This window comes from Buteo buteo, chromosome 8, assembly GCF_964188355.1.
Source record: "Buteo buteo chromosome 8, bButBut1.hap1.1, whole genome shotgun sequence".
Taxonomy (NCBI): Eukaryota; Metazoa; Chordata; class Aves; order Accipitriformes; family Accipitridae; genus Buteo; species Buteo buteo.
This window is the reverse complement of record NC_134178.1, coordinates 11,400,721-11,689,078: the sequence shown is the minus strand read 5'-3', so window position 1 is coordinate 11,689,078 and position 288,358 is coordinate 11,400,721. Positions and strand designations below refer to the sequence as shown.

Below are 288,358 nucleotides of genomic sequence, written 5' to 3'. Positions count from 1 at the left end.
GCTGACAGAGCAGTGCTGTCCTCCCACGCCAGTGTCCACTAAAATTCGGGCCCATCCCTTGCGGCGGTGGTGCGCAAGGCTTGGTACGACAAAGCTTTGATCTCGCTTGGAGCCTGTGAGCGTTACCGTATCGCAAGCACACAGCCACCCTCGGACCTTCCAAAATGCTGAGCACCTTCTGCCCTCTCTGGCCCTTCATGCCCTGAAGGTGTTCTAACAGCGGCTAGCAGGTTTGTAGCTGTCAGATATAGATACATCTATAGAGAGGTAGGTAGGTATGCATATAATTTAGCATGGCTTTCCCCGGGCATGACAGCAGCAGCCAGCTCCCTGCAGGGTCCTGATGAGCGGGGCAGCCCTGGCCCACCACCCTGCTCTCCCAGAGATGGGCCAGGTTATTTATGAGGGGCTTTTCAGTGTAAAACCATGGCGGAGTGCCATCTGCTGGGCATGTGCAGGGCTCTTCTGGCACAGGAGAGCAGGAAAGCGAAGAGAAATCCCAGAGGAATAGGGCTGGGACATTAAGCTTCCCTGAGACCCTTCCCCAGCCAGCTGGCAGGGAGCAGCCCACAGTCAGGCTGGTTCACCCTGCAGCTCAGCATGGTTTCTGCAAAATGCCCAATGGAAAGAGACACCAGCTCCCACCAACTCCCAAACCACCCAGGAGAATTTCTGGGGAGAATCCCAGTGGATCCAGGCCAAAAGCATGCCAGGGACCATCCTGATGGCGTGGATGTACCAGCAGTAGCGATTTACCAGCAGCAGCCAGTGCCTAGGGATATCCCCTGGTACTAATCAATTCGTTAGCATAGATATTGTCTTTGTATGATACGCATGTGATGGACCAGACCAGTGCCAGGGAGGAGAAGGATGAGCAGGCTTCATATCTTGCAACCTTAACTATCTTGCACAGCAGCTTTAAATCACATCTGGAGGTACCTGCTTCTGTCAGTCAGCTACTCGGGGAGCTTGCCCCTGTAAACATACAGGCACCCCAGCTGACTGCCTGAAGTAGGCTGTGTGAATCCCTCATGCTTAAAATCTCTAAAGGGAAAATCACCTCCTTTTGAGCCATTCCTCCCTGCTGCATCTTCTCTGATTCATCACAGATGGTGGCAGTTATTGAAACCTGAATCACAGTTGCATTATGTTAACCCACCTCTGATTACAGTGTGAATGAGGAATACAAAAGGAGGAGAGAAAGAGGAAGGGGAGAGCTGGAGGCAAACTGCAAATTAAAGGGAAATCACAAGGTTGGTTTAGGTTATTGTGTAAATGGGGGTGGCTCAGTTTTCCACCATGCTAGGAAACTGCGAGGCATACCATAGTGCCAAGGATATTCAGGATAACAGCTATTAAGTTCCCTGCTTTATGTCCTACTAGAGATCCAACAGCCTCATGCATTTTTGTACAGCTGCAGCGTGTTTCCATCCCACCACTAAGGATCCTGGGAACCAATGGAAAAATATACCAGCAAAAACTTTGTCAAGGGCTCTCAGAAAATGGTTATAAAGGGACAGAATCTAAATCCATAAATGCTTTGCCAGCATGCAGTAACCACTAATTCTAGTTTCTTCCATGAAATACTTCAAAAGTAAGCTTCCTCTCCATCAATCAATCTCCTCTCAAAAGTAGGAAAAAGACTTTGCTGGGAAGGAATGGTTAAACGGAACAAGCAAAAAGTAACATGTCCTTCAAAACAAGCACATACTTTCCTGACTGTACGGTTTTATTCATGTCCTTCCAGCCCACTCCAAACACAAACTTATCACCCTGGGTTTTTTTGTGCCAAATCAATAACAGCTTGTGCGGGGATTGTGGAATGCTACATCTGAAAGCCTCTCACAGACTTTGCTGAAGTAGAGGACTGATAATAATTAATAGCTGCCAAGGACATTCAGCCTTGTTGAGTGGTTATTAGCATGGTTTTCCCCTGGACACAGTTTAGACTGAGCCTTTCCAATTTTCTTGGACAGTATCTGGAGACTAGGAGGTTTCTCTGCATTTTTGTGCACAATCCCCAGCAGAAGGTGAAGAGAACATCCCATGAAGCCCTTGGACTGAAAACCTTGCCAATGGACTGGGTCTGCACCTCTTCTAAAATCTCTTCCCATGCAGCAGGGCTGTTCAGCTGTACTAGGAAGGCACAGCTTTCCCACCCATAAGGACATCCAGGCTTTGGGTAGGTGAAGTAGCTCTGGACAAGCTTTCAGGCGAGTATCAAAACACTGCATGCCGGAGGCTGAAGGATTTATTCCAGATGGTTCTGCCTCTCACTCTCATTATTCAACTGCTCTGATAGGGTTAGAAACCTTAGGAACTATGCCTGGATTGTGAGCTGCCTTTATTTCGCAGTCATTCTGGAGCTGATCCTAAAAGCGATGCTTTTGGGAGCAACAAGTCTAATAACATCACTCAACACAGTAGCTAAAGGAAGCAAGAGAGCTGAAGGGAAACGTTCAGCTCCTGGCTCTGCAGCTGACTTTTGTCAGCTCCTCTCAGACCACGGGAGGGAAGTTTCTGAGATCTCCCCATTTCTTTCTTTTTTTCTTGGGCCAGCTGGAGCGAGGAGAGTTGCAGAGCCAGCAGGCACCAAACGCCTCAAAGGCAGCGGTCTTGCAGAAGAAGGACAACCTGGCAGGCAGCCAGGAAAATAAATGACCCTGGCTCCAAACGCCTCACAGGTAAATCTGGGTGCTTTAACGTTTCTCGGCAGGCAGGTGTTTTTCACTTCATCACTTCAGCTTCAGTTGCTGCTTCAATTTTTCATCAGAAATGCTCATGACAGCATGGGACACACCTCAGCGGGATGCAGTACAGAGCAATGCATCTGCCATTTTCTTTGTGGTTTTCTCTCTAATAAGACACAGGTGCTCTTTTGAAGGTGTCAGTCCTTATGCTTGGGCAGCTGGAGCAAAGACCTTCAGACAGGTGGCTCACCTTGATTTTCCCAGAGCTGTGTGGTCATCCCCAGGCTGTAGGATCAAGACATGGGGTCAGACTAAGTTCTGGTGAAGTGTGATCAACAAGGAAACTGTAATGGGAAATACATGCCCAGCAGCCAGAGCATGCTGGCAGACTGCAACAACTCTAGTGCCTGAATGAGTTACTGGGAGAGATAGCTGCTTATGGCAGGTCCCAATCTAGTTCTTAATTCCCAGCAGTCAGGGAGGCCAAAAATCCAGTCTAAACAGATGCAATTTACTCCATTAGCAGACATAAGAGAAGCTACCTGCCTCGACAAAACCCATCTATGGTTCTAATTAAGCAGGTATGGCTCAGAGTCTCTGTTCTAGCCACTGTGGCTACAATCCCAAACTCCCACAACAAATTACCTACACTTCTCACTGTTAACACAATTACCTATTTATCTAACATTGTCGGCCAAATGCTGGAGCGCATTCTCGCACAGAAGTGTTATTGTAGCCGCCACCTGAGATTTGTTTGAACAGGGCTTGTGGGTTTTGGTCCTTCGACATAAGAGTCCGCTAACAGACCGAAGGGCAGGAGTTCCTTTTCAAGGGTAAACAAAGAGAGGCCAGTGGGGGCTTAGGCTTCCCTCTCCTTGTACCTCTTTGCTGTTCATGGTACCAGCACCTAAAGAGACTTTTTTTTGCTTCTAGTTGACTGGCAGAAATGAAGGAAAGCCATAACCTCTCATGCAGGCCCTCTTGCAAATTGGCTAAAGCAGGTATTTTTATCAAGGGCTGCAGACGAAAGTTGCTTTACCTTAGCTGGATCAGCCTGACTGTTTGTGCTATACCTGAAGCACTAATACATAATACTCAGGCTGGCATTAAACCAGCTAGCATGGATACAAGCTGCAGCAGAGCCACGGCAACAGAGAGCTCATTGCCAAGCCCATTGGAGAGCCAGGTAGCGCTCAGGTGGTCGGTCCTGCTGGTCTTCCTGCTGTCCAGGTCCCACCATGCTGTGCTGTGGTCCTGTCCTTGGTTTTCCTCACAAGCAATGAGGATGGAAAGAACAGCCCATTTCTCTCCCGGCTGTAGCTGCCGGTGATGGTGGGAAAGAGGTGCCTGGCTGGTCTGACCTTCCCTCTCCCGCAGGCAGCGGTGAAGGGCAATTGCTCTGTGAGGGGGAGTGGAGGAGGAGTAAAAGGAGAGTAAATCCTGATCTGCTCAGTCTCAGGTGGATAATACTGTGAAGCGGTAAACTGACATTCCCAGGGTCCCAAAACACAGCTTGGACCTAGGCGGCACCTCACCTGCAAGAGACGTGGGGACAGTACTTTTCCCTTCTGCTTAATTTTAAAAATAAGCATGCTCGCCCACTGCCGCGGTGGCCACCGGTCAGAGCTCGCTTGCTTCCCTGCTGCCCAGTTTCCCCCTTGCTGGCAGGCAGAGGGATAATCCTGCTGTCATCTGTGCCATTGGCACCTCACCTCCTGCCGTTGCCGAGCTCCTTGCCTGTCCCGGTATGCCCTGTGCTCCTGCACCACGGGGACGAGGGTCCTCGGGGATGCTATGCCCTTTCCACCAGTGCCTAGAGAAAAGAGGGGGGGGCAAGTGATTTGCCAGGACCCCTGCCTGATGCAGAAGTCCAGGATCTCTGGGCTCCGTACAAAAAGTGGCCTGTGAGTTGGGAAGCAGCTATCTCCGCCTTTGGCTGCAAGGATGGCTGGATCGGAGCTGCCTCGGCGCAGGGCTGAGCCCTGCACCCCTGCTCCACGGCTCCTCGCAGAGACCAAGGGGGGAGCGACTGGCTGCTGCCCGCTGGGCCAGACGGACACATAGACAGCATGTGCTCACGGTTCAGGAAAAGACTTAGCATGGTTTGAGCTTGGCTGGGGCTTGGCATGGGTGCTTCCAAGGGAAAGCCACGTGCTGCTACAGCAGGTGGTGGAGCTGGCAGCGGAGATGATGTCCATCTTCCTCCGAGTCAGTCATACTGGCAGGTGTCAATCACTGCAGTGACAGGTACACCTGAGGGACTACGGGTGCTGAATTCCCAGCTAGAACATCACGTACCAGCAGACCTGGGTTTCTGCAGCTCTGTGCAACAGCGAGAACATCCCCCTTATTCACAGCATCCTCATCTTGGAAACCTGGAGGCACAAGGGATTTGGAGGGTCTGCAGGAGCTGGAGGGGGGCAGAGGAGGAAAGGACAGAGCAGCAGGGACATGGACCAGCTCTTGGGAAATGAGACAGAGGAAAATGGAAATGGTAAGCAGGGCACAGTGAGGGACTTCAGGCAAGGGCTGGAGCCTTCAGAGGGGGAGGGCTGGGTGCAGGGAAGGACAAAGACTGGGCGGAAGGTGAAAGAAGATGTGCAACAGGGACAAGGTAAAGCACTGTGGAAAATAAGCCTTACCCTTATAAAGAATGTAACTTTTTTTTTCTGTTTTTTTTTTTTATTTTAATTGCAGCTGTTCTCTTTTTCTCCTAGCTTTCTTTGCCCATCCTTTCTCTCCTGGTATTTGACCCTTTATTGGTAATTCCACTTCAGTGTTTGCTAATTTTCTGTCTCTTGCTCCGCTAGTACAACTGTCATCGCATGCATTGTGCTATGTCCTCTATGAAAGGATGTACAGATAGCAAACAGTCTGTACGTACAATACAAAGGCTGCTCTTACCTCTGCTCTGGCAAACAGCTCCCTGCCTGCAATTATCCTTTCAGTTCTTGTCTTCATCCTCTTCTGTTCCCCGGGTCTTGGTTTTTCTGTGTATTTCCTGCAGTCTGGCCCCTTGCCAGCTTTGCTTCCCCACCTCAAGCTGAGTCTATGCCTATTCCTGCCATTGGTAGCACTTGCAGCACTTCCCTCCCTTGCCCAGACCAGCCCTGCTGAGACAGCTGGAAGGGAGCGGTGTAACAAAGAGGATGTGAAGAGCATCTACTGCAGATCTCTGTGGTCATGGCTAAGGTCAAAAAGCCAAACGTTTATGGTTTGTGCGTGGGTGTTATGTAAACAACAGCAATTATTCATTGTCAGATCTTCATAACTCAGCCAAAACTCAACCATTTTTGCTGGACTGTTCACAGAGCCTGCTAGTTCTAAAGACTCGCTTGTAGCCGGACTTCAGCCTTCCTCTCCCAGCTGTAGAACTATGTTACTACTATTGGAGGACTCCCACTGAAATGAATGGAAGCATCTTCCCATTAACACAGCAGGTTTTAGAGCCTCTTGCACCGAGGTGTGTCACCCTCTATGTACCGCTTACACTTTTGTTTATGAAATCCTGTGTGGATGGGAAGTTGCATTTTGACTATAAAGGAGGAAGTAGCCAAACTCTTTAAGCTCTTCCATCAGAGACAATTAGCTTACACAAAGGTGGCCTCATTTCCTTCTTTTTGACTAGAGATTTGGAAATGGCATTGGCTCTCCAAAAGTCAGTGAAACCTAGCAGTAGTTAGGTCAACTGGGTAAGCAGGAAGTACTTCAAAGGGTGACAGAAAGGCATCAGATCTTTAACATACGTGAGATGGCTTCTGATGACCCTTCACTTGCCCTTTCAGAGTCCCCAGGTGTAAGGTAGAGGGTGGAGTTTCTTCATTATACCTAGTTCCCCAAGAAAATCCCTTAGTAATCCCCATCCTTACACCCCTTGCAAGAATGCTCCTCCAACCTCCTTCTGCCATCACATGCAGAGTAATCCTCCTTTTCCTGCGTCACCCGTTCGGTGATCCTTCTTACTCTGCAAGATCACATGCGTTGCGTGCAGCGACCTCCCTCTCACACTCACAGGGTGAGCACTGAGCTGGAGAGAAAAAACCCTCCCCTTCTCCTACATGTTGCAAAGAAAGCCTCCCTTTTTCCCTCTTCCCCCCACAAGACCCAGGCAGTTTAGATCACCTTTCTTTCACCTTGATGCCACGAGACCACTCTTCTCTGAGTGGTACCAACTGCAAAGGTGGTGTCTATTGACTTTTTCAGCTAACTTTTGCCATCGGTTTCTCTTTGCTGCAATAACCTTTCCCACCCACTCTTCTGCTCCTGCAAGGCTGTGAGCAAGGCAACACTGTGCTGACGTTTTCTCTTCTGTCATAACACTGGGACATGCTGAAAGAACACACCAGGACTAGGTTACCCTGCCAGCTCTCCCATGTACTTGTGCCCTTGCAGCACACAGAAAGCATTGTATTGCAAACCAGGGTGCTGCTTACTCACAAGGGAAGCCTGTGCTGGCTTGTAGCCTCAGGTAAAGAGCTGCATTTTTTCAGTGTGAGAAACAGTGGGTGAAATGAAGAAAAAATACCCTGTGAAATGGCCTCCCTCGGTACATGCAATCCCAAAGTGTCAAGGTTCACAGACCCTCTTGCTCCAGTGTCACAAATCCCACTGCAGCCAGCATGACTCCTGAGCGCCCAAGGAAATAACTCTATACATTAAGCATACAGCTGACCAGAGGACAATAAGTGGGCTCAAAAGCTGCTGGTTTCTAGATTATTGTCATCTTTCAACTCCAATGGTGCAGCAAAATTGGAATCAAAAAGTGACGGTGACTTGCCTATCCTACCCCTCCTCTCCCCAACACCCATACAAGAGCTTGGCTGTGCCTCTCCCAAGGCAGCCTCTCTCTTATTCAGTGGAGGTGACTTAATCCAGAAAGGGTGAAGAGCAGGAGAAAGATTTAAATCAAACCCGATTACTGGGGCTTGTTAGGCTTCCCTGGCAAGCTGTTCCGGGACTGACCCAGAAGTTGTCAGCTCACTGCCTGCTCCCTTGACAACACTGTTCGGAGGGCTCAGGACCCTTATGAAATGGAGCTGTCCTCTCAAAGCTCTTCTCAGCTCCAAAAATCAGCCTCTCCTTTCCCCTGGCAAAGGACAGGTGTGCATTGAGGGTCATCAGGGGGCTGAGCAGCATGTGGCTTTTAACTAGCCCTTCAGCTATCGGTGGGCAAACAGATGGAGAAACAGCTCTGTGAGCGCTTTGTCCGAGACTCTTGAAATGACACGCTCTCTCTGTGGCTTTGGGAGTAATCCACCTAAGAAATTACTCGGCGTGGCTGCAAGATAATCCTGCCAAGCCATTGCATGTGCTCAGCCACCATCCCCCAGATGCTGGGGCTCTGTCCGGACCTCTCCCAGGCCACGTAAATGGCTCGTGATGTCCACAGGGACCTCAGGATGGACACTGGGCAGAACCCAACCAGCAGCCGCTCTTCATCCCGGAGAGTGGAGAGGTGCATGCTGGCCTGAGGCTCGGAACAGGGAGAAGGTGCCATCACATCAATGGTGGTGGCCATCACAGGCACCAGCCTCCAAGGCAGGCAGGTCCCTCCTGGCAGGGGTAGGAAACAAATCCCTGATTTTGGAGCTCACAAAGTTTATGGAAAGGGTGGTAGGAGATGGTCGTGACTGTAGCAGAGACCTGAGCTCAGTGGCTGTGGAGATCCTGGCCAATCTCGCGCAGGGAAGGAGGGGAACAGATAAATACAATACGTACAGCACAATACGAGTCATAGAGGGACAAGCACAGGGGAGTTGCATCATGCTGCAGCGGGAAAGCTTGCTGTCCTGGACCGAGCTACAGCAAGGTTGGCTAATGCTGGCCAACACCTGAACCCCCCAGGGGGATGCAGGCCATTGAAAGTGATGAAGAAACATTTCAGAAACAATTCTGAAATGAGTCAAATACATCCTTTTTTTTCCTCAGTTCAGTCATAAATGCAGCTATTAAAACAGATTGGGTTATAAATAAAAAAAAAACTGGGCCAAAGCAGCATGAGTGTTTTATTTTTATTAAAAAATGGAGAGTAATAAAGTAAAGCTGTAATAATAATATAAAAACGTTGACTAATATCTGTGAAAAACTTGGACAGCCATAGAGGGAATGAGCTATTGTGTTTTGTGGCGGGTGGGGTGCTGGTGAAGTGTTTGTGGTTAGGACAAAGACACTGAATTTTGCAAGCAGAGCCGATGAGTTTTAGGGTTTGCTTTCTGGAGACTCCCTGCACCAGTAAGGAAATTGCTCATGCTCAAGGAAGGCAGAATAGGCAGGCTTTTATTGAACTAACCAGAGTCTCTTTTGAGGGTCTTTTTTTCTTCTCTCTTTCTCCCCCTTCCACCACCCAGTGCCATTGATAAAATACATTTCAATATTGCAGAAAGAAAAGCAGTGACAGACAAAAAGCTCCTTGTTTTTGAGCCATATCAAACCTATTACTGCAAATCCAACAACACCTACCATTTTACCTTGCTGAGCTGGCTTTGTGGATGGGAGCTGGTGGGACCTGGCTGAGGAAAGGCTGTGTCTGTGAAAATTCAGTGAAATAAAAGTTCAAAGAAGGAGAAGGGAATGGGAGATAAGAGAGCTTCAAATCTTCATTTAAAAAGGAAAGAAAATCTGATTAAGATGTGCTGGCTAACTCAAAACATATGAGCCCGAACATCAAAAGGTTCGTAATTCGTACACGTGCTGTAGATAATTATCAGTTTAACTCGATACATCCTACAGCGACAGAGCTGACGTCAGACTGCTTCAGCGACCGACTTTCAAACCAGCCTCTGACATTGAGCGAGGGCCCCGCTGCTGACGTGCCATTCTTCCCCCACCCCTTACACCCCTGCGTACACGTGTGTGCCAAATAGTCTGCTCGGATGCTCTCTCGTCTGCCCAAAACGTGAGACCCAGGCAAGACTGAAAGGGGAAGCGAGTGGCTCCCAGGCGGCTCTGGATGTCTCCTGCTGCAGGCGACCTCTTGTAGATCCCCTGTCCTGCAGCGTGCACTGCGAAGGACAATGACAGAAAACCTAATTTAAACAGGGCTCCCGAGACTCCGTCAAAACATGGCCTAGAAAATAAATGTCAGACTCCGCTTCCTCCAGTCCACTGCAATCTGGGGATGGCTGTGAACTGGCTCCTCCACCGCTGCAAAAAATTGCTCCTGTGCTGCAAGAAAATTGCTCCTGCGCTGCAAACCAGCGAGGTATGCGAGGCAGCTGGTGGTCCGTTCCTGCCCCGGCTCTCCTCGCCCTGCTTGGCCAAGGGGCAGAGCTGCTGGCGCGGTCCGGGGGGGGACGGGGTCGGGGGCGCCGGGAACTGTGCACACAACCTGTCTGCCTCTCAGCCAACTGCGGTTTCATCGCACGGTTTGGCCGGGGGAGCTAATCTTGAAACCCTTTGCATATTTCCAAAGCCAGAAGGCTAGGGCAGAAGGCAGGTAATGAATCCCAGACCTTCCAGGAGAGCCGTGTGTAGCATGAACATAAGAATAATGTGACTTCAGGGAATGGCAAAGCAAAGCATTTTCCTTCTGTGTCCAAGCGACTTCTGTTCAGTACTAAGCTCTCCCCGAGAGTTGAAATGACCTTCTGTCTGCCTGTCCACAGGAGAGAGAGACAGACAGAGACAGGATGTAGGCAGAGGAGAGGTCATGTTTTTGTTAGAGGGAAAAAAATAATCGAAAGCCTGCTGGTGAAATACTCCTAATCCCTATGACTCTTTGTATGGCGTAGCTGGGAATTTTCTCTCTCTCTCTACTCATGCATAGCCCCATGACACTTTTCTTTTATGAAGAGCTCCTTGCACTTCATCCACAACCCCAAGACCACCTTCTCTACATTCTTTTTTAATTTAAGGATTTTATTGCTTTGAGGGAGGAGGGGGGAAACGCTAACAATTACAACTAAGTCCCCTGCTGAGCACTCTGTCATTACCCCATCCTTGTGGAATATGCTTTTTTTTTCACGTACTTAATCATTCATTTAATGGATAGCCAACTGCATGTGAAGCTTCAAGGTCTATAAAGAATGAAGCCTAACCTGCAAGACGCTCTGGTAAGTCGAATGTTTACAGTAAGCACACCAATCCATCAAACGTCCTTCTGAAGACTCCTGAAGAACAGCTTGAGGCCAATAAAATAGTCCAGATTTTTTTTGGAGGTGGAGAAATATACCTATAAATAATCCTTCCTGTCTGTGCCAAGTCTGAAATGCAAGCATCTAACACCACGGCGAGTAAGCCAGCTCACTTTATAGCAAAGTGGATTCACACTCTGTTGAATACTAGACACACACCGACTGATCAACCTCCCCTGGAAGTTCAGTTTTGTCCCACCCAGCAATCAATTGCACCACTTCAAACAGTGTAAAGCGTCATGCATTTATTTTAGCGAAAGGAACTCCAGATACAGAACTTAAACCTATTCCTACAAAGGTGCTTTAATTACCTAAAAAGGCTGACAATAAATTTACATTTTAATTAAGAGTAATGAATTATGCATGATTGTGTAGCGCTTTCTGTGTAGCTAGCAGATGAGCACAGAGAAAGATATGGTATGGATTGCAGGAATTTATCCTGACAGTACAGGGAAAAGGCCATTTTGTTTGCAATTGCAGGCAATTTAGGAAAAAGGTCACTCCAGCTAGGTAGCTATGTGTGAAAACAGTCCTGCTGCACTATTGCAGTTCTGCTGCAGGCTCCATGTTGTATTATGATGTATGAGAACTGAGTCCAACTTCTCCCTGTCATGACAACCCAACACTTGAAAATCACATCGCTAGAAGTTTACCCCTTCTGAATGCATTAGGACTGTATACGTAGGACGAGTGATGGCAAAATACCTCCCATCCTCAGCAGGGACATGGAAACACCAACGTGACTGTTGGTGTTGCAGACTCCCATGATTTTGCCATGTTTTGTCAGCTCATCTGTCGCAAGTGTCACTCATCCCCACATAAAACCATAGCATTCATCTGGGGAGGAAGAAAAGGGAGGAAGTTAGCTCTTCAGGATGCATAAAACAATAGGCAAATGTGAGTACATGCAGTCAGGAATCCTGAAAACCAAAACCACCAGAGGACAAACTGGACCTCCAAGTGGATGCTTGAACTGTGACTTTGGGGATTTTTTTCCATCAAGAGTTCTTAGATTAGGAGTGGACAATGGAGCATTGCTATGAAATTATTTGAGATTTCACTACCAGTTCTGCCACTTAGAGGTCTGACCTTCAAAACAGTTTATGTTTCCAAGCAAAAAGATGTGAAAGGCAGGAAAAAAATTAGAACCACTAAGGAAGAAAAAAAAAAAAAAAAGCATTGTGTCTGATTGGCATCATCCTGTACTTATGTCAAACTCTAATTTGCCTGAGTTCCTTGACTTTCATATTTTAGCTGCTTGCTTTGGCATCATAACAGTAATTTCCTTCTTCAACTGCAGCATGATTTGTGCTCCAGCCCTTCTCTGCGTGTTGCTGGAGACACCACCCTTTCATACCCTTGTCCGAGGGGAGGTACTACCTTGGAAAGCAGCGCAGTGGCACTTGGGCCTCATGGTGAGGAGCCACTGTGAACTTGGTATGGGTGAAAATGTGAGTTTTGCAGCAGCCAGAAAGGCTGGTGGGGAGCTAGCAGGGACTCAGGACAGGTCAACGGAGCTGAGCTAAAGCCCACAGTTCTGCAAGGGATGGCATGGTGTAAAGCGAACCAGGGCCAAGCTCTCCTATCTGACCACAAGAACTCCTGTCCAGGGCATCATGGATCCCAACAGCCTTCAGTTAAAGCAAGGGGCAAATTGTTAGTGTTAATGGGAGATTTGCAGGGACTATTTCTGAGCTGAATGACAATGTCTGGGTCCAGGACTTGCTATACAAGGCACCTTGTTCCTGCTGGAGCAGGTGTCAGGAGTGTACCTACAGAGTATAGTAGAGTTTTGTTTTATTTCCAGTGTTGCCAAAAGCAAATAATAGAAACATTTCCAAGAACAAAAAATCGACTAATCCAAGATTTAATAATAATAATAAAGCCATTCTACAAGCCTCTCACTGGTACCCAGGAGGTACCTTTGTTACCAGATATTATCACTTCAGTTAACAATGGATTTTGAGTACCTAGTTGATGAATATATATGATCACAAACAGAACAAAGGACAACAGTTTTAGTCTCTTCTTTCACCCTACTTTACAGAAATGAAAGATTTGATAGGTCTGGTTTAGGTCTGTCTTTGCATTGTTGCTGGTATTAATGGCATGCGTAACTTCTTTTATCCAAAGCCGACTAAAAATACACAAATAAAAAGTTTACTGAGTACAGAATTTTGGGAAGTATTTTAAAATAAGTAAAAAAAGTGGTGAAAGCCAAAACTGAATTCTACTGATACTTTCACCTTCAATACAGTGAACTCAGCAAAAAGCGCCGTAGGACTCATCTCAGTTCTGACAGAGTCCTGCACCAGGAGCTCTGGCTTCTCCCCACTTAGAGCTACAGAACATAAAGCAGCTCCATCTTTCCATGCAAGGTGTTCTGAGTAAGTTGTAGTATGAAAGATGGCCAGCATTTGGATGCTGCTGCTATCTTATGGCACGTTTAAAGTTAGAGTCGCATGTAATGGTAGTCATGCCCTACTGGAAAAAATAAATCTTTTATTTTGATATGCTGCAAACATACAAAAGATCCTTTGCCAACACTTCTGCCCTAAAGCTCTACGATCCAACTCCAACAAACAGGACATAAGTTCAGGAGTGAAGAGGTCTGAATACATCATCATTTAATAAATCAGTACAAAAGACTTCAGTGAACTTTGTTATTCATTTTGTATGCAGCTCATCAACAATTTTAGTAGTTTTACTTGGGGATATTTTTTTACTAAGCATACAGCAGTTACCTAGTTAAATTAAATGGCTACATGAGACTATCCATTAACTTCACGTAGGCCACTGAACAGCCACCAATAAAAACCTTTAGCTGTTGCTAATCTTATCTGGAGTCAAACTTGTGACCTTGAAGCACGGCAATACAGTTCCATTACCAGTCCCTGTGAACTAGCCAGTTCCCTGGGTGAGACTCTGTGTTTGTTTCTCTTTTCCTCCTTGAATTTTCCTTTTTGTGTGTGTGCTCCTGGTGACATTGAAGGGGGATTTTACTTGGTTCAGCCAACAGAAGGTGCACCTAATGTCCCTTTTGAACGGTTGCTCTCACTGAGGCTGCCTATGAAAAAACACATGGAAGGAAACCTACTGAAGCCTTTGATGATGGAAGTAGTGGGAGGTTTCAACATCTGTTTGCTTCTCCACAGACCTCCAGGTGATATGTTACTTTTTGAGCTCAGTCAGAGTTTGCTGGGCTTTTGCCATGAAGAAAGGAAAAAAAAAAAAAAACCAAAAAAAAACCCCCACCCGCTTTCAGCTGCTGATGCATTTGCTTTTGTTTTGCTCTTTAGCTGAGCTCTCCAGCACCAGAGGGGGATGTTTGACTCACACTAGTGTGTCTTTGCCTTTCACACAGCACGGTCCATTTGGTTGCTGTAGCTTTGCTTAAAGCAGGTCATGGGGAAGAATTAAGCTCCTTCCTTCAGAGACATGCAAAAAGCCCTCCAGTTCAGGCAGGCTTAGCCAAAGGGAGAGGAGACTGTCTGTCTCCTTCTGTGCAACTGTAAGTGTGGAGGTAGCCTGAAAAAGTCTTGATAGCAGGAGACTGCTCTAATGACCCATGACCTTCACAAACCTCTTGATCCTGAAATGACTAATAAGATGCCCAGATGAACTGAATTTTCAACCAAAAAAGCATTTCCCCTCCCCTCCACAAACACAGACTCACACACATTTGGTCCTGGCAAATCACATGCTCTCTGGTTCAGTGGAGGGCCCAGCTGCACCAAGTACAGAGAAGTGATAAAGGCAGGCCAAGATGCAGGTTTTGTACAGGACTCACAGCTTGATTGTATCCACTGCCAGGTGGGTACAGAGCCAAATGGCAGGTTTTCCCCCAAGTTGGACAAGGCATGCTAGCTAGGGCACAGCGCTGCCCGCAGAGTCACACTGCTTCCAGGCTGGATGTGCCTTGCAGCTGAATGACTTGGTGTGAGTGAAACGAGTTTGGGTCTGCTCTTACCTGCCCATGAAGCCCTGTCCTAAGAAACCCAAAGACACCACAAGATGATGTGGATGCCCCATCACTGGAAATATTCAAGGACAGGTTGGACAGAGCTTTGAGCAACCTGTTCTAGAGAAGGATGTCCCTGCCTGTGGCAGGGGGGTTGAACTAGATGATCTTTAAAGGTCCCTTCCAACCCAAACTGTTCTATGATTCTATGAATAGGTAACAGTTCCATGACTGGGGAAGGAGTACAAGAAATAGACAAACAGATAAGAAGAGAATCTGGAAGAAGACAGAGTTTGTAATGAAACCAGCCAAAAAAGTAACTAGGACGAGATGAAAGGCATTTCAAATATCTGGGCTCACTAGGAGCGGGTAGTCAGTGGAGAGACTGTGGCCAGAGCAACCCAAGAACTGGAGGACATATTTCCAGCTATAAGGAAACTCTCAACTAAACAAAACTGGAAGTACCCACATGTCTGAGATATACTTAAGGCCAAGAGAGACTGAAAGAAAATATTTGAGAATTGACCCAAACTGCGAGGCTGGTACAAATGCGCTTATTAGCTGGGAAATGCCCCCCCACACCTAAATCCTTCATGGAAGTATAATCACAACCTTATATGATCTATAATTTTTTAAATTAAGCCAAAGGAAGACACAGCTCATACCCATTTTCTGTGTGCTGTGTGCTACAGCAAGGTGGGAAGAAACAAGTGTGAGGCTTTTGAGTTGTCACACACGCCACATATTAGATCAAGTCAAAGAAAGATTATGGTTAAAACAATGGAAGAAAACGAAACATAGGTTTTCTCACATTCTTATGAGAAAGCTGCATTTATTCCATTATTGTTTCAACTTTGCAGCAGCCCCAGCTAAGCAGGTGGCTCTCAGACCTATTTCTGTGGCTGTGGTGTGCCAGGCAGTCGTTCCCAACCAGCCGTACCAACGTAGGCAGCCTGCTGAGCAGTTTGGCTGCGGACATTTCACCACTATCTTTACGCATTTTAACATTTTGGTTGAAAACAGTGTTTGGGTAAGGAAGCTCCGCTGGAAAGGGTGATGGGGTCAGACACCGACCCTCACCCGACATCACAGAAAAGACCCAGGAATGAGTTGTTGCTGCATAAAACCCCATTAGAGGTGCCAAGCTTTCAGGCCCCCCCCAGGACCTTCGACACAGCCACCGTGTCCCCCAACCTCCACTCCCACCCCAGTGCAGGAGCCCCACAGGGAGCTTTAGTCTCCCCGCCAGCCCCCAGAGCTTCGCTTGCCGGGGAAGGAGCGACACAAGGGGCCCTGCGGAGGCGGACGGCCCGGTGCTCGGCCCTGCTGCCGGGCCCACCTCAGCCACAAGGCACAGCCACCGCGGTGCGCCCGCCGGCGGTAGGCAGAGCCTAGACGGAGACTGGGGCCCACCATGGTCACCGTCTCCTCCACCCCAGGCCCCATGAGCCCGGCACAGCTGGTGTCACGCTTTGTATTGACCACGTGCCGTTCCCCCCGCCGCCATTTTATCCCCCGCCGCCATTTTATCCCCCGCCGCCATTTTATCCCCCGCCGCCATTTTATCCCCCGCTGGCTGTCGGCTGGGTGCCGTGCTCCCGAGGCAGGTTTCCTCCTGCTGACGGGTGAGGTGCAGACACCCTAAGCCTGTGGCCGAAAGGGTGCCAGCTGGCTTCTCCCTGCTGCGAGCCCAGCAAGCAGAAGATCGGGGAGAAATGCCAGTGCCACACAAATGCAGGCTGTCCCCCTTGCCCCTGGAGGTGGGCTGTGTTCCCTTCCTGACGCGTTTCTTGAGCTCAGCCGCGTCGGCTCCCCGGCAGGATCATTCCTTACAGATCCTGGCACTGAGACCTGTTCCCGTTCTGGGTCTCTAAGTACTAATAATGGTGCGTACGCGTACGTGCACCACAGTAATGACAAGTAGCTGGAAGGTGGAGCGCGGAGCGTGCTGATGTGAAGTGATAGCAAGCCGGGAAAGACAGTGCAGGAGAGCATAGGCTTAGACCACAGCATGTCGGCTCCCAGGAGACACAGCTCAGTCTGTCAAAATCAGACGTAAAAATAAGTGCTTTAGGAAGATATAACCAAACAGATGAGTGTGCACCGGGGACAGACTGAATAGCGCAGTGCAGCTTCACTGTGATCTCCAGAGTCCGAGGAGAGAAATCGGGCACAAGAGTTGCGCTGCCCTGTGTATCCCATGTGGAGTGAGTTAAGGAGTCATCCTAGTACTCATCAACCTCTCCCTGACAGTGCTCTGAAAGCAGTGGACAAACTGGAAGTGAACCAAAATGGGAGGCAAAAAATCTGCGCAGAAGGAAAAGGGGCACGGGGGTGGTCACAGGGAGAGCTGAGCCTCCAGGCTGCAAATGAAGCACTCGGAAAATGGTTGCTCACAGGGGCAGGTCCTGCTATTCTCTGTCAATAGTCGGTAAAGCTAGTTATAGCAGGGACCGTGGGGATCAGGTGTGCAAGGGAAAGGAAAGGCGCTGTCTTACTTGACAGGGTTACCCTCCAGGGGGAAGGAGTTCCCCGGCTAAACCCTGCTACGAGGCACACACTGAGGCTTCTGCTTCCTTCTCCCAGCCACTGCTTTTGTTCCCTCCTCGTGCAATTTCACCAGCTTTGCCAGCCCTGCGGTGGCTGGGAAAAAAAGCACAGCAGGCCTGGGAATGACAGCAGACATGAGGCAATGTGAAGAGTAAGTGGAGAGACTGAAAGCAGCCACAACATTTCTAAAATCCAGAGTGATTCCCTCAAGGCCTCTTAGGGGTGAGATTTTTTTTCTTTGCTGCAAACTGAAGATGGTGTTTGTCCGTGGAAAGATGGTGCAGGCTGGGGACCACGCTCAGCCAGTACCCTGCCTTCCTGCTGGTGAACCAGGTGGAAACACAGCTCTGACCCTTCAGGTAGTGTTGAAGGCACAGCTGGGTTCAACGTCACCCACCCTGCTCACAGAGGGTGTAAGAGCTCTTGACTAGGCTGATACTATGCTGTGAAACAAGGAACCTTTCTGTTAGCTACCAAGAAGCTGAAGAGATACTGTACCATACCTCTCTGTTCCTTCTCACCCTGAACCCAGTTCCCCTCCATTTCTATACTAGCACTTACAGGGAAGATATTGCGTTGTGTAACCTCGATTTGCACTCTGAAGAACAAGCGGACCATTTCAAGAAAACGCAGGGAGGGAGGAACAGAACAGAGAGAGCTCCCGAGATGCTCAGGAATTGGAAAATCAGAAGTGCATGGTTTCTGGGAGCGCCGTGGTATGAACAGGACTACCTGGAGAGCTCAGCAGCCACCCACCGTCTCCAAGAGCTGCCTGCACCCTGTAGGCCCCTGTAAGGGACGGATAAACATGACTCTTTTCAACACTGTGGCTCTCCTACTTTCCAGACGGTGGCTCAAGTGACTCCTGTGGTAGAGGGCCTCTCCCTGTACCATTAAAGCCCTCCCTGTGCCAAGTGCATTCAGATTGCAGACCTTGTCGCAAGGCTCGAGAAGTTACCATCAACTCCACAGCTTAAGTGCTGCAACAGGGAAGATGGATCCTCCTATGCCAGCCAGCCCAGGACCCCAGACACACAGCTGGGCAGCAGACCTGTCCCCCCACCCAAAAGCTTGTATCATCCTCACCCTTTGCCCTGTTGGTACATGTACTACCCAGACTATCCTGACTGCAGTATAGACATCCTTTTAATCATGTTGGGGAATTTTTTCACCTCCACATCACCATTCTCCGCTGAGGCATTTGAGCTCCCCTGTCTAATCCCCAAGGAAGTGCAGAATGAGAGGGGGTACAAAACAGAGAAGACATGAGGGAAACCTAAACACCCCTCATGTGAAAAGGAAAGGATAGATAAAGCATCCTGATATTGAGAGGGAAGAGAATGAAAGGAGGAGAGGAAGGAGATGAGCGTATGAAGCTGCCAGATGAGCAGAAAGAAAGAGGCACTGGGTGTGGGATGGGAGAAGCAGGGAGCTAAAGTGGCTTTGGTGAGAGCAGCTGGCAGAAGCCCTGAGAGCAGGGAGGAGCAGGCAGGTGGTGTACAAGAAGCTTGTGTGGGGAAGGCATCCCTGGTGTGGGCAGCCAGCTAGGTCTGCAACAAAGCACGATACACACAGACACACACAGGCAAATATTAGCCACTAGAGAGGAGCCTCGGTTTAGGGAAGTCCCTTAGAGTTTTGCAGTTGAGATAAATGGGGACCAGAGCTGGATCTTCCTCATAATTTTGCAGGAATTTTCAGCCTTCCTTTAGGCTAGAGCCCCCGCTGTGGAGTAGTGGGGGGGCTGTTGCTTGATTGCTTTAAACTAGGAGCAGTTCCAACAGTACAGAGCCTTGGTGCGGATAGCAGAAATGCAAGGCCTTACACTGGAGGGAGGCAATTTGTTGGGACAGATGGAGGCACTTAAAGTCCCACAGGAGGTAACGGGTGCACGCTGTTGGGCTGAGACGGGGAGATGAAAAATGCTTTGGTGCTGTGCTGCATCCTGCAGTGAATATACAAGGTGAAGGCGGCTCTAGAAATGGCATCCTCCGGTAAGGTGGCAACTCCTAAGCCAAGCCTTTCTGACAGGGTCACATCGGCCGCAAGCTGTCCTCGCTTTTCTATGCCAATATCGGAAGAAGCATTGCACAACCTTCTCCGCGGGCCTCGCTCCCCACCCCGGCCTCTCTAAGCCTCCAGCGTGGCACACAGCCGGGGAGGCAGCTAGCCCAGCCCGCCAGCCCGGTACCACGCAGCACGGCACTTTCCAGTCAGACAAGCCCTGACCCGATAGTAAGCCGCTTTCGCTTTGCAAATTACTCAAGCATTTCCTGTAAACACCATCAACATCACCTACGGGCTGTGAGCAGGGAAACACAGTGACATTATAAAATGTCTTCTGAAAGGGCAGGCTGCCTCGTTTTTTCCATTATTTCCCAGTTTCCACGTTTGGGAGAGCTAGAAATTGGGGCAGGGAGTGGAGTGTGGGGAAATCCAATGTTGCTTTAGTGGAGGGTAACCTTAGCAGAACCTCAGCATAGGACTTTCCAAAGCTGTCCAAAACCTTGGCATGGAGCAGTTCTTTCCCTAGAAAACTTTGGGTGAGAAAAGATGAGGAGTGCTTACCAGTTTCCCATCCAACTTCTGCGCTCACTGTGCCTGAGGAAAAAAACGCTTGTGGTCTAATGTCAGGATAGAGAGCGAGCCTGCAGAGAACATACAGGCAAACAGAGCTGCAGCTAAATAAAATATAACCAATCTCACATGCTTGAAAGTTCATGATTCAGGCTGCCCCAAACTGTGACATTGGATTAAAGAGCAACTTAAGCATTGTGCTTTGGAAAGGACAAGAAAATAGGCAAACAAAACCTACCTGGAGGTCTATTTGTCTTCTGATATCTTTGTTTTCAGGGTCACCAGGGAGGGGCTTCACCATGTCCCTATGACCGTGAGACCTAGAAACAGCATAAAAATTGATGGCTTAGATTCTCATGTGGCCACAAACATCCAAGCATTTAGCAAGCAACAAATATCACAAGATTCAGGGTTCATCACATGAATGAGGAATCATCGCCAAATTTGCCACTAACACAAAGCAAAGCAGACTGACAGTGTCACCTTACACTGGCATATACTAATGAATTGCTGTAAGAATGGGCTTCAAGGACTTTTTGAAGTCAAGCTTACTTTCCCCTTGTTTGTCTTATGCTGGCATTTGCCTACACCTCAGTTGGGACAAGGGGGTCACCTTGCCAGGAACTTTATAAAAAACCATTTTTTTTCCTCAGAGGCTCACAATCCAGTGTCTGATTATGTCCGGTAAAGGGACATACAGGACTAAAGCAATGGGCCAAGAAGATCCGTAAGGACTGGACCTAAATTATTGCTCTGGAGTAGATAGAGAAAAAAAACAAAATAATAATCTGCGTGATGCACTATCACAAAAACATGAAAGAAAGTTAAATAGATACAGGCAGCTAATGCAACCTGGCAAGTTCCATGGTTTTACTGGCGCTATGCCAGCAGGATTGGTGCCATCTGGTCTGCAGCCATGCCCGAGGCTTCGATTAGATGAGGAGCGGTGATTGATGAATGAGAGCGCACAGATGCAAGGCAGGTGGAAGGGGCGAGAGGAGGGGAGACAGGGCAAGACAGAGCCAGTCAGATGGCAGCACATTTGGAATTATCTTGGAATGAAATCTCCAAGGCTTAATTTTATTGCAGATTTCTGAGCCCATTTCCACCGAGTTCTGTCCTTTTCCAAGAACGGTCAAAACCCTATTTCTGCTGTCCACAAGAGCTTCACATCACAAGGTAGTGCGGTCTCTTATGAGAGTCCCAATACTCTTTTTTAGATCAGAGCCTGTCCCAGGGAAAATTTCTCATACTCTCTCTGCTCCTGCAAATTAACCTGGAAGAGAGACCTGTAGAAATGAAAACTAGTCAGTCTGCATTTCTAAACCTCCAAGAACCTGAATCTTTTTTGACTCAGCAGGATCAAAATAGCTGTAATTGGGCAGGCTGTAACTGGGCAGGTTGGATTTTCAGCCCAAACCTCCCCCTTCCCCTCCAAAACCACTCTGCTCCCACACACAGAGCTCTGTATGGGATGTTTCTCTGCTGCTCTCAGTGTCATCTGAAACCATTACCCCAAGTTACACATTGACCCACGGTGTTATGCCCAGTGAGCAGGAAAACTGGCAAACAGGCAGGCATTGTGCATGGCCTGCCTGATACACCTTCTCAGCATGGCCAGCAGTTCTCTCAAAGTCTCATGGAGAACTTTGCAAAGCCTTTTGCCTCCTAGCAAAAAAGCTTCCAGGGGAGATGTCAAAGCAGGGGGCCAGATCATAGCAAAAGCATAGCATCATCCAGCTAGTGAAGCAGAGAAAGATTCCTCTGTCTTCTTCTCCTGACAAGGGTAAGGATGTCCCAGCTACCCCAACCTGCATGAGAAAGTTTGCTCAGAGAGTACCAGGACAAGAAGATCTCTGCTTGAGGAGTTTCAAAGAGTCCATAATTAAACTCAGAGGAGTTTTGTGTCACCTCCTATTTTGATGGAGGATGTCAGGATGCAGAGAGGGCTGGCTGCTCCCTAGAGGCTGGGCAGCTAGGTACAAGGGTGACCCCAGCATTGGCCATGCCCTTGACGACAGGCACCATCCTGCAGGAGCCAAACATAGTGGACAGACCTGGGGGCTTACGGAGGTCCATTGACAGCCCCTGACAGCGCAAGGGGATGAGCCAGGGCCAGAGTCCATCCCGGGGCTCAAGGAGACGAGGCTGAGAAAAGAGCTGGAGACAAGCTACCTACAGCACAGACCTCAGGACCATCCAAGAGATGGGGCTGGAGACAGCCACACCTAAATCATGAGTCAGGAGGGGACTAGAAGCCCCAGGCTGAGCTGAAATGGGGCTCTTGAACCCATGGCCCGGGTGTTGGAGGAGGCCCCAGGTGAGACTAGTCAGGGCCATTAAGGATTGTTAGGGCCCTCAGGGCTCTGACAGATGAAAACGCAATGGGAAGAGGGGTCTGCCTTATTTAAAAACAAGTCCTTTCCCTCTCCTTAGCTTACATCCTGAAGAACACCTGATGTGAGGCCTTTCTATGGAAGTATCAGCTCCTTAACCAGTGCCTGCAGGCTTGCCTGCATGACGCATGTCTGCAGAGTGGTCCTTCATGCAAAGTCTGCCCTCATACCAGAGAAATCTTGCTCGTACAGCTGATGTATGTTCCTCAGAATCAGTTCCTTACAGCAGAAAATACACCCCTTAAAAACAGTGGTAATGGAGGTGTGGAGTCCAAAGTTAGGAAATGCTATGATTAAGGCCACCTGTGCAGCCTTAACTTATCATCGTTGTGCGTCTGCGTTGGGAAATAATCTCTAATTGCCTGCTCCACAACGACTTACCTCACTCGGTGCACAAGATGGGCAGTGTGCTGCTGTTTAGTCTCTGGCCTATTCTGTATCTGCTGGCGTATTGCAGCAGGCTTTGTGTGCTGCACACTGCTCCGGTCCTGCTCAGAAAATGATTATTTCACAGCTTTTTCTAAACTCCCCATCATTAATGTATCAGGGCATTTGCCATGGGGGTTCATCTAGCTTCACAACGTCCATTGAAAGATGGAAAACTGAGGCAAGGGAGAAAATGAATGGATATAGCATTTTTGGTACTGAAACTGGGAGCGTGAAACTCTCAGAGCCTGAGACTTCCCAGTGCTCAGTATTAACAGTGCTCAGTATCTTTAAGGACAGAAACCACCAAGTTCAGCTGAGTCAAAAAAACCCACAGCATGTCTGCTAGTCAAATCCCAATGCTTCCACTTTGTAGCCAAACTGAAGGAACAGCTGATTACTGCTTGGTTTCAGCCACTTTTTTTACCACCAAAACCAGAGCTTTGCAGAACAGGCTGCAACAGAGTTCAGTCACTAAAACATCATCTTAGACAAAAGATGTTTGAGATTGACTGGTTCCTTCAAGGAAAATAATGCACTTAGATGTACTTTAAGATACACTTGTATGTACTTTATGCATCCCTGGTGCCAATTTATACATAACTAGAAACATGAAATTAGCCAGCACTTTTCAGGAGGCTGTGTTGGCTGCGTTCAGGAGTGGCCTCTTCTCAGTGTGGTACATGCTTTTCTGTATGCTCTCTGCAGGTTTGACATCCTGGAGTTGGGAATAAGAGTGAGAGGTCAGCAAGCATGTTTGTTCCAGTCCCATCTTCTTCTCCCTCTTAGATCCCTGGCTATCCTCTCCTGTGATGAGCTGAAGTCCTCATCATTCCAGCCAGCCTTTCCCCAGCCAGAATCATCAGCCTTGCAGTTGTCTGCAGTCAGTCTCTCTAGCATCTAAGGTCTAACAAGCTCAGACAGCTGAGGACTAGCCTCTCAATTCACCAGCCACAACAAAATCCACACCAGGTGCCCTCAACTGCTTTGCCAGGCACCAGCCTGCTGCCCATGGCCAAGCCCTGCCTCCATCCAGCTGGCGCCTATTTCGTAGTCTTTGGTTATGGTCTCCTTGTGACCCTTCAGCTTCTGTTTAGCCTTGTCTCCCCAGGAGACAAGCCAACCTTTCTGTTACCACTGGGCCCTGCCACCCACGTGCCATTGAAGATCTTACAACACCAGAGTCTAAATTGCTGCTTCCTTGGATAACCTGTCTCTCTGTGCTCTAGAGACTTGGTCCTCACCTCTCCTCAGCCTTGTCTCTCAAAGTCTTGGGGAAAACCTCAGCTCTCTCCCAGTGCTCCCATCTCCACCTCCCTGCCCAGACATCCCCTCCTCCATCCTTCCTCTGAGTCAGACCAGCCTTTCTGCCTTCCCTTCACTAACACTGCTTCCTAAGCCCTGTACCCTTTCCTCCCCTGCCCATGTTCCCCCACCTAATCTCCCCTGCTTTCTCCCAAGTCTCACTCTGCTCTCTTTACAGCTCTCACTTACCATCTTCTTGTCTAGTTTCCCCTCTTCACCCGTCTGGCCTCCTCTTTACTTGCAATTCATGAGAAGGTTCATAATTTGAGTGGGTTTTCCACAGGAAGGGGGGGAAACCACATCCCATAACCCGGATGTACATTCATTTATGATGTTACATACCACCCAGGCAGTGACGTGATGTGCTCACGGTGTCTTTGAAATAATTCTCACACATTTCTGAAAAACTGGACACATGTACAAGATAAGGCAGCAAAACTCACCCAAACTGTTTACCACAAACTGAGTGCTCTTCCCTTTACTCAGATATCCTTTTAGCTCAGGAAGGAAATACCATGTCTGGATGTGCACAGGACACGCTACAAGCAGGTGTTTTGTGGTTTTTGTTGTTCACAGGAGCAGGTAGATTTGCATTAAGGGCAGACACAAAGGTAAACTGAGCAGACAGATTAGGTACAACCACATCAGGCGATGTAGAAATGCCCCTCTTTTTCCCCCAGTTCATTAACACTGACCCATTTGAAAGGACACTTGACTAAAAAAATATAAAAATATCAGCAGTTCTCCTTGCCTTGGTGGTATGAAGACAGAGAGCACAACCAGCTCCCACCCTCTCTAAAATGAGGGTGACCAGAGGTGAATGACTGAATAGCTCAAGAAGTTTCTTCACCGATCATTATCTATCAGGCCAGCATCATTCGGCACAGCTAATTCCACCCACCACAGGTTTGTTTTGAAAGCAAGATGATGCCATTCCTTGTTGTGGATGCACTGTTTAGGCATGTTACAGTATTGCCTAAACTCAGCAGGAAAGAGAATAACATTGCTAAGGGCAGGTGATATCATTTCTGACTGAGAGCAAGGACACATCTTTCCCAGCACCTGTGGGGAGTAGAAACACTGGCAATAAGTAAGCAGTAGGGAAAAAAAGAATCACACAGTGGTCCTGATTCAACAGAGTTCCAAGCACATGCCCAGTCTCAAGTTTGTGAGTAGCCCTCGATTAAGGGTTAGTTCATGAGTAGCCCCCTTTGGTTAGGGCCAGGCATACAAATGCCTCACTGAATCATGGCCATAATAATGGGTAAATGCAAGATGGAAACACTGTCCTAAAGCTCACCAGGCTCCCAGACGAGGATCCACCTGTCTGCTACAGAGGTGGGGTTAGGAAGGAAGGAGCAGAGCAACTGGCAAACAGTGATATCTTCAATTTATTTTCAGGCCTACAGTGCCCTGACCTGTAACAGAATATAAATACATATTCCATGTGTCAAAGAGACAAAATTCTTTAAAGCGAGCAACATTTTCTTCCCAGCTGAAACAAAGCTATTGCATCAAGACTCGATCACGCACTTCTTCAAAGAATGCCATGCAACCAAATGGCAACCAGTCACCTGGATTTTTTTATACCATGCCAGGGAGTGAAGGAAGGCAGAGAGTTAGTCCCGTAAGTATCAGAGGGTGGATTTCATCTGGTGACCCAGAGATTTTCAAAACAACAGTAGATGAGAAGTCATTGAAAAAAAGGGAGAGGGGAGAGAGAGAAGGAAGAAATTCCTATTTCCTTTGAAACCATCTGTGTTTGGGAACAAATAGGAAGCAAACACCTAAAGCGGACATTTACACCTGAGTTAGCTGCTTGTGGAAAATGGGGAACAGTGGACATTTCTGGGACACAGTTTGCCTCATCCTCATGGAGATGTCTAAAAGAGATGAGATGACTCATGCCATGGGAACGAACTCCTGCGTCTCCTCGCTGACAATAAAGGGAGCCCAGAGTGACTGGTGCAAACAGATCTGTCTGCAGGCGCTTGCAGCTGGATGAGATACACCCCATCTGCAGTGTCCCCAAATGCTTGGTGAAGACCTTTTGTAAGAGACTGAGTCACTTGTTTTTTTTATCAAAAAGAGATCATACAGACAGAGAGAATTGTCTTCAGGGTCACCTTTTGCTGCATCCAGGCTTTCCTTGGAAAAAATCTGGTGATGCAGTTGACGGACCTGTGCCTCCTTGCTTTGGGAGGCTGGGCAGAGTCACAGGCTTAGCTGGGAAAGGACAGAGACTCAACAGTGACAGTAACGCAAATCCCCTCCTTCAGAAAGGAACGGAAAAAAACCTTCACGCTTCAGAATTTGCTAACTGAGACTTCTAGCAGTCATTTAAGGGAATCCCTCTATGCTGTTGAATAACCTTTAAGGCGGAAAGCAATGGCTGGCTGAGCTTTCTGACATGCACCGGTACGTCACCGAGAGAAAGCAGTGTGATTCACGAGCGCAGCGAAGCCCTGGCGCTTCGGGGAACTCCTTTCACTGCGTCCTCTCGCGGAGCTGGGGGAGGGCAGGACAAAGGCAGCGTGAAGGGGAGCCAGCTGCAGAAAACAGCCCGTAAGAAAGAGCAGGGGGAACCTTTCGTGTCTTAGTGCTTTTGAACATGACCATCTGGGCTCTCCCTCCCCCTGCCCTCATCCCTAGGGACTTCTTTCCCCGGATCGAAACACGGACCAGCACCGAGAAGGCAGGAAAGCAGGGCACAGCAGCTGAAACCTCGGTGCTGCTCTAAAGGAAATGTGATGGCACGCTTTAGACAGCGACCGTCACGCTGTTTCCCTCGTGTTATAACGTTGGCTCCTTAAGAGGGCAGGCAGTGTGGATGCTCCAACTGATAAGCCCTCTCCCAGGGCCTTGGGAAGCACCTTTTTGGTGCACTTTGGAGGACACAAAGGAGGAAGGTCTTGTTGAACTCATCAGACTTGGCTCCACAGCAGGCTGGGTGTCATTTGGTTCCATGGAGAGCCTTTCAGGTGTCTGGATTCAACAATTCTCAGAAGCTGTATTGCCCAGGACTTTTTCCCCCTACTATAATCTACTGTATCTTGGACTTCATTCGTCTGATAATGTTATCCATACACCATAGCTGAATACCTCTAGTGAACAAAGTTCTCACTGGCCAGGCAAGCATCGTACCATTCAACCGTGGCAATTTCCAGCCTGCCTTGCAGCACCATTTCCTTTCTTTGGGTTTTCTAATGAAACATAACAGGTAGCTGTTATATTAAGGCATGTGGCCACTTGGGAAGCACACTAAGATGTTCATATGTAGACAAACTACAGAAAATACCACTCTGAAAGCCCCAGGGGTGGTGAGATTTACTTCAACTCACTGCAGAGACTGACAAAAACTAAGGGACCAGATGTTCAGAGGGAGATCAAGCCTCAGTTGTATCAGGATTTCCAGAAACTGCCAGCCCAGCCCAGCACTAAAAAATAGGAACTGGGTTTTTTAAAATGTTTTGCCTGCTAGCAGAAGTTACCTCTGGCCACAGGCACAATACCCTGAAAATATGGCCCTTCTCTAGACACCTAAGCAGGATTTGAGCTCTACTGAAAGCCTCTAGCTCCTGAGGTATATTCGTCTGTGCTTAGGAGAATGCTCAACATTTTCCAGCTTAAAATACATTTAGCATGGAGGCACGCCTGTATGGACAAGTGGCTGTTGCTTTGACCTACTGCTCAGAGATACGCTGTCTCCAAGTGAAATCAGTGCAGTGCTCACTTAGAGGCATGCAAAGGCAGCAGGAACATAGTCAGCGGACATTGCTATTCATGGGCACACAACAGTAAGCTTTCCTGCCTTTGGGAAGTGTGCAAACTGCTTTATGAGCCTTGATCTATGGCAAGGATGGCTTTTAAAAGAAAGATAACCTTTCTAGTTTATCTGGGATTTGAGTTTATGTGTTGCTGTTGTTCTTGTTGCCATAACAAAAAAGAGCTCTTGGTCTTTTAATGTGTGCTGTCCTTGATGAGCCTTTTGCCAGAAAAATCCTGTGAAGTGTGAGTCCCACAAACCTTAAACCTTTCTATTTATTTTAATAGCAAGGAGTTTACCACAATTAGTTGCCCATGTTTCTGTCTCCTTTATGATGTTGCTGTGCCTTCTGTTTAACAGGAGCAACTACTGCAAATTCTTGTTTTGAATAAAAGAATCAACATCAAGCATTTTGGAAGCAGCATATTCTATCACCTCTAGGTAGTTTCAAACCCTCCCACCTGTCAGATTTGTTTTCTTACAGGCCTGTGTAACACAGAGTGCAACCTTGAGCCCAGTACCTCTGCTAATGATGCCAGTCTGGATCACAGGCCTAAATTATCAGGCGTTTGGCACCAAGTATTCAAAGGGTATACTTGAAAAATAAATTGTAAGTTTGCAGAACTCAATTAACACAGTCTGTAAGAAAAAAAAGTGGGAAAAGGGTATATAAAGAAAGCTAAAAGTTTTACTTATTCTTTGATCATTTTCAGTATTCCTGCAGGATTATTTATTCAGTATTTAGAGCATAAGACTTTTTATTTACCTTTTAAATTTGTAAATAAGCATTTTTTCCGTAGTCTGATGACTGAGCAACAAAATTAGAGGAAAGGGTTCAGATCACATTGTGTTTTCAATTTTCCTGCAATGCTGTGAGCCAGAGGAATTGCTCAATGCTGAACATCAATATTCCATTTGTCCCAGATAAAACATTTTCCTTTTGGGGCACCGGTAAAACAAGCAAAGGAAGTGAAGGACTCGTTTCCTGGGATGGTTGAGGAGCAGGCGTGCTCCCTTACCTGATAGTTCAGCGGTCAGTTCATTCGTCCGGGATGCAGGAGATCCGATATTTTCCCTTTCTCCATGCAAAGGAGCCTGACCCCCCACCTTGTGTCCTTTAGATGACTGTCTTGAATGTATGAGATGACACTCGGGGGCAAAGGGAGCAAGAAGGGCAGAGCTCAGTTTCTCCTGCTGACGACATTTTACTTTGCATGACAACTTAAAACCTCCACTTAATCAGAGATGAGCGCTCCCATCCCGTCTACCACGCGCGTATCTCCGTCACGAGGCTAGAATTTCATCCCTGCCCCTCTGAACAGGGAAGTATGCCGTGCAGAGAAGGAGCCCCAGTTCAAGTCTGCTCTCCACCCAGCTCAGCCTCCAGACTTTCAGCAGGCAGGAGCTGCAAAGCTATGCAGGTTTTTACTCAAACTGCATGAGCACATCTCAGACCTGAGACATGTAGTTGGGCCTGACTTAGAGGGTGTAAATGCATGGTTTAATACAGAGGTTTTGCCCTAATACCACATCGTGTTGACACGGCTACACCTTTCCCAAAGCTGCAGTTCCTCCAGAGACTTCCCACACAGCACTGCAATATGCTGTGTGCATGCAGCATATCCCTGACTGCTGCAAATTTGGCTCCCTAGAGATGTAAATGGGAGCTCTGCAATGTCCACATTTCTTAACAGCTAAGGCTAAAAGGAAAGGCAATTCTCATGCCTTGTTTCCAACATTAGCCCATCTGCAGGTAAATCAGTTCAGAAGAATGAAGAACAAGACCAAACCTGGCCACTTTTAAGGAGCTTCCATGAGAAGATTGGTCAACTAACTTGAAAAGGGAAAACTATGCAGCACCTTTGTGCTTCCAGGTCCTGGTGGAGAAGGACATAGCTGTTCTTGGCTCTTTCATTTCATCATCCTTCCAGCCTAGCCAGTGAGACTAAGGCATATTTCCCTCTCTTACCAAGTTCTCTAGCCAAAACACCAGAGTGAAATAGTTTAAGTAAATCATAGGTGCGCATCAAAGTTTGGGATGCGTAGCAGAACAAACCGAGAATCTGAACTTTTGAGGCTTCCCATGCACATCCAATGAAACCCAGCACTGTAACCTGTGCTGTTGGATGATGCATCAGTTGTTCTTGGCTTTCAATCCAGTTCCACTGAATGTTTGTATTTTTATGGTAAGTTTGTAAATATCCATGTAGCTGGTAACACCGTATACTTTGAAAAGCAGCAGAATGTTATCTGGGCTTGTTGGGAAAGCTTTCCAAATGTTACTAGTCTTCATGGAGCCAGAAGAGGCAGAAAGTCTGTGTTTCCAAGCCAAATTAGTCTGCTGGTTGCTAACAAGCTATCAAATTATCCAGAGTAGGCTTTGTGCACAACCATACTGTAATTGCTGTCTCGCATGCACTGTGATTTACAACAGATCCTAAGAAACAAGATAAAAGCCACGGGTGAGTCAAAGCCAAGTGTCTCGCTGCACCATCTGCTCTGCGAACTGAAATTTTTACCTGGCTTGAGAAAACCCCGTAAACGGAGAAGAAGATGGAAAAGATTGCCAGCAGTGCAATCTGAATAAATCTGAAGAGTAAAAAAACCAAAGACTGCAAACTCTCAATGAAAATGCAGTGGGAGCTACTATGATCCCTTTGCTCCTTCTGTAGGACTGCGTTAGAGCCAGAGAGCTTTATCTGAGCATCTGAGTTGCAGCTGGAAGAACATGGCCCTCTGTGCTGCTGACTAAGACTCAGGTTCAGTAAAAAGGAATGATGTGACCCTTTCAGTGCTAAAGCTATAGTAAACACAGGGTCAGAAGCTGGTGGAGAAACCAGCAGGAGCACAGTGGACCATTTAAAGTGGTCCACTGATACACACCTTAAGTATATTACATAGCTGAAAATTTTTGCCCACTTAAGAATTTCAAGTGACCACACCCAGGAATGTCTTAATACTGTTGTAATTAGGGGTGGGACAACCGGTTCAGATAAAATAAAGAACAACCTGAAACTACACCCAAAACTTAAATGATCCTCTCTCATCCTGTTCAGAGTTGTTTCACCTTTAATCTTTTTTTCTCCTCCACATACCTCGCCAGTTTTGAACAAAGAGGAAGCAGAAATACTGACTAAAGCATAGCAGGCTCATCTCATTTCGGTAACTGAAACCAACATATATTGCAAATCTCATCAAAAGTCAAGACCCTAAATCTCCAGTATGTTGTACACAAATGATCCATTCTTTATAAAATCCCTCGCAGATACAAATTTCTTAGCCTACCTCCAGGTTTCAACCGAAGAAATCTAATTACCATTCACTGTTTGTATTTGTGATCACCTTATGTTTGCAGTTTAAATGATCACATGTTTCTGATGACTGGCTATAACAGCCTGGAAAACCCCTCTCCTCCCAGGCCCCTTCCCTGCCCCACCTCCTCGGAGGGGGGGATACAGCTCAAGACTGGACAAGGGGCAGGAAGACCTGCAGCTTTTTGTGGTTTGGAAACCCTTTCAGAGTCCTGAAAAGCTGCTGCTTCTCACTCCTGTGCTCAAGGTTAAACCGGTTATTAGATGTAGAATAAGGAAAGGATGTCCCCCTGTCACTCTCCAGTCAGGCTGGAGAGAGGACAAGGCTCTTGTCCTTCCTTTTTTTGTAGCATGGAACATCATCCACCGCCCAGGAGCCCCTGGGGACTGAAGACTTGCTCTCTTTTTCCTACGTTTCTGGAAGCTCAGAGCATTTTTGGCTCCTGGGCTGAGGTGTTTTCATTTTCTAAAGCATGGGTTTGTGGAGGAGAGATGCTAGGAGGGAAAGGCTGTTTAGTGACTATTTAGTGGTCCCCACGGCCAATAACTTCTTATGCATTTGTGTACAAATCACGTCTAAGCTTTCCAGGTAACTCCTTGAGGCCTAGCCACAAAAAGGAAAAGAAATCATGGCAGAAAAATTAAGAATATATTGAGACATGACTAAGGGAGTCATATTTTTATGATTTATAAAGTAGTCCTGAAAGGTGTTGAGTTTTTTTTCTTTATGTTTATTAAACCATTTGTTTGTTTTACCTTAACATTATCAGGAATGGCCCAGCTTCCTCTTTACATCTTGTTAGTGGTCAGCCTGGAAAAAAAACCCTCAAGGGACTTGGCTTGAGACAGCTCCCAAGGGCTTCAACATCAGCAGCAAAGGAGCTGAATCCTAACTACATGGGCTGAGGTTAGTTTGTCTTTTTGCCCCAGCTGTCTCTAGTACTTAAGTTACATTTGGCTATGTTAATTAAAGTATAGTGAACTTTAGTCTGACTAAAGATTACTTCCCTTTCAGTTAGGTAGCATTTCTACAATGGCAAGTGTCCTCAGCTTCCTATGTTTCTTTCATGGTCTGTACTCTTTAAATAAACACATAAAAGTCACAACAGCAAAACCCATGCAGAAAGCAAGTCGTTTACTAAGCTGTTAAAACCCCCAAACACAGTTTTACAAGTTTCAGACACTATGGGTATGGACTCCTGCGTCACAGGGAGTCAAATGAGGGGGCTGTAAATGGGGCAGGGGCAATAGCACGGTCACTGCCCACAGCTCTGCACCCCCCACCCAGGTTAGCTCTGGCAAGCTTCACCCGATACCCCAATTTTGAATGCAAAGAGCAGCCAGGAACAACAAATGGAGCCCAGCCCGTGGCAACACCATGTACCTACACTCCCAGCTCTTCCTCGCACCGCCCTGAAAGCCTTCATCCTGTAAGGTCTGACAACACCTGGCTTTCAGCAGAGGTAGCCAGGGAAGGCAGGCAGCTAGTCGGGAAACGGCTCACACGTGGCAAACCAACCCAGGCCATAACCCTCTGCAGCCTCCACGTGCCCCAGTGACTTGCTGCAGGGGCACAGGGGGCTGGAGGAGCAGCAAGGACGGCTCCCGGGCTCACCAGCCACGGAATCAGCTCCTCCAACAAGTACCGTGCTGCATGCAGTTACTAGGACTTTTTAAGTTCCATCTGTTATTGCACATTCTTTTCCCCTCTTTTTTTTTTTTTTCTTCCTCTCCCTCATTCCTCCCCCACGCACTATGACCTTGGTGCAAAATGAACATGCTTAATCAAAATGGGAAGAAAAACAAGCACAGCCTTGTGCCACCACCTGTAAGCTGTCCTGAATATATTACCTGTATGGTGCCAGACAGTGACGTTCCCAGCCAGTGTGAGTGAAGTACAAACACTACCTCACACCAATGGCATGTGTGTAGGAACAAAAAAACAACAACAGAATTCCTGTACACATTACTTCAGTCTTGCAGACTTTCTTTTTTCAATGTTATTTTGCCTCAACATGGGCATTAGGAGCACATTCTTGATTTATTTCATTATTTCCTCAGATATGCTTGCAGTTTGTTGGCTAGTTAAGCCACTGTTCTTCATACACATGAAAACAGCTGAACAATACTGCAGAATTATAGGTAAGGCTCCTTGCTGGTTTTAAACCTAGGAAATATTAGAAGATGACAAACACCAAACACGGTCATCTCCTTGCCTTCCAGTTTCTGAGCTCTTGAGGTGCATGCTATCGAATTGCTAAGTTTGCCTGTCACGGTCACAAGGGCTGGAAACTCGTTTAGCTTTTGTTTTAATCCTGCAGTTCCCCCCTTCTCACTTCAGCAGCTGGGTAGCAGAGCTGCTGGTGGCTCTTGCTCTATGAAGGAATTGCACGAGAGTTTAAAACACAGGTAGTTTTTAAAGGACCAAAGTAGTAATAGTAATAAAACATTTGGCAGTGACACCAGGTCTCATGAAGATAATTTCCTCAGCTTACGTAATTGAACTTGTATCTCACTTATGAAGGCGGCTACCGCTTTTCCAGAGACAGAGGCATTTAGCAGTAAGATGGCATCAAGAAACAGCTGCTTTCCAGCTCCCCTGTTCTCATTTGCCTGCAGAACAGGGATCCCTCCACAGAAAGTTTCAGCTTTCTGTTATTTAAAAAGCTAAAGCTGCAGCGATGAAGTTTTCTGGACTGCATTTAAGCTGTTGATACTGCAGTAGCTGGTGCCAGTCCCCATTGCGAAACAGGCCACCACTAACAGTCGCAGAAAAACTTTGAGTTGCACTAAAGTTTGGACAGTCAGTCCTTTGTGTAGATGGGTTACGGCCAAGTGGTCCATGCAGCGCATCCGCTCCGTTCTCAGTATCTGCGAGGGTTGCCTGGGAGGTGGCCAACATCTCACTGGCAGCTACTGGGTGGCTCCCATCTATGAAGAGGCCATAATTTATAGCCTGGACCACATCAGCCAGGGATGAAGGATTTGGTATCGCGTTTCCATTCCTGGGGCACGCAGGCACCATGCTTGCTACTGTTTAGTTTTGCCTTTTGAGAACGTCTGGTAGTTTCAGGTTCAGAGCAGTAATAAATTCAAAGGAAAGAAGGCACATTTTAATTATAAAACCACCCATTTTTTTTGCTTCACAATTCTAGCTTTTTGTTTTTCAATGTATCAGTCTTTCAGGGATCGTGTTTTACCATGTCTCTCTGCTATTTCCCAAGCTGAGGTTTGGTCAATGAAACATTAGATTATAATGAAACTGCAGCGGTTATGTGCTCAGAAATGCAAGAAGCGTTTTTTACTGTGGTTTTGCTCTTATCCAATTTCAAAGATTCACTGAAAGACTTGTGAAACTAACCCACTCAAAGTGTGAATCAAAAGCTTGGTCTGAGCTCATAAGCTGTGCTTGAGAAGGAAATCTGTCTTTCCTCTATGCTGAGTCAAACTATTAACCCACCCAAAACATATGTACAGGGAATTTACAAAGCACCCACTTGTTACCACGTCTCGCCTCGCTCCCGCAAGTCTGACACAGATAGTAACTTCCACTCCCTCTCATCTCCACCACCCATTTGTTTTTCTCTAACTCCTCTCTGCTCTCTTGCTCTCATGCGGAGGGGGAAATTCATCTGCAACACACAGGCAGCCCAATGCCCACATACTTCTGAAGTTTAAGCGCTGGCCTTCTGCACCGACCCCTATTTCCCCGGCCTCAGAGGCCTCCCAATCTCTCTACATAACCCCCTAATTCGAGTCACTGCAATCAACCCACTTGTCCCCCACTTGTACCTGGCGAGGGCAAGCCCACCACTCACCTCTGGGACTCTCACTTCACAGCTGTTGTCCAAGGCCACAGGTTCCAAGCAGCGATGGGCTTTGTCGCTTGCGAAGTGTCAATCTGGTTGCTGTTGCCTCGATACAAAAAAAAAAAAAAAAAAAAAAAAGGCAATGATAATTATATTGGTCAGCAAACCTCCACACTTTTTACACTTGGGTGGAAAAGCCCCACTTTTTTTGGCCCAAATTATCACAATTGTGCAAGAAGCGCTTGTTATCATCCAGGCAATAATTTTCTGTGTTTGACTGAAAACCCCCAAAGCATTAAAAATATTTTTTTTAAAAAGTTTTTCATCACAAAAACCTTTTTTTTTCTCCTTTCCTTTGCATCAGATGAGTTCCACATAGCGTCGCATCACAATAACAAGGTCAGGTCTCAGTGTGAAATTATTTGCTGTAGGTAAGGTGAAGCCAGGCCTCCTCTTTTGTCCCGTACCAAGGGACACAGCACTCCATACGTGTTCAGTGCAGCACTGGGAGGAGACCACCACAGCTGTGGTCCCAGCTACTTACGAGGGCTTGAGCAACTAGCAATGGGAGCTGAGCAAAGTGGTTTTTGAACATGATAAATAATAAAAGTGGTGATGGGAGAGATAAGTATTATTTACATATTTGGATACTTACTTACATACTTGAATCTGTTTGACAAAATAGACTTAAAAAAAACAATTGAGGGGAAAAAATTTCAGGAAAGGCATTGATATCTTAAAAATTAGGCAATATGTTAATTTTAAAATAGAGCTTTTGTTTCAAACTGTATACATGTAAAATAGGAACGATGTAGGGAAAAACCTTGCCCTGAAGATGAAACAGAGTCTTTGGTCCGAGCTTGACTTTTGCTGACTCAGAACAGTGCATGTGTGGAGGGATCACACTGGAGGAAAATAGATCCAGCCCCCCAAACATTTCACACCAGGGTTTTGTTCTTGTTTTTTCTTTATTGAAAGAAAGTTCAGCTACCAGATCAAGGATGTATTACTTACATGTTATTTATACATTTATAATTAATGGGTATGAGCATTATTAGTGACCTCTTGCATCATCAGCACCACATGCTTTCATATTTAAAATGTATCTGAGGACCTGAACAAGTAGGCAAAGCGAACGAGTTGTTTGTTGTAGCAACAGCTCTTTCATTTTTGCCGGGAAAACTCCTCATGGCCTCCAGACACTATATAAACTAAAGAAACCACTTTGGAGAAGTGGAAGATGCTGATTCAGTTTCCCTGCACGCCCCCCCACCCCCAAGAATGAAAGGGTGAAAATATCCTGTGGTTATATGGGAAAACACTAAATTAAATACCTTAAATGTCCATTCAATTAGGCTTGAAGGAAGGTAGCTTAGTATTCAAGGATAATGAGAGTTATTTATAAGGAATTGTCAGCTATATAAATATTCCCAAGCTGTTACCCAGACCATTCTCCATTAATCACTCAGTACTTGTTCAGTTAACTGTTACAACTACCCCGCGCTACGGTTGTAGCCATAGACGCACACGTTCAGCTACCAGCCAGTTAAACCCATATGTGCATGCTAGCCTCAGTGTTTCCTTATTGCTTTTTCCTGCTGCTCCCATCGCCTCATCGCTCGACACACCCTCAGACAGATTTGGTGACGACTGTCTGCTCCTGCTGCTGCACGGGAATTTTGCCTGTGCTTGTCCTTATGGGGAGAATCCAGCCTCGACTGAAACACACAAAAGCCTCCGACAAGGATGCTAATTTGTTTATACCCCTTCATTACTTAATGTAAAATATAAAGCAGCTCATCTACCGCTAAGAGCTTCCAGCTCCCCTTCCTTGCCCTGCGCCGTGCCACACACGAGCTTGGAGCACATGGGACTCCTCGGGCAAGAAGGGAGCTGATGCTCGAGATTACTGCAAAAGGCTGCGGGTTTGCACAAAAAAGGAGAAGGAGAGGGTTTGAAAACCTCCCCTACTTGCCCCAATATATATTTTTTTTACAGAAAGAGCAGGCCTGGGAAGGCGAGGGGGCTGACACAACAGCAGTTACCCAATTGTCAGACCAGTGGGAAAACGCAGCAGAACTCCTCATCCAGCAGTGACCCATTTACCTTCAGGCAGAGAGGGAGATCTCATTAGATACCATGGTGCATCCCGAGACCTTTTTTTTTTTCCTTCCCCCTCTGAAAAGTGATCACAGCCTTAGTCAACTCGCCTGGGTGTTCAGAAGCCTTCTGTTGTGAAAGCTGTATTATCACCTGCTCCTCTTGCTGCGCTGGGTTTGCACGTCAGAGTGCTTCCTCCTACCAGAAAAATCATTAGTTCTGAGGAAATCTGTCACACTGAAGTGGGCTGATAAGCCATTCAGAAATCTGAGGGTGCTTGTTAAAGCTTTGAAGAAAATAAATTTTTTTCCAACAAATTAAAAAAAAAAAAAGCCTTGGGCAGTAAGTTCACTGGGCTGGCAAACAAGCAGATTTTTGTGAGACCCTTTATGTCACTATCATTTACCTTCATTTCTGTAAATCTCTAATCCTTCGTTCTTTTGTTACCTTGCCAAAGGATTTCTCCTGCTAAAAGAGCGCTTTACTTTTAGGTGAACAAATACGCTGCAAGAATTTGGGGGGGGGGGGGGGACACACGAACGACACCAAAATGCCAGCAAAGCTCTACTTGGGGAAAAAAGGAGGGAGCACAGGGGGAAAACAAAGTAACATACCCGCATTTGGGAGAGGAATCATGGAAAGGAGGAAGAATTAACCCTTGAGGCTCATTTTAGTAACAAACTAAAGTTTTCCATGGGAAAGCAGCAGATGATTCGGGCAGCGGGCTGCGGGATGAGCGAGGCGGGTAGCTGCAGAGGAGGGCTGGTACGCAGCCTGGCCAACCCGAAGGACTGGGCGGCAGCTCCACCGTCCTGTTTGCGAGCTGCTATCTGCGGCCCCAGCTCCTAAGGCTGCTTTCCAAAACATCCCCTGCTCCCTCGACAGCACACCTGGACTCACTAAGCATGAACCTGAAAGTTAAAAGGAGAAAAGAGCTCATGGCAGTACTGATCTGACCAGTTCACATCTTCATTTGGAAGAATATGTTGTTCTTCTGGTGTTAACATGCTTGTAGTTAGTTTTTAGTTCATATTCCTTTATAACCTTAAAAATAAAGGATCTCTTTCACAGAAGACTATTGCAGCCAACTCATACTAAGGATATCTAGCATCCACCCAACTCCAACAGAGTTCACGAGCTGAGAAATGTTGTTATTCAGCTATATAACAATTCATCTGATACCAATAAAGTGTTGCTATGTAGTTTGGGATTTAGGAACCAGGAATTCTATATGCTAGTGTGTATGCGTAAGGGGAGTCATTTTACACTGTTTCTTTTCAAATTAAGCCCATGAACAGCAGAAGTTAGTTTCTGAGACAGCTGAGGTTGAACAGCTTTGATGCAGATTCAGAGAAGAGGCTGCTGGCCACCAAGAACTTTGAAATGTTGAAAGTTTCAGGGTTTTAAATGGAAATAAAAAAGTTTCGTGACAAAAAAAGAAAAACCCAGCTCACTGTACCTGCAGACTTTATCTACCTACTCCAACTATTCAAGTTATAAACAAACTTCAGATAGGGGCTTACCTTGGCAGAACAGTTGCTAATCTGAATTCTGATAAAGCTCCTCTGTCCCAGTCACTCAAATCTGTAAAGATGCTTGCTGATCTCCCCATGGGAATTAATGCTACCAGGTGGCTGTAATCATAAAAATGAAATTAAGAACAGAGCCTTAGGTATTTCTTTTTGTTTGCCATGCAGAGGGAAAGTATCCCAGAGACAGTAGGCTGAAATTTCTCTTTCAACATGCATCACAGGAGAACTGCCTACAAAAATCCTCCACAGCAGTCCTACCCTAGCTCTTCTCAGAGTCTGTGTTGATGATAATGGCTTCTTCAGGTGTCACCAGGAGCCTAATTCAACTAGCAGCACCTTGGTTCTTAACACTGGCCAGGTGGCCTAAGGAAGAAAGGTTCTCATTTTGGGCTGGGCCAGAAAAGCAGCTACTTAAATACACCTCTATTTTCACTTGTTGCCCAAATGGTCTCTATAGAACCATAATTTTCATATCAAAAGCCCCTTTTCAGAAAAGAACTGCACCATGGAGAACACAGCATGTTTTCAAGTCACTTCCCTAGCTGGAGGACACTCACTTGGGAATATGTTCATAAAGAATTTAGTTGCCTTTTTAAGGTTTTGAATCCAATTCTGAGGTTTTCAGAAACACTTCTCCATAGCTCCTCATCTTTTACATTCCCTCAGTATCCTATTGCTAAAGCGCAGTAGGTGCCATCATCGGGCTGCTATTCAGATGCACAGCTACTCAAATTCCCTTGGATCCAAGCAGTTTGATAGCTCAGACCTGGAAAGATGCACTGAGTGAGCATTCTTCCACCTGCTAGATCTGATCTGGCAGGTGTTCTCCTAACAAGCCAAGCAGATGTGGCTCCACATTGACCACAACAGGGAGCAGCTCGAGATCCGAGGTCAGGTCCACCCTCTGCCTGACCTAGGAACAGTGGCATAGCAAGGAGGGAGGGTATGGATCTCAGGGAAATGATGAAGGTTTCTCCCCAGTACTTTCCATAAACCAGATTATTCTTGGAAACATACGGACGTTTGTTCTTTATGGGCATGCTAGCTCCATCCCAGATCACTGCAAAGCCCTGAGAGGATCCCCTCCCATGTAGGGTCTAAGGGTGACCCAGAGATCACCTTCCAAGAAGTTCCAGATGTCCTCATTGTGGGACAGCTGCTTCTGCAGGGTTGCCTGCCACACTGAAGGCAGGTCAGACACGTTGGAGCAAAGACAACTGCTTCTTTTAAACTGAATTTGGTTTCACAGCCCTTTTCTAGGCTTGTAGTGTCAAAACAATTTTCTCCCCTTTTTTAATTTCATTGCCATGTTTGTGCTGCAGGACCAAGAGGACTGAGAAAAAACAGCTGGATTTTATTCTGGGCTTTTTATTCAAAGTAAGTTTTTCAACACAAAACAGTCGGCTTGAGTCTCGCTCTGTGTATTATGTACGGCTCCCACTCCTTCTCCCTCCGGACAGTAAGCTCTTTGAGGCAAAGGCTGGTATGTTCTCTGTGTTTGGGCAGCACGTGGCATATCTGAAGCTTACCGTTTTTAAAATACAAAGAAATCCCAGGCACCTGAGGCAAGCAGCTGCTGTACATGCCCGCATGAGTGTGGGCAACTGGCAACTCCGTAGTAAAACCAGCCAGGTTGATTGGAAACTGGCCAGATGGCAGCTCCTGCAAGCTAAAAGGATTAATTATTTGGGGATCATGCCTGGAGAGCAGGCGTGATGAATGCAATATATAATTCCTTGTCACGACTATGTGTCAGCACTGGGAAATAAGGAACAGCCAGTACCCTGGGATTCAATCACAGCCACCTTTGCGCTCTCTGGGGAGGTGGCAGGTTTTTTCATACGGCCCAGAAGATGAAAAAGGTCTCCCTTTTAGCCAGGAACTGTACGTGTGAACAGCTATCATCTAGCAGCCTTCGCTTTCCTGCAATTACATCGATGTCATACATTCTTATTTATTTTATTATGTATTTCACAACTGCAGTGTTAATTAACTATTTTATTGGATCTGTGTAATTAACCATGTCATGACTCAAATATCTACAAGGCTGCTTTGGTTTTTTGCTTTTCAACTTATCACATAAGACCCTGTAGCTGCTTTTTCTGACCGGGTATTTCACTAGATACCCCTACTGCTCCTGGCCAAAGAAAACTGCCAGGCAGCCTTGGAGAGTTCCTAAAATTGTCCGGTCTAATTAAGAGCAGTTAGTCTAAGTGGAAAAATCCACTTAGGAGTTTGCTGCCAAATGTCCCCCGCAGGGCTCATCTGGGGTTACCTCTTCTGCTGTGGTTCAAGGCGGTGGGGGTTTGGTGGCCTTCTCCCACCCCGGCCCCGCAGACGGCTCAGGCTGGAGCTGGGGGGGATGCGATCCTCCTGACGCGGGAAGTGGGGAAATTTCTCTGCACGGAGCAAAAACACCTCCCTGGCTTTTGATCTACGTATCCTCGGTGCAGAGACAAAGGCAAACCTCCGACATGGTCCGTTCCTCCCGTTGGGCAGCAAGGTCCTGGCTGTGCTCCCGTTCAAGCAGCACCGGTGACAGCCTGTTTTTGACAGCTATGCATAAGCACAGTTATTTCTAGCACAGTTTCCCTGAGCTGTGCCAGCAGAGACGCTTTTTTTTTTTAATATATTTTCAGACCCTAGCTAGCCAAACCGTGCTATATTCTCCACCTAGACACGAGTATAGTGTTACAGACCCTAGCCAAAGCCGCGGGGAGGAGGAAGGACAACGTAAATTCTCATCTAAGCCAATTCTGCCATAATCTCTGGGGCTTTACCCCCCATACCTGGGCTTAACCGCACGCAGGGAGAGCGCAGACAGGGCTCCAGCCATTTTGGCCCTGCTGCCCGCACCCCTCCTCGTGCGAAGTGCCGCTTTGCTCCTCAGGCGTGGGCATGATGTGAGCAAAAGCCATGTCAGAGGGAGACGTCTGCTGAGCAGGGCGACGGGCAAACACTTGTTGAGCCTGCCCTCCCTCCATCCAACCGCCCGAACTCACAGCAGTGGCCTGGCGGAGCTCGCTGGGGTCGTGCTAAAAGGAAAGAAACGGAGCTCTGTATTTGGCCAGCTGGCCACGCTTGCCTTTGCCGCCTGCCATCTCAGTTCCCAACACCTCGGCTGCCGTGGCCCTGGGCTCTGGGGATGCTGCTCTGCCGCTGGGCTCAGTAAGGATATACCCCCCCCTCACACAAACCCTCTTTGGGGATCCTTGTGCAGGTACATCCCTCGGCGGAATAAAATGTCCTCCCTCAATAAAACAATCTCCTTTTGGTTTATCATCTCATGATTTTTTAGATCCTTCTTTCGGCAACAAAAGGACACATCATCACTGGATGCCTGTCATTGCGTTATTGCAGGAATTCTGCAGAACAACCCAGATCTACTTTCAGCCCCCGGATTGAAGGAGTTTCCGACTGGTCCCATTTTGGTGAGATCTGATCATGTTAGGAAGGAGCCCAGGTTTCCAGGATGCTTTTGCATTGCTGGGAGCCACCCCACAGCACCCTCCCCTCAGCCCTTCTAGCCCCCTCCCCATTTATTTACGTGTGACTTCTTTAGCTCTAGTCTGCCGCTTTGCTGTTGTGAAGCTGGAGACAACACGTAAATAAGGCAAATAAACCAGGGAGAGTCCTTTAATGCCTCTCTGCAGTGAGGCTCCTCAGAGCCAAACTGGATTTTAGGAGCTCATCTGTGCCCATTGCTGTTTCCTCACCTGAAACCATAATCCTCTCTTTGTGCTTTCAGTCACTTCCATAGCAACCAGTTGTGATGGCTCTGAGGATTATCGCTTCAGGAAGGAAATAAGCAGTGATGGAAGAAAAAAAAAAAGACCTGTTTTTTGCTCTGATCCTGCTTTTATGATGATGGAGTGAATGAGTGCAGATAAAATAAAGAGCTTTCTTAGCCCTCAGCTGATCTCCAGACAGTCCCAAGCTGAATGAGTAGCTGGTTGCAAAGTTGGGTTTGTTTCCTCCTTTTCTGTGAGTCATTGTATTGAGTTCTTCTAGCTGAGCCAAAGCAATATGAGAAACACGTTCACCAAGAGCCTGCTCACCTTGCTTGGCTGACCTGTCCAGTTAAATCAGTTCGTATGATCAAATTGACTTTCCTCAGAAAGGACCACTAGTCTGGCACTAATGCACCACAAAATATTTGTGCAAATTCCTCCGTAATAAAAACATCCTGAGAAAAGGAAATGGATAATACATGCTCAGTGATCCCATGGTGAAGCCCAGGAAAATACACAGAAAAGCCTCCCGAGCATTTTTTGGCTGGACCAAATTGATAGAAGAGTCCTTTAAGTAACTGTATTAACCTGGGAGAGAGACCTTTAGAGGAACATCTCATTTCTCTCCAGTGCCTCAGTCAGATCAAGCAACCCAAATATCTGAAGGCATAAGACACAACGTGGAGGATACTGCAGGGAAAAAGATGTAGCGTGAGCCCATGAGGCAAAGTCTGCTAGAAGGGTAGGAGCAGTACAGCTCCCTCGAAGTGCCGCGGGAGGATCAGGGGCAGCTGAAACAGAGTTAGTGATGTGAGTTATCAGCTCCTGGAGAAACAACGCTACGGAGAGAGACACTTCCCCGGAGGAGAGGGATGGGAAAGTGGCAGGAATGGGAAAGTGGGGAAAGCGATGGAAGTCTGTAGGTGACCGTGGGGCTGCGTTAGTCTCAGAGGCCCAGAGCCAGCACTGCTAGTAGGGGTAGTGCTACCAGGATCCAGAGTTGAAGAGGCAAGAAACCTCCTGCTCCTTGACCACAGCTCTTCCGCGCCCGCCCTTGCAATGCCGGGCACCCACCACCACCGGGAGTTCAGCACAAAGGGGTCTTTGTGCTGCCCTTGCTGTCCTGAAAGGTCTCTGTAATTTTTATTGTTGTTTTCCCAGAAGCGGCGGTGTGTTCTGGAGAAATGTGCGTTACTGGAGGTGCTCAGTACGCTGATTTTTGCCACTGCAGGTGCAGCGACGAGTGAAATGGAAAATAAGTTCGTTCCTTCAACAGAGCACGATTACTCCTAAGCCTGACTAATCACCCTCCGACCGCAGCGGGCAGTCTGCCCGAGGAAGGAGCTCCAAGCTAGGAACGGCAGAGCCCGTATCCTCTCCTCCTCGCTGCCTGAGAGCCAGCAGCCCTCGGGGAGCAGAGCTCTGCCCGCTCCGGGGGGGACCTGCTGGGTCTTGGCCGTTCAGGCCTGCTGCCGCTTGCAAAGAAACCGGCTTCTGCACGAACCTGCTTATTTTCATCCCCATTGATGAATGCTTTCCGAAGGGCACAAAACCTCTCCCAGAGAGGAGCCTGACAACCAGACCTGTTGTTTGGGGTTATGGAAGAGGCTTGATTTTTTTTTTTTTTCTGTCTTTTCTTGCGTGGAGGCGGTTTGTTGCTAGGACTTCGCTCCAGCGCTGGCCCCCTCGGCCACAGCCAGCCCAGCTCCGGTGCTGTGGTGCAGCGAGGCTGGATCCCTCTCCCGCGGCAGCCGGCTCTGCCAGGGAAGGTCCCCCTCTGCCCGGTGCACCCCACTGCCTTCCCTGGAACCCCGGGGAGCTGGGGGACGTGCTGCCGGTTGGCTCTGGGCTGCCCAGGAGGCCTCATCCTGCCTTCCCTCTGCGTCCACCCATGAGCCGAACCAGCGGGAAGGGACCGCGGGTGCACCCCTCCGTCGCAGCCCCGTGCCGGCAGCCCCGGCACAAACCTGCCGAAAGCGAGAGGCTCATTTTGTTGGGGAGTGGGGGAGCGTGCTGCGTCGATGCCTGCAGCACCACTCGCTCTTTGGCCGTGGCTCTCGGTTTTGGGAGGAAGGTGCCAGAGGGCACGAGGCGACGCCAGCCCGGGCGTCATCGTCGCCCAAAGTGCCGCCGCATAGAGCTGACAGCAACGGATTAGGAAAGGTGAGGTGAAGGCTCGGTACAGGTGACCTTGGAAAGTTGGAGAGAAAGCGATTTGCATGTGTACTTCAGTAAATATCTCCAAGGAGCCTAATGAAAGCTCTAATCTCGAACCACCTTCAAGAATGCAGTAATGACAAAGGGAAGCTCAAAACCATGAACAGGGTAATGTACTGAACTAATACATATTCACCACCGCTCATGTGGAGGTTGCATCAATCAGATCCGCTTCATTCTTCAGAGCCTGATCCAAGACAGGTCACGCATAATCTATTTCTTTTCACTTAAGTCTGTGCTGGAGACCGGTGGTTACAAGTTCTGTTTACCAGGCTGTGCCGCTGACATTGTTTAGCTGATGACTTTGGTGTGGTGTGTTAGAAAGGATTAGGTTCTTTGTGGGCATGTGCACATGTACGTATAAAATGAAAGTGTTTCTTGTTCAAACCTTCTGGGGGAAATCTATGCTGGGATATATTTAGCAGAAAAACCCAAAGGAACATTTTTCAGACTTTGATTTTTTTCCTTTTTGCTAAACATTTTTTTTCTTAGATGAAAGGAAAAGGGAAGAAAGACAAGGTGAGAAAATAAGATAAAAAAAGGGACAACAAAACTTTGCTAGGATTTGTAGGGAGGAAAGCACGCAAACCCAGGACTGCAGAGCCACATAAAAATGAGGCGGAAGAGAAATAATTAGGTCGCGTGGTCCCACAAAGCAGGACCAGCTGGACATAAGCCTGCTGTATTGCAGGCTGAAACCGTCCAAATCTGTGGTGAAAACTGCCCCTGCTCCCCCAAGCCCACTTTCCCCACAATACCTTGTTTTTTCCATTCACCTTTCTCAGGCCCTTCAGTTACAAGATGGCAGAGACCTACAGAGCACAGGTGGAGAAACACAGAGAGCTTCCAGTGCATGCAGAGAAAAGAAACAAAAGAAAACACAAAAAAAGGCTGATGATGTATTAAGCCAATAACTAAAGCTTTTCACACAAGCTTCTTCCTTAATTACTGTATTTAGCGCCACTGGCGTAATCAAGAACGTAGCACTGTGACTGTTCACTCAGTCATGACAGACCCAGCACGATATAAACTCATGCTCACTCCTCACCAAGTTCCCTGAAGCCTTTGCAATAGCATCCTTCATCCTCCAACCCTGCAGCCTAGAAAATAAGTCAAGGATGGATGCTGAACTATATCGGTAAGCTCTGTATGCTGAAATGTTAATGTCAATATGCTCACATATAGCAAATACCTACAAGCCACACAAATCCCCGAAGTTAAAACCGACCTGGCAACCTTAACTCTGGCTCTATTTCCATATTACAGTTCCTTGGGAAGCAGATTTAGCTTAAAATGTGCCCTCCTGCCCTGCTCTATGCTGCTGTATGTAGAGCTCCCTCCAGACAGCTGTGACCATCTCTCTGTTTTAGCAGCTCTGCTCTAAGCTGACTTTGCGAAATGACCTGGTTTAAAAATGTTTGGAAAAAAATCTGTGGTTTGGGGTTGCTTTTTGCAAGCTAAGACAATTTAGAGCTCTTGTTTCAAGCATGCTCACCAAAAGAGGGCTGTGGGAGTTACCTTTGGGAGCAGGAGTGGTGGGGAGCTGCTGGGGAAGAGAGGACGCAGACCGCACGGGACGGATGTACCAGCAAAGGGACCAGAGGGTAAATTCCTATTCATCTGTGTCTTAGTAAAGTTAAACCTCTACGCATCAGGGACGTGACTGTCCTCTACGTGGAGGCCTTTTCCACCAATTTGACAATGTAAAATGTCCGCAAGGGGACAAGTGACATTCCTGTTCTCTTTAAATTGAATACCTTTGTTGCAGAGGGATCTCGTTCTGCACCAACAAGGATCAGATAGTAGTTCTCGTTATAACATGAAGTACTCGGGCTGTGGAATAATGCCAAGATCATGTTGTTTGGGAAACCCCATTATTATTACACTCCTTTTTAATTTCCTGACTTCCTGATGGCTCATCTTCCAACCTGAACTTTGCATTCTTTTCTCTCTTTCCCATCACTTAGTTTTAACTAATGAAAGGGCCAGGGGGTAAATGTTAAAGAAAATTTCAATAGAGCACTTAAATTCCTTACCAATGGTTGTTTTCCAGTTTCCATACAAACTTAACAGCCTCACTCTCAAATATCATTGCAGACGCACTGCATTCATGCCAAAGCTTAAGGGTTTTGTTCAGAATGAAAATGAGGTGGAAGAAATGTACCTGTGCAGCTGATGCCTCCATTCTGCCCCCTCCAAAGTCCATAGGCACCTACCAGCCCATCCCAGTGGAAGTTGGACTGCACTCCCCAGGAGGAGTGTGAGGTGATAAACACCAAGGAGAACAGGATTGGGCAGGGCCATCGAAAATGGGATAACAGGAATTAGCTGAATAAGTAAGAAATAAATGTCCTATTTCTCCAGTCCTGTTCCTCATCACAGTTCTGCAGAAAGAGTAAGTAACTAAATTAAGCAGAAGAACCTTTAGGAGGAATATGACGGGAAACGAAATCCTGACAGCAAGGTCTGTTCGGCTCCGAAATGGTCCCTCAAGGGAAGCAGCGGACGCTTGAGTCATTTGAACAATAGACTGGACCAAGCGCTGGAAAATATACAGGAGGGAATAAATCTGCATTAGCAGAGGGACGTCTCAGATGACCTAATAGGTTGTTTCCATCCATAAATCTGGGATTCTGTGACAAGCCCTTAGCCAGAAGAGGGCTGCGGCAACATCACAAACGGATACACCCATGTTATGTACGTTGGAGCTCGGAGTGACCACAGTGACCTATGTGTTACGTGAATGAGAACTCGTATTTTTGGAACATTTTAGTATGTAAACTGCTTTCCATCACCCATAGATTCTGGATCTAACTTTTGTGTGCACCTCACTACCCAGTCCACATCCTATTTACAGGATGAGGGAAAAGAGCTGGGACATCTGTGCCACTTAGTTGTTCTTCATAGTTAAAATACTTGGTCTAGACCCAGCTCACTGGCCTCTGGGGCCTTCCAGCTTCTCTGTTTTTCGCTTCCAGTGTTTGACTTTTGGGGGACTCCATCTGGAAATTTTTGTGGGAAGAAAGTGCCCACAAGTCTATTGATCTTAATCCAGGAACAACAAAATGTAGGCCTTTCTCCCTGCACCACAAAGAAAAAAATCATAGTACAGAAGTAAATAAACAAACAACAAAGATTAAATGATTTAAAAAACAGTGATTATCTTGGTTTATAATAATGCACACAATCCACCTGCTAGATTTTAATACCCTTAGTACCGACGTCATCCCTCCAAGGACTTCCATTCTCAAAGAAACCATCCTCTTCTCCTCACACGAGTGCAATATTAACATGAGGAAGCAGGGGCCTGTTCCCCAACACATGGGAGAGTTAGCATTAGACATTCCCTTCCTTATCTCCTTAAAAATAAAGCTCTCTTTCATACCCGTGCATGTACATGCCTGCACACCACTTCTGATGGCTCAGCCAAAAGTCAATCCTCTAAACAAAAATGAGGATTCAAACCCACCGATAACCTCTCTGAGCTCCCATGCCTGCTCTCCTTTGTCGCTCCAAGAAAAAGGGATTGGAGGATCCCACTTCAAGCCTTTCTCTGCTCTGTGTCACCAAAACTCAGACCTACGTCCTACCTTCCGTCCATCCGAAAGCATCGGGAGCCACTGGGTGCCGACTGCTGCCCGTCATGCTCCAGCAAAGGGCAGCCAGCCTGTCCGCGGTTCCCCGTCACTCACCCCTGCAGAGAGGGAAGAGCTCAGCAGCGAAGCCCACCAAGAAAAGTTTCCCTTGCTGATAGTGAGTCCTGAGAAGCCTTATTAGCCCCTCATTACCCGGCAGGCCTGACAATAGGTAACAATCAATGAGCCATTTAGGCAAAGAAAGAGCTCCTGAGAGTGTCATTATTAATTCTGGGAATATAATTTTGTGTGGTACCAGGAAATCGCACTGATTCAGGCTCTGAATGCAACACAGGGAGTTCAAAGCACACAGCGTACGTGTGTATTCACGCATACGGGCACGGGTGCGTATGTGCATTCCCTCTCCTGATGCCTATCAGCCAGGGGAAAGGAGGTGAGCTAGTCTGTACTGCTCCAGTTTGACCGGGCACGTCTACAGCCATAATCACATCTGATCCCTCGTATTGCCCTGCCAGATGCCAGCGCTGATCAGCATACTGCAGTGGCTGCTCCCATTTTCCCCTGCAGCAGCCGGATTCCACCACCAGGACACAAGCACCAGTTTGCCCAGGCATCTCAAAACTCAGCCTTTCCCGTTGGGCCTGAGGAAATAGCTAAGACTTCTGCAAGTGGTTAAAAAACAGAGGTGGACATTCAGCAAGGTCTGGAGCCCTTTGGAATTGCACCCCTCACCTGCCTGGGTTAACCTGGTCCGAAACGCCAGCAGACACCGGTCTGCAATTTTAAGAGCTCCAGTCCTTTCAAAAGGTGGTTCCTACTGGACCAGCCACCAGCTTGACCCCGAGGGCAAGATGCAGGAAGACAAGGATGGGGAGCTCGTCCTGGCTCCTGCTCCAGCACAGCCCCTGGTGCTGGCACATGAGGACGGCAGGAGGAACACGGCTTGTCCCTGCAAAGAGAGGGAAGGCTCCTCTTTAACACTCCAGCCAAGTCCTCTTTCGATGATGCAACTGGGTTTGAGCAGGCAGAGGAGTGACTAGGACGGTCCCGACACGCAAGGTCTTCTGCGAAGCGCAGTTAGGATCTGCTGTGATTTCCTCATCAACTTTGGGGATGGCTCGCGTGACAGGAAAAAACTGGCAATGCTGGAAGCTTTTATTCTTTTAGTGAGATTTTATTCCTCCAATAAACAATACGCACCTGCAAGTATGATCGCAGAGATCACAAACCCAGGTGAAAGCCAGCTCAGTTCACAGTCAAGGCTTGGCGGTGGTGGCAGAGACCATGTGCTGACACATCGGCCTCTCTGCGGTAAGCTCCAAAGCAGCCTGTGTCCTGGCCGCATGTGCTGGACACCAGGAAAAAGCTGAATACCAACACACGGGAGGCAAGAAATAAAAATCCCCGCCCTGCCCTTGTGGCTCTGGAACGCAGAGCAAGTGTCTATGGTGCCTCAAATTCAGTAGCCAGCAAAACCAGTGCGAGAGGTGCTGCTGGGGTGCCTGGCTCTTGCTCGCTCTGCTGCGTGGAGAATCGATGTTTAAGGGCATATCCTGCCCTAAGGAACTGGTTAATCCTGCTCACTCGAAGGATGAATGCAGCCAGTGACTTGATTGCATTTACACTGTTAAGCCAGTCTTTGAATCCAATCGGTGACTGTTGGCTGCTTGTGGGGTCCTGCAGGTGGAGAAATGGATCTACTCTGAGACCAGGGCGGCACTTAGGAGCTTGCAAAACAGAATCTGTGCTGAAGAACGACTGGGCATTGCTGCACCCCATAACCCCCGTGTCTGCTACCTGACAGTGGGCTGGAGCTGGGAGAAAGTGGATTTCACAGCTTGTGACTAACCCCAAAATGTGCCAAGGAGGGCCTCTGAGCAGCAAAATGATTCAGTTCCTTTTGAGGACAAACAGTAAGGCTATGACAAAAGCCCAGTAGTCCCAGGCAGTTTCCCCTCACTCCCAAAGGTCCCGCAGCACGTACAACAACCTCGTAGCCTGGTTGCACCGACACCTCCATCACAAGACCCATGGATCCGACTCCTGCTGCCTGGGACCGTCCCAGCCTCTCCCACCGCTTGTGCCATTCATGACAGGGAGCTGGTGGTAGAAGAGACACTGCCATTAAATGCACCAAAGCTGTCCTCAGAGCTGCTGCCACCAATAAGGAGCATAAGAAGGAGACCAGGTCTCCCATTCCCCCCTGCAGCTCTGATGTTCATCCCCCCAGGCTGAAATGCAGCTTCTTCTCCCTTCCCTCTGGAGAGCAGAGCTCCCACCACGCATCGGAGTCCTGCTACACAGGACGTCCTTCCAAGCAGCAGCCAGCGTGCAGAAGTGGGCTGAGTGGCCTGAAGTCACCTCATCCTGTCACATCTCCCGTTCCTCTCCGCTTCTCGCTGTCCTCGTGGGAACACAACCCACTGGGCCACATCGTTTGGATGCCCACGACTCATTGGGACTGTTGTTTGGTGATTTACAGTAGAGATCTGAGTAATTAAGAATTAAAACTACATTTCTGTGTCAAAGCCATTATGAAGACATTGTTGTAGCCTTTTAAAATCATCTTACCTCAACTAATTCACAGAGAAGCCTTTCCTCCCTCCAGGACAAAGATCCACCCTATCACTCCCACATTTAATTGAATTCAAAGTGTCCAGACCTCCTGCTGCAGAGAGTTATTAACAACTACGCCAAAATTAAGACTAGTATCCCAGTTTTTCTCAGACATACCAGTAAAGGGAAAGCATCATAGCTCATATAAATAACTGCCTGATCTGTCCAGCTTTGCAGCTAATTTGGTGGCTCTGTGTCCTTGTTCCTGTTGTACTCGCTTTCCATGAACGGGAAGCAAAAATGTTCATGGAAAATGGATTTCAAAGGCATGTGCATAAGTGTTCCTGGAAATCTAATTTTACATTTTCAGTAAAAGCATCTGCTACCATACAAGGGTTGAGCAGGAAAAAACAATAAGACACTTAGCTGACCACTGCACAGCTACCTCCACTAGGTCCAAAGAACAGAAAGTGTGAATATATCCCAGCAAAAATAAGAGTAATCTTGTTAAACAAGCAGGACAAAGCAGCTAAAATCAAATTATTTGCTACTTTTTTTTTTCATGTGGCATGAACAGAGGGGTTTAAAGCTCAAGTTTTGTATGATGTTGCTTGCAGGAGGAGAACTGTTTGGAAATCCAGCAGGTGGCTGGGATAATGGGTGTGAGAGGCCCTAAATACCCATCTACCTGTTGAGTGTGTAGACGCGCTCACCAAATGATAATGAAGCTACCTTACCAGGAAATGGGAAAGAAATGATCAGCAAGAACAGGCAAAAAAGCACTTAACTAGAATTTCTGAAATCCCTTTCAGCTCTTGACGAAGATATTTTTGTTGTCATGGAATAAACCAAGGACTGGTCATAAAACAGTTGCCCAGGGTAGCGGAAAGGAACGTAAGACAGAGAACTAAAAAGCACCCCAGCATGATACAGGAAAAGCTCCATCAAAAATAATGAATGTAAAGTCACTGCCTCAGTGGCTGAAGAAACAAAGGATGAGATTGTCTGGCTCTGGAGGTCAGAGCCTTAATGTGCTGTTAATAGTGCTTATATCATAAAGCAGCATTGCTGCATTACCTTTGATTTAGCAATGCCAGTTTACATCAGCTGAGGAAGCGATCCATAAATTCAGCTCTGCATCTCTGCAAATACAGTGAAGGGGGAAAGCCTTGGTCATCTCGGGAGGACGTAACGAGGATCCTGCTGGGCTGACCTGGGCACTCCGCGGTCGGTGCCCACCCTGCTGTCACTGCTTTGTCACCTGCCTGTGAGCCGCAAAAGGGACAGCACGTGGTCTGCACGGCTCAGCCGCCGGCTGTGCAGCCCCGTCCGTCCACTCCTGGTAGTTCTGCTCCATTTCGTGCCCCGCTCCAGCCCCACTCCAGCGGCTGGCTGCACAGGGAACGAGCCTCGGAAACTCTCCAAAACTCAAGTGTCAGTAGAAGAGGTTTTAGGACAAAACAATAAAAGTAATATTAGCAGATTGCTGGGACCAGACGGTTTCACTCAAGAGCTCTGAGGGAACTCAGACTCGAAACTGCTGACCTATTCAGTACAATACCACAGCAGCTGTTGAAATGGCGAGGCACCACAGGAATGGAAGGTGGCAAATGTTACATTCATTTTTAAAAAGGGCTTTTAGAGGCCATCCAGAGACCTGTGGGCTGGAAAGCTGGGCAAGGCAAATTGACAGAAAGTATAACAAAGAGCAGAATAGCTAGGTGTGTGATAAAACGGGAAAGAGCAAGGTTTGTAAAGTGAGAGCTCAGGCATCGCAAATCCGTTCGTGTCAAGACCTGGGCAACTCTGCATATTCATAAAAGACCCAACTGCAACCAAGTGGAGAGTGATCTCAAAAAACTGAATGACAGGTTGATGAAATGATGTATGAAACTTGCCAGCAGCAAATACAAAGCAAGGAGCTTGAGGAACACCAAGTCTAGCCATACAAAGACCATCAGCGGCTCTAAATTAACATCAGTCAGGAAGGAAACCTCAGAGTCACTGAGTTTGCTGAAAACTCCAGCTCACTGCCTAATGGTTATCAACGAAGTAAAAAGGAGTTTTAGGAATGACCAAAGAATGAAGAGAGAATGAAAAAGTGACCACTTCTGGGGTACCCCTGCCTCAAACACAGGGTGCAGCTCTGCCTACACCAAGGAGGATGTAGAAGAATCGGTGAAGATACAGAAGAGATGGCTCAGAAACGCGCAGCGGTTTCCACAGGTGGGCAGGCTGACTACAGTAGTGTTCTGCTCGGTCACCTCAATGGAGAAGGGATGTGAGAGAGGTCCCGACAACTCATGAGCAGCGTGGAGGTGTGAACAGGAAAGCATTACTTGTCACATCTACTGTCACAAGAGAAAGGCAGCGCAACTCAATGTCTTGGGCTGGAGGTCTAATACAAAGAAAAGGAAGTACTTCTTTCACACAATGCAAAATTGAATTATGGCACTCGTTGTCACAGGATGCTGTGAAGGCCAGAATTATAAAAGAATTCCAAAAGGGGCTAGCCAAATTCTTGGAGGCTCGACCCATCTGCAGCTGTTAAACACAATGACCCAGATGCCAGTCAAAAATTCCCTTAACCGCAGTCTGCTCTCTACTGAGCTGGTAATACCACGGAGGGACTGTGCTATGCTTGCCCTGTCCTTACACCCTTTCCCTAAGAGTCTGCTTCTGAAATGAGCTACCTGATTAGCTGGACCTTTGGTCTGAGCCACTATCGCTGCACAAGACATTATATATTATATAAGATATAAGTTAAGAAACTGGATTTTATTGCAGGCAATGATCAAGTTTGTTCACCTCACGTGAATGTCTTGCCTTTGGCAGGCACTACTATCTGATGCCTTGGGAGAAAGGCATTTCTGTCCTAAAATCCTATCTATTATGCCCCTGGCAGTCTGTACCAAAGACCAGCTCTTTCCTGATCTCCCACAGATGCTCTGCTAAATCCATAAACCATGACAGTGGATTACCTTTATCATTGATTTAACTGTCACCACTAAAAGTAGTTAGCAGTCATGAAATAAGCCAGCAACCATATTTGAAGCAATGTCCTCCCGAGGCACATATTTCCTTTTATCGGTTCTTAAATTAATTCTCCTTCATTGCATGAAGCGTGCCTTATTCTCACTTTGCAGGATGAGTAAAACGGAAGTACTGATCACTTTCTATCTCATGCACCATAATTTTCTACGCTCAACTGCTCTCCCTTCTGCCACTTCTCCTTTCCAGCTGACACAGGCCAAGATTACACGACGATGCCGTTCACCACGAGGAAGTCCTTTCCTCACTGAGGTGTGACTGCTGCTCTGGACACAGCAAAGGAGAAGGTCGTGGGTTTGGGGACGAGTTATGCATTGCCTGCCGGAGGGCAGGAGGAGAGGGACGGGTGAGAATCCCTCGCTACCATGGCTGGACCACACTGGCACCAGAGTGCTTGGCTTGGTGTCTGTGCTCGGCTTGCTCTGTGCAAAAACAGCCTGTGTTTTTCATTGCTAACAGTCTAGCATCTCCTGCCAGCTCTAAGCATTTCCTTTTTTTAAAAAAAACAAGGGTTGATCATTCACTTTTGGGGCTATGCTAAATTTGCCAGCATCTGTTCCATCTGAAAGGGGGGGAAAAAACACCAATCCTGGATGGGGAAAGAAAGGAAAAGGAACTAGGTACCAAGTTGTGAGAAACGAAGCCAAGAAAAACAGCATCTCGAGAGATACTAAAGACAAAAACAAATGTGGTAAACAGGAGCAGAGACAGATTTCAGAGGAAAGGCAGGAAGACAGTGACTAAAGGACCAAGAGTGAAACAGTACACATGGAAACTGAGTCCAGAGTCCCAGGGTTTCTTTGTTCATGTTTTCCCTACCATTTCAAAGAAATCATGGTGCTGTCAGGATCCCTCTATACCCAAGGGTCAGTGATGTCAATGAAAGTTGGTGGAGCTGCAATGATTTATGTCCATTACAAAGCAACTTTCTGAGATTTCCCAGAATTACTGGGGTTTAAAATAATGCCCTGAGAACCCAGTTGAAAACAGCAGTTGGGATTATTCTTAAACCAAGTCATACTAAAAGCTAGATTAAAAATAATTAAGAATACCTCCATTATTTTTTAATACTTGCAAAATTCCTAACTTTGGATGGTCACACTGAAAACACAACCCTAGAAAAACATGTGCATGACATTTTTCTACCAGTTTGAGAGCCATGGCAAATGCATACAGAGCTCTACAAATTCCAGCTCAGCAAACAACTCCTTTAGAAAGCAAAATAAGTAAAAACTATCTCTGTTGCCCCCAGGTTTTGTTTAACTTTTTGAATTTACCTTCCCACCACTCTCCCCTCCCTTCAAAATGTGATAGGTGGATTTGAAAATAAAAACTTCAGAAGGACGATCTAAACTTTTTTCAAAAACTCACCATTGTTCACTGGGAAGAAAAAAATCCTTTTTTTAACTGAGTGTTTGCCAGGTTAAACTAGAGGTTTCAAATATTTAGAGGTCCCTTTGCAGGTGAAACTCCTCCTTGCCCTCATTCTAACTGCGTGTGCAGAACACAAAACCTTCTATCGCTGACACGATGCTGTGCAGGCAACAGCCCAGGATTATGCACGTCTCTCAAAGGTGCAAAGGAAACACAGTGCAAGTGAAGCCCACACTCGGTAAATAACATCTCCACCAGCTTCAGTGCCACCGTCTCAGTTGGCAGGCAGCCGCGTTGGGTGCTCTCACAACTGCTCTTGCTAGAGCAGAGGTGCATCCCCACCTGCAGCGAGGGCAGTGCTGCAGTGCGTGGTCACAGTGGGAACCTCGGCTTGTTGAAAGCCAGCCGAGGCATCTCCACAGTGCAGGGCAGCCAGCGCTCTACACACATCCCCACGCCAGCTAAGCCTGTACCTTTCCAGCATTTTTTAAATTCTCAAATTCTATTTTAAGGGAGAAAAGCCACCACCCCTGGAATCTCTCCCTCCCCCTCTCTTCCCCTTTGCTCTTTTTCCATCACTGCCTTAATCTGGCTGGGGCCTCTTTCAGATGAAGGTGACACGGATGGAGTGCTCATCTGGTAACGATTAAACCACGCTTGACCATTTTCTCTCCATAGGCCTCTCTTACTGTCAGATTTTATAACCCGATTACTACAGACTTGGGTTAGATTCAGACAGATTGCCTACCAGCGAAAGGCTCAATATCCCATTATCAGATTTGTGAGCCCGCCATTCCTCTTCATCTAGTATGTAATAGAAAGTGTCAGTAATGTCCTATGGACTTAGGCTTTAAAATGAGTCTTAACTATGCAAATCGTATGTATCAGGAGAAAATACTCCACAGAATCATATGCAGGACAACAATTTTAAAACATTTTTTATTTAAATATTAAATAAAACACATCAACTAATCATTTTGGTGTACACCTCTCATTTTGACATAAGAAATAAAATGATTGTTCAGTCATGATAAAAAATAAACTATACAACTTAATTAAACCAATCACGTAGTGTCTTTAAATACCCTATTGCATTGCAGTCTGCAGAACAGCACTGTCAAGACATCTACAAAAAACCCCAAACTTTTAAAATGACCTCTTTCTGCTCCAGCAATAATTCCAAAGAGGTTCTACAGCAATTGGAAAAGAAAAAAAAAAATACTATGAAAGTAAAGTGCTTGTCATTGCTCAGGACAGGAAACAAAAGAATCTGTGGCCTTTTGATCCATGGCATTAAACAAAACAAACATTGAAGAGGAAATTCTGCGTTTTAAGTATGTGTGCTACCCCTTACAAAACTGAAGGCAAAGTTGCTGCTTTGTGATGAGCTGGCTTCTTCTTGCCCTCCTCTCCAGCCATCTCCATGCAATCTGTTTTTCGGGTTGGGTTTTGTTTGTTTGTTTTTTAAAACCACTACAAATGAGCATGAGACTTTGGTGTTTTCTCTGCTGCAAGGCACCGCTCATTAACAGAAATTCAACTCAAGCAATTTTCTCTCACTTTGAAGCTTCCAGACCACGAAGCAGCAGTGGCAAGCTGGAGATGCACCAATATAGACACACAGTTACTACACAGAGATAAAGAGGTCGTTTATGGAGAGCCACAGACAGAGCCACATGACATCTTCAACCCTTCCTACTCCCACCAATTAACCTGGTCGATCTTTGGCTTTTTTCTTTTTAAAAAACAAAACAAACCAAACAAAAAAACAGGTATCTATATTATTTGCAAATGCGTAATACTGCAGGTTGCATGAAGCCAAGGTAACTTGAAGGCACCCTGTGTCACACTAGGGAGATGGGTCCTTTAAGCATTTAGACAGAATGCAGCTATTTTCTGACATTCGGATGGCAGCTTCCAGCCAAGCTGGCTCACTGTTTGCTTACCTGCTTCCAAAGTTTGCATGCCCTACCTGACTCATTTCTGTAGGAGCACAGTCTGTTCTCCCCTTTATACCTAAGCATAACTTCTGTCAATACCTACAGAAGTTATGCTCTGCCTTGAAAGGGGAGTGGGGTCTATACCAGAAACACAATATAAGCATATTACAAAATATAAAAAATAACTAGTGTTATATAGTTTTCTGCTTCCTATTTATATACATATACAGCATTAAAAACCATACGAAAAAACACCTATCTAATCCAAAACCTCATTTTGCTAATATGCCAAAAACAAACCAACCAAAAACAAACACCCAAAGATTGTGCTGTTTTACTCACTTTTAATACAGTTTTGTTCAGAAATAGCTGTACTCCGTTAGAGTAGAATTCTGTTCTAGCCTATTCCTTTTGTCTTTGCCGGTATGTAATTATAACCTCAATATTGCACATTTCCCCAAGAGTCAGTTCTGTTTGGACCCTGATAATGAAATGCATAAAAACATAATTAGCAGCGGAAATAACAATGTGCAGCACTAAGAAATACCCCTCAGGCAACTTTGTAGGCAACCTCCAGGAGGGCTTTTTAAAAAGAAAACCCCTCCCTTCACCCCACTGGTACTAACGCTTCCCTCCTCAGTGCCTCTGCAAGAATATGAAAAAACTTAGCGTTTATAAAGAGATTCCTAAAGATTATTCAGACCGACAAAATATATGCATGTGTGCACATGTTTATATGTATATACACACACACCACCCCCAAACAAACATCCCTGCAAAAGACCAGACATTATGCAATTTGGATCCTTACATCAAGGGATACATTTTCAATAGATTACTTGCTTCTATACTAATTAGAAGGGCTTTTTAAGCTTTTCCAGCTGATGTATCAAGCAAGAAGTTCACAGTTTTCATTTAAAGTATATGTATCTGGGAGGTGTGGAATGGGGATGTTGGTTCCTTTAAATAAAATGAGTGTTAACAGGAGGGAAAAAAACCCCAACAAATGGCAATGCTTCCATTTTTGTCTTCTATGAATGCATAATGCTGCATGCCACTGGTTTTCTGTTTATTTTCTTTAAAAGAGGTAATCATCTTCACAAACCCATAAATGAATATTGTGAAAAAGGGAGGCTCTGGTCCCTTCTTTGAAAAGCCTCTCCCTGCTGTGTCACCACTACTGACAGCTGCTAATCTTGCATAACAGCAGAGCTGTATTGGTCTGACTTGAGTACAGTACCGAAGAGTTCTTCCCCAACCACATCCCTCCCTGTCCCCACAAATGCCCCACCCATCTTCCCCATCATTATTTTTCCTTTAAAAAATTCAGTTTCTATTCATATTTGTTCAGTGCAAGAATAGTAGAAGCAAAAAGACATACATATTGCTTGTTTCAGTTCTATAAAGTTGCTAGCTTTCTGAGCCAGACAGCCTCTTCACATACTTCAAAATTTATTGCTTCTGAGAGTCATTCATCCACACAACACCAGCCAGCCATGGACCCACATATGCCATGGAACAGTGGTGAAAGTTCTTCGCAACAAGAGCAGTGTGAGCTGTAGCAGCCGGGGCTCTCACTTGACCAGGACGAACTTCCCTAGCTGGTTGGAAGTCAGGTCCTCCATCTCACAATCCCCGTGCTGCAGAGTGACAGCGTCATAGCTTGGAGACTGCGCAGAGAAACTCTGTTGCTGAGAGAAGGTAGTGCCAACTGGAGAAACGTTGCTGCTGATGTACAGGTGTGTGTCTAAAAGGTGAGCTGCTGAGGACACCGGTGATACGCTGACACCAAAGAAATGAGGTTGGAGCAGTTGGCTGTTGCCAGCAAAGGCCAGCTCAAATGAGTTCTCTCTTTGTAGCTCTGACAACAGAAGAGAATTGGATGCTTTGCAGGTACCTATGCTATCAGAGGAGGGGATGCCATTTGTTGCAGATGTCTGAGAAGTCTGGGGACAAGCTGTCTGGAGTAGCTGGTGGTGCTGGAGCTGGAGCATTCTGAACAAAATCCAAGGGTGGAAGAGGTTAATTTGCACTGCTAGGATGATTTAATGTTTTTCTTCCTCCTTTCTTGCCCATAACCCTGACCGTAACTTTCCCCTTTGTTTCCTTCTCTCTATCAAACCTCTCCTTATCCAGCCACTACAATTAAAGCAAGCTGACCATGCCAGGTCAACGTGTTTTCACTTGGCTTTTCCTCATGTTGGAGAGGGCAACTATCACCAGAGGGTTATCTAGTCACCATTTGGCCTGCTAATAATAGATGTTCTAGAGACAACGTGTGCAGATAAACCGGAAACTCAATTTTCCATCTTGCTTCTATGGGAATGAAGAGGTGCCACCACACATGACATTTGAGGCCACTGGAACTGGGCCTCCTTTGTGGGCTGTAACTTTTCCAAATTACAAGGTCTCACTTCCTTGCCATGGGAAAATTACAGGAGGAGGCAGAGGAGGAAAGAAATCATTCCCAAAACTAACAAAGCAAAACACAGCTTGCAATGGGAAGAAGTAATGTTTTCCCCCACAGTACCAAATTGCTTCTCAATTCAGCAACCTCCAAATATTTGGATGTCGAGATTTTTAAGTGAAACTGCACGTCCTGTGTTACGTATGCCAGTGCAGGAAGCCACAAAGGAAGCCAAGCAGTTTATCTGCTGCCACACAGCAAAGATGGAGGATAGGAATCCCCAGCGACCAAACTCCTCAACCCCTTTTGCTGTGTTTACTCCTCCTCACTTGCCCCTAACCAAAGTAAACCCAATGAGAACAGCAAAATTCATCCCGGCCAGCTTCTCACCTCTGCTGCTGTAGCACCTCCTCCAGGAGGCTTCTTCCCTCTCTGCTGCTCCCACTGCTGCTGTACATGCAGGTGTTCGGCTGCGTGTGCTGGAAAGGGCTCATGCCACTCCTTGCTGCCCGAGATGAGGAGGACTGACACACCTGCCGAGCAAAGCCTTTGATTTTATTCAAGCCGAGAAACCCCTTGGCTCGAGCGTTCTTCCGCAGCTGCTGCCTAAAAGCCTTCAAGCCTGTGGGACACGAGGAAAAGAAATGCACTTTAATCCTCCTTAGCATTTGCCTAGGAGCCTGCTTTACAGATCAGCCTTTCTGGGCAGCTGCCTTCATTTGCGTGAGAACTGCACTAGAAGAGACCACGACTTTCCAGTTCATGTTCACCCCTCTGCCTGATGGTCAGAGCAAAATTTACATAATGCAACAGGGTTTGGGACAGCTGCACCCTTATGTAGATGGACACATGCACAGCAAAGGAGAAACCTGATAGAAATCATGATGTTGTGCACTCCGTATTTTAGGAGGAAGGCGGAGCCTGCCATCCCACTCACAGCAGCAGAAATATCTTCATGGGCATGCTGAATCGGTACCCGAGAAACTCTCATCTAGGCACCTTCTCAGGGCATCTGAACCCCCCTCGGGGACCATGAGTAAAGAGGCAGAATATCCAAGTGGCTGTCTTCAGTGTAACGCTAACATGGGCAAGCAAGTATCCCTGCATGCTACCCTTTCCTAGTGGCAGTTGGAAGGGTGCAATTCCCCAGAAATAAAGCAAGGAAGACATTACCTTGAGTTAATGAGGTATCAGATGCTCGCCTTCCTTCTTGGAAGCTGACAGGCAGGAGAGAAGCACCTCCTATGCAGCCCTGGGCTTGTAACACTGGAGCGTCAGACTGGGAAGCTAGGAAGGGCGACGTCATCCTAGCTGTGGCTGGGCTCCCCGTCATTACTTGACCTGCCAAACAGCTGCTCAGGGCCACTGAGCTGTCATTTGAAGATGAAGTAAGGCAGCTGTCTGAACTAGTTCCCTCTGTGGGGCTTGCAGAAGAGGAAATGACTATACCTATGGAGGGGAAGGAAGGAGAGAAAGAGCATTCCCAAGATGAGGACAGGAAGGAACAAACATGACATCAGAGTCTTCTGCCCACCTACACTGGCACTAATAAGCACCTGCGAGCTGGAGAGGTGTCCAGCAACTCGTGTTGTTGCAGGGCTTGACTCCAGCAAGAGGTCATCAACAAACAACCTAAGTTTGGGCTCCCGTCCAGCTGGCAGGGCTCTGCCAGCAACTCCAGCACCACCAGGCTGTGCTGGATCAGGCCTACAGTGTTTCTTCAGCACAACAGCTCTGACACAGGATTATTGTTTTGTGAACAGTTTTGCTTGTATGTTTTATTCACAGGGTCTGAATGTGTACCAAATACAGCTAGTGACAACCTGTTTTTTAAATTCAGACACCCCTACCTCCCCCGGTACAACAGCAGAAGCAAGCAGAGAAGGGTTATGTCCTGCTTGTGAGAATGCTCCCCTCTAAAGTGATCTAGGTGAAATACAACAGTGCAATGTCTCTTCCTTAAGGGCCATGCTTATTTACGGAAACACAGAACTGTGTAGGGCAGAGTACAGACCTCTTTTCTGGGCCTTTCTATCCCAGTCAAGGTAAAATCAGCACATACTCCCCAGGCATTTGTCCGCTATGGCACTCCTTCTCTGTCCTTTTCCTCTAACTATGGACACCCTTCACCTCTCCCAGACTTACTTACATGGAGGGGCATGCTGATAGAAATGAGTGGTCACTTCGGCCAGTGTGTGCCTCCTGCTGGTGTTGCTAGGGATGCGGATGGGGTGGTCATACGCCTTAATTTCATCTTCCAGCTCCTTTTCTTGCCTTACTTCTTCACTAATGGTGGTCTCCAGCAGGCTGTTGGGGGAGATGGAGCGGTTCCGGAAGAGCCCGTTGAAGTTGGGATCCACAGGAAAGAACATAGGCTGCAAAACATGTCAGATCACAGACTGAAGGGTGTTTCGCTTATTTCTGAACTACCTTTTAATACTCTTCATAGTCCCGTGGCATATCTTCAGTAGGCATATTGTTTGAGAGGCTACTATGACACCATGCCCAAATGCCAAACAAAAGATTGAAGGCAGAGAACAACAGAGTCACAACCCCCATTGTTTAGGATTGGCAGAACAATGGGAAAAAAAAAAGAAGTAACACACAGTGTAGCTGACAACACCAACCTGTAATGGATTGCTTATGTCACAGTCCATTTCTGCCTGCAAGGATGGCTGAATCAGGCTCTGAGGTTGCTGGTAAAGCAGAGATGATCGCAGGGTTTCACTAGTGAGACTGTCCTGAGGCATCTGGAGAGAGAGAGCGATGCACAGAAGCCGTCACATACATTGCAGTTCCACATGTCTTTTCAGATACTGGAGGCTCAAGGAATTTCAGAGCCACCTTCCGTGTAAGCTTTCTCCACGTACTTTCTATGAAAATTAACAAAGCTACTCTTTCAATGCCAACACAAACACAAAAGTCCTTCTCCTACGTTAGGCCATTTAACTGAAAGTACAATTTGAAAAGGCACCCAGAGCACACTTTAAAGGAGGTGCGGGTGAGGAAAAGAAAAAGAATGTCAGAAAAACACACAAACTGACTCATGGAGTACTTCTGAGGATCCTACTGGGGTACGTAACAAAGAAGTGTAACTGATCCGTGCCTAAGAGGGCAAATTTCCATGAGAAGCCTAATCTTCTGGCTCATTATTGACCTGCACTGGAGGCAGACTATTCTTTGGACCGTGACCCACAGTCACTTCTTAGGAAACAGGCCATTAGTATTCAATCAGCCTCCTGCTGAAGAACAGTAGGCTGTGTCCTATCAGAGGGCACCAATATCAGAACTGGTTTTCAGAAGTTTGAGAGTTACAGTCTTGTGTTTTCCCGCAGCAAGGGACAGAAAAAAGAAAGCCAATGGACACAGCTTCCCAGTAAGTAATGCCCTTCCTTACCTCAACACTGCTGATCTCGGAGCTCCTTGGCCTTTGCTGACGGCCAGCTGCTGGACGACTCGATAGCTGGCTGCTTCGATACTCCTTGAGGCGCTCCAAAAGCAGGTAATAAATCGCAGCAAAATGGTTGTAGCTGCTGTTTTGCAGAGACTAGAAGACATTGAAAGGACTCTTGACTTACAGGTAACTCAGGACACAAGCAGCCAAAACTCATCACTAGGGCCTCATAATAGTGTACTCAAAAGTAAGTAAAAATCCAGAAGGGCAGTGAAGATTTTACTACACTCTGACACTGGATCAAGGCTAGTCACTGATTGACATATATATGACTGCACCATTGGCATTCTGGTAGTCACTGAAGATGTATCTAAGGGGCAAGCGCTTCTCACCTCAACAGTTCTCTGCCTGTCGATGCCAAGTGTTTGCATGATCCCAAGGACCTGCTCATTGTAGTCACCCAGGTTGGAGTTGTAGTTTTGCATGGAGAAGGACAAAGACTGCTGCTGTTGAAGAGACGGGTCAGCTTGCATCCACTTGTGCTGCTTTATTTGGGAAATGGTTATTCGCTTGGTTGGGTCCACAACCAACATCCGTCGGATTAGTGTTTCACAGTCTGGATGACAAAAACAAACTCATGAGCAAGGGGTAAAAATAACAGCCCAGCCCCAGGTCACTGCTAAGAAACCTTCCCAGCAACAGTGTATGATGTCTGTGAAAACAGGAATTAAAGGTTTCTGAGCTGCTGATGCCTGATCTGACTACCAGGTATTTAAAACAGCACAAGAGGTGTCCACATACATTTCACAAAAGCAACACATCACTACAGGAAATGAAGCTGTACTGGATACCGGCAGGTTTCAGGTGGCCTTGCACCTTGTAGGAGAGCTAGTTTTGAGTGGATGCAGGTTTAATGATGTTACATCCACTTAAAATAGGTCAGAATTCAGTACAGAACCCCATCACATACAACTTCCTGGCCCATATATACTGCTTATTTGTTTATGATCAGGGAATTAAAGCCGTTCATGGCTACGATAAAGGTCAGACTTCAAAAGATACTCCTCACTTGAAGACAGAGGCACATTCACTTGTTTTTGAATCCAAATCAGAGAGAGGAGATAATACTCTTCAGTTCCTTTTTCTCACCAGGCTGTTGGAGTGCTCAGGAAGCAGTGCTAAGCCCCACTCTTTCTGCTGTCCTTGACAGCACAGCCACACTGAAACATACCCCTTCTGCATAGTTAAAATATCTTAGGAGAACTACACCCATCTCAGCATTGCAGCATAGCCTCATTAAAATCCTGTTTTCTCTCTTTTGTGAGTGATTATTTCCCCAGCTACAGTGTCAAGTATTTTTGTAATCCATAGAGATACTCTAAGAAAGGAAACGACAGCCTTTTAGATGCACCGTAAAGTAGATCCCAGAAAAGAAAACATGTGCAACTAGTCCCTCAACTATAAGCGCTGCTCTACAGAAATTACTGGATACATAAAAGACAAAGTGATTGCCAGCTGCAAAACCAGTCCCACCTGTCATTGCCCCAAGAAGGAACAGGACAGCTATTCCTTTATTTGTAGCCCCTTTTCTAACATTAAGGATCTGAAAAAAGCACCTTCAGACATGAAGTAAGGGATGCGGAACCGGCCCTCCAGCACTCTTTGCCTCAGAGTTGGTAAATTGGGTCCATCAAAAGGCAGAGAACCACAGACAAGGACATACAGCACCACCCCAAGGCTCTGTCAATAGAAAACAGCACAGCATGTGAGTGACTCCAGTAGAAGCAACGATTTTGAAAGCCCACAGACCCTCACAAAGTGTGAAATGTGATTTCTAAGGAATATCAAGCTCACCCATATATCAAGGTGAGGTCCTTCGTATTCTTTGCCTTCAAAAACTTCTGGAGCTGCATAGGGTGGGCTTCCACACCAAGTGGAGAGGGGCTCTCCCGACTTGTAGAAGTTTCCAAAGCCAAAGTCTGAAATGAAGGTGAAAGTGTGGGGTAAGACATTACTCAACCACATACTAATATTTCAGGAGTAGCAGAAAATGGAGAGAAGGGAGCAGATGTATTGTTTTATTCTCTGCCTATTCATTTAAGCTATTCTCTTTTGTCCAGAGGGTATGTTCAGAGACATATCAGTAACTTTGTTTTATTATCAGTTACCATAAATACATTTCTAGGATCATCCTAGGGAGACTGAATTTGACTACATGCCTAATGTTGTTTATAGACTAACCACGTATTTCTCATTACCTGCTAACTTGATATTCATGTTAGCATCTAGCAGAAGGTTCTCTGTTTTGAGATCCCTGTGCACTATGTGGTGGCTGTGACAATATTCCACCGCTGAAAGAATCTGCCAGAACTTCTTCCGTGCTTCACTTTCACTTAAGTGCCCATTGGAGGTTAGATGATCTGCAATACAAAATAAAAGAGGCACAGGATTTAGAAACACCTGGAGGAAATTTTTCATAATCCTGCAGGTGCTGCACTCTCTGTTTGACAGCTGACAAAGCCAACCCTGGATTTTTAATCAGAATATATATATTACCCAGGAATGATAACAATAAAGCCATGGTTTCTAAATCTAAAGAACTGTTAGCTCCGGCAGTGAGGACTTACCAAACATTTCTCCATTCTTTGCAAATTCAGTAACAATGTAAAGCATATCCTTCGTCTCCATAACCTGTGAAGACACGAGAGGACATGCTTAAAAATTGCATACCCTCTGTAGTTTCATTCATTTTTCTAAGTGCATTCTCAAACATATTGGTTCAATTATTTATTTGCCACAGCAGCTGGCAGTAAAGGCAACAACAGATCAGTGCTTATGTGTGTACAATATACAATGGCTTCCCATGCCATTGTTCTTCTCACCATTACCATGCCACCTAATCTCCGCAAGATAATGGATGAGCATTTCAATAATTTCATATGCTTCCCTGAATTCCTTTTTTGCTAAAATATGCATATATAGTTTTACAATTCATTTGATTTTGAACACGCAAAGACACTTAAAGTTTATATAAAGTTGTCATTGTTTCAAGGCTAGCAGGTACTGAGGTCAGGAGAGATAGTTGCAACTTGGACAAATCAAGAAGTAGTATCAAATACCCCGGTGCCATTTGGTGTTGGCCAGGGACATGGCAAGCCTCCCAAGCAAGTGACAATAGGCTGCTGTTTGTGTAATGGCAGTCCTTGATGCACATCAACAACCGTCAATATACCGCCCAGCCTCCACCTATCAATCTAGTATCAACTTCCTTTGATACTTGTTAATTTTTTCCTTTGGAGGAAAAAACGAAGAAGAATTAAAAACCAAAAAAATGAATGAGAAATGCTAAGCATTTGCAAATTCATCTTCAGTTACTATGGCACATCTTTCAAATGTTGCATTTCAGTTTTTAAAATACAACATTTCCCTGGAATTGGACTCTCAAGTAGCAGATTATTTTGTTTTGGAAGCAGGAGGCTCACAATACGTTAACAATCAAAAAAGCGTCAATACTACTTCAAAGGCTGCAACTTCCAGGATCCTAACATGTAACCTTTTTCGAAGACTCTTGTCCTCCCCTCACTACAATTACACACAGACATGAAATGAAAATAAACAAACAGGGAGCAAAGGAAGAGAGGTTCCCAGTTTAAAAAACTGAAGGAAAGTATTCTGGGAAAGTTGCCAGCTGGATGAAATTAAGACGCCGTGCTGAAACTAAAACAATGATGAAATAATACAAGAACACACACCCTACATTGGTATGTCATCTAATTCCATCCCTGCTTCTCAGTCTCCACCAAACAGGTAAAGCATCAGTTACAACAACAAAGAAAAGAAAACTTCACTGAAAAGAAATTATGGTCCACTACGAACGTCATTTGCTCCATCAAGTGAAGTGGTTCAACTAGATGGAATTTAACCTGCTTTTCTAAAAGCTTCGAAATAGTATTTTCACCCGCATCATTCCACTGAAATGAAATCAACTGAACTGTTAGAATGTTTCTGTATATCCTATACTGCCCTATGGGCAACAATGACGTCAGATGTTAACACAGAATAATTTTTGTTATGATGGTTAATACTATAAATATCAAGCACTTCATGTGTGTCAAGGTCTTTAAAAATAATGCCTTGCCTAAGCACCTACCTTACTGGCTCTTCAGCCTTACACATTAATTAAAACTTTTTTTTTTTTTTTTTTTTTTTTTAAAGCTAACAAACCCAACGGTAAGATTGCAGCTGATAATAGTGTTTACTACTGCACACGGACTTTCAGACCTGCTGCTTTATCCACCTACTCCTCTCTCCCCGCTGCCCTTCTAGACTGGTCCAGACAGACTGTGATACCTCATCTTCTTCTTAAATCCACATGGCACTATTTAAGATGATTAAGAGGAACTTACACCAAATGTTAATTAGATCAAATATTTAGAATTTGCAAAGCAGTCCTTCCTCACTAGGACAGATGTGATCGTGTTTTCTGCACCACACATTTATTTGTTCTTACTGTTAAAAACACCCATCAGTGCAAAAACCGAACAAATCTAAACCAAAATTCAAGTTGTGAAACTCTACAAGGGCAAAGATATTTAAAACTGACTTTCAAAACTACTGGAACAGAATAACCAAACAGGTCATTTCTTGACATATTCTAAGATACCAGCATTTACTGGCTTTTTATTTTCTACTTAGGTTAGAATTCTAATTCTTAAATTAGATTTCTACTTAGATTTTCTCCTTAGATTGATTTGGTTTAATTGTTGTTGATTTTAAATCCCTTCCACTTCTGGCAAACTCAACTTTTGTGCTTTCTTCTCTGCTATCCTACATGAGTTTAAGTCTTCCTCTTATCAAAAGCACATAAGAAGTTCCAGTCCTCTAAACAGGAAAAGCAGAGGAGTAAGGAAAGGCAAGTTAATCCTAGAAGTTCAGATAATCAGTTCCTCGATCTGAAACAAACCTCAGCCTCGCTTTAACTGTAAATTTTACAGTGCATTTTGTCAAAAAGCTGTCTGATGTACCAGAATCTTGTTCAACGAATGATGAATGACTTTTAAAAAACCCAGTTTAAGTGTTTTTCAAAAAGTATTTCAATATGCATTCTCTCTGCAAATATCTGATGTAAAATCATGGGCAAGAGAAGAGCACAAGCATATCTCATCTGCGTGCTGTGCTTCAAAGCTGACCTCTTACCTGATATAGCTTGATAATGTGGGGATGATTCAAAAGCTTCATTATCTGAACTTCTCTATAGATCTTCTCCAGATTGCTCGGGTCTAACCTTGTTTTGTCTATTATTTTTATTGCAACCTGCAGGTTTAAAAAAATAATAAAACAACCCCAGGTATTACAAAATAGGTACTCTTACTGTTCAGATCTCTTAAAAAAAAAAAAAAAAAAAGACGACCCCCCCCCCCGCACGCACACACAACTCACAAAATCCAAGTAAAGTAGCTTTTAAAGTACAGACTTGACAAAGCTGATTCTGTTTTTCTGAACTGCACAGAATTCACACCACAGAACGTTTTCATTTTTCTTTTCTACGTCAAAGGATTACACCTAAGGTAGTGAGCAGAACTGCAGAAATTAGCACTGGACAGGATTCGGTAAATCTTTTAATCCATCCCGTGCCAGTGAAAACCAGATTCCTGTAGCAGACTGTTTTGTACTGTAGCGACTGATGGGATTTTGACATGCACTAGAAACATAAATACGGTTGCACGCCCATTAATAAATTATTTCTGCAAATAACACTGCAAGTTCTTTGTTCTTGAAGCACGCAGGGGGAACGAAAAAAATTAAACCCGCCCGAAGTCTTCAAAAGATCCTTCATTTGCTGGACTTTTTAGCAAACCAAGAGGGGGTAACTCGATGAAGCTACCGTAGCCCTCGGAAACGTTGGGGGTTTTTTACATATCCTTGCCCGGTTTTAATTTCACGGGAACGCCGCTGAGCGCACCGGGAGACCCTGCAGCTCCTCCGAAGGGCCACACCGGCTGCCGGTGCCCGCTCACGGCGGCGGGACTTTGCAAAGCCGGCGGCCGCCGCTCCCTTCGCCTCCGGCGGCCCTCAGCTCACCTCACGGCGCCGGCAGCGGCAGCCCACCGCTGCCGGCCCGCCAACCGACAGGCTCTTCACCCACCGCCCCCCCCCCCCCCAGCCTCCGCACCCACCTGCGTTTTGGTCACCCTGTGCCTGGCCAGTTTGACCACCGCGAAGTTGCCTTTCCCCAAGGTCCTCTCGATATCGTAGAAGCCGACTCGCAGAGGCCGCTGCTGGGCTTGTCCGGCAGCCGGCAGGGAGCCGTACTCTGACATGATCACCATGATTTAGGCGGGTGGCGGGCACCGCACGCCGCGCCTTAGGAGGGGAGCATCCGCGCTGCCCCGGGGACGCGGCCGCTCGCACCTGCACGGAGACGCCACAGCACACCCCGGTCAGCCCCGCCCGCCGCCGGACACCCCCTCACAGCTCGGCGCCCTCTCCCCCCTCCTCCCCGCAGCCCAACCGCCGCCGCCCCGTCCGACCTCCGCGGCGGCGCCGGCCCCGCTCCCCTCCCCTCTCTCCTCCGGCCGCCTCCCTCCCCCAAACCCGCCGCCCCACCGGTCGGAGCGGCCGCCCGAGCCGCCGTACCTGGCGGGCGCTCTCCGCGGCTGCCGGGCTCTGCCGCTGCCGGTGGGGTGCGTGTGTGTGTGTGTCTGTGTGTGTGTGGTGTGGTGTGGGCGCGCGCGCTTGTGCGCGTGTGTGTGTGTGTGTGTACGTGTGTGCGTGCGCCGGGGGGCAGGCGGCGGGACCACGCGGGATGTCCCGGCTCCCCCGCCCCGCTCCGCCGCCCCCCCCCCTTCCCCCCCCCCCCCCCCCGCTTCCACGCACACCCCGCCCTCCCTCCCGCCTCTTTCCCCCCGCCCACCGCCGAAAGCCGAGACGGGCCCATTGACGTCACTTTGACGCCAGAGAGACGCGCGCCCAGGCGCGAGGCTGAAGGAGAGCGAGACACCGGGCCGTTGCCAAGGAACGGGCGGCGCTGACGCGCGCGCTGATGGAGCCGTCGCCCGGGAGACCGAGGGGCGGTGACGTCAGGGCAGAGGGAGGGAGGGGGCCGCCAGCTCTCCTCTCCCGGCCCCCCCCCCGCTGTCACGTGACGCGTCCCTTCTCCCGGCGGGGTCGCCCCCTGCCGGCGTCCGCGCGAGCCGCTGGCGCGCGGGGGGCGGCGGCGGCAGCCGTTACCCGTCTCGTGGCCGCGGCGCGGCGGAAAGGGCGGCGGCGGGGGGGATGGCGTCCGCGCCGGTCTCCCCTCAGCGCCCCGAGGCTCAGCGGCAGCGTAGAAGCCCGCCACGGGCCAGGGTTTGCCCACCAGCCGCGGCGGTACCCTGCCGGGGGGGCTCGGCGGGGACTGCGAAAACGCCGCGCTAATCCCGCGTGAAGGGCCGGCGGCGGCGGGGGGTGCCAGGCCCCCGCTATCCCCATCCCAGCTCCCGAGACCGCCCTCGGTAGGGCCACCGGCAGGGACTGTCCCGCTGGCAGCGGGGAAAGTGTGGCTGCAGCCCTGCGGGGGACATTTTTTTTTCCCCTGATCCCAAAGCACGGGGAGGGCTGTGGCCGCCCGCCCTTTGCAGCAAGCGCCCGCGGCGGGACACTGACCCGCCTTCCCCCCCGCGCCGGAGCGGGTTTCCGGACCGGGTTTCCGTTCCCGTCGTTTCCAGGGCGTGATGGAGGGGAACTGCCGGGGGCTGCTGCCGACCATCCCCTCAGGCACCCAGGGCTGGAGCCAGCCCGGCCTGGGGACGGCGACCCTCTGGGTCCACCAGCTGGGCGCGGGCAGGGAGGGAAGTAATCATAAAGAGCCCATATATCCATATATATATATTTATATGGAGCCCTGTGATACTTTGGCAGCCTACTCGTATGTTCTGAACACACCTGCGGTGCTATTATCTCTGGTCAGTCTGGAAGTGAGGCTTGGGAAGTTACCCTTTTGCACAGCCAGGCCGAAGGAGGTTGTTTGGGATTGAACCTCAGCACCCTGGAAGCGCCCAAGAGGTTCCTCTCCAGGTCAAATGTGAAGCGGCAGGTGCGCTGGGTTCAAACATGTAAGGTCTTCAGCCTTCACGCAGCAAGTGACCAAAATGTGGGTACGTTTGGTCTCAAATTCCAGTTTAGCCTCGAAAACAAGTCTTGAATGATGCCTGCCACATCTGTTATTCAACTTTATTCTTCTCTATGAGAGTCTGCCCAGGCTTTTTTCAGACGAGTAATTCTCCAGTCAGCAGTTGGGCTCCCAACTGGAAGACTGTCCGTCTCAGCCTGAACCCCTAGCCTGACCACCATGGCCAATGGCACATTGAGTCGTGACCCCTCCTCTTCCATCCAGAGGCACCATGCAAATTGGATTTGCCAGACTGCTTGAAATAAGGCGATGCCTTGGGTGGAAGAGGTATAGCTCTGCTTCACGCTGGAGATTTCAAAGCAGTCGGTACGATTGTTTTCACCTGTAGTTGGTGGTCTCCTTAGGATCCGTGAATGACTTCCAAAGGGTTCAAGAGGCACCCACTATGGGAGGAAAGGAGTTCTTGTAAATTTACTCTAAAGACAGGATGAGAAAAAATGTAGTGCTCTATACAAATCAAATTACATGATACATGAGCTGTGTGTCATCAACACACTTGAGGGAGATCCGTCGGGACGTTCTAGTGAAGCAAGCAAGACTGCCTCTGCTTCTCTTACCTAGTGAACTGTATTGCTTGTGTCACCCGCCGTAAGGTGGGTGCTAGCCCTTTGGGGTTACGCTGCAGGCTCTTTCTGCTAGAAACAGGGAGACATAACGCCTGAAATTAACCCCCAAACTTTGTTTATCTTGACCACTGCACAAAACACATGCTGTCCCTCTGCTTGTTCGCTGTGAGAGCAGGCAGGTTGGCAGTCTGCAGGGCTTGAATGTTGAATGGTGCTGGGAGAGGGCAGCGGCTTGCAGAGCTGGTGGTCAGGAGCCGAAGGACGGGAGCTGCTTACATGGAGGCAGTGGTGTGACCAAGGTCATGGGACTGCTATTCCATTCGCTGTAAGGGCGGTCATAGCACGCAGCCAGCCCGGGCTATTGTAACATTCAATTAGTGCTTACACAGTGCCTTCAATAACTCACATGAAAAGCTGACTTACTATTATTATTATTATTATTGTTATTATTAAGCTAACAGTATATTCTCCGTGGAGCACATGAAGAGGAGGTGACGCACAAACAGCGCATACAGTAGCAACTGCATGTGAACAGTGCCCCAGGAGTTATAAAGAAAAAAATTACCTTAATAATGGCTCCTCTGCTGTGGTGGGATTTTCCTCCCTTTAATTATAGTTGCTGTTTTCATTGGAAATTGATTAAGTGTTTTAGGATAGCAAACAGAACTGGTCTTTTTAGAAAGAACACTCAAGACAGCCAGCCCCAGCTAGGAGCGTAACGTTTTTATTTCTTTTCAAAGGACTCAGAATTTCTTTCTTCCCAAATGGGAAGAAGAGGGCTGGATTTGATCCTCTCCCTAACGTCTCACGATCTTTCCGTCCTGCGGAGAGGCGGACACCTGTGCCATGGGACTGCCTGGGGAGTGTAAGACCTCACCAGGGGGCTACGCTGAGGAGAATCCACCATCCTGATTTTAATTACCTGCATTAGAAGGCAGAGCAAGAAGAACTGGCACGTGTTGCTACCTGTGGAAGGTATTCACACGGACATGTAATCTCTAGTCCAGAGGGTGGGGTACATATAGATTCTGCAGTGGAGGAGGGAGCACGTAATTTTTAAGAGTTTTAACACTATTGTATGATTTATTGAGAATTAAAGACCTCCTGCATCTATTACTCTCTGCAACCTTTTGGTATTTCTCTTTCATTTTCATACGTACGGGTCAAAACAGCTTCCAGCAGTGCTGCTCAGAAGTAGCCATTGCACAATTTTGGTGTTGTCATAGTTACATTGGTTTTTTACTACTTTCACTATGAATTGACGCTGTCAAGGCATTACGAACCTCTTACGCAATCACGTTTTATCATCCTAGAGGTGCTTCTGTTGGGAAGGTTGATGCTTTTGCAATTTCTGCTTTAACACTTTTGCTGCCCTCTGGTGTTTTGGATATCCTGAACAAGGAATCGCCTCGGAGAAGCATCCATGGTCAGGAGAGGTATAATTACGGAGCCGGCTTGTACATGACGAGGGTAGAAAAGCAAGGAAAGTGGAGAGGCACTTTCCAAAGCATCTCCACGAGGATGTTCCTTTGATTTCTCTCGGAAGAGGGAGAAACTGGGAGGGCACAACTACTAAGTTTTTCCATTGCAGCAGTCCTGTGCTCCCTCCCCAAGGGTGGCATGGTCTACGGATGGGAATATGCATGAAGACTGCTGCCTTCCAGAACTCCTCTTGCAGATATTTCCAGCAATTCAATCTTTAGTCATTTCACTCAGCATTTTCTATCAGTTTCAAAACAAACTAACAACAATAGCAACTTTCTTCACTTGGCAAAAAGAAAACAAAACCGAGAAACGGAAGCATTCCTTTCTACCCATTTCACCCTCCACAGCTGAAGTGAGCCTGGTTTGCTATGGTAGGTTTGCGGGGGCACTACTTGCAGCATAGCTGTAGTTTCTTTTTTTTCCCAGAAAACACCAGTGTGATTATTTTGAAAATCAGATTTGTTGGGCTATTTTCAGCATACCATCATTTGCACAATTTAATTGAGTAAAACCTTGCTGAAGTGAATAGAGTTGTTCCTGGTCACACCAAGTCAGACTCTGGCCTAGAAAAAAATAAAATGGAAGGTGTCAAGTTCCAAAAAGTGTAGTGACATTTAAAGTAAAGAAGATGAGATAATCAGCTAAAATACTTGTAGGCTTATTTTAAAGACAAAAGCATTATCTTGAAAAAAAATGGTGCATGACTATTTCTAATATGACTTCAAAGCGTCTTTGAATTTGAAAAAATCCGGGCTGCCACTGCAATTTGGGCAAAAATACTTTAAAGCTAGCATATCCTTACTGAGGCACCACAATGGTATCCAGAAATGTATTTCAGACCACTGGAATGTCTTTGGTCATAATATTGCATCAGAGTTACATAATTATGATCACAACAATGATCTTTTGTCGTTAATGTTTATGACATTTCATAATTAATGAGGCAGTGACATTTCACTGACATAATACATTGAGCTTGTCTTGCAGAATAAAGGTACGTAGACCTTCTCTTCAGCATTCATCCTTACCTAGGGCTATAAAATAGCTTTTTAAAGGGTCACCACCAGGTATGTTAGGGTTCTTTACTTTCCTAAATATAATGTGCTACAAAATCTACTGTTAACCAAGGCTCTGACTGTTTTTGTTTGTATTAAGGGAAGTACAAACACAGAACAAACAAGGTGGTCTATGCCCTTGAGAGCGTCTTTCTTTTATTGTAATCATTTCCCTTCCGTGTTTGTCCCTCTAATAGTGCTCCACTGTGCTGAGGCACGTGAACCTGACTGACAACTGGCAACAAACATATGGAAAGATTATGTAAAAAGAGAAGTGGGCCGGGTTATTTCCATTGCCCAGGGTAAATAAAATGCAGAAGCTAAATACCCAACATTGAATAATGGCTTTTGAATTAAGGTTTTTTCCAACCGTTTAAGCTTAATGACCAAAGGTGGTGATAGTAGTAAAAGCGAATACACACCTGTAATCTAACCATGCCCATTTAAATTTAGCTGAAAGTCATTTTATACTATGTGGGCTGATTTTCAGAGAGAGAGCGTGAGCATCCACAGTTTCTGCTGGTTTTAATGGAAGCTGCAATTGCTCAGTATCTCTTAAAACATCCAGCTGCAATGTATCCTGCGAGGTAAAGCACATACTGTACCAAAAGGCTTTACTAAGGAGGACTCCAAGAGCCCCTGGGGCTGGGTACATCTATGTTAATCTACTGTTACTATTAGCATCAGGATTAGCCAGGTAGGCACCTTCCTGGGGCAGAACCACATGGAGTTCAGGTACCTATAGACCAATACTTGGAAATGGCACTTTCCCCACCAAGAGCATACGATCTTCATCGACAAAATGGACAACAGATAAGGAAAAAATGTGATTTCCCCCACTTACTATACCTACTTTGCTACTGGAGGGGAGGGCAAAAAGACTACAAGATGAAGTGTCTTGCCCATAGTGGTGATGTGCAAGTCTGTGGCAGAGCTGTGAAACACATTTCTGTGTCCTGAGCCCAGGCAAAGCGCTTTAACTGCAAGGCCACCCTTCACACTGCAATTAAGCAATTAATGTTAATCTTACAGCTGGTATAAATAAAGCTACATACATACTGGGTTTAGTACAGTTTATACAATAGGCAGCTCTTATATGTGATTTTTCACATCAGGCTGGACTTTCTGTAAGATGAATACTTGTAATTTAATGTTAGCCCCCCACTTCCAGCTGGAGTGGTGACAGAGAGGTGGGTCAAACAGAGTCAGCTGGCTTTCTGGTACTCCCAAGGCTTTGCGACTCTTTGCCAGCAGTTTCTGTTGAGAGTGCGTATTACTTCTCACTGCTCCCTGAAGCATCCTACATGCCGTAGTAGCTCATGTATTGTTTTGTTGTTTGGGGTTTTTTAGGCCACACCTGACAGGGAAGCTCAGCAGTCTAAGATCAGTCAGAAGCTGCCAGCTCCAAGGCAAAAAATAAATGGTAAGTAGACTTCAGATATGAGAGCAGAGGTGGGAGGAAGACGTGTCCACGATCCATTTGCAAGCAGGGGGCTTCGTTCCTGTGAAATTATCCTTCCCCTTCTCTAGCCCAGCATCCTCCCTGCTCGCTGCTGTATGCACAGCTGTAATTTGATGATGTCGGTCCTCCCAGGGCCCCGGGCAGAGCTGGAGGCTGAGAAGGAGGCAAAGGGTCCCAGACCCAAGAGGCTACGGACAGCGTGAAATGGAAACAACAAGCAGCAGGCAGCAGCAGGGAAGTAGTGCTGGAAACCCCTTGCAATGGTGAGAGAAGGAAACCCACTGACACTGCTGCAGGAAGGCCAGCCGCGTGAAAAAGCCATGCTGGGGCAGGGATGAGCTGCAGAGGCTGCCCTGCATGGGTCCTGAGCTGTCACACAGGAGTCAGGATGCTTGGTCACCCTGTCATCCACGTCCAGTGACTTCACAGCCCCAGGACACCCCCAGCCCGAGGCAGGGCTCTCCGTGGGAGCTCCGCATTTCAGCTTTGATTAAGAGCCAAAACTCTTGAGGCCGAATTCGCTTGTGCACCTTTTCCTTTGCCTCGCCCAGGATCTTTTCCCTTTGGGATCCCTACAAACAGGTGAGGGCAATTCTGCCAGCCTGATGGAAGTGGTGGGAAACCAGCCCCCATTCAACAAGTTTGGCAACCCTCCCGTGGGCAGGCCAGAAGACGGACGGCTGCTGCCCCTAGTTTGACGGCTGCTGGGGTAGCCACGAGGTGTTCCCACTTGGGCAAGACCTGCCAGTTATTCTCCAGCCGGTGCAGATGCCCTCACCGGGGACTGGACGTCTGCCCCCGTGCTGGTCCGGGGGGACCATCTGTGAGGGCGGGAAGGTAATCCAGCCTCGTTCCTTTTGGCCTGACCTTCACCAGCGTCCTATTGCTTTTTCCAGGAGTGCCATAGGATGCGGAGGTGCCCCGGTGGCGCAGCTGTGGGCGACGTGGACACGTGCCCAGCAGGAAGTAGCCGGAGACAATGGAATTCATTGCACACGTATGTTCTTTGTTGATTGCTGTGCTGGAAACCGTGACCCAGATGTGGCAGTTTTGATGTCCCCTCGCTCCAGCCTCTGCTCCCTTCCCCTCACTTGTGAGTGATTCATGCAAAAAGCTACACAGCCTTCCCCAGCGACAAAATTAATAAGGCTCCCCCCTCACCTTTCCTCTGTATTAATGCATTAGCGTCTGAGATCCACCGTGCTCTCGATGCAGTTTGAAATGGAAGGGCTATCGCTTTCCTGGTGTCCCAAGGACTTGCTTCATCTACTTGTGCCTGCCTGTACCTCTGCCAGGCAAGGGCGTATGCACTGGCTCCTTTGAAGAGGGTATTAATGGCATTTGTCTACTGCATACTGAAAAATCAGGAGCTTCTCCCCTCCCCCTTCCCCTTCTCAACTTTGCTCACTCTGAAAGAAAACAGAAACAAAATAAAAGTCGCGTTTGCAGCACAGTGCCGGTGGTACAGTTATTCCACAGGGAAAACCTGATATATCCACATATTGTCTGAGCCACTACTAAGAGACCTTAGTGAATGAGCAAGTTACGAAAACAGGTATCCTTCCTTAGAGATTAATGTGATATTTGCGTCTGATATTTCCTGCCATACAGCACAGATTGTTTGTGCTGATGGACAAGTGAGAAATATGGCTTTCCAGAAGGGGGAAGGACTGTTGCAACACACCTTTATTGTCCTCCTCTGGAACAGCATATTAAATTCATTTTCCATCCATCCCTGTAAATACATTTCCTATAATTGCTGCTATGTCAGATGCACTGTAATCCTTCCCCTCCTACGTCAGCTGCATTGTTGTAACCCCCCCTTTGGTGTCAGGAGAACTGTAATCCTCCTCTTATGTTACATAGGAGCTGCATCTCTGACATTTTCTATTGCATTCACCTGCAGTCAGACAGAGCAGGGACAGAGAACAAAACACCAGTTTCTGGACCGTGAATGTAATGAGTTCTCTGGCGTTTTGAGTGTGCACGTGGGTGTTTGAAAGTAAGGTCAAACGCATTTTACACACTTGGGAGCTGGCTTTCTCCATTCGCAGACCAGACACAGATTACTATTGGTGCCAAACATGAGAAGATCAGCAGAATTTTTGCATGGCATTTAATCATGCAAATCATACAGTCTTACATACTGGTTCTGCACCTAGGCTGTGATGAAGGGGAAGAAAATAATAACATTTCAGAGAACAAAGGGCTAGCAAAAATCTTGCTTTATAAGCCCGAACTGATGAAATGACTCCAATGAAGAAGGAGTGGGGGAGGGGGGTTGGCTCACAGTTTGTGAGTGGGACACCAAGACAATCTATTTTCAAATATGTACGCCCATGTGACGGTTCAGTCCCGGGGCTGAGCAAGAGCCTATGAACAATAACACACACAAGGCAAATTTCTTACGTGCAGTTCTTGGCACAAGCCAACCCTGAGTTTCCAGGGAAGCAGAGTACAGGGCATATGGCATCTAAATATATGCAATCATGGATGATGAAACATGGAAGAACTTTTTGGATGGAGTTGTTTGTTAACATCCTGAAAATATCTTTCACAAGACAGATACTGACAGGACAACTCAAACCCAGATGGTACTCCAATGATTGTTTCAAAGGAGCTTTAACTTTGGGGTGGAGTAAGCAGTTTGTGCTACTGGAGAAGATTGATTGTGACTCCTCAGATAGGAAACCAGATGTTCATACTTCTGCTAGAACTACTCCTCTTGTTACACAGCTGATACTACCAGAGAGCACACAGCTTTGTCCTTGTATTCAGCAGAACGTGTTATCTTCAGAAAGTCTTCATGTTGCATGTGCTAGATCAGTTTTTGGGTTAGCTCAAACTGTTTCCTTCCTGTCGACAGATGACATAGCTTTTTCCCTGCTCAGTTGATGCTTTTCTGTTTGGCAGATGGTTCCCTAGTCTTGTAGTACATACCAGGAGAAACCCCTTACAATTAGATCTGCAACTACTAATCTTGGTGGTTAAGATAGACTGGTGTCTTGGTTTAAAGAGATGCCTTTTTAGAAGGTATTATGATTATGTGAGTATATCAAGATCATATTCTATAGGTATTTATTTTAAAGAACAACACTGCTAGATGCGTAAAACGTCGAGGGTCACATTAGGAAGAGACCTAGTTACACAGCAATTCTCACTGCAAGCAAGGGTGAGAAAGTCAGGAACTGAACTTGTCTGTCTGGTCACCTAGATGCCTGCATAGGAGCTGAGCTCTGTGACATGGATTCTTCCAGCCAGCGTGATCCTACTTTGGTAAGTTACTCATGTCAGCAGGGCTTTTTGAGCTGAAAACCTGTAATTCTGACATTTGTAATGGAAGGAGGAAGAGCGTGAAGGAGAACAAAATGGGTATTGATTTGCACTGGGTTCCAGTCCAAAACCCCTTCTGGCGGGTCTGTGCGTGGACATGCATGTGCACTACCTGTAGCTGCAGATGGCACATCCCATCATGGGTAATGATCTGGGATTGAAAAAAATGGCAGTAATAAAGTGTATAGTCTATATTCCAGAGGCATCTTCTTGCTTCACTGTTTGTCAATAAAAGTCAAACCTTTCCATAGACTCATTTGTTAATGACAATGTGAGATACTAGATAAGAGAGTCAATATATTTTCATGTTCATCCCTTTGATAGCATGAAATTACTCTGGTGGTTTGTACTATCAAATGCAGTCTAACCTGGGATTCAAGGGTTTAACCTACTAGCCATATTGGTAAATATTTTCCTCAGGCAAAAAGTAAATTTCTCACCTTTGAAATCTGAGTGATAAGCCATAAAGGGATATGTGCCTTCTCTGTTAGTGCTAGAAGGCACTTCTCCTGATGCTTTTGGGGAAGCGGAATAAGCTGCCTTACAGAACACACATTGAAATGGATAAACACAAGCTTGCAGTGTAGTATGGACAAAGTATGGGATGGAGCAACACTCATCACCACAAGTAGGATGGGGCTGTGGTGAGAACATCTATTACCGCATCTTCACAAAACAGAAAGGTATTATGGAGGAGCCTACAGCAGGATCCTCTGTTTTCAGAATCTCCTGGGGAGGGGGTTGCTGTTTTTCATGAACAGGAGGCTTGTTAAATAACACAGCAACCGCATGAGTTTTTAGAGAGAATGTACTCATGCAACAACCTTTATGAAAAGGAAATATTGGTCTGGGAATCGGGGGTTAGAAAAAAATGCCAAGACCAAACCCACAGAATGAGCAATGAGTATTAAAGGCATAAACAGCGGTACAGTTCATCGGGTGATCCAGTGCTGGTCACTGAAGCCATTCACTGAGGAATTTCCATGATAACGAACTCCCAAGACTCTGCGTCCAGCTTCACAGACAGGCAGAAGGACAATTTGTCTTAAACACATTGTTAATGGCAAACTGTTTGCCCAGCATTAGAAGAGAGCAGAGTGGGCATATGTGGCTCATCAGCCCATAAGAGCCTGCAACTTGCCGTCTCTGCCTGCTCACTGCATTTTGAGGAAAACCTGGGAGTGCCTGAAGGTGAACTGAAGGAGGTTATCACTGGAGCCTGGACAGCAGAAACATAGTGATAGGAAACAGCAATACTGGACTGGCACTGCAGGTTGGAGGGTGTCACAGGTTCCTGAGCAGAAAGAAACCTGCAAAGATTTGCTGCCTGTCATCAGAGAGTTGGCTGGTGAGGAGAGGTGCTATTTGTGGTGATGAAGGTGCACCTTGTCCTGAAAAATGTATCAAGGATCCACAAGGACTCGGAGGTCTCTGTAGGAGAGGCTACTCCAGCTGGAAGCACCACCCTGAATCATCAGCAGCTCCCCTCACCCAGGGCTTCACTCTCAAGCCTACTGCATGTGAATAACCTCTGTGTGCAGGCACACACCCCGCGTCTGGAGGAGGAATCCCCTCTAAATCATTTTGCTGCTGTACATGGAGGCAACGTGCCCAATGCCCGACATTACCTACCCCCAGCAGACTGCTGCAGCCCAGGACGGCGAGCGAGCTGCAGAGACAGGTGCAGATGCCCCGTCTATGGAGGATTTCCACGTTTTGACAGTTCATATTTCCTTTTGGAATGAACACTCAGAGGATATGTCCTTGCCAACTGCGTCGACATGTCATCGTGTCCTGACACAGAGGGACCAGCAGTTCTGCACTGCCCCGGCAAATGTCACTGGAAAGGAGAGGGAAACTTTGCAGAAATATCACTTGCATAGGCTGCTGGCCTTTGCAGTCTCATCAGTGAATCATTTTACATAAAAGCCATTAGTGGACACAGTAAAAACACAGCAAGTCATAAACCAGTCATCCTAATAAACCTAAGGCAAAAAACGCTGGGTCCTAGCCTGGAGTAATGGTGGCAAGTTTTTGCTACTGGAGTAGCATGAGAAAGCTGGAGACTTGTGCTGGATACGCAACGAAGAATACGCTGGAGCAGGGAGCAGCCGAGCCCTCCTGGGGAGGGAAGACACAGCCAGGCCGTGCCGTGCTTCTGAAGCTGTGGGTACCAGGCATCCCCCCTGCCAGATTGGAAAGACCAAGGAGGGACAGGCTCAGGCACACGAGGATGGTTTGCTGCTCTGCTTCCCGAGCACTGGTCTGCCCCCTCCAGCATCTGGCTTACCCCGATCACAGCCTGTCCTGACAGCAGCTCCTGGTGCTCAGCATGCTAGTGGTTAGTTATCTTCCTCAGGCCTGTATCTCTCCCAACCTGTCCTTGTTACCTCTCCAGGTAGGGAACTACACGTGTGCATTGCCCCTACCCACAGGCAGAGGGGAGCCACCTATTCCCCAGGGTCACGATCACCCCAGGTCTCTTTGGCAGCCATGACATTAGAGCAAATGCAATGAGATACTCCCCGTGTTTCTGTAACCTACAGTCCCCAAGAGAGGTGGGAGGAGGGCCTGTATTTGTTTTTTGGAGACGTTCCTTTGTTCTTGCCCCATCTAGGAGCTGAGCTGGCGGGAGAGCGAGGAGATCAAGCACTCACACAAGCAGCGAAGAGCAAGCTGCCTGCACCAGGACGTCTTGTTTGGATAAGACCTTCACAGCCATAGTTGGTCCACTGGCCATGAGCTTTGGTGTAATCAACGCACCGATGCAGCACTAGCGTAAGGGATGCTGGACTGATCAACGCCTGCATCTGTCCCACTAGTGCTGGCCCACTGCTGGCTGTGGGGCTCAAGGCATCCTTGCCTTAGCGAGAGGACATTTCCCTGTACTCCTAGTTTGCTCCAACAGTGCATTCCTGCCCACAACATGGATGCTTTCTTGGGATGGCAGACCCCCCCCAAAAAGGAATAAAGAAAGAAGAAAAAAGCTTTAAAAAGCTTTAAAAGAAAGAAAATTGTCAGTGACCCCTGCTGGACACAGACACAGGTATTCCTCTTGGGCTTCCCACTTGCTCAAGTGCCAGTGGTAGATGTGGCTGGCTGAAGCCCTTGGGGGGACAATAGCAATAGTTAGACTAGAATGAAAAAAAAGGTTGAAGAAAGCAAAAATTGCAACCTTTCCCCCTCTTTCTGTGTATGTTTCAGTGCTTTATGGAAGCTCGCATTTTCCCCTCCACCTCAATTGCAAAATGCCCCGTGTTGCAAGCTTTTCCGCTTCATCGCCTTTCTCTCTCTGCCTTTGTTTCTCCATCTGTAAAGCCTGTAATGGATCTGACCCTCCTGGCAGGAACAGGGTGTCTGTACAGCACAGGGAGAAGTGTGGACACATGTAAATCACCGCTGCGCACTGTTGGCACAGCCCCTCGTCGGGGAGGTGAGCGGAAAGGCTCTGCAGTTGCTCAGGTTTGCTCCGCACAGCAGTCCTGCAGGCACACTATGACAAAATTGCCTTCTGCCATTTGCCAGCAAGCACGCTCTGCCCAGCAGCAGGGACCCGCTCCAGAGGAGCCCTTTCCCGGCAGCCTTGACCCTTCCCTTGCTGCCTGCTGTCTCTGTGGGCTCCATTTAGCTCCTGCCAAGGCCAAGCACGGGAAGTTCTATATATCTTGCCAGCTCCTTCTCTCAGGAAAAGTCCTGGCCCCTTGTCCTCTGCTGCTGGATCTCCTGATGGTAGAGGTCTTTGTGTAGACCCCATGCTCTCCTTCCCACCCTTTAAAGCCAGCTTCAGATGTCCAGGCAGGAGCAAGCCAGGCTGGCCGTGCATCCCATCCTCCATCCTTCCTGGCCCCGGGGGCAGTCTAAGGGGAAGGGTTGCTCCCGGGGTTCCCAAATGGCTCAGCTTCATCTCCCAGTGGCTCCCTGGCTGATGCAGTTAATTATCCTTGAAAGCCCTCGCAGCTGTCGAGTCTTTCATTTGCTCTGGAGCCAGGATAATTGGTGTGCTCCAGTCCAAAATAGTTTAAGACAACTGCATCCTGTCCACCTAAAAGTCACCCCGCAGGTTCTCGCGGACGGTCCCGGCAGCTGGTTGGTGATGGTGTTTATGTGCTCTGTTTAACAGCTGTATTTTGGAAAGGGAGAATGGACTCCTGTAACGTGTACAGTTGTCTCGACTGCTTTGGAAAGGAACAGCACACTGTCTGTCCTGGCTTGACTGAAAATGCCCTCAGCCAGTGCTAACTGTGCCAAAACCATAATTACATCATCTTCCTTGTTCTTCTGGGATAACCGAGAGCTGGTTTTTATAGGCGATAATAACAGTGCTTCTTTCCTAACAAGCTCGTGTGAGCTGCTTCTGACGTCTCCATTTCTTGAATCCATAAGCGCAAGCAAAAGAAATCCCCTACCTGCTCTGTAATTGTGTGCTAACCGCCGGGCACACGGGCAATATATTCTGCCTGCTTTGAGGCTGATCGGCTTTTGGCTACAACATTACCTGGTGTTCAGAGGCGATGGAAGAAGGTGCACACCGCCACCAGAAAACAGATTGTGGTGGTGTGGTCTTCAGTTTCCAAAGCTGCAGTGCCTTTCTGCGTAAGCAACCCCACGCAGTCAGTAGATCAGTGCATCCTCATTATTCACCCTGCGAAAAATATGAAGCGTCTGCAAAATTTGGCTGAGTGCGTACAAAGGATTTGGACAAGTTCCGGTAGCGCTCCGTGTACCCCCACAGAGTGGATGTGGTGAGTCTGGCAGGGTTGACTGCCCACCCACTAGGTTAGATTTTCTGCTCAGTGACCAGCATTAAGTTTTGACTTTAATTAATCTATGCACAAGAAGAAAGAAAAAAAAAGAAAGCCTTTGCATCATGGGCACTATTTTTCTCTCTAACTGCTGTGATCCAGCATTCACCTTCCTTTCCTCCCGGCTCCTGGGGAAAGAACCTTTATATCAAACAGCCGGGTCAGCTCAAAGATGTGTTTGCCAGGCCAGTAAACAGCAGTGACATATGAAGCTGCAAAGAGGCTGAACTTCTGTTTTCATGCCTAGAGAGTTCGAACAAATGCAGATAAAGAAAAGTACAACCCCTCTGCTTCCACCATCACTCCCAATATCAAAGGCCCTGCTGACTCAAGAGACTGACACAGATGTCTGTGGATAGGAGCATTATTTTTGCCTCCACACCATGAAGGAGTAAGTCATGAAGGAGACTGATTCATGAAGAAGACTTCCCTGACACACAGTCTTTGCAGAAGGAACAAGCCCCTTGGTCGTAGGTTGTATGGAGGAGCCCGAGGCGGTAAATGAGCCACAGATAGTCACTTAGAGGTAACCTGCATTAATAAGTGAAGAAGGGCACGCAGACCTGTTTGTCCATGCTGCTTAACTGCTATCTCACTCTGCGGGTCTGTTTTGGACTGCTCTAGCTAGCTCTCTCCAACACAAGTGTGCTCAGAAGGGGCCTAATCCTGCACGGTGGAAAAGTGAGTGAGCAACTGCTGCACGTGGTCAGTCTATGGCTTTTTTTTTTTCCTAGCAGGATGTGAGTGCCACGCGGCTTAGATGCTTTTGCCAGCTGAAATCGGTGAGCAGCTACCCAGTTTTCCAGATCTAGCCCTTAGGATCTGCTGCACAGCCCAGAGAGCATGCACACTGATTCAGCGGGCCTGGGACAAACAATGCTGACTTCCCCCCTGCACACAAGGCATTTTTAATGTCTACACCGTATTAAACAGTGAAAACGAATGCTTCCCTAATAATTGCTCTCAGGAAGAAGTAGCATTATAGTGAAGGCATCCTGCAGAAACACCATGAGTCAGAGGAGAGGTAATTCCAAGACAATCTTCCCGTTTGCTGGGGTACAAGCTATGAAGATTTTGCGCAGCTCTGAGCAAACCGATCCCAGCAGGACTGTAATTTTGAGCCTATCATCCTTTATTTTCCCTTTTTTCTACGAAGATGTGCCTGCTTTGAACCCCAGGCCAGGCTTATTGCATTGCCGGTGTTCGCAGGGGTGGAAGTACCCTTTGGATACGTGGCTTGCATCATTAGTCACAGACTTTGATCCTTTTGCTCCCATTTCCTCTGTGGCGAGAGCCCAATCTCTTTCTTTCTGACACCACTCGTCAGGGCTCAGTCCTTTCACCACTGCACTGAACAGCACTGCAATGTTTTCAATAGCTCGTCAGGAATCCAGTGACCCTGCTGCAGATGGAAATGCCCAAAATATTCCAGTACATATGTGTTAATAACATCCAAACATTGTTGAGCGATAAAATGCAGTGGGGCTAGTGCGATACTCATGGAGGACTGCAGAGCCCTGTGTGGGGTGTAGGCACGTGAAATGGCCAGCTCTCTATACAGTGCAAGCTTCTCTAATGGGTTGGACATGTCAGACAGATGGGCTGGGCACCAAGCCTCATGCATTTATTCTGTCTCTCAGATCGGAAACTTCCCGTGCCAGGGGTTGTGTCGCACAGGCAAAAAGTTAAGCATGCTGTTGGCTTTTTGTAAATACCACATTAACAGCTGGCATTTTCAGTGGCTAGAACTTCAAAAGCACAAGCCAAGGAACTGTTCTCTGGGCATAGGGGGGTGGTGGTGGAGATGCGCAGGGACAGGGTGAGAGGCAACAGAAATGGGTTGCAAGAAGGAAATTCTGATTAGGTACTAGAAACATTTCTTCCTCTGTGAGGGTGGTCACGCACTGGACCAGGCTGACCAGAGATGCTGTATAATCTGCAGCCTTGGAAATATTCAGAGCTCAGCTGGACGAGTCCCTGAGTTGCTTGATCTATGTTGGCCATGCTTTGAGCAGGGGCTGGGACTAGATGTCATCTGAGGTCCTGGCTGACCTGACAAGTTAGTGGTTTTATGACTGTGTGGCCAGAGCTAGCCAAGTCACGGTGATTCAAGAAGACATCCCAAGGATGGAGACTGAGCGAAATTCTCCTCTGCTTTATAACTGTTAAATGAAAACATGCAAAAATCATCTTGCTCATCTCAGGGACTGTGGGGAGCTACTCTGCATCAGGGATTGTATCTGCTATCGCTTGTCTCTAAGCTACAACTCTATTAAGGCAGGATTCCTCTTCTGGCTGATAGCTCATTTGCAAGAAACACGGTTCCAATCAGCCGTGGAGCACGCAGTTCCTGTTCAGCAGCTGACATTTCAGGAGGGATCACAAAGCCGTTGGGACCCAGCAGCAGCATTTTGTGGTCAGGGCACAGAGCTGAGCTGTGGGAAACCCGTCTGCCTCTTTCAGACCAAGCGGTGGAAGCGGGATGTCCCACCGCACAAGGAAGTCTTTTAACTCCCAGGTCACCCTCTCTTTGGCTCCTGGCTATTTAAAGCGCCGGTGGAAAGTAGAACAACTCCAGCACGAGGGACTGAGAGCAACCCACCCCCCGAGAGCGCGGAGACGCGGTCAGGGCACCGCGGAGGAGGCTGGAGACGTGGGTTTCCCTCGAGGGGTGAAGCAGTCGGTCCTGCATCGCCCACATCCTGCACGAGAACCCTCGGCCCGGGACGTGGGGACACCGGCGTGGGGACACCGGCACCCCACGCGTCCCACGACGGGTCCTGCCCCTTCTGCCAGCAGCGCCCACGGCAGGAGGGGAACGGGCACCCGGGGGGGGGGGTTTGCTGAGGATCAGACGAGGGTCTCCATCCCGTGTAAAACTTACCGCTCTGTTTCGCTGCCAGAAGGACAAAGCAAATGGTCCCCCTGGCAGGAAGGGAGCGGGGGCACGGCGGTGCCCGGCACATCTTAGCTAGAGAGCAAACAAGAGAGAGGGAGGTGGGCAGGATTTATGGCTGTGACCCTTGAAGCCTTCAGCACCTCTTACTCTATATGGGGGGGTGGTTTTCTTTGAATGAATTGCAACACCGTAACAGCCTCCTGCACTCTGTAAGGCGGGGGTGTGGGGGGTGCTTGGGCCTGTGCATTTAAAAAAAAAAAAAAAAAGCATTACACTGGTGAGAACTATATTAAAAAAAAAAGATGTAGAAGAAAAGCAATAATATGAGAACTGAGCACAAGCATTTTCACAGGAACCGTTTGCTCTTTCCCTTTGGGTCAGTGTATTTGCCCAGCACATAAACAACATTGCTCATACAACTCACGAGGAAACCTGACCGGCAGCGCAGGCTGCCTGGGTGGGGAGATATTTTTGTCCTAAGGCCCAAAAGAGGAACAAACAATATTGAGCAGAGAGCATAGGTGAAACACAAGCCGAAGGAAGCCAGCTCCAGGCAGCGTGGGGAAGATGGGCAAGTTGCTCGGCGGGTGAAAGCAAGGCCTCTCACGGTCAGAGGGAGCAGCCCGGAGAGACGGGAGGTGGGAGGCGGGAGCCAGAGATGGGGAGATGGGAAGAAGAGGGATGAGCCTGTGGTGCTCCCATGAGGAGCGGAAGAGTAGGAGGAAAGTTGAGCTGAGTTGTGGGCAGAGGCTGCTCAGAGCCCAGAGTTTTAAATATCAGGATGAAGAACTTTTAGTCAAACGTGGAAGGGAAGGGAGTGGGACGGCAGCGGAGGGACAGCCCCACAGGTAGGGAGGGCACCGGCACCGCTGGGTGTTGCGGGGAGACCTGCGGTGCCCAGCGCAGGGCGAGCGCAGAACAAGACGGGAGGAGAGGCAGCGGCGCGGGGCTCCCAGGGCGGTGGGAGACGTCCTGACATTCCCGAGAGGCACTGGGTGCTGCGATGGTGGGAACAAACGGCCCTTTCAGGGACCTCCGCAGTAAACAGGAAGGAGGAGATACAGCTGCAGCCAGAGAGGCCACTTGATTTTGAGGGAGATTTCCTCCGTCTTAGAAAGACCAAGGCATTGCTTACAGCTAAACGGCCAGGCCTGAGGGAAATGCATCCTAGGGATGGAGGGGAGAGCCTCACTAGCCCCTTGCAGGCAGGCCCGTGCCAGGGAGCATTGTGGTAGAGATGTGGAGGAGTGTGGGTGCAGCTCCCCTTCCTAATGACAGCTTCACCCCATCTGTCATGTTGGCACCTTCTCCGCCCTCAGGTCCTACTGCTGCAAGCCTCCCTGATCTCACCCCCCCCAGGAGGAGGACCCCCCTCAGCATTTTGAGATCAGCTTCACACATCCCAGCCACCAGAGGAGAAGGTTTCCATGTGATGGGCTCCTCCAGGGAGCTACCACCCAGATGCAGGGGCTCAGCCTTGAAAGAGGGCAGTGGCTGCTGGCAATGCCACTCACACCTTGGGCTGGCATCCTCTGCATGCTCAACCCCTGTCCCATCACATCCCATCCCACCCCATCCCACCCCATCCCATCCCATCCCATCCCATCCCATCCCATCCCATCCCACGTCATTCTATTCCATCCTCAAGAGAGGAGCAGCAGCTGTGGGAAGACCTGGCTGTACTGAAGCAGCAGCAAAGCAAAGGAGATGCAGGAAAACACAAATGGAAGTCCAAGCATGCAAGTGTCAACAGATGGGTGGGCAAATGCCTGGCCCCAGGGAGCACAGCCCCGTTGGGTCACATCTCTGGTGCTGTCTCCCAGTGCCTCTGTATATGGAGCTAGGTGAGATGCGGTAAATGGTGCTACGTGACCCAGGGAAGCCACGCTTTAATGGTTTTGAAGAAGAACTGTCACACATGGGCTTTCTTTGAGCTCTCATCCAGATTTGTTCTCTGACGCTGACGGCGATGGCTGCTGTCAGCATGTCTGTCCTGGGCAGCGCTGGCAGGGGAGACAGGGCTGCGGGTGCCTTCCTTACTCTGCAGTGTAACCTGACCTGGTGGGGGTAGAAGTCCACCTGCAGCCTTGTCTGCCACACTTCTCTTACCCCCGCTGTCAACAAGCAGTGATAACGGAGGGGAAGTGTTGGTTTTCCAGCATGGATTATTTTCCTAAGGATTCCTATCCCTTGTGAGTCACTGGAGGTTTTTCTGCTGACTGCAAGGACTGAAATCCTAGCAATGAGATACTCAAAAAATGTGTGCAGTGGTCAGGAATGCTGCTTTATCAGCTTTTAGGACATCATTTGGTTATAAGACAACATAGATTAGATTGGAGATACAGCTAATTACAATTTAAAGGCCACATCTTCAAGTGAAACACATGGGGACACCTTTCCCTGTCCGGAAGATCTGTAGTACCCCAAAACGAAGTGCTAACCTGGTATATGTTTAGCCCACTGTGGGCTTAATTAAATCCTTTTGTCCATGGGAAGCATTTGAAGTTGGGCTTCAGTGCTAGATGACCATGATCCCACCGTGAGTTTTTGTACACGGAGGTGCACAAAAGGGAGCCCTTTCCCAGAGCTCACCGCGATGGGGTAATGTCAGTCACAGCACAGACTGCAGCATGATTTTATAGCGCAGAGTCCCTTCTTCCCAGCTTCCCCAGATGTCAGCAGTCAAGCATTTCCATCCCACACTGTTGGAATAGCAGGTTAAGGTATTCTCAAACAAATGGACACCATGTAAAAGCAAAGTTCAGGGTTTTAAAAACCAGCAGTCTGTGTGCGGCTGAAGAAATTCTCTGGGTGGTTACTGCATTACTTTAAAATAGCTAGTCTGAGGGAAAGGGCTGCATTTACCTACAAATATTCATTTTCCTGCAAAGAGAGTGCTTTTTCTGGGCTTTCTTGGAAAGAGCCCTCCAGATGGGATCATCTCAACCATCACATGGGAAAGATTTTCAAACCACACTAATGTGCGGCAAGATGGAGACTCTAAGTGCTGGTTTAGACCTTCTGGAGAAGGTCAAGACCCTGTTTAACTTCCATTAATGTCACTCCAGTCACTTCTGATAGTACTGAATAGCAAAGGGAAAAAGAGAAAGATAAAAACAATCTTAAAAGCTTTTCAAAAATACCACATTCTTAAAGAAAGCAGCATTTGCTTTAAAGTGGCTTTAAAGGGAAAGAAAGCGTGAAAGAACAAACGTTTCTTCACTGATTCCCAAATTATGGGCTGGGCACGGGGACAACTGAGATGTGATTCAGTACTTGTTGGACACTGAAACCAACTGACAGTTGCCCTTAGCACTGCTCATGTGGCCAAAAAAGATGGTCAGATATCAGTGGGGAGCATGGGGTGGGAAACGTCCCCTGGTCCCTCTGCACTTCGAGAGCAGCACAGAGCAAGCAGAATCAAAGCTGGGCTCTGTATTGCATAGCAAAGCGAAGGGTTTGGAGAGAAAGGCTGTAAGAAATAGTTCCTGTCCAGAAGGAAAAGAAACAGCGGTCACAAGCTCAGAGAGACCACAACTGCTTTCTGCAATGCATAAATGTCACACTGCGTTTAAAATACTTGATCAGCCTTGTTCAGCCAGCTCAGCTCTGGCAATAAATGCACTGTACTACTTTTTAATATGTTTTCCCCAAACGATCATCTGGCAACCAACACTGTGTTCAAAAAAGCTCCATAGTTGCAGTTCGAGATTTAACTTTTCAGAAGAATAAAACCTCAGAATCAAAACAAAAAGAGCCGGAAGGGACTGTGGGAAACTTTTTCCTAGATAAATGTGAAGTTAGATTATTCTGCTCTTTCCACCCTGGCAAGGCTGTCGGGATGCCACCCGGAGAGGACGGAGGATGTGTGGTCTAATGACTAACAAGGCCAGAGGAGTCTGAGTCCAGACATTGAACACGTACAGAAGCACCTCAGGCAAATTGCTAATTGCCTGTGACTTATTCCCATTTATCTGAGGGGCAGCGGCTCAGTCCCGGGAATGCGGTGAGCATTTAATCAATTAGGGCTCAATTGCTGCTTTGAAATCCTGGCTTCTGAAACATGCGGGGTAATTGCAGAAAGTCCCTTATTCTTCCTGTCAGCAGGGACAGGACACGCTCGCCCACACGGATCAGACCCTTCCCAAGCCTGGCTGGTCCCCCTGCCCGTCTGGGTGACCTGCTGATGTGATGGTTCATGGCTAGAAGAGATGGTTGCGCTGCCCATCACTAGCTGGAGCTTTCTTTGACCCCTGCCAGACGGAGCTGTCAGAGGGGGACGGCAGGCAAGCTGAGAACAGACAACCAGAGAACTGTGGCAGTCATTGCACTGATGAGAGAGGACAGCCAGTTTGCAACCCCATTCCCAAGGGGACATGGACGACTTCCTGGAAGGAAGGAAGGGACTTGCCTTGAGGATGGAGGTGGAGATGGAGATGGAGCAGGCTGCGGTGACTACGATGAATGGAAAAGCCCCCCTGCGCTCTGCAGACCGACATGGCCAAAGCACTCAGCTGGATGGCGAGCTGGAGGCAGCAGCGAGCTCTGCGCTGCCCCGTGCCCCTGGCAGCACCCGTCCCCTCAGCTCCCCGGCGGGGGAAGCAGAATCACCGCCAGGGACCCTGGCTGCCATCCCGGGCTGCAGAGGAGCGAGCCCGTGTCCCCCATGCAGTGCCCGTGATGGGAGACCGTGCGGCCGGCGCGCAGCCGCGGGACCGGAATGGTGTCGTCCGTCAGCTGCGTGGAAGAAAGCCAAGTGAAATTTTTTTAGGCGCCTCAGATGAAAAGGTTAACTATTCTTACTAGATAAGGCATTTTCCATCCAAGTAGGACATTTTAAAATTCCCCATTCCCAAACAAGCATTTCTGAGAAGCCTGAGCAAAAACAAAGTGTCAGAACCCATTGGTTCGAAATCCTCCTCCCTCTGTTTTGACCCCCCGGCCTCGCTTCCCCCTTTGCCTTCTTTCAAGGAAGAAAGAAAAAATGTTGAAATTGGAAGGCTGCCAGCGGGACTGAAATTTCGTTTTCCAGCAGCCTCTGCGGCCACACCAAACCCTGCAGGGCCCTAGTGCTGGGCAAGGGTGTCACCCACGGGGACGGTCCTGCGGCACCACGGGGCTCGCGGCTGCAGCCACCGCCGGGCTCTGCTGGGGACCCAGGGGCTCCTGGAGGTGGCACCAAGTGGGGTGGCATTTCTACCCACCCACAAAGCGGTGAGAGTCATGGGGACTGGGAGCGCTATGGGGGTCACCCTCCTCTTCCTCTGAGAGTTGCTCGCCCTCAAGGGTGTTAGAAGTGAGCCGATGTCTACAGAGGGGCTCGACCCTTTTTCCCCGCTAGCTTTGTGCCATTTGCTGTTGAAATCAATGCCCTTGGCTATGTTTTCCCTTCTTCTGTGCGACTGTCGCCCACCTTCAAAGCTAGCACCCAAGTGCCCGATCTGCCTGGGGCAGCCTTATTTTGGAAAGTGGCCAAGGAGGACGACCCCTCTATCTACTGCAAAATGTCCTACATGACATTTCGCCGTGGCCCGCCATGTCCAGATGAGATGGATGGGTTCAGAGCCCTCGCTGGTGACTCAGTGCCTTGCTGCAAAATCACCGTGACCAAAGCCCTTGCTGCGCTCTGCATCGAAGCCGGGAGCTGAACTTGTGACAGAGGTCTCCAGACTCGATAGCATCCATGCTCTACCACGCGTGGCCGGGGTCAGCGTAAATCAACCTTTCCCAGAAAGCTGTTGAGCCAAAAGAAAATTGTGCCTCCTGAGAGCAGGAAGAAAGCCTCGCTTCTTGCAGGCAAGGCGAGGCGAGGTGATGCGGCAGAGCTCAGGTGAAGCGAACACCTTGCCGCTGCGGGTGGTTTTATAGCAGCGATGACTCTTAGGCTGCCAGGCAGCGCTGAAACCGTGCGTCCCTTTGAAACTCCATAAATGTCAGGGCCACCTTCTCCACCTTTGCCGGGCGAGACGCATGAGCGCAACGATTTCCCGTATTGCAGCACTGCCTTCGTGACGATCCTTGCTCCTGCTGATGTCTGACGAAAGGCTTGTCAGATAACCTCAGGGGTCAGCCCACGGCCAGGGGAGAAAACACATGCAGGGCGAGTGCTTGGTCGCTTCATCACCGCAGCCCTCGGCGCACGCGAGTGCCGGAGCGGGGAGAAGCCAGCCGAGAAATGCGAGGTCTCGCGGAGAACTGCAATGGCTCCCCGGGGAACGTGCAGCAGGGAAATGCCATTGATTCATGTTTGCTAATGAATGGCATTGCCACACAACTGAAAAAAGGAGAAGTGGAACAGTGTAGAGGCTGTCTCATTACCTTCTCCCCATCTCTCCTCTTCCCCCACTCCCTCTAACTCATCCCGGGTCCTGTCTGTTGAGATTCACTCGCTTCTCCCCCTTACCAGGCTGCGGCTGCCACTGTTTCTCATGGTGGAAGAGGTACGTTTTAAGATGCCATTTACTCTCTGTTAGCTTTAGCAATGATTCCCCAAGGTACGGAGGAACTTTCTCTGGTAACACCCTGTTTTCCAGCAGCCAAGCCAGGACCCCTTCACAGCCAAGACGAGTGCCAGGACCTGTCACAGGGCATCCCCCTGCTGTGACCATTTTGTGCCATTCCCTCTCCCTCGGCAGACGTGTGCCTTGCCGGAGCCTGGCACCCAGGCCTGGGGGTGCCCGGGGTGGGTGGCTGTGTTGCACTATCCTGGGGAGAGACACAGCTCCTACGTGAGGGTGGAGGTAGCTGGATTGCCTGGAAAACAGCTGGGGGGGGTTGAACTTCTTCAAAAGGCTGACTTCTTCTGAGAGCTGCAAGCTGGCTCCAACCATCTGCAGCCTCTCGGGAAACGCCAATGTGCTCCAAAGCATCTCCGACGCTGTCTGTCAAGGGGCATGATGCAGCCCAGGCATATTTAAGTTCATCCAGTGAGCAAAGGGGAAAAATAGTTCAGTGACAGGCAGCAGTTATTGCTATGAGTACCTCTGACAAAAATGTCCCAGTGTGACTCCAGTTCTTCGTTTCTCAATCCCTGCCCTCTCTTGCAGCCCTGTGCTAGAAAACCATCCCACCTTTTCTGTTTCCTCCTGAAGGATCGCTGTCTGCCTCAGTGGAGAGCGGGTTTTGGGGATTCTTCTTCTGGAAGAATCCTTTCACTTTTAGGGACATACCACAAGCACAAACCTATACATGCCATGCATATGTATATGATAGTTGTGCATGCAGCTACCCTTTTCTTTTAGCTGTAAGCTCACTTGTCCCACAGAGTGCCTCCTCCTACAGCTCACCCCACATCCTTTATCCCAACTCGCTGTCTCCATGGGGCTTCCCTCACTCCTCTCATTGCCTCAGGCTCAAATGCATAGGAGCTCCCCCACACCTCCTGTCCCCTCCACGGTCTGCACAGACCACTATGTACAGCGTCCCACCGCTTGCCTCCTTGCTCGTGTGCTCCGAGATGTTCACCAGGCTCCAGTGAGACTGAACTGAAATGCCTTTAAAAGCCTTTAAGGGGTATCATTCTACAACCTGCAGCAGAAACATGGTCTGTAGGGCTAAGGAGCCCATGTCCTGACTTGTCATCCCCCCATGTAGGTAGCAGACAACAGAAAGCTGAAAAAGTGGTTATGAAAAGCTCCCTCACAAACTCCAAGGCAGTGAACTATGTTATTTTCCATCAGGAAAGGTGCTTCCAGCCTGCTAACCCGGGGAGAGGACATTTACCACCCTCGGTAGAAAGCGTGGCTGCCACCCCGTGCTGGAGGTGCCCTCTCCCAGCCAGCAACAAAAGTCATGTCCTGCGCCCTCAGATAACCCACCTGGGACGGGCCAAGATCTGCTACGATCCCACCAGGAGAGACTGCGGGGAGGAGCCCACCACCATCGCTGGGAAGAGACCGTGTTCCCACAGTGCCCAAGGCAGCACTATAAAGCCACTCCCCAGGGAAGATTAATAATTTAGGAATAAACTGAAGCCTCTATTGTGTTCTGAGTAGGCTGTCGTATTTACTTATCACGACAATGTCTGAGCCCCTTCCGGTAATGCACTCGGCTATCTGATGAACATTTGGCATATTTGTTCTTTTGTCCTCTCCCCAAAAAGAGAAGCGCCAGCCTGCCCGATTGCTTGGACAGCGGGGGGCACTTGCTCAAGTGCTGGACACCGTTTGTCGGATAACAAGATAGTCCTATTATAGGCATTCAGAGTAGGGTCTAACAACCCTAGGTAGTCATGAACAGGGACCACTCGTGGTTAACTGAAAGCTTAGAAAGACAAGACCTTGAAGAAGGGTTGTCAACTGGTTTGGTAGCTCTCCCTGCAATCTGGGGTATTTGTTGAACCCACATAGACCCCTGGGACCGATTTAGGCTCTTCAGTTTTCCACAGTGATTCCTGGAACTGTTCCGGGATAGCTTTTTCTGGACAAGCCTGTGTGCCAGCACCCCTGTCCCAGAGTACACATGTGACTCAGTTCATCCATTTTAGTTGAGGCACCCAGAAGCAGATACTGTGCTTTAAATTCACAGCTGTCACTAATACCAGATAGATTTTCTGTGTGGACCGGCCCCTGTGAAAACCAACAGCATCCTGGAAATGTTCGCGGTCATCTCGTATTGCAGGCAAAGAGGCAATAAGACACACCACGGTTCAGGAGCAAGACCCAAGCTATGAACATAGGTACAGATGGAAGTTAAGAGTGAAACAGGCTTACCTTCCTGTCAGCTAAACCAAGGGGCTGCAACTCCTAGGGAAAGTGCTTAATGAAAAAGGAAAGGGTGATTGAAATCTAACTTAATCTGCATTCAGCATATTTCATGAAACCAGCACATTGAGAGATCCCTTCTGAGAAGCCTTGAAATGGGATGACCCGATGCCGGCTGGTTTACAGGAATACACAGCGCGTAGCACGGTCTCTCCGTTAGCAGGATGGAGGGAACAGCTTAGTCACTGTTAGGGGAACCATTTGCAGAGAGCTGAAACCTTCACCTCCTGTTGCAACAGAGGAGTTGTTGTTTTTTTCTTGCCCACCACTTATGTCACCACTTGTGCGTGGCAGACAACTCTCCCCCACTTCCCAGCAAGCTCTCCCTGTCACTGAGTCACACCATTGATGTCCCGCGGGGAGGTGCCCAGAAATTAATATCTCACAGGGAACATTGCAAATACCTTGTCTGAGCAGCCGCTGAGGCGCAAAGGGAGTACATACACATGGGGGCTGATATTTGGGTAGCGCTGCAGTCTCTTACTGAAACTGCAGCTCTTTATAAGAAGCAGCAAGGGTCCTCCAGGGGCTTGACTCAGTGGCCATGAGGTAAATGCCTTTCATTAGAGGCCAGCTGAAAAGTTCCCTGAGATCAAAGGAGACTCACGCAGATCCCAGTGGGTTTCTACTCAGGGGTTAAGGGCCTGGGGTTAGGTTTGCAGAGAGATTAAGACGTTACTTCTGCTCATCAGCTAAGCGTGGGTCCATCCTGTCAATGTCTTCCTGGCAGCAGCACCCTTGTATCCAAGGATTTGGGAATTAAGACCTCTGAGTAAAGGGATTTAAACCCACATTTCCCATCCCACATGACACTGCATAGCATGCTAGGGTTGGAAGAGATGATCTCATTCCCTCCTGCTGAAGCTGTTCCGCTTGACATAGATAAATTAAGTATTGATGCAAGTATTGATTACTGTTGTGCTACGTATTGGAAAACTTATCCTCATCCCTTAGTGGACGTTTTTCCATCTCTCTATAATTAGATGCTCAGGCTGATAGTCTTCCCCCTGAGGAGGCGAGGCTGGATTGTCACAGTGTCCTATAGGTCAAGACTAGGGCTGGTGGGCAAGGCGGTAGGAGAAGGCACCATTACCTTGGTGCGCTGCCCAGGGCAAGCAGCGGCTGGCAGCGAGAGCAGTGCCACCAGCAGAGCCCCCAGCTGAGGACCGCAGGCGCTGGCTTGTGTTTAGAGGCTGTGTTTGAAGAGCACAGTGAGTGCAAGGGGGAGAAGATCCTCTGAGAGGGTTACTGTGCGTTGGAAATCACTGGTGGGGACTGGGAAGACCCCAAGTTAAGATGTTTCTAAGGAAAAGGCTCCTCTTGCAGTGTGACTCAGGGTATGACTTTTCTTCTCAACGGCATTTATGAAGCCATTATATGAGGCCATATCTGCAATGGGTGTATTTTATCAGCCTGGGTTCAACAATACTGGCAAGGCATATGGCTTGTACTGAGCTTTGGGTCAACATTGTAGAGCCACATGCATCTCCCTGAGCAAAGCCGAGTGAACCATTGCAGCGAACTGGTAGTCACTGTGCTTTTGCTTAGGGAGTTTGCAAACTGTCTTGGTGAGGATCACACCTCCAGCTTAACCCAGCAGGACTGTAGTATAGACAGTCTGCATTAATAATCCCCTACCTGTGCACAGACACCTTTTGAAAACACCTTAATGCTTTTACATTTTGGAAGCCCTTTATGTGCAGGATGCAGACAAAGTAGAGTCAGAGAGTCCTGCAAATACTAAAGCCCTGAAAACAGAGCAGGGCAAAACAGTTCCTGCCACTGTGAGGTTTGATCTATGTCCTTTTCAGATTTTGCTCTGAATCACAAGGTTAATACAGGTCTTACGGCACAGAGACATTTTCAGTAGAAACTGAGTAGTTTCAGTTAAAGTGATATACAAATACAGTGGTTTCATATCTATGAGGCAAAATTAAAAGGAAATGTATTTTTGGTCAAAATAGCTGATAGATTTTTTGATCAAAAGTAGATTTTCTGATGAGACTGCAATTAAGGTACAGCTACATCGGCGGTGAATCTGCCAGGACCACTCCCAAAGCGTAGCCGCAATCTGCCCTGTGGTTCTGATCTGGTGTCATTGATAATCTCTGGGCTTTTTGAGATAAGTCATGGGGCTGTGTGCAAACTGGCATAGGGTGCATTCACTTCAGAAATAGGAAGTAAACAACAGGTCAGATAAGAACTGTCACATGTTATTCACAAACAGTGAAAACAAAACTTAAATAGGGCAGTTTTTTGTAACATCATGTAAGCTACAGCTCCGTCGTCTGTCAATAAAGGCATCCTTGAGTATTTACTGGCACTGAGGGAGACAGACGAAACATTTTGCAGTTTATCAGCCTCTCTGTAGGGTGAATATTTGCACATGGTGGAGCGCTTTTCTTTTCTTTTCTTTTTTTTTTTGTTTTTCTTTCCCAAAATCAACTGAGAGGTGCATGATTTCTCACTGAAAACATCACCGGTTTCTGCAATTCTGCCAGAATCAATAGATTCCAGCAATGCCTTTGATGTGGAGATGTGTTAGTGAAGCAAACTCACCGCAGTCTGTTTTTAATGCTTTTGGTGTGTATGCTCTCATTGGAGAAGAGTGGAGAGAGGGAGATAAAACAAAAACACAAAATGCATTTTACATGACACCTTATCCCACCCAGAAGCAGAGAAGCACTTAAATCTCACAGTTCCTCTCTGAATGGTGCTTCTGTCAACAGTTTAAAGCAACATTGCCTAAAGTGGCATTTATCTTTGGGGCTATCTATCAGATTCCTTTCTAATTCTGTTATGTGCGTGCTCCTCGCTGTTTACGCCATACATGGTTAAAGGGAATCTTTGTTGCTTCTCCACAGGTTACGGCAAGGTCAGGACTGAGCACTGTACATCCTTTCGCTCCCTAAATATCAGACACTTAATCCCAAAGGCTCTGTCATGGAGGTGGAAATGTACCTACAAGGATACCTTCTCTCCAGTCTGCCCGTAAGGTTACCTCTGCACGCAAAACCCGGCAGCTGCGTCGGAAGCCCTCTCTGGAAGCCTGCCCTGAGGTCTGCAGCCTAAGGATGAGTTGATGTAGGATTTCAGGCAGAAATGAACCAGTTTCTTCCTGCTTTAGGTTTACGTTTAAAGCTTGGCGAGAAGGGATTTATCCTTGCACTGACCTATTCTGGGGACTTCTGAGATAGGCAAAGCACATCAGACCCTGGAGTGACCTGGGTGGTGGTCCCAGCTCTGGCCAGGGGCTGCACAAGGTGTTCATGTCAACTCACAGCCCTGCTCCAGTTCCCCAAGGTATGCAGGGTTGTCCCTCTTGCTGGACATTTTGAGAATGACCACACATACTTACACATAATTAATTTGCAGCCCATTAAAAGTAGAAGGCAAATCTCCACTGGCTTTGGCTTGTCAGCAGACAAGTGCTGGCTTACCTAAGGTGGTGGAGGGAGGTGTTATGATTTAGGTGTTCAAGAACAGTTTCTTCGCTCTGGCCCATCGGATGAAACGTAACGCCTTGATGAGCAATGTCAACCATTTCTAGTGCGTTACGGGTGTTTGCATGCCAAGGAGCCCTACACCTCTCTTCTCTCCGCTGCTCCCAGCAGGAAGGTCCAAGTGCTACGTGGTGTCACAGCAGCAGCAGTAACGTGCCTTAGGAGACAAGTCCCCATCTGCCACTGCTGTTTGAGAGGGACAGCCTTAGTAAACAGAGCCCCAGCCAGGCTGAGGAAGCACTTGGCAAAGATGGAGCAAGCCCACCCTTCATGCCGGCACACACGGAGCTGAGTCTCTGTGGTCAGTTCATCCTCAGGATACCCACTGTCCTCTGCCACTGAAAGGCAGAAAACCAAAGAACTGAGCAGGACAAGTGGTAGCTTCCTTCTTTAATGCCCTGATGGGAATTACTTGCACAGAGAAAAACCATTTGATGTTGAATGCCACCCCAGGCCTCTTAACCATGATACACAGATGCACGGAGAACCCCTTCTGTAAGGATACCTCTGCACATGCCCCACTCACCATGCAGAAGGTCAGGCTACGATGAATTGTCAGGATGGGGGAACTGAGTCTAGATTTTGGGGCAAAAGTTAGTTACACTTATGATCCTCTAGTTGAGGAGACAGAGGAATAACCCGTGTTGACAAAAGATCTGAAGAAACAGATTAAGAGAAAAGGAAAACACCATGCATCGTCCTCAGCTCTCAGAGCTTCTCCACCTCCTTGAGGGACCGTGAGAGCTTGATTGATTCCTCCGACTGCAGGAGAGGAGGCAACCGGGGAACACTATTAATACCTCTGACTCCAATTGGTGAGCAGTCGTGGTTTGTGTCTCATGAATTTCAGTAGGAGTCTGACAGAAACAGAAGGCTCCTTTGCTGTTTATGGCACACGAACAGCTGTTCGAGAGAAGAAACATCTCTGCAGCGGATGAATCTGCTGTAAAAGTCATCCCTAGATTTTGGGGAATTTCTGGCAGTTGAATCCCTTCTATACCACAGTTGTCCGAGCAAGGCTGAATGCAAACACATACCCCTCTATCTCAGGCAGACACCTGTAAATCTGATAGAGAAGGCAAAATCAACACCAGGATAACCTAATTAACTTTAATGAAGTTACTTCTAATTCACAGCTGTGCGCCCAGGAGAAGAATCAAGACCTGTACGCTGAAGCTATTTCACCATGTCATGGTTTTGTAACACTAGAGAAGATTAACAAATATACAGTAAACCAGGGGCAAATGTCTGCGAACAGTTTCATGGATAAATGGTTAAACTCTGGGCCGTTTTCCAGTGGTGTAAGTTAAGAGAGACAGCATTACCATTGGTGGCACCTCTCCAGCGGAGATCTGCTGGTCTGACTCAGGTCTCATACTCACACCAAGGTAAGCAGGAGCGAAAAATAGCTGGCACTGTTGGCCAAACAGCAAATGAGCTCAGACATCCCTGCTCCATACCCGCTCACAGAGGATAACATTTCCAGCAATTCCATTTATTCACTCCTGTGCAGTAGGCTCCAAAATCTTGCAAGAGCCATTGAAATCTGGCAATGGGCAGATTAACAGGCACCAACAAAATGGAATGACTGTTGTTTTGCATTTAACAATTAGGAGAACTATTAATCCACACATGTCACGGGGTGGAATAGCAGCCTTTCTCCTACGTGAACAGTCTCACAGGGTTTTTCTCAGCTCTTTGAAACGTCTGTATGCACACTGATGTGTCTATGTGGGTGTGTAATCGTGCCTCTGTGCAGAGTGGGACATACAGTGAGACACGTCTTCACTGAAGACAGACGGGGTCACTTACAAAGGGGTTGGGGTTTTTTTTTTTAATCTTTCCCTGACCACAGCAAACATTTAAGAGCTGTGAGAACTTCCTTAGCTACTCACGTGCCTGGTAAAGACGTGCTTCTGAAATAACAACCGCAAGGGAGAATTGCCCCCACCAACAGCCTTGCCCCACCAGTGCTTCTTCCTCCTGCCCCACCGGGGCAGTTTCTGCTGCAGCACTTTTTGGTGACTGGCTTTTGCTACCTCCAGGAAAGCCAAGGCAGCATTTTACTGCAAAGCCCTGTGGGTGCACGCGTGCACGTGTGCAGCTGAAGGGGACTTCTTTCTGATGGGTACTCAGAGTAGGATGGGTGCAAAAGCTGCACAGCCATGTGCTTGGGGCTTGTAGGAAGGAGAGCAGTGGGGATCAATAAACAGAACAGGAGGATGAAGGCACATGTCCATGCTCCCTGGAAATCCCCAGGCTGCCAATACAGACTGCCTAGGGAAGAGTTAAAAGCAGAGCTCTGGAAAGTTTGGCCAGATGACTTCCTGATGGAGTTTATACAAGTATAGTGTGCACAAGGACGTATGTGCCTACGTGCCACTTCTCCCGAAGCAGCCTGAGCTGAGCAGAGGGAGGAAGAAAAATAATAAAAACATCACGGATGGGTCCAGGCTGAAAACGAGCATCTGATGAATGTGCAGGGTCATCACACTCCTCTCATTACAAACCCGCCAGACAAATCCGTATGATGCCTCCTCTGCTATGTAGCCCCTCGCTGCAGAGCAAGAGCACAGAGGGCAGAGGCAGGGGTGAGGCAGGGCAGGGGGGGAGGCAGAAGAGGACATTAGCACAAGGAATTCGCAGTATCCCAAACCAGCTGCCAGTTGTTCAGCTCTCAGGACATCCCCAGCAGTCAGGGAGATAACGCAGTCATCTGCAGTCACTGGGATGCCAGGGTGATGCAGGGGTGATGCAGAGGTGATGGCCGGGAGATTCCAGGGACATTCTGGGGTGATGTCAGGGTGATGCCTGTAGGCGCAGTCAGGAGGTGTGATGGTGTGTAGGTACATACACATGAGTTGGTGTCCTAAGACCTAGCCTGGATAAAAATATCTAACAAACACAAGCTTGTTAGCATGGATAGTACAAACTTGTGCAGGACATTGGGACTCAAAGTGTCCCCTCTTCCCTGCTAGCTGTGCATGTGGTCTGTAGATGACAAGCTCTCAGGGTTATCTTAATGCACTAATACTCGTGTCCTGCTGAGGAGTTGTGATAGCCAGAGCTGCTAACCATGAGACAAATAAGCATAAGCACTGAAAGTCTATTCTCACTACCATGATTGCTTCCAGGGAATGATTTTCAGAAATGACTAATGATGGTTTTGGTCTTCTTGTAGCTGGATACCCTGCACCCCTTTCAGCCTGGGCTGTACCTAGTACTCTCTGTAGCAGCGGGAATTACCTGTTGCAGCCAAATGGACATTAGTTTGTGCAGTGATTTGCAACATACTTACTCTCTAGCTCCTTACTTCAGCTTTGATTTAGAGTTAAGACTTCAGTATTGCAGCTATATGGAAGTTGAGGTATCTCCTAAGACATCTCAGCATGTGTATGAATAGGGGAGCACAGAACTGGCATGGGACCAAGGCAATGCTTGAGGTTATCAGCCTCAGCTACCTTGAGACTGTGAGCCTTTACTGGCACATGCTGGGTAGGGGCCCTTGCTGGCCTCCCAAAAGAGAGGAGCGGGGACAAGGAGGTAGGGACAAATCAAGGACTATGTAGAGTGGCCTGATTGATAGCCTGGCCTGCTCTAGGCAGGTCAGTAAGAAGGCAAGATCCATATTACTCACATTTAGCAGTAGATCAACCTTACTCTCAATTACGTCATTTCTCTAGAGCGCATTTGCCTGTCCTTCTTCAGAGCAGGGTGAGAGGGCACCATCTATGAAAGGATTAAGCATTAGTCCCTTTAGGGATGCTTAGTCAGTGAACCCGTGCTTCTCATTACATACTTTCAACCTGCTGTCATTTGATAATCATCTTGTGGAAGGGTTTACAAGTTTGTGCTGTCTCAGAAATTTCTTCTTGTTCATTACAGCTGTACTCAGAGGGGATGCTCTGTGCACAGTAAGCCTCTCAGTGAGACCATGGCTAATTGCATCAGGAGGTCAAAAGGAAGGTCTTCTAAAGTGCTACCGTTGCAAACCCTGCCTGCGTTCCCAGAGTCAAGCCAGGTTGCTTACGATCCATCATTAGCACCAATAACGAAAAAGCTGCAGATAGAATTTACACAATGTGAAGCAAAAATAGAAAAATACAATTCTTTTCCCAATAGTTGTGCTGACTTTGGAAAGTAAGACATGTAAATGGTAGATAGACATTGGCCAGCTAAATAAAATGAGCATTTTATTCATTGATTTCTTTTAGATCAGAATACTAACACTGAATACCATCATTTGACTATCCAGATTCCAAAAGCCACGTTATTTTATTCAGCTGGCCCCTATTTCTTTTTTATTGAGCCCACAAACTTATCTTTGACTGGAGCAACTACATACCCTAAATTCTTGAGTGCAGTTCTTTGGAAGGCAGTTTGGACTTTTGACTTACTTTCTCCCTTTTCTGGATATTCCCATCTTTACATTTCTATCAAAGATCTCTGTCATTTCCATCTTGTTTCTCTAATGTCCAAAGCAAAAGAAACCTGCTGTGTTACAGTCTGCAGTGCAGGTAGGGGAATTAGGAGGAAGATATGTTACATTTTGCATCGGTAGCAAGAAGTCTGCTAAAGATGAGAAGCCAGGCAGCTGATTTTTGCAGCAGCAGATTCAGAGCTGATTTTCTACCTCTTTGCATTTCACCCTCTCTACAGACTAGCACAAGCTCAAGTCAGGATGATTAGGATTAGGATGAAATGAGGAAGTGGAAAAGATGTGATTTCATCTCAGTGTAAGCATTTCACACTGGATTGTCTCCCACTTGAGCTGATGTGTTAAAGAACAGAGCTGTTTGTTTACCTGTGTGCGGTAAACTTAATTTACACTGGGTACACGGCCTGCATTGCGCTGTAACCAGAAGTGTCCCTGCTCCTGGATCGCTGCCTGAAACACAGTCAGAGAGCACAGAGCATGGTTCAGTCTCTCTACCTGAACGACGGACATCTAATGCCAGCCACTACAGTGGTTTCCCTGTTTGGGTATGAAGGACGGGCAGCATCAAACAATGGGTGGATTCATACCAGATTTATTCCAAAACCTAAGAATCAAATCCATCTTTCCGAAGAAACAAGCTCCCTTTTCAAAAAGAAGAGTAATTTAAGGTCAAATACTTTCATCCTAAGCAACATAAAATGAAGAATAGCAAAATTTGGTTGGCATCCTGTGTGGTTTACCAGCGGTCCCTCAGTTCAGGGGAGGAATGCAACGTCCTGCCTGCACAATGCAAAGGCCAGCAAGCCCTGTCACAACACGGCGTGGCAGCAGAATGACATCAGGTCACATTACATGGGAGCGTGCCACACAGAAAAGGTCATACCCTGGGATCCAACCCAGCCTGCCCCACTTGGAAAGTGGGTTTCTGTACCCGGCACGGGCTGCCTTGTTCTGGGAAACGCCTGCTCAGGCTCAGCTTCCCGCAGGGCTGCAGGCAGATGCCACCCAAGCCCCCGACAGCAGCTGATCCCAGGGGAGCTCTGAGCAGGCACAGGCGGTACGGAAAAATAAAGGAGCCAAAAGGGAGGGCTTGTTTCTTAGAAAGAGAAGAGGAACGGGTCACTCTGGGTCTGACCAGCCAGTACAGGGTGTTTCACAAACACCAGACCTACATGAACTGAAGTGGATGCCAAGAGGTACCCAGAAATGAGCTCGACCCTCTTAGGACAACCACAGCTGACAGCCTCCCTTGCAGGACAACTTCTCCCTCTCTTTCTTCCTTTCGGCATATTTCCTGAGCCACTGCAAGCTAAACGTAGACCCATGGGGCTGGCAGATACCAGCAATGTCTGGCAACGCCTCCATGGATATAACCAGTCACGTCTGTGTCCTCCCCACCTGGTACAAATTGCCGTGTGTCACTGCGTTATAAAGCAGCGAGCGGCTCTGCGTCCCTTGGCCATCCATTAACCCCTTTGCAACAGCAAGGAGGTTGGTTTCTGCCCAACCCCACAAACCCCTGTGCAATGGTGGGCAATGTGGTCCCCAAAGCGTGGCTGCAGGGCGCAGGCCAGCATTGCCAACCCAGAATGGTCTTGCAAGGTCTTGAAGTGAAAACCAGCCTTCTTAGGCAGCAACTGTGCTTGATCTCACATGAGATATCCAGCCACCCACAGCAGCGGCTGCCACTGGAGCTGAGCTGGTGGTACCACACTGTGCCTTGCTCTCCTGCCCATCCAACCATTGGTACCCAGAGGAGTGCGTTTCCAACCTCAGAGGGACTCTGCCCTGCCTAATTTGTTAGTTTTGTACCACCAGAGTCTTACTAAGAGATTGCATCCAAGCTAGGCTCTGGCTTATTCCCATTTATTAAAATGCCTGCCAGTTTGGATGCTTGTGGACCTGATGGTCTTGCTGCTGCAGCAGGTTGAAAAGGGAAGCACATCCTAAATTCCCCTAGGTTTAGGGACATAACAGGTCTCATGTGGCTGGTGATGAGGTCTGGTACATCCAAGGAGTGGTTCAGTGCTCATGCTGTAACACTCAAAGCCTTGCTTAGGGCAGGAAAAGAAAACGTAGACACAAAACCACTTGCACTCACCATCCTTAAAAATGCCTCATGGCTTTCTTCCCAAACACGGTGCAACACAGTCATTTGCATCTGTTAGTCAGAAAGGCAGAGAGGGAGGACACTCGAACATCTCACAAGGGCATGTTTCTCACCCATTTGCAAATGGTGGTGCCCTGGCAGAGTGCCAGGTTTAGTGACCAAGCCATCAGAGACACGTTGTGAGGTGCTGGGACCCTAAAACGAATAGAATAGAATAGAATAGAATAGAATAGAATAGAATAGAATAGAATAGAATAGAATAGAATATTTCAGTTGAAAGGGACCTACAACTATCATCTAGTCCAACTGCCTGACACCTTCAGGGCTGAATAAAAGTTCAAGCATAGAATCATAGAATAGTTTGAGTTGGAAGGGGCCTTTAAAAGTCACCTAGTCCAACCCCCCCTGCAATGAGCAGGGACATCTTCAACTACATCAGGCTGCTCAGGGCCTCGTCCAGCCTGACCTTGAATGCTTCCAGGGATGGGGCATCTACCACCTCTCTGGGCAACCTGTGCCAGTGTTTCACAATCCTCATTGTAAAAATTTTCTTCCTTATATCTAGCTTGAACCTACCCTTTTTCAGTTTAAAAGCATTACACCATGTCCTATTGCTACTGGCCCTACTAAAAAGTCTGTCACGTCTTTCTTATAAGCCCCCTTTAAGTATTGAAAGGCCACAATAAGGTCTCCCTGGAGCCTTCTCTTCTCCAAGCCAAACAACAACCCCAACTCTCTCAGCCTGTCCTCACAGGAGGGGTGCTCCAGCCCTCTGATCATCTTCGTGGCCCTCCTCTGGACTCGCTCCAACAGGTCCATGTCTTTCCTCTGCTGAGGGCTCCAGAGCTGGACGCAGAACTCCAGGTGGGTCTCACCAGACCCGAGTAGAGAGGCAGATCACCTCCCCTGAGGTGTCATTAAGGGCATTGTCCAAATGCCTCAAACACTGACAGGCATGGGGCATCGACCACCTCTCTAGGAAGCCTGTTCCAAGCTTCCTAGATATCAGCTCCGCATGGGCCACCAAATCTAGCCCCTGCTTTCACACACAGGCACCATTCACATTCTTTTTCATCCCTTCCTGATGCAGCACAGCACCTGCACCCCAGCATCCCAAATACATCTGCCTTCCCCATACTGGACATTGAGATAGGATACTTGGCTCAGTGCTTAGGCTGCTCAAGCTGGGCTGCAGATGAATTCCTGTCTCTACTGAAGTCAATGGCAGTTTGCCTTTGATTTCAATGGGGAGTTAATTTTGCCCTATACGGTGATGACTTGCTGTTTGGCAGCGACCCTGCAGGACATTAGGCAGAGGCCAGGGCCATTCTTGTCCCCATCCTGCTTTGACAAACAACTTGCTGTGTGACTCACAGTCACACCACTTTTTCATGCCTCAGTTTCCCCCTCTGTATCTAAAAGGAAGCCCAAGTTGAAAACGCACCTTCCCCTTCTTTATGAGGTTCTTTGATACAGAGATCTAAAGTACAACATAAGAGCTAACATTGACCTTCACTTTCCTTTACCGTGTCCAGGCCTATTTAGTGCCTATTTATGGCAACCTGGTCATTAGCACTATAAGAACAAATTCAGCACAAAGAAAGCTTTAAACCACTGAAGTGGGGTGTGCCGCGCTGTCAGAACAGCTATTGTACAATACTTTCCTCCTTGCCCTATCAAAAGACAAAAGCTGCATTTGATGATTGAAGATGCAGAAGCCAGAATAGCAACAGGAGCTCCTCCTGCAAAAAAGGAATTCCGTATTTCCTAAACCCCACATTTCTCCTTTCCTTCTTGGACCTCTCCACAAGGGGATCAGAGCAGGACACTTCCCCAGCTTCCAGCTCTTGCAGCCCCTCAAGTCAGCCCTGGGCTAAGCTATTCCAGCAGCGTCAGAAGAGCTTGTGATTTGCACGCTTTTTTGTTCTTCTGTTTTCAGATAAACAACAGAGCAGGCAGCTGATGTGAGATGTGGACAGTCTCTTTGTCAGGCAGGGAGCTGCTGCCACTTGCTGGCATCCTGTCATGTACAAGTGAAAAGGTTTTTCCATCTTCATTTCTTCCCATGGAAGGTTTCAAGGGTGAAAACACATTGAAAGGAGGTGATGCACCTCCTGCTGAGCCTGGAGGAATTTTTCCTGTATGGTTGCAGGTACCCTCATAGCTCTCTTAGCACCCATGGGCCTTACTGTTGCACATTTCCTCTTATTTTCTCTCTGTCCCTCTTCCTGGAGAGGGCTGCTCAGCTCTAGATCTAGAGCCAGGGGAAGACCAGATGCCTTTGCCTCACTGACACTCAGAGACAATGAGAAGACCTGAGTTAACCAGATCTTTCACAACTCTCTGAACTAAAATCAAGCTGGAACAGGATATTCATGTTCAGATGTGAACAACAGTGAGATTGCCTCAGAGAGAAAGAAACCCTAAGAATCCTATTGTGAAAACATAATGCCCTGGTGGGTTTAATTTTCATGAAAACAATTGTGGTAGCAGCTTGATATCCTTTGAAAACACATGCGCAGGCACTCACTGTATGTACACTACATATATATTTTGTCACTCCATCATTTCTTGTCTTCCATTCAATTCCATTTCAAAATGCCCATCTGGCTTATGTTGCTGGCAACATAGCAAAATAACTCCAGTCTTGATCAGTCCTAGGGATGTACCCACAACTCTGTGTAAACAACACTGTAGAAGACATGGGTTTAGTAATATTTTCCAGCTTGGATGTGGTGGAAATGGAAATCCATACCCTCCTCAAAGAGGCATTAGGTTGGGCAAGTAGATGCAGCAAGGAAGGAAATATAAAAATGCAAAATAAGACTACATCTTACAAAATGAGCATTTTATTTCAGATGTCAGACCCTGTGGATGCTTGGGGGATGCTGCACTGTCCGAACAGACCACTTCTGGCACTCGCGTTTCCTGGAAGAAGAGGCTTAGAGATATTTTATGGTTGACACAAATAATCTGTAAGGAGGGGATTCATTCCTCCCAGAAAATGCACCACAAAATGACTGGGGAACACCTTTCTGCCCAGGAGTTGAAACTATGCTGTGGATCATGTAAACGCGAGGCATACCCATCCTGAGAAAGCTCTGTTTGTTTGTTGACCATTGGTTAAGCTGGAGATTAGATAAAGCTTAATTAATGCAGACAAGTTATGCTTTCTAGGTTAAATTCTTGACACACAGATAAAAATTATTACAGAAAGTCACAGGCTTACTCCAGCAGAAGTCAAGGGAAGAGAGAGCATTTTAACTGCTAACTCAAAGGGGCCTTTTTACAAAACAAACCTTATTAGTGAGTTGTTATCTGGTCCATGCTTACAGCCTCCTTTGCTTGGCAGACCAAGAGTATCACCCTGGGAAAAGCCCCAGAAACAATCTCTCAAGCATGCCCTTTTATGACCCCAAATATCTATTCTCTACATTCATTTGCAAATATTCTGCAACATGTTGAAGTTGGCCTTTTATCATTGGGAAAATATCAATTCCTTTACTCATATGTTCATATAATCACAATGACTTTGCAAATGTCTTATCAGAAACCTTCAGGGTCACTGTGACCTATAAGTAGGTATTAATGGCAGACTCATTCACAAAAATCTTACCAAAACCTCGTTACCTTCTGAGCAGATTCTGATCAAACAAATTAACGCATCATGAGCCCTTCTTGCCTTTCACCCGATTTACAAACACAATGCCATCTTCTGGGTCAGAGCAAAGAATTCCTGTTTCTGTTACACTGATCAACCAAGCTCCCAACAAACCCAGAGACCAATTCTTTCTGAAGCCTTTTTAGGACTCAAATTCCTGCCTGGTCATACCACTACAGCTACCCAAAACTTTTGTATGGTCAAGTGGCAGCCAAATGGAAAAGAAATGGACTGAAACCAGAATGGTGACCAAGGGAGACAATAATACTAAGCAGTAGGGACGAGTGCCTCAAGCCTCCCAAAACACCTCTGGAAACAGAACTAAATAACAAAAAAGTACCCTGAGGTTTGAAAAACCTCAAGATTATGAACCAAAGCAGGCAACATGAGGGAGAGGAAGGGACCCAGGCATAACCAAAGGCAGAAGCAGTTTGCTGAGCCCTTCCCCAGAGAAAGCAAAGCCCACAACCCAGGGCTGAGGATAGCGAGGCAAAATGCATCAGAAAGAAGGTGAGCAAAGGGAGAGGCTGGGGCCAGCTGATGTCCAGAGCTCTGGCCACAATATCAGCGGGAGCAAGGCCAAAATGATATTAAATCTGCAGAAGCATTGTCAAAATAGCATCCCCCTGGCTGAAACGCCACGAGCCCGAGGGTCAGCTACAGGCCAGCTACTGCGACCGAGTCAGGCGGTTCCCAGGGGGACCATGTCCCAGCACATCCAGCAGACCCAACTTCGGCTACGTCTCCTGTTATCGCGCCCAGCGCTGTGTCAAACCATCCAAGGGGACCGCAGCACCTTTCAGCGGGACAAGAGGGTGACTGGAAGAGCGCGGCTCGTGTGGCGCGAGCCAGGGAGCATGAGTTAGTACCTGGTGAACTAGCCCTGCTCTAACTTTGCCATGTTTGTAACCGAGGAGCTGAGCACGTCCCTCCCAGCACAGCGAGGACAGGTCTCCCCAGGAGAAGGAGCAGCTGAGAAGAGGGAGGCATTCAAAACGACCCGAGGAGGCTGTGCGTGCTGCCTGTGGAGCTGGCCAAGGGAGTAGAAAGTGTAAATGGGAAGAAATAATGATCAGTTAAAATATTTGTATTACACGTGGAAGAGAAGAAAATTGAAAGGGAGAGAAATTATAGCATGCTAAGATTGCAAATAGTCATTTCAATTTTTCCCCTATAACACCCCTCCTCCCCTTTCTGCCTGTTTTCCTATGGAAACAAAGCACTCTGATCCCCTCCCCCGACTTTAATAACTTCTGAACTTATTAGCCAATTTTGATTAAATTTACTGAGAGGCAATGGTATCAAAGATGATTTCATTCCCATAAGAGTTGCCCTGGCCAGGCAGAGAAAAGAATTTATCCTATTTAAGAGACCAGTATAAACTCACCATTTACTAAGCAACAGAGAATCCATGTATGCACATGGCTCTGCAGGGGTGACGAAGAAGGAGGATCAGAGAGGTGTCCAAACACCAGTAACAGCTCTGGCCAAGCTCATACGGTCTTAGACATTAAGGCCAATTAAGCGCTAGACACAGTGTCTTGCTGGTAATGTGTTTGGGAGACACGCTACTTCCAATGGCACAAAACAAGCTCTCCTTCTGCTTGCATGTGCATCACAGATTTCAAATTATGCTCTCAGGTAGGGTCAGTGCCCGTGCTAAGGTGAGGGGATCACTGCCCTAACCACCCGTGTGCAGGCACCTGCCTGCCCTTTCTACCTGGGGGCAGAGCCCTTTCCTACCCCCGAAGCACAAGCACGAAGCTCCCACCCGCAGGCGAGTGGGAGGCCATTCGCCACGGGTGCTCTCCTCCTGCTTTTTGGTTGTATATAGGCAGTGCTAAAAACCAGCTTGCATAAACTACTAGAATAGGAATGGAAAGCGTAGCAGAATGATCATATGCCTGGTAGGAGGCCAAATGCTGACAGTGAAGAAGCCTATACGGGCTTGTTAACCTACTAAAATAACATAACTCTTTCCCCACCGGCACATTCATACATGACTTCTGCCACAACAGGTCAGTAAAGATTTATTTACCGGGTCTGTGACACAAAGGGTAGGAAATGCTAGCTGGACCCTGCAGGGAGGCTGGGGAAACACACAGTAAACAGCAGCAAACTTGTGCTGGTGGTGACCATGAGCGCTTCAGTGTTTTTCCTCTTGCTGAAATCTCCAATGGTGGCTATAAATCTTTTGCTGCCACTTGCAGTGGGTATTTACTAATTACAGCATCAGCACATCTTGTACCAGCCCATGGGTCCTCGGGATAGCCTAGCAAAGGAGCAGAAACAGTTTTGCAACAAAGGCAGGTTCAAGGAACGAATGTCTCAGCACTGATCTCTCCACTGCTCTGGCAGCAGCGCTAGGAAACTAAGGATCACAATACAGAGAACGAGGATGTTAATTCTGCCTAAATAACAGACTGCATTTCCTCTACCCGGCTGTTCTGGGGAGCTAATTACACAGATTCCCAAATCAAAGAAATATGAAACAGTCTGCAAACGTTTGCAATGTTGATGTGTTGGCAGTCCAAACCATGACATATGGTCCTTCAGTATGCCATCCTAGAGAACAGGCTCACGAGCAACGCTCATTACGCAAAATAATGTCGTAAATAACAGAAAGAGGCTGATTTTAGAAATGTACTTGAGGTGGCCTCCCTGCTTAGCCCCACCAGAAGACGGTGTTTCACAGAGCTGCTGCCAGCCTGGTGATAGGTTCCCAAATGTACCTCCCTTGAGGGGGAAGGAAGGTGAATCATACCCAGACAGGATCCCAGCTCAGTCAATACCCCCACACAAACTTTGCTAAAACAGCACTAAGGTTGCAAAGTCAAGATTTCGGCACTAAGGCTCGTTGAGCACCGTGTGCACGCGTGTGTGCCATCAGCCCCGTTTCGGGAGTGCCCTGCGGCGGTGTGCCAGCCCTCACACCACTCATCAGCGGGATTTGGACCTCGAAGGTCACCACCCAGATCCATACCGTGGACCTCGCGGAGTAAGGGATGCCTGCACGGACTGTCTGTAGGCCAGGAGGGGAGAGGGGTTGAGACACGGGCACCCCAAGGGCTTTCACACGCCTTCGCCCGCAGCAGCCGCGTGGAGGTTCGGAGATCTGCGGTCCCAGCTGAGGAGGTGAGCGTCGCTCCCGGTGGCACAGGGCTTGGGCCATTTCCCAAAAGCGAGACCCTTCCTCTCTCCTCCGCCTTCACGCTGCCCTTGTCTGAGCTCTTCCTCTTCCTCCACCCCGGCAGCGCCTCGCTTCGTACCTTTGCAACCTGACCCACTGCCACCACCCCACTCTGGCCCCTGGTTAGCCCCCCAGTTTGTCCTCTAGCCCCCATGAGCACCCCGGCACTAGCCCAGCCAGCATGCCTGGCCTCGAGCAGAAACCCCGAGGACCAGACCCAGCGCTCCTCCCTGCCAAGCGCAGAAGTGAATTTCCTTGCGCAAAGGTTAAGGACAGAGCTGATTTATTTTCTCCTTACCCTTGGGGCTACAAAGTTCAGCTGCCCAGAGCAGCCTCCCTGCATCCAGCGGCTCAGGGCATTAAGATCAAGATTTTGGCCAGAAGACAGGTAACCCAGGCTCCCCTGCCTGCATCCTCAACCTGCCCTCCTCCTGCCCCATCGGGACTGCAGGGCGGTAGGGAAAAGGCAAGGGGGGAGTGAGACTCACCACACCACTCCTCTCTTAAGGTCATCGTTTTGCTGCTTCTAGCCCTGGGCAATGGATTATTTTTATGTGCCCAACACCTGCTCTGGACACGAGTCATTTGCTGTGGAGTTTATTGTTCCAGGCAAGGCTAAAGAGCCACAGTGCCATTGCACTTGCCTGCCTTACTGCACAATGAAATCCCAAATTCTGGCAGGCCCAGGGCCCCAGGTTTTCTTCCTCTCACCCTGCCTATATTTGGCCTTCAAATGGGCAAATATAACTCCGGTAGCGGCATAGAGGAAAGCTTGGAGAGGCCACAAGAGCCTTGTGCCTCTTGGGAAGGAGGCAGCAGATAAACAGGATTAAGGAATTTTGCATAGCTCAACCTGCCAATTTCTGCAAAAAGGAAATGTAGGCAGTGCCTGCAGCCCTGATTCAGAGGAGAAGCCTTTGAAATGCCTGCCAGGTGAAACATGTTAAGATACAAGCTGCTTTTCCTCTGTAACAAGGTGCAGTACAGGGAACAGCCCTCCTCTGCGGAGCCCACCCTGCGCCAGGCACGGTTTGTGGTGCGTAGCCGGACAGAGAGAGCCCTGGGAGCCAGGGAAAGCAGGCCTGATCCTGCGTCACGGGGTCCAGCTACTGCCGGCATTCAAACAGGGAGGTCAGCTGCAAGATTCTCTGTCATGGACCAAACCGAAAAATTTCACTAAGAATTGGTTTCCTGGGAAAATCTTGATTTTTTTCACCTCTTTTTTTTTGTTTTTTTTTTTTTTGTTGAAAAGGGCAGACCTGAAAACTAAACTATTTCAAATGGGGTAGGAAGAGTTGGATTTGGGTTTTTTTTTTTTTCAGAAAGTGTTTGGATTTTCAGGTGAAAATAGTTAGTTTTCAACTTTCCATTGGAAAGGCAGCTATTCCATGGGGAAATACCGGCGTGCACCTGCTAGCTCCGACACCTAGTCTCACAGCAGCAGGAGCGTTCTGCAGTGGTTAGGGCTTCGCCCTGCAGGAACATGATATTAGAGGGACCACCCTAGCATGGTATAACTCTGCCCTCAGGACTCTCCCACCCCTGGGAGGAGAGGACATGCCTCTAACTTGCCTCTGCTCTGGGACAAGGGGAGCCACCAGCATCTCTCCCCAAAAGCAGAGCCCCTGGCACCCTCTCCCTGCTCCTGGTCATGGCACTAGAGGATGAACGCTGTTTTTCGAGTGAGATTCCTGTGAGCAAGCACACAGTGAAGCCTGCAAGGGCTCTGCTCATTAAATCCAAGGGGAGCGTACTGGGAGAAAGGGCAGGAGCACTGTAAAAATAAGTTTCTTCTGTGTGATCAGCTCCACGGTGGTCCAGTCGAGCTGATACGGTGTCACTGGACTGCTGTGTTGGTAATACTTGGCGTTATCACTAGCAGCTGTGGGGTTTTGCCCCTCAGGTTAGGCTGGGGTTGGTGCCTTGAAAGCACAGAGCCAGATTGGAGCAGTTTAGTGGAGCTGGGGAGAAGGGAGACAAGAAAATCAGAGCAGAAGTCACCACAGCCTGAAGCACTCCTTGTGGCACACCCATGGGGGTGCTCTGACAGGGACAAGGACCCCAACTGAAAAAACAGTAGCATCCATCATCCCGGCCAGAGGACGAGCAGCTGCCACAGAGGCAGAAATCTTCAGCAAAGAGCTGGGGTAGGCACATGCCAGAAGCTGGCACGAAACGATGGAGCCGGTCTGGAGCATGGCAAAGCCCAACCCAGGGTTTTCAAGGCAGGACCGACACATCTCTCAGAAATATGGTTGAAGTGATGCACACACGAGGTGTGCGGCAGTACACGTGTCCCCTGGAGTGGGAATAAGGAGACCGGTGCGGGTGGTGGTGGTGTAAGATGGTGGAGATTTCCTGAGTGCCTGGGATGCTCATACAGGATTTGGCCATGTCTCTGCTAGTGAGGGGAGTGGGGCAGCCCTTAGGCAGCTGCCAGCGATGGGGAGTGAGGCTGGTGTTCCCCAGTGGGGAGCTCCAGGTTGGGGTGACCGGTCCCATCTTTGCAAGAGGGCTGAGTCTGCAGGCCTTGCACCTACAGGGCCAAATCAAACCCCAGCACACATAAACACACAAAAAAAGCTGCACTTCTAGAGTATTTAGTTCTAACCAAGTCCAGCTAAAATGAAGAAAACTCTAAGCTTTTAGTTCATACATGTTTTTTTTAATTATTGAATTGCAGGTAGTGATTCAGAAAAGCTTTTTTTCAAAGTTGGTCTGGACAGCCTTTTGTTAAAACTTACTTTTCTCCTGCACAAGTGGCATCCACCACTAGCAAGTTATATGAGCAAAGAATTAAGTGAGGAATCATGTCTGGTTTCCCTGCATCTGATCTGCATTTTCTCTCTTCCGCATTGTATGGTATTTGTTCTCTCCCTCAGGGTACTCTCGTCCTTGGATGAGAATTTAGTGTTGCTCTTAAATCCTGTTTGGATGGACTTCCAGCAAGCCCCAGACAGCTGACAGCTTGGTTGCACAGCATGTGAGATAGGACCATTTGGTGCATGGAGCAGGCATGGGGAGAAGCTACTGCTTCGGACAAGGTCTCACGTGTGGTGGGCAGGTTTCCAAAGCAGCCCACCCCTTCCCTGCTCTCCTGGGGCTGGGAGGATGCAGGTAACCTGCTTTGTTGCCCCACTCCACAGAGCCCCGAGTCCAGCCACATTGCCCACCTTCACGGCCCAGCCGCTGCAGCATGTTCGGGCAGGCTCTCTTGGCTCTCAAGACCCAGCAAGCACAATGCCAAATCGGCAGAGGTTGGCAGCACCCAGAGGCAATGCCCAGGGCTGGGAGGAAGGTGGGAGACCCGGGGCAGAGGAAGCGATGGTGGCCCCAGCAATGCAGTTCGATGACAAGCCTACGGAGATCCTGGCAGCAGCCGTGCTCGGTAGCAGGCCAAGGGATGGCCATGCTGGTCAGCAAGCGGAGCTGTGTCCTGTGCTGTCCTGAGCACCAATGCAGTTGGATGCTAAATGTTGATAATCGTCGGACCCGAAGCTTTACCCTGGATTGCACCCTGAGAAGAAACTCAACTCCCTCTCTGAGTCTTTCTCTCTCAGGTATTCTGTATATCAAGTTACATCTATGCAGAGATTGCTTAGGACATTAGAGACAGGCAAGAGAAGCTGTAAGTAAAGAAAAATTATCAAAGAGAAGTTAAAAAAATATCAAATATCCCACAGCAGTCCGAAGTAATTGCTTGGCTGCTATAAAAGGTGAAATTAAACAGGTCAATTTGTAAAGCTGTGTCATTTTATCCCAGATAAAGGAGGTAGCTTCTCATCTGCTAGACTATTTCATCATTGGCTTTTTCAAGGATCCATCTCTCTGCTAGTAATGATGTCAAATAAATCTTCACTAAAATGTAAAAATGTTTATGATTATACTTACTGACCTGTTCCTTTATTAAATGAGGACAATAGGATGATGCCCTGATATTTGCTAATGGGTTATTCCCATCTAACCTTTTCTTGTTCATCCAGATCATCTGTTTTCATTTCATCATACAATAGTTGCCAATAAAATCAAGTCAATTAAATTAAAGGTCTATTACATTCTTTGAAATCAGGCTGAGACCTTTTTTCTTTCTTCAGTCAATGCTCTGACAAGATTTTTGCTAGGGCAGCTGGGAAATCTGGAGCAGATTCTCATCTGCTGTAAATTGGTTTAGCTTTTCAGAAATCAATAGAGTGGCATCAGCTAACCCCAGTTGAGGACCTGAACCCTGATGTATATGAATAAGCCTCAAGCCTGTCTTTGGGCCAAAATTTAGATCTGGATTTACTCCCTCATGCAATCTCAAAGACCTTGTCTACTTATCAGAGTGTTAGCAGTTGCCTATAACATAAGTTCTGTAGTTAGGTATAGCATCAGCAGCCAGGTATATGGTGCAGTTACACCATGATCGCCTCCCTATGTAAATACCCCTATTCCAGTATAAAAATGACCTTTTAGATTTAAATTTAAATATGAGCTATTCCCAAGAGGCACAAGTGAAATCAATAAAAGACTCTAATGTCACATAGTAGTGTCTGCATGAAGCTGCCTGCTTTGGTTTTCTGATATAAAACATTTTACTGCTTTTTTTTTCCAGTGTAGACAAGACCTTAATATCTCATTCAGTGATTATTTTAATAAAAAGGCAAACAGAGGAGGAATGTTCTACATCCTAGCAAAATCCTAAGCTCTAGCCTTGAAATGCCATTCAAGTATCTTAAGAACTAGTAGTGGATATTACAACTATAAATGGTCTTAATCTGCGGACAACTTCCAGTAAATTTTTGCCAAAATCAGCTGCTTCTTAGAAAACACCATTTAGCTATTTCATCCTTAATGAAAAGGCTAAGGCTGATAAGGCCAGGTGCCCATACTTTATTCCCCTGCCTTACTGTGGGACAAATCCTTTGTGAAGAGCTGAACATGTCCCCCAGACAGGATGGGTAGGTGAGGAGAGCTCAACCGCTTCGAATATCCCCAACGTGACTCACCGGCTGGTGTGGTCCCCAGTTCTGTCTCGTCTTCTATTCACCCACAGTGCCTCTGGCGTGTCTGATAAAAACACGACGGGGGGAACGGCGTCTCGTGTGGTGGGGCAGGATGGATGCCTCCAGCAGTCAGTGGGAGATGCTATGGTGTAGCCAGGGGCTCCAACCCACCCAAGGGAGCGCCTTGGGGCAAGACGTCTCGTAGGAGACATACAAATTCACCCGTATCTCCTAAGTAGTTGCAACTGGTAGGTAAGCCATTAGTGGCACTAGGGACGTGGCTTGGCAAGGTTTGGGGGCTGCAGCAGGAGGCTGGAAACCTTGTATTGCAGCCTCCAGCAGCAGGACGTGTGGGCTGCCTGGCGAAAACCCTGCACTGTGGCAACCCCAGCAGGGTGCGGGGATGAGGGAGCTCCGTCTCCAGGCACAGACGAGTGAGAACCGCTTGTGCAAAAGGCCACATGCTGGTACATGGTCGGGGAGAGAGGAGAAGCTGCCAGAGCAGCTGGGGACTACCTTGAGGGAGCTTCCCAAAAGGTGTTGGGCTGCAGTCCCATAGATTCCTGGAGGAGTGAGGGACACCAGCTGGGACCAGCCAAGGGGTTTCCTTCAGTCTCGTGTCACAAGGTGGGCATGAGACCTGCCTTTCTACAGCCCCAAATGTCAAGCCTTGGGAAGACAAAAGGTTTCATATCTGTTTTAGAGGCCCAAGATATTCTGATTAACCCTTCAGACAGCATAGAGAAGTGAGTTTGCTCACATCACTCCAGGATACATTTTCTTTTTTGTGTTTTTAGTGTCTTCCCCCTAATAATAAAGAAAGACTACAAATCTTCTCTGTAAAATTCTTATAGGGCTAGTGAAAATTTCACCAATAAACCTAACCAAGACACCATCATCTAGCTCAGGTCACAGTCTTGGATGCTTTTTTCAAAGCGGTGAACCTCCTTTAATACTCTGAATGCTCTGTCAGAAGTCATCTGTAAACTCTTAGCTCATCATACCAGTACCGCTATTAAATTTGGATCTCCAGCCCTCTGTTAGCAATCACGCTGAAGAGCTGGTGCACAAGTAGAAAATGTTTTAACTGTCATCCTGCAGACTTGATGGCAAAGTTAGCACAATCCCCACCAAGCCTAGACAAACTCTGCTGTGAAAGGAAGGCAAATAAAGACCTGGAAGAGCTCCTTCACAGAGATTGAGAGGAGAGAAAATGTTTACCCGAAAACCTTAAAGCAAACTTGGGAATTAACACTGAACAGCTTTGTATGTATTTCCAAGTGAGAGACTTTGTAAGCAAAGCTTTATTTAACTCTCTGCTGTCACAAATTCAGTGAAACAGCTCCTAACCCTAATTAACTCAAAATGTTTGACATCTTAGAGAAGCTTTGAAGCACAGAAGGGCTCCCTATCAGCCAAACCTACAGTGCAGACCAGAAGTTTCCTTATTCAAACTTCAAAGATTTTTTTATTGCATCAGGCATTGTATAAACTACATGAAACCTCATCCAAAATCCAGCAAGGTATTTTGGTCCAAGAGTGCATTTTTCTAGCATAAAAACTTTAAAGTGATCTACACAATTCTAACAGTAAACAGAAAATCCCAACTTCTTTTCAGACCCAAGGGACATGAAAATCTATACAAGAGATGCAGTCACACTGTCAAAAGGCAAGGCAAAAATGTCCCTTGCATGGTGTTGCAAGGGGCACAGGATAAGAGGTCAGGGTCAGACCTTCCTCTGAGGTGATCTCCTCTCTGCCACTGAGCAAGGGATGGACTGGAGATATCCCAAAAGTTTCTTGCCATGGCAGTCCCTACTCAGGCTAGAGACTGGCTAAGGGTAGCAAGTTTAACACTCTCTTCCCTCAAAGGATGTTATCATTCATTTATGGGTTTCCAACTCTAAACAGTCTCTCAAACTATGCAAACAAGACTTGGTTGCTCGTTGCCTGTTAATGACCCTGGTGTGTGCAGTTTCATCAGCTCTGTGTAGAGCTAATTTTTGCTGAACAATCACGGCTAAGCTGCTGGAAACCCACATGTCATCAATTTCAAGAACTGTAAAGGTGAGCTTCCTCCCAGGAGATCCACACCCCTCCTGTAATTAATGGAGTTACTTGGGGTAAAAGCAATGTAAATGAAGAGAACACTTGCTTGGCCATTTATGTGCTGTATCAGGAAAACGTTATCACTTCTGACATACCAGGTGGATTCTCTGCTCACTGACACCTTTGTAACACAACAGTGATTTTGATGAAATCCTTAGACAATGATTACATCAGGAGAGTTACACCACTGAAAAAAACGACAGCGTTTTCCATCTGTGGTGTACATTAAGTATCAGCGATGATGACTTGCAGGGGTTATCCCTGAGTAGAAGGGAAGCAGCAGAGTTCTGATGCCTGCATTTTCATCAAGGCAATGAACAGCTTTCCAGTTACTTCCAGTCACTCACACGGAAACAGCATCTTGAGGTGCTTTACTATGTTACAGCTTACAAAGCAAACATTGGTAGTCACAGTGGTGCCACAGGTAACTACTGCTTCTCACCATGTGAAGCCTGAGAGCCACAGTCAGGAGAGCTTGGTGTCAGTGAGAGAGAAAGGGGAGTCGATCCTTACACCTGATGTGCTCACGGAAGGAACAGGGTTTGACCAACTGAAGCAGCAGCAGAATGACTTCGCCATCTCCATATATGCATCATGTCTACGATTCAGATTCACTCACGAATGGTGGGTTTTAACGGGAAGTAGAATAATAAAAGTAAAACTTGCTGAACAAGGTAATCTGAGTTTGTATATAGCAACCTTTGCAATCCACCTACCTTTTTCTTGAAAGATCTTTCTTTAGATCTTTAGATCAAGGTGCCCCAATGAGAGTTAACACTCCCTTTGACCAAAACTGAAGTGTTGCTGCAGTAAGGATTAGCCTGGGGGCTGTGGAAGAAAGGGTACCACGCTCAGGGTAGACCAGGGCGGCACGCTCCATCGCAGGACTGCCTGAAGGGTTTGCAAATGAGGGACATCTGGACTGCTAAGTCACACGTGCGGAGGGAGCCTCTGCTGCAAGCAACGGCCAGATGGCAAAAACATACAAGAAAAGCTGTGTTCCATGTGCCTCCCATGCAGGACGTGGAATCTGACAGTACAATACAGGAAATCTGTGTTGGAAGGGGTGGCTGAGAGGTTTAGCCCTGACTGATGGGCGAAGGGCATCCGTCGCTAAAAACGGCAGAGGTGTGCAGTTCCTGTGCTGGATGGGGCACGCAGCAGCAGCAGCTCCTGTCTGTGGGACCCGTGGACCCGTCCACCACCTGGGCAGCACCGCATGTTTGCTGAGGAAAGATGCTGCAGGGTGTCTGTGGCCTCTCCACTGGGCTCTCTTCAGGCCAGAGCTGCCAAGGAGGTCAGCTGCCTATTCGAAGAGGTCTGCCTTGGCTGGTCTCCTCCCCTGGCTGTTGAGGCTCAGTCTGGGCCCTGCTGCATCTGGCTGTGGGCACCTCCACATGGGGAAGGGAGCACTCTCCCTGACGGCTTTCTCCTGAAAGAGTGGAAAACCACCAGCAGCTCACAGCAGGGAAGTGCAATTGTCGTAAGAGAAAAGAATTATGAGATAATGCATGGACAAGGGTGGGTGGCAGTGAGAGAGAAGAGCAGTCATTTGATAGTCTGATTTATTGAGCAGGGGTTATTTACAACAATATCCACAGTGCAGTGATGGAGCTGCGGCTTTTGTGGGGGTGACGTGTCTGAGCCCACTTCTAATAGCCAGGGAGTTCCTGTGTTACAGGTCCTGGCTTTCCTTTCCTGCCAGGTAGACTGGATACCTGGTGTGCTTTTTTTTCCTCTTCTCATTTGCTAATGGGAAGATGAATTCCATTGCATTAATTTGGGAGCAAAAGCCAAGAGAACAAAAAGCAAATATTGCAAGACTTACAAAATTACAAGAGCTGGCAGCACTGCATAGATTTGTCTGTATGTTATTCATTCTAAAATAATTAGGAGACACCTAACCAGCCCACTGGCAGAGACAGGGACACATGGTGCCTTGTAAAACTCAGAGCAGAGAACAAAGTGAAAAGGTAGCATAGCCCAACTCCCTGCAGACGCAGAATTGCAGCGTGAGAGTCTTGCAGATCTAGGCTCTCTCTCTGAATGCCCTTGTTCCCTGCTGTGTCCCCAAATCCCTACAGATTTCAGCACGAACAGGTACTCCCTGAGCCTTTTATCAAACTACAGGGGAAACAAAGTCCACATGACAAGAGCATGAATTAAGAAAAAGGGCTTATTAACTCCAGGCAGTCGCCAAGTCAGTGTTTTTAGACTGCATCCAGCAAATGCTGCCTGTGCCATGTGGGCAGACTAGCTTTATTCCCACTGCCTCTGGCATTTCAGTGGCAAGCAGCATTTTGTGGTGTAAACTTGTCCTTAGTTCACTCACAGTTCTCTGCGGTTCTCCCAGGACTTGTTTGATATGATCTTCTCAATGTCACCACAGTAAAGACCTGTGAGCCACATCCTGTGTTCCTCATGAATTTGATACTTTCAGGGCTACAGAAATATCCACTTTAAGGCTAACATCTCAAAGAAAAAGTTAAAAATGCCCTTTCAGAAAAGTATCATGGTTGGATGCTTTGAGTCTTCTTTCAGGTCTAGAGCTTCAAAACCAGTTCCCCATATGGAGTCATGGTTTAAAGGAGAGCAACAGTTTGCATTTTGTTTCTAGACAGCCATTTATTAAAAATGCCAAGACAAGCAACTTTTCAGGGAATCACACCAGGCCCATTTCTGCTTGCTGAAGGACAGCTGTCTTAACCAGCCACCGGTCAGACCTTTCCCTATGGTAGCACACCAAGCCTAACAGCCTGCAGCATCTGGGTCTCCCCTCTTTCACTCCAGTTTGGGTTAGGAAGCACTGAAAGAGGTTTGACTGATATGAAACTGTAGGAAGCAAGATATTCTTAGACACAGTGGTTATGGTAATACGGTACCTTTGCAGGACAGAAATAAGACAATTTCTTTTGACAAGAACCAGCAGGACCATTGACACCGGCAAAACTGGCCGTGGCAAAGAAGTGAGAGCCATCTGACAAAGCTAAGTAAATACACTACAACAACCAAGATAATCCCAACAATGTGGTGGATAAACAGAACAGGTTTTTCTCTGCCTATACATACACACACGCACATCTATATATACACATGCACACATGCAAGTATATATATTCAGGTAGAAGCATTATTCTGACAGAGGTCTAATTTTAAGCTGACGATGCCCATCAGTGCAAGGCGTAACCAGCAATTTGGAAGCACTTGGAAGCATTTCCTTTTGTGGGTGTAGAGCTACTGAATTGCATCGTAGAGGCAGCAATGGCTCTCTTAGAGAGTCTGTGCTGCACAGCCCCAGAAGACAGGCTGGTACCTCTACTTCCCCATATGCCTTTCACTGCAAGTCAGAGCTAGGCTGCAAGTAGGATTTGCTGTCTTATCACCTCCTCCTGCCCCTTCCACTGGAGCTTACATCAGCCTGTATCTGGCCTGGCTCATTTAAACAAAGCCATCAAAGAAAATGTCACTGTGTTTTCCTAAGCACAAATGGATTTAGAGAGCCGAGCGTAGCAAATAGCAATGTAAAACTCACTCGCTTTACAAGTACAATCTTGCTGATGTAAACCAAAAGACATATGCCAAGGGAAAGTTTAATAGTCACCTGGAAAAAACATTAACTCGAGTTACATCTATTTTCTAATGGCATATTGTGTATGTAACAAAACACCCACAAATAATTTTGGGACCAAGGATGTTCCCCCTTCTAATTGTTTTCATCATGGGGGCCGCCAGGGCTCTTACGTGCGCTTTCGACTGCTGCTGTGAAATATGTGTTCCCTGTTTGTTCTTGTTCTGCCTCTGCAGGAAATCAGAGACTCTGGCTTCCTGTAGGCTGCAGATGCTTTATTCTTTGTATTCTCCAAATAGGAAGTCCTGGGGTCATTCTGCCAAATATATGGAAACTTAATTTCATTTCAACACAGGATTAATCACTAGGAAGTGTCAGGACATTGATGGTCTGATAATAAGACAGTTACAGCAGAAACCTTTTATGGGCACCAGGGCTAAAGCATTTGGCAACAGACATGAAGCTGTGTAAGTCTCTGCATCAAATGGGGAAGGAAGGCTACCTGATGAGAATTAATGCCGGCAATTGTAATAGCAGTGTTTTTTTAATGCCCTGTAAACCTTACCAAACTTTTAAGCCTTTTTATATTTTAAAAGGAAGGTAGATTGCTTTTGATGACTAACCCCTGTTTTTGATGACTAAGCTCTATGTTTTTTCTCTACAAATCATAACAGTCTGTGGTGAACGTCCTCTCACTTACCTCAGCCCGGCAACGGCACACCTCCGCTTAGCTGAAGGAAAGGCTTCTGATTTGCACCCTTGGAAGTCACAGCTCAGTCCCCTACTGCCACTGCATGTCTGAGGGGGTGCAGATTTCTCAGGCTAATGTATACAATGGGAACGCTGGAAAAACCACTTGCTAAATTTAAGTCCATAAGCAATTAAATAGAGTTTCACCAAGTGTGCTCAGACTTCCTGTTTAAAGCACTGTTTAAACACAGCCAATGCCACACTGCTGGGAGGTTAGCAACTATTATTATTCCCATTGTAAAGGGTGGGAAAAGTGAGGTGCAAAGACCGAGAGCTTGATCCGTGCCCACAGAATTGGGCTCTTCGTCAGCACTCTGGGACTGACAGCATCAATCTTTATGCAGCGTCCAGCTTTTGCTCAGGGCTCAATATAGCTTGCAGAAGAGTCACGTCACTTAGCATCCAGTTTTGACTGATCAAATCCCAACAGCATGACCTTCTTAACAGCTCCTCCTGTATTCCCTTCTGTGTGGGCTAGCTGTTACAGGCCCCATCTCGTGCTGCACCCTGCTCAGCTCATTAGACATTTTTACACTTTTTCTGAGGTCTAGCTTTAGGGACAGGTACAACACCGTTTTACCATGACACTGGGCTGTGTTCATCTTAGCTGCAATGGGGACAGAAATGCAGCTCTGTAAGGGATTAGCATGTTTTATGGCAAACAGTTAAGGACAAGACAGGGCTGTGCAAAACATTTCATGAATATAGTGTCATCTCCTGCCTCAGAGGAAGAGATCTGTCTAAATCATAGGACTTTGTGAAGACAGTATGCTTCTAGAAACATCTTCAGTTTAGCATTTTCTACAAGGAGTAAACAGGGAGGGAGGAATCTCCTTTACAGAAAGCGAGAACCCTTTCACAGAGAGCAGCAGGCATGTGGTGCCCTGCCCAAACCGCTCTTGCGCAGTATACAAATGGAGCTGTCACCTCCTCCCTTCTAAAAACACACTGCAGCAACTATTTCAGTTTCTACCCTTTTGAGCTTGTGTGAAATCTGCTACGAAAAAGCAGTCAGATCAGCCCACTGTGCTTCACGTGCCTCCTCCAACTCCACCGTCTGAAGCCGGAGATGAGAAAGACCGGGTGCGTAGAGGGATGCCCTCTGCGTGCCGCATGGGATCACCCAGATGCCATCACCCTCCCCACGCAGCAAAGCTGAGGTGCTCACCAAGGACTTGAGCAACCCCACAGGACATTTCACCTGGCAAATCCAACACTACAGAAATGTCCCTTGATGAACAAGACTAAAATACCATCAACACTATGCCCTGGGAATAAACTGTTGGATGCACAACTGGTAGAATGGGGAAGCCTTGGGGCAGGAGTCCAACACTCTTCTGTCTGAACCCCACTCAGCAAAGCTCTCCCCTCCTTGTAATTAATCCCCTTCTCTTTCAGTGATGTAGTGTGGATATTCACCTAAATCCAACAATAAGCCATGGGATTTGAGCATGAGTTTAATATTAAACTCATGGTTAAACATTCTGCTGAATAGAAATGGAGCCAAAGATTGGCTTATGTGCTTTGCTGAATAGGAACGGGTTGCTGCAGTTCAGCGTCGGTGAAGGGAGATTACTCTGTGAGGATGATTCAATTCACTCAAGCCCAGACAACCTCGAGCTCCGCAAGCCAGATCCCACCCTGCTTGTAAAGGAGGCTTGAGAACACGAGAGACTGGAATCGAGCAGTGATGCATATGATGACTGCCAGAAGACACCCAGGACGTGAAAATAACAAATTCAAAAAGGTTCATTGCAGAGTGTCACTCCCTCGGGGGTCTACATGAATCTGCAGAAACGCTGCATGAATAAAGCAGTGACCTTACCTAACTGACATACGGCAATTGAGTCAAACCACCAGCACTTCAGTCAGCTTCACTTAGGAGCACTTGCCTACACTACAAAGCCTTTACCAGCAGCTAAGCTGGCTGATTTATGTCAGCAGCATCTCCTAAAGCAGACTAAGCTTATATTTGGAAGGGGGTGATTTGGAAGATTTATCTTAATGTCCGCCCTGAATAAAATAAGCAGTGTTCTTCTGCTAGTCTGAGTTCTGCTTACTCAGCGGGTTTTCCTGACCTACCTAACCTGGTTTGGGAAATTATCTTTTTCCCAGAAAAACTTCAGGACATCAGCTTGACTGAGGAGACCGATGCACCGGCAAACACACATAAAGAGGGCAGCCTAGGAGAAATCAAATATAAAGATGACAAGAGGCAGGAAATTTGGGATAAAAAACAGGCAAGGAAAGGTTTCCCAATGGTAAATCATTTTTGTTACAGAAAAAAACCAAAGGAAAAAAAGCTAAACAGCTTATCACAGAAAGAGTCACGCTAAAAGCCTGTCACAGAGAGAGTTTACATTAGGGGACAAACAAAAGACATCAAGAAAGGCGTAAAATGTTGCCCTGAAGGACATGTCCTTTTCAGAAATGGCCAGGGTCTGGAGAACAGAGCAACTGGGGATGAGAAGGAAGCTGAGAGACCTAGATTAAAGGATCCTGCTGAAATTTGTTGAGATATCTGTTTTAGTATTTAAAGTCTGAACTGGAATAGCCAAAAAAAAAGTGAATAACAGCATTTCCTCAATTGAAGGGTTTTACCAGAAGCCCTGTGTAGATTTATGGTGTGCACATGTGTAGCCCAAGGGCATGAGCTGGCTACAGCCCCCGGTGGCGGGTGCAAGTGGGCTCTAGCCGGCCTCGGTGCCAGCCAGTTCGAGCTGCAGCAAGCAGAGATCTCCGGAGCATGGGAGCTGGCACCAGTGAGGTGCCTTCAGGGCCAGACCAAGCCCCTGGGGGAGGCTGTTCTTGCAACTTCACTGGCATCTTTGTGCAGCTGTGCAGAGCTGGGATTGGGGAAAGGGGCGAGGGGTCCAGCAGGGGATATACTGAGAATAAGATGACCAGTGAGCAAGAATCGCATTTCACAGGGAAAAAAAAAAACCACCAAAACAAAACCAAAAAGAAGGATTTCAACACTTTTTCCCCACTCCAAGCCAGAGCAGGAACTCAATTTTGGATGGCCCCAACATGGGGAGAGGAGGGAGGAGAAGGGAGCAGGGGAAAGGGCGAGGGGAAAACGTGGAGAAAGCCGGAGAGGAGTGCCTTGGCAGCAGGTGGCTCGGGCTGGGGTAAAGCCAGCATGCCTGAGGTCAGATGTGAGGAGCACTTAATCCTCAGCATGGCCATTCATTTCCTCACTGTTTAAAAAAATACATATATTTACAGGACCTCTCGGGGAAGTTCAGTGAATCAGTGTCTGACTATTAGCTGCTGACCCAGATGAAGGCATTAGCAACTTGGAGAGCCCCTTTCACATCAGCTCCCCAGGCATCCTGTTAGCTGTGTGCCATTAGAGCTAACCTCACGCGACCTTGCATCACTGTCATGTTGACATAGCGCTAGCAATGTCTCTCATGGACCTGAGCTCACCTCGGGGGCTTTCTCTTCCTGCCTTAGAAACTCTTCATTCAAGGTCCTCAGCTTGTTGAAGTGTAAAATCTTTCAGCTTCATGATAGGAAATTCTTCAAAAGGAGGTACTTTTTCTCTCTACGCCACACTATCCTTGGAGCTTCTCGCAGCAACCAAGTTCCTACCCTAAGGTGCCTTTGATCGTATTGTTCTGCAGAGCACCCCAAAATATATACTGCCAGTTTCCAAGAACTATGGACTGCCAAAGGAAACCTTGAAGCTGCCCACATCCTGCTAGGTATTAAAGATGCACTCCTTTACCCCTGCGAGCTGCCATCAGGCTCCGCAGCACTTCTCCCAGGCTGAAGGGTCACATCTGATTTCAGCCTCTGTCAATGAGGCTTTTCCTGTACCCCACAGCCCTGGCCCCGGGCCAGAGAGGGGTGGTGTTCAGGCAGCCCGGCCGCTGCAGCTTCCCTGAGTTCCTCATCCCTGCAACAAGGGAAACCCTTGGAGAAGGGCTGTTGGGAGCCCTTGTGAATTAGACAGGTCTTAAGTTTTCTTGATGGGCATCTTCCAAACTGCCAGCCAAAGGCATCCCCGCGAGGTGAGGACCAGCAGGTCAGCCCACTCCGGGGAAGCATGGCCACGGGGTAAGGTGACATTCGAGTCTGCGGAAGTGACGGAGAAACTTCAAAATTCGGGTGGTTTCTGGTGAGAATTAGGCACCCGGAGGCACATTTGTAAAGGCAGCCAGCGAGGTTTTCAAAAGATTCCAATCTCCCAACGCATTTATTTCAATGGGAGTTGGGGACCAAGGGGCTTCCCAAAGACCCATCGCTCTCCACCACCACCAGGAGCTCGTTGCACATCTGGCCTTTGAGAGCCGCTGGCATCACCCACCAGCAGGATTTCAGCCCCAAAGGCTGCAGCTCTCCGCACTAGCAGGTCACCCGGCAGGACAAAGCTGAGCCCGAGCAGTCACGCTCACACAGTTGCCTCTCTGTCAAATTAGCCACAACACATGGCCCAACGTCTGTGCAGCTTTTACTTCATCGCCCTGGCCCCCTGCCAGCTTCAGGAGGACTTGTAGCACCTGACCTAGCATGAAAGCTGCTTTAATAACATTAACCCATCCAAAAGCACATTGTCCGGTGAATAAGAAGCAGCAAGGGGATCCAAAATAGCAGCTCACTGTTTTGTGCTATATGGTTGCAATGGATTTGGGTCAGCACTAAGTGCCCTGAAAGTTGATTTTCTATCTCATTGAGCTACGGCCTCTGCTATTTGGGAAATTTGAATAACATTTCCAGAAGTACCTAAGTGCTCCTGGTAAATTTCACTGCCAAAAATTAATTTCCTTCATTTCCTCTTTTTTGTCCCACTTTCTCCCCTTATTCCCATTATTGTTTCAGGAGCAAAGAATTGATGTCAGTGCCACGAATAGCTCTGAATTAATTTGCTTACAGCTTTGGGTAGGGAGATTTTTTTTTTTTTCATCAGAAGGTTTTATTGCATTTATTCTCTCCTCCTCCTTTCTTGCACCTATGCCTGGCCTCTTCCTCCCTGCACGAGCATTTCAGACTCCCCCTCAGCTGCTCTCATAACAGAGGCATAACTACTGAGTCATCCCTTCGCATTCAGCTCGTTGCTAATCCACCTCTTGCTGTTTCCTTCACAAGGGTTGTTCACTTCTTCCTCACACCCATCCCCAGCAGTCCGTGGTTTGGGCATTTCCACCCTCAGTCACTCCCGTTACCTCCTCTCTGAATTTTCTCTCTCTCCTTTCTCTGGAGTCTGCATTATTGAAGATGGTGCCCACCCCTTTCCCCTACCTGCTGTTTATTTGAATGCCTTCCTCAGATGTCCTCCCAAGCTTCTGGCCTTTCCCCGCTGCTGCCCCCCACTATGAAAGTAGCTACCTTATCCTCATGTTTACAGTCACTGTGAATGCAGCAGGGGCAGGCTTGGCAACCTTTCCATGGGAAATAGATTTCCCTCTTTTGTTTTTGCTTTTGGTTCTCTGCTCTGGCCACTGGAGTCCTGAGACCTCCTCCTCCTTGTTCTCCTCCTCCTCCTTCAGAGGCAGCTCCAAAGGAAGGAGCCCCAGCCGCTCTTGGAGGTTGGTGACACAAAGCCAAAGTCTCCCCAAAAGCCTCTCCGTGCCTTGTGCTGTTGAGGCTGACTCAGGAGACAGCTGCAGGTTGCTTGTACTTAACCAAAACCCTTGGGTTTCCCACCTCCCCAAGAAAGGAGAGGACATCACAGTCCTTCAGCCCTCCAGGTCCTTCCCCCTCCCCTCCTCTTTCTGCAGCTCTCTGCCTGTGAGCCCATCTGCAGGGTTGGGGACCCTGAGGGTTTCTTCCTCGGGTTGCCTCTGCTCAGCTGTCTGGAAGCTCAGAAATACCTAGGATGAGCATCACAGGAGGAGGAAATCATACCGAGTGTCTTCCAGAGAGGAGCTAGGGCTCCTTTGAAGAGTTTGAGTCCCCAGATCAGAAGCTGGTTGTTATTACTACAGACAAAACACACTTCAGAGGAGTGGGCTGCAGCCAGAGACAGTGATCGATAGCCAACAGCTACAACACAGGAGGCTGCATGCTTTTTTATGTCAGGGTCAGGAGCTTTCATACCACATCCTCAGGGAAGGACTGAGACCACCATCAAGATCAGACCCTTTCTCGTCCAAGCAGCATCTCTACCCACCAGCACAGTTAAAGCCTCCAGCGCAGGAGAGACCCCCTGTGCATGAATATATCAAAACAGGCTGTCACACCACTAAGCATGCCTGTACCAGCATCTTCGCAGTTGTCACTGGAGAAGTCCAATATGCAAAATGGAGGTAGAAGACGGATAGGGAACAGGAATGTGCTCCTCTTCCAGCTCATCCAAAGACCTTTCTTTCAGAGCTGTGCAAATACAGTCTGTGTAGCCAGGACATCAGCTGGCAAAACTCAGTCACCCAAGTAAAAGGGAAAGGTTTAGGATGTTTTGCCAACAAAAAAAAAAAAAAAAAGGGGGAGGGAAAAATAGATTTAAGTGGCAACAAATAATTCAATCGATAACAGCAACAACCTTTCAGCAACTTGCTGGCTATTCAGTAGCTTTTGGTGCCATTTTTATTAGCCATATAGGATGGAGATTATATGATCCTATCCAGGTAACACCATTAAACCAGAAAAAGATACTACAGCAAAACAGCCTTTTCTGTGGCTTAATTATATGGCCTTGAGCCAAACTCCACTGAAGTCAATAAGAATCCTTGCCACCGACTTTAAAGACTTTGTACGACTGAATACTCCCAGCAGGGCTTTAATAGGAAAAAAGACTGAAGTTTAAGATACAAAATACAGGATATAATCCGTACAGCAGGAAAGCTGCTGACATACTTCCATGGCATAGGCAACTGTCATTGATGGGAAAAAGGAGATTCTGACCAAATGAGAGACCTTTAGGGTTTCCATCTTCGTCTTCTGTTTATGGACTTAAGGAATGCTTTGGGATTTACATTAATAAACTGGTGCCCAACTATAAAACATACACTGTCAGAGGGCCAAAATGCATGTCTGTGCATCTGGGAGAGGTTGAGTATGTTGACACCCAGAGCTTGTTTTCTTACTGTGCCAAATCTTGATTAGGTTGAAGTGAATGGAAACACTTCCACAGGCTGCAGCAGGACGGTGATTTAGCTGTTTCTCTGGAAAGGACTGGCACTGTGGAAGGAGCACTATTGCACGCTCTGGACTGACTGTCACGTTGCAGAGTCCCTTCTATAGATGCTTCTTGTTTATAAGCAAAAGTACCTACATTAACATTGCAAAAACAAATAGTATAATGTTGTTACATTTTAAGGGCACATTAACTTGAAAGAGCAGCCAAGTTTGTTGACTAAAATGATTTACACAACTCTAAGGCCACTGAACAAGTATTTCTCAATGTCTCATCAGCAGCTCAAGGGAGCAGAAGCTAAAAATGCCACAGCTCAACAAACAGTTCTGTGTTCCTACTGTTGATAAGTACATCATGTTTCTTTGCAAATAAAAGACCGTCAGGGGTTGCTTTAAGAAAAAAACAAAACAACAAACAAACCAGAAATAAATAAATAACATGAATAATTTCTAAGTACATAGTGTCCTCTTTCCCTCCTTCCATTTCCCTCCTATAACTCCGTTACAACATCCCCAACAAATCATCTGCAGTATGTCCAGGATTCCCTAATTACCTTCAAACAGGCTGCTGGCTGGCCAAGAGGCAACCCCTAGTGTGGCTATTTCAAAGCAACAGCCCTTTGCTTGGCAGGGACAGGAAAGTCCAGGTGTGAGTAAACTCCATTTACACAAGTTGATCATCCAAGGTGCCCAGGTTGCCTGAGAGATTCTGACTGTCCTCCAGCAGCAAATATTTTGATGGGAGGTGAGTGTGTTCAGCATCACACAGACATGGTAAGCACCTCACAGGGGCCAGCCCTGAGAGCACAAGCCTACGCATGGCCACGGGGCCTCATGTGTAATTCCAGTTTGCAGATGCACCCCCTGATCTGTCAAGTTGCAATGGGAATAGGTCCCTGTAAAAGGCTGTTGTCGATTAAGATCTCAGTCAGGATCTCTACTCAGCTCACCAAAGGGAAGTGTCCAGGTGCCTTGCCAAGGAAGCAGTATAAAGTGGAGATGGTTCCTTAACAAAGCAGGCAAGGGAGTGGTAAAAGAAGCAGCTGGAAACTGAATTCAGGAGAACATTATGCTAGCAGACATCTAATACTGAGAGCAATCAGTCAGGGGACTCATTACCAAGGCACACCGTGTAATCCCCATTACTTGATGCCTTTACGTCTAGACTGGCAAAAGTTTCATAAGAGACACTGTTCAACCAAAAGCTGTTGTGCTTGATTTTGGGAACTGGAGGATAAAACTCGAAGTCCTCCATCATATATAGGTCAAACAAGGTGATCGCAAAGGATTTAAAAACATTGAAGACTATGAATGCAATCCTTTAAAAGATCTGAAGAGTTTTCGTCTCTGTCAAAAATGTCGGAGAAGCAGAATGGGAGAGTGTGCTCTGCAGCTGGACTGCAGGCAGGGAAAATACCAAGAAGCACTACACTGCTCTGTCTGTTTTGGTAATTTCTATGGCCATGGTTGCCAAACAACAGAGATCCTCGCTGATGTGTTGACTCCAGCAGGCCTAGTGAAGCATGAACACAGCCAGCTTTCACAGCTACAGAAAGAGATGAGAACCAGTGGTTTATGTCATCCAGTCACATAAAACATAAATATGTCCTAATGGAGGCATGCAAAGTACTTGCCTTACTTCCTCTGCTAAGCCAGCTGAGAATATGTTTTGCCGTTACAGTAAAAATGGTCAAGCCGCTGAAATGTCACATTTGGGGCATACATCTTCCATCATACATAGTCTGTCTTGTCTCTTGGTTTTCCTTCTTTTCTCTGTAAGGTAGCAAGAAAGCTTCACTGTAAGTAGACAGTCTTGCAGACTTGATTCTCACTCAGGTCCTATATCCTTACCATGCATATTCATTACACAGATCTATTCTGCCATAAGAAGATGGCTGGTCTTTTGCCTGTGATATGATCATTTGCCAGAAATTATTTTAAATAGAGCAGACAATGAGCCTGTTACTTAGAAGTGTTTTCTGATAATTATGTTCTGTCACTCTGAGCCAAAAAGATGTAACATCTGTGCACAAACAGTTCCTATGCAGATGCTGTCTGAGACCTGTTTTCTCTCTGAACATTTGGTGAACAGTGCAAGACAGAGCAGGAAAATACCACTTTGAGTAACATTGGCAGTATCTGCATGATGCAGGGAGAAGTCCATGAGCTGAACTCTCTTTACATAAACACCAATAGGGGATAAGTCAGTACTCTTGAAATCAGTATGTCACCTTATTTCAACATCAGACTAAAGCTTGATGTGAAAGTTCAGCCGGAGCTGAATCTGGCCCCACGATTTATAGTGTTTGTTTAACTTAGCAGCCAGCATGATAGTAAAATATCTCAGTAATCTCCTTAATCTGGATAGTTTATACCCAAAATTACATTTCACTGTTGGAGGATGGGAAGGAGGGAGAATCACGGTTTGGACCAGGTTTTACTGGGTGCATTGGGAACTGCCCCTTGGATGCCTGTCCTGGGGAACGAGACCCGGAGAGCAGCTCCAGAGTGGGGACGAACTCTGGCCTTGGAGGCCAGAGGAGAGGCAGGAGAGGAGCGGGGAGGGAAAAACGTGTCTGTACAGAAGGGCAAAGGCACTTGGGATTTCCCCCAAAATGTATGCTACAGGGCAGGAGGCTCAAAAGAGAAAGGCACAGGCCAAGCTTGGCACAGGAGACAGCTCAACTGACTGCACTGCCCTGGGAGGAGACGGGAACGGCTCCCCAGGCGACGCACGCTGCCCACTCACCTTCCCCTCCTTCTCCCTCCCTGCCTGCTGAAGGACACCATGCATCTCCTCTGCAAGGGATACAGCCCAAAACCTGGGGGCCAAGCCTCAAAACTGTGAGAATATGTCCCCCGCTGCAAGGCTGCGAAACAGGGTGCTGCCCCTGCAGCTGGAGGGACAGACCCTGCTTCCAGAGAGGGTGCTGAGGGGCTGGCTGGGCACGGGGGGCACTGAACACCCCCAGGCATTCGGTGTCTGGCTGTTGAGCCACACGCAGCCCCTGATGTAAAGGCTGCTGTTATTTTGGATTCATTAATGACTGGGCTGAAAGCTGCTTCAGTAAGGAATTATATCCAAATCACCTTCAATTAGGGGGGGCCAGCGAACAAAATGTCAACAATTTGCAAATTTCCCCTCTGGGACACACAGCTGTGCATCTGGATTTTTAAATATTAATTTGCACATTATCTATAATACAAACATACATTTACATGCATATGCATATAAAACCCAAGAGACTTTTTTTAAAGACATTTAAGTGCAGTAGAAAGTTGTGCTGCTTCCTTTCAGGCGGGGCCCTGAAAAGCCTCTCAAGGCCAGATGGTATTCCCTGCCTTTCTCCGCAGACGTCTCAAGAAGGCAGCGGAGGTTTGGGCTTGCTTGAGAGCTGGAGCCCCTTGGGAACTGCCGAGGGACTCGTGTTGCCCACCTCATGCAAGGTCAGCAAGGGATGGACCTGCCACGGGTGAAACTGGGGGGAGACGAAGCCAGGTGACCCCAAGGCAGGAGTGCTGCTGTGTTTTATACAAAAAAAGTGAGGCTGTTATCCAGAGGGTGCTGCAGCTGAAGTACTTGGGTGCACTATCAGGGTTGGCACGTTTCAAAACTGCCACAGGTCCCAACCCAGATCTGCTGTGCGTGGCACAGGCACAACGGTACGCTTGGACCAAAACCACTTCCACTCACAAATGCCACATGGAATGGTTTGGTTTGTTGGGATGGTGACAAGACCTAATGAGGCCCGAGGCTTTGCTTTATGCGTTTGTTTGGTCTTGGTTAGCCAGTGCCAAGATCTCCTCCAGGACACCATGACAAATACCTTGTCTAATGGCTCCCCCTGAAAAGCCAGGATTTTCTGCATTCTGAAAACAGTCATCACCAGACAGTCTAGGAGGCAGACCCAAGTGATTCCAACAGCGAGCAAATGCCAGAAAGGGGATGATTTAACTGCATTATTGAACACATATTCGACAGATAAGCCTAGCAACAGGGACCCTGCCTGCAGGCTGACTCCCAACAATCAGCTACTGCTGTAGCTCCCTGTCATTCAACTGCACGGCTGCAAACTCATGAATAAATAAATAATCTCCTATAGCATTTGTGCAATAAGCAGAGTATTAGCGTGTGGCTCTCAAGACGACCTTTATCAAAGGAAGCAGCATTTATACTGGAGAAACTTATCTAAAAATAAATGATTATCACTCATGTATGCATAGAAATACCAAGGGCAAGTTATGACTTTCTATAATGTGAAATGACTCATTTTCCCCCTGAAGTTGTAGTGAGTGTCAAAGATATGTACTTCTAAGAGTGAATCACTCCAAATGGCCACTGGGTGACTGGCTGAGTTTGAACTTATCTTGGGGAGGAGAGCTGACGTAAGGGCCAAGGGCCGTGGGACTTGGAATGCATCGGCTATTTGCAGGGCAAGGATGGCAGACGTTAGCACTCAGTTGTCACTAGTAAATCTCGAATTGCTTTGACAGGTGGCAGATTGAGAGACGTGAATGGCTACAGCTTCCAGGGGAACACTTCTTTTCATGGAAAGTGGGATGAGGCCAAGGGAACAGCCCATATTTCTTCTTTATATATATATATGTGCGTTGCGCACACATACACACACACACACGTATATAGCTGTAAAAAATAAACTACCTCTTTTATGTATCAGTAAACTAACTTGAACCCCTCATTTATACTTGCTAGCTTAACCCCAAAGTAAGAGCTCAAGCTCTCTGGAAGTGTGGCTGAATAGCCAGCCTCCAGAACAAACCCAAAAAAGTTCTGGTGAGTTATCAACAAACTTTGTAAGCATGAGAGAATTCAACAGCTCTGCAAATATTCACAGCGGAGCGTGGAGCCTCCTCTCACTGGGTTCAAACCACTCCTGGGAAAATCAGTGACCACAGTATGATGCCTAAAGTGGTTTTTTTTCCAGCTACCCCAGTGAGGTTTGTCCTCTGTGTCATTCACAGGGGTCCACATCAGCATGGGTGCTGATCAGCACCCCAGGAGATGGCATGAGCCCTGGGAAGGGGTGGCATCCCCTGTCTTCCTGGATACAGCCAGTCTGGCCAGCATATTAGTTGTGAGAGCAGCAGGGGAAGAGCTTTATTCTCTGTTCCCGGTGGCATGGATGGAAATTGAGGGTGGCAGGACTGAGCAGGCATGGCTGCAGTGTGCTAATTGGGCACACAACGAGCTCCTGACTCACTTAGGAGTGCCTCCCCCAGGGCACAGGCACTACATATACATAAATATCAGCTTCATATTGGAGACACATCCCAAGGAGGGAAGTGAAAGAGAAGCGAGCCATGACTTTACAGATTAGCTCACAGCTTTTCGTGTCTCCCTTTAAACAGTGATTAGAGCAGCCTGAATGCTGAGGAGGGAAAGATCCCCAGAAAGCTCTGTCTTCTGGAGGAACTTAGCAGCCTCCATAAGCAATGTAAGTATGACCGTACTTGGCAATAACACATGCCAGCCATGCAACATGTCACACAGTTAAAATGGGCTGAAACAGCAATGCACCGATGCCTCAGAAATGGCTGCACGTGCAAACTCATACTCTACAATCTGCTATGTATAGCTCCCAGCATACAGCCCAGTGCCTGATGCCCGTGCGGGTTCCTTACGCTCAGTGGAGTCAGTTGCTGAACCAGGGTCCCACACAGGCTTTACACCTTGCTAAGGGACTGGCTGGCTTTCATTTACAATCCCAGGCGGAACAGTCAACACAGCTTGCCCTGCATTTTATAGGGAAGTTTGTGAAAACTAGTTACACTGGGGTACAAGTTTTGTTGCGGGCTATAAGAAAAAATGAAAATCAAGCCAAACCAATTCACGGCAAACTTCTTATGAAGAAATGTTTCCTCAGATGACAGAGCTGTCAAGCAGGAGGTCTTTCAGACAACAGGAGAAACCTCTTTTGACTAACAGTCTGCCAGAAAGGATGAAATCCTGGAAGGATTTTGAAAATGAGTGGGAAATGTGGATATTTCCAGTACTGCCACAGAGATTTTGTGTGACCTTGGAAGAGTGGTTTAACCCCGGCTTTGAACCATAACTTCTCCCTTCCTCCAAAGGCAGAGAGATGACAGGAATGCCTGCAGTTCCACCCACTCTGTAAGGGCATTGGTAACTCTAACACACTGGACAGGTAGGGATTTTAAGCAGATGAATTATTTGCTATGAACATTCTTTTCCACTTTGCTGATTATTCGCATACCTACTTGGATGGCTACAAATTCACTCATTATTATTAAACTAGAGAAGGATGCAGCTGTACTTCATCCTGTATGCAAACTCTTTGCACAACAAGGATGGAGTCAGCCCTTGTCCCGCTGCAAGAGCTGTGCAGCTGCACAGCCACAGCCATCTGCTGCTAGGGGAGGGAAAAGGGTCGGGATGTCTTAGCCAGCCTCACACAGGAGTAAAACAGGAGGGCAAACCACTCATTTTTTTGCTGCCATGGAGTTACTCAGTTGCACTTCCCAGTCCCATGGTACCTGATGGCCAAAGCCACAAATGCGTGCCAAACTAACCCAATGAACCCTTCCAAATATTGATATATTTGCATTTTACCTTCTTGAGAACAGTCTCAAAAAAATACACAAACTCCTCAAGTAAGTGGAGTCCTCAATAGCTAGTAACTCCTGTGGTTTCTAATGAAATTAAGGTTTCTGGGTCCTTTTGGGAAGAATTTAAACCACTCTGCTCTCAGAGTGATGCAGCTTATCTAGAGGGAAAGATACAGTATAAAAACACAGATGAGGTGGTTTCAAATCCCACTGCACTCCAGCTCTCCTCTGTGATTTCAGACAAACCGGGTTAAGCGTTAACTACAGTTTCCACTCTCCACCAGAGGACATTCAAAGGAGTGTTATACCAATGACTGAGAACAGCTCATAAACTACACAGATGAGAACTGTAACCATTTGCACAGGTGAGGCAGGAGACTTCAAGATAACATGTCTATTTAACAGAGAGCCAGGCTTCGTCTCTTATAACAGGCAATAGCTGATACCTGAACAACAGATTCTTGCATGAAGAATTTTGCTAAGTATATTCCATTTTCAGTGGCTGAGATTCTCCTTCGGAGAATAATTAAGTATGCAATATATGGTCTAAAACAGCCAGGAAAGAGACTGAAAATATAGAAAATTGAAAGGAAATTATTTCAAACTGGAGTGCTCTGACTCTGGAAACTAAGTTATAAATGCTTTTGAGAACCTGCATTTATTACTTGCAATAAATAACTTTTCTTCCAAACACGCCTTTGTGTGAGAGACAGATTAGCAGTGCAAGTGGAGCATATTTCTGCTGTGCAGAAGTTACTTATTTTAGAATAATGGACGTCACAAATTGGCCCTGCATAGCAACACTCATTGGAAAAAGATCACAGTTCCACTTAACACAAAAGTGCAATCTTGAAGCCCATTGAAACTGAAGTCTCTTCACAGGGCAAACACTGAAGTAGCTCCTCATTTGCGTAAAGCCGGACAATTGCTCCACTTCCATACACAAAAAATTGCTTAGATATCTGCTATGCATGGGGAAAGGCTCATTAATCACATTACAGCAAGTGAACATCCCAAGGTTAAACCCTGCTGCTGTGGAGTACTTCAGTGTTTTATAAAGTCATCTAAATGGGATTTATATCTGCAAATCTTCATGGTGCGGTGAAGATTTGGAGCTTACCTTTAAACTCAAGGCACTTCTTTTTCCCTGTAAGAAAAGCATGGGTTTGAAAAACAAATTTAGATAGATAAGGTCTAATTCTCCACTACATTAAGCCTGTTTTACAGCTGTGTCACTGCAGTGAAAATCAATGGAGTGGCACTGGTGAAAAAAAACAACGTAATGATGAGGAGAACTAGCCCAGGCTCTTTAAAAGAATGTTCATGCAGCCATTCCCTCAGGTTTTCTTCAAGTCCATTTTGCTAGCTGCTACATGACAGAAGGATATAGGAAAAAAAGGCCATGAGATGGCAAACCTTTCCACCCTTGTTTGCTTGTTTTATGGCATTCCTGTCTTTCTGTCTTTGCATCATAACTGCTTTCCTTCAAGGAAAAGAAAACAGTGAGACCTAGATTTATCCTCACTAAGCGAGATGCCTTTCCTTACAGTTTTTTCTGTGAGAAGCAATTACACCTGAATTTGTTCCAGTGCTTCTTACCGCCTGGGAGGAGCATGGGCTGTAAGCCAATGTAGCTCTAAATGGGACCAAGGGAACAGTGCTGATTTACACCCACAGAGGATCTGTCTCATGAGGTTTGCTATCAGGCATGTTATTTCACTTCTGGAGTCTCCACTGGCAGACACTAAGTTTCCCCTCAGAAGCCAGCCAAAACTGCTTAAAATCTTGCAGACCTCTTCAAAGTCACCTTGAAATCGCTTGCGAGCAAAAAAGGGGCAACTCCTCTGCTTGTCATCAGTCACTTGCGTCCCTCCCAGTGCCCGCTGCGTCCCTCCCAGTGCCTGCTGCCTCCCACCCAGCCCACACCAGCTCTCCCCTGCGCTCCTCCAGGATGACCCATGCGGGGCCAGATCCTGCCTCACCACCCCATCCCAGACAGAGCCAGCTGATAAGGCACACGTGCTGGGGTTTCTCCTCATTCATCATACCAAAAGCTGCTCTTATGTGGCTGGAGCCCAGACACAGGAAGTCTGAGCTGGTGTTTAAATTTGCCACAGGCTCCCTGCATGAGACATGGATTTGACGGATGGACCACTTAGTGGATAAGGAACTGGCTGGATGGTCACACTCAAAGAGTTGTGGTCAACAGCTCGATGTCTGAGCGGAGAAGAGTGGTGTTCCTCAGGGGTCGGTATTGGGACCGGTGCTGTTTAACATCTTTTTGTTGGCGACATGGACAGTGGGATTGAATGCGCCCTCAGCAAGTTTGCCACCGACACCAAGCTGTGTGGTGTGGTCGACATGCTGCAGGGAAGGGATGCCATCCAGAGGGACCTTGACAGGCTTGAGAGGTGGGACTGTGCAAACCTCATGAAGTTCAACAAGGCCAAGTGCAAGGTCCTGCCCATGGGTCAGGGCAATCCCAAGCACAAATACAGGCTGGGCGATGAGTGGATTGAGAGCAGCCCTGAGGAGAAGGACTTGGGGGTATTAGTGGATGAAAAACTGAATATGTCCCAGCAATGTGCGCTCACAGCCCAGAAAGCCAATTGCATTCTGGGCTGCATCAAAAGAAGCATGACCAGCAGGTCGAGGGACCCGATTCCCCCCTCTACTCCACTCTCGTGAGACCCCACCTGGAGTACTGCGTTCAGCTCTGGGGACACCAACATAAGAAGGACATGGACGTGCTGGAGCGAGTCCAGAAGAGGGCCACGAAGATGTTCAGAGGGCTGGAGCACCTCTGCTATGAGGACAGGCTGAGAGAGTTGGGGTTGTTCAGCCTGGAGAAGAGAAGGCTCCAGGAAGACTTTATAGCAGTCTTCCAGTACCTAAAGGGGGCCGACAAGAAAGCTGGAGAGGGACTTTTTGGAAGGGCATGTAGTGATAGGACAAGGGGTAATGGCTTTAAACTGAAAGAGGGTAGATTTAGATTAGATGTAAGGAAGAAGTTCTTCACTGTGAGGGTGGTGAGGCACTGGAACAGATTGCCCAGAGAGGCTGTGGATGCCCCATCCCTGGCAGTGTTCCAGGCCAGGTTGGATGGGGCTTTGAGCAACCTGGTCTAGTGGAAGGTGTCCCTGCCCATGGCCGGGGGGTTGGAACTAGACGATCTTTAAGGTCCCTTCCAACTCAAACCATTCTATGATTAGGGAAGTCAGTTGAGCCCTCTGTGTCTCAATTGCCCATCTCCAATGCTGACACCACAGCTTGTCCTCTCATCCACCCTCTGTCTAGCGCATCAGCTTTTGAGGACAGAGGTTTTTTTATGTGGCCTCCCTGTAGGGGGGCCCCATCCCACTTCACTGCATGAAACTCCATTCAGAGCTTAAAAAGCAAAGGTGGGTTGCACACCTGTGCCTTCATTCGCTTTTTTGGAACAGACACTCTTCCCGAGTTTGGGTATAACGAGGCCAAGTGGCAGGAGAGCAGGCTGGGTGCTGGGACTCTGCTCAGTGTCAACAAGCCGAGTTGCTGGCTGCAGAGGAGGTTGGCACAAGACAGCTGGCAGCAAGGAAATATCTGAGTCAGGGGAGCATCTGAGCGAAAGAATGTGTGTATGAGCACAAACTTGCTTAAAAGAGGGGGCCATGGCTCTGGAGAACTGAGAAGGGAAAGGAGACAGGACGACCGAGCAAAATCCTGGGGAAGAGTCGAGAGCCATGTAGGCACAGAACAGTGCAACATAGCAGCTTGGACTTTTCATATCTCTCTGATTTAGCCAAGCTTCTTAAGCACTATGTGTCACATGGCTGCAGTGTTCTTTTGCCCAGGACAAAGCGCTCTAAACCCAGATTTGCCACGTTCCGGACACATGGCTCCGCAGCTGGGGTTGTGCCCGTGCTGGAGACAGCCCTGGGGAAGGGGGAGCAGGGATCCCTGCGCAGCAGGGTGGCTCTCTGATCACATCTCCAATAGGCGCTGCTGCAGCTGCGATGTATACGTGTGACTGGCAGAGCTAAATCACCCTTCATTGGATTAACAACTGATTCAAAGGCCACGCAGCTGTCATATCATCCGTCCCATTCCTGGGGTCAGACTGTTTTAATTTTAGCAGCCCCACATACCTTTGGGGCTACTTACAAGGTTAGAAATGGGGGGTTTCCAAGTGAAAGCTGCGGGTAGCGAGACCCACCCAGAGCTTCTTCGTTCTGGAGATGATGCAGCTAACTGGACATCAGCAACTGGAAGACACAGCTCCACGAGGTGGCTGTGAGTCATCTGCCTGGGGTTTCTGATTTGGTTTCCCTTTGTCTGGACATAAAAGTGAAGTGCCATGACTCCCAGTAAAACGACAAAGCACAAAGATGAACTGCAGGGATTCAGCCAGTGACAAAGTAATGAATGAGGTAGGGAGGAAACTCTGCCTGGAGGACTCTTCTGTTGATCTGCAGCTGGATGAATTACTCTTGCTGATAATATGCACACATTGTCCACTGACAACAGGGTGGGCTTGAGATTTTCTGCAATGTCCAACAAAGTATGAGATTCAGCACTAGTTTGTGGGGATGTGGGGCCACGTAAAGGAATGAGGTGAGCAAGTGACATACCAGGAATAAAACAAGGTAAAAAGTTAGCTTTGTCAGTGGTGTAGCCAGAAGGAAACACAGGTAAACACAGTTTACCCATTTCTAATTCAGACACTTCCTTCCTTCATGTATGAGGAAGCAGCCAGACAAGTGAGTTTACCCACCTCCTTCCTTACCAGCTCCCACCAAGCTACACTGTATTATATTTAGTTGAACAGCCAGCTCCAGCACTGACCTTTAAAGCACTATACAAGTCTTTGTAACCCCCCTGTAAATTAAAGAGCCTTCTAGTCTCAGGACAGGCAGCTGGAGACACCCAGGCTATGTCCCTAACAGCGTATCAGACATGCCCAGGTCTGTCCTCTGGCACTAAGGCCAGCCAGCATGAGATACTCCACTTCCAGACTATTGAACTTTCTTATCTGCCAAAACAAGGCAGTTTCATCTCAAATGTCTACTGAGAATAGTCTCCAGGCCCTACTGGCTTCCAAGCCATGTCTGGGAAACATCTGAAGGACCACAGATGTGCTTCGGACATCCTAACAATTTAACAGTATAGACGACTCAGTCTTAGTGTCTGGGAATGTGCCCTGGCACCATTTAATTAAGTAGCAGAGAAGTAGCTTGAGGTGCTGAAGTACTGCAACTCCAGCTAAAACCAGGGTACAGTTTCAGGCAGCCACTGGCAGTTAGCCCTTCACTGGTTTAAACTGAGCACCAGCGTCCGAGGCAACAAGAACAAAGCAGCTTTCTAAAGCCTCTTTGCTGTGATTGACTCCCTCAAGTAACAGAAGATGTGTCAACATCACTGCCCCAGAGCATGTCTTGGATGTCTCTTATCTCCTACTAGAGAAGGATGTGGGAGTGAAACATCCTTTCTCTCATCCCCATTGCACCCTAGTTCCCACACAAAGGAAACCTGAGTGCACAAGCTGAGCTAGACCCATGCCACAGCTTGTGGAAAATGTAGCTGCAGCTGCAGTGATCCAGAAGAACTGGGAAACATCCTCCTAAGAGCTCTACCTCTCCTCACATCCTCCTAAGAGCTCTACCTCTCTTCTGCCTTTTGCCCCAACTTTCTGGACAGTCTCCTTCTGTGGCTAGGTCATGGAATCAACCCGGAGCTTAACTGCACAAATGACAGCATGCAACTTGCTAATTAACGACAGACGTGCCAGGCCGCTTGTATAGAGCTGCACACATGCTGTGCATTTTTAACATCGCTTAGTAAACAGTGGTGATGAAACGTGATAAAGAATGCCAAATGTCTAGCACTGATACGATGCCCAGACAGGTTTGAGTGCCTTTGGCAGACAAGGGAGAGGGTGAGCTCCTTTTCATTGCCATCACAATAACCCAGCGGCCTCACTAGAATCATATCTGCAAGATCTCAGAACTAAGCAGGATGTCCTGTTCATAAATCAAATCCCAGCAGACCTCTCCTTCGACAGGCTTTTCCCTTCCTGGACTGGACTTTCTGGAAACTTAACATTTAAGATTCTAATCCTGCAAACATTTGTACACATGTTTTCCTACCTAGAGGCCCCATTATTGAAGTTAAATCTATGCACGAATGTTGACAGGACGGGCCCATGCTTAGGAAGAGATTTTGTAATGTTTCTTTCCAGCAAGTTACCTATTTCTAAACAAGCATTTGTATTTTTCCACATGACCTCATAACTCTGGGGCAAAAAGAGAACCGTATACGCCCACTGAGTGATATTATAATCAGTTGTCTTAGCAGCCTTGCCCTACACCAGATTTGGGATGTGCCCTATGGAGTACCTCAGATATTGCTCAAGTCTGTTGCACTTCCCTCCCTATTATTTAGGCAATAATAGCTGATGGGGAGGGTATTTCCTGAGAGTCATCTGGAGAAAATGAGGTCTCTGCCTTAGGCCCATAATTCAGCGAGGAATGTACCGCCAGGATGTAAGTCCCACCCTGTCCCCCTACGCTGGGACCCATTGCTATCACAGCAAGCCAGCAAGTGGCTGCTTCGTTTGGGGTTTTCAGGTGTAAAAAATATGTCAGACCTACATTTGTGTTTTCTTCAGTGAGCTATTTCTCAGCTTTCCAGAGTGACTGGTGATTTTGGAGACACAGAAGGCTGCTCCACTTCCAAAGGGAAATTTTGCCCCAAAGAGTCAATGAATCATGGGATGTCAGGCTGCAAATGGGGAGATATACCATAGACAATATATGCAATATACAACAGACAAGATACACAATCAATATATGATTGCTGTCACGTGTCATGTATTGATTGCTGTGGCCTTCACAGGACACATAGGAAGGCTTCACAAGCAGCAGGGGGCTGCACTCTGCATTTGAAAAACCTCTGCTTTATATAAGGACAAATTTACTGATCCAACTACACACTCGGAACCACTGCTCCGAGCCATAAGCTGCGGTTATGGCTATATTGAATTCCCAGAAAGCTGCAGAGCAATCAGAGCACACAGAGGAATCTGCTGCACTTATTTGATACCAGCGTTTCTTTAATTGATGTGCTCTTTGCTTTTCATAGAACCTTTTCTTGCTTAAAATTGTTAAGATTGCAGGAATTAGTCTTCTCAGCAGTTATATATATATACATGCATGCATACATACATATGCATATACATATATAGGTATATATTTACTTTTTCCTAACAGAGAAATAATAAAAAAAACAACCCAGGGATTTTAAAAACCTTGAATTCAAACCTGAAAAAATGCCAGTGGATATGCTGGGGAGAGTTTTGTTAGCTTTATTAATGTGAACTGTGAGAAAGAGAAAATAAGTTTTCAGATCTGTACCTGTACAACTACAAAGACCGTAGCACTGCTCCAGCAGCCTGTAGAAGTCATGGCCACAGGACAGCAATGTGTTCACAGGCTGGGTAGGACTGATGTGGAATATTTGGAGCCATGGGATATTCTCTAGAATTACTTGTTGCTGCTGCAAATTAGCACACTGCTTCTATCTTTACCAGAGAGCTGTTGCCATCAGCTGAGATTTTAGCTGCAAAGGTTCCTATGGGCACAGTAACACCAGGACTAACAGGCTATGGTTTCACAATACAAAGCCATCAGTAGCAACACCGGCTCAGGCAATTAACATTGCCCTCCCGTCTTGTCCCCTGTGTCATTCCCTCATACTACTGCTGCCTGTGGGACCAGATTTTGAACTGGCTTAGGGAATGGCTCTGGCAGAAGAGTAATTTAAAAAAACCACAACAAAGAATCCTTGGGTTTTGACCCAGCTCAGGTGTCCCACCTGCTTGACAGCACTGGCCAAAAGCAGGCGTGCAGCACAACAGAAGGCAGGCGAGCCCCAGCGCGAGGCGGAGGTGAAGAAACCAGGGCACCCACCACTGAAGCCAGCAGTGCTGCCAAAGACACGGCTCTCCATGAACAGGGCAACTGTATATGATACCTCTCCTGAATGCCCTACCACCACTTGTGTTTCAGGGATTTCCTGAGCCAGCTGCGGTGTCTACAACCCTCCTGGTGGCGCTCAGTGGATTTTCCTCCACGAACTTTTCCAACATCCTCCTGGATCCACACAAGCTTCTTTAGCAGCTACAATACCCCGGTAAGGGAGAGAGCTGCTCCACCACCAGGTCACGGGACGGGACAGGACCACCACCACCCTGCCGTGTGATGGAGGAGGGCCCAGGCAGGGATGGTGTGCCTCCCCACGGGACTCAGCAAGACCCTGCTGAGGGCAACACGGCACAGACCATGGGTCAGGCTCGCATGGGTACCATGCATCAGACCATGGGTACCCCTCGCATCAGGCATGATGGTACGAGGTGTTAGGGGGCAGGAGAGACGCCGCAGGGCCTTCTCCTGCCAGAGCACAAGGTAGTGGCCGAGGAACACGTGGCAAAAGCCAAGAGTTCAGATGTACATGCTTCAGAGTACAGATCAGAGCAAACTACGGGGTCAGGAGGAAGCGTCCCACCCTCCTCATCCTCCTCAGAAATGTACCTATTCCCCAGATCATCAGCATTTTCCTTGAGAGCATCTGGTGGTGTTTCCTGCTGGAGACGAGATTCTGTCTTATGGATTGTGATTTTGCCTGATACAGCTGCTGCTTTCTTTGCACAGTCTCCACCACAGAGGAGAAAACCTGCCTGCGGAAGACGCAGTCTTTGCTGTTTCTTTAGTGCTGATCGACTGCACATTTTGGGTGGGAATGTCTGGATATCTGCTGACATGAGTTATGGCAGAGTGTCAGGTCATTAAGCATCCAGAAGGCTTCGACATCTTGCACCTGCCACTTGGACAGCAAACCCTGGCATTTCACATTTCCACCAGACAAAACTTTAAGCCCTTTACAGAAGCTGAATTTTCAAAGACACTAAATCCTCTAGCATGACAAAACTGACAGTATTTCTATACTCACTACAGTTTGTCTCTCTTTATTTGAAATTGCATCTACCCCCTAGCGTGACCAAAACTCTGGATGTACAAATCAATTGAAACTGAGTCACTGGGCTTGATAAAAGCAAACAGACGTCATCATAATGGGAGTGAAGCCCCACTTCAAGCCTCTACCGCCCTGCTGAGTTACAAGATTAATTAAAGGAACGTATAAAACTGTAATGAATGAAGCAACCATTACACATGTTGCTAATATTTAAAAGAAACCTGGCCAAAAAGAAAAACTAACTAGTGGACTAACGTTTACATTGTAAAATGTAAATTTACAGTGTTAACCTTCTCCAGAACGAACAAACAAATATTTTAAGCAGGCAAAAAAAAAATGCACATACTTTCAACAAACACTGACATCTTCTTACACTGGGGAAATTCTTGTCATGCTTAACCCAAGTGTGACACAATGCCTTGTAATAATTATCCATTACTGAAGCTTATCTGGGCTTGCTGATAGCACGGTGTTCCTGCAGCACATAAAGAAGTGCATATTTCACCCCATTTATCTTGGACACCAAGCTTATTTAATCCACCCACCACCTTAGGTGGTCCAACTGCCTGTATACTCAGCATAACCCAAGAAATATTTGGGGGCTTTGAATGACTCACTTGGGGCTACAGTCAGTCTTTGGAGAGCTGACAAACCTATCAACTCAGATGCCTAAAGTAAGGCAGGGTGAGTATTTACCAAATATCCATCTCAGGAGCTGACAGTTTGGTCCCCCACTAATAGTTTCACCAATGGGAAAGCCATTGTAAGTCACTTCCCTCATATCTTAAAAAAAATTACCCAGAAAGAAGTCAGGGTTTCTTTTAAATCTGTGAATCCATGCTGCCCCACAAGCAGATGCTCCGGTACTGCTGCAGAGTGTATCCTGTGCTGAGAATTGGGGAGAAGAAGGGTAGATGATGACAGAAGAAGACAAAGCCTCTTATTCGGGGAATCATAACACAATACCATGCCCTGCTTTCATGCACCCAGGGAAAAGCAGAAGAGGTCTTGACTAAGATGACCTTCATGGCCCATTAAGAGTGTGCCAGTGCTCCTAGCTGCTTTCATGGTGGTAGCACCGTACCTTGTTGGAATGGACCAATATGGGCCACAAGAGAATGTTTTACTGGCCAAACCATGCTGTGCCCTGAAGCTGTGGTGACACCACTATTCTGATCTTCAGAAATCCTCTTCAGGGCAGCTGGAAGACCACCTGAAGGGAAGCCTTTTTCTAGACCACTTTAAAACGTATCAGTGACCACAAAATACTTGTGACAAAGAGCCAGGCAGATGCTGATGTTCCAGCAGCAGTTGGGCTGGATGGCCTCTCCCCATCACACCACATAGCAAACGCACCCCACAAAGCAGAGCTCATGGGAACCCAGGAGGGCAGGGGGCTTACAGTCCCCTCACTCACATTCCTCTTGCTCCCCCCATCTAATCCCTAGCAAAGGGAATAGCTATGCATCTTTCTGCTGATTTTCCCATCCTAATGCCCATTTGTGACCATGGGTTGAGACTTGCCTCCACAAGCAGAACACTGGCAACTTTGGAAGTCAGTTTTAAGTGTAGTTATTGACAGAACAGACCTGATTCAAGTGATAAAGGTTTCACCTGTTTCTGCCTTTTTTGGTTTGGAGAACATTTACACCAGGTTACATTAGAGGGCCTGTATCTTTTCTACTGATGTGGAGAAGGGATAACTCCTCCCACTTACCCCAATTCCTTTTATTGGGAATAATAGCTTAAAAATATTACTTATCCTCAGAGCAAAAAACATTGTTATCAAAGCTCAGCAGCAGAACCTAAAGTTCTTTGGTTAGGCCTTTAGTCCTGGTCTGCAGTCCAAGAATTTAAAGATATCAGTGAATAAGTCAAACAGATGTGTGCATGGGGAGCAATGAGGAGATAGGGAACAGAATAAAGAAGATAAACAACCATGTTATACTCTTCTCACTTCCAACAGCCCCACATTTTCAAGCCACAGAATGTAATTTTCATGCTGTCTCTAGACATAAGGATAACTGCTCTTCAGGAGCTACTTTGTGTGTTAAACAAATACGACATTTACAGATTGTTTTCTCTCACTATTTATTTGCTATGTCCTGAGCTAATGACCTTAAAAATTGCTCTCTCTGATGGCATTAGAGTGAGACGATTTCCAAAAAGCATGAAATTGCAATAAACTGTCAAGTTTACACAGGTGCATTAGAGATTAAGAGATCAGCCACAGAGCCATTAAGATCTATGGCAAAATGCCCAATGGGACCAAGATCAAACCATCAGACTGTTTTTAAAAATGTCATCATTAGTAGAGAGATGCCTTGCTTGGCAGTCCCAGGAGTTCAACATAATGCTGGATTTTAACCATACCCTTCTGCAGTACTCCTCTGAGATGGCAGCTGCTGGAATTGCCTATTCATCTCAAAATAGATGAAGCAAATATTAATTCTGCTGGAGCAAAGATCAGTGAAACATCCCCACTGAGATGTTGGTATATACTACGGAAGCCTTCAAATTCTTCCTAACCTGCAGGAAGAGGGCACCTTATAGGCACAAGAGGCCCATTTGCACTCAGGACATATTTCTACCTACTATGAAAAACTCTAAGAAGCCAGCTCTTGTGAAAAATCACACAGGCTATCTGTCTTCTCTGTAGCTGTCTTCTCTACAGTCACACAAGTTTCATTCTTATCCCACTAACTTTCCACATGGAAGGACTCTGGCTTGTGAAACTTCTGCTAGCTGGTGTGGCCAAGGGCAAAGACTATGTCCTGAGCTGCCTGTCTGCACAGAGAAGGTGTGGAAAGAAATCAATCAGTGTTCAAAATCTCCCACCGTTTTCCCTGATCGTTTCCTGGAAGGACAGACAAGTTTCCTTTTAACTGCCTGGGAAAGAGCTCTAGAGCATCTCAGTCCAAAGAGCCATGAGATACGCTCGAGGCATACATGGGAAAATGCAGAAACATTGGTACTGCAGGAATGCAGGTGGAGATTTGCTTAGCAGTGCTCACACATGGGGTTGACTCTGCGTACATGATAGGTAAGGAGCAGAGCATTTGTAATGGCTTGGGAATGCCTTTCAGCACTTCTCATCAGAAAAAATGACATCATCAATGCTGAGGTTACATTTTGCTTCAGTTCTATATTGGCAAACTCCCATTTCTGTCCTTTTGTACTGTTGTTTTTACTCTGTATCATTAAGTCTTACCCCACAAAGGAAAACAAAGAGAGAAAGAATAAAAACTAATCCAACTTTTTTTTTTAAACTTTCCATATTGCTTTTCTCAAGAGAAAACCCGGGATGTTCACGGAAACCCATACCCTGTATCTTACTGTTGAGCACATACTTTTGTTAGTTCTTCAAATATTTTTCCAAGATAGAAAAGTCAAGCAGGAGGCGGGAAATGACTAGATCTGAGGGAACACATGCTTAGCAAGCTGAGTCACCCCTGAATCCAGCCAGCTGTCTGCAGACAGCTCCTCTGCTGCTCAACTGCAAATTAGTTCTGGCCTTGTGCAGAAAATCTGTTAAACAATACATAATAGGTGCTACTTCTGTAACACTTTTTTTGCTGCTGATGTTGTCCTCATCCCCTCCCACCGTGGTCCAGGCACCTGAAGCACTGCAGTTGATAGCATTATCTGCATGATACTGAAGGTGCTTTCTGCCTGCTCATTCACACCAGTCCAAATCAGACAAGCATCAGGTCTAGTACTGCTGAAAAAAGACAGCTATATCCCAGCCGCTACAGCAGTTTTCAGCCTTTTTCAATACAAAGGCCCATACGCATTTTCTAATGCTTAATGCCCAGGAGAGGAATGAGGGCAGAATGAGGAAGGTGCCTATCTTTGTGGAAAGGAATGAAAAGGGCAAGAAATGGAAAAAGATTCGCATCATCAGTCAGAGACACCTAGGAGACCTTCTGTCCTGTCCCTGTTGTTGCATCCTTGGCCTTGGCTGCTATTCTGAATTCAAGGACAGTGAGATTTTCAAAGCAAAAAAACAAAGCATCCCCTGCAGGGCAGAGGAAGGAAGGGAACCACAGCGAGCCCTTGGGAGAGGGTCAGGATAAACAGAAAGTCACGGCACCTACCTGTCTGCCTCCCTTCCTTTCTCTGCAGGTTGTGGCCATGGAGCAGACAGAAGGCGGCACCCTGCCGCAGCTGGGCAACTCCTGGTGCCGTGGTTCAATTGCTCAACACAGGCCAGGTAACTTTGCGCAGCATTCTGGTCACTGCTGCTGCTGTTTTCCCTTCTCAATTCTGCTCTGTTCCCTGCAGCAATCCCATGCTCATTGGTGATGCAGAGAAGCTGAAATATCAGCCTGCTTGGTTAAGACGGGATTTGCAGCCCCTCGAGGATAGCATCACTGCAGCTACCCTGCTATCAGCTTATTAGATACACCGTCCAAAGCTACCAGCAGGCTCAGCGGTATGGGGAGGTTGCTCTAAGACCTTGTGAAATGAAGGAAGGAATTTTTTGAGACCTGACAGGGAGATGAGGGCTGCAGGGGCAGCACTAACACATGCTGTGCTTGGCTGAAGGTCTGGGAGATGTGCTGTTCCGCAGCCAGAATGATGCCATAGACCCAAACAGCTTCTCCAGGCTCCTGCTAGCAGCAGGAACAAAACACACGGGACATTTTCCAGTTTCCAAGACACACTCCAAGTCTTAGGTTGCCTGCTTCCTGACCGTATCTTTTACTTTCCAAGGAAGTTGAGCTCTTCAAAAATGAACAGATTCAATATTCAAAAAGCATCCTGCCCTGACCCCCCCAGGGGAGGGAAGGGAGCCAGGTCTGGCTGTGCTGCGGCATGAACGAATGCACACATGGGTATCCTCAAAGCCTGGCCACAAACAGCAGCACACCAGTGCCGTGGGCAATGCAGCCACAGACGGTGGTTTCTGCTTCTGGGAGACAAGCTCCCAGGGAAACAGACCTACCTCTTTGTCCTGCCCCAAAGGACAAGCTTTCGTTGGTGAGCTGCTTCTTCCTCCCCCACTCTAATTTCCTTTCTCGTTTCCTCCGTAAACAGAATCTCCTTCTTTCTACGTCACTGTGCTTAACGGTTGAATCCTTGGAAGCAAGTCTCTTTTTTCTCTTCCTCTTGGTGCTAGAATGCCCTTTGTCCTATTGTCTTCCCTCAAAGTATCCAGAAAGGATTGTTTCATTCTCATTTAGGATCTTAGCATCTCATTTAGGATCTTAGGATCCTCATTTAGGATCTTAGCAGTCTCCCATCTAGAGGGGCAGAAGAGCACAGGGCTGGAGTACTTCTCCCTTCCATAACCTATGGTGGTGAGAGCAGGAACACCAGTTTTAGCCCTCCCTGCAATATAGGAGCTGCTCCTCTTGGCACCCATGTCCCGCTTTCACAGCATGAGCCCAAGAGAGCTCACACTGCCCAAATTCAGACTGCTATGTGCAAGCTGGGCTGCAGATAGGCAGAAGCAGCATGCCCAGGGCCTTCTTTTCCACCGAGCTCTCTGTAGCCTGGCAGGAGCAACATCTCCTGAGCTGGAATGGACTTGTAGGACTTTGCAAAGATGGGTCCTCTTAGCAGCTTGCATGGGTCTCACTCATTACCCATGGGTGGATTATCAGGTCGGCAGAGGCCATGCCACAGCTACACAACCAACTGAGCCAGGAGCCAGCTGGAGGCTGGGGGCACTAGCCTGGGTATCCTCAACGCTTCAGGCTCCCTCTTATCCTTCCCTCTGCCACCCATTACTTGGACTTCAGTACTAGCCAAGCAAGATGTCAGCCCCCTTGTGTCTGCCAGATGCTTTAGATACTTATCTCAAAGACTTTTGCAACCCAAATAAAAGTGATCAGACTAAGGCAGAAAGGAGGGGGGTTACATGAAAAGAGAACCAAAGCAGAAATCTCATTTGGAAGACTGAACCCTTCGGCATACTCCCTCTGAAATCAGGAGTGCTCCAACAGAAGCTCAGCCCCTCAGCAAACAGAAGCTCAGCCCCTCAGCAAATGTGGTCCACTTGGCTTACATGGGCACACAGGAGACTTGTGACTGCGCACAGAACCAAAAGCACATCCCCTGAGTCCCAGATAAGCCCAGCAGCTACGCCCTACCTCGTCCTGGAGGGCTGCATCTCAGGTCCCAGCAGGAACCACAGAGACAATATCTCCTGGCCACCAGTGAAGCACAAGCTGTACAATCTTCTTGTGCCCAAAGAAACTGAAATGCAGTTCTAAGAAACTACAATTTAGTAGCAGAAGAGCACTTCAATGGAAATACTCAGTTTGTGTAGTAAAGTTTCATTTTTTGTGGCATTATAGCAGTGCCTTATAAACATTTTCCAGTCCTGTCCACTGTGCTCCTGTTGTGACAGCCTTATCAGTGAGAAGGTTGCCCGCAGGCCACTCCATGCTGTAGGCAGCCTATACAGTAGAAACTACCTATCTCTACAGAACACTCCATTATAATTAAAAATTAATGGCAAATGCACTTTCTCCCTTTCTCCATCCTGAAAAATGGGTATCATTTTGGGGCCAAAGGCTTGTGGGATACCAAGCACTTTCCGTTACAAGCTCAGTACATCGCTCAAAAGCTGCCTCCTCTGTGGCAGCTCCCACATCAGTTTCACTGTGCTCTCATGCTTGTAATCTGCCCTTGAAGCTTCCCCTCTCCCCAGGCCACTTACAGCAGCACTATTGTTTTTAGCAGTTCAGCTTTTCAGCTGACTTTAAGATCCCCAGAGGCAGTCTCTTTTTTTCTGACTCTGTTCCAGGTTGCCATTGGTGCTCATGAAATGACTCCTGCACCTTTTGGTCCCTTGCCATTTACAGCCAAGAGGGTACCTCCTTTCCCTTGGCTTCCTTACCCAAGATCTGTCTGCTGCTAGATTAGCTGCCTGGGCACTGGAGACACTGGCTATGTCTGACAAGTAATCTCTGAAGGTTTCCGGGGCAGTATTACACACTGTCAGCATTGTTAAAGCTGAATAGCCTCGGCGACGGATCAGGGCTGCACAGGACATCATTGCTAGAGAGGCTTCCTGAAGGGGCTTCCTTACTGGAATGAGGGTGACTCACTCCTACTCAGCTGCTCTTGTTGCAGAGAGATTAAGCTGCTGCTGCAACAGGGTAGTAATGATGTTCATGAAAATCACTCTGCAGGAATAAACAGTTACTGGAATAAAAAAGAAGAGAAAGGCTGTGTTTAGGAAGAAGAGCAATCTCTATCATAGTTTCTTGCTGCTGAAAGATTTCTGAGTGCACGGAGAGCTCCGTGCTTCTTTGTGTCAGGCACAGGATGAAGAATTCACTGCATTTTCCAAAATGCAGCTGCACCCAGCTAAGCTGTGAAATGCAAAAAACAGTCATGAGAGCACGTGTACTACGTGCACGCTGGGGATCTTGCAAGCACTACGGCAAGCCTACACATGCAAAGCAGAGGTAACCACCTGCCCATCTGCCACACGGGTGTTGTGACTATGGGCCCATTACACATTACAGGTTCCCCAGAAGTCCCATTTTCCCTGTGAGCAGCTCTGCCCACACACCTCCAGTGCCAGCAAGGTCTGCCGGGGCGGGCTGGGGACCTGCCAGGGTCTGGCTGGAGTCTTTGCTTGCCAGCAGTCGGGGTTACAGTGTCCGTCTGCTTCTCAGGATGGCCACCCCGTCCTGTCCTTTGCCTCAGGTTCATTCCTCAGAAAAGGCATCCTGCATAACGCTAGTGCCGCTTTCTGGCACAGGCAAGGCCCTGGTGCTTTCAGCCACCCCCCCGAAGTAAGGCAGCTCAGGAAACTCATTCAGGATCGCATGCGCCAGTGCCCCCCACCCGGGTGGAAAAAAGCCTGCCCCACCGCTGGGAAAAGAGCCGGGAGCATCGCTCAAATCCTGGGCATGTCCGCCACCGCCCCGCTCGGCTGGTCTGCCCTGCCCTGCCTGTCGCCTCCTCGGAGACTTCGCTCCCTCTTATCGCTGGTGCCTGGCCCTGCTTTCAAGCAGCAGGGTCCAGCCGCAGCCTGGTATGGTGTCAGGAGTGCCCGGCTGCTGACTGCGGGCTTCCTGGGGCTCTGCTGGGACAACTAAGGCTTGTCTTAGCCCTCTTTCATGGCCATTCACGCTGTGGAGGCAAAAGCCACCTCGGCTTGAAAAGCTTCATGCAGCTTGCCCGCAAGCAAAGTGGTCCTTTTGCCAGAAAACCTGCTTGATATTTTCTCACAGTGCCATCAACAGTGGCGTGGAGGACCTGCCCTCAGTGCACCAAAGCCAGCTGACGCCCGCTCAGCACGGCCCCGGGGTGCCGTCAGCCATGTTTAAAAGCGGCTGAGAAGGCAGACAGAGATGGAGCGAGGCCCAGCGGGTCCGCGGGGCCACGTGTGCCAGCTCCTCGTCGCCATGCGTGCCAGCTCCTCGTCGCCATGCCGCAGCTCCTTCCTGGCCTGCTGCGGGGCTGAGGCGGCAGCTCGGCTCTGCTCCTCGCCAGCAGGTTGGCTGTATGGAAACCTCCCTTTCAGCAGAAGCTGCCTTCCACCCACCTACCCACCCCAAATCAGCCTCTGCACCCCTCATGCTGGGCCAGTGAAGCCCTGCTGGGAGCTGTACAGCCCTGTCGGCAGGAACAGCATTGCCTCATGGGGCCCCAGGGCTCCCTGCCCTCAGCACCCCAGTGCTCTGCTCCCTGTTTAGACCGGCCTGAAGACCCGTCCGCCATGTTTCGCCTTCCTTGCCATCACCTCGTAGATCTTCCACCTCTAATTAAATGTTCTGGCACACACCTAGGAGTGCTGACACAGATCCAGACACCCATCGCAGTGACTCGGAAGACATCTTACCGTAGCAGGAGGCCCTGACGCTCTTTAGGGTTTGAATGCCCACCACCCTCTTCCCCATGCCAGCAGCTCCCCAAAGGCTGAGAAAATGGCAGAAGCCCTCCCGAAGACCCGTCCTTGTGCTGCACCGAAGGCCTCAGTGAGCCCTACGACAGTTGTAAAAATGCCAGGAACCACAGCAGCAATTCCTCTGGTAAAGCTGCAGTACACTGGCAAGTGGCGAGGGGCTGGTTGCACTGATCAGCTTTCACACATGTCATGGCTAAGCCAAAGTGCCCTTGAAATTGATTCTGGACACCACAGATCCTGCTCAGGAGGAAGGGGCACAGACCCAACAACTGGGCTTTTTTTCCGACGTTCTCCATTTTCTGTTGTGCTAATACAGGATGACTGCTGCACTCTATTTGACCTCAGCGGCTATACAGCTACAGAAGAAAGGAGGCATTTATCTCTTTGCAGAGAGCTTCAAACAGCTCACTTGCTTTCCTAACACCCCACCCATTCTCCTGTCTCAGTTCAAAGCAAGACCCAGGTGGCATGAAAGCCACTTATGCAGCTCAGTCGGACCTGACCTTCCCCATCCACCTGGCAGAACCACCCAGGTCGCACGACATCTTGCCCTTCCCCAGCCCTTGCCGAGGCCCACACCAACCCTGCCCTCAGCGATTGCTGCCTCTCACGACTGCAGCACAGAAAATGAAAAACGCACGCATTCAAAAAGACTGAGCACCTGGCATTAGAAGTGCTTTAACTGCAGTCGCGCCCACAGTAAAAATTATAGTCCTATAAATTACATGTGAAACTGTAATTTGGTCAAAGTCTTTTTAAGGTTTCCGACCAAGCAAGTTATAGGTTGTAAAGGTCATCATAAAGCATTGGAGAATTTAAAATCTGTATGACCTCAAGAGTTTTCTAATGACTTTTTATCAGCTGTAACTTGTAACTCACATATATGAGAAGCAACTAGCAGTTGCAAAAGTTCCTGCATACAAATCAGAAAATTACCTACAGAACAACACAGATACGGCCAGATGCAGCTGCAAATGAGATGCTATGAAGGGAAGGGGAGGCCATGCTTTGCATATCCCTTAACTTGTAGCATATGCATTGGGCAGGGATAACAGAGGAAACAGAAGTTCCTTATTCCCCAGTAAAACTCCTTTCTCCTCACCTCCAGCACCCTTGCAGGACTGGAAACAGTAGAGGAGATGAATCACGCAACATTCCCAAGACTTGTAAAATCTTGCCAATTCTGAAGTCCAATTTGTGCTAATCAGTGCATATCACAAGTGCAAATGTTAACCCAAAGGAGCAGCTAAGTGACCGGTGCAACCAGCTGAAATTGAATCATCTGAAAGATCACTCATGGCTGTGTGACCAAATCACCACCCTCTCCTATTCTTCCTCCTACTTATTTCCCCTCTCTTAAACAACCGTAACAGGAGGATGTGTCTTCAACTCTAGTTCACCACCTTTGTCATGAGCTCCTGGGAGCTCGCCAGCATCGGCATGGGACCAAACACCAGCTTCCCTCAGGAACTGGGCAGCTGGTTGCCATTCTCATCTAAGAACTCACAGTCCTCTTCAGAGATGCCAGGCCACCTATGCTGCCATGCCTGCCACTCAGCACGGGACACAGAGCCAGCGGGGAAGGACTGCTTTCAGACTGGGCCTTGCTTTCTTCTACTGAGGTTTTCCAGTTTCTTTTCAGCCAGCTCATAGTCCAGGCCAAACATCAGCCTAAGATACCACAGGAAGAACTGGTGGGGCAGTACATTACATAGATAAACTTCTTAAGTTACAGGAAACACGTTTAGTGGATCCTCATTTATTTTTCCTTTGCATCTAATTGATCATCAACATCAAATATGAAAAGCCAGTATTTCCCAGGAGCGTCAGCAAACGGACGTCATTTCAGCAGCTCTGTACGCAGTATATAAAACCGAAAGGAGTAAAGTTCAATTTTAATCGTGCAGCTGATACTGTGAAGTAAACAGGCGCTTTCTTCTAAGGATTTTTAGAACAGATTTTTCATCTTTTGAGGCGGCTTAGTATGAGTCAAATTTTGCTTTTGGTTACATCAATATAAATCTGGAGTAACTCTGATAATCTCAAAGCAACACCAAACTCACATTTACTTCTTCACTGAAACTCTGAGATTGTGCAACAGAGGAAATGGCAACGATCAAGTAACTGCAGACTTTGAATAGGGCTAGTGAAACCAAGTGCTTTGACTGTGTGAACCGCCTTTTCTCCCACAAGCTAGTAATGCAATTAATCAATTACTACACAGAAGAATCCCAAACTTTTCAACAGGATCCAGAAAAAGGAACATTCTAAAGCCGGTGTTTTCCAAAGCATATGCAGAACTCTTGATTTTAAACCACTAAAACTTCCTAATGGCCTACAGTTTCAGACGGAAGCAAAACTTCACAGCAAGGTAAAACCAGAGATTTATAATGCGTATGTTATCACCTTATAGTGTTATATTGTGTTCTGTATATCACCCCCTGTTCCACTTTGTAAATAAAGCTTTGACATGCTCTTAAGTTTCTGGAGCACCGCCTGTTATTTAGAGGCTTTCTTTTATTCATAAACTGTCAAAAAAAGGGAGAGGGAGACTCAAAGGAGATCCACAGTTACTTAACAGCCTAATTTCTGGCACTAGCCACATGAGGACAAATTAAGACTTTAAACGCTCTTCTCCTACAAACAGGGATTTCTCAAGCTTACCAACAAACGAAATTCTAAAACACTGTCTGCAAATAGTAGGGTAATCTGAAAACTTGCTCTGTATCTATTATTGAAAAATAGACACCAAAGGGTAGGATCCACATCTCACCTAATTTTAGCCATCTAAACTAAACAGTTGGCACCTTGTCTCGGCAAGTCACTGGAGCTTTCTTTACAGTCAATGGCATTAGACTCCCACCAATTTTAGCATGGAGAAAGAAACAATAAAGAAGGCGTTGATGCCACTGATTGGAGAGCACAGATCATTAGTTTATCATAGACACCAAGGTCTGGGAGAATCCCACCATGTATGCATGGGGTATAGCAGACACCTCCATGGAAAGCTGCAGGCTTCATTCCCACAGCAAAAAGCTTCAACTAATTGCAACACAGCCCTAGCCCTGTAGAGGAGCAGGAGAAGGGGGCTGGTCCTTGGCTTTATCAAATGGGGGAGTGGGGAATAAAGGAACCTGAAAAACAGCAAAAAGATCTAACAGCTCATAAGGTCATCTGCAACTAGTAATGTCCAACTTATTTTACTAAAATATTTCAGTATGAGAAACTTTAATGAAATTTCAAATATTCTGAAATGTTAAGGGGTCAGGCTTATCCCCGGCTTCTATCCACTTGCCTTACTTCAGCACAGTTTGACTCCAGTGACCCCCTTTTTTTTTTCAAACCAAAAAGTATTATGAACTTGCTTCCCTGTGATAACAAGTTCCCCTTAAATGTTGTCTTTTTCTTTTCCATAAACCCAAATAAAGAATTAAAACTATAGCATTAATTGGAAACACCTAGACAAAGTAAGACTTGCCTAGAGGCCTGTTTGTCACAGGTTCTCTCTGATGCTTCTGGTATTTTTGCTGTCTGGTATTTTTGAAGGTACACTGTGTTTCACAGATGGGGTGACTTTTTCTTATTTATCAATCTCACATAATGAAACACTTAGTACAGAAAAAAGACTTTCCCAAGGTCAGTGGATCATTATGGCTTGATTCTGCACAAACAGTCCTGGTGAGCTACGCCTGAAAATAAAATCATCTGGGAGACATTCAAAGAGTTATCATCAGATCTGAACAGCTTGCTGGGGAAAAACTGTAGTGTCTCAAACCACCTATTTTAGCATGGCTTTTAAGTGCTGACCATGCCAGTGGACACACAATTAAACTGAGCAGTCCTGAGTGTTTTGTTTCCTGATTTCATATAGAAATGAGGTGCAATTGCATCTCCACTCCCTCTCATAACACTGAATCTGTCAGTCAGCTCCCAGTGAACCTGGCATAGGGGAAGACTTCTCAAAGATAATTAAGCTCCCTCAAGCTCCATGACCAGCCAGGGTAACAGCAGCAAAGACCGAAATTAAAAACTTCACGAGGGCAAAGCTGGCAGAGCGGCGCACACCCTGCTTGGCAGCAGCTAACCAGCCCATTGCCACAGCCCACGAACCTGGCCGTGAGCATTTGTGTCACCCTCAGCTCATGCGCTCCATGCTGCCCCTTGGGTGGACTTGGTTTCAGGGGGAAGGGCTGGGAAGGACAGGAAAATTTTCAAGAAATATCTCTAATCCACAGGACATGAGGCTTCACCAGCTCTTCTGCTCACAGAACTACTTTTTTCTTTTTCTGTTATTTATTGGCTTCCTAAGGTTTGATGAAAGACCTTCCTGAGCAGATCCCCATTAATGGAAAGCAGATGCCCTTTAGTGTTTCTTAAAATTGAACACTTTCATGAGTTGATATTCCAGAAAATTACTGATTATCATTTTGAGCGCTTCAGGATTAAACTCTAGGAGGTTTAACTAGGATAGCAAGATAAGAAAACAAATCCAAAGAAAGCATACTTTAAAGAAGATTTAAAGCCTTCCAAAAATCTGCACTTCATAAGTTCAATGTAGTTGAATCAGACACAGCAGAACCCCATGCAACCCTTTCATCTATGCAAGATCTGTATCTTAATCTTCATTTTAGACAGTCCCAAATCAGACTGCTACCGTTTGCAGCATTTGAGCCAATTATTTAAAGTAATTTTAAGCTGATTTATAACATTTCTAACTGAATATTCATCATTCTGCAAACAGACTAATGGGAGATCACCTACACCTTAACTTCACATTTTACAATGGTCTTCCTCTAAAACTGTCTGCCAATCACAACATTTAAACCCCATGAAGTTTACTTTGTGTTTTCTATACATTTGGATTAGAAGTCCACACTGTTAATACATCGGGTTCACAGCTGAGGTACCATAACTTTAGTATGGGAAAAGTTGCTACCACAGCATTGCATTTCTCATTTGCTATTCCCTTGAATAGCATCACCTAATTGGCTGGGTTTCTGTCATCACAGAAATAGACGCTGTTTTTTTCTAAAAAATGTGTAAATTCTAGCAATACAAAGCACACAAATGTTTGTATGTACCACCAAGGTAAGCAAGCTGTACACAGAAGCTCTAACAAACACCACAGTTGTGAGGGAAGGCAATGCTGCTCACGACAGAGCAGCAGTTCATTTTAGGCTTTTCAGTGCACAGCGAGGTACCACGGACAACAGTAATTCATTTCCTTCTTTCAGGGCTTTTGAAAAAACAATGGGTCAGTCTCTAGTATGCCTGGCAGCCACAGATGGGGTCAACTTGCAGTTCGAGTGAATCTGAATGCGAATTTTGAAAGCAGAATCCATTACATGCTACAGAATTTAATTTTTCTTTTATTAGAATAGAAAAAGAGAGGTGAGAAACATCAACAATAAAACTGGAACTTGGGATGCATTCTGACACAGAAGAGTTAGGAAAAGCAACAAAGTTTTCCTCACAGTACAATAATTCTTAAGGATGGACCAAAAGGATTATTTACTACTGCAATAAACTATATATTATCAATGAATGAGATGACTGCTTTACTCCCTCTATATACGGCAAATAGACAACATAACCTGGATCATTTTGGAAACCCATTATCAACAAAAACCTACTCAAAGAAATTAAGTCTGCCCCATCTCTACCAGATCACCTAAGATTATATTTAGGCAACTAAAACCCAACATATTTTCCCACGTATTATTTTAGTTGGGTTACCTAATTCCTGAAAAAGATTTTGTCAGAGGAACTTAGGCAGAGTTTTTTCAATCAAGCCCAACTCCAACAACTCTCACAGCATAAAAATATAGGAAAGACGTAAGCAGTTGGTGTCATAGAGCTCTTCTATGCTTCATACTCAAGTATTTTAAGATCGTCAAGTAGTTCTTTTGCAAGTGCTTGCAGTTCTGCATTGCGGCTCTTTGACAGCGCAATGATACGCTGAAATGGCAAAGTATCACGCATCTCAGAGGCTGACTTGGCTAATACTTCTGGCTCTAGAATCACAGACTGGAGGAGCCGCAGAGCATGAAGACAAACTTCGGTATCTGGGTCTAAAAGTGGGGGAGGAAAAAATCCAGTGCTTATTAGAAGCGAGTCCAAAAAAGTAGCATTAAAGCTCTACAGTGCCACTCCTCATAACCCACCAGGCAGACAGGGAAAAAACTGAAGTTTCATAATTCACAGCTGCCATTTGGTGCTGGCTGGCTGGTTCTAGAAGGAACCTGAAAACAACATCTTTGCCCTCCTCGGCAGCTCGTGCTCAGCAGTGTTTGGGAGGGAGAGATAACCAGGGACCTTTCTCTTGTTTTTCAAATGTTGAAAATGCTACAAATCAGGGAATTTATTAACTTGAATTTATGCAGTCAGTAGCCAAGATATACTGTTGGATGCAATCCAATTTAAGAGCAGAACAAGCTATATCCCATGACTATTCAGACTTAAAAACCAAACAGACCAACGGATCAAATCTACAGTAGATTACCAGGCTTTTCTTTCAGTTCTTTTTATACAAGCCTTCAGATTTCTTCAAAGCTCAATAAAATATTAATCTTTATAAAACTTCCTGGTAACCATGTATCAACCTTCCAAGTGAATTCAGTCTACACAAAATTGAAATGGGTACTGAAGCTAAGCACTGCTGCTTAGGAATGCATCAGAAAAATGTAGCAAAGACCTTTGACTGACTTAAGGTAGGAAGACATATAATAACTCTACTGTTAAGAACACAGGATGCATTTTTAATTACTGAAACATTAGCAGCATTATATTTTAATCGTTCACAACAGTCCATCTGCACTTAATTGTTTATAGCTTTATCAAAAGCATGTGGTAGAAAGCCCCATTTTTGCACTTCTCTTCTGCATATTCCAAGTGAAAGCATATAATATATTTTTATGGCTAAAGTAGTTATTTGTTCCACATGCCATGCATTTTTTATGTGTTTGTCATTAGCATACCTAGTCTTCAGCAAGCTTTTGATAAAGCGTTGTGCAGAAATGTTGAGAAAAATTAATTCAGATCACTTTGCACACAAAATCACCACAGAGACCAAAATCTCACTGAAGGAGCATAAATGCAGTGCAGCAATAAACCATACTGTACTGAGTTTGAAGGAAGCATTTGGTGGGCTGAGAAAAGTTCTTTCCTTTCCTGGCTTACTTAATACCTAACACTGGTGACCTGAAAAAGGACTAAGGAGAATTATTTATTAAAGCGTAAGGGGAAATGTTGAAAGCACCCAGGGGAGAAAACGGAATGTGATGGGCAGTGAAGACGACTATGGCTTTAAGCATGAAATTGACTGTCGAGATGGGAATTTTTAAATAATTCCCACTAGCACGTGGCTGAAGTACAGATGTCAAACAGAAGACTGTGACATCTGATCTACACCCACAAGCCAGGCACTATCTCTCTCTTTCTCCATTTTCCATCATAAATGAGATATTTATGTCTTTTCTACCAAACCTCCTTCCTTATTTAAAGAGTAAACCTCTTCAGAAAGGAATTCTACTTTCCCCTGGGTAGCTAGGAGAGTGGGGTACAATCTGAGGACACAGGAATTGTCCAAAACCAAACAATAACATGCATTTTCTGATTTTCTGTGCAACAAGAATCCTGGCTATTGGGCATACTGGACAACTTTAGACATTCAAATCAGCATTTAAAAAAAAAAGACAATGGTTAGTGCTCCACACCCTGCAGAAGTGGCCATACCCATAGCACAGCCACCCCTGTTGCTGCCACCTGGGTTGAAGGCTCTAAGGAGTATCTTTCAATCATCATCTCCAGTAATACCTGCAGGTGCAATTTGTGAGTGATGAGCAGTCATAACTCATGGAAAAATGCTACAACTCAGCCTCATGGACAGCAAGACTTTATGTCCAATTTCTTGGACAGCAACACTTCAATGAATCCTTTTGAAAAAACTTGGGTGCAAGTTTTGGTTTTCAGATTTATTTTGACCTATTCAAAATATGACTACAAGCCTTGAATTTGTCCTCCCATTCCTTCTATTTTTGTCTTCATGCCTGCCAGAGTTGGTTTTTTAATTCCTATTTTTTTTGTCAGACATAATGTTCAAATTCCGCACATATCACCTGCCCCCTTTCTCTGTACTTAGTATTATTCTACATTTATTCACCAGAAATAGCAGCAACAAACCATAGCCCAAATAGGTAAAAAGAAAGAAGCTTTTGGGAATGAAATCTATGTAGTTCATTACAATCTTCCTCCGTGTGACATTATTCCTCCATGAAATAAAGCCATTAATACTTTTAATGGCTTGCAGTACTGCTGGGAAGCTTCATGTATGTAAGATGTTTTAAATCCCTGGATGAAAACTCCTTTGTTATTAATACCATTACAGGCATCTATGTTACTGTTATCTGCAAGTGTTTAAAGGCTGTAGAAAGTAAAGAATTGATCAGGGAAGAAGCGTTAGCAGGGGAGCTAACAAAATTAGGATCTGTAGGAGATCAGGAAATTATTTCCAGCTTGATGAGCAAGAACATTTTCCAGTAAGAGCAAAGAGGTTCTAGGAAGAATCTCCAGCATCAGCCAGGGAAGCTCAACGGCTTGAGTCACTCAAATGAAGAACAGATTAGGCACTCGGGCATACAGCAAAGGAGGAAATGATCCTGCACCAGAAGATGACTTAATACGCATTTAACCTCTGATTGCCATTGTTTTGCATGTATTCAGAGATGCTTTGAGTTAAATAAATACATATGCCTTAAAATATACTTCCTTAGGATTACATGTGGTTTTGATAATACTACTTATTATGGATAATCATGTTTTCGAAGAGGATTAAAAAAAACCCCAACCCTAGAAGTCTTTCTCTTGTCTCTCCAATATCATTAGGGATTTTTTCTAAAAACCCTGTCTAAAGGATATTAGAAGAAATGTAAGGAATCTTCATTATTCAGCATTCTATTTATTTCAATACCTTTCAGATTTAGTAATTTCTACACTAGCTGAGTAACATTTTGTTTGTACAAGATCAAAAAAATCATTTAGCTGTAATCAAATCACTGCATCATATCCTCCCAACAACTAGTACACACATCTCTTCAACTAAAATTTCAAAACTACTACCATTATTTCTGGGGAATAGGGGAAGAAATCAAGCTGCTTGCCTCAGTCAGGGATGACAAGCGTAGCATAAGCCTACCACCATCATAAAATGCTGATGCAATTTTAACAAGGTGTTGAAACTGCTGGAGTTCGCTGACGTTCTGCTAGCTGCCAGCACTACCGTTTGATGTCACTGGCTTTCAGTCACTGACAAAAGCAACTGATAACGTGGACAGATTTTAGTCACATCTGTCATTAGCACCATGCTCTTAGATGAACTGTTCCCCACAGCAGGGTTTAAGTAATTGCATTACATCAATGCTAAACAGCTTATCCACAATTGGCTCTGAGTTGTGTGAACTCAATTTACACGTGCCCATACCATTCCCTGGCCACCTGAATGCAAGATTTATTACCAGCAAGCTGTTTACAGCTATGTCTATGTACAAGAGCAGTATTTCAAAAGCTTCCCACCACTGTCGTAAATGTCATTCAATTCAATTACTGTCTGATTCTAGCATGAAGGGGCAACCCACCACTCCCCCTTTCCTTTTTATGAACCTGTCAGACTACCTGTGATCACAGCATGTCCAACAGAGAGAGCTAGGGCACAGCTTGCCCCATGTAAGATCTCTTTGCATATCCAATGCTGGCATAGCTGAGCCAGTATCTACAGCAGCAGAGAGTTTTCCGGACATTTTCATAATGCTGATAGGTCTGAGGAGACAAGAAATGTCGCAATAAAGACATCATGTGGGGAAGGAGCAGGGAGAACACCACGGCAGAAAAAAGACTGAGCTTTGCTGCTGCAATTCCTATGGATGCAAACGCCCATTCTCTCTACAACATACTTGCCCCAGCTCCCGTAGAACAGCTCAGTTTGCTTCAGTCTCCTTCCCAGCCAGGTGACTGCTCTCACTGTCAGACATGGAGTTCAGCTAACCAGAATTCCCCACTTTCCTACAGACACATGCTTGTCACGCTTGTATCAGGGAAATCCTTGAGAAAGACTCCCAGGGTCCAGATCGAAGCAGCAATTCGGTCCCAATTTGCCTGACTGCTATTTAGGGGCTGCAAGTGAAAAGAAGCTTGCACAGACATCACTCTGCAGCTGGCAGATTGGTGAGCTGTTAGATACATTGTCCAGCTGTCCTAGCTTGGGCTTCTGAGGATTCCCACAGTAGCTACTGAATGAGAGTAACAGTGTAAGAACAAACCAATGCTTTAGTGATAGATGCATTTACCAGACTTAAGGTTTCTTACATATATTCACAAAAGAAGAAATACTGTGCTCCTCAGGAGAACATCAGTTTGCAGGAGTCTGCTGTTAGGCAGGGTGAGGACCAAGTCAAGAAACTCCTGCTCGGATGGCAAGGACAGCCACACTGCACCCAGCTGGAGCTCCATCTACGCAACTATCATTTGCAGCAGCTGCTTAGAGAAGAGTATGGAAAAGGGCAAGCATTCAGTAAGACTTCCCCTGGCCACTCTTCCAGCCTCTCAGCTAACTGTGGTTCAGGGACTTTCTGCGTCAGAGCTGACATCTTTGCATTTAAGAAAATGGACATGGTCTTACAGGCCAAGAAGGGCAATCCTCTTTTTAAGACTAGTTTCATAGTCTGACAAGTATGAAACTGTTGTGTACTTGAAAGTCTGCTAACTGAGGTTTTGATTTATGAACCAAAGTTTCTTTTAATACAGTCATCATTTTATAAATAGGGGGGTTCTGTTTGTCCAGATGTCTTTTAAATAACATGCTGCCATGCAAATAACCTGAATTTTCAAAAACTCTCACAGCCATAACCAATTCAAACAGAAAAGCAAGACATTAAAAACCTTCAGGGTTAGTCATGAAAAGCAAATATTGAAGGTTGCAGGCAGCATTAGCAAAATGAGAATGTGCTTCATACAGGCATTTATAATAGAGACTGTCATTTGCAAAGAATTTGGATAAACAAGGTTAGATTTCCGTGTGGAACTGTGGTGGAGGAAACTGAAGGGCAAGATCTAAAATTAGTCATACTTCTCTTGTTGTCTTTCCTTTAATGAAGTACCTGGAGCAATTTCCCAGCTATAGATGAGAAATGTCACTGACAGTCTCTCTGAATTCCACACTTTCTCATGTATCCAAGGAGAGCAATTTTTTTAACTGCATTCAAAGGAAAGAGAAGTGGGGAAAACCAAAATAAAGACACAGGATAGTTAAAAAAACCCAACCAACCACAGAGAAGAGCCTAGACCCATTTTCTCCAGCACACATTTGTTGGTAGATGCTCTGTATGATCAAAAATGAAAAACATAAATCTAGTCTTTATTATTAATACCTGAGCTGACTGCATCTTCTTCTTCTTCAAAAGATCCTTGGCAGAGGAAAGTCCCAGTCTACCTCTTTGGGAATTACAGAATGAAAGTCTTATTGCATCTATAGATGTAAAGCACCAGAAAAAATATTGACAAATCTCAGGTGGATGTCTACCCAAATTATATAACTTCTTTTTTTATTGCTGAGGACAGGGCTTCTTTAAATCTGAAAGTTATGCAAAACCTGTAGCCAAGACATCAACAAAGGGACAGCAGCTGATGGGGAAAAGGAAAGCTGACTATTTTCTCCAGGATGGGAACAGCTGCTCTGCAAACAAATGGTGCTCCACAAGATGAGAACTCTACTGATCCCACAAGCTGCTCCACAGCCAGAAATCTGAGTCATCATTCTCATGTTTTATTCTGGCACCAGGCTGGGAAGGCATAGGTAGGCACAGACAAGACCTACACAAGAATACAACAGCTACATAAGCTATCACAGTATCTTCAGTAATCAGTGCTGCTTATTAAAGGGTGCTCATCTTTTAGACAGTGTTTAAAAAGGTGGAAAAAAAAGAAAAAATAGCCCACCTCATAAAGTGCTAAAACTACAGAGATCTGCATTACCTTCAAAAAGTGTGTCAAACATTTGGTCTTCTCCTATTATCAGTATAGCCTCCAGCAGAAAGAGCTATTAAGAATTCTTGTTAGCAAGTGTAAAGTCATACCAGCTCATCTAAATTTTCTAAAGACAGTAGAAGAGATGAACCCAGTTTGCTCTTAACATTCCTGCTCTACTAGAAATCTTTATAAGATTTTTCCTCCTTTCTCTTACCATCCATGTATTCAATATCAAGGCGTATATCTGTCTTGCCAAAAAGCCTGCTAGACAACCTGAATCAAATCCCTCTTTGCTTCAGATACAACAAAGGGGAATAAAGAAAATCAAGTTAATTATTTGCTCTCCTCACTTAAGGGGAAGGACATTCCTCAGTGGACAAGAAGACTGGGCAGAGACTGAGAATTCAGAGAAGGAATTTGAGGGATTTATCAGCTGCATACAAAACAGTGGGAGAAAAATGGCCTTGATGTATAGGCTGAGGTCACAGACACGTGTAGATTGACAATGGAAAAGCAAACAGGATGATTCTCTGAAAATAAAGAAAATAAATAATAAAAGAAAAAGTCAGCGGATGATTTCTGGGGCCTCTCTTAGTGGGAATGCTGATAAAAGCTTACAGAATTGTGGAAAGCTGAATCATCTCATAAGCCTTAATCAAAACACTCTTTGAAAAAGCTTCCTGGAGGAAGGCAGCATATACAGGATACCCTGCCAGCAGAGTGTAGAGCTCTACTCTCTTGCATGGAAAAAACTGTAAGACCTTATGCTGTAGCAGCTCCAGGTGTTTATAAACTGAATCATGGCTAGCAGAAGCTGAAGATGCTGGCCACAGAAACAAGAGAGGAGCAAAAGTGGGAGGAAGCTACTGAGTTTTGCAAGTTGAAACATTTAGAAAAAGTTTAAATGTACAGAAAACTACAGCAATCTCATACAAAATGATGGGAACAAGACAGGGTCTTGGATCTGACTTCTCATCTGATATACAAACTAGTCAGCAATCCCCCTTGACAGTAAGCAGACTTCCTCCAAAGTTGGGAAAATGAACCAGCAGATGTGGTTTATATCTGAGAATCTTCCTCCTTTGCTGTAACTGGACAACTTTATCATCAAAAAGTGAAGGAATTAGCCATGCCCGTCCTTCCTTCTACAACCCAGCTATACACAATTAACACTTTCAAAATGCAGAGTAGCCTTTCCATATCTTATTTCCATTAGCAGCTGCAAATTAATAATAACTGTGTCACATTTCATCCTCTTATGTGACCTAGGAGCCTTCTTCAAACAACAGACTTCATCAAATGATTAGTTTCTTTGTTTTATCACATTTAGAGGGGCACATTTGGGAACTCAGACAGGGATTTTTGAGGGTGTTTCGGTTTTGTTTTGATTTGGGTTTTTTTGCTAGAACAACAGCTGATGTATATATTAGCCAAACAAAGTAAAAGGAAAATCTGGACTAATATATGTTAAACTTTGAAGCACAGCAGAACAAAGGACCATGTATTTAGAGTTCTCTGAGAATATAATTTTTCTCAAACTATATTAAAAACAAACTATAAAACAGGTGTTTTCCAACAGTCTTACAAGGATTACTTAATTTTCTGAAATCTCAGAAGAGTGAGCCTATGGCATTGCAAAGCAGTAAATTATTTGGTGAAAAGCACAACTACCTACATTTTCTGTAAAATAGTGGAGGGAACTGTAAGCAATACAACTAGCTTCCAGCTTACCACCCCAAATCAAAGCTTTCCAAAACTTCAATATGAAATTAATTCCTTGAAAAAGCAGATGGAACCTCTCTCACTCTGGCTGTTGTTAGTATTTACTAGTTCTATTACAACAGGGTTTTGCATAGCAGCACAGAGCCCCAGGATGACTGACCTCTCCAGTCCTGTGAACTGCACACCAAAATCTTCTCATGGACAAGCCACAAAAGCTTGAGAAAGCCAAGACAGAGCAACTCTAGGAGCAGTTCATAGGCAGGACAGTGTCATGGCTTTGTCCTTACTGCTGTCCTCACTGTCCCTTACAATCTGCACACACAGCAGCTGCCAGCCAAGTCCAATGCACACTGGCAACGTCAATCTCTGCTGGCTCCTACACACGGATTTGAAGTCTCCAAAAGAGCAGAGCCTTGATGTCACTCATGTACCTGACAGTGGCAACAGAAGTCCTTGATGTCCTTGAAGTCCTGCACTGGCCAAAGGCAAAGCTGGGAATAGTACTCAAGCCCTGCAAGCTCAAATCCTATTAGAGCACAAGGCCTCTCTTCAGCTGTAGAAGGGGTCACTTTTGTCACGGGTGAGTGCAGTTACGGAGGTTGGCTTCTTTCCCCAAAATGTGGCAGAACACAGTTATATTTTCTTTTGTTAAATGGTAGTGATCGGATACATAGTTTCCCCTCAGGGTTTATTTTAAAGTTGGTACATGAAAATGCAGGTGGCTTTTTTTAATCCACTTCATCAAATTTCTCCATTCCCTGTTTTTAATTCTACCATCCATAAATTTTATATTAATGGAATATTACATACAGTGCCAAAAATATTGTGGGAAATGCGTACCTTCTCCCTCTAGCTATTTGCCCTTTTTGTTTACTTCTAATCTGACAAAAGCTATACATAATCAGGTTACAGAGATAAATTCCTGTTTTGTTATTTGCAACACCTATTGCCAATCTACAATCCCCAAAGTCACGATTTACAAAGTTCTTAGAGCAACTTACCATTCAATAGCCACCAAAGCAAAGGAATAAAACCTGGACTTTCACTGATGTACTTCAAGCCTTTCAAGTTGATACTCACATTGTAAAGTGACATTAGCATTAGCCTAGAATTGAAAGGAAAAAGATATGATGTACTTTGATTTCTTTGCATGTTTTGGCATCTTTTGCTATTTATGCCAAGCATGTACTGATGCAGAAGCCTATTTAATAATTTATATTTTGATAAAAGAGACAAGTCTCAAATTATATATAAGCAATATTGTGCAAAACCTTGTCTCTGCTCTTAAATCACGTATTTCAAACACATGGACAAACATCCCATGTGTGAGTAAGAAAGTCTCATCAAACTCCATGAGATCCATTACATAAAACGTGCAAACCCAGGATTTGGCTTTATGTGACCACTTGACCTATACAATAGAGCCTTCGTAGTGCCAGTCCCCACTGGGCAGATGATCATCTCAAATAAGCTGTCTGCCCTGACAAATAAAAGGGCCACTAGGAAACACAGAAAGCCAGACTGTATACTGAGTACTAGAAACAACATTAAAGGAAGTCTCTGCTCCATCGGTTGTGCAACACCAGCCTTTCTGTACATTGACCCTCCAGTCAGTTGAAACACAGACACACTGCTTATGCCATCCTCTTTCAAGCATCCTCCTGTTCCTCCTGCCTGCAGGAACAGATGCAACATAAAGCTAGCATACAGCAAACACCAATGTAGTCTCTCTCCGCTGGCAGGGGAAGTTACTATGCCTACAGAAGCATTTGGAAGAAGGGGACAGGCCTGACGGATGGAGAGGAAGGTATTAGTAGTCCCAGCTCAGTTTAGCACACTCCCTCCTAAGCTAGACTCGTCCCTTCTGCTGTGGGTGCAAGGCAGAGAACTGGCTCGCTCTGCCTGCTCTCCAGCCCCTCACAGTCAGGCAGGGCCATACGATCTGGGTCATCGAGTGAGACCCTGCTGTGAAAAAAACAACTGCTTGTCTCTTAAAATGTCATCATGGACTTTCCTATTTACTTTGCTTTCAGGAATCCAGATTGATTATGTTCAATGTACAACTGGAATTTTTTTTTTTTTAAGGTCAATAACACTGGAATTCGATTTGGCTGTAAACTGTGCTCTTGTCTTAGCATAGATCAACACCAGGATAAGACAGGCCAAATGGTACTCTCACCCACACCTCTTCAAAACTATTTCCAAATAACATTTGGACCCACTCAAAGCCATAATTTTTTCTACAAGGTGAATTCTTTTGGTCTATTATGGTCATTGATGTTGAAGGAGGACAGAACCCATAACTTGTCTTCCAGGTGACAGAAAAGGTCTGTGGCCTGGCAGCTAGAAAACATTTCCTTAACTAACCATTGAAAAAAAAAAACCTAAGATGACATCTCTGACAAACTGAAACCATGCATGCCCATGTGTAAATAACAAAATAAAAATACATATAGTAAGTATATGTTCATTTCAGCCACATTTTCAAGAGCTTTCAAAACCAGGATTTCCTAATTTATCAGCCTCCTAAAATAGGAAGTTCTTTAGTCATTTTGGGGCTGTGTACATCACAGGCTATAAATTAAACCAAAGTCTCAACTTTTCTACAGAGAGAAAACCAGGTAGGCTGGAGAAGGCTCTGCATTTTAAAGGACTGCTCTAGCCTGCCGATCCCACCAGCTTCTCCCACTGCGGCTCACGCTGAAGTTACTGCAAATATGAAAAGCTTCGGTATGATCAGTGAGTTGCAAAATCTGAAACTCATCAGGCAAAAGGGGTTTGGCTACTGCTAGCCCCTCAGCCTTAGCCATGACAGAGCCAAGGTAATGTTGTAAGGTACAGGAAGCTGCATGCAGAAATGGCAGCTCTGCCTCTCTACGCAGAGAAAGTGCCTTGGTCAAAATTTATTTTAAGCTGCTTTTCACTGTCAGACACGTATGGTAACTTAGGGCTCAAAATGAGCCTCCCTTTCCAAAGCTATCTAGAATGATTGCTAATACTCAATGCAGAGCATTTCATTGGGATTAAATCTTCTCCTGCAGTTTCTGCTGAACTAAGTTCTGCTTTCAAACATTTGATGTTGTTACGCCTTCTTCCACATTGCTGATACAAGTTTTTTATGGTTTTGGTGGGTAAAACCTTCTTTTTCAGCTAAGCATAGTCTCAGTAATTTTGACGCAAATTATTTCAATTTCCCTCTAACTTCCAGTAGGAATAGGACCTGATACTCAAAAGCAGAAAGCATCCAGAAAAAATCCCCACTGACATTAACAAGACAAACTAATGCTCAGCCTCCTTCAGAATCAGATCACTGCTGTACTATGAACTTCGAGCCAAGAGGTCCCTGATGTTCCTGAAAAAAGAGCCATACTCTGGAGTGAGAAGTTGTCTTGCAAGTTCTTTCACCCTTCTATCGATGTTCTCCTGTCCTGCCTTTTATGAAGATCATCTTTACAGCTGTGGACTAGCTGGGGGGACAGGGCATTAATGTACTTTATGATGTGCTATGATGAATGCTATTACTTTTTATTTTATTTCTTTTCAAAGATGCTAACACGCAAGTCAATCTTCTGGACAATGAAAAGGGAAGATGAATGAGCAGGGCTCCTAACATTTATGGAACATGTCATCATACCCACTCACAGCTGGGTGCTGGGTTGCATACAAAACACAGAGAAACAGAAGCAGGCTGGAATGTTCTCTTCCATTCTGGGTCCAGCTTGGCAGCTGCTATCTCACATGACTGTGATAAACCTGCATGCCACTGCACTGCCACTGTTTCCAAACAAAAGGGAAATAATGTTATTCCGAATGGACTTCACACCTCACACCCTATTCTCACAGCTTAAGCTACTATGCCACCAGCAGACTTTTGGACACTCTCCGCGCATACCTTCAGAAAGCAGGAAAGAAAGTAGCCCATTGCAGGCTAAACTGATTTTTAAGAGGCCTAATTTATATTATGTGCTGCACCACTGTGAGTTTGATCACCTAGGCTTTTAAGCAGTAGGAAGAAGAAATAGTAGATTATTAAAACTACTGCATCAGTGGCCACTGACAAGCAGCAAGGGGTGCTGTGGAACTGAAATTGCAACTTGTAAAGCCTCCACACTTCTTTTCATACAGCTCTTTCTTGGCTTCCAGAACCCAACCCCTGACAAAGGAGCACAGCCATAATTACCTATAATGAGCCAGAATGAAAATGATCAATAAAACAGTATCTTATAATGGAATTTCTTGACAATGTCTTTCATCCTTAATCTGTTTGACATTTGCAGTTAGAAATAAAGTGACGTAAAAAGATACTGCTATGTTTGCATTTTTATTTCACTTGTTTGCTTTGTGCAGACAAAAAGGGGCTGAGTGGTGGTGATCCAGGGAAGTGCTGTGGTTTTGGAGTGTCAGAAGACAAAAGCCACCCCACAAGCCAATGTAGTAACATATTATTACTAATTAAACACATTCACCTGAGCACAACATAGAAGCATTTCCAGGCCCTTTATACCACCTTCACCTCTAGTACTTGCACATTCCAGTAAGTATTGTTTGTGATAATTATTGCAAAAGTGCTTATTGAAGCAAACCTGACACACATAATTACTAGATAAACAATACTTCGGGGGTTTTTTTGTAAATGTGGAGGGCTTTTTAATTATGCACTTCATAGTCTTCCTATTTAGGCAAGCCAAATTTAATTAACATCCTGTACTACTATATCTGTCAATGGTTTCTTTAAAATCTAGAACTAAAAGCACAGCTAAAGCCCCTTCTCATCTGCTTAATACATGGGATTAGTATAGAAAATGTACTAATATGCACTAAAGTACATATTTTTATGGGCTACTTTCAACTGCTACATAAGCAAAGTTGAATATTCCTAACAATTTAATTATAGCTATGAACAACTATGTAAATGTTTATTGGCTGCCTAACAATTACAAATGTTGAACAAACCCTACACCAATGAGAAGAAAACCTAGTCTTTCACACCACTGCTATTTCAGAAAGGCAAAGACACCCACGAGATTTCAGTACCAGCACTCACTCATGTAGATGCCTTGGATATATTTATTACATACTCATGGACTACAATGGATATTGTAGCAGTGCTGGAATAAATGACAGCTTTTCCCTGTAGATTTTTTATTTCTGTACCAGTACAAGTAAAACACAGGATTGGTAGAACTAGAAGAGGAAAGAGAACTCTTCCATTTACTTTGATACTGCTCTGTGTAGAATTAGACTCACAGTTTCCCCTGATTTGTCACAGAGTAAAGAAAAATATTTTTGAAAAACCTCAACATTGAGCAAAGGACAAACATATCCTTGAAAATAAGCCAAATTTTTTCTTTAACTGATTAAATTTTAAGTTGGTGATGTCCTTCCATGTCATACCACAGTGATGTTTTTTAAGCTTCACTCAATTTGTTAGCCTAAGAGGCTGGCCCCTGTTGAATCCCTAGCCACTTCATGGGATCGTTTTATGTATGTTTTACCAGTATTGCTGTATGGCAGCCAAGTTTATATCACCATGTGTAATTCTTCTGGAAAGCAGGCAGATTTTGAAATATAATTAAAAACCCACCCAAAACATCAATTCAAAAGGAAGTCCCTCACATCCAATTACATTGTCCAATTACATTAATACAATCTGAAATGATAAATAAAATAAAATAAAAAAGTATCTGGACCCATAGACACACATTTGCTTGAAATTCAGAGTGTGTGTGTGTGTGTGTGTGTTTAAGAACACTTCCCTTTCCCTCCTCCTCTCAAAATAAAGTCCTCTCATAATTTTTTTTTTCTGGACAGATTTTGAAATGGTACAGGCCCTCTTTTCATATTTTTTTTTGGTCATATACATGAAGGCACAAATTACCTTTTCTTTCTTAAGTTGAGATTCTCATACAAATCTTTTAGTTGGGGCTTTACAAAAACAAACCCCACTGTTGCAAGAGTTAAATACCCTGTTTTGAGGGCTGACCTTCAAGCCCAACACTTGGGAAACACAGTAAATGACTGACATCAAAGCATCTAACCACTGAATAGCACAGGCTATTCAGCTTCCCCCTTGCTACCCAATGGGGAAAGGCAAGCACCTTCAGAGGGCAACTCATTCCTCCTAACACAGGCTGAGTAAGCAATCATCTGCCAGCACCATCTCCTTCCACTAACTGGGAAGGAGCCCAGACAGTTAGCAGATACTTGACATCTAGCTTTCTGATAGCTGAGATTAGGCAAGATAAAACCTATCCAAAGTTAAGACTGAGTCTGATTTCATGCCTATCACATATAACCTGCCTAAATGCATGCATGGACGCAGTCAAGTCACTGTGGCTGACAGGGTTGCTGTTTGTCAGTTGAGCTGTGACAGCTGGCTTGGGTATGAATTCTTTGTGTGTGCGTGTGTGTCCCATTTATGAAAAAACCCCACCACTTAAGCTATCTTCATGAACAAATTAACCAGGTGTACTGGGCAAGTGCCCACAGCTTAGTGGATGAGCAAGTACTCGTTAAGCCACTGTAATTTGCTCAGTCAAGGCCATATATCCTCAGCTTGTAACAGCTCTGAGAAAAAGGCAAAGACAATAGTTTACTCAGTCTCTCCATGAGCTGGGAAGTACAACTTTTCCAGCATCTGAACTGTGTAACATGGCCTGTTCTTTACAATGCTGTATCACAAGGTCCCTTTACGGGCATTACCTTTTACAAACGTAAGCGCATGGTGCTTTTGGCTACTAAGTAGCATAAACTAATTTAATTTTTGCTCTTAGCAGATATATAACTCACTTTCTTCACTAAGCAGATGCAGCATTTTAGTGTCTTCATATTAGAAGGGAATAAATATGAGTCCACATTTCCCACATCCTCTCTGTTTTAAAACTTGACCTCATACCTTCCTTATCTGACCCTCAACTGATAAGCCCCTCCTAAGGTAGAAGACTGCATCCCTGCTCATCTCTACAATATTATGGTGATTAAGAGACTTCCCAAGGGACACAAAACCCGGATAAAGCTAGCCTTGTAGCCAAGCCTGGTATATCCGCAAGGGATGCTACTGTGAAAAGGGTTTCCAAAAATTGTTTCCTCTCCAAGAAAGGAAATAATGAGAGTGTGAAAACTACTATCATCACTGTGACCCACACTGCAAGATAATGCATTTCATTTTCAAGGAAAAAAAAATTCATCATACACTTTAAACTTGGTACAGAGTCCTGGCTTCATGTCTCCCAGGAGGTGCATCATTGTGTCCAGTAATTCACGACTTGAACTAACCAAGAACTCACGGCCACATGCCAGTGCAGCCACATCTGTGGGAGAACAGAAAACATCATCATAAAAATCATGTTTCAAGCAAAAGTTTATGCTAATTATCAGAACCACTAAAAAGATATGTCAGCTGTGAAGAATGAACTATGGCATCTATATAAACTTCAAACTATACTCATCTAAATAGCAAATACTGAAGCAGCAAATTATACTGGTCAAACCCCTTCGTAATTCTACTTTGGTAATTAAAATATTTATTAAGAGTGGCCAGTATCCTAATAATAAGACAGTGAATTATGAAACAAAAGGTTGGATTCATCCGCAAATGATGTGGGACTGAAGCAAAGCTGACCATTACAGGTCCCACTTTAAAGAAACAAGATTGCAGATTGGTGTCGTGGTTTAATCCCAGCCAGCAACTAAGCACCACGCAGCTGCTCACTCACTCGCCCCCCACCCAGTGGGATGGGGGAGAAAATCAGGAAAAGAAGTAAAACTCCTGGGTTGAGATAAGAACGGTTTAATAGAACAGAAAAGAAGAAACTAATAATGATAATGATAACACTAACAAAATGACAGCAGTAGTAATAAAAGGATTGAAATGTACAAATGATGCGCAGGGCAATTGCTCACCACCCGCCGACCGACACCCAGCCAGTCCCCGAGCAGCGAAATCCCTGCCCCCCCCCCCTTGCCAGTTCCTAAACTAGATGGGACGTCACATGGTATGGAATACACTGTTGGCCAGTTTGGGTCAGGTGCCCTGGCTGGGCATGAGAAGCTGAAAAATCCTTGACTATAGTCTAAACACTACTGAGCAACAACTGAAAACATCAGTGTTATCAGCATTCTTCACATACTGAACTCAAAACATAGCACTGTACCAGCTACTAGGAAGACAGTTAATTCTATCCCAGCTGAAACCAGGACATCGGTTTACAATTGCTCAATCCAATACATCTGGCACATTACACAACCAAAACTCTCGTGGACATCTACTCAAAAGCTCTTTTCCTACCTCTCTGCAAGTGTTGCATTATTCATGCACAAACCAAAAGGTAAAAATATTTCCAAAGACTACTGGTCCAAAGCAGACTTTCTTTTAGTATTTTCCCTTACGCTTGCCCCATACTTTAGGGCATCCTTAAGTGCAAGAGGTATCTTCCAGCAACCCAAGCTTCTCTGTACTGTGCAACTGGCTAAGCCTCCTCCAAACACATAAAGTGCAGCGTATGTAACTAGTGACAGAACCTGGTTCCCTGGCCTCCCATTCAGGGAAAGTTTGCGGACCTGCTGCATGATACAGTTCTTCCACTTTCATGCAGCCTCAGTTTCTCTCTCCTGTGCATGTACATCATGATGCCTTTTTTACCCTCAGAATAGGCAGAGGTATTATGGACACAGCATATAATTAAAGACGGTTATTGCAATGTTTTTGCATGCTGGGCTGTGTTATGACTGCACTGAGAACTTCTGTTCTGGTGTTTTCTAACTTCTGAATACTTGGCACTTCATGACCACCTCCTCAGTGTTCTTTTAATACTGCTTTCTAGTGTAATACTACTTTACAGTGTAACTAGGAGGATTAAACTGGTACCTTCTACATCATTCATCTGACTACCCTTTATCTCATTTGAGTTTCAGCAACCTGCTTTCCCAAATTACAGAAACAAACCTTGGTAATATCAAATTCACTGGCAAAATTTCTATCAGCTTCAGTGAAGCGAGATTTCATTCCACCATCCTGATTCCTTCTCAGGCAGCCCCCCACCCCAGCCTTTAAACATTTTCTTTGTTGAGACTTTACTTTTGCTATGCTTTTTTTGTTTGGGTTTGGGTTTTTTTTTTCAATGAAGAAATTGGAGAGAACTGGATTCCACCTTGGTACAGTGGCATAATGCATCACATATTGTTTTTTATTACAATCTTTGATGGTACCACAACACCTAAAATCATACATTCAACAAAGCCATTAATGCAAGATTCACTTATTTGTATAAATACCCACTATTTCATCTATCTTGCATCATGTCATTAGTGTCATTTTGACAGTTGCACAGTTTCACAAAAATGCAGATGATGCATCAATCCCATTTCTCACAGCCTTCCAAGCCAAGGACAGCCATACTAAGATAGATCTGTGGCTTTCTACTTATTTTCTGACCCTAAAAAGAAACATTTGGTATGGAAGTCAGGTCTATTACCTTTTACTTCTCTTAGCACTATGGACTCAGGACAGTGAAGGTGGGGTCCATCTGGCAGCAAAAAAAATCTTAAACAGTTTCAAAATGCTGAGCACATACCTTAAGGTGGGGTGGATCTACTTGCAACATCTGCAATTCATATATCTTGAAGATGTTAGTGTTACTGGCGATTCAGAAAGTAAATTGCTTGACATTTACAAACTATGGTGAGCATGGCAGAATGGTCTTTGCTTTACTCCAGATGGAGCAGACATGTTAGGGAATTTCAGAACTCAATGGCTCTTACCTGTCCAACCCTGAACTGTGTCACTGACAGTACAATGCCTCACAGAAGCGTAAATGACAAAATCTGCTAGGACTTTAAAAGACTAGGAAGTCAACCAAGATATCAACATTGACTAAACACCAAACTTTGAAAAGTTGTACTTACTGCAGCACATATAAGGCAATATAGAAATTCCTAGTACACATGGAATGCTATTCTGAAAGATAACATTAACTTACTTGTTACAATCCCTGCCAAAGCTAATACAAACTGATTTTCATTAGAATCCAGATCCTGCTGTTTCATGTCTTCACTTAATGACTTCACAAAGCTCTCCATGGTCTGTGCAGCGATTGTGAAAAACTTTACTGCTTTACTCTGGAAGTGCAGAGGAAAAAAAAAAAAAAAAGATTATACACACTACAGCAACTATGATTATTAGATGCTACAGTAAAATTAGACAATCTTCAAAATTACTAAAACACCCAGTTACTTCATAAAACAACATAAAATAACAGGTATGCACTAAGTGACATGTTTGATCCCCTAATATTTGAAACCATTACCTCAGAAGAAAGTGGGAAACCACTCAATGACACATTTATTTATAAAACTAAAGCATTGCATATTTATCTCCTAAACCCACAATAATATATAGCAAACAGCAGAATTATAGCTTATTTTCAAGAGTGAGGACATTCTCTCTTTGCTTTGCAATAGCTGCACCAGGTGTTTCACATTTACGTGGCCTACTACAGCAGCTTTCGTCAAAACCCTATCCAGCTGAAGACTGGAAAGCAGCCTAACATAGTGACTTGACAGGAATTTCCTAAGAAAACCAGTGAAATACCCAGCAAAAAGCAGAACTCAATTGGATCCTACCAGGATTCATTAATTGCTCCATACAGGATAGAGAACAACAGGCTAGGTAGAAGTTCTTTAGAAAAGGAAATGGAAGTCCCTCCTGGGTCACAGGTTGAATTTAAGTCAGCAATGTCACATTAGAAAGACGATCATCACACCAAACCATACAAGCAGGAGTACAGCCCGTAATTATGTTATGCAGTCTTCTCCCCTCAGCTGGAATACTGCTCCATTTTGGGGTATCTCAGTTGAGGAAGCAGCCACCTGGTACAAAGCTCAGGGCAGGTCAAAGAGCCTGGTCAGAGGTGCAGACAGAGCCCACAAAGAAGGACAGAGAACTGTTTCTGTGTATTAATAATTCTGACTTGTAAAACATTCCTGGAACACTATTTCACACAGATGATGCTGGCTTTCATAATAAAAATAGTATAGCAGAGAGCCCATAATGCCAGGTTTCCCAGTGTCTTTAATAATTTTGCCAGTTGTTCATGAAGCAGCTGACACTTTTAGTCATTCCCAGCAGCAACCAAATGGGACAGTCCTAGAAACACCTGAACTTTTATTCATTTTGCAGTGACTAAAAATTTTAATAGTTTGTCAAAACTACTGCTTTCACAATATGTGCAAAGCTACTGGTAACATTTATTTATTCCTCCACTGCTGCACATTCACCACATCAAAGATGTACAGTTCCTGTGGGGTGACTCCAGCAAGTGGGCATAAAAAGCAGTGTCAGCCAATACTCAACATCTTCACAAATGATACTGTGATCCCAGAATAACAGGAACGAAGGGATCATGGAGAAAGAAAATGGAAAAAAGTGCACTTCTGCATGTGCTGGATGTACTTTTTATGCTTATATGGACACCACACCTCAAAAATGGCAATTTTAACATAAGCAGTGACTATAGTTCAAGAAGCAGAGGGCATGAGAGAAAAGTGAAGAGAGCCTACTGTAGCAAAGTAGTATGAGCTATTATGCTTAGAGTACTAAGCTCCATGCTTAGAGTACTAAGCAAACTAAGTCATTGGTATGTTGCACAAAAAACACGCAAAATATTCTATTTGCCAGTCTCTTGAGGTGCTGCTGGTATCCTCTGCTGAACCTTCTTTCCAAACAGCCATTAATTAACTAGCAGTGAGGTCTGAGGAGCTGCAGCAAAGACCAATCAAGTTTATAAATAGCAAACATTACGTACTCTGTGCAGTCTCTTCTTAGCTTGACAGTATTTTCATGGGACTGAAAAATGTCTCACCCACAGACACGGAGATACGGACAGTTCTGAGAGCCGCCATTAAGGTGCTTGAGCTCAGATGGTGCAATGAACCCTTTGCTGTCCAAGTAACTCCTGCATGAAAATATCAGCTAATGTGCAAAATTGCTGCCTTAAAATATAATGGTGACAAATGGCTTAGCAGATAACTGAAGTAGCAGACCACCTTGTAGGATCCAAAATTTCTCAAGTTGAAGCAAGTCTTGATATTGTTCTGAAATCAAACCTTCAGTTTGCATTTCCATGTAAGAGTCCTGTCACGTGGATATCTGGTTGAAGTTTTTTGAAAGACATCTAAAACAATCTCATGGGAATTAATTTACTTCTTTTTTGGCACATGCAACTAGGCATCCTTGAAAACTCTCTCTCATGCTGCTTCTCTGGATGTTTCTTCAAGTTCTCTCTAGAAATGTTATGCATGGATAGAAACAGTAGGCATCTCTCCCCCACTGCCTTGAAAACGACTTGTGCTAATTTCAAATTTACTGCCCGAGTTTTGACCTTCTCAACCCATATGGACACAAATGGTACACTGGTTCCAAGCATCATTTCAGTCAATCTTACCTGCTTTCAACAAGGTTTCTACTAATTTTACTCTCATTTGTAAAAATACAGTCATTTTCATCACTGCTAGCGTTTTGCTTGTGGGAAACATACCATTTCAATACTGTCTCACAAGTCAAATAACAACAGCTAGTCACTAAATATTGTCAACTCTTACAGTTATAAACTGTTGTGAAAATACAGAATGTAATTTTATACTGGTTTTGTTGCTATGTGAGGGCTCTGCAGTACCCACCTGCCTTTTTTTTATTATTATTGTTAACTGCTTTATACAGTGGTTTTACAGACTTTTTTTCCTTAGTAACTGCTGCTGCTTGGATCTTGAATCATCAGATGTTATCACCAAAAGGTATTACTGTACAGCTTTCCAATACCCAATATAAAGTTATAATTGTATTTTGGTGCACCAAAACTGGAAAGCCTCTTACAAACACACTAGTTCACCACTTACTATAATGAACTAATCCTATTCACTCAGCTGTTCATCATGCTGCTGAAAAAAATCAAGCCAGAAGAAACTGTGGCATCACTTCACTCAGATTAAATACAACAATTCCTTCTCATGTTGGCTGTGACAAGACTGAAAATCATATTTTTTATCAGGCCTGATCCTCTGATCCCTCCTATTTCCATCAGCTGCACTTGGCAGCGAAACTGTGTTAGTTGTAATATTACTATTGTCATAAACTGTTTTTGTTTTGGGGTTTGGTCTGGGTTTTTTGTTGGGGTTTTTTTTTTCAAATAAGCTACCTATCCACATTTAGCATTGAAGATTTAATAAGATTCACTAGCAGCTAGGCTCTCTAAATTTCCAAGAGTCATGCAAGTATTCAGGCAGCACAAAGATTTAAAGTTGTGAATCGATGATCTGTCTTCCTTCCATGGAAATAGCTCCTCCAAGCTCTCTACAGGTATTGGAAGTGCTGCATGTGCCCATGAATTATTTTCTTTTTCTGTTAGCTTGCAAAGATATTTACATTGTGCTAGCTGCACCCTTGCTTCCAGTTTAACTGTGTGGTGCAAAACAGATAATCCTTGTTTGGTAACATAAGGATTAACTACTGCATTTATTCCCAGCCTGCTTCATAACACTTTGTAGTTCCAACACTTCTTAAATGAGAATGGATTGTTCTCAAAGAATATACAATTCAGAAAACATTTTTGCTGTCCAATTAGATTCTGAAATATATCCTTATATTAAAGTGTGTTACAAAGCAAGGTCCTCATTTTAAAAGGCCTAACAGCATTACCACCGATAAGTATTCACCTGCCATACTTACTCCTCCTAGAATGGTTTTAACAGCTTCCTCATTGCTAGATACACCCCATAACAATGTGCACACTGCTGCACCCATTTCTGTGCAATACTCTGCTTGCTGCAGGAGCTGCTGCTTGGCCTCATTCAGCTGCTGGCGAAGGTCTAGTTTCTCCTGAAATAGCCCAAGGAAATTTTGGTTGCACTTTGTATCAGTCAAAACAAGATTCTAGGCTAAGGGACAGAACAAGAAACAACATCACGGCCATATATGAAATGATGGGGTGGGGGTGGCAAACTCAGACCGGTTACAGATACATACCTTCTCTCCTGAGCTATATCTAAGTAGTAAGTACATTGTGGAGGCTGACAGTAACCAGAAGCCTCTCCGCAAGGTCAGACCAAGTGACCCACTGAGACTGAGTGGCACCTAGAGAAGTCTGATAGGAGAGTCTACTCCTCCTAAGCAAACAGCTACATGTCTCTTCGAGAGAGAAGGGATTTCAGCATCAGAGGTCAGCCTTTCCAGACACCTTACAAAAGATACTGGAAACATCTTATAGAAAGGGAGAGTTTTGGTTTTCAAAACAGACTTTGCCTTAGCCAACACGGTAGAGTTGCTGGATATCTTGGATAAATACTATCACCTCTTCCAACTTTTTTCTATTGGCATATTCCTGATCAGCAGTGGCAAAGTAAGACAGAGTCCCTGGAAAAACACACCTAAAGTTTGAAGTTTAGAGGGCCTTTCATACCAAGAAAGCCCAGGCACCATTGTGCATCCATCATCTAAGTGAGCTGCTCAGTGGTGCTTGCCACAAAGCATAAAGAAACAACAGAGCAATCCAACATGACCAGGACACAATTCCAATTTGGCAGTACTTTTTTCCAATCACATGGGAAGTTGGCCAGAAGAAGATCATGAGACTAGGTATGATTTGAGGTCTCACTGGCTTCCTACCGACTGCCACAGGGGTAATGAAGCTGCTGCACCTCCCAGCTTAGAGCTAGTGCGGACAGTGAGATCAAGGCAGGGATACTGCAGTCTGTGGTCTCTCAGGGCAGATGGGTGCTCCCTGCTAACTTGGAGTGGGGTGGTATTAGACAGTGCTGCAGGGAAAGATAAAGGCCATCAAGAAAAATGATGCTAACTCAAGTATTAAAAGAGAGAGAGAGAGAATCACAGATCACACGACATCAAAAGAGCAGAAGGATCTTGCTCTGCCCATTTTGTGGGCATGGGATTTTCAGATTCACTGCAGAAAGCACCCTCCTCAGCCCAGCCTCCCCTGTGTGTTTAGCTATCAGGATGAAGTATGGGGAAATGAGAAGGAATCTTTTCTATGTGAATTTTGAAAGCAAGTAAACAAACAAAACTTTCAACTATGTATTCCCATCAAGATTTTAAAATAAGTATCTTGTCATTTTGGGGGTTCACCTCAATGTTTTGTGATGAGGGTTTGGAAAGAATAGAAACAAACTCATCTGAAAATTTACATAACATGATATCAACCAGTACAAAGCTGCTTGTACTTTGTCATTAATTACCTACCCAGCCCCCTGTATCACACCTGACAGCCTGATTTGCATTGCTTTATCATACTGCTAATGGAATACACAGGCTAGGATTTGTAAAGTTCAAATTAAAATTATCAAGCAGACTCCTGTGCATATTTACTCTCTGGAGTCTCTTTCGCCTTTTAGGTGAAAAGACTGACACTTGCTGCTGATTCCCTAGGCATAGAAGTCCCAGGAAAAGTCTCTTATTTCATAATACTTTGATAATTTTTAAGCAGGTTAGCCAATTTTTATCTTTTGCATAACTCACTGCCAGACCTACCAGCTTTTCTGCCACCACATGCATCAACAAAATGTCCACAGGCATCTTCCTGTCTAACCCCTATATTGTCCCTGCTTTTCTTCTCTGCACTGTCCTTGTCTTAGGAAAATGTATCTTTTAATACATTTTATTTGCATTTTGCATTTGGATGCTAATACTGACTAGTAAGACATAAAACTCTGTAATACCAAAGTTAGATCCCCCAACAAGGATGCAAAGCCAGCACAAGAAATGCCAGAATTTTTAATAGATCAAAAGCAGTATCAGAACAAAGATACGAAGCAAGGAAAACAAAATAGTACATTCAAGAGCCAGGAAAATAAACGGACCCTGCAAAAGCAAATAACCTAGCTGGAAGCAACACTCCCGAGAGTTCACATCACGAAGCAATCACTGTGCTATGCAACATCACCATCTTCAGGAAAGGGTCAAGGCACAAGAATACAGCAGTGCTTAAGTACATAACTATGGATAGACAAACAAGACATTGGCCAAGAATAACATGTGCACTTCAACTTTTGCTCAGGTTCAGAAAGCACAGCAATGCCCTCATCAGTGATACAGCACTGCACAGAAATTTTGGAATGCAAAATGTTGATTTATGATCCCCTAAGAAAAGGACACGGCTCAAATAGAAAATGCATTTATTTTATGTTTGTTTCAGAGAATCGTTTCCTTTTCCTTCAGAAGATATATATGTAGCAAATAATTCAGAAACTATACACAAGGATGCCTATAGCAGAACAGCAGCCAAATGAAAAACACCATGCAAAGTGATTAACAGGAACAAAAGAAAACAAAACAAAAAAATCACACATACACATACACCGTCTTCTTTTATCCCAAAGAGCTAAAGGATTTCACAACATACATAAGCACAATTCACTCTGACAAACACACCTTTGCGGCATATAACAGAAGCCATTTAGCCAACCAGTGTATCCTGCACAACAGCAAAGATATGAATAGAAGAGCTTTGATCAGGAACACCAGACAACAACTACTCTTAGTAAATTATCCATGCTTTAAGTAAAATTTTCATCCAAAAGAAATCACAAACCTAAACCACCTGCCATTTATTTTGTAATATTAACAAGGATAAAAGGTGGAACCCACTTCATTAATATTAAAGCAGCAACATTAAATCTTACAGAGATTTTATCCTGGATGCTTATATAACTAAAGACCTGGGTGCACAGCAAAACTAACCATGGACCTATTGCTGAACTGCAACAGCTATCCCAGAAGATACTTATTTTGAAGTAAGGAATAGACAACTATTCCGTCACACTTTACATTCATACCAAACTTCATTCCAGAATGACTTGTCCACACAGATGTGCCCTAAAACTGCATGTCTGAACTCTTCATTTATTCCTTTTCAAATGAAAACATTTCTGTAGATTCATCTGTCTTCATGCAATCCCAAGGCTGGCAGATGCTAACTCTAGAAACAAAGTGAGCTTCTGCGGACTACTGAAGATAGCTGTCAGCTCCAAGGAAATGAACTTTTGCAGCAAATAATCACAACTGATTCTCACACCTCTCAGAAATTAAGCCACTAGTCTGTGTGATCCTATTTGAACCCCAATGGCTTCACAGAAGACCCACAGTCTGGGAAGTCACAGTCTTTGCTATTCCTTCATTGTTAAAAATCTCCCCTCTCATAAACACTAAATACAATATTGACAGAGCAAAAGGAGCCCTGTAATTGTTCTTTGACTCACAGCTGTACATGGCAGTTGGATCAATAGGTGCATTGAGAAAGACTATTAAAACTAAACAAAGGCACACAGCTTACAGCAAGCCAAAAGAGAGGCCAGTTTCATTTTGTACGTTGCATTGCTTACATTATCTTCTATTGTCCTCTTATGTTATAGTTACATTAAATTCAAAAGAACTGATTCTGCAAAGGACCTTTTGATGCCAGCTATACCACAATCTTCCCAAATTCCCAATGTTCTACTTCAACATGTTAATATAAACAAAAAGCTCAGGGCTGATTTTTAACTTACACACATCAAAACAAACCCAGCCAAGAAGCACATAATGTAACCCCATACAACTGCACCTCGCGCAGTATGGAAGTTGAGACGTCTATGCAGTTATGCAAGGGTTATGTGCGTAAGTGGGAGACCAACTGTCGGTTGTACCTGTACTTGTACACACCGAATACGTTTGGGTACCGTATGGTATTATATTTTGTCTTGTTATAATATTGACCCTTTTGGTCTAGAAATATCAAGGGGAAAAAACCATTAGTTATGAACTTATAGGTAAATTATGAACATTGGTTCCAATTATGAACACCAGTTATGAACTTATAGAAATCCCAGATTGTTTTTCAGGCTGAGGATGTATTTTGTGACATGAACATGAAAAACTGATCATTACTGCTTTTCTTATTAGAACTCAAGCATACAGATACCATTATTCTGACAGCAAGTATACCTTCTTCTCCCTCATGCAATCTGCCTGGGCTGTTTCCAGACGGGCTCTGAAGTGTTCACAATCCATTTTCAGCTGCTCTATTTCCTCCTCCTTTTTCTCCATGTCTATGATAGGATAAATCAGATAAACGAAGCAGTAAGTTATGACCAACGGGCTTGCACTAAAGAAAAACGAATCCACCGAGTACAACATTAATGCGGTGCTTTAACTATTTGCTTGTGTTCGATCACCTCCTCGTGGCTAAACTGCGTATCACAATTTACCACATTTCAACAGTTCTTACAAGAAACTAAACAAACATGACATTTCCAATTTAAAACAGGAAAAGACTGAAAGAATCACATCTAGCTGTTAAACACGGTGTGCCAATAAGATACTATTCTGGAACTGAGCTCGAGCTCCAGCTCCTTAGGGATTTTTAAAAATTTAATCAATTTTCTACTTTTTTTGTTTGTTTTCATGATGGCTTTTGTGTCTGGTATCTTTGAAATTCAGTGAGTATAGCGAAAATCTAAGAAAAAGAATACCAAGATCAGTCAAAAGTGTTTCAATATACAATGTACAAATTATATGAATAGTAAGACTGAAATGCAACTACTCCAAACATTTTAGATTAAAAAGTATTATAAGACATTATAAACTATTTAAACATTATGTCAGTGACAAGCAAATTTTACAACTCCCTTAAAAAATTAATCTCTGATGTTATCAGAAATACATTCCAATTTAGACGCTTCATTTTAGTGAATCAAAATCAAGTTAAAAGTGTTATATTTCACAATCACGACGTCTGTTTTAAAAAATTCACTTTGAAGGATATTTTTAATAACTGTTGTATATTGTATTTTACTTTAAAAACCACGGTTCTGGATGTTTAGCATTTATACTGAAAAAAGGAAACGCATTTAAGTAATTCCAAAAAGTAATGTTCAAACAGCATCTACTGTAATTTTGATTAGCCTAAAAAACAAGTTACACCGCACTTCGAGCGCCATACCCTTGATCATGAGAGTATGGTCTATGGCTTAAAATACTTCAAGTACTTCCCCTTATATGTGGTCAATATTTTTGAATGTATTTACCAAAGAGCATACCAAATTCAATCATAAAAAGATAACATCATTTAAAAAAAAAAAAAAAGTCTTTATATCCAAAAAGCTTGGATTCTGGCATTTTATTAGGTAATTCTACATTGTTTGGAAATAAAATCCTTTCTTTTTTGGTCCTAATTGACAAAATGTCATCATCTCAAATACATACACATTACTTTGAGCAGCAAGTATACAGGAAGATAATCTAGCCACAAACAGCTTTCTAAAGAGGCAGAATGTATTTCCACTCAGCCCTTGTGTGACTCTAAGCCACGAACACTAGGACTTTTTAACAGAAGTCAAAGAGGCAAGGCAAGGGTCCACTCCTAGGAAACATTATATGTGCCAGGACATGCTCTCCAAGCATTCAGTTCTTTTCAATCCTGCAATCCAAAGGAAAAGAATGAAGGGGGGAATGGATTCATTGAGTTTTTGCGGAATAACTCTGGTCAGTGGCAGGAAACTTTCTTTCCTTCTGTCAAGTAAAGAAAATACAGTTCCACGCACCTATTACTCTGTGGGTGTGAGTCTTAAGTACTTGACTGAAAGATGCCTTGAGCATGAGTAGGGCATGCTCTGCTTACCAATAGCAGACCAAGAACCTATTTATCCTTGCCAGGTAAGTATATCCAGTGAAAATCTCTCTCACTGCAAGGAAACAAGCTCTCCTGTATGAGAAGAATCACTTCCAGCTTTTGAGAGGATGGATCCATCCTGAATCCAGCATCAGCGCAGCCAGCAGACACACAAAGGTGCCACATCCTTCACTGGCAGACTTGAAAAGTCCTGGAACCAAAACTGAGCCAGGAGAAGGGGAATAATATTAATTACTGAGTGCTAACTCAATGCTACCTGTATTTTTTTTTTTTTTTTTTTGAGTCCTCCAGATAAAAGAAGGATGCGTCAACCTCCTCTAAGGTATTACGATGTTTGATGTCTGGGGGGGGGGGGGGGGGGGGGGAGAAAAAAAAGAAAAAAAAAGGGGGGGTAATATTGGAAGCTGCTGAAGAGAGACCTACTTCTACCTATGCTTCATTTGTGGAAACTCCTGCCATTATGCCCTGTCAGCTCTCCCAGCTGTGCATGCCTTTGCTCTGAAGAGAATTCAAGGTTGCATGCACCAGTCCTGACATTAGGCAGCCTCTTGACACACAGCAGCAGAACAAGCAGCAGACATTTCGCTGACACTGAAGACTGCAGCTGTGCTGCTCACTCGTGCACACTGTGGTCCTGAGCAGCACACAGGGAAGCCTGACAGGTTCTCCCACTGGCTGCAAGTCCCAGCCCCTGGTTAGAAAGTTCCTTCCCTCTTGACACTAAAATCTTGAGGTTCAGACTGTCTACCTCCACCAAGTCAAGCAGCAGCTTTCACTATCAACTTGGAAGAGCAAAAAAACATGAAATGGCATTGTACAAACAGGGAATACATAATTTTACCACTGCAGTGGTAAATCAGACTCTGGGAAGAAGTTGCATTTGCTCCCGAGACAGACAGCAGACTCAAAAGCAGAAGGAGGCATTGCACACAACAAAAGGAGGCCCACATTTCAGGCGAGGTGGACTTTCTCATCCATGCTATAGGTCGCATCAGGAGATTTTCTGGACCAGAGATCTAATCTCAAAGCTCTGGGAGGTAGAGAACTGAGTATAATTACAGTGAATGCCAACAAGGGATGGAATTCCAATTCTACTGATCCAAATGCTAGATCAATGTTAAATGCAATTTTTAACATTTCCCCAGTGGACCAAGTTCCACTACACATATGCATAATAATACAGAAAATTTTTCTAAGATTCCTGGAGCCAAACACTCTTCCTGAGGAGGGTAGTAAGAACAAAATGGACCTTTGTTTTTGAAATGAACAATTACGCTGGCAAAAGCCTTAGTGAAAACCCTGACACCAGCCCGAAAAGCAGGTGTTGGTTGCATTGACTGTTGCCAGCTCAGATCTCAGATACCACCTATGTGATGCTCCCATAGCAAATGGGTATCCCATTGACCTAGATATACAAGTGAAACATGCAAAGATCTCAAGGTTTCTTAAAGCTATTCAAGGCTCCATCATTCTCACAACTGAATGGGCCAGAGGTGTTGAAAGTCTCTGACTCTAATCTGCACTTCTTGAGCACAACAACCTGCTCACCCCTTCATGTTTATAATACTTAGAAAACTGCAATAGCTGATGAAAGCCTAGAGAGATGTACAAATAACCCGTTAGGCTTCTGCAAGAACAACGTGAAAAAACATCTCTAGTATCTGCCAGGACTCCTATAAGCTTCATATGCCAACACCAAGAGATTGTATTTAGTAAACAGCACCACAAAGCTCACCATTCTGAGACTGAAGACTGCTTGTGTCCCTGTGATGTCCAACCTTTTGTGAACTGTATGCTCCAAAGCCTCCTTTCAGTCTGCTTTATTGCATGCTGCAGAGGCAGGAGCAGATTGGTGTACCAAAAATCACCACTTGACTTGTCCAGCTGTAGAGGCAAACAATGGCAAGAGCCCGAATAAATACTCAAATGGCTTCATTAAATGCAAGAGAAATCTCCATTGCGGGGATATACTCAAGAGAGTTCAAAGGCTGACTCAGCTTCAGGTACTCCTCCAAAGGACCCAGAGAATGCTGCCCAGCCAGCAGAACATTTGAGAAAGTCTTAATATCCCCATGTTCATGCCACAAACCTGCTGTTGTAAGGGCCCAACAGTGTCTCCTTGATGACTGGCACAAGGAGTGAAAGAAGGCTCAGTGAGAGAAATCTTGAGACTGAGCACTGATAAAAGTAGATAAAACAAGAATCTGACTAGCTGAGGATCTTGAATACTTAATGCAACTGGAAACAGTCCTTGATGCCTTGCAATAGCATAAATGGAACATTTCCAGATCCTGCATCACTTCTTGTGACACGGATGACGTCTTGACTGGCAGCAGGAGAGGTGGTACAGTCTTTTCAACTGTTAGTATTTGATGGCATGGAAGAATCTTTCCAAAGAGTGGATCACTGAGGCAGCTGGAAGCTCTGCCCCAATATATTACTTGGTATTGGAGACAAGCCTCGAGCCTCTATCTTACTCTTTCTTAGCCAGCTGTTGCAAATTAATTTTCAATTCCTCATGTGATATTCTAGACAAGATACACCCTCTACAATTTGTCTCAGTGCTTGTCCCGCATCTTTTCAGACAAAACCAATTCCTAGAAGAACAGGTGAATTGTACTGCCGCATGTAAGCTACAGGCTAGGGATGGAGCTGACTCCAATTTGGTCCTGATGGCACGTCAGGAATGGTGCAGTTGTTGAAAAAAATGATGCACAGAGAATTATAACACTGAAACACTGGACTTTGGGGACAGCAGTAAAAATACCTTTGTAACAGAGAGTCTGCAACTTTTCTTTTTATTATTATGAATATTTAAGGCAATAAAAGCATACAAGCTAAAAAACAAGATAGGCTAAATACAACTATATTATCTCTTCCTTTAAATTGAACTGTTTATCCACAGCTATTTACCATGGGTTTTTGCTGTGCATCTAAAGTGACATTTTGACAAACAGAATGCTTTTGCCTTTTCCTCAAAGAGGAATCACTTTTTTCCTGATACTTAGTTCAGGCAGTAAGAGAAGCTGTATGTTTTTATCCACAGTAAAATATTTTTAAAGATTAATTTGACATGTCTTATTATTTCTAATCCAGTTTGTAGTTTTCTTCATTACCAACACATTAATTTACTGAAGCAGTCATTGAACATCATAGTTTAATGTGGAATACCTCCACAAACTCTACAACTTTTTTGTAGGGGCATGATAGTTTGTTCTAAGTAGTTTTGGCAGAAACTATAAGAGCTTGTAACATGGTACTACTCACTTGATTCAATAGCATCCAGTTTCTGCAATGTCCCCAGGATATCCCCATTTACTATTTTGGGTAAGAAATCCCGCAATTGCATAACCTCAGTTGTCAGCCTTTCCAAATCCCTCCTTCTAACTCTAACAAATTCCTCCTTGGTGTCAGCCTTCTGAAATAAAATAAAAACAAACACAAACAAACCAACAACCAACCAAAGACACTGTTACAGCCTTGCAATGCTTTTCTGCTTGAATCCTGGACAATCTGTCTGACAAAAATATTCCTTTGTATTACAGCATTTCAGAAATTCATAACCTTTTAAAAGGGAACTATCCGGTAATAACTAAACCCAAAAGTCTCCGAGGTGGACTCTTGACTGTAATTTTTGCCACTCTGGCCTAAAGCAAATCATATTACCTCTCTGCATCTGTTTCTTCACCTAACGTGTGCAGCATACCTCAGAATGCTGTAAAAATTAACATTCACATTTTAAAATGTGAGCAGCTATGCAAGTGCCAAGCTATTGTTTTGAGATTGTTGTAAAGGATATAATAACTCAGTTTTTTAATTAACTCAAGTATTTGCAAGATCCTCAGTCACCTTGCTAAATTACAACACCTCTTTTAGTGGAAATTGTATTTTTTCAAAGGAATTCATCTTTTGTGAAGAGCAAAAAATATTTGCAACTATCTGCAACCTAATCCCACAAAAAAGTAATTTAATCCTGCGTTAAGTCAAAAAATGTTTATTAGTTTCCTCTTCTGCCAAGCTATTGCTATAAAATAACTTTAATTCCACAGTCCAAGACAATGCGCATTAATTTTAAAATTGTGGAGAAATTTCTGTACCAAAAACCTCCTAAACTCCAATTTCTGATGTATGTACATGTGCACACTGCTGTATCTTAAAAAGGCTACCATATAGACACAGACTAAAAAAAGGTTTAACGTCCTTTGCCTAAAACATTAATTATCTAATTTGCTTTCACAAAGCAAAATTATAATACATCCTAGCACTGTTTTGCACTGCATTGCGAATGGTGCAGAAAAAAATGAGATCCTTTATGTATCACATCTTATTCCAGAGGGAAGAGGGTACTAAGAACAACACAAGAAACTATCTCCTACAGGTACAAAAGATGCCATCCCCACAGTCCTCTCGAGTCCAGCTGCACAAGACAAATGGTCATTATCACTGGTACATACAGTGCTGCCCTGGTACTTCCATCCTTTCCAACCTTTTCCTACAGTTCTCTCTTTCTGCTTCCCTACTTCCTCAGGGTAAAGATTTCCTTTCAGTTTTGCTTCCTACTTTTTTTCTTTCCCAGCTGTCTTTCAAACCCAGACAGTTTTAGGGACAGAACAGGCCAGTTCTAGCTTTCCCGGTTCAGAGGCATCCAAGCCGCAGTAAAGGTATGGAAGAAAGATTTTACTTTTAACTTGAATTGTATGCTCTAAGCTGCATTTAGGAAGTGCTTATGGCAAAGTTAGTATGGCCAAGTACCACCACATTACATGATTCAAGAAAAATACAACTCATTTAGGTCTCAAGAAAGTATGGAATAAACACACGGCAACAGGACTCTGGAAGAACACCATCTTCATGTCAGCAAACAGGAAGGACAGAAAGACAATTCAGTACTGGTCAAAATTATGGAGCATAATTTGGTACTGGCATAAAAATAGCTCTATTCACTAGCAGAAGCTAAAGTCAAATAAACTACGCTACTGGGGTACTGGGATTGAGATATGAAATATACAACAAGGAGAAAGTTCTCATTTACATTTCCCACTGTAAACACAGATCTTTGCAATACTGCAGTTCCAACAGACAGGCTTTATTTCCTCTGCTTAAGCAGCTACTCAACATCTCCCCCCACTACAACAGTATGTTAAAAGCAAATACAGACAATGGAGTTTTCTGACCAGCCCCTTACAGTAGCGGCAGGCGACTGATGTAGGAAATTAGACTTCAGTCCTCACCGGCCTCTTGCGCAAAGGCCAAGTTACTAGCTCTGTACCTCACTTAGCTCCCGACCTGCGTGACCCGAATCCCCCTTCGCGGCCTGGCAGGGGGCTGAACCCGGCGACGAACGCCCCACAGAGAATCCCAGCCAGCCCGGGCAGGAACCCGGAGGGTCGAGCCCTGAGTCCCTCACACAGCCGGCTCCCCGTCCCCCCGCGGCCCTCGGCCTCGCCGAGCCCGCCATCGCCTCCTCAGGGCCCCGCGGGGCGCAGCGGGCAGCCCCCCCCCCCTACTCCCACCGTCTCTTCCTCAGGGGAGCCGACCCCCGCGGCGGGGTTCCCTCACACCCCGACCGCGGAGGGCGGGCCGGGGCGGGGCGGGGCGGGGCGGGCCGCGCGCGCTACCTGCGCGTCGCCAGCGAGGCCGGCGCGGCGCCGCATCGCGCCAACGGCCGCCGCCCGCCTCGTGGGAAGGAGTCAGGGCGGGAAGGGCTCCGCCTCTGGCGTCACGCGCGTCACCGGCCCCGCCCCTAGCGGTGGCTCCTCCCTCCCCGCCGGCGGGATGGGCGGGGCCCGGGCAGCTGCTTCCCGCGCTTGCGCCCGTCCCGTTTACACCGGCGAGTTCGCACGCTGCGATGACGACAAAGGCGGGCGACGGGGGAGGGGTGCCGGTGACGCCATCAGGAGGCGCCCGGCGCGGCGCGGCCGGGACGGGCCCTGAGGGGAGGGGACAGGCCATGGCTCCCGCCGCCGTGCAGCCGCCCGAGGTCCAGTTCGCGCAGCGGCTGGCCGCCAACGAGAAGCGCATCCGGGACCGCGCCTTGAAGAAGCTGCGGGGGTACATCGGCGTCCGGACCCAGCGCCCAGCCGGTAGGGCCCGACGGGGGACGGGGCGGGGGCGGCCCGGCGTGGCCCGGCTCGGGGGCGGCGGGGGCCGCTGTGGCGGGGACCGGGACCGGGACCGGGGCCGGGGCCGTCAGCGGCGCGGGCGAAGCGGCGGCCCCGCCAGGCTGGCAGCGGCTGGGGAAGCACGTGTGGAGGAGAGCCGGGACCGGCCGCCTGTGGCCCGGCCTCGTCTGTCACCGCGGGGCCGCCGCCTGTGGGGTCTTCCGGGGTTTCTTTTTTTGTTGTGGGGTTTGTTGTTTCTTTTAATTTCATCTTCTTTTTTTTTTTTATTTTTTTTTATTACGCCCGTATTTCATCACGGAAAGTATTTGCCTTGACCCCGCAAGCACCGAGCACGCTGCCAGCAGCCCTTGGAGGAGCGGAGGGCCTTTTGGATCCTCGCCCATAAAGTTTCCCCGCAGTGGCTGCGGTCAGGCCGGGGCACAGCACCGGTTCAGGGGGCTGGAGGACTCGAGGAGGACCTGCTTGGTCCAGGGAGGGTCTTGCTGGCAGTGTTAACGGTGCCGCGTTTGGAGCAGTCTAGTTTATACGCTCTCACTCCCAGGAACAGGACGTAAATGCACGGAGCTGATCCAGACTGAACCCAGCCCAGTATAGGGAGTGTATACTTTTATCTTCTGCTGTGCCACCTGGTGAGGTGGTGTTTCTGTGACTGATATTCAGGAGCATTGGAGGGAATTGAGGAAAGCTTAGGAGTGTTTCAGCATTTGTATAATTGCAGTCAACTCTCTGTTACCCGTTTAGATTACCTGGATTACCTGTTACCTCCACATTCATGGCATCAAAAGCTTTTTTCCAACAAGGCTTATTGTCCTCCTTGGAGCTGTGTACTGCTGCCTTAAAACAGTAGTATCCTGTGCATGGGCACTTCAGTGGTGTCCCTGGAGACAGCTTGTGTCTAGCCATGCTAGTCTGAAGCTGCCTGCACCTGAAGGTGCCTCCTGTGCACCCCTCTCCTCATGGACTCAAGTTACAGGAGGCTTACAAGGTCAGTCATGGTATTGTGTGAATGCATGGATCCAGTTCAGTAAACCTTCCTGTTGGACTGATAGAGAGCACGGTGCACAGATGCCCAAGAGATTCTGTGATGTTTCTGGACTGCTTTTTCCAGTGTGTTGTGTTGCAAGCTGGACACAACATGTGAGGGAAACTGGTCATGAGCATTTGCAGAGCACTGTGTCTGACCTAGTAAACCTTCCCACAGCATTTGGGAAACTGGTGTAGAGGTTTATGCATATGCACTCCTTTGGCTTTGAGGAAGCCAGCCTAGACGTGGCACCCCAAGAGCTAAACTGAAACTGAAATGCTGGTTGAACCTGAGTTAATTCCTTGAAAAGACACTGGGGAATAAATGTCGTTTCTTCCCTTTACCCTCTTCCTTTTCCAAATAGTATTTGACCCATTAGCCACATTTGACAGAGGGAAGAACACATAAGAACAGCCTTACAGAGTCAGGCTAGAGAGCCAAATAGCGCATTATCCCATTTCTGACAGTTACCATAGATCTAGGGGTTGCCTGGGGACTAGTAAGAGCGAGTGAGTGTACACTGTATTCCTCCTAAGTACTTTTTGAGCCTCCAGCTATTTTTAACTCTGGAGACTTCCTGAGATGAACATGGCTTCTCTCTGTTCACTAGTGCTCTGTGCATCTCATTGCAAAGTGCAGATTCCTTTGAGTTTGTGGAAGTAACCTTCCAGATAGACAGGAGTATCCTAACTGAGGGAAGAGGTTGCAGGTTAAGCTAACGCCTTAAGATATCAGGAAACCACCGCAGGGAAATTATCAGTTGGGATGTGAACCTTTTGCATGTTAAAGTCAGCTCACCGTGAAATGCAAATGAGTAGGAAGCAAGGGTGATTCATTTCCAGAGCTCTTAGATTTACTTACTGTTACATACTATTCAAGCTAGTAATATTAAAACAACGGTTAACTTCTTTGGACTTGGAGAGAAAGCATTGTGTTCAGGAAAGAGATTTTTTTTAAAGTTATTTATTAATTAGCAGTCTTATATTCATCTAGTGTTCTGAGAGATGAGGCTCACATGTTAGATAACCCAGCTAGATACCCTAATTTGAACAGCTGAGAACTTGCTAACTTTTGGAAGAGGTGGTGGAGTTCACCAGATGTTCCACCCAGTCACATGTTTCATAGGTAGACAGGACTGCTCAGTATGGTCTGTGCTAAGGCTGAATTACGGGTCATGCTGGGGAAACTTCTTCAAAGAGCTAGAGCTCTTAATTTTCAACAAGAAGTTAAAGTCTACAGAAGGCATAGAACTACTGAAGTCGTGTGTTGTCGTGGTTTAAGCCCAGCCAGCAACAAAGCACCACGAGACCACTTGCTCACTCCTCCACCCCGGTGGAATAGGGAAGAGAAATATAAAGAAAAGCTGATGGGTCAAGACAAGGATGGGGAGGGATCACTCATGAATTATGGCCATGGGCAAAACAGACTGGTTGGGGGAGGGGAACCAAAATCAATTTAATTTTTTACCAATCAAATCAAAACAGGATAATGAGAAGTAAAACCAAATCTTATGACACCTTCCCCCACCACTCCCTCTTTCCTGGGCTTAACTTCACTCCTGATTTTTCTCTACCTCCTCCCCTCCAGCAGCACAGGGGGACGGGGAATGGGGGTTGGGGTCAGTTCATCCCACGTTGTCTCTGCTGCTCCTTCCTCCTCAGGGCAGGACTCCTCACACTCTTCCCCTGCTCCAGTGTGGGGTCCCTCCCATGGGAGACAGTCCTCCACGAACTTCTCCAACGTGGGTCCTTCCCATGGGCTGCAGTTCTTCACGAACTGCTGTAGTGTGGGTCCCTGCCATGGGCTGCAGTCCTTCAGGCACAGACTGCTCCAGCATGGGCTTTCCCATGGAGTCACGGCCATCTTCGGGGGCACCCACCTGCTCTGGCGTTGGGGTCCTCCATAGGCTGCAGGTGGGCATCTGCTCCACTCTTAAACTCCACGGGCTGCGGGGGCATCCCCTCCTCCAGCACACCTCCTCCTCCTCCTTCTTCACCGACCTCGGTGTCTGCAGAGGGATTTCTCTCACATTCCAATCTCCTCCCCCACTGCAGGTTCCCCTTCTTAAATCTGTTCTCCCAGAGGTGCTACCGCCGTCACTGATGGGCTCAGCCTGGGCCAGCACTGGGTCTGACTTGGAGCCAGGGAAGCTTCCAGCAGCTTCTCACAGGAGCCACCGCCACAGCCCCTCCTCTGCTACCAAAACCTTGCCACACCAACCCAAAACAGTGTGCAGATAGATGAGCTTGGATAAGCACGTTATTCTGTGGAAATGGTGTGGTTTTTTTCTTGTTTGCTACCTTGAAAGAGAAGAAGAGCGTGCTGTACTGGGCTGAGAACAGGATATCTTTATAGAAACATTGGTGAATGAATTGTTGAAAGAATAGTAAATAAAAGTAACTTTTAGTAAAAGAGGAACGATGGCTAGGTGGTTTCCTATCTGACAGAGCTGCACTTACTTGGGCCCAGATCTGTAAAGGATTTATGTAATTTCCACTGAAATGTGCATGTGTGGATCTGGTCCTTCGACATGATTTAGAATAAGAAAAATTGCAACAATTTTAATGATAGCAATGTCAAAACAGCATAACTCCCAAACAGAAATGCTAACAAGGCTTGCATTAAAGTAGCATGTCTTCAGTGAGTGGTTGTAACATTACTAATCCAAGTTCCCACATTGTAGGTAGGGACAGAGTTACAATTCAAGCCCTAAAACCAAAAACTCTCTCAAGGTAGCTTTAAGGTAAAGAAGGCCTTCAGTTTTGTGCACTGTGGTTGCTAATACTATAGATTCAGGTTTTAAAATAACCTTGCCTGAATGATTATTATTATTATTTGTCAGTTGTGGATGATGACAGCAGGGCACATAAAGTGGAAAAATGGAAAACACAATCTTGAAACTATTTTTTGAGTGACCAGGATAAAAAGCTTGCTCTAAAACCTTTTGATCAGGGTCCTTTGTGAAATGGACAACGGACTGCCTAGGACACTTTAAAAAGCCCTCTATGTATGAAAACCAACCCCATGGAAGTCTGTGTTCCCTAGATGGGGAAGAACTCCTGAGCTATCTTTATAGGTAGCAGCTGACATCCCCTGGACATAAGCCTGATATCTGATGCCTCTGCAGAGTTAATGCTGTGTGTGAGGTTAAGGCTGCTTCTTACTGCTACGTGTGTAGCATATAATTCTGTTAAGAAATGTTAATTTTAATATTTCAATGAATATTAAATCAGTGAATCAAATTGTTTCATATTTAATCTTAACATTACAGCCAAATCTAAGTTAAATTTATAATTAATGCTTAATATTACTAGACATATTGCTTCCTGCATAGCATTTTGCGTATTTCTTTTGCTCAGCTCTACTTCCTTTCTTTTTAACCAAGCATGACTGTAAACAATTTAACTAACGTGTTTACAATTTTTTGTCTGAGTGGAGAATGATGCAGTAGTGATAACTGCTTTCAAGTTACTTGGTCCAAGGAGGTGGTAGTCAATTTAGATCTAGCACTGGGTCTCAGGCTTTTTGATTGGCAGACCCCTGAAAATTTTGCAAAAGTGACAGTGATCTTTTTGGAGCAAATTTGAGCTTACTGGAGTCAATTACCTTTCTAACATGATTTTTCTTGAAATTACTTGGGAGTACTTAATAGGCCATAGTTTGAAAATAGCTGTAGTAGGTTATTGTAGCTACCTTGTAACAGTATACTGTTATAATTTTACTTCCCAGAAATGTATTTGAAGTCATGAATAATCCAGTTTTTAAAACGTTCTTGAGCAACTATTACTGACAGTAAAATTTTATTTTCCATGTAGTACTTTCCTTCTGTAATGTGTGATTTTGACTAGAATGTGAATTTTTATACTGTTAATAGTGAAAATATGCTTTGCTGTTAAAATGCAGGTGATGCTGTATCTCAAGACTAACTGTAATGAAAGTGTCTTTATTATAGTTACTCAGGCTCTTTCATTATGCATTTTAATATAGAAGTAAATGTGTTGACTGCTATAAGTTTATTCTATCAAAACAAGCCCCTAGTAAGGAACAAAACTATTGGCAAAGTGAGACTTTATTTAAAACAAACAAAAAAACCCAAACAAACCAAAAAACCATGTCAGTTTTGTTTGATGATTTGCATATCACCTCTTGCAAAATTAGATATGATGCCCTCATTAAAAATATCTTTCAGACTTGGTGCTAAAAATATGCCAGAGAGATTTATCAGAATTATCTTAGTATTCATCTCATCTCATCTGTCATTTCTTTGATATCTTTGTTACTTTGGTACAAGGTAGAAGCTTACCGTCATGGAATCACTGAACTGAGCCAAGTTGCCTTCCAGTTAGTGTGCTTATAGTAGGAACCAACGTTTACCCAAGAGAATATAACAAAAACAAAGAAGAAAGCAGGGAACAGAGGGAACTGCATGAAAATATTTTGGTGGAAATGTTTTTTTTTGTTTGTTTTCATTCAGACTTCTTCTGTACTGTAGGTGGCTTCAGCCAGGAAGAACTGCTAAAAATATGGAAGGGCCTGTTCTATTGTATGTGGATGCAGGATAAACCTCTGCTACAGGTAGAGTAACTGGTTTTATATTTGCTTGAGTGGGTCTGTTCTAAAATATGCTATAGGGATATACTAATTTAGAATAGTGAAAATTATCGTAGTGACTTTTTGCTCACCTTTATTTTTTTCTTCTCCTGCTGCCCATATGTGGCATGTGCGGGAGAGGTGACTGTAACTCAGTGATCCTCACCATATGAACAGAAGCCTAAATGGCATCATGTTTGGAGTCACCCTCTGAATGGCAGGTGTAGCTGTTTACCTTCCAAAACCAGCACTGAAATATATACTGTTACGAAGTGCATTGATTTGGTGGAACTAAGGTAGTAACAGTGGAACTACTGTAGTAACGAGTTGCCCTTAACTGCAACTACAATGTATGTGCAACCTTTAATTAGCCTAGTTTGAAAGTTTCACACTTCCCTTTCTTTTGTTAGTTCAGTCACACTTCCTCTACTATCAACTTTGTCTCTACTATGGACTTTTGTCAACTACTACCAGTTTGTCTCCCTACTTTCAAAAGATACCAGTTTTGGAGTACGAGATCTTAGTAGCCTCATTTAATCAGTTTTCAAATCACTTGTCCGTTTGCATGAACAAGGTTTATCTCACACATAGCACAGAGAGCTCTGCCTACAATTAAGCTGTATGAAAACAGTACCCCTAAAGTTTTACATCATTTATTAATTCAAATGCATGGGATTTTTCTCCTCCTTATTTAATTTTGTCTGCTGTCAAAAAGATGATTTGTGCAGAGATCTGGTGAAATTAACAGGGCTTGATACCCTTGAATCTTCTCTTACAACTAACTTAATCCCAGTGGAAGGATAACTGCAGTACTAAAGCAGCTATTAAGAGAATATTTTTCATTTTGAGGGATGTTTCATGATATTCATACTTCTTGCTGTTTTCTGGTTGTGTGTTAGAGTGAGGAGACCAAGCTCTGAACCTATGCTATACTAACTATATTTATTTACTTTTAGGAGGAACTTGCAGACAATATCTCACAGCTTATCCATGTGATTCAGAATACAGAGGCTCGTAAGTACTATTTCATTATCTGATGCTTTGTAAGGTACTTTCATCTTTGGTGATTTTGAGGCCACTATCACGGTGTCAGAATACAGACAGCCAGATAGGGGTGCTGCTTTGTTGTTTTTTTTCTTTGCTTTTTATCCAGCTGGTGTGTGTGATTGCATTAAGGAAAGCATGAGATGCAGTTTGTTTCTGGTTGTTGCAGGGGGAGAGTTGTATCTCCAGTGTGAAAAGATGAGACTTTGCAGGGTGGGTAGCAAAGCAAACTTGTCCCTTTACTTTGCCATTCTGCATAGACTTGTTCCCTATATTTCCTACGCAAAAAAAACTTTGTTTCATGAGCTGTTAAGCACCTAGTATTCAAAATGCGCTTGAAATAGAATGCTGTGTCAATGACAAAACTTGCATGGATAGAAATGAGTGCAGAATGGATATTTTGTTATAACTTGTGTGTATATACCACAAAATAGATACAAAGCTGTCCCTGTAATTACACTTGTATTTAAAAGTAGCTGTGTGCCTTTTCTTGTGTTCTGAAGTTTAATTGACTTGTCCTTGTACCTGTCTCAAGCATGTCTTCCCATAGCTCTATTCCTGTTACTAGGCAAATCCCTAGGGAAATGCATCCCTTTCTCAAGTTGAAGTGATTTCTTGAGATTCTTTTAGGTTAGCAAAATAAACCGTTGTGCCAGACATACAGATATTTTTTTCTTACTCTCTTACAGGACACCTGTTCATTCAGACATTTTGGCAAACTATGAACCGTGAATGGAATGGGATAGACAATCTGCGTCTTGATAAGTACTATATGGTAATACTAACTCTCTTGTAGATCTTTTCTGCAAGAAAAGATGTGGTGATTGTGTGCTGCAAGGCAGCTTTGCACATGCATTTATGTATAGGGTAAGAGAAGACAAGTGACTATCTTCTTGATGCATTGCAAGGGATACTTGTTTTAAAGGCTTTCACTCACCACTACATATCTAAAAGCCATTACAGTTTATGTCATGCTGCAAGCGCTTTCTTGTTTGCCTTCCTTTATAACATAGTGATGTTTCTCATTGATTTCTTTATGGAATATAAATACTGTCTCAGAGGACGCTGCCTCAACATCAGTTATTTAGATCAGACTGTTTAAAGACTTTTTTATGACTCTATAAAGCAGTCGTCACTAGAACCCCAACTTTCCACCACTAAAGTATCCACTGTAGTACATTCAGCCATCAGAATTCTTTCTATAGGAAACACTATATTAAAGCAAATAGTAAAATCAGTGGGAGAAGAATCTTAAAAGACCTATCGTTGTAAAGAGAAAAATGACATTAATCTTCTTTGAAAGAAATTAATTGCAGGCACATTCACTGCTGGTTTTTGTTTCTTAATGTTAGCAGAAACCAGGTATTTCAGCAAGTAAAGTTTTTTGAGGCAGTTTAATGTAGCTGTTTTACATATGGCGGTCTCTTAGTGCAAGTTTCAAGTAAATTAAATTATTATTGTTATCATCTGTCCTGTATTGTTGTCTTCAGTTTAAGCTGTGGGGTTTTTTTAGATTTGGCAACACTTGATGAGGAAATCGGGGTGATAGAGCAAGAGAAAGCTGTACAGTAGAAGTGGTCATGGATTTTTCTGGGCATAGGATATGAAAATAGTTTATTGTCTTTTGAGCTTCACAGCATCCTTCCGTTGCTTGACATGATAGACAAGCCTGTCAAAATGTTGATATGAGGATGCTGTCCACCTGGTGCTAGGAAGATATTTACTAAGAAGTCTATTCATATTACAGTCACAGTAACTCCTTTATCTGTTTTCATGAACAACATGTATAAAAAATTTTGTACTTTGCAGCTAATGCGTATGATTTTGAGGCAATCCTTTGAAGTGCTGAAAAGAAATGAATGGGATGAAAGGTAAGCAGATTTCTGAATGTAGTTGCATCCTAAAGAAGTTGCCCAATTTACCTTCATCGAATATATTTTCATCTAATAGATTCTTTTTCTCCAAATAGATGGCACTGTCATGAAGTCTTAACATTAAGGCTTATTTGTTCTCCAGATCACTTACGTAGTTTAGAAACAAAGTTAGGTGTTATGCTTCATTGAGTTAAATACACACTGCAGTCGATAACTCTCATGTTCACCTAAGCCATTTAGTGCATGTTTCACAGAAAGAGATTTGAGAAAGTAATTCATGTACGCTTATGCAAAACCTGAACACAGGAGCTTATCGTGTGGTATTCCAAGCAGTTGTGAAATATGAGGGCTCCAAATTTTTCATGGAGTTTTCTAGATCTGACTGATTCAGCCAGGAGAGCTATCACCTGTGGAGAGATTAGACAGGGAACCTGCATCCCAGAAAATACAGAAAAGGAATTTTTTTTTGGTTATGTTGTTTTTCTGATTGGCTGTGACTTTTTTTAATTTTTATTTTACTGGGTTTAATCATGGTGACTTGTCTTTTGATAAGACAGAACTCCTTAATTGTAACCTGGCTTGTTGTATACATCAGTGGTCTTGTTTGTATTTCTTCCATATTCTATCAAATGGCAAGTAATTGCAGTCATCTTGCTCTGTCTAGAGCTCTTGTGCCACTTCTAAGCTTGCTCTGTGTTTAAACTGATGAAGAGCTTTAAGTCTTTTAATTAAAAGTGCTTGATAACCTAGTGTTAAGGTTATCCTTTCTCTCTCTGAAATGTGGAATGCATATGGGCATGTTTTTGTGGAAATAGAAGCAAAGCTAAAGTACACCCCATCCCCTCTGTTCTACCTTAATTTTGCGTTGGGTACATAAACGCCTGCAGGTTGAAGAGATGAAAATGCTCCTTGACAGGAATGGGAAGTGTGGGAGGAGGTTTGATAAAGCCAAAGCCCTTCGTCCCCACACACATTCCTGTGGCAGAGACATGATCACCCAAACTGATCTCTGACAAGGTTTCTTATGGTGTTGGCCTGCCTTTTTCCAGCTTCGCTGGAAGGATGGCCTGGAGGCCCTTCAGCACCAGAGGAGGCAGTGTGGGAAGAGAAGATCATGGTCCCTTTCTTTGCAGAATGAGGGAGTTCAAGAGCTGCCTTTCCCTCCTAGGTGGAGCCTAGAAGCTGCCTAGCATGCCTTCCATTTCTCTTTTCTTCTAAAATGCTTTTGAAGAAAGGAGTATTAAAGTAAAACTGAAATAATCTTTATGGTTTGGGAATGCTTTAAATTCTTTTTGGAACTGGAAACTGTTGTTCTGGGCAAAATCGCAGGAGGTACCACAGAACGCCAGAGGGGAAAGGGTAGAATATACAAAGCTTCACTTTCCTGAAAGATAGCAAGGATAGGCCTCCAGCGGGAAAAAAGCAAAAAAAGTCCCAAGTGCTGCTTAGATGCAGCAATGACAGCATGTCTTTTTGAGCCATTTCACTCCAGTAGTATTTGTTAGTACTCCAGAAGTCAGTAACTGAACAGAGCCACAGTCCAATTTGTACACAGCTCAGTCACTTCTGGCTTGAGCTATTGGGGTGGTGATTTTTTTGTGCCTAGCTTAGCCCTTGATCTGTTCTTCAGTGTAGTTGTTTTGCTCTAAGGGACAGTGGGTAACATGCTTTAATGAAGGCAAAGTCTGCATAGTTGAAATGAATTTGAGAAGGATCAGTATTAAATTTAATCCTTGGGTGTGAAGCAGAATGAAAATCGTCTCATAAAATGGAAGGGTACGAGGTGTTGCCCATCAAGGATGGATGAATGTGACAGCTGTGTCTTCAGAATGCCCTGCTCAAATGGCAGAATCCCTCCTCCTACCCATCAATGATATGGCATAATAAACTTCAGTCCAAACTAAGGTGTGAATTTTAAAACAGTGATTGTGTTGAGTGGATTGTCTGATGCTACAAAATCATCTAGACTGTAAGGAGTTCTGATTATGGATGGATTTTTTTAGAAGTTTGCTTTTAAGATGTGAAAATTGGTCACTGGATTTATTTTTTATGAGTCTTGGATAGCTGTCTTAACTGGTAAAACTGTGAATGACTAGAGTTTGTTTTCAAAGCAAATAGAACATAAGCAATTGAATATGAATATCTTATTCTTTTTTCCCCCCCTTTTTTTTTTTTCCAGTCTAATTGAACTACTCCTCCAGCTACTAATGAAAGAAGTTATGGACCCAGACAGCAATGCTCCCACTGGGATAAAGTTACATTTCATTGATATCTATCTGAATGAATTGGCTAAAGTTGGTGCACAGGAGGTTAGAAAATACATTGTAATCTTCTTCCCCATTAATGTTAACTGTGGCATGCAGCATTTTAAAAGAAATAGAATTTTAGATTATGTATGTTTTAACAGTTTTAAATGTAACACAGCAACATTGAATAAGCATGAAGAAAGTGACTTATTACAACTTATGCTTTTACTTTTATTCATGTCTTAGTGTAGACTGTGAGAATACAGTACTTTCTCTCAAGTTCCTGAGTACTGGTATACTGCTCCAAATTGAGGTTGGAAGTAACGATAGAAAAGTTAGACCATTCTCATTTGTTTGTTTCAACAGAAAGTACTTAACATCTTTTCCCTTGTGTGAACATGTTTGCCAGTCTTTGCTTTTGCAAAAACTGACATAAAGCCTGCTCTTGGCTGATTGTGTAACACCTAAATAGAGGCAGAAAGTGAACTTTCAAAGTTGTCTAATATTTGCTTATTGTCAGCCTCAAACCTTATTGGCTGTGCATTAAGCAATTTACCCTCTACATCCAGTTGTTCATTTTGCTGATGACATCTGTCTGTCTTTGCTGTATATTGCTGTTTCAGTTGACCTTAATTGTGGTTGGTGTTACAGTGATGCAGAGTTTAGCAGCAACTGAAAGCCTGTTACTGCAGCTGTTGCTTCTTCCAGAGTATTTCTCCTGTTACTCCACTAGGGCGAGCTGCCTGCTGCCCCACACTTCATTCCAGGCTTCTGCTCATTTACCTCCTCTTGTTTCTGGGATCTGACACGTCTCCTTGCAATGGGGAAAGCTGTTAGCAAATTTCCATTTGTATTCTTTGCAGTCACTATTAAAAGTAATCCAGCCTGCAGCTTTTGTAGTTCTGGACTGGAGGGAGTGTGAGAGAGAAGATGTCTGCACAAGAGAAGTGCCTGCACTTGGAGCCCAAATAATTTCTGCAGCTCCACAGTCACAAAACCCTCATCCCATGGCTAAGCCACTAAGAAGCAGCATGGGGAATTAGTCCCCCTAGACTATTTGAAATCGCAGCTGATGCTTGTAAATTGAATTTGGGGAAGGATTTTTATGTTTAGTACTGCTGACAGTGGTTTTTGTCTAAGTGGTCCAGTTAAGAGAAACCCAGATCTTACTTATGTCTGCTACAGACATTCTTTGTGAAAGAGCACAAAATTTTTAAAGTTCTCTCTGCCTCATGTTTCCATATCTAAAATAAGAAGCTTTGCTGTATTTCTGAACTCAGGAGATTAAAGTCTGCAAAGCAGTCAACATTTTTATAATGATTCCGGGGAATATCTGGAAGTTAGTGGTAGTGTTGATAACAAAAAATCACTGGATACTCCTGTCAGTTGGAATTAGACACTATGCTGAAAGACTTTGACTTAACTTCTTAAAGAAGATTCCCCCTACACCAAATATTCAAGGAATTCGAGGGTATGCATACAATATTTACTGTACTCATTATTTTTTCTTTATAATTGTACAGCTCACAGCAGACCAGAATCTCAAGTTCATTGAACCTTTCTGCAAAATTGCTGCCAAGTCAAAGGAGTAAGTTTAATGAAAGGATAAATATTTTCTGAAGAATTCAGAAATTATGCATATACTACTCCACATGGTAATTAATGGATTGAAGAGGAGTCATAATATAACTTCAGAATGTAGAGAAAGAAGGGTGTTTTACTAACGATATGCACAGTAATTTGTGTTTATCAAAACTATAGATAATCTTCATGGATTTATAAGAACTATATCAACTTCTGTTTGTTGATTTTGTCTGGTTATTTTGTTTTTAAACATGCATAGAACAGCTGAGCTGGTTAGATTCTTTGTTGTTGTGGTGTAATATAGAGCAACATATAAACACAGTGAAATTTAAGAGGGGAACATTGGCAGGACACTATTTGGTTTAAAGAAATGTTTGTTTAGGAAGTAACAGGTTCCTTTCCTCATCTGGAGAGCTAGATGCTCTTCCACTTTCTTCGTTCTTACCCATTTTCCCTGTATCCCTCAAATTTCCTTTTTTTTAATGTGAGAGGGGAGGGTATGTATGCTTCTGCCCTTCGACTCTCATCCCTGCTCTCTTGTAACGCAGCCGATGTATGCTGCATGCCGTTGCCACTGGTATCTTTGAGATCATTGTGGATCAGTCACCCTATGCCATTGAGGACCTAATGAAAGAACTGCGTAGCCACAGTGATGAGGAGGATGTGTCTGAAGAAGACAAACAGGAAAATGAAAAGGTGCTTAAAACCAAAGGTGAGGAGGAAGTTCTAAATGGCCTTGGTAACATTTGCTAAGATTTAAAAATCTGTTTCTTAAAAATACATTTCTGCTCTGAACCAGTCAAACATACATTCAAGGTGTTGTAAGGATAATTGTGTTTTCCAGTCTTCTTTTCAGATGTGCTTAAACAAAGTGACTCCAAAAGAACATGTCACAAAAATCAGTGGTCTCTATAAAACCGGGCAATATCAGCCTTCTGCAGCAGTGCTAGATGATAACCCAGTCTGGCTTTTGGCTCTTGGATGTCCATAATATTTTTTAAGAAGATGAGGTTTTGGCATTCTGTGGGAGTTTTAAATTAAAAAAAGAAAAAAAAGAAAAGCTGAGCAGGAAGGTTTTCAATCCAGATATACTCTGGTACAGAGGCAGTTTTAAAAAACTTGCTCAGATAATGCCACAGTTGTGTATTGCATAATGGTGACATAAAGTAGTTAAATCAGTCCAGGCTCACAAGATCGCATGAAGAAAAACGCACCTGATCTTCTGTCTATCAGAGTAGGGTGTGCTATTGGTTTTTACAAACTAAACGTTAATATTCAGTCTTTTTTTTATAATAGCAGATGGATGTTTGTCAAGAAAATCAGTGCAGAGCTCTGAAAAAACAGAGGATGTTTATGAAAATGAGGATGACGGTATCGGGACTGTTCTTCAGGTTTGTGGCTTGCTTCCTCTGTTACTGATACTGTCCCTCTTGTTTTCTTTTTTCCTATCCCTTTCAAGAGGTACAGAAGTAAAGGCTGTTAATTGGATAAACATGTTACAAAATTTTAATCTCCTTCTGCTTTAATGTAAGGTGGTATTTATGTAATGTGTACTCTGTGAGTGGTTTAGAAGAAAATAAATCTGTGTCTAATTTGTGAATTCTTCTTTCCTCTCTCCCATATCTTCTTTTTTCTGCTCCTCCCTTCCTGTTTCAAGAGTTCAAAAATGTGCAGTAAAAGCCAAGTCACTGTGGGTGGTGAAGCAATCAGCCTAAGTTTCATTGACAATAAGAGCAAAAGTAATGGATGATGGGATACATAGGAGAGAGGATAACATGTTGCAGTTTAGGTTTTTTTAGACCCACTTCCAGACCCACTTCTTACTTCTCTTGAGTAAGAATTAAGGTTAGGAATGTTTGAGAAAGTGGTACTGAGTTCAACTGTTCTGTTAATGAAGCAACCATCTGTAAAAGTCAGTATACCTGTGTGAAGGGGGTTTAAATTTCAACAGAGGAAAAATACTTTGTGTTTGAAGGAAGTGACTGTTTAAAGGATGTGTGTGCTATTTGAAGTGTTGATAACATGAGTTGTATTGGGTTATCTTGCATAAATAAGCTAACTAAGAAAGGCTGTATCATACTTTCCTCCAACAGTTTGATTATAAGGCTGTTGCTGACAAACTCTTTGAATTGGCGAGCAAGAAAAATACACCTTCCCTTAACAGAAAGCGTCTGTACAAGCTGGTCAAAAAGTGAGTTCTGTTGAAATACACCTTGCATATGCACCTTGTGCTACATAACTTTTACTTTGCTTTCTCTCCACCCTCGCTTGTCCTGGTGACAATGTCATGAGAGCAGGCTTGTTTCACAGCCCTGAATAACATGAGCAAGGTGCCTGAAGCCTGTGCTACTGTTCCTCACTGGTACTAGACAACTGCAGCTAGCTGAGGTCTATCTACACTGGGTGGATTTGTACTGCAGGATGTGACATTAGATTGTGTGTGATGCAAATTACAGATATGGGAGAAGTGTTAAATTGCTCTTTTCTCAGTATTTTCAGTGATTTGGTTTGAGGTTTTGGATCTGAGGCAGATCTCTTCTGGAATGAGCTCTTTGTAAATTCCTGTGTAAAATGTTGTTCCTATTTTGACAAAACCATAGTAAGTACAGTGACACTACAGTGCTACTGTAATTATTGGTATTAAACCAGTAATACTGTTTTGTTTTTCCTTCTCTCCCTCCCTCCCCACCTCCAGGTTCCAGGACTTAGCAGAAGGTAAGGACTGAGCAGCATAAAGAGACAGTAGTTTCTTTCCATTAAAGGGTGTATTATGTTCTTGTACAGTGTGTATTGCAAATCTTTTTTTCGTTTTTTTTAATGTGTATTTCAAGAATACTGTTTTGGGGGTTTGTTGTTTCTTTTTAAATCTGATTAAGACATATTACACGTTTTTGGTGAGTTGGCCAAATCCCCTTCACAGTTTGAGCAACCCTGTACTTTGTCCTTAAATGAAAGATGATTATTTTTACTTAAATAGGAATCACTCATATGAATTTCTTTGAGGTTGAGTGGGGAACAAGGAGTTGGTTTTCTTTCTGTGGGAGTTATGCTGTATATGAACAGATTAACTGTTCATAGAAATAGAACTACTAGTTTTCAGATACCTTATCCTTCCTCCTCAACAGGAATCTTTCCCCAAGATTTTCCCGAAGATGTTTCTACAGATGAAGACGATGATGAATTCAGCAGGGGAAGGCGAAAGAAAAAAGCTGTCAAGCCTTGGGAGAAAAACAACTTGGAAAAAATAAAAGGTAAGGCAAGATTAACCTTTGGAAGAGAGACAATCTGCAGTCACTTGTGTAATTTGGCAAAGTATCAGATATAAGCTGTTCTGAAGAAGGCAAACCTGTTGTTCAGGATGTGTGTGATTTGTATCATGTTGTGATGAAGGTTAAATGCAAAATTAAGGGCTCTTTGAAAGCGGTGGGAATTTTGTTACCAATTCTGAGGCAAGCATCACCTCAAAAATTTCAATCAAAAGTAGAACTGGAAGCAGTTGTTCACATTGCTCCATCAAGCAGTTCCATTTACTGTAGGAAAACAGAAACGTGTCAGTCTTCTTAAAATAGGATAACTGTTGGAATACAGGAATTTGGGGGTGTTTCTGGAAAGGTGAAGACACGCACAAGTATCTCTAGCATCACATCTTATATTGACATGGCACATGCCCAATCATACCAAAAATACCTCACCAAACTACTGAACCCCTGAGTTGCCCTTCTGATGGGCTTAACAGGTGGGTAATAACAACTTTTTCTAGCCATATTGTTATACAAAATAGGGTTACCACAGGGAATGGCTTAGATGTTAGCTGTGACAAAGCAAGATCAGCAAAATATTAATTAGGGCAGGCGTCAGAGGAATGCAATGTCCTGGCCAGCTGTAATAGTAAAACTGTTGTGCTGGCTGATAGCAGGAAAAGGGTATGCATATTTTAAAAGAAAAGGGCGGGGGAAAAAAAAAAAAAAAAGAAAAAAAAAAGGACTAGAATTCTGAATTCAGTTGTTGTAAGTACCATTGTGTTTCACATCTGTGTTATATGGCATTCTTTTTGGGGTGGATTTAGAGGATGAACAAGAGATGTCAAGTGCGAAGGAGGAATCAGTGCCCCAGAAGAAGAGGAAAAAAAGGAAGAAGAGGGACAGCCCAAGTGCTGATTCTGGAACAGCTGATGGAAATTGTGAGGAGGGAATAGCTGAAACATCTGGGTCTAATGTTTTTAGCCTGGGAAAGGTGCCAGAAAATAACAAGGAAAGGAAGAAAAAGAAATTGCTAGTAAGTGAGGCAAATGAGACCACAAATGTATCAACTGACACCAGAGAAAATCACAGTATCTCTGCACAGAACAGTCCGACTGATGCAGAACAGAGTAAAAAGAGTCAGTTGAAGAAAATGAATCCAAAAGTGCAAAATGTTCCTGTAAAACCAGCATGTCAGAATGGACCAGCTAATGCCAGTGAGGCACAGGATGTCAGCCCATCTGTCACACTGTTAACTCCTAACGTTGTGAAAAAGAAACAGAAAGGAGGGGCTGTCTTAATGAATGGGGATACCAGTTTGCAGCAAACTGACATGAAAACCAACAAGGAGGGCTTGCTGGGGACCCTGTCAGGAGATGCAGACTCTGAATCTGCACCGTCCAGAAAGGTCAAATTGAAGACAAAGGCAAAGCTAGTTGGTTTGGAAGGGATGAAAGTCCCCAGCCAGAAAGCAGCAACCTTGAAAAAGAAGAGAAAAGTAAAAGAGATGCTAAACTCTGTCGAAGCCAATGGAGTTCTGGAGACTGCATGCAAGAAAAGCAGGAAGGGGGTACGTATATCTCATTCTTTTCTCTGCCTTCTTCAAGAACTGCCAGGCTTGTTTTCAAATTTGGCTTTAGCTTTCTGAGTGTGGGGCTTCATGGGCAGGGCAAGTTATGATGTAATCATGCATTGTCACTAAAAAGAACTCAATTCCCTAGAAGTCCACACCCACTGCCACGGTCTTATACCCTCCTGTGTCCTGTGCAACAGCACTAAAGCCTGTGCCAGCTACTCAGCTGGAAGAACTCACCTAGCTGAAACGTGGGTTGTTAGGGTATGGGGTTGTCTTTTTTTTTTTCTTTTTTTGGTCCCTGGGTTAATTATTGTTTTGCATTGGGTCTCTGGTTGAGTATGTTCACAAAGGCCATATTTTGGCAAAAGGATGAGAATGGATAGATGGAATATCCCTTTTTCAGCAGCAGCAGCACACATTTAGATTACTATAAGTTTCTTGTGAAATTGCTCACAGAAATTCCAATAGTGGCTTCTTTTGCTAGCTCACTTCTCCATCTTAAACAAATTGTTAGTGCTGTATGGGAAAAGTATTTGGGGAAAGAGCAAGCAGAGAATATGACACTGTGACCTTCAATGTCATCAATGGCTGTATGATCACATTTATGAATGGTCCAGTTTCTTATAAAGACAATACTGGGGTTTTTTGCTAGGAAGGTCTATTGTAGCCTTCAAAAATGTATGTCTTGCAGTTTGGGAACAAGCTAGTTTTTTTCTCCCCTCTACCTCCCACCCCCATTTTCTTCTTGGCAGTATGTAGAATAGGGTTGATTTTCCTCAGCGATTTGAGAGTCAAGAAGCATTTTGCACTGTATATTTTTGGTAGTGTGGCTAAGAGAGTGAGTGCAGGGGTTCTTCCCTCTCCTACCACTGAAATTCTTTTAACTGCTCATTTCCTGTGTGTATATTCACCCTAACGCATTTAGGGGTTCGATTATATTCTTTGAAGTCTTGCTGGCAATCTCACTTTGGTGGAAAGAAAATTCATAAAGCATAAATGAGATTCAGAATACAAAACAACTCCATCTTCCTCTGACTAAAAAGTGCATGTTAGTAGCTCACCTCTGACTTAACTAATCATATAGTTTTAAACTTAATAGTGCAGCCTCATATATGAACTTGATATAACCACTCAGTCCTTCAAGGGACAAAAAATGTATTTTGAAACATTGCTTAAATAGTATTAAAATAGCTTTGACATTTTATATTTTTTGATGATAAAATACTGAGAGGGAAGAACCAAAACATTGCTCTCTCCCCAGCATGCAAACTGCGTTTTTCTCACTGCAGGGATTCCAAAGTAGGACCCATTGGCTTTGTCTCCTGTTGCCTAAATATTCCGTGTTGCATACCTCATCTTTCTTTCTCTATAAAAGTTTAGTTTCTAAGAAAATGTGATTATGCCACCCCCATCTCTGTTTGTAAAACTTTGCTGCAACTGACAAACAGGTTCCAAGACCCACGATAGATTCAAGATAAAGTTCCTGCAAACTTCGTGGAAATTGGCACAAATTAGCATGGTCGCTGAGGGAAAGGCAACAGCATGACCCCAGCACTTGTCTGTTGGCTAGCTAGCCAGTCAGTGCACAGGCTAGCAGGCCACTCTTCCCATGTGTAATTAGAACTACAGCATTTGCTGTTTCTTGCCCAGTCCAGGTAGCTGTGTGTATGTGTGTGTTGAGTGGGAGCTGGGGGATGGAGACAAGGAGAGAAATTTGGGAGTTGAGTCAGGAGGAGAATGAGAGTATTGGTATAAGAAAAAAGAGGGCAGGGTAAAGCTAAAATGCACAAATGTGGAGGAAATTAGGCTTTTTTAAATTTGTTTTCATTGCTTGCAAAATAACATGTTGTTTTATTTCCTGGTTTCACTTATGTAATACTGGTCTTGTGCCCAGAAATCATGAGGGGCATGTTTTGATTCTTAATTTCAAAGACAACACACCCCTTCAAAGAATTAGCTTCAAATATCGAGAGGAAGGAGGAGGAGGAGAAGGGGAAAAAACAGACAAGTTCAACACTATTTCACAGTTGTCTCCAGAATTCAGAAAGCTAAAAGACTTATGCTTTTTCACTTTATTTAAAACAGAAGTGATTTTCAAATCAAAAGAGGCCATATCCCCTGAGCATTTTCCACAGCATGGCTGCGAACTGCTTTCAGAATTTCACATCTGTAGGTTGATGTGAAGCATAGCTGAACTTCCCCTCGCAGTAGTCTACAGATAGCTGGAGCCCACAGATGACAGATTAGAAAGCTCTGGAGTGGTGCACTACATTAGTGGCACTGCCAGTACAGGTCCTAAGAATTGCCTTGCGCTGGAGAGGATTGCTTTAAATGGCAATCCTCAGTATGAATTTGAGGCAGCAAACTAGTAGCAATACACAATAGCTGGATTTCTGAAAGTATAGACAGACTTCATGCTCCACTTTTTTTTTTCTCCAAAGTCTCTATCTTAGCCTAAAGCTGGGTTTTTTCATTAATTGGATATCTTATGTATCCAGAGGTACCACAGAAGAGATTTTGCTTAAGGGCAAGCTAAAAAAAATCAGCACTTGTCTGCAGAAGAGCTGGGTCAATTGTAAGGCAGCCTCATGCACTTGAAGAAAATGTTTGTTTGCACTCTGATGGGCTGGGCAAATGTATTACAAGTTCTTCCTTCTTTGCTTTGCAAAGACCTTCCTGTTTCTGTGCAGAGCTTGCCTTAAACTTCTGTTTTCAGTCATGCTAACAGCAAAATGAACTCCTGAGAGTTAACCATGATGATTAGCTCATGTGAGTACCAACTAGCTCTCTGTCTGCTGTGGCAGTATTTACAGAAGCCACGTGTGGTAAGCTCTGAGGACTGATCGCTGTACTAGGTACAGTTAACTACAGTACTTTTATACTGAGACCATTTTTTTCTTTCCCTCCTTTATAGGAAAGCAGTGCTGCTCTATCATCATTAAAGAAAAAGAAAGCAAAACCAGGAACTGATTTTGTAAAATTTGAAAAATCAACTTTACCAAAGCCAGTATTCTTCAGGAAAGCCAGAAGCACCATCTCTTCCACCAGGGCATCCATGCAGGTAATGTGATCTCACAGATGGCAGTTGAGTCTGAGCACAGGTCTCTTTCCAAGCTTCCTATCCCAGCAAAGGGTTTGACCTCACTCATGCTGTCTCTTCCACTCTGCATTAGTCTCCTAGCACGGGCAGATAAAACTGGAAATGCCATTGCATTTCCATGTAGACAGAGTCACACGTGGCTCCAGAGTTTCAGCAAATGAGTTGCAGGCATCTTTAAAATCTCTTCTTCCTTCCCCCCTGCTTTCAAAAATACCTTCTTGTTGAAAGGACATCATTCTGAACATGCTCATTTTGCAAGAAAGCAAAAGCATAAACTGACTTTCAGTCTTGCTAAAGGACTTTGAGCCTCCATTTCTTCCCATTTGTGGAGGCTGGCAACAGTACAAGGCTTCAAAAGACTGCTCTCTTTTCTAAACCTTTTTAACATACAATATCTTTTCAAGCCCTCTTTGCACTTCAAGGCCTGAGTGCAGTGGGACCAGTGTATTTAATACACAAATATCTTCTTGTTTGTTGTTAAATTACGTAATGACATTAAGGAGAGTATGTGATTTCTCTACAAATGGACTATGTTTGCTTTTGGCTAGAAAAACAGTGCTGTCTTAGCAGGGGTCACTGCTAGAGGACTGGGGGAGTTCTAAATCAAATGAAGGGAAATAAGCTGCTTTGCATCAGTTTTGATAGGATGCAGGTGAAAGAACTCGTAGCATTGCCTCAGAAATCTTATTTTATTTCATGTCTTTATTTTGCTTTATAGCTGAACAAGCTGCAGTCATCCAGCTCCAAAAAAGTCACGTTTGGCTTGAATAAAAACATGACTGCTGGTGAGTCTAATACATCTGTGTGTCTCCACACTCTCTCTTGTAGCCAAGGAAGGGGGAAGCTGTACTCACTCATACACACCTATACTCTTCACCTCTCTAGAACAGGATGATTCTGATCCTTTTTTTGTCTCAGTATTTGTACATAGTTTATAAACCATCTTCAACTTCCTGTCCAGAGGAGATGGTAAGTTTAGGACATTTGGCCCAACAGCTAGACTTGCAAGATGCCAGGGTGCTGCATTACTGACTTGCAGATGGAGCCTTACAGATAGAAAACAGTGCAGCAGAGCGACAAACTCCCCTTCCTGAGCCACCTGTTCTGCCAGGCACCTCTTAGGGAAACACATGCACTTCACAGTCTTCATTGCTCACTTCTGTTTCCCAGGACAAAGGTGCTGATATGCTGATGAGTTCAGGCTGTATAATAGCAAAGTTTCATGTTTTTTCTTGGCTGCCACTGATTTACTATTGGTAATGAGTAGATAAATGTCAGTTCCCTTCTGGATCTCACATGTAAGCAGACAGTGTCTTCCCTGTTAAATAAATGTCTTGCTACATAGCATAAAAGTTTATTCCATGTATTCATTTAGCATTTTTTTTTTGTTTTTTACTCTCTGAGGTGTGCTATATGCCAAGTTCAAATGGAGAATAGTGGGTTTTGATATATGTGTTTATGTTAATGTAATACAGCTGCACAGAAAGAACAAAAATGCTTACCTGCTGGCAGAAAGGATAACCAAGAGTCTCTAGAACAGTGATGTTCAACAGTCAGAATAGAGCCACTTCTTACCCATCACCAGCTTTTAAACAAAAGCGTGGTGGTGTTCAGGATAGCTAGAACACTTGTTTCTGAGTCTCTGGTAGTCTGTGAAACCATGGGGAATGGTTCACAGCCTCTCTGGATTGCAACAGACCCCATTCTCCAAGGGTCTTTTCTAAGAGATGTGCTTCACCACCATTTCTCCATTTTTTTTCTCAGTGTCTTATGCTTCTGATCTTTAGTGATGGTCTTAAGGATCTAAGGCAGACTTCCAGGGTTGGACAATCTCACAATTGATTGACATGCCCAATTATTCCATGGGGTGGTATTTCTTTTAACTTGTTTGCTTGCTTTTCAACAGAATTTAAAAAGACTGACAAAAGTATATTAGTGAGCCCAGAAGGACCCTCCCGTGTGGCTTTCAATCCTGAACAGAAACCCCGTCATGGGGTGCTGAAGTCACCCACAGGTACCCCAGCAGGAGAGCCTCAAATGAAGAAACCATTTACTGTATCAGCTAAGAAGAGACCAGCTACTATGGACTTCTTTTAAACCAACAGATGTGGCCTACTTTTGTACAGGACATTTTGCTAACCTAGAATGTTCTCTGGAGGTATTTTGAACTTCCTTATTTTTTTAAGTTAATACAAATTGTATATACAAAATTCTGATTGTGACCTGGGACATCGCTATTTTGACACCACTTCAGCTGTATCTTGAAATACTTGTTTTGTCTATTTACAGAAAAGAAACAAAATCCAATCTCTGCTCAGGTTTGGTCTACAAAACTAGGGTCTTTGCCCATGTCATTCCTGAGAGACTCGTTCATTTAGTTAAGGAATATTCAGGGTTTGATTGTTCTGGTGATTTTTTTGAGCCAGTTTAAGAAAACTTGCACTTCATGCTATTAAACTGTCTTTCACTGGACAGGGCTTAAAATGGAAAAAGACACTGGACAGGGCTTAAAATGGAAAAAGACAATGTAGATCTTAAACCTAGTAGTTGTTCATGCATTTTAAAATTTTACGCCATCCTTCTTCCTGTGGCACCTTTGGCATCCTGTTAATTCTTCTTCTGGAAATAATGATTACCTCATGTCTCTGTTTAATAACAGCTGCACTTGGATAGCTTCACAGATAGTAAGCAAGCTTTCCCTGGGATAATAAATGCCTAGCTGCTCAAGTGGTCACTGTTGCAAGTAAACCTTCACAGCTGGTTGCCTGCTGAGTTGGGAACAGTCACCACATTATTTTCAGTAACACAAGTGCCAAAGCTGGCTTATGCTTCTCATATTGTAAGCTGGCTTCTTCTCTTTACTGTAACTGAAATAATGCACTCGCACAGGAGAAATCTTTGATATTTCCAGGTCTTCTCCCTGACCCCCACTGCTGTCTTTCCTGAAGGTCTGACAAGACTCCTAGTTTTTTTTCTTTAGCAGCTGGTGTCACCACATTTTACCAGAACTTGGATCTCATTTAGTGAATGAACCTCTGATTGTCCTAAAGGGAGCTAGATCGGTGTAGAGCATCTTTGGTTAGGACACACATCTCTCTGTAAAAGCTTTGGTGCCTCTCAATACAGGGTAAAACTTGACAGCCCAGACACCTTGGTTTTGATCTTGATGTAGAACCAGAAGAATTCTTCTTGCAGCATTTCCTTGCGTTAAGTTTTTATTTGGATATTTTATTACTACTGTGCATGGTTTGTTTTTTCTTTGCTTCTTTGGTAAAGAATGAGGTGTACTTCTGTGAGAGACCGTTGATGTATTCTGAGGGGTAACTATGAGGAAGGGGAGAGCAAATTAAAATAAAAAACCTTTTTGATACGGTTAGAAGTTTTGCTTATGCGAATCAGGCAAAGTCTTTGCAGCAGATCTCTGCGTTAGAGCTCAGCTTCAAAGCACAAGCTGGTGCGAAAACAAAGCTATTCATGAAGTTTCCCACCAGTTACTTCTGTGATCCTATAAGAAAGAGGGTAAGCCTGCTTCATTACTTTGGCTTGTGTTAACTAGTAAACATTTGACCACTTCAGCCAGCAGAGTTAAATTTTATGACATGATATATTTGCATACTTCAATACTACTTTTTACCAGTCTTGATGCCGACTGTCCTCTGCCAGATCACTCCCTGTAAGCAACTGGATTGAAACTGCTCTTTCATAGCTCATCTAGAATTTCTTCAATATGCTTGTATATTTGTAGATTGCTGGTTGGTCTCTGTTCCTCAATTCTAATCCGTGCCAGTTCTTCCACTAAGTTTGTGACAGTCCATGGTTTGTGGTACTGCCAGAAAGTCGTTTTGCTCTTGTCTTTTCTCATTTAATTTGGTTTTGGTGTAGTTTGTATTGGTTTGACTGATTGGTAAAGAAATCTGGAGAATACATCTGATAAAATTAATAATACTTGCTGTTTGAGCAATTGTTGTTCATTTATTTTTTAAAAAAATCTCATTGTATATTAGCATAATGCATTTTTTTTACGAGATGATGGTAAGTAGGATTTAACAAAGACTATTCAATATGTTGTACTGTTTATCTTGTACTATGGGTGAGAAGTCTTTTGTGGAATATGCATAAAAGCATTTGTATGTGCATGGTTGTTAATGCATTAGGCTGAAGATGCCACATTCCTCTAAGGATATAGATGCAAACAATCAGTAGGTGGATCTGGTATGCACAGAAAAAATCCAGGATCAGGACACATTGGGGTTTGGTTTTGTTCGGTTTTGCTTTTAATACATACAACCTTTATGGAAATGTACTTAAATGGTTCTCTGGATCTTTTTCTATTGATTGTGGGTCCATTGAACCTGTTGCTTATCCAAATATTTTGTTGCCCACAGTGCTAAATGGAGAGGGCAGAAATGGCAGTCAGTTTTTTATCTAAAATGTTAGTGATGTGATTGCTTGCTGGGATTCATGCATAATCCATCTGTGCAATGAAACTGGTGGAATGTTTTGTAAGTATATGTTTGTGGTGTGTATTGTCTTCAGTGGTGTCTGGAATTTCATTCAGGACAACTTCACAAACAAAAACCAAGCACTGTCAATGCAGTTTAATTGACATTGCTGGGTTAAATTGAATACATTACCCAAAATATTTGGATAGTGAAAATTCTGATAAACATTGAAGAAAAAAAAAAAAAGGAGAAGTAAATGTAACGTCTGGGATATCCACTGCACAGACACGATAGTACTGTAAGGAGAGATGTATCTATAGGAAGAGAGAAAAGAAAAATTGATCTGACCTGTTTGATGTCGCTTCATAGGATTTTTCATAGTGTTATTCCAACTCCGCAGCTGCCCATCATGCTCTGAGTCAAAGTAAGTTAATATGGCATACCTTTTAAAGGACGGTATTTTGTAATGATTGTCTCTACGTTTTTGTTATGAATCAGATCAACTTTGTACTTCTCAAGCTCTAATAGTTTATAATTCTTTATAGCTTCAAGAGAACTCAAAAGCACAAAACGAATTCAGCAAGGCAAGAAGTTGAAATTACACTGAAATTACTGGGTATGCAAGATCTTTTATAGTCTGTCAAAGCTATGTGACTTGGAAAGCATCAAATGCCCTTTTTGTCATTTATTTCCTGTGCTTGGACTTAATTACAGGCAGGAAAAAAAATCCATGTGTCATTTTATGTACCTCTGCAACAGCATTGTTAATACAAATACAGTGTCTAAGCATTACATCATTTACTCTAGTCCAATAAACCATCTTTTTTTGTGGACATTGTATTTTGGATAAATTTGTAAATTTGGGGGTGGGTGATAGGAGCGTAGTATCTAAGGGGCCATTTGAAAGTATAAAGGAAGTTTTTCTTGCATGCATGCACATGCTCTATTTTATTCTTACTGTAAAAATACCCAAAACTGATGAAGACTCAGATACATGTCAGAAGTGAGTAGGGATGTGGTAGGATACACCTGTTCATACACCTTGAGCTTCTGACTTTTCTAATTGGCCATAGAATAGATACCAGCAGCTGAAAGATTGCTCAGGACATACAAAGCAGATCACACACAGTCATTCCTTGACAATTAAAATTGGTAATGGAGGTGATAATGTGGCGAGAGGTGTACTTGAAAAGTATAATTGTGCAAGTGCCAAAGTAGGTAAGAGATGGGCACTCAAAGGCATTTGCATGTTCATTAGGAGCAGCACACCATGTGGAGTTACTTCTGTACAGGAATCACGCACACAGTACTGCATCTCCATCTCGGGTACTGACAGGCACAGCAACTGCATGGGATCAATAAAAAAATGAATCATGTTTTCTTGACAGGCACAGGATTTTCGGAAATGCAAAAAACTTTATTCAGACAAAGAAAAGTGACCTATCCACAGCAGTGGCACTAGTAAAATTAAAACATAAATTCTCAGGTAAAATGAAAACAGACTTCCTTCAAAACAAAGTCCTGTAAAAGTGACATTCTTGTTAACATGTTTAAAAAATTCACACATCTAAGTTTCTAGATGGTAGTATGTTCTGACTGTGTTGAAGACCATAGTGATAGCATACAAACATAAATTAAGTGCTGCATGTCCTTGTATTATACATGGTGTCAGGTAGAAGTCCTCCTTTGTAGTTTAGCCATGGGGCCACAATACGACTTACTTATTGCAGTACCTTATGCCACCTTTGTGCTGTGTAGGATCTTAGTCTGTGCTGTACAACAAAACTTGTAGTGCCTGCCCTGAATGCACTGCAAGGGGTCATTTTAAGATTTGATGCCCCTCATGATTCTTCATGGAATCCATGCAAGCAGGTTGGACCTGGATTGGCATTCAGCAATCCATACTGGCTAGTGTTTCATAGATTCATAGAATAGTTTGGGTTGGAAGGGACCTTAAAGATCGTCTAGTTCCAACCCCTCTGCCATGAGCAGGGACACCTTCCACTAGACCAGGTTGCTCAAAGCCCCATCCAACCTGGCCTGGAACACTGCCAGGGATGGGGCATCCACAACCTCTCTGGGCAATCTGTTCCAGTGCCTCACCACCCTCACAGTAAAGAACTTCTTCCTTACATCTAATCTAAATCTACCCTCTTTCAGTTTAAAACCATTACCCCTCATCCTATGACTACATGCCCTTGTAAAAAGTCCCTCTCCAGCTTTCCTGTAGGTCCCTTTTAGGTACTGGAAGGCTGCTATAAGGTCTCCCTGGAGCCTTCTCTTCTCCAGGCTGAACAACCCCAACTCTCTCAGCCTGTCCTCATAGCAGAGGTGCTCCAGCCCTCTGATCATCTTCGTGGCCCTCTTCTGGACTCGCTCCAACAGGTCCATGTCCTTCTTATGTTGGTGTCCCTAGAGCTGAACGCAGTACTCCAGGTGGGATCTCACGAGAGTGGAGTAGAGGGGGGAATCGGGTCCCTCGACCTGCTGGTCATGCTTCTTTTGATGCAGCCCAGAATGCAATTGGCTTTCTGGGCTGTGAGCGCACAGTGCTGGGACATATTCAGTTTTTCATCCACTAATACCCCCAAGTCCTTCTCCTCAGGGCTGCTCTCAATCCACTCATCACCCAGCCTGTGTTTGTGCTTGGGATTGCCCTGACCCATGGGCAGGACCTTGCACTTGGCCTTGTTGAACTTCATGAGGTTTGCATGGGCCCACCTCTCAAGCCTGTCAAGGTCCCTCTGGATGGCATCCCTTCCCTGCAGCATGTCGACCGCACCACACAGCTTGGTGTCGTCAGCAAATTTGCTGAGGGTGCACTCAATCCCACTGTCCATGTCGCCGACAAAGATGTTAAACAGCACCGGTCCCAATAGCGACCCCTGAGGAACAGCACTTGTCACTCATGTGCACTTGGACATCGAGCTGTTGACCACAACTCTTTGAGTGTGACCATCCAGCCAGTTCCTTATCCACTAAGTGGTCCATCCGTCAAATCTGTGTCTCTCCAATTTAGAGACAAGGATGTCGTGCGGGACAGTGTCACATGCTTTGCACAAGTCCAGGTAGATGATGTCTGTTGATCTTCCCTTATCCACCAAGGCTGTAACCCTGTTGTAGAAGGCCACCAGATTTGTCAGGCACGATTTGCCCTTAGTGAAGCCATGTTGACTGTCACCAATCACCTCCTTATTTTCCATGTGCCTTAGCATAGTTTCCAGAATGATCCGCTCCATGATCTTGCTGGGCACAGAGGTGAGACTGACTGGCCTGTAGTTCCCCAGGTCTTCCTTTTTTTCCCCTTTTTAAAAATGGGGGTTATGTTTCTCCTTTTCCAGTCTGTGGGAACTTCCCCGGACTGCCACCACTTCTCAAATATCATGGAGTGTGGCTTAGCTACTTCATCCGCCAGTTCCCTCAGGATCCACAGATGCATCTCATCAGGTCCCATGGACTTGTGCACCTTCAGGTTCCTTAGATGCTCTCAAACCTGATCTTCTCCTACAGCAGGTGGTTCTTCATTCTCCCAGTCCCTGCCTTTGCCTTCTGCAACTTGGGCGGTGCAGCTGGAGCACTTGCTGGTGAAGACTGAGGCAAAAAAGTCATTGAATACCTCAGCCTTCTCCATGTCCCAGGTAACCAGGTCTCCTGATTTCCTTCCAGAGAGGGCCCACATTTTCCCTAGTCTTCCTCTTATCAATGACATACCTATAGAAGCTTTTCTTGTTGCCCTTGACGTCCATGGCCAGATTTAATTCTGTCAGGGCTTTGGCTTTCCTAACCCGATCCCTGGCTGCTCGGACAATTTCTCTGTATTCCTCCAGGCTACCTGTCCTTGCTTCCACCCTCTGTAGGTTTCCAAGAAGGCAGAAAATGTCGGTCTGCCCAACAGTCTGCAAGGTAACACAAGCATATTCTACATTTTATTCCCACCATGCAAATCAAGGAGAAACGTAGTGCCTCTTTCAAGATTAATATAATTTGTTGTAGAACTAAAAGGTAAACCATAGAAACAACCCTTCCTGGGAAAAGACTTCTTTTAAAAAAAAAAAAAAGTATGGATTTTGTTACTTCAATGTAACACTGCAACAATTGTCATATATTTTGGACAGATACAACTATTAATGTGGTAATTCTGTGATCTCTAAAATAAACTTTAGCATATTTGCCCAGTCTGCTGCAGTCAGGCATCTGTAATGGCTGCATCACAGATTATATAAATTCTCACATAAGACAAGTTGAAAGAATGTTATTTTCCTCTTGTCCCTGAAACCACAGTGAGTGTGTATTCTCTATTGTAGGAGCCAAACTCAAGGATTTTGTATGTATGAAAGCACAGAGCAGTTTGAGGAGGAAAAAAAATTATTTCATCTGCAAAAACATTGCAACATGTTGCAAATAATACAGTTAATTACTGTAAATACAATCCAAGAGGTGGTCAAAATACTTTTAACACCATTTTGTGCAGTGGTTTCCTTAATATAGCTACTTTATTGACATGTCTTTTTATTAGACACAGGAAATGAAAGATCTTCCATTCTTTAGAAAGCCGTTTTAAAGAGGGTTTAAGAAACCTCCAAAACCTGTTTTTAGAACCCTGTTTACATTAATTTCATCTTGGAAGATTAATTTTTTTACAGAAATTGACTTTCAAAAAAGGGCTGACTGTTCTGTAGAGCTGCTTATGTTCCTTATTTCTGAGAGGTAGGCTTCAGGTTTTAGCACCTCCATATCGTCTTTCTGATATTTGACCCACACCAGAAAAAAATACAGAAATGTTAAAGGAGGCATTTGTGAGATTCTTTCCTATGTAAGAAGTCTTTTGAACATTTCTTCTTGGAGAAGAGCTTTAAGGCATAGGCTTAAAATCCTTCTTACAATCAGTTGCGTGTTGACTCCTTTTGGGGAGTTGAACAGAGAAGACTGCTTATTAGTAATATCATTCCTTTAGGATTTGTACACCATTCTTCTGAAACATCACAATATTCTGGATTCAACACCAGCACATACTAGCCGATTTTTGAGGTTTTTTTTTTAAACAAAGAAAATCGCCAATGTCTTCAGCACAAGTATTATACAATGCTCCAAATAGAACATGCAACCTGGTGCAATTACACAGTTCCTAGGCTAAACTGTTCCTTATTTACCTTTCTTTTTCAGATATTTGTCTTGCATAATCTAAGTAAAGCCCTGGGAGGTTTGAATTCCGCTCACTGTGTGGTTTTGACTGTGGGTACAAGTTGTGCAGTCTTGGAAACTGTCTCCTGTTTGCATTCCTGCAATATTTGTTGCTGAAAAGCTGCCGTTGCTGTTTCTATGGTCCACCTTCCCTGAAGACTAACAGGCCTAACGCTATGGTGAATGTAATACTCAGCACAAAAATAGGCATACAAGGTCATAAAGACAAAGAACTAAAACAGAAGGGAAAAAGACTGAAACTGGATCTTCTTAATAACAAAAAAGCCAGACTTGGTCCCAAAGTCCAGTAAGATTTCTGGGTGCGTCATTTCTTAGAATTTTTCTGCTGTTGAAAGCTTTAGTTTAATCAAGGTTTGGTCAGCCTCCAGCCTGTACCCTTCTCTGTGATCCTGCTCAGAGGAGGATACAATAGTAAAATAGCTCTCAGTGAGGAAATTTTGCTCTTTACTGTGTAATGGGGATGTGGAGAGAATCCCTGATTAAATCCTACCTCTTTCACACAGATTTGTAAAAAAACACAAGTGGAAGTGCCAAGAGTTAGGCTCTCCAGGGAATGAATTGCACACTCTCTTAATTTTGGGAGCAGATCTCATTCCAGTCTCGAGCCACATTTTCACAGGCTTTGCCACTACAGTAAACATCTGGGAAACATCTGCCATATTATGAAGACTGTAAACTGTAAACATTTGTATAATCCAATAATGTGTACTTGTTTCTGCAGAGTATTGCCACGGAGTAATTTTGCTTCTGAAAAGAAAGCCCGCAAGTCTTTCCCTGTCATTAATCCCTTTGAAAGGAAGAACAGAAATCATTCATGAGGTCTGCACTGCCTTCAAGTAGACTGACAGAGGAGAGAGTGCCCACTGTTTCTTCCTTAGAAATCCACTTGGGCACCCTTTACAGCAGAGGGGAAGAAATTGCTGTTTGATGTTCGCAAGCTGCAAAATCGGCCATTGAGGGCCTGAACTCCAACACGGTTGTTTGCCAAGGGTAGGAAGTACTGTATTGCATTGTAATGCCAGGCCCAGGAATTTGCAGTTGACCATTGGCATGTTTAGGGCTTGCATACGATACAGACATTTTTGCTCATCATTTCTAAGCAGCCATCGTCAATGATGTTAGTTTGCCATGGAGCCTACCATTGCTGCTGATAATGATAGGCAGCTCGGAGATCTGCCAGAACCAGATGGCAATTTTTTGTCTTTGCCCATTTATCTCATATCTTTTCTGTATCAGTTTAGCTTATTTAATTATAGAGATTGTTAGTTGTCCCGGAGAAAAACCTTTGCTATCAAAACTTCTTGTTATCTTCCTGGATGTTTTTCACTATGTGGTGTTGGTAATTTTTATGTAAAAAGTTCTCTTTTCTCTCCTTCAATCCACAGATACCAAATTAGGGAAGATGAAAGGCCCTTATAAGAAATAAACTTGTATGAAGCATCTTGCTTTCACTTAGGTGAGAGACTGAAATGAGTCCAAAACAACTTTCTGTTTCTAAGTCTCCCGTTTCAGAAGCCTGAATCCAGAAATGCACTGCTCATGTTATGCTAATGGTCTCTAGTCTTAGGCTCTCATTTTATTCATTTTACTTTTGCTAGAGCTTTGGGGGGCTGCCTTGGAATTGCTGCTGTTTGCTGAGAAGATCTTAAGCTGGATTTATCTTCAGTTCCAGAAAAGAACTGTTCATTATTCATGTTCCAAGAATGGAAGCTAGTGATTTATTTCCTCTGAATTTTTTTAGCTTTGGCTATTTGTGGGAATTGCAGCACTGGATGAGTGTATGTGGGGTTTAGGGTTCTCTATTTTATTGTTTTTTTAGATACCTATGGGTGCTAAACCAACAATGTACTACTAAATGCTACATCTAGCAAACCTAGGATCATTCTGAAACACCTGATCAAAGTTTGGTATGAAATCCTGGTCCAACTAATGTCTGCTAATTTCATCCTACCATTATATTTTTGTACTAAGAAGGAAAAACCAGGAGACCTTCAGAACTACACAGGTTAGCTGTTGCTGCTGTTCATAATGGTCAAAGCTACAACAGCAGGGAGAATTGTCCCCTAATAGCACAGGCAAAAGCAAGAGCAAATTAGAAAGGAATTTCCAGCCTGGAACAGAACTAACATCTCTCAGACTCCTGAACTCTATCCTCTATTATTGCTATTTTGCTAACTAGGGAAATAACACTAACTGGAAAAATCACATTGTTTGTGAACTTACTGAATTTCAGTCAGATTTTTAAAGGTTAATTTAAAGTAGAAACTCTTTTTGTAACCACTGAAGGAAAAGAACAAAATGAAATTACCATTACCCAGGTAACAGTACTAGAAATAGATGTGGTATTAGTCAATTTAGCATGTACTCCCTGCAGCTTGAACTCGAATGCAAATCTGTTCTGTTCTGAGCACAGCAGTGGCCTGACTTCCCACTGCTTTGTGTGCACATTTCCCCAGGGAATAAGCTATGTAGCAACACAGCTTTGCCAAGCTGATACCCCTGAGCAGTGGGAGCTGAAGCAAGTGACTCATGACTGCAAGACGACAGCATGTGATGCAAGACACACACAGGACAAACTGCTGAGAGATGCAGTTCATGACTGAGAGGTTTATTCGCACTGCCAGGAAAAGCCTTGTTCTTTTCCAGCTGTTACCATGTTTTATAAAACAAATATACATAGTGTGGCATTTCTGATACAAAATCTGTATCAGTTTGCAAGAGTAAATATTTAAAATTAGGTACAGAAGTGTCTGTGAAATCAAAATATTAAAAGCAATGAAATAACACCGATTTCTTCCCTCTTCCCCCCCCAAGTGCCTTAAAAATGAAGCAAAAAGCAAAATTAAAACACTTGTATACATTTCTCTAAAGCTGTTATCATGACCACATGCCACGTTGTACTGTATTGCACCATAACTGCTTACATCTCCTACCTCTTTTCTTGCCAGAGCAGGGTTTTGGTCTGCTGCTAGAAATACACTGGTTGGCAAAGAGGTATGTGCACTTAGTCTGCTGCCTCTTTAATGCTGGTGAATGGTCATTCAAGGACAAAAAGGGGTAGCTGGGACTAAACTGATAATAATGAGTTACTTTTCCCCAATATTAGGTAGTAGATACTAGGCACAATAAGACTTCATCCTGAGGGTGTAAGCATGAGCATTCAGGACAAAACTGCAAGCTGATCCTAGGCACTGTAGCTCCTTTACTTAGCCAACCAAAGGAGGCCTTCTGCTTCCTTTTCATTAACTTCAACTATTTTGTTAAACAGACACTGGAACGAAGATGTGCTGACATCAGCACCAACCAAAATATTTGTGTACAGTTGCTGGGAATTGTACCAATGTAAGGGGTGTTTTAACTTAGAATTTCACAGCAGAGGGGTCTTGCATTGTTTTAAAAAGGAGTATTAGGTTTCTGAAGGAGATGAGGATCAAGAATGCTATGCTATACAGTGCTGTTCAACTGTGACAACTTGTGACAGTGATACAACATTTTAAAAAGAACTTTGTTATTGCTGGTCTGTCTCTCAGCTTGACACCTGGCCCCTTGCATGTTTTTCATAGAGGCAGTTCCATTTAGTTCAATAAAACAATTGACATGAGGATTGCAAGATTGGCCCTGACATTTGGAGGCTGATACTTTGCATGATCTCCTCCATGAGGCCCCATTTTGCAAAGATGCTCAGAATATATGGAGCTTCGGCATGTCAGTGATAGAGAACAGGTTTGAGTCAGAGCTGTAAGAGAATGGATAGCCCACTGTTACTCTTCTGATCACGTCATCTCTTAATATATAAAATGACATTTTTTTTCTAAATGGCTACAACGCTAGGCTACTCTGGGGTGTGGGAAAGATTGTACAGGCCCTTGTTCTGCAAGTTTCAAAGGCTGTAAGAGAAGGGAGCACCCAGCAGTTTCCATGATTGGATCTGGAGTATAGAATTATACACGCCACTTGCATTATTTACTGCCTGTTACGAGGACTGTTTCTCTCAATTCTGTTTAAAGAAGTTGGGGTATCTGTGAGTACCGTTCTCTGCATTATAATTGCTAGTGGACTCAGTATGGATTTAAGTCCAACAATTTTTCTGCAGGCTGTTTTTGCACCAAAGCTGAGAGCGTGTCAACCTTGCTAGTTTGCAGTTCTATTTCTTGCTAGGTTTTGGAGAAACAGCACCGACAGGTGCTCTTTTTGTACTAGAGACAGCAGCTCCACCAGCCTATCAAGGGGTTTGTAATGGCCTAATTCCCCCATGCAGAACAGCTGTGATGGCAAGATCAGATTTCAATAATCTGCTTTCTTTTGCTGAGAAAATGGCTCCTTTTGTACCATTATTAACAATTCCTGACAAAGTTAATCATTTTAATACAGACCAAGTGAAAATTTGGCCTGAAACAAGAATAACACCCCTGTCCTACAACAAATGCTGCTAATACTTTATTATTACTATTACAATCATAAACTGGTACTTTGCAATCTGTCTTAGCAAACATTCAACTGACCAGCAAAAATCAGTATCATAAATACAGATGGTCTTCTGACTGGGGAGTGCGCCATTATTAGTCTGTGCTGGTCCAATTCTGCCGCCTTGAAGACTTGTTGAGAAAAGGAAAGGCTATTGATACAACTTTTACATAACCTTGACCTTTTATTTTCTGTCAATGCCTATGATGATTTAGAGAATCCACATACAATTTACAAAATCTGATTAAGACCCTTTCTTTTATCAAGCTGACTGTGTCGTATTCTTGGCAGCCCCATATCTTTTCTGTTGTGCTTATGTAGAAAATCTGGACTTCAGGAGACCTTGGTAGTTAATGCAGTCTGTCCCCCCATTCCAATACAAACTTAAATATAGCTATCAATATTTATAAAAATATTTCTTCCACTAGTTATGAAAAACAAACAAACTGAAGATAAAAACTCATCAATCTTCCAAAGCAATCTCTTCCTGTGCTTTTCATATTCCTTTGCATAATGGAGGTAAGCCCTCCATTAAGGACATCAGTTTATTCCCTTCTGCTCCTTCATAGCTCTGTGTTATATGTATTTGTAGGCTGTTTATTAGAGTTGAGCTTTCATTAAGCTAAAGAAACCATTTCCTCCTAGGTTGTGTGTCCTGAGCCTTGGATCCTTCTTATGGCTTCTTGCATTGTTCTTTCATGAAATGTCGTTCCAAAAACTTGGCAGTGCTCCACCAGAGACCCTACCAGTGCTGAATATGCTGCAAGGATTACTTCATATGTCTTGCAGACTATATTGGTGTTTATGCAGTCCAAAAGGTGATTATCTTTATTGCAATATTGTGACATTGTTGACCCACGTTAAGCTTGTTATTCACTGTAATCTCACAATTTCTTCATGCATAGTGAGCTGGAATTCCAAAGGGTAACAACACAGATCTAGGAAAGCAGCAGCCTGTGCAATGAATGGCCCATAAAAATGTTTAGCCTGTCCACCCAGGAGCAAAGAGAAGGCAGGTAAAGATGTGTATCTTCCTGGATTGCTGTCTGGCCAACTGTCGTGTGTTATTGCCTCAGGTCTGCCATGGGGTGTATTGCTTTTTGGTGCACTGACAGGCTGAGCAGAGGAGTGGGGGAGATGTGAGAAGGATTTAAGGGAGGTGTACAAGGAGAGCACAGGAGGAACAAAGGCTATTGTGGAAGCAATATTGCCAGTTGTTGATAAACTGTGGTCTTTCTGACTATCCTCTTTCTTGATCAATTTATCATAATCTCCTACTCAAACTTCATGATTTCCAGAAAATATTCAGCTCTGACCAAGGACAGCTGGTTTGAGAGGTCAGGTTACCTTAAAAAATAAACCATAGAACTCCATGCACAGTCCAGTGACAAGGTCAGGAGCTTGAGAAGGTATCATGCCAGTAGTACTACAGGAGCAGCTGTGATAGGAAGCCTAAGAGAGCTTCTCTATTGCCTACATTTGATCTATCCTGGACTGCCTCTTTCCGTTTTCCTAATGAAGCCCTTTGTCACGCATTGAATGGTTATTTGCTCTTTGAATAGTCATAGTAACCCCCAGATTTGGAGGAGTACCTGGGAGTTAATTTTTTTCAAACAGAGTAGGCTTGAGAAGGATAGCATAGCAGAATGTATAATGATTATGGAGTAGAAGTCTAGCTTCACCTTTTTCTCTGACACACACTCTTTTTTATGAGGAAGGGGCCTGACTTCTTAAAGAATAAATAGGGCAAAGTCTGTAAAAAACCACTGCTCAGAAACTGGGTGCTCACATTTAGATGAGCTGCTTTCTGGAAGGGAAGAAGAATTGTTTTCTAGTCTTTGTTTTGCTTGTGGCAACTTTTTTAGCGTATAGACATATAGGTTCCCCCATATTTTGAAAAATGTTGGGGCTCAATACTGTTGAGCCAGCCCTTTGCTTACTTTTGGTTGTGTATGCAGGTTCTACTCCTTAATCCATGAAAAAGATGTCAATTTTTACAGCTTAGAGTATAAAGGGAGGCTTCAGATGTTCCTCTGAGGTAAGCATAAAGATTGCTAGGAGTACTTGCCTTTGTTGGACCTTTCACATTAGGAAGAGGGTAGCACTCCTGCATAGAATGGGTTTCTTCACTTGCTTGGAGAAACAGCGTGTGTTCCCCTGTAACAAATACTCGTTCACTGCCAGCAGCTGCAGAGGAAGGCAGAGGTCTGCATTTTTACCCTCCCTGCCTTCCTACAAAGGGCCTCAGCTTTGCTAGCCATGCTGTAGTTTCCTCGCTCAGGTGTACAAGCTGCCTGGTATCAGCTGTGCCGTGCAATGTGAGACCTCCTTGAGCCTATTCCTTGCTTTGCCTGTGTGGTCTAGTAGGTGCAGGAGTAGCTGCTGTACAAAACCTAAGGACAGGCATTAATAAACATATGAGGTGTGCTTTCCTTCTTGGGGCAGGAACTTGCTCCAGTGAGAATGTCAGACGTGCTTGGGCAGTTTTCAGAACGAACAGCTGTAAATGCCAGAACACTTCCTGGCATCTTCTTTGGACAGTATATCATTATCAGGAAGGGAAAGATACAGTTGGCGTACGCACTGCAGAGACAAACCATTAATGGCACTGCACAACTGTCATATTAGAGGCCCAGTCTCACCTGGGGAGTGCTGTGGAACCCACAAGATAAATCTTCTTGAGTAATTCCCAAAAGAAACAAATACCAGTATGCATGTATTGTATGCTTACAAGGTTGAAGTGGAGCATTAAGCCCTATTGCTGGGGAAGGGAGGAAAAGCAGGAAAAAGGACATCTGTATTCCAGCAATTGCCCTCCAAGCTGGAGGGAGACCAAAGAAACTTTAGTCTTCAGTGTATCAAGAGATACGGAAAAACACAGGATAATAGCACTTCAGAATTTGTTGCATTGTGTTTGTGGAGGCTTTAAGAGCAGCAAAATGGGGGCACAGATGCCTTCTGTTCCAAGTAATATGCAGTAGCTGCTCCCTTGAAAAGCACAGGACACAGGCAGCAATTGCTATTAAATGAAAAAAAGTGGTTGGACTTCAGGCTGAATGAACAAGTTGTAAGTAGGTTTCATGTTAACTGCTTGCAGCGTGTATCTTGTACAGGTACCTATTACAGAACAGGCTGTGGCCTTTGGATGTGTGATGCCTTGAATAAAGGCTGGTGTTGAAAAACTCCACTGTATTTTTGTAGCACTTAATTTATGCTTGCTTGAGCGACTTTGACACTTTTGGTATGTAAGAAAACCTTGAGCTTTATTAACAGTGTGCATAAATAGATAAGAAGCCTTAAGTTCTGCTGAGCTTTGTGATTAAAACCTGCCAGGACCAGAAATTTGGGAAGAAGAGATGAATCACCTGGGATGACCCACACTGCACATGCCTTAAGGGAAAGTTCAATTAGCAGACACCAAGAAGATGACCACCAGAGGGTTTCAAAGACCCCAAAAGACCACCGACCCATTTAATAGCGCATGCCCAAAAGGGCAGACACGATTTAAATAATTTCTGGGAAATAACATGAATATGTACAACAATTCTGGGAAATGTAATGAATATGTATATATTAGAACAATATAAGCTTTGCTTGCTGTAGGTAGTGGTATGCACGCTAGAAGGAACTATCCCCCATGCATCCAGCACTGCAATAAAGAATGCCTGCTTTCTAAAATTCCAAAATTGAGTCTTAGAGAGTTTCTTCGACCAGCTTTTTATGGTAACATGTGCATCATGAGAGAAGTACATGTATGTAGCATACGGCTTACTGCATATATATGGTTACAGCATGTGCATTCTGTACTCATTTATTATGACGCATGTCAAACAAACAGGGCTGGAAACTTCTCTACGGTTGCCTAGCCTTTTCCATGTGAGACCTTATTTTTAGTTGTTCATAAATTTGCTAATGGTTGAGTATTTTCAGAGAAATTTTCTGTCTGCAGTTCATTTTAGGGTAAGAGAAGGAGAGAGGACAGAGGGAAAGAATATTAGCTAGAACAATTGAGTCATGTCTGGAAATCAGCCTTGCAGAAGATGCAGAATATGCTTCCCTGTATTTTTCGCAACCTTTCTTTTAAAACATGTTGACATCTTATGCTTTGGAACCCTGGATTTCTTATTTGGGGGAAGACGATGCTTTCATGTCAAGAATGTGCATTTTGCTCAACTTACAAAAAGCAGCCCCAAATGTAACCCGGTTCTGTTAGCCTTTGTGAGGGGGAAAAAAAAAGTCACTGTCTATGCCTTGTTAAGATTTGCTAGTGCTTTAAATTCTTCAAAGTTTTGTCTTCTTTAAAGTGGATTTGACCTGCAGCTGCCAGTCTGGACTGTATCCTGTCTGGTCTCAGCACTGCAAATGGAAGCAGGGAGCCTTGCCTCTTCCTCCCTTGTGAGCTCAGAAAACGTCGACCTCAATCAGGTTGCCTGATTTGGACCAGAGCAAGATGTGTTGGTGGGGAGAGTGCAAGTGGGAATGGGTCAAGGAGTTTGAAGCAGGAGAGGAAGGTGGCACAAAATGACACTACATTAAGAGTGATCACTAGAAACTGAGACTAGATAGTCAAGGGCAAGGACTTGAGAAATATGGAAAGAAAGAAATAAAAGAAAAAAGAAAAATAAAAAGAAAAAAGAAAAAGAGAGAGAAAAGGAAAGAAAAAAGGAAAGGAAAGGAAAGGAAAGGAAAGGAAAGGAAAGGAAAGGAAAGGAAAGGAAAGGAAAGGAAAGGAAAGGAAAGGAAAGGAAAGGAAAGGAAAGGAAAGGAAAGGAAAGGAAAGGAAAGGAAAGGAAAGGAAAGGAAAGGAAAGGAAAGGAAAGGAAAGGAAAGGAAAGGAAAGGAAAGGAAGAAAAGAAAAAAGAAAAGGAAAAGAGGAAAAGAAAAGAGAAAGGAAAAGAAAGAAAAAAGAAAAAAGAAAGAAGAGGGTGGAGTTGCTGGGGATAGATGGTGGAGTTACTGGGGAGGGAAACAAAATAGCTCAAGTCAGAGGAAGAATAAGAGGGAAGGCTGGCACAGAAAGTGAGAGATGCAAGGAATAGGAAAGAGGTAACAGACGTGGCAAGCAGCTTTGGCTCTAAAAATACTAAAATGGTGAGAGGTGGAAAATTAGGACTTGGAACCCTGCAGGTTGATATATGTGATGAGTGACTCAATGGAGGAAAGCAGGCAAGGAACCTGGAGGTGGAGAATGGAGATGGGTGACCAGAAACTGAAGAAGATCACATCCCAAATATACGCCTCTGCTCTAATTCTTCTGGCTTATCCTGCCATCCAGACCTGTGTCCCCTCGAGGTAACCGCCTCACGTGAAATGCTGTTTTGTAATGTTTTCCCAGACTGCTGGATTGGGAGCATACATAGTGCAGATCATTCCCAACATACATTGTTCTGACCCTATCTATGCTCCAAGGAGATGCACCAATTTCCACAATTCAAGAAAACACCTACATTTCTAGGTGATGGAGAAATTGTTAGTAGTAAGGCCAGCCTAGAAAAAGCCCTAAGTTTTGCGACTAGAGTGACGACAGAAAAGAGAACGGTATGCTCCCTCATTTTCCAACACATTACTTATGATGAGGAAAATATGCTTTCATGTTGCTGAGAAATAATCGCACTATTTCAAGAGTCAATTTAAAGCTATCCACTAAGAAGAACAAGAGGCATCAGGCATGATTTCTTATTGTGAAGGGATCTTTGGCTGAACCTGATGGTCAATAATGACAAATGGCCAGAGGAAGACGAAATTCCCAAACACGTTATGAAGTCCTATCTCAGCAGAGTCTTGATGTATTGTAGCACTTGCCAGCCAACGCATCTTCTTTTACTCTTTGGCAGCCCTCCAAAGGGTATTTTTGTGTGCGTGTCAATAACATACAATTGCGCTCACTTCAAAACCTGACTGCGAGGGCGGTGCTCTGTCAGGGCGCCCGCAGCTTGGGCGGTGTGCCACCGCAGGGCGTTGCATGGGGGCTGCCGGTAGCTCCACGGGCCTTTCTGGACGCTTGAGGAGGACAAGCTGTAGCACCTTCGGGGTGTGTGCGCTGCTCTTGGCTTTCCAGTACAGAGAGGGGCAGGTGCGGCTAGCACATGGACGGCAAATGGCGGTTAGCGCACAGGATGGGCGGCGCGGGAGGGTTGGGTGGCCGAGGCCGTGTGTGCTGGCCAACGTTTGGGCATAATACCTACGGGCACTGGCAGCACCCGTGAGGCATCAAGCGCCGTCGTGTTGTGCGGGCAAGGGCAAGGAGAGAGGCGACCATGGTGGCCGGCGTGAGGTGACCATGGCGGCCGGTGTGAGGTGACCATGGCGGTCGGCATGAGGTGATCATGGCGGCCGGCGTGAGGTGACCATGGCGGCCGGTGTGAGGTGCAGGACCGGGGGAAGGGGGGTCCACGTGTGTGGGTTGCGTGTACCCCATGCAGTGTTTGGGAAGGGACTGGGGGCCCGCCGCCTGGGAGCGACCAGCAGGTACAAGGTGGCTGTGGTACCGGCGGCCCTGTGCCAGCGAGGGGCGAGCGACCCTGAGGGAGCACCTCTCTAGGTGTCAGCGAGCGCCTCAGCGCAGAGCGCGCCAGCCCCGGCGTGAGGGGCACAGCCTTCCCGCTGCGAAGGGTGGGCGAGGGGAGGCGGCACCCTCCCCGCCGGAGGGCTGAGGCGAGCCCGGCGGCAGGAGGGGTGAGCCATGCAGGCGCAGGGCGCCGGGGCCGCTCTCCCTGCGGGATGACGCCCGGTGACAGCAACGGCGCCCGCCGCTGGGCGGCCGCTGAGGCGCGTGACGGAAGCCTGCAGTGAGGGCGCGGAGGGAGGAGGAGGAGGAGGAAGAGCAGGAGAGGGGAGCGCGGGGGGGACCCTCAGGTGCCGCCGGTGGGGGCCGCCGCCGCGGCGGTTGCCCTTTCCCCCCCCCCCCTCCCTCCTTCCCCGGGGGCAGAGTGAGGGCGGAGGCGGCCATTAGGCGTCCGCGCCGATCGCCTGACGGGCCCGCGCGCTCCCCGCCTCCCGCGCTCTCTGCCTCCCCGTGCGTGTGTGAGTGCCCGTGTGTGACAGGAGGAGAGGGCGAGCGCGTGACGCCCTCCGCGCCCCGCCCCTCCTCGCTCCCGGCTGCCGGCGCCGCCACCTCGGCCCGGCGCGGGCGGGCGGTGCGGCGCAGCCATGGAGCAGGAGCGCGAGTGCCGGGTGCTCTCCATCCAGAGCCACGTCGTCCGCGGCTACGTGGGTAACAAGGCGGCCACCTTCCCCTTGCAGGTGAGCGGGGCGGGGACGGGACCTCCGCCGCCCTCCGCCCCCCCCGCAGAAGCGTGGGCGGTAAGGGGGAGCCGGGCAGGTGGTGTGACGGCGGGGTTGCCCGGCGGGCTCCGGCGCCCGGGCGGGGGCCTCCTGCCGAGCTGGGGGGGTAAGGTCAGGGGACGGCCGGGAGCAGCCCGCCCGGGCCCCCTCTCCGCCTTCTCGAGTGCCAGAGCGCGGGGCTGGGGCGGGGGGGGGGGGGGAGCTCGGCGGCGGTCACGACCGTCCCGGGTCTCCGCGCACCCCGGCGAGCCGGGGCCGGTGCGGCTGCGCCTTCCTCCGGCTCCGCGCCGCACGGCTGGCGGCTGCCGCTAACGTAATTCCTTCTCCCTGCTGGCTTGGAGCTGTGGAACGGCGAGCGGGCTTAAAAGGGGTGTGTGTGTGTGTGTGTGTGTGTGTGTGTGTGTGTGAGCGGAGCGTTTCTGGTGGGTTTGCTCGGCTTCGTACCGCCGGCGGCTCTGCCTGTCGCCGAGGCATGTGCTCCGGTATCGGCAGGGCGCTCCTGCTTGAGGGGAGCGGGTACCGGCGCTGCTGGTCAGAGGGGTCGGCGGCGGGGGTTTGGGTGTCTGTCCCGCGGTGGGGACGGGGAGCTGGGCTTGGTGGACCGGTGGCCCTGTGCCCCTGCAAAGCGAAGCCCCTCTGGTCGTCGTGGGCGGTGGAGCTGGGTAAACCCGCACTCCTCGGGTGTCTGAGGATCGAGGGAAGCCGTAGTAGAGGATAAGGATCACTTAATGGGTGTAGAAGGCCGGGCCAGAGAAACTAGCTTACATGGCCCCGGGGCTTGAGGGTATAATTGGATCTTGCCTTTATGGCTGTCATGTGCTGACCTCAGAGTTGCTTGCTAAGGTCTAGCTGACGGTGGGAAAACATCGGTGTGCTTTGGGGCGAGCCTTTGTGTGTCTCGCTGTTCTCTCTTGTGAAGTGCCTGTACCGTAAGGGGCTAATTTGGGGCCTTACTGTCAAGAAGTCTTTGTTCCTCGACGCGCGTGTGGCTGTACGAAGCTTGCTGTCTAAGAATCTCATTGCCAGAACACAGTGTGTTGTGACATTGGTTATCTTGGTACAAGCTTAACAAACGATGGTGTAATCTCACTTGACTAGACGTGAGAGATGGTGTAGTCTGATAAATCATGCACTTGAGACCAGCCCTGCAACAGGCCAACATCACGCACCCTTATCACCATCCAATTATGTAACCAAGTCTCTTGAAAATTAGTATATGGTGAAGGGCTACGTACTTATGAAATCCATGTATTGTGGAAAAATCTGTGCATGTGGAGACCCATGCCTGAAAGGCTGTCATGATCTGTAGGCCGACTGTCCCTCCTTTCCTAATGGAATGATTTCTAAATTGTGCCCCCCCCCGCCTCACCTCCCCCAGCTATTTGTGTGGTAGCTTCTGCTACCACAAAGTAGTACTTACTCCAGAAATCTCCAGTCTCTTAAACTGTTTTCTTCATTTTAATTCTGTGCCAGAGGTTCTCTTTACTCTTCTGTAACTCAACCTTTCTGTGGCATATGAGCCTCTCTATGGGTATCTCATATGACTTGGCAAATTGGTTCCTGGAAAATGTCTTTAGTTCCTTGACTATGACACTATAAAATACTACTGTAGTTAAAAAGTCCTATTGATGTCGTAGCTGGGTTCTGTTTAGGAGGCTATCACGCTTGAACTGTGTAATATTCCTCAGTGTATAGCATAACAAGAAGTTGCTGAGGTGGGGGGAAAAAAGTTAGTTGGGGAACAACTGAACTCCTATCACTATAGACTGCACTTGAAAATCCTATGTAGGCAACCCTTAATGAAGCGGTGCTTGCTAGAAAGTTATTTAAACCCTGGTTTTGCTAGAACATCAGATGTAGCAAATTGCCACCAAGTGAAACTTTCCTTTTTTTATGTTTTCTTGAAACAAGGAAAGGAATTACAAGCCCAAGTATTTACCTTTTTATATATATATATATAAAAAAAAATGAAACCTGATGCTAGTCTTGAGGATGGGTGCAAATCTGGCATGCTTACATTATTTCTGATTCTCTTTTTTTACTTTGGTCTTCTGAACCAATAATGGTTAAATGAGGCTTCTTTCTGAGCACGTCAGTATTGAGTTTGCAAAGCAAGATGTATATAGATATGTGTACATGTGTGTGCATGTGAGGTCTGATGGGCTGAAATCCTGATAGAACAGTTCAGGAATCTGCATTTGGACAGCAGCATCCAAATGGAAAACCAGACTTGGTTTCACCTGCTGTTTGCAGACTTCTGCAAAAACATCAGTCATGTTTGAATGACTTGATCTTTGGTGGAAGTCTGTGACATTATTATGTATTAGAAATAGCCAGTGTAGCAATGTGCACAGCAAAGGACTCTTTAATGTCTTTTTTTAATCAGTTGGTTTTGCCTTGTCAGGCTTCCATTACACTAAAAGCTAAAGTATTTAAAAAGTAGGTGTGTGGAAAGACTTTCCCTGTGAAGTATGTGGTAAATGCTTTCTGTATAGCAAACACAGCAAAAGAGAGTTAGACCATATATTAGAGCAGTTATTGTAACGGAGGTAATATAGCTGAGTGAGAAATGTTAGAACCCTTTCTTTACACCATTTCAGGTTAAAATACATTTGTTTAATTAGTTTGAGAGTCTAGTTTAACTAATAGGTCTTAGTGGAAATGTGCACCTGGATTTTCCAGGTAGTAAAATGCCAGGAAGTGAACTGTCCTCAGCTGTGCTTTCAATTCTGCCTTGTCAAGAGTTTAAATAGTTTTTACTTGCATGGTTTTACTATCTCTTTAAAAGTTCTGAAGGTTGTTCTGAGTTATTTTTAAAGTAGTTGTAAGTTATTACACAATTGTGTAACCTGAGCAGCTTTTGGTATCAGGAAATGGTTTAGGATTGCCCAGCGTTTAAGAGAGGAAGGGTGATAGGGTGTACGTTAATTTAGGGAGTTGCTGCTGTCAGTCAGAAATTATTTCAAAATGCCAAAGAATGCTTCTCCTACTTGCGTAAGAGTTGTCATAGTTTTTATGATATAAAATAAAAATGTATGTTTTCAACATGCCATTCAACATTACTTTTATCATATGTATTTTCTTCCTTAGAGGAATCTATTATTTGTTAATTTTAAATTTCATTTTAACTTACCTTTCCTACCTGACCTTCTAGGTAGCTAGGAATGTGGGTAGAATGTGGCAGTAAGTGAAGGGTGCAGTACTGGCAAGCAGAGAACTGCAGTCCTCCTCAAACCACGGAGTGCATACACAAGGGCAAGCTCATTTCTGTTCTGTAGAAGTACTTAATTCTGACCATCAGGAAAATTTTGGTAGGCAGATTAATTTAAGATTCATATACTACACCCATCATAATGTCAGCTCTTGTGAATGAGTATTTCAGTCTGTATGTTCAGTCCTTTGCGTCTCTGCGTTTCCAAGAAAGAGGTTTGAAAGTGCAAGAAGGGGCAGGAGAAGCTCCCAGCCTATTTCACCTGGGCACCGGACATTAGCATTTTGTTGCCATTGAACTAGGTTATACTCCTGTCTGCAAGCCAGAGACTGTTGATCTTTGCTTATGTATAGGTAAGAATGAGATCCAGAGAGTTTTGTACTTTCTGTTCTTACCTTTGTTTGATAATGCTAATGGAACATGGTTATTGGTTTTTTTGTCTGCCTTTAACACAGAATTGGAGAAAATCTTGTCTCTGTTTTGAGTATTTAATTCTTGATTTCCTTTTATATCTGCTTACCTTGAAGATGGACCTAAAAGCATGAACAAATACCATTAATTATTTGGGTCTGGAGAATGAAATTATCCACTCTGAATCGTAGGACACCACCATAACAGCTTCTACAATGCTGGCTAAGATGGTGTTTTGAAATTGGTTCAGTGATTTTCTTTTTTTTTTTTTCTTTTTTTCCCCTTGATGAATGGAAATAGTTGTCTATTTAGGTATTAATAAGGTTAGGTGAGTCTCATTCTTAGACCAGCCCTCAGTGATTCTCTTCTGCAAAAAAACCAGTAAGGCTACATTTTTAACTTCTTTTTAATTGTATAAAAGATGGGAAAACAACTTTGGCCAGCACAGATGGTAATTTCTGTGATATTTAAGGATAGTCTTGAACTGCATTGTTCGGCCAAGGGTATAATTTGCTTTCATATGCTGAGACCAAAACCATTATCAACCTATCTTTAATGATTATCTGCTGACCTAACAAAAAAATTTAAGGCTGTTTTTCTTTCTTTTGTTGAACAATGTAGTCAAACGGAGTAAGTGTTGTACAGTAAGAAGTAGATAAAGAGCATCTCTTTTTTTAAGGTGATTAACTTCTGTTTTTCAAAAACTGCTTCTTTTGTGTTAATTATGAGTCAGAAGAAGGATGAATCAATCAAAAGTCTTTACAGAATAACGGTAAGAGATGTTGCTGCAGGCTAGCTTTATTTTTTGTTATAGATCAAAGGCTGAAAAAAGCCTAACCCTTAAAAAAAAAAAAAGATAAAAGAATGTATTTTCTCTTTGTAATATTCAAAGGTTGTCCTAAATTATATATCTGAAACAAGAATTGTGGCTGTAGATTCATACTTAAAATGAAGCTTGTGGAAGTGTAGTTTTCTTCCCTGCCTCTGTTTTTGTTCTTTTAAGCAAGGTAAACAAGGGACACATGAGTAAAAAAAACCAAAAACACAAACAAAAACCCCCAACCCCAAAACAAACAAAAAACCTGCAGCCCCTCTGGGAAGGCTTATTCATAGCTATGTAAACAGCATTTTCTGGTTATGAGGATGCCAGTATATGTAGTTGCAGAAGTCTGGTGAATACCATGTGCAAGGTGAGGCCCTAAAACCAACTTGTAATCCAAAAGGTCCTAACAAGGTGGTTCTTAGCAGTCTGGATGTCTAGGAAAAGGCTTTACCAGAACTTTCTAGAAGTGCTTGTCTAGATTAACCCACTTGTGAAGAAAGGATGGCTCTGGCCCTCTAGGAGCTCTGATGTACTGTGAGAACTTTAAACTTCTGAGGAGATTGTAAGAGATGGACTTTTGACCTGTACGGAGAGCTGGAAGGGGAGTGAGTAGGACAGATCTGAGAGAGGACAAGAAAGTGGAAAAATCCTTGAAACTAAAAAAAAAAAGAAAATAAAATAGGGGTGGTGGTGGTGATCACTCTTTCAGCTCTTAACATTGCTTGAAGACAGACTAAACTAAGGCAAAGAACTGGGAAAAATAGTGGGATCTCACTTAACAGTAGTAGTTTACGTTTGTGTAACACTGTTAACTAAGAGATCCCAAATTTCTTTACAAACTTTTTACAGAAACCTTTTTAACTACTAATGCAAAATAATCCATTTGAAAAGTTGGAGTAATTTCAGCCTGCCTGAAAGAAGTGCAGCTGGGACTGCTGATGTGCTATGGACTCTAAATGACAGGATTGAATAGAGTCTCTAATAAACAGAGAGCGAGGCTGACTGAATGGTCATTATCTGAGGTCAAGTCTAAGTGTGTGACAGTAGTATCCATAACTGTTCCTACAAATCACTTAATTGTGGCAACTTGTTAAATAAGCTTTTGTCATGAAAACACAGTCATGAAAATACAGAAGCACTGGGGGATGTTCCCCGAGCTTGGTTGTATATTACAGTTGAAAAGCTGAAAAAAGCGTTTTAAGAGGCATTAAAATTTATTTTGCATGGGGGCCAGTTGACCAGTTGCCATTTTAAACTTTTTAAAAAGGACATGATAAATATTTACAGTGATTGATTAGTATTATAATTTGCTAACTTTTTCATGGTACATTGTGAAAATTAGAACTATGCAGATGCATACGCTGATATTTGACATAATATTTACACTGGAGTGTGTGCTGTAGTGAAGAAATAGTAGCTTTCTTCAGACATAAATGTAGTCTTTTGATCTAGCAAAACACAGCAAAGTAGAAGGATTAAGGAGGATCGCATTTGGTGTCTACAAGTACATGCAAATGTTTGACTTCACAGAAAGCAAAACTGTCTTACCCTGATTCACCCACTTTTTTTGGAAAAAAAAATTGAGTTGTCAAGAAATTGCAGATCTTATTAGAAGACTGGAAAGCCTTGCCTAAAGGTAGATTTGCACTGTTTGTATGGAGAATATAATGTACTCAGAGACTCAGTAGCAAGTGTTTACTTGCTTAAGGCATTTTTTAAATTAGGAAATGGCCTTATGTTCTACCTTTAAGCCTTAGATTTTTTTTGATTGTTTGGATTCTTGTGGTTGTTATGTCTTATTTCTGCTCCAAATGAAACAGTTGAGAGAATATTTTTTCCCTGTATAAACAAAGACAACAGAGCCAATATTGATCAGATTTCTGAAGAAAGTGAGCTTTAAGTTGAAGTTAATTTATATATTAAAATGTACTGAAATAAATTAAAAAATAAAAGTATAATTTGAAATAATAAAATGAGTCTTTTAGTTCTACGTATGAGGATAGTACAAAGATACACCTGAGAAAAGTAGGTGACATACGAAGCTACTGATACTTCTCTAAAATCTCCCTTTTAGTGATGTGTTGTCTCTTACTTTTTATTTTTTCTATTTATATCCATAATGGCGGTCACCTTTCCTTGAAGAACTTATTTGGTCATTTTAGATAAGGGATATAGCATTATCCATGACTGACTGAACATGTGCCAGGTAGGTATTTTTAGCCTATTTAGGCTGGAAAGATGCAAGTGGAAGTTCTGCTTCAGTTGCTTGTGTTGTGTGGACAGCAGGCTTGAGTTGGTGAAGCAAGGTTAATGTGAGGAATCGGACATTATTCCTGGTACAGAAAATGTCCATTCTTTGGAAATTGCTATGGGTGGTGGAGTATGCAGCTGTATAGTAATCTACAGAGGAAGAAAAGAATTGATGAGCATGAAGTTTGAAACATGCCAAGCAGATCCATGTTCATAGATAATACATGCCCAACAGAAGCCAGACTAGTTCATCATCTTGTGGCTTGGCAGCAGTGGGGTAACTTGTCATTGCAAAAAAATAGTACTGAACTTTGGCTATGCTGAACTACCTGAATTTTTTCAAGCCTTTGTTCAGGACTCTTATTTGTTGATGCTTATTCATTTGTGACACCTCTGAGCTCCAGTTCCCTTAACATCTGGAACAATTATCCATAGAGCAGGAGAGAGAACTGTGATACCAAAATCTTTTATGTGGTTCATTTTAAAAAAAAAAAAACAAACAACAAAAAAACCCCAACAACAAAACCCCAAAAACCAAACAAAAAAACCCAGCTCACTTCACCTTCTGTCATCCTATGTAAATTTTAAGCATATGGACTAGTTTGGGCTGAGTAGAAATCTTTCCATGGTGTTTTAACTTCGCTCTGTTGGGATTGCAGAGCACCTCTTGCCAGAGGGATGTGTGGGATTGAGGAGGTGCTAGAGCACATACTGAAAAATGGTAAGTCTCCTCTGTGGCAAACCAAAAGCTGGAGAGCCACTTTCTGATCTGTAGATGGAGAGTCTGATCACAGGCAGTTCCCCTTCTCCTTACTGCGGGGTCCAGTCATGTTTTACCTCTCAGAAGAGGATCTTGTGGAAATCTCAAGCAAGGATGACACAGCTGTCAAGGACATCAATAAGTTGAAGGGAGGAATCCATGGCAATCTTCAATAATAGCATTTGTTAGGTCATCATACCTGAAACTGTCAAAGAAGCGAAGTGCTGGTCTGTCCCACAATATCAGAATAAGGCAACATTTTTTTCTCTTGGTTCACTTGGTGGATTGCTAGCCAATAAAGCGAAGTCTCTTTTCTTTCATACTCCCCTTAATAGTTCTTTACTTTATTCATTGTTAACACTAAATTACTTGTTTTCTTCCTGAATTTTACTGTGTTTGTGCATCAATTCTGTACACAGTAATTCTTCCCCATCTTCTGGAAGAGGAAAGAAAAAGAAAATAAGTTATAACAGAAAAAAATGTTGGCTAAATTCTCAAAATTTGATACTGTTTTTGCAGAATTATATGCTGGAGTTTATGGTGATGTATTTAGTAAAGTTTGGCCTAAATCTAATCAATTAAAGTATATATGTATTTTTTATAAATCTGTGTATCTTCATGTATTTTACAGCATTTGTTTTGGGTGATGAGTACTACTGAACAAGTTTAGTCTGAAGGAAAACTCTTTTTCCATCCATCCAGCTCTTCACTATGGTTACTCTTGCTTTTCTGGCAGAATACAGCCCCTGTCTTATAGGGGTGGGCACCATGTTACCTGTGGAAGCCATCAGACACTCTGAGCAGCTAACAGAAATGGAAAAAAATGCTTATAAAATGGTTAAAACTGTGGCCAGCAGGGATAGTATTTCCTGCAGCACATTAATTATTCGTTGTTGCTGGGTTTGGACCAGCACAAGCTACAACCTGTGTCACAGCTTATTTCTTTTGTAGTCCTTTGGTAGTTTTATATTGGTGATGGTTGTTTCTGTTCTCACTGTAGTTAGTGGAAGTAACATTGTGCCTCTGCTCATTCATACAACAACCAAACAAATACATGGCAAATGAGTGGCAGTAGCAAAGCCAGCTTGAGAAACTCTTGCTCTTTTCTTACCAACACCAGCTGGTTCTTCCACCTGCCCTATTTTGCTCTCCACTTCAACTCTTCAAGTAAAGTAATTTTGTGAGGCCATGTGGTAAACTGCTCTCAGAAGCCATCCAGGTTATAACTAACTTGACAAAGAGGGAAAAGAAGAATATGTTTGTTTATCTTGTGAGTCAATTTCCTGATCTGGTTCCCTAACACAGGCCCACAGACAGCTCTTTTGGCATAACTGGGGTGCCAAAGCAGGAGCAAGCCCGAGGCTCCTGCACCTGGCATCTGCTGAAGGAAGCATTCCTCAAACTACGTTCTTATCCAAGACATCTGCTTGCTCTTGAAGGAATCGGTGAGACTTTCAGCTGTTCTTGAGAAGCTTCGTTCTTTCCCTGTGGTGGCCCTGATGTGATCATTACATAATGTGGGAGTTTTTCAGGGAGTTTTTTCCTGTTTGTTTTTACAAGCATCTGTTATCTTGTGGTTTAACATCTAAAGCTTTGGTAGGAGAGTGGGATCCATTCATAGTCTACCTAAGAAGGCCAAATAAAACATAAGTGCTGGATAAACCAAATCTCTTTCTTGTAGGATAACTCCACCTTAGATGTACATAATGTGCTTGCTGTGCCTTGCTAATGGACTGGTGGTTAGAGAGTGAGCTATCCAAAGTATGAACAGCAGGACTAAAAATAAAATAAAACCAGAGGAAAAGAATGTGTTGTGGGGTCGTCGTCCCCCCGTTTCATTCACTAAAATAAAAAAGAGATGAAGTCCATGCCTATTGGATTAGACCTATTGCTGCTGTGTATGTCTGCCTCTCCTAATCAGTGTTTGTAAACTTCCTTGCGTAGCACTGTGCATGATTTCAGTTGGCAGGAGTTTGCAGTGACAAGTATGGTGTTTTTGTCAAATTACATCAAAGTGTAGAAGGGAGCAGCATGAAGATGATGAATCTGAAATTTGCACTGAATCTGCAGATTTTATAACTTTTCAAAAGAATATGTGAGCTGCAATCAGTATCTAAAGTCATTGTTACCTAGCAGTAAACAGAATCTCAGGATGGGGAGGAAAATGTATTTCTTGGGTGGAAGGCAGTCAGACACCCACAGCACCACCTCATTCTCCTTTTTTATGTTTGTCCTTCAGTGGAAAGAATGAAGGGTGGAAGCAGAAGCTGTTATTTCCTTGTCTTTCATTACCTTAGCCCTTCTAAATCAGCGGCTTGCAGATCCATCACTTGATCCCACCCCAGATGGAAGGAATGACATCCTGCCCATGGGAAGGTTAATAGAGCAGCTATACTACAAATCTTTTGACACTGCAGTCGAGCCAATCCTGAACTGAACTGGTGTAATGCATGGAGTAATGGTGATAAGCATGTGCATCTTGCAGGCACAGATGCTGTTTGTTCGAGTAGCCTATGAAAAAATGCTGCTGATGTAGAACAAGGAATTTCTTAGTGCTGAACAAAAGAGCTTAGAGGGAATTTTGATAAAAGAATGTATTTTATGTCTTAGTATCTTGCATTGAATAGTTGGCAATGCATACCAATCAGTCTGTCAGCGTCGAAAGTAAAACTGCATGACCTGGTCTTATTAGCTCTGAAACATTCCTGTGTCTCCAAGGCTTATTTGCAGGAGCATCTTTAAGGCACTATTATCCTTATTTTGAATTTGGCCTGATTATGTTTCAGATATGTACTTATATTGTGAGCCTTTTCAGAAAAATCAAGAAATAAACCATTTGAGAACAAATTCACTGCAGTCCCAGGCTTTTCTAGTCTTTTCTGTTCAGATGGTCATGATGTTACAGCTAGATCAGCCCATCTGCAAATTTTCAGTAAGTACCAATTTTGCCAGAGCACTTTGACAAAAATTGCAGACTGCTCTGGCAGAAATGAGACACGTTTGTTTTCTGCTCCAGTCTTTAGTATGTCCTTTGTGGTGTCCACTGCTGAAGTCAGCTTGTAAATCTGAAAATTGGTATGCAGTTGATTGGAGGTGAAAATGGAGTGTCACTCAAGAAACAGGCTTTAGGCTACCTGAGGTGATCATTTTGTCTTCTTTTTGCTGATGTGGGGCTAGTTGTTGTTGGGCCTGAGAACTTGTGGCCTTAGAGCAACAATGAAACATCAAATAAATGTGGCTGCAGTGTATATAAAATATCCCAGACTCCTCCACACCTAGCTTCCTCTCATGTATGTTCTTTGGTAACTGGAAAGCTAATTTGGGAAGGAAGGAAGACAGTTTAAGATATGTGTGGAGTTTGACTTGAGAGTACCAGAAGTTGAGGTGAAAGGTAGGTTGAGGTAGGGAAGGGCATGGTGATTTGTGGTTTTTCAGGGATTTTTTAAATTTTTTTTTGATGTGAGGGTGAGCAGTTTTAACCAGGAAGTTTATATATTTGTGATTTTTTTGTGTGTGTGTGTGTGTGTGTTCGTGTTGTTTGTATAGTCTTCTTATACTGTATTTTGTAGGTTTTTTAAAGAGTTCTCTTGTTTTTAACAAGTATCAGATACTATCCAAATACTATTCTTTTATATCTCTTATAGCCTTTTCTATGTTTCCTGTGTCTGCCTTTGTCACTGGTGAAATAACTTTTTTTTTCCCTCCCTCAAGATTATCTGCTGTATTTTTTTAATTGTCTGGTTTTTAATAGTCTATTTCTAACCCCAGAATTTGAAGTGGCCTATTTGGTACCTGACTCTGGATTAATGAATCACCAACAGTATCTCTAGCATCCCTGTTCTGAAGCTAGTTTATTTGTTCTTGTATTTTTATCCTGGCACAGTATCTCCTATATCTTAATGATTTTTCTTTGCAGTGCTTTGTCAAATGCTGCACTAAAATACAGCTATATTATACATAGAGAGTTCTCATTATATACTTGGTACAGTTTTTTAAAAGCTCAGAAAGCAAAAAAAGAGATTGAGTTAGTCAATAGCAGTTTCAGTTCGGTTTATCAACCCACGCCAGCAATTATGCCTGCTTCACTAATTGCCAGGACATGCCTTTTCTTTTTCCCAAGTTCCTTTTCTCAAACTGAATTAGTGTTCTAATTTTCTACACCCAGTACAATGTATATTTTTTGATTCGGTATCAAATGGAAGGACATGGAATTAATGAAAGAGCTAGCACACAGTGTGAGATGCAAGGTGCAGCTGGGAAATCCCTTCTCTTTCTCTCCCTCCAATTAATTTGGTAACAGAAAATCAGCCTTTTAAAATACATTTCTGTTCTATGTCCAAAGGAAGATAATGGAGCAATGATGTTCACTGGAACTACAGTGGTGGCTGGGTAAGGTAAACTTCCAAACTGTAGTGCATAAACATCAGCACATACATGCAAACCACATGTAATACAATGGATACATAGAGTGTTTCATGGCCTGATACACAGACTTTATTACTGGAAAGTATTGCTGCCATCACTTAGCACCCCCCCCCCCCCAAAACCCCAATTACCTTGTTTGACAGGGTAATTTTAACTGTGGCATTAAAGTTAATTTAATTCCGTTAATGACTTTCAGTTAAGCTAATTTTTAATATATCTAAAAAAACTGGAAGGGATAGAATGGTTTTGGTTTATATGATGTGGTAATTTTGGAGACAAATACAGGTATTGCTGGCTAATTCAGTTTGTGGATTATATACATGCTCTGCTAAAAGTCTGCAGTTTGGGGACTTACCACAAGATTGCTTGAAAATTCTTTATAAGTAGTGTGTGTTTAAGTCTCTGTAGCCCTCTTTGTTTATGTATGTCTTTATGCTATAAAACTTGTCCTGTGACTGATGCATCTGTCAGTGTTACATTGCTACAAGAGTAGTTTTCCTGTTGATGTAGGATCTACCATATGTGTGTCCTGCTAACAGCAGTACAGCCAACTGTGATTGCAATGTGGATGAGGAGGGAGGTCCTCTGGAAGAAAATACAATCATGTAGTGAGGCCCTTCAAGCCTTTGATTGGTTTTGTGTTGCTGTCACGTACTCTCAGATAAAGGTCCTCTGAAGTTAATCACTGTGCCTTGTGCGGTCCTGATCAGGGCAACTGTTTTGCTTTTAGTACAAACATCTTGGTTCTGGCAGGCTGCTGGTTAGTACTTTTAAGGTGGTTTCCCCTTGCATGGGGCACCAGATACACTCTGTTAGTATACCTGTCTCCTTTTATCTTCTTTTTTTGGCCCAGATCCATTTATTCAAGTGCCTTATGCCAACTCACCTTGTTGTTGAATTTCCTTATGTTAAAAGTGTTTGTGGAGGCAGAGACTGTAATTAGGCAGTTGTTAAGTATGTTAATTAAAATTCATAGTCACAGTTAAGATGTTTGTGTTGTGATAAACTTCACATGTTCTTAAGCTTAATAAAAAATTGTGTGTTTATTTGTATTTTGTGTGTATATATTGGAGATGTAGAATTTGCCCTTAAATATACGTTTAGTTTTTTAAAATGCTACTGTGTGCTTTAAATGATACAAATCAAAGCACTTTCCTATTACTTGGAAATCTTGGCTGGCTCTTGAAACTGAGGACTTTTTTTTCTCCTTTCTGTTGAGCCCCTGGGCTTGGCATGTGCTTCCATTAACTTTTGAAAATGTAACACTACATTTTCTTTTGAGTATATTGGAAAGCTTCCATAAAAAGCCATTAATTTGTGGAGAAAAATAGAGGTTTTTGAGTCTGTTGTAGTTGTTGCAGTGGCACAGTCCGTGTTCTGAAAAACAAAGTACAAGACCACACGTACTACACAGTACTGTACAGATCATGGCAGCACACAGATAGAGCACATATAATGCAGTATAATTGATTCTGCACAGCATAAATTCCCTAAGCTGTTCTTTGGCACCTGGGGAAGGACCAGCGTCTTGTTCCTAGCTGTATTCTTACTGTGTGTGTGAGGAACAGGACATTGGCTTTTACATCTGAGTTCAAGTGATACTACTTTAGGAACAATGCTTTGCAGAGTTATGGTGTCCTTTCTTTGTCACCGTTTACTGATAATATGGTTTCACATGAGCATAACACCTACTTCACAGGGCTTTATGAAGACTTATATTTTTAATGCTTTAAGGAGGCAAATGTGCAGTGTTTGAAACAGCATTTTTTTTTTACAACTTCTGTCACTGAAATCTGTAGTAGTGCTCTGTTTAAGATAGCACATGATAGATCGTGTTTTCCAGGTGCCTGCCTTGTACTTCTTTAAGTACAACAGCACAATGTTTAGAAAGGGTTTGGAAATACAAAATGATTTGGAGGTCAGAGTGTGATGATCTGCTTGTGCCTTACAACTTATGTATCTCGATCAAAGGTCCAGCTAGCTGAGAAATCCTTCAGTAGCAATAACTGCTTGTTTTGACCAGGAGGATGAGTACATACACTAAGAGGTTTGAGGGTAATACACTCTTTTAGAACTGGTTTAAAACAACATCCTAACATCTGTCATAGTTGCTTCTCAGGCTCTCTGCAAGGACGTTTTCTCTGCAGAGACAATCACTCCAAACTCAGGCAAGAGATTTTAGTGGAGTGTAGGTCAGAGTCTGAGCCAGCTTGCAATAAAGACAAGCCTGACCATCACTTCTAAGTGAAAGCAGTAAGATCTGCCTGGGTTTCATGACTTTGTGAATCATTCCTAGGCATCATAATTTAGTCATAAAGTAGGAAAGTAGCTGAAATTAGTGGTTGGTTCTGAAAACATACCTGTGTGTTGATCTTGCCCAGTAAAGGAAAACGAATTAGTAGCACAGTTGAGTTACATATCCGAATCCTTGATTTGGAATTCTGCGCATTATTCGCTGTGGTGCTTTTTCAGGCTCTATCTGGATGGTTTTGATTCACTTGTCTAGTCTGTGTTAACCTTCTTATCACTATTCTTATTAATTACTGCTACTGTGCTCTAACTCATCAGTCTGTTACAATCCATTGGCACAAAGGACAGGACACATCTAGCTTGGATGGTTCATCATTTGAATATTAATTGAAACAGAGTCATCCTTTTTCCATAAACTTTACTTATAATGCAAGTATCTTGCTACAAAGCAGAAGAGTTGAAGTGCAAGGAAGTTAAGTGTTGTAATACAGTGCTGCGTTTATTTTGGGGAGAACTAGCTGCATGAAAGTCAAATCCTCCTTTCAGAAGTGGAGTCTGAAAGGTTCTCTTCTGATTAGCAGAATCTTGTTCCTTTCTTCTTAGCCAGTGCTCTTTTCTTGTCAAACTGCATTTCCCTTGGAGATAAAATCACCTTTTAGAGATGTGAACAAATGATAGAGATTTTCACGTGTGGCACATTTGTAGCTCAGATCTGATGGGCTGAGCTTGATTTGCAACCTCAACCTCTGATACTTTCCTTGGATTTGCGGTTTACAAGCTGTTTGGTTTGTGGGCTCACTTGAGGAAATTGGTTTTGGTGTGTTCTGGTACGATAAAGCTAGCATTTTCCAAAATAAAGAACTTTGAAGGAACTGGAGAGTTTGGATGGAGGTGTCAGCTTTGTTTCATGAAATTTAGATAGCAACCTGTGGACATGTATCAGGGGACATAAATACTATGGAAGAAACATGTATGCAGTTTACAAAGTCTGGTTTTATACAATCTCTTTTTTTTTCTTCCTCACACTACTTTTTTTTTTCCTTACTCTGCCTTTCACTCTGTTCCAGATTTTTCCTCTTAACTTGAGCTGCAGTACTGCATCGTGGTTTTAGTTTCAAACCTTAAAATGAAATGCCACTGCAGCCATAAACCCAGTACCCAAAGAGGGAAATATGTACCGACCATGTTGCAGAATAGAGAGGTAATTTTAATTGAATTTCATTCTTGCAGAACTAGGTCATTGTTCTCTAAGGTTGTCTAAATTAAGTACAAACTCAAACATTCTAGTTAAATGGTCCACTGATCATTTTACAGCAAAGGACATATTATCTTTACTGACAAAGCTGGCATAGTTAATAGTGTAAACATATCATACGACAGGTTTCTATCCTTATAACCAGAACTTTAGGATGGGTAGCAGGTGATGATATTTTGTGTATTTTTACACATGGAGTTCTACAACAAATAAAGCTGAGCTTTTTGTATGTAGCGGTGTCATTGAATGATGGAGTGATCCAGGCTGGAAGGGACCTCCGGGGATCCCCAGTCCAGCCTCCTGCTCAAAGCTGGGTCAGCACTAAGTTCAGACCAGGTTGCTTAGGGCTTTGTTCTCTTGGGTCTTGAAAACCTCCAAGGACAGTGATTCCACAGCATCTCTCTCAGCCCCCTCTAAAGCTCTCTTTCTCTGAATATGTACATATAATGCAATGCATTGGAAATTGTTTTTTTTTTTTGTTTGTCTCTAATGTTTAGTACCTAGGAAAGCAATAAAATGTAGTTCAGTTAAGAAGTTCAGGTAATTCAAATGACAGTTTTTCTTGCACACTTAGGAAATTTAAGATATTTATCCCCCCCTTTTTAAAAAAAAAACAAAACAACCAATACAAGCAAGGAAAAAGGAAAACTTCTTGAGTACTGTAAAGTGTGTGATACTTTTGAAAATTTACTTTTTTTCCTACAGAAGCATAGTAAAGCTGCAATACAAATTTTAAACAGAAACAGTTCAGTAACAGCTTTTCACATGGCTCTAAGCATTTCTCAGAGTAAATAAAATTATTAAATGAGAAATTATATTAATATTTACTCTGAGGCAGAGCTAATCTTTGAAGTTAACAGTTTTCCATTTCAAGTGGTGTTAACAATGAATTACCAAATAGGATTAGGAGGTAAAAATGTGTACTTTTATTTGTCTCCAGACCATTGGTACATAATGTAGATTACACAAATATAAACATAAAGCTTAGCAATCATTAAAACTGCATTTGAGATGTTGCATTTGCTTCAGAATCTTCCTGTTAGTTTCTCTGTTGCTACACTCACAATTTTCCATAATGTGGAATAGTTTTTCTCTTGTTGTTTTACAGTCCCCTCCCCCCCTTTACATAACAGGCACAGCTTAGGCTGTCCTCTTGAAGGAAATGTATGTTTGTAATCTTTCATTTCTAACAATCTTAGGTACTAGTTCTTTGCGGTGAAGAAATAGCATGTTTCAGTGTATGTACGATTGAAATGTTTTCTGGAAGGGAGGGGAAGAGAGACTGTAAATTTTAAACAAAGCTCTAATTCATGTGTTAACACAGTGGCAAGGTCCAAAAGGTTGCATTTTCAGAGGTGAACCAGAACCGAGATCTAGCTATATATATAACCTATGTAACTCAGGACATTTTCTGTCTGTTTAGGTCTTTAGGTTGTTCTACTAGTAAAACAATTGATATCACTTCTAAAATTTGAATCCTGAAGGACATCCATTTTTTGGCTTTTTATTTGTGGCTTGGTGGCTTGATGTAAGTTTAAATTACTTCTGTGCTTTTAGGAGAACTAGACTGTTGGTCCAGTTTCCCCAAAAAAGCCAACACCTTTAGAGGTTGTCTATGTATTTTGAAGTGTCTTCGTTTCTTGTGTGTTGATTTTTTCCCTTGAGCACTTGCTAGTTTGAAGATGTGCATTCTGATAGTTCTGTAGACTAGGAGCCTGCATGGGTGATGCACCTTCTCTTTGCAAGGCTGGAATAGTGCTTTCTGTGCCGTGAGAACTGGATGATGGTTGTCCCTTCAGGTACTTGTGAGGAAGAACTCAGCCCAACTTGATCTCATGCACAATGTTGAAGTATGTGTTTCTTCAAATGTATTCTGCTTCAGTGTGTGTATTTTGATTTAATCTTCCAAATATTTTTCTGAAATGTGTCATTCAGATCTGCCAGCCGTGCCTTTCAAATACAAAACTCCTCCAGTTTTGATGTTTTGTGATTTATTTTTAGAAATGTAACAGTTCTGCCTCCTTTTCCTGAAGATACTTAAAAAATATGTTGGAATCGCCCGTTTTCCTCTGAGACTTCAATCGCAGTAAATGTCGCTATATGATGTGATATAGGCAACCTTAGTTTGGGTCTTAAGAAGCACATTGACATGTGCTTAGACTGGAGGCTGAGAGATTTAGGGTGAACTCAGTTATCTTTCCTTTGAAGAGCACTTATCAACCTTACCCGAAGTGGCTATGGGTTTAGATTTGCCCAGGATTTGCAGTTCTGTGGGCAAATGATACTTACACAGAATGACAGCAGAGGGACAGCATGGAAACCAGGAGTTGTCCTCTGCTGGAGAGCCTGTAAGAGACCAGATCGTCCAAAACAGGGGATAATGGTAACACAGATGATGTGTGTCCCTGGCAGCTGGAGCCCTGCACACTGGCAGAGTATCTGCTGTAACCTACATTTCCAAAACCAGAGGGAGGAGTATCACCACAGGACCCTTTCTGTAGGGAGCAAGGAAAGTAACGCAGGTATAGACTGTTTACAAGCTGGTATAAAGAAGCAGTAAATTAAGCACTATTGTGCATTTTAGTCAGCTCGGTCCTCATACTAATCAGATACGATCTGAAGGCATTAGTTCTGGCATAGGCAAAATCCCAATGGAGTGAGTTCCTTCAGTTTATTTACACAGGTGCAAGGAACATGTTCGTGCATACATGCACAGAAAAATGACAGTTTTAACACTCAAAGTTGGGTCATTTTGCAAATGTAGCAGACTGATATGCAGAGAAATTCAGGAAGCAAAGGGCAAGTGGTACATCAGGGAGTATAAGGTGAAACTGTCAGTATCTCAGTAAAGGCATTTGTCACACAGGTGGACCTGGCAAAGTGCTACTTGTGGCTTCTGCTGTATGCTTTGAGCAAAGCATAGAGACAACTGCATACTTCAGTGAACTATGAAAAGCCATTACCAGCTTGAATTTGTTCTCTGTTGACTGAATGCCATAAAACCACTGTATAGATCTCACTTTATATTTATATAACATTTCACATGCACTCTTTGCTGAATTACAGCATTTTGATTGCTCATGAAATAAGGAAAGGTGTGAGGCGACAACTGAACTGGTGCGCATATATATATATATGTATATACACTTCAGAAACATGAAAAGGTTTGTTTCTGTATGTAGAAAAAACATCAGTAACTGGAGTGGATTGATTTTAAATCCATGAATTAAAATAAGTAATTTAAGTGTGTTTTATATTAACAAGCAAGAAACTTGATATAAATAATTGAGTTTAGTCCTGTGTTGAATTTGTACTTTCTAGTCATTTTCCAAAGGAAAGGTTGATTCTTACTGGTTTATAACATTGAAAAAATGGTTGATGCTCAGCTAAATGCATAATTTTGGGTGATACTTGGTACTTTTTTGTACAAATATGAGAGACAGAATTTATTTATTTTGTGTGATTTGCCTGATTCAATACATTTTGCTCTGATCTAAGTTTTCTAGATCTGTACATGCAGAAATCGTGTATTTCTAATTAGGTAGTTAACTTTCACTTAAGATATATTTAACCTCTGGTTTGGATAGAACTTCTTAATTAAATTAAAAAAAATTATAATCAGTGCTTTTAGTTAGCTCTGCGCAAGAAATTAAAAATATGGGTATATATTAAAAAGATTTAACAAGACATCTTTTGAATACAGCTCCCTTTGTAAGCAGGGAAAATATTAATCATTCAGTGAACCAGAAACTGTTTCTGATATGTATGGTCCTTTAGGTATGCAGGGATGATAGTTACTGATACTGTTCTTTAATCATTGGTTGAAGGAGGAAGATAGCATTTCCTTATCCACTTTAAATGATCAAGTTGTTAATTTTGGTATGTGTAGTTCATTTTAAGACACAGTTTTCTCTGTAGCGCTAGAAGGGATGATTGCTGTCAAAAGCTGCTTTTAGCACTTCAATATATACTGTTTTCAGGTCATCTCCTGATGACTAAATTCCATGAGACTTTTCAATTCAGTTTGCCTTGGTAGCAAACACGTACTGGCTGAACTTGACTTCATAATTCTTTTTATTTTAATACTTTATACTAAGCCTAGACCTCAACATCTGTAGCTCTCATTTCAAAGGTAGTACTAATTATGTTTTCTAATTATACTTTGTTTTCTAAATGACATTTTATGTCCTTTAATTACTCTCTGTTTTGATAAGAATCTTTATAGAAGGAAATTCCTTGAAGTAGAGTAACCGTGGCTTATTTTGAGGGTTGAATCTGAACTAGAGAATGACATAATTAGGTGTGTTAGATTACAGTCATGTATGTTTATTCAAAACAACACTTTAGGGCAAATTAGTAACTGTGATAGAGTAGACTAACACCAGTAAGTGATTGTTATGGAGACTTTTAAAGGCTTTTTAGCCTGTTTTACACTGATTAAAAAAGTGAGAATATCAGGGTCCCTTGCTGAATTTGAGCTGTCTGTGACTTTTCCTTAACTATTTAAAAGCACTTTAAACTCTCTTTTACCAAGTGCCCAGCCAAGCTAACCTGACACGTAGCTGTCTCCAAGAGATGTGCCCTCCCCTGTATTTTCCCTTCTGTTGGTTGAAGTAGATTAACTGGCCAAAACAAACCAAAAATCCCTAATCCTACAGAAAAGCTCGTTGAGAATTCAAATGATAGCTGGTACTGGTGGAGACAGTAAAGAAGGATTGCTCTTTCTGGTGACCATCAGCTGGTACAGTGCTTATCCATGTTGTAGAACAGCCCTCCCTACAAGCAGTTGTGCGTGCTCCTCTTCCCTAAAGCACTAAGTGTAAATCTGATTAGCTAGTAAATCATAGAAAGTGTGTTCTGTAGTGTCAGGTGTTAAATAGTTGGAGAGATGTGATGTAAATATTGCACAGAAATGGATTAATTCACAGTTGTTCCCAAGATGTTTGAAGGAAATAAGAAATTTTTAGGTTTGTTTATTGCAGGGAGGGGAATTGAACATGGGACGACAGTCTGGTTAGAGGCAGTATTCTCATTTATTTCTTTGAAGAGCATGTGCAAACATCAGGGTTAAGGTCATAACAGTCTTGCCATGTTCTCACCCCTTTAATTCCTGGGTCTTTAAAATAAAATCCAATCCACCAAGGAGAAACAAGAAACTGGAGTGAGAGTAGAAACTTAGGTTAATTTTAATTTGATCAGGCTGAGACAACCCACTGTTCTGTCTTATCATAAATGTAAGATTACTTTGCTTTCTGGTTAGGGATGAACAGGAACCTTTGTTATATATTGAAAGAAGAGATTTATTCTGTGAAGACCTGTGTTGACTCTGAGCTGTAAAATGACAGAAATGCAGTGCCTGCAGACAGAAGGAACTACCTATTGCAGCACATAACTCCATCTTGTAACGGCCCAGGGTTTGAAATAAGGGGCTTACCACTTAACATCTTTCACGTGTGAGAGAAAGTACATACACAGGGAAAACCTAATGTCTGGCACAATACACCCAGAGATTTTTAATATATGTGAAGGGGTTGCCTTTGTGATAAAAAGGGAGAGGCGTGCGTCTCAGTGAAAAACGTGACTGGCAAAAGCTTCGCTTGTTCACTCCCCCCTCCCCAGCAAATTGCCTGAAAGTGGATCATAAACAGCGATGCATCATTACTGTTATCTCCTGGTGTGACTCACTGAGCCATATTTAGTGGCTCATCTTTTGGGGAGAATTCTTACTCAGAGCAAGTAGAATGTGGAAATAAATATTAAATGTTAGACTGTTATGTTACTGTTGCATTAGAATTTCTTTCATGCCCGATAGAAATGTCTAAAAATGGCTTGAACAGCAATGCATTAGTTTTCTCCTGATTCAATGCTCTTGTTTTCATGATACTTATCTCTTTTTGGGCAACAAGAATGTGTTTGTTGATGGCACTAGCAAATTCATTGATATTTCAGTGTTTGGATTGCTGGTAATGTTAGGTAGCAGGTGGCTTTTGGAGCATGCTTTAGGCTTTTCTTACTTTGGGTTTTTAAGAGCACTGTCCTTTTGATTGCCTAATCATGCCTCAAATTAATTCTCCATGATTTCTTTCTATTCTCTTTTAGTTATAAAGAAACTGCCTGCGACATCCAAGTATGGCTCATAACGTTGATCCCTTTTAAGATTCTTCTGTCCTCCTTTTAGAAAGATTGGTTTTCTGGAATACTAACAGCATCCTCCCACCGTATTTTGCATTAATTTAGTACCTTGAAATTTAGTCTGCTTTTCTTGACAAGAAAGACTAGCCAAGGCAGTGATTGCTACTGGACCAGCCTCTCTGTCCTTATCCCTAGATGAACTCTAGCCTGAGGATCCAGAGCTCTGTTTTTCTGGTGCTGTTGCCAGTATCACTTTTGTTCCATGTCCGCTTGCTGTAGTAAAGTACTGTGTTGTTTGTTTATGTTGCATGTATGTTGACTCAGCTTTCACTTTGAAACAGCACTCAAGATTTTTACATATGCACTGGGAAATAAGAATCCTTTCTTGTGTTTTGTGATATTGATAACATATTAACAAAGCTGTGTTAGTAAAAGAAATAATCCTGTGTTCTGTTACAGGTTTTGGGATTTGAAGTTGATACAGTGAACTCTGTCCAGTTTTCAAACCACACAGGTAAAATTTTACGTATGTCTCCAGATACCACTCCAGTCACTCAGCTCTACTCAACATGTGGCTCACCTCATCACATGACAGTGGAAAGGAGATTGGTCTTATGTTTTCATTCACATTTTCAGGATACAGGACAGAAATGTAATATTCATGTTTTGATTCAAATCTCACAAAAGTCTGTATTTGGGATTAGGGCATGATATGATGTGGTAACGTCCTGTTCTGCTACTTCAGAGTGTGAGTTTCTTTTTTAGGCAGTAATCTAATTAACTCAGTGAAGTAACACAAATAAGGCCATCTATGCAGGCAGGCCTGTGAACGGGGGAGTCTTCAGTACTGTTTTCTGTGCATTATGGCCCTATGACACTCATATTACCAACCCAAACAGAAGAATACTGAGCTTGTATTGAAATGCAACGTTTCGTCTCTTTAGATGCCCACCCAGATGGCTAGCAAGTATCCTAAAATTACATTCTGGAGGGAGGAAGGGGGTGGGGTGTTAATACATTTGGGTGTATTTTTACTTGGGTTCTAAGCCTGAACACAATGCACTCACATTATACTTTCAGACTTCCTAACACTCACAGTGCTAGAGGACTTTTATTTTCAAAAGAAAGCTGAAATTTATGTTTATTTTAGCAATATGTTTCACCCATACAGGAGGTCCAAGTGACTTGCTATTTTTGGATTAATAGAGACACATCTACTGTCATGGTGGTGGCAGGTTGTTTGAGGGGAGATCTACTCTGGATAAAGAAATTCTAAGGGTGTCTTAAAAAAATAATCCAGGAACAGATTCTTACTTTAACATCTTGGAAAAGAGCAAAAATTGTTTCTGACAAAGAAAAAAAGAAAAGACAAAAGTTGAGAGTTTCCTAGTATCTCACAGGTACAGTGTTATTAATGAACTGCTAATTTTTGAAACAGAGAGCAGACCAGGAAGCCTCTGTCTTCTCTTACTATGTTGACCTCCATGCAGCTTTCAGAAGGTTATAAGATGTTTCTATCATGGAAGGAATTTAGTGTCACCCTGGGAAGAAGAAATGAATGTTTCAAAGGTAGCTAGAAAGCCATCTCTGCTTGTTGAGGAGAGGCACGAAAGAGGTAATAATTAAACAAGGCACGTGGTCTTTCCTGGCTCAGGCAAAAAATTGCTTATTTTGTTTGAACCCTTTGGCACAGTACAAAGGTTCTCTCATGTTTTTAAGAGATACTTAGATGTGACTTTTGTTTTTTTTAAAGTATTTAGTTTTGAAGTTTGGGATTTTTTGTTGTTTAGTTTTTGATAGCTGGGTAAAACTGTTGTAGTCTTCCAGAAACGAAGCAATTTTTGCATGTGAAATAACTCGGCACTCAAAATGGATGAGTACCTGTCATTTATTGGCTTTCAGTTTCAAGATTAAATCAGCTTTATAGGGCGTTAAAAGAGCTTAATAGAGGCTTTATTGGACCATAAACTGAATGTGTCTGAAGGTAGGAAAATTACATTACCAATAGGATGACCAGGTTCTTAAAACAGAAAAGAAGGAAGATTTTTATTTTTTTAGTAGTATCTGTGGTGGGTTGACCCTGGCTGGATGCCAGTTGCCCACCAAAGCCGCTCTATCACTCCCCCTCCTCAACTGGACAGGGGAGAGAAAATACAGCAAAAGGCTTGTGGGTCAAGATAAGGACAGGAGAGATCACTCCCCAATTACCATCATGGGCAAAACACTCGACTTGGGGAAAATAGCTTAATTTATTACCAATCAAACCAGAGTAGGATAATGAGAAATAAAACCACCCCTCCCTTCTTCCCAGGCTTAACTTTACTCCTGAATTCTCTACCTCCGCCCCGCCCCAAGCAGTGCAGGGGGATGGGGAATGGGGTTTGGGGTCAGTTCATCCCACATTGTCTCTGCCGCTCCTTTGTCCTCAGGGGCAGGACTCCTCACACTCTTCCCCTGCTCCAGCATGGGGTCCCTTCCATGGGAGACAGTCCTTCATGAACTTCTCCAACATGGGTTCCTTCCATGGGCTGCAGTCCTTCAGGCACAGACTGCTCCAGCGTGGGTCCCCCACAGGGTCACAAGTCCTGCCAGAAAACCTGCTCCAGCATGGGCTCCTCTCTCCACGGGGCCACAGGTCCTACCAGGAGCCTGCTCCAGCACAGGCTTCCCACAGGGTCACAACCATCTTCAGGGGCATCCATCTGCTCTGGCGTGGGGTCCGCCCCGGGCTGCAGGTGGAGATCTGCTCCACCGTGGACCTCCCCGGGCTGCAGGGGGACAGCCTGCCTCACCAGGGTCTTCCCCACGGGCTGCAGGGGAATCTCTGCTCCGGCGCCTGGAGCATCTCCTCCCCCTCCTTCTTCACTGACCTTGATGTCTGCAGGGCTGTTTCTCCCACATATTCTCATTCCTGTTTCCCGGCCGCAATTGCAGTTGCACAGGTTTTTTTGCCCTTCTTAAATGTGTTATCCCTGAGGTGCTACCACCGTTGCTGATGGGCTCGGCCTTGGCCAACGGCGGGTCTGTCTCAGAGCCAGCTGGTATTGGCTCTGTTGGACACAGGGGAAGCTTCTGGCAGCTTCTCACAGAAGCCACCCCTGTAGCACCCCAGCTACCAAAACCTTGCCATGAAAACCCCGTACAGTATCACAGCTGAAGAAAGGTTACCAGTGCTTCATTCAAGGTTTGGCAGACGACAAAGATGGTAGAAGCAACAACAAATTAGTGATTTTTCCCCCCGCCATAAGAAGGCCTAAATGAACGTCCCAATACCAAAAATGTCTCAAAGATCACAAGTCTTTAAAATATTTGGAATTTTTATTTTATCTCCTGGTGTTTAGAAGTCACGTTAATTTTTTTTCTGTAATCTTCATTATCTTAGTAAATGTGTTAAAAATCCCAAAGATTGCTGCACGCAACTTCATGACTTTGGGAAGCAGAGCTTTCAGAAGAAAATCACAGTTAGGTAAGTGTTTGGCACTTGCCAAGTGTGAGTAAATGAGATTATATTTAGAAGTACTGGTCATTTGGCTGAAAGAGGAAGGAATGGAAAAGGAAGGTTGGCCACATACTCCCTTTTATGGCAGGTCTAGTTTTCTAACACTGCATTTTTTTCCATGAAACCCTTTCTACCCTTTCTTAAACTGGAGGATAGATTCTAAGCCCAGTGGCTTTGCACCTCCCCTTTGAGAGAGGCATGTAGGAACATGTGGTATCCTCACACGAAGACTTTTCCAAGCTTGAACATTTACCTGTGCCTGCACACCAACTTGCACTAGTACCTGGAAATCAATGTACCACTGCAGGGTTTAATGAACAGAAACTGCCATGCTGGGCTGTGGCTTGTCTGGAGCAGTGCCACAATACATAGGAATCGTGTGTTGGATGAATGGGTGAAGATAACTTGATTTTCCTACAAGAACAAGATTGTATGAGAACCCTTTCTGTCATCATCATTAAAGCTGAAGGGCAAATTTCTCCTTCAAAAATCTAGCTGTGAACTTTAGTTTTTAAAAGAATGCCACATACCAGAGGGGCACAGGTAGCAAAGTATGTGAGATTTTCCACATGGCGTTCTTTCTTTCCCCATCCCCATCTTTAAACCTGGTCTTGTTAGCAGAAGATAAAACGCAGAGAGAATTTATGACTAACAGGCTTTCTTGGGTGAATCATTATTGCTTATTTTTGCCCTGTCTTTAAATTAGTAAGATACAACAGGCCTATTTCTGCTGACTCCCGCTCGGAAAATTCAGCTTTCTTTAGTCTCTGATAATCCTGAAATTTGGAAAATGTGCTTTAAATCAGTCCCCTTGGGAGAGCAGTTTGTCATGTTGCTTGGTGAGGAACTTTTATGATTAGAGTGACTCACCCTTGAATGGCATCATGCTTCAGGTACAAATAAAAGAAGCTGTCATGCAACCTACAAAGATTCTGTGCTTTTTATTCTATTGTACTGTATTGTTTGCAGAAGCATCTCATTGTCTGATGTGCAAAAATAAAAATCTAGATTTTTTTTTTTATTGTATCATTGATTTTTGGGGGTGCATTTTTAATTCTTCAGTGATTTGCATTTTTGTTTTTAATTGATAGGTTAATGGTAAGCATATAACGGGCTTACTTTCCCATCCAAATCCTACCTTTGAAACTGCTCCAGAACAAATAGCCTGGGTTTTTTTCTGTTCCTTTTTTTTTTTTTTTAAGCAAAGCACTTTTGACTTCCACTTAGTGGGTGTGTAGTGGGTGGTTGGGTTGGCTGGTAGGTCTAATACATGAGAAATTATAATTATGTCTCGTTGATGTGATTCTTCACAGTCTACCACCCATATGCAGTCATTCACACCTGTGCAGTGTGGGACAGAAAGAAAAGATCTCCAATCATGCCTAACACTGGTAGCATTTTACTCCCACACTGATAAGCTGTAAAAAATCCAGTGGATAGTTTGGTACTGTATTTCTGGTTTTGTTGAAGGCCTCCTGGTAGCTGAAAATTATGTCATGTGTTTAGAACAGGTTGTCTGCCAGAGTTTGTATTGGAATTTTGTGACACAGCTGGGACCAGATTGCCTGCCCATCATGTGCCTTAAACACTAGATCTTTCTTCCTTTTTCCCATGTAAAGTACTTGGTTACTGAAGCCACTTGGAATAGTTTTGCAAGGAGCACCACAGGAGGAACTCAGACCTCAGAACAGAATGTTCTGGGTTAGAAAACAAAATCTTACATGCCTTGCTATACTTAAATGGTAGCTTGTTTTTTACTTTTGTTTGGTTTGGGGTTTTTGTTTGTTTGTTTGTTTTTTCTTCTTGTATGCCTAGGATTTTTATTCTTTTCTTTTTTCTTTGTGTTTGAAAGTAGTTAAGAGGCTTATAAGTACATTCCAAAAGAGAAAAAAATATACCAGTGGAGAAAGGCAAGAAAGAAAAGTATGTAAATTCGTCTTGGGTGCAGTATTAGCTGCTTCTCTTAGTTGTGGTTTTGGGTTTTTTTCCTTTTTCATACAGATGAACCAAGGCATTTCCTTGGAGACTAATGAATACGTTTATCATTTTAGAGGGATAAGTGACAAGTGGCATTGTATCCTACCTGTTTTTCATTCCCTTATCTGCTAAAAGCAAATACATAACATTTAATTGCAATAAAAGGCTGTAACACAGATCAGCAGAAGGGGTATAAAGATGTTTAAATGTTTATGTTCATCTATGTGTTTAAATTTATTACTAATCTGGGAGACTAATGGAGTCAGCCTGAGCCAAGTGCAGTTTTGGAGTGCTGTATCATGATTTGCAGTGTTCTCTCTGTTCCCTCAGTCCAGCACTGAGGGGAATTTCTTGGTGGTTTTGTAACCAAAACAAGGAAGACTCAGCTTTCTTCCTCTGTGGAAGATACAAGCCAAGATCTCACCTTAATATCCAAGATAAAAGAGTAATAATTTGATCCAGCTGCCATGCCTAACCAGCTCTGTAGTCTCCAAATGGGATGCTGTTGTTCTGCTAAGTCCAAACTTGAAACTCATTCTTTAGTTTTCTTGGCTGTGGTTCTTGTATAATGTGTGCAAGCAGCCAGGTACTGTGAGACTTTGAACTTCTGTATTGTGGAGAGCCTCAGTGGAAATATTACTGCAGAGTAGGAGTTACAGTAAGTGGACAGTTAAACAGAAGATTTTAAGTTTTCTCTTGCTGTTTTTCAGATATTCACATTTAGTGGTGTAGGCATAGGGATAACATTTCTAGGAAGCTGACTTTCTTTTAGGTCTTGCAAGGCAGCTCTGGGCCTTCAAATGTACTTATTGCCAGCCAAGTTCTTGTGTCTAGCCAGGAAGACAGTGATTCCTCATTATTATCCTTAAGTCCAACCACTCATGCTTTTCCCTAAAGCCAATTGGACCTCAAATATTTAAGCTTGCTGTTGGCATTCCCTGCTAACTGGCTTTGTGTTCAGAGCTATGCAGTGGTTTTTTGACCACACAGTATCTATCTGGATTTTTTGCCTTTTCCCTTTCAAGATAGTCCCTCTCCCTCTTCCTGGGACCCCAAGGTATAAATCCTTCAGTTAGTAAAACCCTTTTTGAACATGAGTAACTGGCTTTTTCTTCTGTCCCTCTAGAGAAGATGCTTTTTGGTTGTATATTCCACCAGGAGAGTAGGATAAATGCAGGGTTGTGGGATTTGCCCCTGCTCATCATGTTACATGAAGTTACCCTGGGGAGAGGGCTTAGGATGGTTTCCATCTTGCTGCCAGTTTTGATTTTGTTTGTTTCTTCTTACTCGAACATAATTCAACTCCTAGTGAAATCACAGTTCTCTGCAGATCCAGTGAAGGCATTGCCCTTTTTCTTCTCTCTGGATAGCTGGGGCTTCCCTAGGGCCTTTTTTTTCCTCTAGCTATTGTGTGATTAGACTTTAGGTTGTATTACATGTCTTACCAGGTGCTAAAAAGGATCCTCTAGATACCCTTGGAAGTCATTGCTACAGAGTTCAATGTTCCTGTCCCATGTGGGTAACTTACAATTCCTGAGCTAAGGCTGGGCTGCTTCTAACATTATTTCCCTCCTTCAGTGGAGGATCAGTGTGACATGAACCCTGTGCATTGACCGTTTAAGACAGTTTGACACAGGAAGGTGAACTTTTAGTTCAGTAGTGAATGCGCAGAGTCCCTGTGTAGGAATGGCTCCCGAGAGTATCTAGATTGTCTGGACAATCTATCGTAGTTATTTTTATGGCCATGTGTAAGATGAATGACTGCTCTTTTGCCAGCTGACCTTGAGTCTGGGTGAAAACTGCATTCAGTTTCATTGATGGGCACAATGGAATAAAAAGGACTCTTGTTGTGTCTCTATATGGACTGGCTTTGCAGTGCTAATAGAAGTAGAGATTCGGGAAAGAGGAGAGGGCAGATTATTTCTCTCTGAAGCTGCAGATGTGACAGAACAAACATCTGCATATGTGTTAAATAAGCCAAATACTTGAGTTAGTTGTAGTCAAGGGTTCCTCATATACTTGGGACTAGATGTTTGCCTATGTGTTAGGCGTTGCCGTTTTGAATATCACTATGTTCTGCAATGGAACTACAGCCCTAACAAATGGGAATCCCCCACTTTGTCCCTTTCTTCACAGACACTTTTTGAAAAGCATTTGCTAGGGAGAGAAATGTAGTGGCTGATGTGAGTCAATCCCCCAGCCAGCTGGCAGCGAGTCGTGTTTTAGAGGCTAGGCCTTTGTGAGCTGAGGAGAACAAAATGATCCATCTGCTCACCCTACTGTGGGTGTATTTGCATTCATAAGAAGGAAAACTGAAAAATGTGCTTGTCCTAGTCTCTAGGCACCTTTTGGCAGTTACTCTAATAACACAGTTTAGAGTGATAATCAAAGCCAACAGTTTTTATCACAGAATTTTCTAACTCAGAGAGCAGAAGTTAAAACAAACAAAATACCATTGTCTTCACACAGAGGTGGTGTGGAAGAAGATACCTCATTTAACATTTCACTTTTCCTAATTCCAGTTAATAAAAGGATAAGCTTTTTAACAAACTGTTAATTTATGGAGGTTGGAAGAGTTAAATTGTGGGTGCTTCATCCAATATCCTGGAGGAAGCCCCATTCTTATATACCAGGGACTGATGGCTGCCATCTAGATGGGCAGACTTTGATGACAAGGTGCAAGGTGCTTTTATGTTTTCCAACGAATGTTTAGAGTCTGTCAAGGAAGTTTAGCTTATTTTTTTTTACCTTGAAATTGGCTGCCATGAAGCTTGGTCCATTGTTTGCTGAAATCAGGTCAGCTTCTCCCAAGTAACTTCACCTTCCATCCACTTCTCAGCCAAGAATATTGGCTTGTAATTCTTGGAGATCATTCAAGGATAAGAGTGTATGGCTATTATTTGTCTGTTTATAGTGTCTTTCTGATACTCATTTGGCTTTTCCAGGATCCTCAGCATTAAAACTGTGCTATTTGTGGAAGAAATCTGCCAGATGACATTGTATGTTTAAAGAGCATCCATGACAATGTTCTGCTGTGGTCAGTCTATTCCTTATATGCAGGTCCCAGTGAATGCTGTGTCTGATGGGTGCAGCAGTGCTGCATGCCTGTGTCCAGACAGATCCACAAGCCTGTTTAAGCGTGTCATCTAGCTCTCAATCTTTTTCTTTTTTTTATAGTATTAAATAACAAAAATAGATTATACTGACACCCTCCTCCAGTGAAGTCTGGAACATACATTTGTCCCCCTCCACACAGGGCAGGGATAGTTGTATAGGCTCCATGGGAAAACCTGCAGGAGCATGTGTGTGCTCTGCTTAATTTGCTGATAAATGGACAGTCTCAAACTCCAGTGTAGTCACTCTACTTCCTATGGGAAATAGAGGTGCTAAGAAGAAGTTGAGCGTGTTAACTGTTCAGCTGACAGCAGCTTTCATTCAGCAACAGCATTTTACAGAAGAGGAGGTGGAAATGCTTTCTGGTGCTAATATCTGATACAGTCCTTCCAAGTATATAATCTGTGTGATCCTAAATAGAAAATGTAGCTCTTAAAAAATTATCTGGCATTTACTTTGCAGGTTATGCCCACTGGAAGGGTCAGGTGTTAAATTCAGATGAGCTTCATGAACTGTACGATGGACTTAAGCTGAATGAGGTCAACCGGTATGATTATGTACTCACAGGTAAGAAGAGCTTGTTCCTTGGAGTTCCCATGAGATGTAAACAAAAGTACATAAATATAAACCATATCGCTCCTTATTCCAAACCAAGCAATTACATTTTCCCTCCTTTGATTCCTCATGCAATTTCATCTGTATATTATAGTCTCAACTGCTCATGCTGTTTAGTTTGAAACAGCCAGTGTTCCAGCCTGAAGGTTGTAATTGGGTGGGTAAATTGATCCCCTTGTATAGTTTACAGACTTGTACAGGCTTAATTAATGTTTTGGGAGTGCCTCTACTAAAAAAAGGATGAGGAATGTCAGAGTATTGTTTTTAAATTTATTATGAAGACATGAGTTTAACCCTTTCTCCTAAATTAGCAGTACTAGCACTCTGCGGTACTATAGCATGATTTTATACACAGTTGTCTGTCCTTGTTTTTTCTACTTGATCTTTAAGGGGTAGTGCTTTGGATACAGAGCAAAGTATAAGCAGGGTTGGATTTTGGTTTTGTCTTTGTCATATCTCTTGATTTTTTTCCTCTTGTTCCTATGTAGGTCCTCTGAGTAGGTACAGTTCTGCAGGACATAATGACAGTGCAGTGTTTTCCTTTGCTTGCCACTAGGTGCAAAGTGTTTAAAAATACAGGCAAAGAACTTCTTGTAGCATGCTTTATAGAAAGCAGAGATTTTCTGTGCTGTTTTTATTAAAAACTGCTCCTCATCCAATTCCTCTTTCTCAAATGTAAGTTACTGATCAGGTTTCACCTCAGTAAGAGCTATGCGTCTGGTTTAGATTACAGTATAAATTTTTTATAGCAGTGAACAGTCACTTTTTAAAGGTAAACAGAAATATATTGCCAGATTTGATTGACTTCATGCCTTCCACATGAAGGAAAGTGCTTTATACACAGGGAAAACTGGAGACATTAAGTGTATGGATTATAACCCCAAAGCAGTAATTCTGGCTTGAAGGGTATGGCATGTCTGAAGAGTTATGGTCAGTTCTTTTTCAGGGAATATCTCCAAAGTAAAGGAGGCTGAATAGAATATAGACTGAACTAAGGTTAAGAAATTAATTTTGGCATAAATGGGTTCTTTGTGATTGAGAAATAGACAAACGCCCTTTCTTTCCTTGAAAGAACTCGCACAGAGGACATTTCCAGTAAAAGCACACTGTACTGTGGCAGTTTTCAGGAGATGTTAGTATGCAAAATTATTAAGTAATGTTTGAGTATTCTTTTAGCTGAAATGTTCCTTTTTTATTTTACTTGCAACTCTTGGAAGAGACCCCAACTCCTTTCTTATCATTGTCTTGTACTGGCAAAACAGATGTAAGAAATTAAAAATGGTAGAAGGAAAAACAGAAATCTTCAGCAGAAAGAAATTTTTGGAGAAAAAAGGAATATTTATTAATATGCCTTTTAAAATAGGATTTGTGGGTAGATGGGTCAGTGTGGTGTTCATGTTTAAAAATCTTGTTTGGAGTAGCCATTTTTTTCAGTATGGACAAAAAGAAGGCATGGGTAGAAAGGGCACTAATTTCTTAAGATCTGATAACACTCTCAGTGTTTTAGTGTTCAGCTGGGCTGTGGCTGAACTTAAAATTCAGGTTTTTTTCATTCAGGGCCAAAAGACAGATTTTTCTCTTCGAACAGGAACAGCCATTCACTATAGTGCACAACTGTACTTTATACCTCCAACAGCCTGGATATGATTATTCTTACACTGAAAACAAATCAGTCAGCAGATGGGATTTAACTGTAGTTTTATGTCTGATGACTGTAGATATCTTGGCTGAGGTAAAAATTATTATCTTTAGGCTGATTTTACAAAATAACACTTTGTTAACTTTTGTGACTGTTAGTTACTAGTAGATCTTCATATATTTGTTTCATTTACAGTGAAAGACTCAAGGTAAGAGATAAACTCCAATTTAGTGTTAAATTTTTTGAAACACCTCTGTCAATAATGTTAATCATACTCTCTTTTTTTTCAGCCAGTCTGCCATCACAGGTCGTTTTAAACAAAAATCTTTACTTGGCTTTTTTGACTGATTATCAGCATTTCATAGTTGTAAGACAAAGCATTTTGGCCAAAAATCTTGGAAGCTTTTTCCATTTCTCTGCAACATCTCAGAATCGATCGATTTTGCAAGTAAAAAAAAAAATCTTCAAAATTTATTTTTAAATATTTTAGTAGAGTGGATATTTCCAAGCTGAAGGTTCAAAGAAGCCACCTTGCTAAAAATAATACTATTAAATGAACTAAAATAAATTCAAATCAAATTATTAATTAATAAATGTAAGTAAAGTTAATACATAAAATAAATATATAAAGAAACATCCATAAAATAATAAATGATTAAATAAGAATATCGTGGTGCTAGCATTGTGATCAGGGCCTTGAGATATAATAAAACTTATTTCCAGCTTTTTTCACTGCTAAGCCTAAAAATAGAATTTTATTGGTATATTGGCCATTGCTCTAAAATACTCAAGATTAATTCTCCATTGCATTAGTGTATTAGAGTGTATCAGCACCAATATTAATAATAATAAAAACCCTGCTTCAAACCAAGAGTATGAGAAAAGTATGTGGAATTTAAAATATTTCTTATTTACTAAATGATGAATAGTACTGATTCAGACTGCTGTTTTGAAGAAAAGGAGTGTTTTTTCCTTTCAGCCTGACCTTTTTGTATAAATGTTCAAGCATTTTGAAGTTGTGTGAGCCCTTTATATATAGTATCCATTAGTAAATGGGTTTTTAAGGTTATATTTGTAGTCGTGCAAGCACTGTCTGAATTTGTCTTCCGTCTATTATTCCTGAATGAAATACTAAGACACCTTTGTTCTAAAAATGCATTGTTCCAAAGAATGAGAAGTATGCAGCAATCCTATCCAAAATTTAAAAAAAAAAAAGCGTTCATGAAAACAGACTTCAAAAGTGTCTTTGTTTTTCCCAAAGGATATACAAGAGACACGTCGTTTCTTGCAATGGTGGTGGATATTGTCCAGGAGTTGAAGCAACAGAATTCTAATCTAGTGTATGGTAAGGATGTGTATTATAATCCTTTCTGCTTCATCATTGTATATGCCCATCATTTTCATGTTTTAGGATGAAAACGCTGTTCTGATGTTACCCAGCATTTCACAGCCATCTTGTGCTTTGATCTGTCTGGGACCAGCTGAAGCTCCAGTGAAGTTTCATTTCAGCATTGCTTAAGTGTTGAGGGAGTTGGTTTTTTATCTTTCTGATTTTATGCCTTTCACTATGTTTCTTGCATTATGCCATCCAAATGAGAATGTGCCTTGAGGACTGATTGTCTGTATCAAAGAAAGGCTTGTAAAATCCTAGCCGACTGCAGCTGTTGGTAGTTCAGAGGCATAGGCTGCAAGTGCTGATAGCTGAAGCCTCTCCTTGATGTCCAAGTCAGTCAAAAGCAGGATAGACTCTCCCGTGTTGCCCTGCCATGGTTTCATGTTACATCGCAGAAGAAGTGTCTAACTGTGCCTTATAAGCTTCGTAATTTAGCTTAAAACTCCAAGGCTTTTTTAACTCTGGTGCCCTCTGCTAAGATTACCTAGAAGCACTCAAAAGAGCTACAGACTCTAGCAGCTGCTGTCATTAACGTGTCACGTCAGGCTGAAACCTAGGAGAAAAGATTCTCCTCTCTCCTTCCTGACTCTCTGTTTCAGGACTTCTGAATATAACCAGTACAGGCTAAATGTTTAGAGTGACAAGGCAAAGTCATTGGGGATTCGGTGGGATAAAAAGCTGTGAACGACCGTTTGAGCCTGTCATCTTCAGGTTCAGTAAACTGTGTGGTCAGGAAACGCCTAGAATGGTTCGCAGGATTTGCAAGTTGTAATACTGTGGAGTGTGATACCTGACTTAAAATTTTCAAAGCACAGTTCTCATTTAGGAAAATGTAGCGCAGATACTTTCATGAGCTTAGGTTTTGTTGCTTTTTAGCCTTTACACTGTTGCATATCTGGTTCTCTAGAGCCTTATACTAGTAAGTGAAAGCTAAAAACTCTGTTGGAGTATGAGCAGGAAGAAACATCTAGCTGTGTAGAACAGGAAGGAAGTGGCCAGATGGTGAGAACACAGCTAAGTTTCTAAGATCCTTTATATTTAATAAATAGATTATAATGTAAGGAAAATACTTTAAAATGTAAAACAAGTTACCCTCTTTTTTACTCATAGAAACCTCCTTAAATACTGATTGGACACTGATTTGATACCTTTGGGTTTGTATTTCTTTTTTATCTGCTAAAAGCTCTTTTAATACAATGAACAGTGTTCCTTTTTAAAGTACAAGGCTAGGCTGTTTCCATCCTCACTTTGAAACTGAAGGTGCTTGGAATATGTTGTTAATAATGCTGATGATTCAGAATCTGTGCAAAATGTGTGTTAATATTATTACACCAAGTATGAGTTTATGTGCTTTGACATGGATTTTCTTGTTGTTTCATTATAATACACACAATTCTTTTTATGTGTACACACAGCATTTTAGTGTGTATGTTTACGTTACAGTAAAAATAGGACTCTTCACAGCTATTAGCTTCTCCCATGTTTCTTCCCCACCATACTACTATTTCAGAGTTTTGGTTTGGGGAGTGAAGGGGAGGGTTCTCTGCGTTTTCCATAACAAAAGCCCCTTTACTCCCAGTGGTCAGACCCTCTCATCCTCATCACCTTCAGACATAACAACATGGAAGCAGGTAGGAGAGGGTGACTACAACCCTCTGACAATTGTTTAAGACACATGGCCTACTCTTTCAGAATTGGCAGCTACCAGTTATAAATTTCAGGTTGAATGTGCTGCAAGAGCTATGAGACCATATAAGCTATCAGGTGCTCAGTGCTGTTACATAGCCACTACTGTTATCTAAAACTTTTCCCTCCCACCAGGGTCCCTATAACCGTACCCCGTTTCTAAAGCTAGATTTATTCTGTTCCAGTATGCGATCCAGTGATGGGTGACAAATGGAATGGAGAAGGCTCCATGGTTAGTGCTTATCTGTTTGGATTCTCTGTAGAGTGAATATTTGCTATATAAGGATGTCTAAAGATTTATTAATTTTTAAACACCAAAACTAAGCTACTTTACCTAAGCGTGGCTTTGGATCCCAGCATCAAGTAAGTTTGTACTTTAATTTCCTGTATTTGAATGAGTTTAGTATCTGGGAAGAATGGTGGCTGCATAGCCCTGGGATTATTTCTAACTCTGCTGAGACAACAAGTGGAATACAGACCCTGTCTGCAGGAAGATATCCCCCTGCTCCCCTTCCTTGTCTCACTGGAGTTCCCTCATCTTCTTTCAAGAGCTCTATTTTGGCTGGTAGCCTGGCTGGCATTGTCAGTGATCGTGTGAATTGACATACCACTTGAACCTAAATGAAGATGACTTATTTCGTGTGAGATCCAACAGCTGTTAGGCATTGGGCTGTGATCAGTGACAGAAAGGTTCTGTGTGCCAATACCAGACTGCATACTGACAAACATTCCTCTTGATCAAAACTAGCAAATAATTTCAGTAAAAATGCAATGTGGGAAGACATCAGCAATAATGATATTTTATGTTTTCTTCTGACTTAGCTAGTCATGCACTATGAATTCCTCTTTGTCCTTGTACCTTTTTACAGTTTACCTGCTCATAAAACATCACATGAAGTAACACTTAGTAATAAATTTGCCATTGCTTTTGTGTTCTATTCTTTCATTTTACATCTATTGCAATATTTATTGTCCTTGACTTTTTCTAACAAGGCAGAGATCTAGCAGCTGTAGAGTCACCTTGCAAAGCATTAGCTCTTGGGAGAAGTCAAAACCATGGGCCTACCTGTGACTTTTGGGTGGAAGATAAGGTAGATGGAAGAAGAGGAGAATATTTAACATGCAAACCACCAACTCATTCCTGCCAAGACAAGTAATAAAATCATTATTTAAAATGCCTTGGTTTAGACGTGACCAAGTCTTGTATTTCTGTCTAAAGGCAGAGTCCCTGTGACACCGTTGCTTCACCACGGCTGCATGAGTGAGCTCAGTACCCTGCCCTGAGTAGCTTCTGAGACTAACAGAGAAAATAAAACATGAACAAAAGGGAATATTAGTCCTGATTTAGCAAATGGGGTTCTGCCAAAGAATATCAGCTACTAGTAAACAATGAACTTTTAATAAAGGTTTTGTTAAATTGAGTTACAGCAGGACTCGGGAAGGTGAGGTGACCCCTGTACCCATCTAACCCGAACTCCTAGCTGAGCTCCAGTGTATGCCAAAACAGCTGATGCTTTTCAGCTTTGAGCCTGAAGAGCATGCAGGTTGGTGGGCTCCTGTTACATCTCAGTGTATGTCACCTGCTTAGACAACCAATATCCCTTTGCTGATGGGCTGCATTTAGCTAATGAAGATGGGGTAGAGATGGAAAAGACAGGCAGAAAGGGGAGCATTGGCCCTCATTACTGGAAGAGCTGATTCTGCAGGCAGTGAAGTATGCTAGTGTTTTGTTAGACTTCGGTGCAATGCAAGCGAAGTATTTTTAATGTCCTTATTGGAAATGCTTTATAGATTAAGTTGTACTGAACAAATTACAAATCTGATTCCCATTCACACATACTGATGTACAGCACACCCTAGAAATAAGGCACTGAAAGAAGGAGGCAAAATAACACATAGCATCGATGTTACTTGTTCCTAAATCCCACAATGCAACACAATCAATGTGGGCACATGCTGCTGCGGCAAAGGGCCTCTGTACTGTCGGTACAACAACAAAGTAGTTTCTTTTGGAGGTAGGGACATGAGAAAGGGTTCCCCATGTTGGGACACTGTATTTCCTCATGCTGCTGTGTCACCTTGGTGAGAGGGAACCCGAAAGTTCTTCCTCCAGGCACCATTTCCTTTTAATGCTGCCAGTTTAGGTGTGTCTGCTTAGCGGTGCTTCCTATCGGCTCCAGTGAAAGAAGGGCTGTTGGTTGTACTGTCACCAGCTGGATGATGCACTGCCACTTTAGCTACTGCTGCATGGCAGTGCACTGGGAGCTGTCAGGTTACTCAGTGACAGCATGAGTGGTAGTTGAGGGAAGGAGAGTTGCAGTCCCACATCTCAGATGCTGCTGACAACATTTGATACTGTTTCTTCTCCCCTAGTATGTGCCCAAGGATCTCCTCCCAGTCTACAGGGACAAAGTCGTACCTGTTGCTGATATAATTACTCCTAACCAGTTTGAAGCTGAGTAAGTACTCCTTTTATAGCCAAATAAACTTGGGGATAAAATCAGGGAAGGCTGATACCCATTGTTTTATTTGTCTCAATACAGTGCCATAGTTATGTATGTGTTGGGTTTTGTTTTTTAGCTGTTACTTTCAAGTGGTGCTTTCCAGCAAATCTCCAACTGTTCCATATTGAAACCAATAAAAAAATCTGGGAGTTACATGAGGAAAAAGATTTCTCTTCTCTGGTCTCTCATTTTCACAATTACTTTTTGTTACCTCCAGAGACCTGTATCTAGGGCAGGTTAAAAAAATACATTTCTTCCCTTCCCCATCCTTACCCATTCCTAGGAAAATTTTTATTATATGTCAGAATATCAAAACTGAAATAGTTTGAATCAAACCCCCAAAATTAGATTCAGAAATACCACCATGGCAACATCTCATAGGAGTTAAGAATTTAAATGCTTCCTGCCCATCCTATCTATGTAGCTGTGACTCTTTGGTCAGGAGGTAATCTGTTGTGATACACCACAGGCTGTCACCCTAAGGGGAGGGAGCACCTACATGGAAGGTGATGAGAAGACAGTTGTGAGGGAATTTTATGATACAGGGATCTCTACAGGAGGCGGGTTAGGACTGGTGTGAGTCCGCTTCAGCAGCACTGTGTATCTGTGCACTTAACTTTTAAACACAGTGGTCTGGTACAGCAGATGACGTAGCTACAAACCATTTAGGCCTGTATGGTGCAGTCCAAGCTTTCTTCCTTTCAAAGAGTAAACAAAGTAGTCATTGCCTGGAGAACTCGTGCTCTTTTAAGATCTCTTTTTCATTCTCAGGTTACTCACGGGCAGGAAGATTCACACAGAAAAAGACGCTTTGGAGGTAAGTAGGCAAGGAGTAGGATGTGTAAGATCTCTTTCTGAATTCCTGCCTGCAATGCTAAAGTTTGCCATTTGTCTTAAACTTTGACATCACTTTGGCCTCTGTCCTTTCTCTCTGTTTATCATAAAAGCTTGTGCAGTCCAGGCGCAAAACATTTCTGTTCTAGTGTCAGACTTCTGAAGAAACTTCCCGAAAGAACTACAGATGAAGGCATTACAGTGGTAGTGAGCGTGAGCTCGTTTTCCTGCAGTGTAAGAAGGGTAGCAGCAGCACATGTGGCAAGTAACCACACGCTGTCAGCGCTGTGGAAATGCACTGGTTGGGGTGAAAACCCCGGGTGAGCCTGGGCATTAGAAACCTGCATGAGTCGCTCCCTCTGCTGTCCACATATGAGTTGTGCAACAGCAATGCTGAGTGTTGGAACACGTTCCTCCATACAGACTGTTTGCACGGCAGAGAGCTACTAGCAAACTCTTACAAGGATTGACTGAACACACTCTGAATCTCTTCCTGACAGTGCTTGCTGGTGCTCTGTTTCTCTTCCTTAAATTGACTCAAAGGGGGTGAGACCTGGGTTGCAAAAGGGTAGATTGCGTAGATGAGAAACCAGACTGGGAGTGATGGCCTTCGAGTACTCCTGGTGAAAGACAGACAAATCCACAGCATTGATAGCTGCTGTCATCGCCATACAGAGATGATGGGTGGTCCACAAATACACTGCATTGAGATGTAAGGATTTATCCTTTTACACAAACTGAAGAAAACAAAAAGCTACAGGTCTTAGCGATGAAGGACAAAACAGAAATATGTTTTTATTGGTGTCTTTGTTTTGTTGACTAGTCAAGTGCTTTCATAATGGACTGATGTTACTTCTTCAGTTTGGTTTTGAACTTCAAAGGAACACAAAATCTTTTAAACAAACAGCAGCTGCAGTGGCACCCTGGAGAGTAGCTGGGGTCTGTCATCCCAAATGTTTGTTGTTCTTTTTACTCCAGCAACGTCATGCAACATGGGCTGATTGCCATCTCTTCATGGCAGGAAGCAGCTCCAAAGATCTCAGTTCTTTTAATTTCCCCCCTCCCCCCCAGTTTTACATTACCCCACTGTGCTGGGTGAGGGTGATGAGCTGTGCTTCATGCCACTAGCTGCTACAGTTCTTCTGTTCTCATCGTCACCAGTGGAACCACAGCCTGGAGAACAACACTATTAACTGAGCAGCCATTAGTTTTAGGTTTGCATGTTTCAGCTGCAAGCACGAATTGCGTGTGCTAAACAATTTTAGAAGTTAGTTTTCTGACTGTCTCATTCATGTGATGGGTTTTAAAAAAATCTCTTCTAAAGAGCTAGAATTATACTTAGGAATGGAAACACTTTTAAAATAGTTTCTTGCAGGATATTATATTTTAATCTGTCTCCCCAGCTGCATGTCATATATAGGTCTATCCTTCTGAGTAATAATCCATGCTGGAATTTGTCCCCTTTGGAGGTCATAGGAATTCTGGCATCAATTTCCATGGTGACATGCTTTCATTCATTTCTTTAGCAAGACTAGTGATGATAGTATAGACTTTTAACATAAAATTAAATATGATGTAATATTAATGGAGAAGTGGCTAAGTCCTACAACTAGAAATACTGGTGATTAGGTTCTTGGTGAATTGTGACTAAGAAGTGAAATTGAGTTTAATGTTACTTCACAGGTTGATTATGTCAGCATATGCCAGTGGATTTACAGCTTCTTTAAAACCAAACCAATGTCTGTGCAAAGAGGTCTAACAGTTGAAGAAACTTGGAAGCTTAGACAAGAAAGAAAAGCAATAGAGAGTTAAAAAATAGCAGAAATAAATCCTTATCATTCAGCGGCTCATGAGTCATAGCTAGCCTGAGAGGATTTTTAGTTAAACTCTTCTGGGAGAATTAATATTTTATCTATGTTTTATGCTAAACTCATTATTGAAGTCATTCTTCTGTGAAATCAAAATCACTTCTGTAGCAACCAGTTGTGATGTCAGAAGTAGAGTATTAATGAGTTTAAGTGAGGAACACACAGTGGAAATATACCTGCAAAGGTGCATAATTTACAGGTGTAATTTGGGGTTTGAAACAGAATGAGAAAAGAAGATTGAGACAGACACACTTGTACGTCTCATTTAGCTCTTTAACTCTTTAATTTTTGCTAACTCTTAAAGTAGTAGCTAAACAAGACTTCATGACCTGGAGTTATTTGCTTTCTAGCAAGTGTTTCAAGATGCCAGCTCAGGTGCATGTGTCTGTATATTTGTTCTCTTATTCTTTTGATAGTATGTTCTGAAAACATGATGCAGACAAAAATTCTGATCACAGCTGATACAGAGTGTTATTTTCAGAGGAGCATCCAAAGATAATACAGAGATGCTTATATGTTTTAACAGGTGTGTACGTTTAAATACAGATATTTTGATTCCCCTATTTCAAATTAATTCCCCTAATTCAAGTGAACTCTTTGAGTAGAAGCTGTTTTTTCTCTTTACAAAAGATGCCAAAATAAGGTGCTTGTCAAAAATCCTCAGTACTATGAATGATGCAAAGTTTAATCAACACACATTGCAGTCACTGATTCCTGCCTTTTTGCACATGGAAAGGTAATGGATATGCTCCATGCCATGGGACCAGAAACTGTGGTGATCACAAGCTCAGATCTACAGGCGCCTCTAGGAAACGACTACCTAATTGCTCTGGGAAGCCACAGAAAAAGTAAGTCATGAACTCTGTCATTAAACTGTGCTTCATAACCTGTTCTGTGCTTTCAGTTACTTTTTTAATAAGTAGGTTCATCAGATGCATCTGTAGTGCATGGAAGGAGCTTAGATCCTTAAGTGAACTTCTCTTACAGTAATATCAGAGAGCAGTAAGAATGGGGCTGCTCCATGAGGGAGGACAAGCTGGGAGCTGAGCATGATCATAATACAGGCGGAGCACTGCCCTCACCAACAGGGCACAGGCCCACAGTATCTGAATAAGGTGAGCAGAACGAGTGGTGATGGCGGACAGGTCCCATTGGCAGTCCAGTGATCATCAGAGAAAGGAGAGACAAGCCAGGTCTGAGATTAATCTGGAAAATCTGATCAGTAAGTTGGGACAGCAGGGCTGTACGCAAGTACACCTACAACATAGCTCAGGCAAGGATGCTTGCACCCAGGCCTGAGCTTCCGTGCAGCTCCTGGGCAAGTGGGCAGAGGGTGCATGGGTGGAAGATGTCCTAGGTGAGGTTGATCAGGGCTGTTAAAGCCCCTAGTAGTGGCCCTGACAAGTAGTAGCGGTATAGAACAGGAACTTTGAATGTTTTGAATGCTTTTATGAAAAGTTACACTGTCCTGTTAGCAGATTGTTCCTCCCAGATAGGTCTGCTGCTTCTTTATATCCCCTTCTATACCGTCACCAAGATTCACTGTGTGTTTGGGCTGTTGCAGGATGTTTTTACCTGAGAAGGGCATAGTTATGTGGCATGGTATATACCATCTAAGGGATCTAAATGTGGGCATCACATTCTGGACTGCTGAGAGACTGAAAAAGTCTTGATATTCAAAACAGATTCCACTAAGAATCAATCAGTGGGTCTTAGCACTTGCTACATACCAGGTCTGGAATGTCTGGTCATTCCAATGGTGATTACAATATGGCACATGGATCAGATATTCTCTGCTGTTGTCTACAGCTGCTCTTGTGCCTTCATACAACCCAGAGATGCTCTAAATTATGGTTTGGGATGCCCCATCTAGGATTCAGCAGTCTCCATAAATATGTGGTTTCCTGAGCAAGCTGCTGCTGCTGCTGTCTAAATGAAAATAGGTTGCTCTCAATCCTTATGAAAATGAAGGTGCTAGCTACTGCTCCCTCTTAAGTGAAGTATGTACAGTATATAAGTTCTAAATGCTATCTCAACTTGGCAAAGTTTTGAAAGGTTGCACCTTTTAAAAGAGCTGGTACAAAGTTTACAATGCTCCTTAGCATCTTTACATTCCAAACAACAAAGAAATTCAAATCTGGTGATCACCTTTAAATTATAGTAAATGCTATTGTACTAATTGCTGGGTCTGTTACTTAACTGTCTGTCTGTATTGTAGCTAAAGCAGATGGTACCAAGATGACACAAAGAATTCGAATGGAGTCTCCTAAGGTGGATGCTGTCTTTGTTGGAACAGGAGACTTGTTTGCTGCTATGCTTTTGGCATGGACACATAAGCATCCAAACAATTTGAAGGTGTGGGAGAATTTACGTGTCTCTCTGCAAGTTTAGACTATATTTCTTTTTTTTTATTACTTTTAATCTATGACATTATTTAAAGACTTTCATCTGGTTTGGCTTTTTTTCTTCACCTCAGAGGATAAAAAGCAGAATTTCCTTTTTGCCAAAACATTTTAGCTTGTACAATTTTGGGCGGTCACATTTCAGTTACGTGGTTTTTGTAATTTTGCCACTTAAGATGCTCTCTCTAGAGAGAGAGACTGCATGCATGTTTGTAATTATATTTTTTACCCTCACTTAATAATCACTGAAAATCATTTATCAGATCTATTTTTCTATTTCTTTCCCTTAAGCACATAGAGTCATTGATATGGGTGTATGGTTTCTAATATCTGTTTTGGGAGAATTAAGAGAGTCTAAAGTGTTTTTTTCCCAAACTCTACATCACATAGTTGTCATCCTGTTTGTGTCTCAGTCATGTTTGCCTATTAATAGCAGTGTTTTTGAAATAATATTAAACTAGGCAGCTGAAATTTTACTAAAACCTGAATATATTATGTTAATGCAGGTGGCATGTGAAAAGACTGTGTCAGCCATGCAACATGTTCTGCAAAGGACCATTAAGAGTGCAAAAGGTAATTCATTTAAACCTTATTCTCTTGTTCTGTCTGGATTTGCATCAGAAGAAACATTCAAAGAGCTTTCTGATTTCCTGACTGAAGGGAGCTCCGTGCAGAAGCAGCCAGAGAATTTACAGAATGAGAGCTTGGTAGTCTTGTCAGTGCATGTTCCTTACTGTGTCCTCCAAGCCTATTTTTGACAACATCCGACTGAAGATGTCACTGTTCAGCTTGTAGTGGCACTACAGTCATGCTGACTGTGCTTGACTGCTTTGCAAAAGAGGGGTGGAAGAAATTGAGGAACTGCCGAGTTTGACATGCAAGAGACCTTCTGTTTTAAGTGTAGCTCCATCACTTTCCCTTTGAGTTCATGTGTTTAGTATTGAGAGGGGTTTATCAACTAGTAATAAACTGTTTGCTGTGTTGGGCATGTGAGGAGCAATTTTTGTTTCAGCTTCTGTCCTCTTGGAGTTCCCATGTATTTCAGTTCCTAAGGAGATCCAGATGGGATCTGTGGGTTCTCAGAGCATTTCTGTGTCACTTTCTAATAACAGCAGAGCTGTGTTTCTTTCCTGGAGAGAGGTGTAGAAAGGGGTGGTAAGAAATCACAGTGCTGACCTGGATCTTCCACTTTGGAAGCTTTTATCAGGGTAGTGAGGGGGGTTAGTAGGGGAGATAGGGGAGGGGAGGAGCATAGAAAAAATAGTGGGGTAACAGAACAATGTAACACGTTTCTTTTTATACTGCTGTTTTTAATGACATTCTGATGTCATCTTTTTAGCACAAGCTGGAGAAGGAAACAAACCAAACTCAGCCCAGCTGGAACTGAGAATGGTCCAAAGCAAAAAGGACATAGAAAACCCAGAGATCATAGTGAAAGCCACCGTGTTATAAAGGCTGTATGTCTCCAGTAACGCACAATGTATTGATGTCCTCATTTCTTTCCTGTAAATTGTAATATTTGCCTTAGATCTGTGACAGAAACCTGACTTTCATGAAATAGTGCCCAGCATAGGCAGATACCCACTCTCAAACATATGTGCTGGCCTTGCTCAGTTTTAAAAACAAAACAGTTAGTGTGTGTTGAAGCATATTACCAGGTATCAAAATGGCTGTCCAATTCAGTTAGTCTGTGTAATTACCCAGGGCAAGAGAGTACAACGTTCCTGCCTTGCCAAAGACTTCAGATGTGAATTTGCTAATGGAATGCTTGACTGACTGGAAAATATATTTCAAGATGGCATCTAGTGCCAATGGAGCTGGCTCCATGCTCCCTTTTCCTGGAGATATCTGGTTACCTACTCTGGTATTCAGTATCTCAGCTGCTATGAAACTAAGCAGGGTTAAAACTGCACACAAAGTTCTGGTTGTGTGTGGGAGTACTTTGAAGATGTTTGGCATATAAACTCTCTGAAGTGACCTTGAGGTGTCATTCATGTTACTGATAACTGCTCTTGTTTCTTTTCTATGAACAACTGCACAGCTTCATTTTTTGCAGGTACTGGCTGCTTATTTCTAATGTCTGTAGGTGCCCCCATGATTTTCTTCCAAAAGCTGCTCCAGAAACATCTTCATTAATAAGATAATATCTTTATTCAGTAGCACTGATTAGAAATTTGTAGTTCTACCTCTGAGGCCAGGATGATTCTTTGTTTAGTTTTTAACTAAGGACAAACATCCTGTAAGTACAAAGGAGAAAGCAGCTCTTACCCTGAAAGCTGGCTACCCTAGTTTGTTCTTCATGGATGGATGTATTTACAAACTACGTAGGGCACTTCCACTTAACAATAGTGAGCACTATTGGCAGCCTTACCAATGAAGCAATGTGGCAAAAGTAGTTTTTTTAGTTTAGTAAGGTTTAGTAAGTTACATATGTTTGCCAAACGCAGTGAAACATACAAAATTAATTTGTTTATAATGTAAGTATCTGCAGCCTATGCTGATTAGAGATGACAGAAATGCTTTCTTATTAATGCATCTTTATTTCAGAATTCTGCTTCATAAGGCTTCAAAATGGGATTCTTAATAATTTCAGCATTCTATACATCACAGCTACGTATTATACCAGTAGGGCAGATATGCTGACAGGTACTGACCACTCGTACTTCCATGTGATTTCAGTATGGTACTGAGGTTCTTGCTTCTCCTAAGGTGAGGTCTAGTCTGTTGTTAAATCCAAATTAAGTTGATGAGCTTTATTTGTGTCAGACAGCATAGGGAGATTAAAATTGCATTTCTACTTGCAGTGACATGAAGCAAATTTGCATTAGAGGAGAGGGCTGAGTTTTTCTTGATTACCTGAGTATGCCCAGGAAACTCAGTCATGGGTATCTCCCAGATACCTTTCCTGCATCTTCCTCATCACACCTGCCTAACTGATAGTGTCACTTGCATAGCTTGGGAGTCCCGAGGAGAGCTGGTTTGGAGATTGCTTTGGCCACTGAAGTCTTCACTTATCCCACCATTTTTGTGGATTTTCTGCCATTGTAAAAGTTAATTGGGTTCACCTAATAGAAGAGTAATTTATCCTTGAAGTGAATTTTTAGCTGAATAGATTTTTTTCATAGAGTGAGATTTCATAATTAATACATTTCTGAAATCCCTCATTTTCAGTATCTCTGAAGCAAATGAAATTTAAGAGATGAACACGTTTTGCAGTAAATGTAACAGGCAAACCTCAGGCTTTCACTCTCAACAACTAATAATAATTTTATTTCCTCTCATGCATTTGGCATTAAAAATGGAAAAAAAAATGCATATGACTTGAGAATGTCAAGGGGAAAAAAAAAACCAAAAAAACCCAGAAATTACCTACAAAATGTGACTCTACTGCCACAGTTTTTAGTAACCACTGCCATGAAATAACTTTCTAGCAATAAGAATTTTGGTGATGTGAAGAGTTGCTAAAATTAGCAGTCAGTAACAGAGATGAGCTCGTGGCTGGTGGCTGATATCCAACATGTAAAAAGACAAGAACTATCTTAACAGTGTGTGTAAATACCTGATGGGAAGCAGTGAAGAAGGAGCCAGACTCTTCTCAGTGGTGCCCAACAAAAGGATAACAAGCAATGGGCACAAATTGAAATACAGGAAATTCCATTTAAACATTAAAAAAACTTAATTCACTGTGAGGGTGATCAAACACTGGCACAGATTGCTTAGAGAGGTTATAGAGTCTCCATCCTTGGAGATACTCAAAACCTGACTGAACATGGCCCTGAGCAACCTGCTGTATTTGACCCTGCTTGTGCAGTGGGGTTGGACTAGACGATCTCCAGAGGTCCCTTCCAACCTCAACCATTCTGTGATTCTGTGAAATACAATGAATTGCCTTTCTTGGCAGTGCTGTATTTCTAAATTGACGCAAATATTTTTTTCTTCCTGAGACACAGACTTCCAGACAGGCTAGGAAATAGCTCGGTATTAATAATTTGCCCCTCTTTTAGGTAAGCTGCTTATTGCTTGGGCAGTTGTGCCAGAAATACAATTGCCTTTTTTGAGATAGTTGCTTTCGGCAAAAATACTTAAATACTGTAGCTGGTGATGCATTTCAACAGTCGAACACAAAAGTATTTTAACTGTTTCTGGCATTGATTAAAGAAGCGTTGCATGCTATATTCCAAACACAAGTGTGATTCTATGAGCTGCTATGGATCACATACAAAAATCTTCAGGTGGCTGAGCTTTGAGACCTCTGCTGGTTCCCTCAGATTGCTAAGAACTAGATGAATCCCAGGAGCAGTTCACATGCAGTAAATGACGTTTGATTTCTACGGTCCCATGGCTCCAGCACAGATCTTAGCTGGGTCTGGAACTGGCTTCTGGTACACTGTCTCCTATAGCCAGGGCTGTGGATTGCCCAGCACCCCCTGCACGAGCCTTAGCTTCGTTGCCAGTCACATAACACAGCCTGGCTTGGGAGCTGCCTAGGGCCAAATTGAGAGCCATATGGTGGCCATCACTGCACCAGTGCAGTGCAAAATTGAGGTTCTTCAATTCTTCACATCAGAGGATCAACAGGAGAGAGAAGCTCAAAATTGACCTTTTAAATTTTTTTTTAAGCAGCAATAATAGTCAAAATTTGCTGTCAAAGAAACCCTACCTGTTGTAAGCGTGTACTACAGAAAAGTCCTTTTAGTAAGTGTTAGACAGCACAATTTTTTTTTTTGCTTTCACAAGGGAATTGAGAGAAAGGCAAGGGCTGGTCTTTCTGAAATAAAGCAGCTTGGAATTTAGGAAACTTAAAGCTATCTTGCAAACAAGATTTTATCTGTAAACCATAACGAACCATGATCTTACCATAAAAAAGAAAGCGATATATTTGTTGGAGCAGCTTATACTTTTCAGGTGTGATCTTTTCCCACTGCTTCAAAGAATGGATCAGTTCAGTAATTCACAGCTTCCTTAGAATCTGTGACATACCCATGTTTAAAAAAAAAAAAAAAGCACGATGATACTAATGTGCTCAATTTGCAAAAGTTCATATTTTGCAGTAGCTAGACTCTGTAGCAATGGGCTGCTAGCTGCTTCTGCTTAAGTCCCCAGGGAGTTGCTCATGTGATACCTGTTTTAAACTCCTACTCACCTGATCTAAATTAGGTCAGGTTTATGTCTTCAGTGAAGAATTGGGCTTAACATCTCTTGCCAGGAACAAACATCAGAAATTATCTGTAAATATATTCTGTAGCTAATGTTTTGTAGTCACAACAGGCTAACAGGTATTTTTAAATGTCAAGGTATACACACTTAATACTTGGATGCTTTTTTATTTGTTCAGTTACACAGCACTTTTTCATAATGTTTGCAGAACAAAATTCAAAGACTCAGCACAGTTCTGTCCAATCTTTTACTCCTTCCTTCTGCATATAATAATCTGTATCTGTTTCTGAGTTCCTACTGTCTTTCTGGTGCAGCTGGAAAGTGTATCTGTATTAGACAGCTGCCCACTACTTATTTAAGGGCTTGGAGGAGACTTATCAGGGTTGTCTGATCCACTTGCAGATCCCTAGGTAAAGAAAAATGGTTAGTCTAAACTAGTTTAGGTCCCAATTGATTACAGAAGAACAAGCACTTTAGCCCAGAGAGTGGAGTCAATAACTAATGGATAATCTTCCATGACCGTCCTAACAGCATGCAAGGTGTCTGTAACCCACCAGTCCAGCATTCACCAGTTAGGGACTGCTGACTTCATTGCCACACGTATGCCCATGTGTATGTGTGAAGTTAGCAGCAAAGGACGCTTCTAATGGTGAAGTGTACATACGCGTGGGAACGGTGAATCCTTTGTGTTTGTGTCCAGTCGACTTGTGCACTGTTCGTTCTTTTCACTTACTGGAAGTAATTTCTGCTGGATCCCTTTTTTCTGGAATGAACTTTCCAGTGTATGTGGTCAGCCATTTTGATTACTGCAAGTGCACTCATTTGTGGACCTGTGGTGCAGGAGAGACCAGAAGTGTTTTAGAAATGATCTGCTCTATTCTGGGCCCAGATTAGTCTCTAAATGCTTAAAATTGACATGTACCTCTTTGGGAGACATGCATAAAGACGTGCTAAAATCAATGCTATTCATACTCTCTATATAAGAAATATGCAGTATGAATTGTTAACATTAATGTTTGTTTGCTGATTTTTATCATAAGCAGGAGAAATCTATAATCAATGTGTTATACAAAAGAATCGGGGGACTAAGGTTTCTAGCTACTCATACTACCTTTTTGAGTATCTTAACTATGTCTTGATTGGTGTTAATTTGTTGTCTGAGACTGTTACGGTGATTGTATTGATTAATTTTAAAATATGTGGCAAGGAAGATTGTAATAAAAGCATCTACATTTAATATACCATGCACACACAAATTGTTAGATCCTATTTTTAAATATGTTAATCATTTCAGAATTAAACAGAACAAGAACAGTTTGATAGTCTTGCTGAATAAAGTGGATGTAATTAAAGGTTTCCTTAGTTATATCCTAGTATAGAGAAAGGGTAGTTAAAAGTCAGAGTGCACATTTGTGCACTGTAATCATCTCATTGTGAGATAGGTAGGAAGTGAGTAACATCCTTGTTGTCTTAATATTTTTTTTTTCTTTAAAGAAGTTTCATGGGAAGACAGCTGTTGGCATTCTGCACCACTGCTCTTGTATGCATCTTACTTGCATGTGTAGGACCTCTCTGTGTTGTGCTCTTTGTTCCTGCATACAAGGTGAGAAGAGGGGCTTGGAATAAGAACCACAGCTCATTTTGAAGGTCTGTTTCTTGCGCAGCATTTAGCTGCACTCCCCTTCACAGAATTTTTATCTTACTACGTAGATTAGAGCATACAAGACTATATAGAAGGAAGCAATTGTTCCTGCGTGTACGAACAAGTGCTTCTGTCAGCACTCTACAGTGTCTCTGCTATGGGAGTATTTTGCACGAGGAAGAGAGCAGGTATCCAGTTTAATGAGAGCACTGGTTATTGGAGAAGGTGCTATGTCATTATGCTGATGCCCACTGGAGAAGTTTGGCTTATGTTTATACTAAACAAAACCAGCTCTCCTGAATAAAGGTCCTTGCCCATTTAAAGAGTACTTTTAGAAGCTGATATAAGTGTTATAAATTTTGGTCACTCTGAAACCAAAATATTTCTTCATAAATGGAAGCACAACCCCTTCTTCTACATCCCATTGCAGCCTTATTGGCTCATTGCCTAGTCATTCAACTCCTGTTAGAATCACAGGATAAGATTATTCAGAGAGCTGTTCTTCATGGAAGACATTTGCTTCTGCTAAGTGAGAGCCTACTGCTGAACAGTTTTGTAGCTTTCTAAAACGTATCCATTCAAGATGCATATCAGCCATGGAAACTAAGCTTTGAGATGTTCAGTCACAACCCTGAAAATAGCTCTCCTCTTTTAAATAAATGAGGAAAACAGCGAGTTTATACATGCATGCAGGAGCAGATTTAAGGTAAATCCACGAGGTTCAGTCAGAAACTGGAGGAATGTGCCCTAAACACCTGGCCAAGAGTGTTGAATGCAGAATGCAAGGGAGCTGCTATTGTCAGCACGATTTTTCAGGAGAGCCCAAGCTAGTTCTCACATTTTGCAGAAGGGAAGAATGTGGTTTGGTTTTCAACAGCCTAGGAAGATCCCGTCTGCTTCACCAGGAAACTCAGTGCCAGGTTCCAGCCCCAGCGCCACCAGCCACCAGTTTGGTGCTTTTACTGCACCAGCAGCAATGGACCTCAAGGCAAATGGGATGTTCCCAAGTATGCTCCTAAATAAGCATGCGTTCCTGACTTAGTGCCTCCACAGTGCAAATAACAGTAATAAATCCACAATTTGCAAAGAAGTGAATAAGGCAGCACATTATTCAGATAGAGAAAACCAGCAATATGAGAAGGCTGTGCCATATGTTACCGCTGAAATCATATGTACTCCTTACCTATTGCCCTTGTGGTTGCATTGCTATTTAGAAAAATCTGTGCGTAGAAGAGTGTAATATATGTACTCTGTGTGTGTGTGTGTGTTGAAGCTTTATTTGCAGTGTGGTGGGGTGGGAAACAGAATTTGGGGGCTGGCTGTGTAGGCCTTCAGGATGTGAGCAGAAGGTCTTAAAGAATTATATTTTTATAGATTGTGCTGAAGCCTTGGGTCCCAGCCACACATAGCCTTTTCTTCCAGAAAAGTAAAATGGTTTGGAAAGACAGTCAGGTGGCTGTAATATAGTAGGGATAGTACAACCCCACCAGCCCTGGACAAACAGAATAACTTAATAAAAGATGCCTTTTTAAGTAATATTTTTTTAGTGCTGAATTGTTAAAGAAATAAATATTTATGAGCAAACTTTCTATGTACTTAAAGTTTGTGTGGTGCTTTGTACTGACTAGGTGGACCTGTTATATGTTTACACATCTTAATGATTGTCCTTGAGGTGTATGTAGTAATTCAATGACTTTTATGTCAGAAAAACAGTGAAGTTGTGTGTAGTAGCAAATGATTTAATTTCTACTGAAACTATAAGCTTTTGTAGTGTTTGTGTATTTTTCTGGTTGGCGGTTATGAGTTGTATTCTTTCTGCAGTAAGGCTTGTACGCTTGATTGTAGAGAGAGGCAATAGGATGGTAGATACCATTGTTTAAAAAGAAAACCCTAAATATTGCTACCTTATCCATTATAAAATCAGGTAAGTTGTGGCATAAGCCTGAAATTTAGATTTTGCATTGGAATAAAGTATCAAATACATCTAGGGCAGGTTAAAAATAGGTGAGGGATTTGTTTATTTAATTAAATAAGACTGGGGGAATCTTACAAGTGCTTAATAGCAACATATAAATGAACAAGCCAA

At 44.4% G+C, this 288,358-nt stretch overlaps 4 protein-coding genes across 8 annotated transcripts; 2 read left to right on the top strand and 2 right to left on the bottom strand.

Moving 5' to 3' along the window:
• Window positions 1-55,992: 55,992 nt before the first annotated feature.
• Window positions 55,993-69,633, bottom strand: SIK1 (salt inducible kinase 1). 3 transcript variants are annotated; one of them, XR_012651258.1, is made up of 15 exons: window positions 69,458-69,627; window positions 68,998-69,232; window positions 68,018-68,134; window positions 65,449-65,512; window positions 65,080-65,241; window positions 64,676-64,800; window positions 64,438-64,561; window positions 63,214-63,437; window positions 62,825-62,974; window positions 62,055-62,177; window positions 61,577-61,802; window positions 60,601-60,876; window positions 59,818-60,049; window positions 58,402-59,015; window positions 55,993-57,501 (listed from the first exon to the last, which is right to left on the bottom strand). XR_012651258.1 is itself a non-coding variant. In XM_075033619.1 (14 exons), the coding sequence occupies exons 2-14, from the start codon at window positions 69,148-69,150 to the stop codon at window positions 58,595-58,597; spliced, it is 2,397 nt and encodes a 798-aa protein (XP_074889720.1). In that variant the 5' UTR covers window positions 69,151-69,232; window positions 69,458-69,627; the 3' UTR covers window positions 55,993-58,594. The 3 variants fall into 3 exon arrangements, 2 of the variants coding, with proteins under 2 accessions (XP_074889720.1, XP_074889721.1); XM_075033619.1 differs by having other exon boundaries at window positions 55,993-59,015; XM_075033620.1 differs by lacking the exons at window positions 55,993-57,501; window positions 58,402-59,015; window positions 59,818-60,049 and having other exon boundaries at window positions 60,606-60,876; window positions 61,573-61,802; window positions 69,458-69,633.
• A 90,937-nt stretch (window positions 69,634-160,570) lies between these two features.
• On the bottom strand, window positions 160,571-194,308 carry HSF2BP (heat shock transcription factor 2 binding protein). Its single transcript, XM_075033618.1, has 7 exons — window positions 194,253-194,308; window positions 191,902-192,052; window positions 186,948-187,051; window positions 178,939-179,077; window positions 176,154-176,271; window positions 169,963-170,066; window positions 160,571-161,292 (listed from the first exon to the last, which is right to left on the bottom strand). The coding sequence occupies exons 1-7, from the start codon at window positions 194,286-194,288 to the stop codon at window positions 161,084-161,086; spliced, it is 861 nt and encodes a 286-aa protein (XP_074889719.1). The 5' UTR covers window positions 194,289-194,308; the 3' UTR covers window positions 160,571-161,083.
• A 186-nt stretch (window positions 194,309-194,494) lies between these two features.
• RRP1B (ribosomal RNA processing 1B) lies at window positions 194,495-220,308 on the top strand. Of its 3 annotated transcripts, none has more exons than XM_075033616.1 (16): window positions 194,495-194,717; window positions 200,255-200,355; window positions 201,327-201,384; window positions 202,104-202,189; window positions 203,224-203,285; window positions 205,468-205,597; window positions 207,058-207,122; window positions 207,667-207,830; window positions 208,418-208,509; window positions 209,212-209,309; window positions 209,814-209,833; window positions 210,244-210,369; window positions 211,185-211,927; window positions 214,848-214,994; window positions 215,752-215,818; window positions 216,940-220,308. In XM_075033616.1, exons 1-16 carry the CDS (start codon window positions 194,585-194,587, stop codon window positions 217,128-217,130), a joined length of 2,283 nt encoding a protein of 760 aa, XP_074889717.1. In that variant the 5' UTR covers window positions 194,495-194,584; the 3' UTR covers window positions 217,131-220,308. The 3 variants fall into 3 exon arrangements, with proteins under 3 accessions (XP_074889717.1, XP_074889716.1, XP_074889718.1); XM_075033615.1 differs by having other exon boundaries at window positions 194,499-194,717; window positions 208,415-208,509; XM_075033617.1 differs by having other exon boundaries at window positions 194,501-194,717; window positions 200,273-200,355; window positions 208,415-208,509.
• Window positions 220,309-236,092: 15,784 nt separating this feature from the next.
• On the top strand, window positions 236,093-287,867 carry PDXK (pyridoxal kinase). Its single transcript, XM_075033613.1, has 11 exons — window positions 236,093-236,383; window positions 258,402-258,456; window positions 266,995-267,099; window positions 270,048-270,131; window positions 272,051-272,097; window positions 274,239-274,324; window positions 275,141-275,186; window positions 277,808-277,919; window positions 279,290-279,426; window positions 279,980-280,046; window positions 280,813-287,867. Exons 1-11 carry the CDS (start codon window positions 236,291-236,293, stop codon window positions 280,923-280,925), a joined length of 945 nt encoding a protein of 314 aa, XP_074889714.1. The 5' UTR covers window positions 236,093-236,290; the 3' UTR covers window positions 280,926-287,867.
• The last annotated feature ends 491 nt before the right edge of the window (window positions 287,868-288,358 follow it).

Excerpts from the sequence above, each read along its gene's own strand:
- HSF2BP (XM_075033618.1), bottom strand. The coding sequence starts at position 194,288 with ATGCGGCGCCGCGCCGGCCTCGCTGGCGACGCGCAG. Across the intron at positions 179,078-186,947 it reads ATTGCATGAGGGAGAAGAAG|AGTAAAGCAGTAAAGTTTTT; the intron begins GTATACTTGCTG and ends CTGCACTTCCAG. Across the intron at positions 161,293-169,962 it reads GCTTTGGTGGCTATTGAATG|ACCCAGATACCGAAGTTTGT; the intron begins GTAAGTTGCTCT and ends CCCCACTTTTAG.
- SIK1 (XM_075033619.1), bottom strand. The coding sequence starts at position 69,150 with ATGGTGATCATGTCAGAGTACGGCTCCCTGCCGGCTGCCGGACAAGCC. Across the intron at positions 65,513-68,017 it reads ACATTATCAAGCTATATCAG|GTTATGGAGACGAAGGATAT; the intron begins GTAAGAGGTCAG and ends GTGTCTTCACAG. Across the intron at positions 59,016-59,817 it reads GAGGTGCTACAGCAGCAGAG|AATGCTCCAGCTCCAGCACC; the intron begins GTGAGAAGCTGG and ends GATTTTGTTCAG.
- RRP1B (XM_075033615.1), top strand. The coding sequence starts at position 194,585 with ATGGCTCCCGCCGCCGTGCAGCCGCCCGAGGTCCAGTTCGCGCAGCGG. Across the intron at positions 200,356-201,326 it reads AGGATAAACCTCTGCTACAG|GAGGAACTTGCAGACAATAT; the intron begins GTAGAGTAACTG and ends ATTTACTTTTAG. Across the intron at positions 210,370-211,184 it reads CAACTTGGAAAAAATAAAAG|AGGATGAACAAGAGATGTCA; the intron begins GTAAGGCAAGAT and ends GGGTGGATTTAG.
- PDXK (XM_075033613.1), top strand. The coding sequence starts at position 236,291 with ATGGAGCAGGAGCGCGAGTGCCGGGTGCTCTCCATCCAGAGCCACGTC. Across the intron at positions 270,132-272,050 it reads GAATTCTAATCTAGTGTATG|TATGCGATCCAGTGATGGGT; the intron begins GTAAGGATGTGT and ends ATTCTGTTCCAG. Across the intron at positions 274,325-275,140 it reads CCTAACCAGTTTGAAGCTGA|GTTACTCACGGGCAGGAAGA; the intron begins GTAAGTACTCCT and ends TTTCATTCTCAG.